Genomic DNA, 288,358 nt, shown 5'->3' with positions numbered 1-288,358 from the left:
TTGTTGATTAATTCTCTGCTGAGCAACTTATTGAGAATCCAAGCTCGGTCATACTAGCAGCTACTTTGACCTAAAAAAGCTGCACAATCATCGAGCTTGTAGGCTCCAGCAAACAAACTGGTTTTATGAACCGGTGAAGGAAAAACAAGGCGTGAACATATGGCTCTGAATGACCCAGATGGTCCGATCACTCCCGAAGACCGCAGCCTTATCTCCTCCATCATGAGATTTCTGAGATGTTCAGCGATTAAGCAGGTGTTGATAAAATATAACCAGAAAATCCTCATTCAACTCGGAGTCTATGATTTGCTGTTTATTGGCTATTATAACCATTACGCACTGTGTGTAATCTCGCCCTACAGACGCCGACATTATAAGGAACGCGCGTCTGCATAATCAGCCGGGGAGCTAATAACACGCAGGTTGTCACAGCTGTTAAAAGACAGAGAGACACGATGCCCTAAGTGACAATATGTCAGTGATTGTCTCGCAGATGAATCCGCGGATATTAATAAATCAAAGTGACCCCTACCTGAAGCCAAACAGATGCAACACCTGGACATGTAAATTCTTGAGTAATGGATGCCATAAATTTAAATCGGAAGGCCTCCGATTTAATAACCATGCAGACAGCTGCAAGTGGGAGCAACCATTTGGTTTAATGTAAAAGACAGTTTTGGAATACCAATATCATCTGCTCCCATCAATCAAATTTAAAGTGTACAGTGCTGGGCCAGCCAGTGAAATCCTGCACCGTCATTTCAGCTCTTTGATTATACACAGTATGTAGTATATCAGAGAGGAAGGTGCAGCCTGGTGTAGTTAGGTATGGAAGGTGAGTCCTGTGTGTTTGTCAGTAACAGTAGCTGGCTGGCAGCAGGGGGTTAACCTTGTGGCTGCTGTCAGTGTATTAATCACCACTGATGTGTGTTGTAAAAGGATTGCTGCAGGAAATAAAGACACCATGGTGTCAGCTGCAGTGCCCTGATGTGACTCCATCAGACAAGAGGATGCGTATTGACAGGGTGAGAAGAGGGGACAGACAGAGAGAAAGAGAGAGCGACAGAGGGAGCAATCAGTCCTCGAGTCAGTCACCTTGGCACTGACGCAATGTCATGAAAGTCCAGCCATTATTCCTTCGACCGCACAGGAGCATTATTTAAACTCAAACAACACCACAGGCTGAATGTCAACAGAAGGGCGCCCGGCCACACATGTGTGTTTATATACAGACGCGCTTGCATGTACACCCACGGAACAGAAAATGTATATATTGAAATATGAGGAATCAATTCATCATTTCTCAGTAATCGAGTAAAGATGTCAAACATCCAGTGAATCCATGCAGCTTCTGTGATGTGAACATTTGCAGCTTTACAATAGAGTTGAAACAGCAAGTAGAGCATAAATTGATTCGAAGATCAACGGGAAATAAATTTGCAACAGTTTTAGCGATTGATTCATTGGCAAATAATTAATTAACGTATGATGAAGAGAGCTATCAGTTATTTTGTAAACATTGAACATTATTTCAAAGTCAATACAGTTTGGATTCTTATTGTTTTTCAGTCCATCTAGATATTCACCAGCTCACAAACACAAGAATGAACAATTAAACCAATCTCCTGCCATATTTGCAAAAGCATAACAAGTTTTTCCACAAATTTCTTTCCAATGTTTAAAAAAAGAAAATTTTACATTGCATCACTGCACAGCACATATCCATCTTCAAGTTAATATATGTGGAATACTCTTAGACTGTATATTAAATTTTACATATTATTTTCTATGCTTTATATTTCCTTATCATAATATATCTCATCTTGCTTTATGACCAAATCTGAACTAATCAAATACCTAAGATGATCCATTTGGCTTATGATGATGTGGACAATGCTTTATGAAGTGGAAGAAAACACCAATGTTTCCTCACAGACTTGAGTCAAGGACAAACAGTTCCATAGGAGTGTTCTCCTCTCAAGCTAATTAACTGGCTGTATAGGCTAGTGGCTATGAACAGAAACTTCCATTGACACTTACACTGAGATCTTAAGAGATTCCACTTGTGAAATTCTCATTGGAAGTTTTCATGTTTGTATTCTTGGTTTTTGCATTGACAATAACAAAACCTGTGAGATCCTAGATGTGATAAATCACCTTCATCTTTTGGAGCTCACAAAGAGCATACCTCATTATTTTCTGACATTTTATAGGTTAAATGGTTTGTCAGGAGAAAAAAATCAATATCGACAGCGTACACTATATTTGCCCTACAACACACACACAGACACACACACACATCTTCCTCTGCAGAACTGTCAGTAGATCAAAGTACAGAGGCCCTTCATCACGTACTGACGGCTGACCCAGGCACAAAGCCACGCTCTGACATTGCATGACCGCTGGCATTTCAGGCAGCACACACAATTTAACTTAACTCCAGATTCCTGCTAAATACTCTGGAAACTCTACATTTCATGCTAGACGATGCCTGTGCTCAACAAATCCAAATTAAGTTCCTGGGCCAAATTCACAGAGTTTTATAGTTGGTTGTAGTTTAATGAGCAAGAGCTCATGACTGCCTCAGTATTCACATTAATTACATGCTCCTCAGAGGTCTGATCGTTATTACATGCCTCAAAAGCTAAAGCAATTTAATTTAATCCATTTGATTTCATTCAGCCACCAAAAAAAAAAAGGAGTTGCATGGAAATATTACACAAGAGGGATGAAAATAAGAGATTTGATATAAAGCTGTGTTTGTAAAGCCAACAATAATTGACAAGGAATATATTACCTTTTGAGAAAATATATAATATATATTAAGTTAATACACAATTTACGAATTTCAGAACAGTGGCTTCTGTCCACGTCTTCCTGTTCTTAATGATTTCAATGAGTGAAGCCAAAACATTGGACACAGAATTATGGGCTAATAAAGCAAACTGAGTTTTAAAATTGATCAGTGTAGTGGTCCAAGTTATTCAATGACCATAGTGCTGATTAAAAAAAGGGGATTTAACAGGAAACAGAGAGACAACTGTGGAATGAGGTAGTTTTTCTACCTTTTTTTTTAGATTTTCTCAAGAAAATATGCAGAGAAAAAACAAGAATCTGCCTATTTAGGGGATTTATGAGTTTGTGCAGTTCGGTGTAGCTTCATTGAATTTAAAGTGACTGTTGGGCCTCGTTAGGGTGTATTCATTGTTTTATATTGTGGAGAGATAAAGAGAGAGGGAGGGCAGAGAGAGCCAGAGATGATTTTCTGTAACGTTATCCTGGGAAAGAAGCGGCTCTGACTTCCTTGACCCTTCTTGGTAGAGTACCTTTCCAACCTGCCTCAAAAAGGTGGGTTATTTAAGAAACAATTAGGAGCATACACAAAGCAATTTGCAGGCAGCCGAACTCCTCAGGCTCAGCCACTGAAGGGCCTTTCAGCGCTGATTTATCACGCTGTCGCCTTCACAAGGCAACATAATTAATAGGAGCATGGACTTCTAATTCCACCCGCTTCCATGGCCAGTGGATTCCGTTTGATTTATGATGGCCGAGGACTCTGCATTTTATCAGTTCATTCGCTCGTTATTTATGCTGATGACCAATTTCAATGGGTCGCCATCATCTAACTCACTACTAATCAAAGAGAATTAGGGTTCACTGCATTATTTAGGAGCTGCTAATTTATCTTCGGAACAAGGGGAGCAAACGTTGGCACAGAGGTTCAACCAGCAGGAACCGTAGAGCTCTGCTTTGAGCTGCAGCCTCAATGTAAACGTCTTCAGTTTCTCCAGATGATCTTGTTTAAATAACAAAATTATGACCGATATCTCCGTTTATCCCTAACTTAATGGATTGTGGATTGTTTGAGTACATACACACACAAGCTGCTGGTAATATGCTGCGATAATGTCTCCTGTGTAAGATCATATAGCACCGATTACTTAGACTTCCTGTGGTGAAACTGAATATTATCAAATGAAAAGCCAAAGAGCCACCAGGCACAAATCACAGAGGGCGATCAAGCCAAGAAATTCCCTTTTTCAAGAGGCTGAATCACATGAGCCCATTTCACTCTCCATAACCTACAGCATAATGGTTCATGGATTCCAGTGCAAAAAGCCCACAGATCCCACACAACAGCTGCATGGAGGAAAGCACAACTGGGCAAGAAAGATTTTCCTCGGCAGCAAGGCTGAACAATAAGAGTGAATTATTGTGCTGTTGAAATAATGGCTCACAAATGGCCCACAGATTAATACAATGCATTATAAGAAACATAGATGAATAGGGTCACATTGCAGCTCTGTTTGTTAGAAAAATTACACCTGCTCCGAGTGTTATGAACCTGCAAATGCTATTCTGAAGGTTAAATTGTGTATTACTATAAAACAAATTGAGACGGAGAAAACGGTTGGCAGTGGGACATTATTTAACGTCCTTGCAGGCAGCGCTACAAAAGGGTGGGATTAAGATGCAATAAACCTTACAGAGTCAAAGAAAAATAGCCCTTGTAAACACTGCAGTAAAGAAACGAGTTGTTCGGCGGCACATGCAGTAGGTTTAAGACTTTACATAAGTCATTTTAATGCCACGGCAAACTTTCCAGACAGGGATATTAGATTCAAAAACACCGGTAGATTAAGATTTGACCTTCCTACAGTAGCTGCAGTACGGAGCTGAATAACAGCCTCAGTAGTGGCTCTTATTTCTTGGCCCTGCAGCGTGCTTTGCAGTGGGACGTTACCCTCATCAGTCTTATTATGGTTAATTATTCAGCAGCGTGGCTGATAAGGTGTTTTCTGACGGAATGAATCACACCGTTCAGCGGTGACACCCACTACTGTAGGAGGCGCTCAGACATTGCCATCGACTGAGCTACATCCTCCGTGTTCACAAGGTGTATCATTTATCCAGGGGGGTAATAAGATGCAGAATTTACACAGGTCTGTCAATAGGCATGTCGATAGAAGGACACTTAGCATCTATCATCCCGGAGAATCAATGCCATTTTTCAGCGATGAATCCCAGGAAATGATAGCTTTCAAATAAATGGTGGAAAGAGAAACACGACACTCCTTGGGGAGAGATAGATGCAGAGCAGCTCGATTTCCCTCTCTCCTTGCTCTGCTTGCAGCTCTCGGCCCAGCTATCTAGTTCAATGCAAAAGGTCAGAGGATATTACAGGTAACGATCTTTGGAACAAGACCTAAAGAATCTCTGGAGGATCTGCAGAACAGGACAGACAGGAGAGACTTACAACTCCATCAAAATCTGAGATTAAAAGCAGTAATTTAAAAGAAAGAGTATGAGATTTACAACAAAACTATGGCGAATAAGATAATAACATGTGCCAAACACTTACAGTCTTTCATTCTGTGATTCCACCAACTGATTTCCCCAAGTTTGGGTTAGGGTTAGGCAAACAGCATTAACTCTGAGGTAAATTTAGGCCGTTCTCTGTTGTGTTATTTCATTATAAAGGACAAAGGCAGCAGAAGGTGAGATGATGCTAATTTTAGCTATAGCCGAACTAGCTATAGCTGCCTTTGTTTGAAACGTTGACCATGTTTGTAAATATTTCAGAAATTTGAAGATTATATTCTGTCTGTGAGATTGAAGCAACAGAAAATAACTGAAAGAATACATGAGTAAAGAATAAAAAGGTGGAACTGGCCAAAGCAGATGGGGACAACCTGGAGTGATTGCAAAAGAAATAGCAAAACAAAACAGTCCAAAAACCACGCTAAAGCTAATGCTAAACTAAACTGCAAATTTGCAATGATTAAGGTAATGCAGAACTTGTGATTCTTATCGAGGACCGTGTACCAACCAAAAACTAAACTGTTTGGATTCCAACACAAACGCTCGAGCAAATGTTAATCAATAATTCCAGTATCAAATTTGCCTTGAGGACTTTGCAGGAATGAGGCAACTGAGAGCGCCGCCGTCCCCGGAGGGTGATTGGCAACTTGCTAAATCAACATCAGAACTCCAGGACATTAATGACATGATGACACAACAGATTTTTATCCTTTGTATCATCAGTGTAGACATGCTTTGAACCCGTGCTCCTCTTAGTGACAGTTGGGAACGCCGTGGCAGCTCATTAATCACCAGCACAAGCCTAGAGGAGCTATACTTAATCCCATGATGGTATCCTCACCATCCTCCACCGCGGCTGATGCTCGTAAAAGAGAGGGAGAGAGCAAAAAGACAATGATTTATACAAATCAATCATTCTGTGCTAGCACTCGCTGGCTGCAGCACTGGCAGCCTGTCTTTACAGCTCCATTTTAAAGGGCGCCTGCCGACAGCCACACTTGATTAAGGGCTGTGGCTCCCTAACCTTTCATGTTAAGAAAGACTGTCACTGACTGACACGTGTTTTTTTTTTTCTTCCTTACCAGGTCGGTTCAAGGCGAGGATATTGACATTCAAATTTGTGGCTGCTACTGTGAACAGATGTCACCTCTGGCGGGTAAGGGTAATGGCACCAGCATGCCCACTCTGACTCCTGGGGCTAGACAACATACCACCACAGGGCTTCAGAGGGGGGGGAAGCGGGCAGGAGGGACAGCCGCAACAAGTGGGCGCTTTACTTGGGCCGCCCTCCACACTCCTTTTCCCCTCGCTGCAATTATCATCAAAGAACATCTGTTTGTTGTTCCTCAGGCACCCTCCCCCCACAAGTGTCCTAGCCTCACCTTGACCCATACTTTCAATTGTAGTGGATGTTATGACTAAAAATAAACAGTGCGAAGGAGTGAGGCTCCCCTTTGTGTGAGCAGGGCGTTCTCCCTCGCCGCCTCAGAGAGGAAGGATATCCCCCGACCAACACCGCCATGCACTCCTTCTCCTCGGTGCGGCTGACAGGTACATGAACGACAAGCAGCGGCGGATCAGATGTGAAGTGGAGACGCCAGACTCACTTTGTTTCTCGGCTTTTAAGTTGATCCCACTGTCCTTGCACGGCTGTCACTGTTTGAACGACCTGTCGAGGGAGAGTTCAATAGCTTCTGGCAAGCAACCTGATCCACACCAAGGTTGCAGTGTGTCCTGTTTCTGTTCCTCAGCTGCAATCTATATCATGAGGCCGCAGATGTCACTCGAGGGAAGACTGAACATGCAAACTCACAACCGGCTCCATGTTGAAATGCAACGTAACGACAACTGTAGAAAACTCATCTCTGAGTCTGTTGATGTCCTTTCACGAGATTCCAACGACTACGTGAAACAAACGAGGACTTGCTGTAGATGTTATAACTCACCCAGTTCTCATCAGTCACTCAGGTCAATTAGCAGAGTTCTGTGAAAAACTGCACTTCCTTGCTACAGGGAGCATCCAAAGTGCAGGATGATTGACTGAATCTGGTGTTCAGTGTGTGCAGCACACACGCAGAGACACAAAAAGAGTCCCTTTTTAAATTCTAGCTGATTAAACATTTGGCTGCTTCTTGTATTAAACATTAAAAAAGTATAAACTGTGCTGAAGGGCTTGGACCTGCACTGTAATTGTCACCTGAAATGATTGGATACTCTACAGAATGTCTGCAATGGTTTCTTCTTGCTCCCCGAGGATATTTGTGCTGATTTGTGCAGTCTCTCTGCCAAATAGCTCTACCTGGCAGTGCGCAGCAGTAAGGAAGCAATAAGGACTTGAATTACAGCTCAAAAAACAAAGTTTCATTATTGCAGAATCACCAAGAACAGCACCTCTTCATTTCTGATTTCAAGTTCTAAAGCACTCCAAAGATATTTCTGCTGCGTACCGTGCTGCTGATTCACCCACAGGGACTTCAGAACTGTAATTTATAAAGACTCTTTGTAATGACTGATGATAACACATGAATGAGTCCCGAGGGGGGGCGCCAGCTGCGATCCTCAGAAATCATCTCCGACCTGTGAGGCAGATGTGATGACTTCCCTTCGAGGGACCCCGAGAAATCATCTAACGACGAAGTGCACCTTGGTAATTGTGTTTCTTCACAGGTTTAATCACCGCCGATCGGGTTACATCCCGACAGAGCCCCCCCGCTTCGCTGATCACACACGATTTACACGCCAACAAATAAATGTCTTCAATTTCTGTCACACGGCTTTTCGCACGCAGGACTTTGTTTAGCATTACAGCGGCACGCCACGCAACAAAGGTGGAGTCCGACTGACAGCTTTACAGATGACTGTAATTAAAAACGCGTAAGACTATTGTGCTCCGTGGTGCACTTTTGGAAACTGGACGGACTCCAAACCATCTGTGTTTATCGAACGTCAATGGGTTGCTAATGTGTAAAAACAAATACAGATATCCTGAGCATTAGATATGCTTGTGCTGTAGCTCTTTGTTTAGGAATCCCTGGGGAAATTTGATAGTTGTTGCAAGATTATTTCAAACACACGACGCCGAGCGGATGTGTGCGGCGGCCAGACAACGGCGAGTTAGTCATGAGGTGTTTGTCAGCGTCCGTCAACGTGGCACCAACCGAGCGCCAATCGATCATCGGTGGGAGGGATCAGCAGCGGTGCAAAGCATCAAGGGTAATAACTACGGCCAGAACACGGCACAGAAACTAAATCACTGCTGGAAATATCCAATGTTTGAATCCAGTGCTTCCTGCAGTTTTGCATTGAACATAAACAATATGGAGGAAGGTTTCTGGGAGGGAGAGGTTCACGTGTAAGATGGTCAGCCTGCTATTGTAGGTGGTCCGTGATGATGTCCCATAAATCTTGCTCTATCTTCACCGTGGCGATGGCAGAAAAAGGGATGAGTCCCCCCCCCCCCCCCCCCCCCTCCATCTCATTCACATGCCTGTCTGCCTGTTATCCGTGCCCTTGAGCAAAGATTACAGATGCCCCTGTCTTTTATATATCACACATCATGTGCCACAACATTTCATCAACGGAATTAACTCAGAGAAGTAATAATAAAAAAAAAGCTCCAGTTGCTGTCAGTTCCTCAAATCACCTTTTTGTGTGTGTGTGTGTGTGTGTGTTCGTCCTCGATGATATTGTGGCCATGAGTGTTAAATGCTGGCCTGGTTCACTGGTGAAGTGTTATCTGGCCTCTGCAGGACTCTGCATTGTGTTATCTGGTGTTTGTATTACCTCACATGTCAGTGTAGTCGTGAGTTTGACTCCCGGTGGATGGACATAGCAGATAGCGATCTCTACTTTAAAATGCATGGCCAAAGTATTAACTTTTATCTTGTGGAAGTGATGTTTTTCTAATATTTTGTCTTTATCTAATACTTATATCAAGATGTTCATTGGTTCAAAAATATCAAATCAACAGTGTAGCTGTGATTGTTGACCTTTTTTGTATATTTGTGAACAAAAGTTTATGATTGTTTGGAAAAAATAGGTAAATAAAAAAATGTTCATCGGAAAAAATTAAAAACAACTATTGATTCATACACTGCCCAAAATTTGTTTTATTCTAGCTATGATTAGTTAGCAGTCGACTGTATCTTCATGAATGTAAAACGAAATGAATATTTTCAGGTATAACAACGGGAGTTGAGTAAATTCTTCATTGGGCTACAAACAAGAACTAAGTGGCTGCATCTCCCTTTATACGAGAGCTCCATTAACAAGAACTGAGAGTGATGAACCAATGAGATGCTACAATGCAACTGGTCAACCAGTCACTTATTATGAGCTGTTCTATTTGTCTGCAGAGATTTGCCTTTTAAATGTACCTGTCTGCTATTCATATAACACAAAGAAGAAGAAAAACTTTCTTTAGAAATAGATTTACATAATATACTTGAATGCACAAATTGTCTTCTAACAATACTTTAAAATAGATCTATTCAAAGATTCTTGTTCCATACTTTGATTCTGTCATTTCAAGGTAACCTCTAATAAAAGGTTCAGTCACATCATGTCAGCTTTTAGCTTGAGTTAAGCAACAACTTCAAGGCTTTTTCTTTTTCAATAGAGATTCATGTTTTATATCAGTCAGGATTTAGATTGAATTGGGTGCTAATCTTCCTCATGGTCAGCATTTTACTTTTTGCATTTAAACATCTGTCACCCATCTTAGAAGTAGTTCATTCTCTGGAGAAATTTGACCCTGAAACAATGCATGCTGGGAAGTTTGCCAAGGAGCGAATGGTGATTCATAAACATGATTTAATAGCGTTAGTGAACAGAGAGTTCAGTTTGGATATTGATAATAAACATTAGTCCGACAAATGTGTACTTACATCTTTAGGTCAAACTTTAAAGATCCTAAATGCTTATGGGTGTAATTTTACATTAAGTTCCTATTATTCCATTACATTTAATACGTTATTTTACAATGGTGTTACTTTAAGTTTACCACGAGTTCAGAAACAGTTGTAAACCCTGGGTAACTTTCACTTAAATCTTTTTGTTTGACAACAGTTCAGAGAATGGCATGAGCTACAGAAAGCTCAGAGATAAATAGTGACAGAATGCTGTTGGTTGGAGAAAATACGGGGGAACCTACAGGACATGTGGCTCAGCAGGAAAGTGCCTCTTCACCACCACAAATCTCTGAAAACAGTTTGTATCCCACTGTGTTATTCTTTTTACAGTCCAGTCACCTGCCTGATACCCTTCAGCCATTTCCCCCCAGAAGCTGTCACACACGCCAGCTATAATATATGGCTCCACCAACGAGAACAGCTGTCGCCAATCTCCATCCTCTCTGTTCTGGAGCCTACTGCCCCGTCCAGCATGAAATAATACATCAGGATTAATTGATTCCCTGTCAGTCCCGTGGAAAAGAAAATACATTTTCATGTAGTCTGCTTCCTGCAGCATTATAATTTTGAACATGGCAAGTAATTTAAGTTTTTTAATTATGCATGAGAATGAAAAAACGTGACAAAGTGTGCTGTCGCCTGGCCCAAGGCCACAGCTCTGGCCTTTGTATGTGCTGAGGCAACAATAACAGGGACTTAAGCACACATAAATAATATATTTATGTGTTTAGAGGCAACACATCTCCGTCTGCAAAAAGTGTTGCAAGAGTCCAAGTGTCAAGGTCAAGGGCTGGCCATTTGTCTTAAAGTTGAAATGGAGCAAATGAATCATCAGATTGCCAGCTTGACGCCAAAAATTCAAGAGCAGGAAAGTCAGGAACATTATGATTCCCAGCCTGTGATAGGAAAACAGATTATGTGTGAAACGAAACTCTGAAACACTGGAAACTGTAATCTGTTCCTTCTTCTACTTCTTTGTTCGGTTGTTTTGGCGGGTGGCAGCGTCAAGGTGCATTACCGCCATCAGAGTATATCAGCTCTTAACAAAAATCTGTTTATGACAAAAAGACCAGGCCTGGTAAGACAAAGGACACAAAAGTAAAAGCTCCACATTAAAGATTTACACGCACCAGTGTTTGAGCCCAGCGCTCTTTCATTGTTCACTAGATTAATGAGTGACAGAGAGACCGAGCAAGCGTTTCCCTAAGTCAAGCTAAACTAGAGCAGGAGATAGAGCAGGGTGGGGGGGGAGAGAGCGGAGAGCAGGGTCATCAGTGGGCCAGGGTCTTAAATCAGACCAAAGGCCGGCCCTGGTGTCAGCTCCGGACCAGAGGGGGAGGATTCTCTCCACAACAATTAGGAGGGGCTGAAGGGAGGTCTGTTTGCTGAGGATTTTTTGGCAATACCCGCTGGGCCTGAAGAAAGCAGCTGGCCAGAGAGAGAGTCTACAGTACGAGACACCCGAGCACAGGCCTCTGGGTAATCCGGTAATTCCCTAACTCATACGAATGGCATGACTTTAACGAGGTGGCGCGTTGAAAACGATGACAAGTTTTTTTATTGAAGAAAGCTTGGAAGAGCTGCTTGAGTTATTTACTTGCGAGCTGTTGTTTCACCCCCAGCCCCCAAGAAACTGCCTCACATCTGCAAACTGTCTGACTCCGAAACTTTTCCTGTGGCTAAAGTAACGACGTGATGAATTACATCATGAAAGATTTAACGGCCCCGGCATTAGACAGCATTCCGGGCACAATGCAGTGGTGTTTTACCACAGACAAATACGGCATATCTCCTGCTTTGTGTGACATCTAAAAGCATTTAAACACCATTTAGGCCTAACTCTCTCCACTCGCTGCTTTTAGACGCATGTATCATCTCCTCTCCATCTCCCTCGCTTGGTTTTATCTTTTTGTTCACAACTGCAATCTACGCGCAATGAAAAATACACGGCTGCATCGAGGCTGCACTTTTCCTGGAGGATCAAAAGGATATGGTTGGACAAACAATGTGATATCCAAGGTTAAGAACACAAAGATAATAAATCGCCTGAGTGTCATGTTCAATTTTCAAGATGCCATCACCCGGCATTATCCATAACAGGATTTAAATTGTTATCAGGACACTGAACAATCCACTTTGCGTCCGACGAGCATCCTGCCTCTGGTGATTCATAGAGAGGAAACAACTATCACATTTTCCAGAGTCCCACTGCAGCAGCGGCAGCAGAACACCGGCACACTTCATGTACTTGGATGACTGGTTGAATAAATTGCTTCCATCCTGGCCGATGTTGACATTCATGCGGACGAGCGCTATCAGTTTTAATTGTCTTTCTTCCCTCGCTCGGCCAGCGCCTGCAACTCCTTCCTGCCTCTCTGGAACACAAGGCCAAAATAAATTAGGTTCAGTCTGAGATTTGGCCAAACACGCCGAACAACATGACCGCGGACAAGAGCCCTAATGTCCCTGATGTAAATTCATGGCCGGGAGTCCATGGGCTCTGCAGACTGCTCGGAAATTATCAAAGGTGAATAACTTAATTATTCTGACCAAATAAATTACTCTAATATATGTATTATAAGTCTTTGCACATGAACCTCTTCTGCAATAAATAACCTCTAATTTTCTGTCTGTCCTCTTCTTTAAAAATAATTTTATATAGGAGAGATTTAATTTAGATAAGAGTAGAGAAGTGTTAGATGAGAAGATCAACAGCGCTCTGTCTATATAAAAAAAACATCCAGCAGCTAGTTGTGCTTAGGCTACGTCCATATTTTATGTTATATGTAAAATGATGTTTCCAACTAAAAGGTTCTCCATCCACATGAGCCTTTTACCTCCATATTGCCAATGATCCCCAACACACCTGAATATGTCTATTATTTGACCAGTAACATACACTGGGCATGGGCGTGCCCGTGTAAACAGGAAGAGGATCGTTTACTCTGCAGTTGGTTGCTTTTTATACTAAAACAGGGACAGAAGTTTCCAAACTTAAAGTGTAAACCTGGCAATAGTTATGCATTTTAAAACTAAAACATAGTAGATGGGTTGCAGCCGTAGTGTAGCACAACCACTGGAAAGTAAAGATTATGTGTAGGCTTTACAGTGGAAGTATTTTTGGCCTCTACACTCCCCTTAAACCAAAATTTCATTTTTCATTTTTTGTACAAATTAAACAAACAAGAAAAAACATGTGCTCCAGATGATTTGATTAATTAAGCCTGTTTCCAGTCTTTTTGCTATAATGAGACTCATATATACTGTACACAGATGGAATCTTCTAATTGGCACAAAAGTGGACAAGTGTATTTCACAAAATGTCAAACTCTGGATAACTTTTACAGTCATTATCTTGAAAAACTGAATCTAAGCGGCATTATTTTAACGATAAAATATTATTTGAAAAAGTGAATAATGTTTTGTCATGACACTTTGATTGTATCGACATTTAAACACTGAACAAGACAAATTACTGCTGTAAACAAACCTTTATCAGGAGATGAAAAGCAGTAATACATTTAAACAGGCTTCTGTCTGTGTATTGAAAGACCCGTCAGTCATCATGAGAGTGACAGCAGCCTCTCTTTGTTTACTTCGGATTCACGAATTGTTCCTTTAAAACCGACAGTATCTGGCCCCACTACAGATGAATGCACTATTAACAAAGCATATCAGGAACATTGATTAAGTGAGAGTGATATACCTGCAGCCTACCTTGTGTTAGACGCCTCTTGGTTTATTGATATACAATCCATCCAGCTTTCTCGCAAAAATCTGAAAACAATCAGCGTGCGGCGCAGCACAATGCCGGGGCATTAATCACAACAGGCAGCACTTTATTCCACACAACCACAGGATTGTTGCAACAGCTGCTAAGCATTCTGCTAAAGCAAATGATTTATGGCCGTGTAGCAATAACGATGAGACAGAGTGATTACCATATCGACAGGCTCCCAGATGGATTATCTGCATTGATTACTTCACGGCCTGTTGATAAGTATTTGTCTGAAACCCAAAGGGGGGGGGGGGTGTACACCCAGTGTGCAGAAGCCAAACTACCAGATATATTTCCAAGCCTCTCCGACCTCTTGTACCACAAACCAGTATCGTGTTTGAGGTTATCTTCAGCCGTCCACACTCAGTGACGCCTCATCGAACGAGATGGGAGTTAAATTGTCTCGGTGATGAGCAGCAGCAGCGAAGAGAAGAGTTTGCATGTGTAAGATTTCACAGCTAATCACAGGCCACTTTGATTCATGGCGCACCTTCCTCCACTTGCCCGTATATCATATGATGCCCCCCCCCCCCCCTTCTCGCCACCCAGGCTTCCCATCCTGCTACCTCGCCAAGGTCAGCTGAAGGAAATGATACCGCTACGCCGCAAGATTTATGAGAGATTCACTCCCCGTTTACCTCCATGTTTACAGAGTGCATTGACTCCAGCCAAGGAGCCGCATCCGTCCCCCGGTGGTTCACAAAGCAGGAGCTCATCTATTGGGTGTCACAGGGAGCAAGAGCCCGGCAACTTGTCTCCTGTGACAGGTGCTAATTGAGAACCAAACAGCCTGCATCCAGTTTAAACCTCGAAGCTACAGTTTGCCCTGTTACCACACTGGCCTGGGTATCCTTGGACAATGACACAAAGGCACAAACCATAAGAGGATGTGTCACAATACCGAAATGTGAACAATTGAGAATATTAACATTATCTGACTTTATAAGAAATGCACATTTTTGTTTTTTTGCCAAATTGAAAAGATTAAGGCCAATTCAGATTTTAACTGCTCTTGTGCTGCATCTGAATCTGATTCTGCAGTTCTGCTGTACTTCCAGTTGGAATGGAGGTAATTTCCAGTAGTGTAGCATCAGCCAGAGCTAAAATGTCAGCAATTTGATAATATTACACTTTGGAAAGAGGCTGACATTAAGCATATGCAAGACTTCTGTTTTGAGCTATTAAACGTTATTATTTGTCCATTTTGACTGTAAATCTATTTAATAAAAGTTCTAAAAGCTTTGATTATAACTTCTAGATTAAAGAGCTCCAATTATTGGCACTTTACTCAAAAACACTTTAAAAGTGAGAAAATTTCAACTTGAAACCCATTTCTTTGCAAATTTTGTGCTTAAAGAGGAATAAATAAGGTATTTTTCACTGTAACAGTCTAAGCGTAAGTTGAATGATGAACCATGCTGACTGCTGTATGAACTCTGAAATCAAGCACATACAAAGTAAAACAAAAAGTTGTACTCACTCCAATCTCATAATCTGCTTGTGAGTGAAAGGGGATCGTTTGTGGTCAGATTAATTGGGAAGTCAGTGTTGAGGGGTGACTGGCCTCCTCATGTCCTTGGCGGGCGTAATGAAGGGATAGTTAATTGGTGGGAGTGCGTCGCCCCTCGTCGGTGACAGGGTGCTGCCCTGCCCCATGCTCTGAGAGGACCGGGGCTTTAAATTGCTTCCATCTCCGAGACTCTGATTAATGAGAATAGTTCTAATCGGAGTTCCTGAGGCCAACAGCATTAGTCTTAATCTTCCAGGCCCCATCCAGCAGCAACACTGACATTTAATGTGGTGCTAGTGCAATAGTAATGAGAATTCATTTCCCAACAAGGGAGCAAACTCCTCTACCCCCCCACCACAAGTCCTGGATTTGGGAAGGTTATTGGCCCCGAATTTCAGGGGTTATTAGTTCTCTCCAGGCCATGAGGTACCTAAAATTTCTGGTGTTTTACAGTCCACTTTGAAGGAGGACAAATTAAACTGGGGTTGAGCACACTGACGATGTAAAGCCTCTACACACAGCGTGGATGCAGTTTGTAATAGTACTGAAATGAATGGGGGACTGATGGAGAGTAAATCTAGAACAACAGCAATAATCAATAAATTGTTTAGTGGATTGAAACACAACACATTTGCTGGTCCTGGCTTCTCAACTGTGAGGATTTGGTGGTTTGTCGAATAAAACCATTGAACCTGGAACTTGCAATAGCCTCAATATCACAATCTCAAAAATACAACAAAAAAGATGAATTGAAAACAAAAGAAAGATTATTCAGGTTGCAGTCGTATAGTCCAGATTTGTGTTTACGCCTGTGTGTGTGTGTGTGTACAAGCAGGTTTATGTGAAAGAGTGCCTACGTGCATTTAATATGTATGAATCGGACTCTTTGAGAAACACAGGCAATCATAAAACAATTGTGTAAATCAGGCAACCTCCATCAACTGAATGAAAGCCATTCCCGGTGTCGGCCGCACTTGTACCGATGCAAACAGTCCTCCTGTGCTCAGTTAGCAGTAAGTAAATTGCTCTGGGATTTGTATTGCCGGAATGCTTTAGCAGGTAATTCCTCTCTGTCTTTCATTTTGTTTGTCTGTGTTAAGTTCCCACTCTGGCCCCATCCATTCTCACATCCAGTTCCCGGCTTTGTCCATCCATCACTGCGCGCACTTTGTCAGTGCTGACTTCATCCTGGCGGCTGCAATCACATCCGAGCAGGGCCCGAGCGCCACTGGGGAGCTTTTTCACCTCCCATCTGCATCTCCCCGATCTGCTGACGTGAAAACCCTGACGTGCAGTGTTTTCTGTTGCACAGGCAAGCAGAAAAAAAACACTAATGCCGCACCTCATTTCTCCAGACCACTCCTGGCCTCGCATTGGCAAAAAAAAGGAGAGACGGGTAGGGGTGGAGGAGGAAGGAAGAGGGAATGAGGTGAGATTGAGAGAGGCAGCGAGGTAAAGAGGGCAAAAGCTTTCAGGAGGGATTGGGTCTCGGGTCAGGCCACAACTCAATTTGCCTTTTCTTCTCAAATACATCAATAGACATCACGGACAGAAAATGTATCACTAATTAGGACTTGATAAGCAGTAAATCAACTGTACTTTGGAGAGAAAGAGAGACAGGAAGAAGGAGTCAGCTGTTCGGGTGGAGGTTTCAGTGGTGTTTCTAAAGCCATGTCAAACAGAGGGTTGGGGTTTGATAGTATTTCATGAAATCTGGAATTACTATTGAAACATTTTGAATATCTGAATCCTTTATAAACCCTTGGAATAAAAACAATGTTGGGGTGTTTCTGCCTTTATTTGATGTAGCATAGAGATAGGAGAGAAAAAACACAGACACATGCAAACCAAGATGGCGACTCCCTGATTGCATTTCTATACAGTGCTTTATAAAGCAGTTTTCTAGTCTTAACAACGACCCAAAGCGATTTACATTACAGCTCACATTCACCCATTCACTCTTGTGTCTATCACTCTCACAGCCCATCCACACACTGACAGCTCGGCCATCCGGGTCAGCATCACTGTCTTGCCCAAGGACATTCGGATATGGGACTCGAACTACTGACCTTTATGGCGAGCCAACGCTCCCTGCTCCACCTGCAGAGCCACAGCTGGTGCATAGTGCAGAGGAGCGCCATTGTTAGTTGTGTTTGACTGAACATCAACAACAAGTGGGACACCGAGAAGAAGCTAGTACCAGTGAGTGAATTAACAAATGACTGAAATGATTAATGAATCATTTTTGGTGAACGTCACTATCATCTTGCAACTTTAGGCTTTTTACAATTTTAAACAGCAAACAGTTGTTGCTACTTAAATGAATAAATACCGTCATTTTTTGTTTCTTTGTTAATAGAAGAAGAGATGAGATATTTGAGTTTCTCAGCTGGGAACTGGATCATAAATGGAAACAGACCAGACTTTATTGGAAACTGTTTAAAAAAACAATACGTCATTTTAGATGACATTCTAAAGGGCACTTAGTCAATTAAAAATTCTAAATGCTATTTCGGAGGAATTCCTAATAAGAAACATATTTTATAAAATAATAAAAACAGGGACAGTAAGCATTCACTAAACCAGAATAAGGTGGATCTAATGCACAACCTGGATTTTTTACAGCTTTTCAAAAGAAACATTGATGACATCAACAATTATCTTTATTGGAAAAATTCACACAACTCCATGATTTAGACTGGTTTACATCAGGGAGCGCTAATTAGACTGCGATGGAGGGTTATTAATCGACTGGACTTTCCAGAATGATCTTGTTATAAATGGGCCCTGTCAAGATTTCCCTCAACCTCCAAATGAGTATTCTCACTCCACTGCCCCCGCTGCAAAGCATCAGCACCAACGCCAAATAACAAATGATTCCTATTAAGTGTATTGTTAGTGATGATGGCCGAGAACAAACAAAAGTCCATAAATAACAATTTGCCGGAGAAAAATGAGCCTCTAAACAAGACGGATACAGAGAAGAGTTGTGGTAAATGACGTCTGAGGGCCCGGAGAGGAGAAGGAAGTGGCTGCTGTTTGAGTGGAAGAGAAGAAAAAGAGGAGTGACTGATACAAAGTCTGACACAGGGAATGGAAGTTTGGCTGCTCTGTCATGCTCAGTGCTTCTTATGCAGGGGTGTAATGTTATTTGCAGATTACAGCTCACACACACACACACACACACACAATCCTCCACCAAACACTCAGCTGAGTGGGCTTAAACAACAAAGCAGCTCCTGCTCAAGTCGTTTGCCCGGACACAAAGGCAATTCCTCATATTAATTAAGCGCCGTCACTGACGCGCTCGCTCCCTCTCGCCAAGCACATGTCCGCAGCTCTGATATGTGGGCTAAGTGTTTTCCCCGATGCCTCGCTCGCAGCCTGCTTTTCACACAAAGCCTCTAGTGGGAGCTGCTGTTTACAGAGTCAGTTCCACTTACGCAAATCCCCCCTGCCATGTAAACAATATTCACGGCGACTAAACAGAACCTAGCGCCGCGTGTTTACGCCATGAAAAATGTTTATCCAATTAAGTGACGTTTCAATAACATAATCCTAAAACCATGAAGGCTTTTAACAAGATTACATGACCTACCGAGGGGAAGGAGAGTCACTGGTTCTGTGAGACGCGGCTCAATAACATTAAGAGCAGCAGCAAAATACGGGTATAATTGCATGGAGGACAACATTGCCAGTGGCCAGTGCCCGGTTTAGAATAGCAAGGCATGATGCATGTCTGTAAATAGGAAACGTGATGAAGCCCCTGTGTGTGTGTGTGTGTGTGGGTGCCTGAGAAACATTAATTCAATTTCTCCAAATGTTTACATAAGAGTCTGGCAAGCACCGAAACACGAGCAGAAACAGGTTTGATTCTCATAATATTGAAGTTGATGGAAACGTCAAACCTTTTACCAATAACTCCAAGGTGCCCAACCCGAGCTAGTGCGTCAAAATAATGGGACACATAAAAACCGAGACCCCGGGTTATACGTTGCAGAAAACAAATAGAGAAGAAGCCATCAAAATAATGAAAGATTGTTTAGGTATTGTGGCACGGAAATGGGAGGGAGTGTGAGAGAGGCAGCGGCGGGGAGAGAGCCGATGGTGACGGATGGACAGAACTGACAGTGCGGTATTCATCCTGCACGCTAGAGCGCACGTCCTGCTAGTGGCGGTCGACAGAGCAATAAATCACAGGCCCTCCATCCTGTATCTACAGCTTATTACATCCACCATGACAAATAAATAATAATCCCTGTCAGCACAGCCCTTTGCTCAAGGATTGAGTCTGAAAGCGTTTGCTCATCACTCCTATTCCTGAGTGAAAACACCAGAGCAGGGGAATTGAAAGCCATGGTTTACTGGCCCTCTGAAACTCTCAAAGACACATGGTAAAAAATCACAACGGCAGCCAAAGATGTGAAAAAATATGAGTGGCCGCGGCGGTGCACGTCGGAAACACAGAATGTTATGCTGTTTGGTGATCACCATGGTAATAAACATTACAATATCATTACATGGATTTACAACGTCTCCATCACGAGGCACCAGCGGAGGAACACGTAAAAATAGGAAGACCACAATGTGCAAATGCTCCATTGCAAGTTCAAGAAAAGAAGTATTACACAGAATGGCCCTTTTTTCAGAACTTTATATCATGATTCATTAACATGTCAGCAACATTGTATCATATTGTTTAAAGTAACCATGGACTGCAGTTACTATCAAGGACATAACAATTACTTTATTTACCTGAACAACATTGCGAATATTGACCTTATGCTCAATCATTTTCTTGATTATGTTTACATAAATTGCTAATAAAATATAGATAATGTAATTAATTAAACTGTTGAATAAGTTGGACAGAAATATTTGGAATCAGTTGTTTGTATATAAATAAATACTATGAATTTATACAATGTAAAGTAGAAAGTAGCATTAAACACATATTCTTACAACCTTTAACAGAGTTAAGATACACAAATATTGGACGGATGGATGAATACTGAAAATACCTCAACACTGTGCTTGAGTAAAAGCAGCTAGTTGATATAACAAATATATAATGATAAACCACTGCAAACATAAAGTGTGTGTTTGTCTTATAAACAGCTCTAAGGGCAGATGTGACTGTCAGGTTTTAGCTAAATCAAATATAATTTTCTATTTGGATTGATCCAGCAGTTATGTAATTGTTTAATCGATGAATGTGCAGAGCTACAGCTGCATTGGTTGGATCGATGTAAATTGATTTACATGTGTCTGCAGAGAAACACATCCTCCCCGTCGCTTGTCTCCCCCGGCGCCTCCCCTCACATTATTTAGAGGACATGCAAAGCTCATTTCAGGCTCATGTCCTCCATGCCCTCGTGTTTCTGCGAATTGTATAAAACCATTTAATCTTCCTTAGATGAGGAAGCATTTACTTTGCACCGTCCTTCAATAAAAATTAAGAGCTCTCATAAAAGCAGGAATGGGAGTGGAACGCCCTCGACTAAATCAAAGAGTGTTGTTCTTTCAGAAGCCGAGCGCGAGCACTTCATGGGCCTGTTTTATTATGACATTTGTGGATCTCCTGAAGTGTTGAAAAGGAAATTAAATGCAGATGAGAGGCCGTCGTCACAAAGGTTAGCGAACTGTAAACGGAGCTCTCCATCTTCGTTCATAATAGGTTGGAAAGTGTAAACATGCTGAAGGATGCGAGAGTGTGTCCTGCAGATCCTTTGGGGAATGTATAAACTCGGCCATGATTAATCACGAGTGCTTGATCACAGTGATCTGTGAGAGGGAGAATAAGAAGCTCTTCATGTCTCATAGCACACACACTCACATACACACACACACACACACACACACACACACACACACACACACACACACTCACACAACAATGTGACTTTACCAGCAGATCATTAAAAGCCGTAATATGCTCCCTACAATATAGGGCATAGTGACGCACCTTTAACTCACTGATATAACCATCCCCAGAACCACGTATAGCTAAAGTCGCTACAATTATTAGCTGTAGCTATAGCATCTGAGGGCGTTTCCCGCTTTCCCTGTGTTTTACAAGACTGTAATCTGAATATCTTCAACATTGATATTTAATTTCTGACATTTCTGGGATTAGTAACAGTAACTTCCTGACAAATCTGAAAACCCGACTTTTTTCCTTGACCTACCTTCATTTTATTCAGTCCGTATTAAATGATGAGTCATGAATATTATTAACCTGCGAGGGTCACAACAACACAGATAAAAAAGTCTTTCAGAAACAACCCTAACTTTAGTTGGAGCAAAACAAGCTATTTGAAAACATTGGGAACCTGTGATGGCATTCACAAAAAAAACTCTTACACCATCTTATCCTAACCTTATCTACGCAATAGTGCAGATCTAAGATAGTGTGGTGACAAGGTCTGCCGTTTGGGTTTTGTTTACTGTCAAAATAAACCTGAGGCGATCCCACGTTAAAGACCTGACGACCTCTGACTGCCTGAGTTAAAACAGTACATCACCCAGAAGAAGAAAAGGGACCAATTAACACGTTTTCGGGAAAACAGTAAATCTCTCCTGAGCAAACAGCGTACCTGAACTCACGAGAAAGGCCCAAATTCCACACAGCCAGGGAGCGACTGTTTGGCTCAGTTAACCACGTGTCAAGTGCTTGACAGATAAAAGTCAGCTGCAGGGTTTCTCTTACAGAGTTAAGACAAGGTATTTAAAATCTAAGGGATTGTGATCTCCTGAAACATCTTGTGTTGGGTTTCCTAAAACGACTTCGCCCAAATACAGAGAATTCCAATTATTTCCATGTGGGATCTCAAGGGATGGACGGAGCAGACCAGCACCTGGGTGGGAGAAGCTTGATAAGAGCTGGTTTTCCACTGCTCAGCCCTGTTACATTAAGGGGGTCGGGAGTTCATGCCCCACTCCTCAACTCTTCAGGCTGGGTTTTGAACTCCTGACCCACAGGGAGGGAGGCCGGGGGGGAAGGTCGTCCATGCACAGTAGCTGCATTTACAAATGCATGCTGAGTTCATGCCAGCAGAGCGGAAGGAGTCTGATAACATCTCGCCTTGGAAGGGGGGCTGCTCTCTGCCAGCCCTTTGTATTTATGGGCAAGCCTCGTGGTTAGCCCCCCCCCCCCCCCCCCCCCCGACCATAAATCATGTTAATTAGTTTACTGATAAACTGTCTGTCAGGCCCCATTCACATAGCGCTGTGGCACCCCCAGTTACAGTTTAATCTTTGTCCGGCAATAGTTCATCTGTTTAACTGACTGGAGGTGAGGAGGGGAGGAAAGGGAGTTCTCTCATATCACAGCGCTGCACAGTGTCATGCAAATCTCTGTTGACATGAATGATGAATGACACAAGTTTCACAGAAAAGAGTCGACAACAGAGGGTAGAAGGAATCAGAAAATCTCCTTTCCAGGTCATCAGATGCAATTGTTTCAATTAAAATCTATTTATTGAAACAAAAGCAAATCTCGAATTGCTATTCATCACGCACCTCTCCTCAGTTTTCCTGAGTGGCTGCTCCATGATGCTTTTAAAGATGGCAATTCATTCTTCAGGCTGGCGGTGACAAATACAAATAAAAAATGGTCTGGGTTAAGACTTCTCCAGCGAACTGTATTGACTTTCTGGCAAGGACACTGAAGCCCACAGGACTAAACTGTCCCTCATCAACAGATAAGACCACACACAGACTCTCATTTACCTGTCAGATTAACATTAGGAGCCACTCTGCTGCAGGCCATATGGCAAGAAACCAGAAAGCTCTACCTTGCTGGAGAAGGAACTATTTGCAATGTCAACGCTTGTTAGTTTACAAAAATCAAGGCACGTCAGCGAGCAAGGCGCACGAAGACAAGTATATTTATCTTCCAGAAAGAGAGGACTTTCTTATTGCAGTAGGTTTTTTTAATACTGTGAAACTTAACTTTTTTATATGCAAGTGGAGAAAAGGAAACCAGCTGTGCTGATGGTCCGTAGTTGCATATAATTACACATAAGTAACTTTCCGAGTGGACTATGTTCCTCCATAAGGAGCTGAGGCAATGCGACGCAACCTACTCTTATTTGGCTGCCGTTGATCTTTGCATGATTAATGGTTTGAAAGGATCCAGCAAAAAGGTCAAACGCGGAGTTGGGGATGGAACAGCTATGCGGGGGTAATTAAGACAAACGTGATTAATAACCCCAAGCTGCCACTGTGTCCTGTAAACAAGATGCAGCCAGATGGGATGCATATTTTGAATACTGCACATTAGTTTTGTGGACCATAAGGGCACACAGCCATTCAGACCCTTTTTTAAATAAGCCTAATATTGATGTTGTTAAAACAGTGTAATAGCTTGTGATGTATGATGGGTGCATTACCGTAACAAACTTTATACCTCATTGACGGTGCACGATCCATCTTCAAATAGCACAACATCAATTACTACAGTAATGAAATGGAAAAGTCATTGGACTTAATCACCCTGCAGCTTCATTGTCTCAAGAATATGAGCCGTAGGAAACACGTGTACAGTGTATTAGCTCCATCGCGGGAAACTTTCAAGACAAGCAGTGATTAGCGTCCTGAGTGAAAGGGGGGGGGAGAAGTCTCCCACTCTTATTCAGTCCATTATCTCACCTCCTCTCGTCTCCCTCTGCCCACCAGTGTGACTGACGGTACAGAGGGATCAGGCCCGGCTTCCAGAGAAAGCGGGGAGACAGGTGTCAAAATGGTCCAGCAAGCAAATCTAACCCTCGCTAATCAGTCCTGTTGTATCTCTACAATCCACGTCTAGTCTGTGGCTCTCATTCCGTATGAAAAACAATTACGCCGGTTTGAAGTTGAGCGCGCACTAACTCACCTGTCTCTTCTGATAAGCGTGAAGATTGAGCAGAGGGAAGGGGGAGGAGGGACTGGCGAGGGCAGGCGGCGAGAAAGAAGGGAAGGGATGCTCAGTGCAGAGTGTACACAACTCGGGCGTCCCACGACAGCAGGGCGGCTTGTGTCAGTAACTGGGAGACACAACTGGACAAAATACTAAACCATGAGGAATTTGGTATTTTGATGAAAGTCTTGGCTTCATCACAGAGGTCGTGTTTTCAGCGCTTTGTATTTGTCTCTTTTAAACACTTAAGATATTGGAGTGAAATGAGGTGCAACGTTGTATCCAGGGCCAAGAATGAAGTTATTTGTTTTTTGTTGCATATCAGGCAAGGATTTTATTGCAAGGTCGGGAATTTGAATTTCAATGCTCATTGAATTGAGACTGTATCACAATGTGTACAGATCAAAATGCTGATTAACCTCCTCTATTATCTGACTTGTATAAGAGTCCAGCCTTGAGAGACAAAACGCTCCCGAGAAGACCCGGAGAAAAACCTTCACGAACACCAAAAAATTTGGTTACTTAACTAGATATTTATCAACAGAAGCTTCTTCCTCGATTTCAAAGTAGAATCGCTCCAAGTGGGAGCAGGAGGATACTTGAGCTTCAAAGAGACCGCGATGGACAAGGCACCACACACCCGTGTATTGAAATAATAGCTGACAAAGATCCTCAGCATTTGCGTCAGTGTAATGCTCAGTGGCACCAAAAGCATCACCATTACCGGAGCCTCTGCTTTAATTCGTGGTGATGGGCCTGGGACTCTCGGCGGGCCGAGGAGGCCCACTGATGCGGTCGGCAGTCGGCCCTAATGCACCGGCTTGATGGGAGATGAGCGAGGGGGAGCGATCGCAGCCAATGGGCACTTGCTGAAGTAAGACCACAGTGACAGTCAGCAGCTGTGAGAACTTTCATTCTCGCTCGGTGGGAGTCGATGCCAAGTAAGAATGTTTGAGAGCTTTGACAGAGGGGTGTCGCAGCACCGTGATTAAATGACAAGTATGTGCAGACCTCTGCAAGTGGCTGCGGGTGAACGATGGAGGTCAGGAGTAGGGTGATGTCACCGGTGGGACTCTTTGATCCATTACTCGTAAGTTTGGTTTGTGTCCAGCAAAGACCAACGCTGCGATTGAACTTTTAGACTGTTATGTGGCATTAAAACCTTGAAAATCTCACCTACTGCTGAGTTAAATGTTCTGAGAAGAGATATTTTTTAGCTTTCTTTATTTTGCCATTCCATTCTTAATTGAAAATTATTTTCATATTAGATAAATTTGAAAAAATGGGCCTGTATATGATGACATGGACAATTTATAGCAAGTTAGACATGAAACTTGTTCTCAATCTACAACATGTTGGTCCTCATCAGATCATCAGATGGTCAAAATATATTATGAACAAATTATATCCATTGAGGAGCAAATTGTAAATAAGTGAGTACAAGTAATCGAATGTGTTATTTTTCCTTTTTCCTGTACAAGAACTTTGTTGAATTTACTGGAAAATCACATTCAATTATTAAGCTGGTCTTCAAAGCAATGAGCTGTCCTGCAGAATTACACGATACAAAGATGTTCATAAACTGAAAGATTGCTCTGAATCATTCAGTTCTACAACAGAAAACTGTCTAATAAAACAATATGATCACACCGTCGCAATATTATTCCACTACTTACAGGACACCATTATAAAATTGGAACAAATTGCAGTTGACTACACTTCAGTGAGTGGAATCCAACCTCCCAGGGAAAAAAAAAAGAGCGATAAAAAAGCCACAACTCCCTGCGTGGGACGGCTTCACTTTCAGGGTCAGTAGACTTTCCAAAGTAACAAGCCGAGCATATGCCGCAGAGGTTCCCCTTATGTCCCAAGAAAGACTCCATTAATTCATCAATCTGTACACCTCTGTCACTCGCTAGTGCATCTTAGCCCCTTGCCAGCAGAGCCCTATCCATTACCGGCCAGGTTGTTCTGCTCTCCCTTCTGCAGCCTGCTTGCCAAAACAGCCAGCCAGGGTGGCTGTTGGGTAATTACACATTGCCGTGACAACGCACATGATTGTTTTCCTAGCAGTATATTACTTCATTAGTACTTCCCAATATGCCGTATTTTTTAAATGTCACTTTTTTTCCCCCCTTCCCCTCCCCACTCAGTCCAATCTCGACTCGTCTGTGTATCATAACAATCATTAATAACTGTCAGTCGGCAGCATCAGTTCAGCACTCGGGCCGCCTCATTAGCATGGCCCAGCATTTGTTCTGCAGAGAGGCTGATTATTTTCTACAACAGGCCAGGCCAATTACTTTAGTGAAATGGTATCACATAAATCAAAACTTAACAAGGTGGCAAATTTGAAGTTATCAGATTCCAGGAGACACGGTAACTAATATGTCACTGTCACACTCGCTCTCTGCAGGTATGCCGGCGCCCTGCCGAATTTTTCCTCCCGCAGGATCTCGGTGGCTCTTTTCGGGGGACATTAGCATATTCAGAAAAAGTGAGAGCACAAGCGGTGTGAAAATGTAAAAGGCGGAGTTCAAGCAGGCTGGATTTTTTCTTTGGGCCGAGGAGAGGGTGAAGTGGATAGAAAGAGACTGATCCCGCTGTAATATCTTTCCAGGCCATCCTGGGAAATATAACATGTCGGCTTTCTCTTGCCGCTCAGGCCTCTCCTTTTACTCTTTACATGATGATGTTCATCCATCACATCGTGACAGCTACATCAGACCAACAACAAACATGCAAACCCAGCAATCTAAAATGTGCTGATGCCACACGCAGACACATAAATACAGACCACTTTAGCTCGGCTCTGAGTGGCTTTTTTTCTCTCCCCTCTCTGTTTAAACGTGATTTTCCATCTACTGGAAATTCCCACAACCCGGAATGTGTGATAAAGTACACCTCTGTCCGTTAGCCACTGACACACGGCTTCTACAAGAGCGATTGCAGAAGCCGTGTAAATGGGTTTCTGTTTGTTTGCCCTTGTTGCTTTTCCCTCCTCTCACAGAAGCCACAGTGTGTGCTGCACAATGACGGGCTTCTCCTCGCCGTTAGTTAGAGAAGGATTACCTCTCACTAAAACATTCACCTCATCTTGATGTTATTTGCTCCATTTGTTTTCCACTGTCTGCAGCGCTGCCTCCGCTCATTCCTCATTTTTAAGTGAGGATTGAGGACAGATGGATGCGAACTCAAAGTTTCTGATCTTTAGCAGAAGTTATGGAGGGTTATCTTTGGCTGTATATCTCTGCTCTGGCAGAGCTCCCCTGGCGATGAAGGATTAACCACCGCAGCTGTCTCTTCCCCAGGATGATGCAGTGCACTGCTCCCCGACACGACAGCATCACTTAATCTTAATGTCCGCTTCTCCAGAGCGGCCGCACAGGACAAAGCCAATCAGCATCACATGCCATGGGGATGGACCTACAGCTTGGCCCTGGAGTTTCTCACCCTCGCAAGCCTATTCATCAACTTCAGCCACACCAATCCCAGAGTTCTCCTCTCGCAAACCACAGCTGAGCTGGCCAGTGATGTATAGGACGATGAAGGAGGTGGTGGGGGTGGCGGCGCACGCAAGAGAACACTTATCAGATTGCACATTATGCACTGCTTTGTGTTCCTGAGGAGAAAAAAAAGGAGGGACGAGAAGTAATGAATGCACTCGGCCTTCCTTCAGCCCAGACCACCTATTTGCTGTGTTTAAAGAGATATCTGCTCAATAGTGCTCCAGCATTAAGGATGGGCTAGATCCACAATAATGATCACTGTTCATTTAGATAAATTGCACTCAGGGAATCCATTTGTAAAGATCTGAATTCAGCTAGAAGCAAAGGAGGGGATACTTCATTTGTTTGGCTTCCTCCCTGTAACCATGGGTGTACAGGATGTGCATGCATAGGTATAGCTTTACAGGGAAGCTATCCCATAATCCCATACAGATTGCAGTATTTATGATATGAAAACACACATAAAGGCCATATGCAACACACATGTTACTCATCGACTTGAAAGCAAGTACGTGCTCCTTTTCTGGTCATATAATGTTAGACGTGTAATGCTGTTGAGAAAAGGAATATAAATCAAGACACCGGCGCACAGGGGGGTGCAGGCGAGGGAGCAGATGTAAAACATTGAGAACAGATCTCTCAGCAGACACGTTCATCCAATATCAAAGGGCAGAGAAAATGATACAGCTAATCCTTTAAAGAGACAAAGTTTGATCGAGAGATAATAATTTCAAAAAAGCCAAATCCGCCGTGACCCGGCCTCATAATGTCGAATTATGCTAAACAATATCACGATGATGGCCTTCCCCCGTAGAAGTGCGAGTGCGTCGCCAACACCAGCTATCAACCCCTGTCCTGAACCCGATAATAAAGAGATGACACTTTTATGATACCATAATTAACAGCGCTCTAGGATGAAATTAAATCAATATGCCCATCTAATATCATTTTCTCTAGTTATGCAAATCAAAAATTCAAAGCCCTTGGAAAGTGATATGAATTGCTTTCACATTTCAGTTCACACATATTATCATATCAGACCTCTTGGGTTTGATGACACAAAGGATGGAGGGAGGGGGGGGTGGGGGGGGGGGTGACTTAACGACGTGGAGACTGCGCCGAGGAGAAGAGAGCGACTCTGACTGCTGATTAGCGCCAGCGGAGACAACAGGAAGATAATGGGAGTGCTCGGATTAAAACAATTCGACTTATTTCTAAGATAAAACTGTGAATCGTGTCGGATTTGGCGTGGAAGACAAAAAAAAAAAAAAAGAGAAATCTGCGGGATGATAAACCTCTGGATTAAAACTCCTCGGCTTTTGAGTAACGAGACGTCTTCTCGTGTCGTGATGATAAATTAGAACTTTTAGCCCCCCCGGAACACACGCTAGCACCCTTTTTAGCATCCCCGTATCTCTGCGGTGGGAGGCGAGGTGAAAGTATACGGCCTTTCCCTTTATGGATATGAGACAAAAGGGAGGTGCTGTGATGGCTGGGCGCAGACAAGGCGAGCAGCGGTGGAGGGCGAGCCTAATGGCCGTGATTAATGACAATGGGCCAGAGGAGAGCTGGGACACCGGCGCTACATATATCATCCCTTCTCATCAGTCTATGCACCTCTGTGGCCTCTTCTCTGCAAACCAGAACACTACAGTAAAAAAAAACACACACACACACACAGCTCATCTGCTCTCAGTCAGCATACCACCGAGAAGCTTCTCATCGGATTCTTCATGGGCCTCGTGGATGGTGGCTGAGCAGGGAAATGACATGTAGACTAAGATATAATGACTAAAGGGGAGATGAGGGTGTGTGGGTGTGTGTGGGTGAGGGTGTGTGTGTGTGTGTGTGTGTGTGTGTGTGTGTGTGTGTGTGTGTGTGTGTGTGTGTGTGCGATCACTCATGTTTTTCATGAACTGAACACTTCCTGTGCTTAAGTCACATTTCCAAGGTCTAATCTTCCATATGGAGAGAGAGATGAGTTATTGGCTATTTATGAATCGAAGTGATGATGAATGGTGCTGCATCTATCTGCATAAGTTCTTCCAAGGGCTGGCGCGTGAGGGTTGTGGGGAGGGGGGTGGGGGGGGCTATAATAAACAGAGTCTGCACTCAGGGGCAGCTCTTTATTTATGAGCCTCGGTGTGTGGACATTATGTGGCCATCATCAGCTCCTCTCATTCCCTTGAGGAGAGGACAGGAAATAGCTCCACCGCACGCAGTAGTTTCAGAGTTTAAACCACTATAACCAGGCTCACCACCATCACTGTAATCAACTCTGCGCAGGGTTTAGTTATGACCAATTAATGGACCACATTCTTATGGGAATTATAACACTCTCAGGGACTTGCAGTTTTAATTAGGAGACACCTTGTTGGGTCCTTGTTAATGCCTTCAACCCACTGAAAACATGGCGAATTAATCCCCAATTAACACCACGGGCAGATTTAGTCATTATGAAACGGCTTTATGCATAAAAAGGGATGAAAATATCCCATACATAAAAAGTTTAATCTTTGTTCTGTAATAGGAGCGACCATGTCCCGTGTCACCCCCTCCTCCCTGCAGGGCCAAAACAAGTTCAGCTTCCTCTTGACCTCCTCTGCTCGCACTTTATGGCCTCGCAAAGCATCTTTATGAGGCGGCTTTATGATGACATGACTCATCTTTTACCCCAAAAACCTGTATGTCGGCTTTACAACCGGTACACCTGAGCAGTCTTCGTATTAGTTTCACCTGACAAACACGTCGTGGACGGTTTTCTTGAATTTCATTTCTTGCATGCAGGAGCTTTTCTAAGGGGGCCTTTAAGGGCCACCATTCAATATCGACTAAAAGCATCACCTGCATCCAGACACTTTTTCACATTCTATTACCAGGTTATTGGGTATTGATGTCGGGATTAATATTTTTATTTTAACAAAATAAACCCTTTTCAATTGATCCGCTGCAGATTTAACCCCAAACTACAGTCTGCAAAGAAACAAGCAATTTCCTTACATCCAGAACCAACTGTTCTCTGGGACGGAGCATTTTCTAAAATTACTTACAAAAACAATACAGTGAGTCTCTACACTGACACACTCACAGGACAAATGAATTATGCATGTATTTATCTTCCTTTATTTTTCCTGAGGGCCGATTGTTTGGGAAAAGGCTGCTTTAAAAACTTGCTCTCCTCTGGAATCCTTCCTAATTCTCCTGTAGAATTCTTGTTTATTTTCTGGAAAATGAGCCGACAGGTAATTAGTCATTGCTCCAGCCATCCGTGCTCCAAAAGCTTTTGCTACTGGCAATAGTTAAAATTTAGCTATTGCTCATTAAATGCTTGATGCACAAACATGGCATCTTGTGAGAGCACAGGGCGTCTTTTGTCTCACCAACTGTTTTCGCTTATTTTCCATGGGTGCTGCGTATAATTAATATCTCAGCAGGGCCGGGGGTTGTCATTTTTCAAATGGTTTCCCTGGAAATGTTCTACACCTCTTAATGGCCCTGCTAATGCTGTAGCTGTCATGTCTTGGACAGCTGCACTTTTACAAGACAAACTCAGCTGTGCCACGGGCCCCTCTGTGGACTTACTCACTCAAAAGCTTAGAGGCTGGTGCTGCCAGCTGGTGATAGTTCACATAACATCTGATTAATCTTTACCTTGTGCCCACGACTGGCGAGTCACCTTCCAGTAGTGTCCCCGGCGTGCCGAATATTTTTACTGTTTTCTGATGGATGACAGATCGGCCAAATGGCCCCAAATACAAATGAAAGCAGATGACCACTTACAGGAAACCTCCTGTGTGGCAAAGCTCTACGTTGAGAAGATTTGAGGGAGGCAGTTCACACATTAAACATAATAGGCAGAAGGAATTTTGCGGTTTTCACAACCGTGTGAATTGTAAATTAATCTAAAGCAGTGGTTCAGGACCCCCCCAGGGATCCCAAAATCAATCTGAGGGGTCACAAGATGAGCATTACACACAATTTTTACCCCTTCGGCCGACAAAAAGTGTTCAAATAAAACACTCTTTGGTTGAACTGCTCATAAAAACCATCGGCAAATGCAAACTGTTACATTTTTGGGAAAATTAATTCATATCCTGTGGCTATCTAAAACTTAGAGCATGTACAAATTCAAAGGAGGTGTTTTCCAAAAACACACATCTGACTCAGCTCAAGGCCTTGAATCCAAATTCAGCCTTTGCTCACTTCACTGAAGGTCCAACTGAACTTCCTTACAGGCAGTAGAAGTGGAATTTTTTTTTATTCAACATTGATCTATGAGCATAATAATCTTTTTGAACCCATGTGATTTCTAACTGTCTTCTCTGAGTTAGTGCTATGGTATATATTTGGCCTTTTCAAGCACAACCCCGCGAGCTCTGCTAACATTCCTCCACTGAAGCACAGAGAAACAAAAGATCCACTGAGGACAAGATATGCCAGTCGTGATAAGTAAATCATCATGATGTCTGATATAATCACTCGGTGAGCACAAGTGCTGATATTTTCTACATTTCAAACACTATCTCTCTATTCCTTCGCTGAAAGCAGATATTGTTGACTGCGTGATGGTTATCATAATTCATGAGGGTTCAGTGCGAGTTCAGGACAAACACTTCATACGCTTGTTACCTCCTAATAAGATGACACAGCACAGACAAAGCCCCTGTTTGGACATGTGGATCATGCATGCAGAGTGTGTATGAACAGTGGTGGGCTGATGGAAATACTGGATTCACTGTGACGCCCGGGACTCGCTCGAGGTTAGAAAACCACGTCATGGTGTTTATCATAAAGCCAAAAGTGTGGGGTCACAGGACACAAGACGCCGAAACACAAGTTAGCGTAAAGGGCACGAACTGTGAGAAGCCTTGAAAATGTCCCTTTAACTATGAGTTACACGCTGCAAGCCAGAGTCGGTTTACGTCTCTATCTTTGTTTGAAGCACAGCGTGATGGTGGCCCTTCAACCCCCATTTTCCAGAAGCTTAGACCTGGTTGTTTGATGAGGGCTTATCCCTCAGCTGACATATTATCGTTGGACAGGCCTCTGGCTGCGCCAAAAGAACAAGCTACGCAAAGGATTAGCCTGCACACTCGTGCTAATGCAGTCAAACTGTCAGAGAGATCAAAGCTGCTCACTCCAGATTAAGACCAATTAAAGTAGGTGGCCCAACACAAATTAATAGCTGGAGCGCTCACCTGTTAAAAGCAGGAACAACAGTGAGCGGCTTTGTTCTCGCCGCTGAAGTGAGAAAATGTCGAGCTGTCAGCAAACAAAATCGTTTGTTTCGTTAGGTTGTGTAAGGCTGGATGTGTTAATTACGCCGCGGCTACACCCACATGAACTCCAACCGCCAGAAGTGAGCGGTTGTGTCCAAATGCAAACATGACACTTGTGGTTGCTGCCTTTTTTTAATGGAGCAATTTGAAATAATTGGCACTTTGCTTTTAAAGGCCACCTTCCCATTATCAGGCGTTGATTTGGCTTTTATAGGGCCGCACATTCTGTTATGTACTAGCCTTTAGTAGAGTTTAGAGTGGCTGCCAAGTCCTTTTATAATCTAGGTTATAGCGAGGACATCTTTTCTCCTCTTTTAAAGGGTTGGTTCATGAAAGTCACAGGATCATAGCGGATAGCTTTGTTTTATGTGCCAATGCTTTGAGAAGTCAGCCTCTGAGACTGCTGCCACCACACTAACACAAGAGAAGTGAATGAAAATGTAGGACAAAATAAATACATGAAAACTCTACTTTGTGCAAAGAAAATGGTTCAAGACATAATATGTAACAAATGTCTAAAAATGACTAGACATACATATTTTGTGAATCATATTCAAGGTGACAGGATGTTTCTTTCTGATTGCATCATGTCCACTTTCCCTGTGGCTCTGCTAAACCTTAAGGGGCAAACGACAAACACGAAGGAAAATACCCTGTTAGCCAGTTAGCTGTTTTTTCCTTCCACTATTTGTATTGTTCACTCGTAATGGCTCAGAATCATTAATTACCGTAACATTAAAACAACTTAAAAACATTTACTCATCAGTCATGTCAGGTAGATTTTCATCGACAATGTTGGTGAAGACAGAAACTCCCATGACCCCACGCTGTGTCACGACTTCTTCAAACTTGATTGAGAGACCTCTAGCGGTCAGAGTAACACATTGTACATTTGGGATGATCCTTTACTTTAGAGACACAATGTTCAAATACCAAACACGTAAAACCAATTGGGTTGATGAATGGCTAAAGAAGAAACTATACTTTTAGCATGTGTGTGTGTGTGTGTGTGTGTGTGTGTGTGTGTGTGTGTGTGTGTGTGTGTGTGTGTGTGTGTGTGTGTGTGTGTGTGTGTGTGTGTGTGTGTGTGTGTGTGTGGGTGGATGTGTGGGTGTGACCTGAGTAAACCGACCCTCTAGGTTATATTTTTAAGACCCAAATAATCACCCATAACAGCATTTCCTGCCGAAACAGGAGTCAAACAGACATGATTTGGTGTTGGGCCCGCTGCAGTGCAGAAGGGGTTAACGGGCTCGGTTATTACTGTAATCCGAACATCTCAGACGGAGGCATCTGAACCACAGCTGGTCAGATACCCAGCGGGGTCAGCTGAGGGCCAACGGAGGCTCTGCTGATCAAGGCCTCTGCTCTCGACAGGGGGATGAATGATGACTGCAGTGTAAATGCCAAAACTATAAATTTCATCCCACGCTGACCCAAAGCTCCTCCAAAGTTTATTTACATTTTCACATAGCATCTACCCTCGAACGTCAATGTCAAAGGATCACAAGGCAGGATGAATTAGTGATTGCAGTGCGTGCGCTCTAAAACACACATTGCCGGGAAAGTTCATTTCACCCCGACATGTCCGTCGCGAGTGGCGCTGAGAGGGAGACTGAAAGGATCTTTCATTAACTTGTCTTTTCTTGTTACTCGCCCTGAACCTTTGGAGTTTTTACGCTTGATCCAGAAGAGCCGAGTGGAACCGGGTGCCGCGTCCAAACCGCTATTCAAAACCAGCATTGTCCCGTCAATTATAAACACTAACGAGTAAAAGAAGAGAAGGAATTTGAAGCCAGACACATTTTTATACAGGGAAAATAAATAAATAAATAAGCTCAGCACCCCATGGTTAACTTTCCAATGGGCTTCGCAGAGAGCCCTGTTTGATGTGGATGCCTGGAGTCAACTGTGTTTGGACAGTCATGGGGTGGAGCTGCCAGGCTTTTAGCTGCTCCAGAGAACACAACCCACCACAGAGCACCACATAGGAGTCCCTCTGTCCCGAGGCTGGACAGAAACTATCAACTGAGAGAATGAGAGAGGGAGCCGCACAGTGAGATTTATTCCTGCACAGGCCCGGAGGCTAACGTAGCACAGAGGCTAAAATAGTAAAGGTGCCCCGAAGATGTTTGTGGCGTGACTCGCAAAAAGGCATTTCATTAGGTCGGCTCTGCGAGGCTGCGAGAGATGAATATTACATCTTTTATTCACAAAATTTAATCCCAACACTTGTCAATGGCTGGTGAACTAATGTGGCCAACAAAAGCAGGCTAGAATGGGATTTTAACTCTGATCTGTCAAAGCAGGGAAATATATACTAAGATGTATATCCAGAGGAGGTGGAAAGAAGTCATTGCTCCTGTTTTGTGGCGTGGGAGGCACGCAATGCCTAATTTGAGAGAACGAACAGGCTTAAGTTATTACTGCAGGAAGGCAATCTGTCAAAGGGAGGCTGTTTTGGCATGTTGCATACTGCTGCTGAGATCATAGAGTCAGATTCTGCTTGCAATTACTGCTGAAGGACCTTGGATGCAGGCAGGCGGCCATTAATCCTGCTTCTGGCCCTGGACGCTTTGACATGTCAAAATTCCCACTGTCCTCTGTGCCACAGCTCGGAGAAAAAATGCACCACAATGGCCAAACCACACCAGTGGAGTAATTGATGCCATCATTAATGTAATTAGGTTCACGCAAGTCAGCAGTATATTAGGACTTACTTTGTACTGTAATGTATGGGAATTCACTGGAGAGAGCAGACCACTGAAATGCACTATTAACAGTAAGTAAGTTACTGGAGCTGAGGATGAAAAATGAGTTGTGACATTAAACAGCAGACCAGCGGTTTATTAGGTATTCAAAGCATTTCCTTAAGTAAAAGTAGCAGGACGACAATGAATAAATGCCCCATTACATGGAACCTACATGTAAGTGTCTGGCATTCCCAATTTTCCTTGAAGCGAATCTATGGAACCTTTGAAAGACGAAATAACACGATCTTCCATTAAGCAGTGAAAGTCACTTTTCCTCGAGTCATTACTCGGTGGTTTTGCAGCTACAGCCTCACTTTGTCTAGTATGTGGCTAAAGGAAGTAGTTATAAAGAACTGACATATGTAAAGTAAGACTTGACTTTGAATCTACCAAATAAATGTAAAATAAGTATAATACAATATTGTACAAGAAAATGCTTAGATTCATCCAGGTTATTTTTCTATCAGTGCCGATCGGCGCTGATATAAACCAGTGCAGAGGCATTTGAATGAATGAATGAATGCCGTTTGTATTCATGCCCAATTACAGACAAAAGCCAGATGTTAGTGGGAGTTATTCAAGTAAAAGCAGCAGAAGTTCTCCTGAGGCAGAATGGCCCCTACAGGTCAGACTAATGTAATACAATTATTAATTCATTAATATCTTGATCCCTTAAGCATTGCAGCCTTATTTGATCTATATTCACTTCTAGACAAGCAAATGCATTTATTACTTTTATTTCTTAATAATAATAATCTGAAAAGTAACGAAAGCTTTAAAATAACTGCATAGGAGTCACGTACAGAACTGTACCTAACAACCTCTTCCGGAGACTACATAACCCAATATGTAAGTGAATAGGACTGCCCAGTGTCCCTCAGGTTGACATCCCTAAGTAGTAACAATAGACTCTCTTAACTACATCTATTCATGCTTTGTTCGCATCACAAAGGCGCTTTGTTTACAATACAGAGAGTGTGGTTTCATCTGAGTGAAAGCAACACCGACACGATGAAAAGAAAAAGGGGGCTTCAAAGGAAGAGATTCATCATCGTGTGTCGCCCCTCCCACCACCCGTCACACTACACCTACACGCCGCTGTGATCAGGTCATTTAGCTGTTTAATGTGCTATGACAATTTATCCCCACCTTAAGCGTCCTACAGCAGTGTTTTATACACAGAGTCATTTCACTGTCAGCAAACGCCTCAGAGTTTCTTTAACGCTCCGACAGGTTTAGTAGAAAAAGGAAAAAAGGAAGTGAACGTCCAAAACACAAGTGAAATTGTCGATGTTGCCACAACCTACAAGTACAGTACAGATGGCTTAAGATTAGAAGCTCTGAAGTAGATGAAGTTAATTTCGCAAAAAACAGAAGAAGTGAGAGTTGAGGTCGACAAATCAGAAGTTAATTTCATGAAAATACAAACAGTGGAAGTCCAGATTTAAAGAAGGAGGCAGCTTTTCCGTGATAAACACAAATCAACGCTGGAATGCAAGGGCCTAGACGACATTCCATGAACTGTGACACTAAACATTTTGTCACGCATCCAGATATCTGCATAGAGGCTCATGTTATACCAGAGCATCTGTGTCCGATGTGAATAACTAGCATGACTCCCCGTGCAGATGGTCACAGGATGTGGCCACCTCGTATCGCCTGTTCCCATCCATCTACCAGTAAATAGCTCCTTTGACACCCTGTGCCCGCTTTTTTGTCCGAGGCGCCTCACATGATAGCCGCCATTTTGGAAACAAACACAAGTAAAAAGAGATGAGCAGAAAAACTTTTTCTTCCCCCGAAACTGCAAAAACATCACACCACATGCACGCAGCTTCTTACAGGAACTTTTGACCCTTTTGTGGCAGGCCGTGAGTCACGAGTTCGTCCTCTTGATATCACTCCTTTGAAATCTTAATGTCCGACTGCCCTTCTTCGTGGCCCCTGCTCAACAGCTAAATCAGATTTACAACTACTGTCAAAGGCAGGGATGACAGATGAATTAATCTTCTCTTCACAAGTTTACATCTTGGGCATCTGGACTGCTGATCTTGCCCTAACAAGCACAGAGGTCTAGGGGAGCTGTCTGTAAAAGTTGATGTGTTCATGGCTGGAGATGAATGGCTCTGTCGCAGGAATCTATTTATACAGCAGTTATATGGCAGTGCCACCAGATCCAGGACACTGCACTTCCATGAGACGAGCACCAGCATCTGTTGGAGGGAGTCAGAGAATGACACATCTTTGGATTTGGTGCAGTAGGATACGTAGCATAAGTGAAGCCTTTTAAAAATTAAGATGTAGCATGTAGCTTTAAATATAAATGCGTTCACTATAAGGAAGGAATTTGTAACATTATGGGCATTAATTCTCTGTAATGATAAGTCAACCATTTTAAAGGGTTTATATGTTGCCACTTACCTTTTTTTTACGTTTATTGTCAGATTGTGAAAAATCTCAGATTTTTAAAGTCAAATATTCAAAAGGTGATAAATTTAGGGTAACAACTAACAATTTAGTTCAAAATAATAGGATTTTTTAAATATTTAAGCTAGAATAATCTTTCTGGATTTGGAAATGTTACTAAGTCACTGATATGTAGAATACAAGATTGTTTTAATTTCTCAATAAAAGTTGTTGAAATACATTTGAAAGCAGGTTCTCTGCAGCTCAAGAAGTTCAGATGACAAAGAATTTACAAAATAAATTATAGAACCCAAAAGACAAAGAAAATGTCCTGCTTAAGCTGGTTTGTGCTCTAAATGATTTAGTTTTACACAGATAATCTCTCTGACACAGATCTAAACCCATATTGTTTTGTGACATATCGTTGTAAACAAACAAATGAAAATGTTTCCTCCTTAACAAAGATCATTTTCCAAAACTACATCTAAGAGGTGGTGACATCTATCAAGACGTGGACCACTGAGATGTACATCAGAGAAATGAGCACGGCGTGAACATTTCATTAGGAAGTAGAGTAGAGTTATTAGGAAGTCAACTGAGAGACAGGACCACCAGGACTGCAGAAGTCGAGCTTGTCATTGTCGGGCCCTCCCTCCTCAGTACCTACCACACCTCCTCACCCCATCACATGAATCCCGGCCATCACCCTCCACTGCCTCCGCAACAAAAGATGCTTTGAGGTCATGCTCCTCTTCTTTGTGCCCACCACAGAGCATGAACAGAGAAAGAACAGGAACCACTCGAGACAAGCACGACTTAAGAGGAGCAGATGATGAAAGCGCGTCCATCATAAAAAGAAACCACTTGGCAACAGTGAAGACACATTCCGATTGATTTGCTCAGGCGCGGTGTTCTTAAGTTATCTTCCAAGGTCCTTAAAATGAAATGTGATGGTAAATAAAAATCTAATCATTTGACTTTCCTTACAGACTTCATTGATGATAATATGCCTTAGCTTTAAGCTGCACCCCCTTTTATATTCATCGCCCCGAGAATCCTCCGTGGGGGCTTAAAACTTCAAACAGCACCTCATGAAAAAGTCAGGAGGTGTCAGAAATGTGTTCCCCCTCCTTGCCCCCAACCCCGCTGGCTTGCCAACACCAAAGGCCAGAATTGATTTTGTGTGTGAAGAAAGACCGGCTCCATCCCCGTCAGGGATCACCTGCCTAACCCCCCGCCTGTGGCTCTGGTACCGTACCGACAATTAGCGAAAGGCGGCGAACTATTGACGAGGTATCTGCGGTTTTCAGAGCCAGTTTCTCTAATTGTGTATCACATGCAATCTTGTACAACAACAGCACACAGCGTTTTGTTCAATGTGATTTCCTGTCAGAACATCTGAAGGAAGTTAAATTGTCACGGTTAAGTTTTTTTCCTCTCGCCCTAATTCCACATGGATGAGCCTTGTGTATGAGCTAATAAAATGAGGTTTATGGAAGATTCAGGACAGATTATCTGAGGTAAGAGCGCTGTCCTGCAACGCAGCAGGCTTTAAAGTTAGTCCTGCTGTACATAAAAAAGAGGCAGTACTGAAAGGTCATACAAGAGCCAACGGAGATAAAAGTCTGAGGTGGCTTTCTTGTATAGTGATCCGTTTACGATCCCCTTTAAATTAAACATTCCTTCCTGTTTGTCTGCATGTGTTCACTGGGGCAGACGACCTTAACAGCGTTTCCGATTTTTATTTTATGCTATTTTGTTTAAAAAACCCTGGGAACTGGAATGGTAAAGATTTTTTTGAATTTACAATCATCAAAGTCTTGTCTGGTAATAAATTCAACATTGATCTGATTAGACCGAATCAATTCAAGCATGAAATATCATAATGTTTTGACCAGTTACAGCATTAAAGGCACAGGTGAAACTAATAACACTGTGTAATAGATAATACTTTTATTGGCTCCGTTCCTTTAAGAGTCCCAATGCCCTATGTCAGAGGGCCAGCGTGTGTAATAGGCCGGACCCTCTACCCTTCAGGACACCTGAATGGAGCAGAGCCATCATTAATGTAATGGCTTACAACTGTGCTTTTCCAGGCCAGCTATGACTTGTCAAAATGTTGGCTGTGGAAAAGACCAAATCTCTACCCCCTTGCAAAATAATATTTTCTTAGAGATAGAACCTGCAAAAGTCCGTTAAAAGGATAATTTGGTTTATTATGACAGTGGTCTCTTTAAACTGTCATTTTCATCAAGCTGTGAGAACTCATTTCAGTAATGGACAGGATTGGGGTAAAACGGTCAAAGAGTAAATGAGCAAAACTACTCTATACAGAGGAAAAGACAAACATCAGCCAGCACAAAATACTACTAATCCCTCATTTTGGAGGAGAACTGTGCACAAACAGCAACAGAAAGTATCCTAGGTCACATTTAAACAACAAAGTTGGTCTGTGACTGTATGAGTTGTTTACAACAGTCGCTTTAGGTCACAATTCACTGTTCACCTTCGTTTTCTCTTTCAAATTAAGTTTGGCTAACCGGGGGGTTTGTTCAAAATCAGATCATGGGTCATCCCGGAGGATTTGGGGGTTTAAGACACTCACTGCTCAATCCTAGCGTATACCCAGTCCACTGTCTAATAATCCCCACAAAATATATTTCTAAAATGAAATAGGATCTGTGAGATTGTCCGACTACTCATGTTTTCTTTTCTTTTTATCCTGGTCCCTATGTTTTCAGAATACACCACAGTTTTAGATAGAAACTACAAAAAAAGACAGTAGAATTAACCTTTATGGTACAAAGAAAACAATAGTGTTTGCCAGATAAACTGATGTCAGCACCAGTAAACCTCATCTACTGTATATGTGAGTGACTCATGTTGCTAAAACACCTATTCCATTAACACCTTGCAAAAAAAATCAAGGCTTAAAATAAAACCTTAATGACAAACTAATATTTAATGATGTGTTTAAGTGCTGGGGCCACAGTTTATGCACCATAATAAAGCACCCATTAAAAAAACACAGTTTCATGCAGCTGATTTCCAACATTAGTGTTAATGGGTTTGACAGACTTATATTTTTTCCTCTACTTTCTGCAGACATGTGTCATTTGTGTCACTCAGCAACACTGTAGTGTTTGTCAAGAGTCAATCGCTTAATAACAGCACTTGTGAAATAGAAGGGGAACATATGAAGGGACAGAAACAGGCTGGAAAACAAGCAGCCATCAATATGGTTTGGAACAGAGGTTCTAGGGGCCTGGCGTCTCTGTGGAAGACGTGACTTCCTCATTTTTAACAGTGGGCACTTCAGCCACTGGCGTGATGTCAACCTCCCGTTCTAATGGACAGCCACAAAGCCGACAGGCCGTAAATCAGGGCAACTATAGAAAGCCATTAGTCCAGGGATACACAATAAAAAGCGGTAATGGTCTCATAAAGCCTGCAACACCGCAGCAGACATTCTGATTCTGCCTGTTAAGGGGCTGCACGGAGCCTCGGATGAGTGAGAGTCAGGAAGCCATTTTTCTTTTGTGCATTGTTGCCTGGGGTCTCGTGGTCGTGATCAATGTGGAGAAAGACGCACTACGCCGAGAGCTGTTTATTTACACTGTACTCCAGCTGAGTGAATATTAGAGGAGAACATTGTGATTATGAAGTGTTTCTATTGAGCTCCGTGTTACAGACGCCTCATTGATTTGCTTTGAGCTGGTTATAAATGCCTGATGTGCTCAGAGTGTTCGTAATAGTATCAACCGTTTACATTGGTTGCTATAGTGGAGAGCCGTCTGAGCCTCAAATCATGTTTAAATGACAATTGGCCTCATTTACACAAATAGATTTTCTCACACGCTAACAGCTCTGGTGGGATTTAGCCATGCAGTGTATTTTTCATGTTTTAAGACAAAGGAGGGGAATTCAAAATTATACCATTCTCACAACAACAACACCAAGGCTAAGCTATCAAGCTAGGTATGCAGGTGGCTCAGTAAGGGCAGGACATGCTGGTGAGGCAAGCAGGGAACCCTCCATTAAACAGTTTAGCAATTTAGCATGCTAGCATTAGCTAATGCACTAAACATATAGTATGGCTGAGGGTGATCCCTAGAGCCATGTTTCGTGTATAAATATAAATAATTAAAATTAAAAACACCAACAGCAACATCTCTTTCTAGAAACAATGTTATAGTCAACCAGGAAAATACACAGGTCCGATTGTGACTACAGTAGATTTCCACTTTTTACTGATTGATCGTTAAAACCTGAGCATATACAGCTCTAATAGAAAGTATGTGCATGGCTTTATACCTGATAAAGGTAAAGAGCAAGTATGAAGTTCTTTGACATGCCTTTAATTATTTCCCCTGAACCAAATGCTATGATAGAGAATGAGTGTTCCAGTGTTAAGAAACACTGTCGCAAATTAGGGTTACAGACCTCGAATGTACAACATGTGACGACTGGAGGCTTGTGGTAGCTTTCTATGCTCCACATAATAGCTCTGATTTAGCCGAAATTATCTCCTCAGAACCACGCCAACCTGTTTTAGCTATTCACCAAAAAAATGAATACCAACCGTCCAAATAATTTCAGATAAAATTTCACCAAATCAACCCAAGCGTCTCCTCTCAAAGGATAAGAAAGTCTTTTGAGTGACGTTTCAACAGGCTGTTCCGAACTTACAGCGAGATTGAACTCGCCTGAAGACAATGACAAGCTCCTCTCTGTCTGATGTCACTTCCCATTTCCAGGCCGACTGCTATCTGCTGCTGGCTTCTGCCAATAATAGCTCATCAAAACAACACAACCCTTCTTGGCACCAAAATAAAGGCAGCGGTCCACGTCTGTGCCACTCACATGTCAATTAAGACTCCTCTTCACACTGACACTTGTGACTTAAAAGAAACAGTCGAGAATGTGATGAATGTGAGCCGACAGATGAGAAGGCAGTATGCTGCGTTGCAGTGCCATAATGCACTCGAGATATGGATAACAACTGACACCACTGGCAGGTCTTATGAAGTTTGATTTCATTTGTCAGGCCTCTTCTACTTTGTCTTTTAGCTCACTTGTGCCCTCACTCTTCAATCATCACCGTAATAGCTCGTTCTGATAGCCTGAAGACACCCGTCCATTTAAAATGCAAAGCCACAAATATAGCAGGTGCTGCTACGGGCTACACATCATGTGTCACTTGTTGTAGCTGATTGTACATTTAGTTGTACGATGGCATGTAATATATGGGTAAAAACAGATGAACCTAGCTCTAGATGTCCACAGGGTGTTCTGATATCTGAAATACACACAATTTCACAACTTGGAGATGAATGCATATCATATAAACCACAAACGACAGCGAAATAACCATCAGCCGCCGCATTTGATCACTAAGTAGACAAATGGAGCAGTAAGTGTCCAAGCCTGTCTCGCCGAATACCTTGCATGCTTGTCTCCAGCCGACCACATGACGCTAATTCCTGACTGAAGCGCTCCTCCTGCGAAGCCCTAATCCTGCCTGTGAAATGTGACAAGATCATTCTTTAGGCCTACTTTAGTCGGAATAATCTGCCCATCACAGACATTCATCCCGACCTGCACAGTGCCTCCAGTGTCATAACACGCTACCTGTACATTTTCACCCCGGCTTAGGCTCCATAAATTAAATCTAGATGAGTAAATGTGAGGGCTCAGCATCCGGGGCTGCATGTGTACGGATGTGGAGGATGTTGCGTCTACACTGACAAACAAATGCAGGAATCAAGCAAGTGAGAGGGTTAAAATTATTAGTTGATCAATCGATTAGCGGAAGTTAATTAACAGCGACTTTGATAATGGAGAATTTATCAAGCACAAAAATGCTAAACTGTATCTGTCAGCTTCTCCAATAAGAGGATTTGCGGTTTCATATCATCGTTGAACTAAATATTGTTAAGTTTGAAACAAGAGCCCAAACAACTATTCAATTAATAAAACGTGATGATTAACAGATTTATCAATAATGTAAATTTTCACAAAATGGAAAAGACTCAAGTCACGTGTGAGACGTCATGATGATCGCTCTCCTCCTCGTTACAGCACCGTGGGTCTTACAGGAGCTTCTTGAAGTTTCCACAAAGTTCTCACCCCGTAATATGGCAGCTGTCAGGATGAATTGAGCCACCGGTTCCAACGCGATCCACGAGTGTAGGTGAAGTTAACTCCTCTCTACAGCATGACTACAGGCCCGCCAGGATCCTCACTTACCTGATGGCAAGTGGACGACAGCATATAATCTCCACGGGCTTTGCTTCCTACTCCTGACCAGCTTTAAGTAATTGAGGAGACACGGTGAAAAAGACCCTTCACCGCCGTGATCTTGGCTGCACCTCAACTCTTCTAACTCCCTCTGTCATGCTGCGCTCCTGTCGTCTGACTTCCGGCGAGAGATAGTGTAAGTTCCCGGTGTCAGCTCCGAGTTGAGCTCTTGCAAATGAAGTCAACGCTACAGTATTTGACACAGATGGCGGCATGGGGGGGTGGAGGGGAGGGGGGGTAAAATATCATGGGTGTAGTCGAGAGGAATGGGTATGACTTCTAAGTATCTGAAATGTCCTGTCTTAAACACACAATATCCGTAATACTTCCTGACACGTTCTCCTATAACCTCTTATTCTATGCCAGCTGCTGTGGGGCCTTTTTTTCCTTCGCCGGGCGCCGAAGAAAAGCAGTCTATTTTCTTGTCATATTTGCTTGAAAGGCGACTCTCAACCTTGGAGTATAATTTCCTGCACTTTAAAGACAGTCCACATGCAAGGTGCATTACCATGTTATCAAGGTGATGGGAGCAATTTCAAACTGTCAGTCAGTCACGGAAATATCAGAGCGACTTAATGTCTATTGCAGCCTGTCAGAGGCTCCTGTGAAGTGGTGGAGAGCGTAATCTGAGTCTTATTCACTCAACGCCATTTACTTGTCAGTGTAGCTCTGTTTTACTCGGGATGGTAGTTCATAATGAGAAGGAGACATACTTCAGCCATAGAGAGCCATTTAAATGAAGAGGTGAATCTGTGGCAGGCTTTTAAAATACACAGCGTGGCCCGAAAGTCTGAGGCCGTGAAAGGGGAAGTGGTCTGAACCCTCCTATATATATATAGGGACAAAAGAAGAAAATGTACGGGTACTGTACTTCAACAGAGAGCAGTTATATTGTAAATATCATAGTTTCAGCCTGAGAATGAAACTGCTGTTCTGGCTTCCCACACAGCAGTTAGTTAAGGCTGTTCATTTCCCGATAGACGCACCACTCTGTGTGACACACTGGGACTGTACTTAACCATTATTAATGTGACAGGCCTCAGTGCAAAGCAAATCAATTAAACAGGAGCAATCACCATAGTCTGGATAACGGCCTTTTAAGACTGTTTTCATGTGTCAAGGAGGTCCTGGATCCAGGCCTCTGTGCCCAGACCTGACAGGTCAAGAAAAGAGGCATGAAACAATAGCACCTTCCAACCATCATCTCCCCTTTTTACCTGTCAGCTCCAGTCGGCCTGTCTGGCTGCTGACGTGGCACGCCCCGCGCCGGCTGCCACCAGCTGAATTTTCATGTCATGTCTGGGGAATTTCTTATTCCATTTGCTCGACATTATAATGTCGCATTTATCGACCATATTCTTTCTGAAAGCTATATGTCAAGGGCTCCTGCACCTTAGTTTTTTTTCAGGGTTGTTTTCCAAATGGTTTCAGTTACAGGTTCTTTGTGAATGTTTTCAAATGTACACGTGGGAGTCTAAAGAGAGCAGAAGAATAAGAAGACCCTCATGCTGCTCGGATAAATCTCCCTGCAGCTTGCCTGCTGAAGAGTAGCAGATTTCACAATAATATCACATTTAAACTCTCTCATGAGGTCAGGTCAAACTGTCAAAGATGAAGGGAGCATAAACTATTAAATACAACCATGCTACACTTGTACATTATACAATACACAACATACATGTATGCAGTACAGTTATAAAAGCACCTGCTGTGACTTTGATTGCCATTGTTTTCCATTTTTAATCAAATCCAAGGATAAACAGTGAAGTTGGCTTAAGAGTTGTTTCTGGAAAGTGGAGCAACACAAGACTCAAAGTTAAACTAAAAACCTGCTGGAGGGCGATAGTCTCACTTGGCTCATTTAGATTTTGTATGACCCTGAAAATTTTCAGATAAAAAAAACTTTTAGAAACAAAAATAAGACTTTGTACTTTTGCGTTTCTGAAAACACTTCATAGCTTCAGCTGACCCGTAGGTTTGGTTTATCATTCCGTATTTTCTTTGTCCAAGGACAAGGGGAGAGATAAGGACACTCAGCAGCGAGCAGTACAACTCTGTATAAATAAAATAAAATAAAATACAGTTTTTTAAAGGTCAGTAATAAAAGTATGTCTAATGAACACATATTTGACGTTTTTATGTATAGAAAATACAATTTCTATAATTTGTCTGTGATGAAAAGGTTACGAAAGATTTTTGCTTAATTAAAAAAAGAATATATTGTGCAAGAATTATTCAGTGAACCTTAACTGTGATTAATCCTCGTCCACATTTGTTAGTTGCAAAAGTTTGAGTTATACCACCTGAGGGAATGAGCTCTAAGGGACTTTTAAAAGAAAAGACAAGAAAACATAATTCAAAGCTTTCATGGAAACCATCTTTCTCATCTCGAAATAAAATGCCCACACATGTGCGTATTTTCTATATAATCACATAGAAAGCCCTTGTGCTACCCCTGCCCGGCTTGTAAATGCTTGTATTCGCAGAAGAGTCCAGGCGATTCATATTACTTGCGGGAAAAATTTCCAGCTTTCTGTTTAAAAGTAATGAATTACGGCGACGAGTGGGGTTTGAAAAAAAGAAAAGAAAAAAAAGAAATGTGCAGCCATTTAAGGATGAAGCCGAGAATTTGGTGTCTGCCGCGGCGAGCCATCCATCACGTCCACAATAAAGGAGTTTTTGCCTGACGGTCGAAATTTATGGTCGCCCTTCTCTGCCCTAATAACTCAGAGCGCTGTGTCAGAGCCTGACAGGCTTTGCCGAAAACAGCACCTCTGTTATCAATCAAAAAACACTTGCATATGTTTAACTTTCGCCTGATCAGCAAGACATTTATAGGCTATTGAGTAATAAGATAAGTGGGTCTATTTCGATGGGAAGAAACGTGGAAGCTCTAATGATTAATGGCAGCCACAAGAGGGGTTTTAAGCGCACTTGGAATAAAACAATTTTTTTTCATTTTGCTGGGATGTGGAGGAAACATCGAGGAATGTTTTTAATCTGCAAAAAATAAAACTAAAAAATAGACCCTCGGAGATGACATAGAATAGCAGGAGGAAAGCCTCTGCTAAAGAACTCCTGCTTAATCCCCCAATTAAAAACAAGTTGCGTGTGTTGAGTTCCACCAGAGCAGGCAGACTATGAAATGGCCCAAACGATGATGGAGTGAGAGGGGGAGACACGTCGCTTCTTCTCTCCACTTCTCGTTGGATTCACTTTGCAGTGCTTGACCTGAATCTGACTGAGAGAAGGAAGAAGGGGGGTGGGGGGTGATGTGGAGACAGCTGACAGATCAGGACAGGGAACTGACAGATGACAGGGCTGCGTGATGGAGAGGAGGGGAGTTGCAGCAAATGGGAAACAAGGCGATGGGTATCGGTGGCTGTGTGACCAGAGGATCCCTCAGAAGGTTGTTTTTGAGTCCAAATGTCGCCATGGCACATTCATCCCAAGGCCGCTGTGGTTTCCATGATTGCAGTCCATTTAACTAAATGGAAATTAGCTCAGAGTCACTTGCTCCAAAGTTGGAGCGAGATGCGTAAAACGCTGCAGGGGTGTCAATTTGCAGAATCTCTTAAATTCATTTTTTTGGAGAGAATTTGCCCTTAATTAAAAATGTATCTGCTGCTCACTTGACATAAAGACGTTCTGGTCATCTTCATTCAACTACCTATAAAACCACACAGGACGCACAGGGCAGGCGCATGCGTCTCAGTGCCAATTACGCAAGGACTCAGATAAAAAATAAAAAAAACCACTCAAATTAAAAGCGCTCGGAGCGGGTTAGATCTGAAATAGACACCCGTGTGAGGAGGAAACGTCACATTCCTTCCAAGCATCACCTCGGGATCTGTGCTTTTTGATTGGGAGGAGGCAAAAAGGCTGTCATCCGCGGACTAGCTCAGCCGCTGCTGGCGAGGAGGAGGCGGAGTGATCCGTCCTGTGCACGACCCACGTAAACCTAGTGCGCGCTCGGACCCGCAGCCACACACTGTCAGAGCCTCGCCAGGGAAGAAGCACTGCGGCTGCGTTACGCACGGATTCTGCTCTCACTCGCTCCTCGTCTGCTTCTTCTCCTGCTTCTTCTGCTTCTGGAGGATTCTAACGTTGGTTCTTTTATTCTCCCGGGGATTTTTTTCTTCACCGTGCTGGCTTGTTTTACCCTCTACACATGCATCTCTCAGCCATTTCCAGGAGAATTGGGTCATGATCACATCGCCCACGGTCTCCTTCCTGAGAAATAGCAGCAACCCAGCCTGGCACAGCGGCTCCTCGGGGGAGAGGGGCGCAGAGAAGATCCGCCGGCCGTCCGTGCACCACCCAGTGTCTCCCGCAGACCCTTCTCGCCAAGCCAGTCGTCTTCCCATCAAGGTTTTGAAAATGCTCACGGCTCGGTCAGGACACATTTTACACCCGGAATACCTCCAGCCTTTACCGTCCACGCCGGTCAGTCCCATCGAGGTAAGAACCGCGGGGAAAAGGCTTTTACGCACACGGGCATCTGGGCACCGGAGCGGTCGCTGGATGAATTTTATGGATAAATTGTGTTCAGATTTTTAATTCAGATCAAGCGATGAATCACTCGATATGGAAAAGAATAAACCTGAAATCTCTCTTAATTCAATTTCAGACCAGATTTCGAGTTGGGCTCTAAATTTGGTCCTTAAAATAATGAGCTGAAATTAGACTCACTTTAAATATCAATAACATATTCCTGGCAAACGGAAGTCCGTGTGTGTTATTGTGTACTTGTGGTCGTTATAATCGTATCTTGTATGCGTGTAAATAAATGCGCTGTGTGTGCTGAGTTTTGAGTTTCATCCCGTTATAAGTTCGTGCGTAAAAGCGGAACGGCCATGTGTGCGTTTGTGCCTCAAAACCTTATTTCTCAGAGTGTTTTATGATTTTTTATTAAGTGTATTTGTTTTCTTATTTCACAGCTGGATGCCAAGAAGAGTCCACTGGCTCTGTTGGCCCAGACGTGCTCTCAGATCGGCAAACCGGACCCGCCGTCCTCCTCCAAGAACTCCTCCTCGTCCTCCAATGGATCTAGTGACAAGGAGAGCAAGTCCGGGCCGCTGAAAATGAGCGACATCGGAGCCGAGGACAAATCCAGCTTCAAACCTTACTCCAAATCCTCAGAGAAGAAGGAGTCGAGCAGCAGCAGCCTCAGTGGAGATAAGAACGGTTTCCGGGTGCCTAGCGCCACCTGCCAGCCGTTCAGCCCCAGGACAGGCAGCCCCCGCTCCTGCTCATCCGTCTCTCCCCGGCCGCTCGACGGCAAAGCGGGGGACAAGGAGGACAAGAAGGAGTCCGACAGCAATAAAAGCAGCACGACTGAGAGTAATGGCAGCCATAGGATAAGTGGAATTACTTCTGAGGGCAGCCAGCACCAGGAGAGCACATCTGGATCCAAGACTAGATCAGACTCCCCATCTGTAACCTCGTCATCCTCGGTCCTCGGCTCCGGGCTGGTGGCCCCTGTGTCCCCCTATAAACCCGGTCATACAGTGTTCCCCATGCCCCCTGCTGGTATTTCCTACCCTGGGAGTTTAGCGGGGGCCTATGCGGGCTACGGACAGCAGTTCCTCCCTCACGGAATGACCCTGGACCACAGCAAATCCAGCAGCCAGCTGCTGAGCGCACAGTTCGCTGCAGCCTGCAGTAAAGCAGGTTCGAGTCCCTTGTCCGGAGCCTCTCCCCCGTCCCTCATGTCCGCCAGCCTGTGCAGAGACCCGTACTGCCTGAGCTACCACTGCTCCAGCCACTTGTCCAGTGCGGCCAGTGCGAACTGTGCACATGACTCTGCTGCTGCCGCTGCCAACGCCATGAAGTCTGGGTACCAGATCATGTACCCGACGCACCCGCTCCACAGCGTGCACGCCTCTGCCCCATCCTTCACCGGACACCCCCTGTACCCGTACGGGTTCATGCTGCCCAACGACCCCCTCCCACATGTGTGCAACTGGGTGTCTGCGAACGGACCTTGCGACAAGCGCTTCCCGTCCTCCGAGGAGCTGCTCAGCCACTTGCGGACTCACACGGCCTTTGCGGGCTCGGAGAAGCTGATCTCCGGGTACCCGGGCTCGTCTTCTCTGGCCAACGCCGCGGCCGCCGCTGCCATGGCCGGGCACATGCACATGCACGGTGGCCCCGGTGGTCCCGGGTCGCTGGCCCTCAGGGGCCCCCATCACCCCCTCGGACTGACCAGCCGCTATCACCCTTATTCAAAGAGCCCCCTGCCCGGTCCCGGTGCCCCGGTGCCGGTGCCTGCAGCCAACGGAGCGTACTACTCCCCCTACGCCTTGTACGGACAGAGACTGACGACAGCCGCGGCCTTAGGATACCAGTAGACCCACAGAGTTATAGCCTACATTTATAAAGGAGATTTAGGCCCAATGAGTTTTATATTGTACTTCATGCAGGGACTGGATCCATATGGGGATCACTGTATTTATTTGCGATAGCTTCAAGCGTGACTAAAATAAAAAAGTACTATAATTTAACTTTGAAAAGCCTCAATGTGCATTATTTTACACAGGGGAGAATATTGCTGTTTCTGCTGTGCATCTAAAAGCTCTTTCTCTGCACGACTTTCTTCTTTAGAGCCATTAAGCAATAATGTGGATTTTAATACTGGAGCGACTTTGTAAAAAGTTATTTTAATTCTGCCTGTGGAGGACATGCTGCTGCTGAGTGATCTGACAGAATGATGGATGTGGAAAATCAATCAGAGCAGCTTCTTCAGAGCTGTCATTGATTTATTTCGTGGGGGAGTCAGACGTTACACAAAGTTTCAGACAGTTCAGGGTTTATAATGTCTCATTTTGTATTTTAGAGAGGAGGGTGTTTCAAAAAAATCCACATTCGCTTTTTTCATCAGTCAAAAGGAATTCAGAACTATTTTTTGAATTAAGTTTTTTTCTTGTTTATTTTGAATAAGGATTTGGGGAAGAGTTTGCAAAGAGAATGAAGGCTTTAAAAGATTACTGTGGGGTTTTTTAATAGGCCAAATATATATTATTCATTTCTTTTTACTGATCCACATTTTGTTTTGGAGGTGGTGGAAAATCAAAACACAAAAAGTATATATATTCAGCTTTATTGTGGATACACATGGCAAAATTTAACTATCTTCCTTTAATTTTTAACCTTGACTGTGTCGTGCTCTATCTTGGTCATGTGTCTGACACTGAGTTTTCACAAAGGGCCTTTAAACTTTTCATGCTTTTAGATTTCTGTGAGCGTGTGTATGTCTGTTTTACTTTAACTTAACAGACAAGACACTGACACCATTTACAAGAGTTGGTGCTGTAGTTACAGTAGGTACAGTGTGTGTGTGTGTGTGAGTGAGTGTGTGTGTGTGTTTGTGTGTTTGTAATTTCACATGTCCTCATCAAAACACGGTGTATCTTCTCAACCACGAGGTCATGGGTTATTGTTTCATTAACGAAGACAAACGAGCCACTGATATCAGTGTGTGTGTGTGTTGGGGGGGGGGGTCGAGCTAAACAAAGATTTACGATGACACCAGATGTGGGACGTTTCCACTGCTTCTGTAATCGCTGTGATGAAGCCACGAGGCAGCCAGCATGAAATAAAGCCAGGGCCTCTAACTGTTTAATCAGCACTTTAAAACAAATCAACTAAATCAAGCCAACAGTGTCGTTATCCACGTCTGTAAATCAGGCTGTTCTGCGGCAATAAAATCACCATCATTAACGGTCACATGTCATATTCTTCAAATCCACCCATCCGTCATGTAGATGAGTCCTAAACATAGCTCGGTGAGAGATGGTAATGAAGCCCCTAACCCAGGATTCAGCAACACGAGCAGTCAGCCATGAAGCCGGCGTGGATCAGATGTGATGCATCTTTTCTTCTATTTTCAAACAGCTTAACAACGTGATGTGAACAAACTGGATTAAGATCCGGGACAATTATTTCCGACATGAGATACAGCTGAATAAAACTCACACGTCCTCTCGTGTACAAACAGATAAACCAGTCAATAAATTATCACGTTTAACTTAATGGTATCATCACATGATGGATGGATGGGAAATCTGTGCACTACAGCGTCCGGGCTTGTTACATCTGGACTAAACTGCTTGAAAATTAATATTTAAATAGCAACTGTCATATTATAGGGTTAAATAGTTTCTTGTGTGGAATCTGAATAATCAGCTTTTATGAATCAAAACAAAGGAAGTGTCATTAAAATCAAAGGGACACATATAAAAAATTTAAATTCTTGCACAAATCAGGATCATAAATGACACTAATCAGCCATTAATAACACAAACAGCAATAAAAAACGACCACAATTTATTAGAAATATCAATAAGTGTTGCTTCAACACTTTAATAGAACCCCATCTATTATTTATAAGAAGTATAGAAATAATTTTACTTGTTGTAAGCAGATATCTATTTTTTTTTTATTTTGTCTTCAAAGTCAGAGTAAGCATATGAACCAAATCTGAATATTTAGTTTATTTAGAATAATTGATGAATATTGTAAATACATAAAAAAGGTATCCTTTCTGCAAATTAGTTGTTTTAAAGTAAAGTAAACTGTGTTGCTATTATCCCAGAAGCAAAGTGAATATTAGTAGAAACCAGTTCAGTTTTACAAAAGCCTGTTTTCGTCATTAGCTTTAATTCAACTTAAAGATATAAAAACATCCGTAAATATTCTGTAAAATGTATACAAATAAAGAGCATGTGACTATGTATGCTGCTATGGTAAACGATATGCTAATGCTAATCCACCAAACAGTAAATTACACTTTTTACTGCATAAAAACTGAATTTTTACTTTTTAGCTTGTTTGAGGTGAGTTTTCTTGGGCGACCAGTATTTTTAATCCTGTACCGGATCAATTACATTAACTTTTGGCAGCGACTAAGTGTGGGAGCATTAACAGTTTGAAGTCTTTTCACCATATATTTTATCTTTGGAGTTAGTCATCAGGGTCAGACGCTGCATCATGTGGGTAATTGCTCTCTGTTTATTACATTAACTGGCTCACTGGGCTTCACATGCATCAATCCAAGTGAGCTCCAGTCCATCAATCTCTCTTCCCCGTGACACGAGGATCTCTTCTCCACATGTCTGAGTGTAGAACGCTGTCAGGAGATGAGACGCTGGACGGCTCTGTGACTCCATGTTGAATCACCGGGAACGGCCCCACCTGTTCTGCTTTGAACTGCGGCATGAGTAAGACTCCCGGCCTTTCACCTGAGGAGGAGGAGGATCGGGGGGGCTGTAGATCGGCACGTTGATATTAAAAATGGCCACTCTCGAGCAGCTGCACCCCATGTGTTACTCGCTATTTGTGTATGTTATGGTTGAATGACGCTCGCCGCCGAGCCGATGATCCGGACTTTTCACAAACAAGTTAATGCATCAAACGCACACATCAACCGGCTTTCAAACACTTGTTACACATGTTGCAGTCGTCTAATGAATTTAACACCCTTTTGTCAGCCGTATTAATGACCCAATCACGGAATTTCCCTCCTTCTTACATAAACCTCCGCTGCTTTGAATAAACCCTCCTCTGTGCTTGTGTTCTCTGGAAAAGCCGGCCGCTCTGTGTTTACAGACGCGGAGGGGGAAAACCGATGACCTTTTGCATGTTCAATCAGCTGAGAAGTGTGTCTTCCATCATGCCGAGAAACGCGGCGGTTTATTTTTGCAGGAGAAAGGCTTTTGCCTCTCCAAACAAGCGGCGTATTTATCATCACTCCATCATTTCCTCCCTCTGACAAGCAAAGTAAACGGCAGGAATACAGAGTTAAAGCTGGGTTCTCCTGCAGCCGCTGACCTTTGGAGCTTGTCTTCTTCTATTAACTCCAGTGAGGCATCATAAAATGAGGGAAATGAACTTAGTACACGGAGATTATCTAAATATGAATAACGTGTGCGTGAGTGTGTGTGCGTGTGCGTGTGTGTGTGTGTGTGTGTGTGTGTGTGTGTGTGGATGCTGTATACTCACAATAAAAGTCTTTTTGAGTCATAAGGCGGCCAAGGGGAGGAAAAGGGGAATTTTCCCTGGTAGAGAATCTGTCAACACACAAAGCAAAAGGAAAGAGCAACAGTGAGCTAAACAGTGGGCCCTTGTCTTTCAGCACTCAACATGCCCTATAATTTACACACCACTGACAAGGGCCATTCTGAGGTCTGTCATAGACGGCAAACTTTTTAGTCTCCAAACGTCTTGCTCACAGCGAGTCGACTTCGGCTCTGGTCCGGGTGATTAATGACTTACGGCCCTATTGTGTGGAGGTGGCTAATTAACTACAGGCCGACTGAAGAGACACGCTATGAAAACCCTCCTCTGATAACCCCAACGTCCCCCCCCCTCTCTCCTGGTCCTGGCATGTGGAAGCTCTTACTGACAAATTTGCAAGGAGCGGACGCACGTTGAGTAAGATGAATGGCCTCTGCGAACAGTAAACAGCCTTTAATTTAACAGTGTTTAAATGTATGACACACTGCCATTGTGCTTCCCCGCCGTTCGTGCTTTCTGGTTAAGGAAACGCGGCCAAAGTTTCCCCCCGCTGTTGGTTTAAAATTAGGCCTGGCATATTCATGGCCGGAGTTTCGAGGGGCTCCGGCTGGCAAACATGTGTTCTTTGCCGCGTTAAGGTTTCTGCAGTGACTCCACGCTGACATTCTGAGACAAAGACAATCAGTTTCTTTAGCAAACTGGTCTTGAACCACACTGAGCCGAAGAGCCGTGTGAGAGCTGATTACCAAACCTCGGTACGCCAGCATAGGACTCATTCTCACGGAGCCACTGGTATACCATGGGTGAGGTCTTTTCAAAATAAAAAACCCAACCTAGTCCAATAAGTAAAACACAAAATTGAAGCTAGTATCCTTCTTGTACAGTGTGTCATTTACACAAAAAAAGTGATTCCATATTCATTTCAGTGGATCGTTGATTGCGTTTTAGATTGTTTTTAAATCACAAACATCTTTCCTATAACAAAACGCATATTGTTCATGAAGTCGTAGTCTTTCATCTTAAAAACAAACAAACACGTCTTACGATGCATTCTTCATCCTCATGTAAATAGCTCTGTATTCTTTCAACAAAGTTTCATTCTTCCAAGATGCATCACAACAGAAGAGAAGCTGCACGACGGTTACCAGATTAGCTTACTCTCTTCTGTTTTTCACACTTTAAAAAGAAATAGACAAAGAAAACATTAACACTGACTAACAATGGACCACAGCCACCATGGTCTTTAAGGTCAGCGCTCGTGGCTCCCCTACTGGCCAGAGAACCGTGCACCCTTCCCCTCCACTTTATCTCCCCCTTTCCCATTATTAGGTTTGTTAACACACTGTATTGCCGTGTTTGCAGTCATGTCGACAGGCGAACTTAATCAAGTTACTATCGAACTTGTGCGCCTGGCCCGACGCGACAGCTTTACTGCCAGAATTATTGCCTTGACCTATGAGAGGAAATTAGCTGAGGATACAACTTGGAGACTTCCTGGTGAAATAAAAAAAAATATATATATATTTACCAGAACAGTGACAATGACAGAGAATAGCAGGTCACGAAAATATTCCTTCAAGATCGTTGCAAATGAAAAATGCCACATAGACCCACAGTGGTGTGAAATGTATAATGCCAGCTGGCAGACCATTACAGGTGATGGACATTTCACTTACCTAAGTCAAATATAACAGACTGCTGTTCATTAATATACAGGAGGGCCCGCAGAATCGAGCCTGCCATCTGGTTAAATCGGCAGAGTAATCTACAGCTCGTGATTAGGGCTGAAGAGCAGAGTTTCTCTTTAATCTTTTTCGGCTTTGAAAAAAAAAAATTCCATCTGCACCATGTGGCACATCATTTTTCTCTGAGACAAATGGACTGTTTTCCTACGTTTCCAAAATTAGATCAGCAGAAAACAATCAATCTTGTAAAGGGCCTGGGAAAAGAATCGAGATTTGGACTCTGTTTTCTTCCCCATCTCTTGTCTTTAGCATCTCACCTCTCACTTCAGCTTTGCAGCCATCGGCATTCTTCCCATGATGCTCTCTGCTCAGTGCCACCGCACGCCATGCACCAAGCCCCCTGGACTAATGATGAATATGAAAACGTGTCTTAATATAGTGATCCCTTTTCGACTTTGTTCCCGGTGGCACTTCATAACAGATGGTGACCTGTGAGAGTCTGTGACACCAGAACCAAAATCCACCAAAAAAGATAGAGAAGACAAAATACTTCGAGCCACCCTGTCTGCAAATTAGTGAGATGACACGACTGTCAGGTGCCAGCCTGATGTGACAGTTGTGCCCCCCCCCCCCCCCCCCAAAATGCCCCACCACATTACAGGAGCAGCGATGCTTTCACTGCACGACAAAAGGGAAATGGGTGCATGTTTTTTTATAAGAGACCTGTCTGTCAGCTGGCTCTCAAGTCATAACAAATCACCCGCACTCAGCTGAGGCTGAACATTCAGGGCGTCAGGGGGAAGACGAATGACCTGCAGGCCTTTGAAGTGCTCTGGCAGTTCAGATGGCTCAGCGGTGCTGACAGAGAAATATACACAACAGAGCAACCAATAATGAGAACATTAAACATTCCAGCCACCTGACAGGCTGACAAAAACAGCCCGGCCTCACATCAATCATCCGCTGAGAGACATAACCTTGACAATTAGTCCCCTCTCATACTCCCGGTAACCCCTGGGCCTGCACTGCAGCGTGAAGGAGGAGAAAACCAAAGGGCCTAATCCAATTCCTTAATTCTGATTGATAAAGACGTATTGGCGACAGAGACCGCAATATATCGGTTCAACAAATGATGGATTCGGGATCGGTCGGCAGACTCTTTGTACAGTAATGACTCTCCGAGGATGGATGGGGAAAATGGAAAAATGCACATACTGTAGTTCAATTATTTTGCTGGCTGCATCTGTGGATGGTTCAGCGAAGACCGCAAAAATGCACCCCCGCATATGTTTACGACTTTGTCTGCTCAAATATGTGTTTTAATGACGCCCCACAGACATTTGGAAGCTATAGAAATACTTGTAGCAGAGCCAACACTTAGGTCTAAATATTACTCAACGTATAGATCAACATAAAACATGAATAGTTCTTTAATCTGTGCCTAACAAGGCTATATATCTTACAACTATGCATGTAAACAAACTCTAAATGTCAAAGGTGCTATTAAAAAGCTCTACGAATTGCAGTAACATGCATAATATCAATAAAGTTCTAAAATAATAACTCCAGTGCTCTTACTCCTCATTAGCCATGTTCAGAATAGTCTTTAATCTTGTCCGCGCTCTACATGTCAAATCCAAAGCAGTTGACCCTTTGAAAAAAGCAAGGGGCCATGTTGTCATCACACTATTCACTCTAACTAGGTAGTTACCATATGACAAATGAGCCGTGTGAAATGACATTTCCCTTTGCCTTCACACCTGTGGGGGAAAAAGCAAAGCCTCCGACAGATGGATGGATGGCAGAACCTCAAAACTACTGTATCTCCTTTTCATTGGGTGAAACGGAAAGAGCCAGGCCCAGGACTGTTTACAGAAACTACCTGAGACGGAGCTGAGGCGCTCCAAGCCCCGAGGATGATAAATGACTTCGCTAACCCTCTGGGACTGCAGACCCAAATGAGGACGGAGCTAATTGCCGTGCGAAATACTTTGGCATGAATGGAAAGAAAATGCAGGCGAGCGGCGGCCAAAAAAAGGGCCCAGTTGCTGCTCTGAACTCCGCGCTGGCTTTTGCTTACAAGAGTTCACTCAGTGTCCATAAATCATGGACTGCTTACAGCTGAAACTGCCCTTAGTCATCAACATGCAATAGACTGAGTGACAGATTCCATCCTGACTACATTAGCCCCCGGTTCAAACGAGGCTCCTTTTTTTAAAACTCTCCTACCATCTTGAACCTCACAGGAAATGAAAACCAGATGGCTGAAGATTGCTGTGTACGACATAAAGCTCAGCTTGTATGAGAGAAAAAAGGATACAAGAGTCCAAAGAAGAAAGAGAAAGCAGCACATCCATTATTGAAGGAAATGAATGACAGTGGTCAACTTGACGTATCCTGGGGTTCTTTAGATATCTCCTTCAGATACGGCTTTATCCCGGGGGTTATGAACTGCAGAATTCATTTTCAAGAGAGACAGGAGAGCTGACATGTGGTTTCAGTCTGTGGTGCACCCACACAGGTGAGCACAAGAGGAAAATACACATCATACATCATAAATACACGTCATTCGTAGTCATATTCACGATTTTCATTTTTTGTAGTGAGAAAGAAAATTGCATTAGGATCCAGATCTGCATAAATTAGAAAGGTTCTGGGAGAGTTTTGTCACTTTTTCATAATTTTCAATATCCTACATGACACATATACCAAATACCCAACCAACCTGTGTTTATTTGTGCTAGAGACTTAAACAAATACATTTTCAGTCGGTTTCTCAGACTCAGGTTTTAGCCCCAAGTCCATCGGTGCCTAATGATGACATAAACCTTTATAAATTGGCCAAGAACATATACTTTAATTTTCAAAGGTCTAATTTATTTCTTAAAAGAGCAGACATAGTGGTGTAGCTTTTACCAATGCTACTCAATGGAGAGTTGGGGAGTGTTTTTCGCAGAGGATTTAGTGCACTAGTGAGTATTTACAGCAGCAGGATCAGTCAAAGCCTATGAAAACTGTAGTCTAAATAAAAGGACAATGCAATGTATGCAATGCATTATAATGAGGGGATAAATCATCAAAACTTTGACATGTTCTAAATCACAAACACATTTTAGGGTTGATTCATACGTATAAACCATTTAATCCTCCTCCACTTAAACCCGGTTTCTGTGGGACAAACTGCTGCAGCCAAACCAGCAACGTGGCTCTGCAACATCCCTTGAAAAAACAATGATGCAATCCGGCCAGTGTTGCACAAATGTTTTACTGTATAATAAAACTTTTATACTGACTCTATAAAGATCACAGACAAAAAACCCTCGGGGGACAAAACTAAGCACCAGTTAAGTATAAGGTAATCAGCTTTTCACACATAGCAGCACACGCTGTATTTATCACATGTTGTGTAATCGATGTGCTCAGCCTCTCCCATGGCCTCCTGGGGGATTCTCCCAGTGACCTAACTTCCCAAATATATTTAATTCCTCTAACACCTAATGGTTAAAGCTTGCAGCTGGTAAATGTTTTGCATGTGCGTTAAGTACGGTGACCTTTAAAGTGTTCCTGTTGCAATCTACAAAGTACAAGGACGTGAAGCACACTGCGCTCAGCTGTTAGCACAAAAGTAAAAGTCTCACGTGGACACACAGAGCCTCACCACGGCTGTGATATGTTGTAAAGCTATTTATGCTGCAGAGTTAGCCTTTGCTTTTAATAAGGGTGATGTGTATATATCCATATTAGTCTTTATCTCATTATAGATCCCTCATGCAAGCTGTGGCCATTTATATTTTTAGTTTTTACACCGATAAACCATTCCCACCTGCCGTTCACGCCGAAACAATATTTGTGTTTCCACTTTATGAGAAAAGCTGAGGGGAGACGGACTCATTTTGATTCAACTGCACGGACCAGAGGCGCAATCTGTTTTTCATGTTCTCTGGCTCCAGCTGAAAACACCTGCCCTGTTCTCACAGCTAATACATTAAGCAGTTAAGTGCCCGAGCAGATGTTGTGGGGTCAGCAGGAAGTCCAGGGCCTACGGAGCGCTCAGTATTTATTTGACCGGATCGGGAGTTCAATGACACGAGCCGTCTTCTCTCTTGATGGATCACGTTTTACATCAGGTAGAAGTCACAGCGTGCGTCGTCTTCCTGGGAACACCCTCGTTCCAATTTGTCAAATTTGTCTAAACCTTCTGCCGAGTCCAGATCAGCAGGTCTTTATTGGAAATCCTCATGGAAAAAAAACGCTCCCAAAACAGTTCAACTTTCACCCTGGCAACTGGAACACACTGGAATCTTTTATTTGTGTTTGCTTCGGAATAATTCCCGCAGATCAAAGCTCGTGCTGAGGGCCCTCGGTGTCAGCGCGAGACGTCGATGACATGTCCCATTCACGCCGCGGCTTCTCCTCACATCTCACACGCACTCAGTCGTCACATCCCACAACAAAGAGAGACGCCCCGAGTTATCATCCATCAAACCGGGGCCTTTTATGGCCCATCAAAAGACAATGAGCTGCCAGAGAGAGAGGAGTGTTCGCAACATGAAGTGACAGCGAATACTCCAGACACAGATTAAACAGTGTTGGAAATGAGAGAGCTACATAATGTTTGGGTAATTTGTGAGAATTAGATGATCATGATTCATCTTTATGGAGGGAACGGAGCTCTGATATAAGCGCAGCATGATTCCCTGCTCTGATAGCTCCGACATCTTAGTTTACTTTGGTCTTGAAGTGTAGGATTCATACGGTTACAGAGCGGAGCAGTTTGTTTTCAAACATCTTCGAGGATCTTTAACGCCTCAGTTCTGAGGTATGAGCAACATGTTGGGATATAAAACAGAGCTTCCAGGCTTATTTGCCTCAGAGGCACTTTATTCCATCTGCTATCAAAGTGAGGGGTGTTGAAGAACACAGTACATCATTGTGTACAGCAGACGCGCAACATAAACCATCGGCAGTTTATCTCCCATGGATTATTCCTCTCAAGTCAACCATCAAGCACTGCGGCTAGGGCAACATGTGCAGTTGTGCCGGTGTGTGCCACAATGTGCAGCTCGGAGTTGGCTGAAGTATTTGACAGGGGCTGAGTGAAACGGGACACCGGCGTGATTACACTGTATCCTGTCGGCTCCTGATTTATTGTGACAGCAGAAACTCCCTGCAGAACCATGTCGTCAGGTGCTGGGACTTGTGCTGTGTGGGATACTTGATAGGCTTCAGGCTTCGAGTCAAGAGAGTCTCCAGAGACGCTGCTGAGAACGCTCGAAATCCTCATTACGGTTTACACTCTCACACACACAAGCAAATAGCTGCTAATGTTCAACGGAAGTGGACCACTCACGACTGGCTTGAAAAGTAGCAGCTGTGATTTTTCTTTTTCTTTTTTTTAAATCTAGAAATGCTTCAAGGGATAATCCTCCTGATTCTCCTTCTTGACCCCTGCTGCAGGATTTTGATTTTACGGCCTTGTTTTCTGTTTCTTTCACGGGATATCTCAAAAAGTAGGGAAGTGGAAGTCTGACGAATGTTGGAACAAGTGATTAGTTGTCAGTGCTGACCCAGAATTGTATTATAAGGATTCAAAATTGTGAGATTGTACAGGTCTTTTGACATTTCCTCATGAACCAGCTAATTTTAAAGTTAGGCTTGAATCTGTCATGTATCTCATAATTCTGTATGTGTACATCTGTGTACTAATGAATAGATTAACAAACTTTACTTTGATTATTGCCAGCAAACATCTACCAACATAACCACCCCTTTTTTTATCATTTTATCGGCAGTGCACAAAACCCATACACAAATCTGTGTTCAAACTAGAAAATATACAGCATGCAGACTAGATATGGTTGATTTTTGAAAATGCTAATGATTAACTCTCTTCTCCTACTATGTGCAATGTACAGAGGAAATTGAGGGGAAGATCAAAGCTAAAACAAATTAGATAAATTGTGGGCGGTGGTGAAACAGCTCCATAAAAATCTTAAAAAAACAAATAATAAATCTTAGCAAAGCCATTTTGATGTTCGTTGGCAGGGTTTGATGGAAGCCACACATAATTTGTATAATTTCCTGTCACTATAAAAAAGTATGATGATGTTTTTGTATACTAACTGCATACTACTGCATCTGTGATATTGAGCAATAGGAAATACTGTAGCAGGGTTTTTTGGGTTCATCTTCATAACTTTTACATGTGCTGTCCATGTAGACAACTTTTTTGAGTGTAGTTATTTGCCATTTTTCCAGTTTGAAAGAATAACATACTGAAAACCAGTTTAAAGTTGGTGCGTAATGGTAACTCAAGGTAACAGTTTATCCTCGATGAGAAAATGTAAAGAGATGAAACACAGTACGAGTGTTGACCGTCGCTCTTCAGTCAGGTGTGATGACGCCGGGGACTCTTAAATCCGTCTAAACTACTTCTCACACATCTGGACGACGAAGAGGAGCCACTGACTCCAGCTGATGACGGCGGTGAGAGGTCGGATGGGGTCACGGTGACTCTGGACTGTGTTGTCCCTGTTTGTGTCTCACGAATCACGTCAGCTGCCGGTGGTGCACAGCTGTCTGAGCTGCTTAAAGGGTCTGGACTGAGGAATTACTCTCTCCAGCCGCTGTGTGTGTGTGTGTGTGTGATCCTCCCTTATGTTATTCACAGGAACATCTTCATCATTGCTTATCGCTCCTCTGTCTCACGTCCCATGATGCTATGCACGGCCTTCTGTGCTACTTCAGGGACACGGGTCAATCTTTGTGCATATGTTGTTGCTCTTGTTTAGTAATTCTCGGCGGCAAAAGATGACATTAAAATAGTTGTCATTAGATCCTCTGCAGTCAATTATTCATGATAATATCTCAGTTTGCGATGCCCTTAAGGAACAACTGAAAATATACTTAATTAACACTTTCATTAAAAGCTTCCTTGAATAATGTGCAATTGTGGCCTTTTCGTCTGTCGGCCATTACACGTAATCGTTGTGATATACGTTTGTCAAGGGGGAAGGGACAAAAAAAAAACTGAGTTTATAGCGGTATCACCTGAACACAGCACTTTGAGCATGAAGGGAGGCATTATTCAGAATAAATGGATTATCAGGGAAACCAGCATAAATGAGTCAATAAAACTGTTAAGCAGCCAGCCAGCCAGCGGTGGCCAACATGATTAATCACAGGCATTCCAAGATTGGATTTATTTTGTCTTTTATTTCTCCTTTAATGACTAGCCGCGAACACCACTCTTAATATATCGCCCATGTTTCTAGATTACCGGTGACTAATGAGGATTCAAAATGGCCGTTATCTACATTAATGTCTTTTTATTTGAAAAGTCAATACCGCCTGCGAGTGCGTGTTTGTGTGTGTGTGAGGAATATTCTAGCGGGAGCGACGTGCAGTGATCCGTCAGAAGCCTCCCAATTAAAAAGGTTTTGGAAAGCATTAAGGTAAGCTGACACGTATAGGAGCACACTGGCGCATCGTTATATTTATAATTTTCGACCACTCGTCACATTACTCATTCAAATAACTACTGAGATTTTTCCTGCGTCTCTATTTATCAACCTGATCCACTTCGAAGTGTATTTACAATCCCTCCACATACATCTGAATTATTAAAAGGCTCCAGTAGAGCATTGTTACCCACTGTCTCTTCAGAGGGTCAATGTTCGGCATCAGCCAATGGGTGAACAGTGAGTTCCCGGTGCTGAGCTCACTGAAGCCCTTGTGTGGAACCAGGAGATATAGCTCAATTTAATGAAAGAGTCTGGCTCGGTAATGACCCCGGTGATTCATATATTTGTAAAGGAAATCAATCCCACATCAGCTAAGTGCAGAAACAGGATCCTCCGCAGCCTTAAATCTTGGCATTGGGTAATATACACTATAAATGTAGTTTACATGAAACCGTGCCGAAGAAGACATATGAAGTTCATTACGGGCGCTGAAAACAGGTATGAGGACGAAACATTGAATCCAATAATGGGCTTTGGAGAGGATGTAAAACCCAAGCCCAGGGCAGTGCTTTGTCAGACTGGACTGTTGTCCCACCAGACTGTTGTTCCTTCCATCTATGATTTAACGCAGCCCGGCGCGGCTCGATCGCACCCGGGAGACGACTTTATTTTCATGTTTGCCAATCTTCCTTTACACCTGCCTGTGGCGGCCGTAAATATATTTTTATGCCTCCCGGAGAAATGCTTAAAGAAGCAGTTTGTCCGAGTCCTGCATGAACTCGCGTGGCAATATCCTTGATTGATGAGCGTAGCAAAGTTTAGAAGACGCCCTCGAGAGTTTTTCCAATTCCGTTTATTTGGGAGTTTTACATTTGAGCATAATTCCCACTCAGCTGTATTTATGTGGGTTTAGGACTCCTGTGCTCTGTGTCTTTTGTTCCCACAGCTTACTAATGAGGTAGAGCACCATCATAGCTTAAACTTAAGGGCTGTAACTGATTTATCCTTTTATGTATGTTGAAGTAATCTATTTTTTGTATAGCATTTTTTTTCTTGACATTGTCCAAGCAGTGCAGTGATTTGCAGCATCTTGATAAGAATTGAAAATCCTCAGGAAATGCTTGGTTTGTTTACATGGCAGTAACGTAAACTGTCAGTGACACAGTCAGGGCACCGACTTCTACACAAAGGCTCATTTCAGCACTGATGAAAACACGTGTTTATGTCTTCAGATCTACTGAAAGACTCCAGCTCCTGTACTCTGCACAGCTTGGGCTCACAAAACTCTATTTCAATTTAAGTATGCAAAATTTGAAAATAGTAATTGAGGCAGGAGTCTATTTTCCCCAGCTGGTAAACAGAGAATGTATATTTGATGTACACATTTCAGTCATTGAGCCGTACCTGATAACTCAAATCTCATAATTTACCTACATGCCATTATTGTGTTCTATAATGTTAATAGTCTTTTGTTGTTATTTGTTAATTAAAGGATAATAAGGCACAATTGTTTTCTGTATGTTCACATATTTTTATATACAGGAGTCTGTGGTGAAGTAAATGGGATTTATGGTTTTTCATGGCATCGGTATCGACTACTAAAATTAACAACTCACATCCCTACTTCCTTTTAGTCATGATGAAAACTAAACAGGGACCTTGTACGTTGCTTCAGTGCTTTCACTGGTCAGAACTTTCACAGGGTACATTCAGGATTAGCACAATATGTTCTTTCATGAATCTGAATTAATCTTACTATAGTTTGACTTTTTTCAAATGAGTTTTTCTATGTAATCACAGTTTAAAAGACGCATATTTCAGTGACAGAGCACATATTACTGTCAGTGTTGTTGCCTTCTTACCACCTGCTAAACGCCTCTCCAGTGAATATTATACAAAGACTGACCAACTGGGAGGTCTGTGTGCAAAATGGAATGACCCCCTGCCAAAATAAAACCCAGCTGGGCTATACATAGAGGCGCAGCCCTCTGTGGGATTGATATATGGTAGCAGCATGACGGAGGGAAGCCGTCCCACCCGACAGCTTCAAACCATCATAAATACCTCCCATCCTGGAGCTGGGTGGGTCACTCCTGATCCCTGGTTTCACAGGAAGTACACCCCCATCATTTATCAAGCTTTACACTACGTTATTATTGACGACTTCACCAACATCTAAGGCCTCGATGTCACCACGTTATTCTCGTGTGAAAAGTATGTTGATTAGAAACTGACACGCAGAGGGGCTATTTTAAAACGTCATTAATTGCTGTCATCACATCAATCCAAGGCCGAGCTAAAGGAGATGACACCGGGGCAAAATGAAAAGCCCTTCAACAAATATTGTATAACAATATCATTTCTAAAATAAGTTCACAGCTGTTGGAGGGTGAGATCTTAGGAGAAGAGTATATATTGTGGGTTAACGACAGATGGAACAAACAGAGACACACGTGGCAGCGCCTGAATGAAGATGTTGGTGTAACTCAGTCTTCTTCCTGTATGCTGTTTCCATAATTAACATAATTAGCTGTCTAAACTGAGAACACATTGAGGTCATAATAAAGGAGGGGACGGCGGTGACACAAGTTCATTCTTGCATGATTCATATTTCCAAAAAGCGCTGGGAATAAATAACTTTAAGACTAAATATATCTAACTTTAAATGTGATAGAGATCTAAATGTGACTGGGAATTTTCAACTTACTATAGCTTAATAATTAAAAATAGAATTTTACCATGATGAGTGGTGTCAAAGGCATAAGTACTTAAACTCATGCCGGTTAGTAGAACCACTGAACCTCTGAACACATTAGCTTCTTTTCAGACATGCACTGATTATCCAGAGGGGCAGTAGTTGAGTACGCAAATGTCCGAGTCAGTGTTTTTCCTGACAGGCTCCCTTCTAAAAACTCTGGAGGATGTCTGAGTGAGCCCACGAGAGGTTCTAACATGCGACAGAGGCAAAACTGAAATCATCACAGGATGATAAACAGGTGACATACACGTAGAAGATGCAGCCTAAGATGTCAACTCTGAAGAATAACGAGATTAGAGAGCTTCTGATCTCCTTTTCAGTTTAGTGCAACTGAAATCATTTTCTGGACTTCACGTCTGAAACCGGCTTTAAAGATATTGTTTTCAACGATTAGAAAGCTGTAGCTTATTTCCACATGAATACGTGTTCTTATATAATAACCCTGATATTTCCATGATAGATGAATTTGCTCCAACCGCCGGGTGTGGGATCCGGAGTGGAAGCTGACAGTCTGCAGACCCAGACTGAATCCGCGGCCCACATGCTTTCACAGATACTGGAACGCTGCATGAAGAGTCACATTACCGCGCCGTATGCTTTCCCAGTCAATAGCAAGATGATTGGTTGGCGGTGAAGTGTCTAGTTAGCGGGATATTGTTGCGCTTGACATTTATCATAGCTCCGGGGTCGTGAACTTGGAGCTAAACAGCAACTGAATCATTAAATGTGAACGGCTGCAGCTTCAACGACTCCGAGGCACTGACATAAGTGTTTTCATGCTGAAACAAGTGACTAACTTCCACTAAGCTTAACACGTCTTTGTTCAAACTGGGACAGTCTGCGCTAAGAGGGACATATTCTCCGGGGGCTGGTGAGACAATGGCCGCTTTAACAAGCAGAGTATTCGCTGCTTTTGAAATTAATATCAATTACTATTATGGAGGAATGTCTTTCTGAAAATCAAGTCATGTGTTTTGTCTAGAGAGGCCAAAAAGGAACAATCCTTCCTATTTAGAGTGGTTAATTTCAGCACTGAGTCCTTGTGCCGCAGGGGTATAATTGCGCCATACCAAAAAACAATTGGTATAAAGACCGACTTGTCTTTAACTATAAACATAACTTAAATATACTGGTTTTCAAGGCGTCAGTTTATTTCTGCTCGGAGAAGAATTCCGACTCCAATACTGAAGCTTTCTATTAGCAACGTCTCGGCCGTGTTTTCTGACACTACGTTCAATTCCACGGTGAATGGAAATTAAACATAAAGAAGGTTCAGTATCATATACATTAATTCCCAGTGTAGATTCTGGAGTTCAATAAAAACAATCCAAATGGCTCCATTTTCCCTTCTAAGCTTCAAGCAAATAGGCTGCTCAATAAAAAACATTGCACTGGCCCCTCGCTGTTAAAAAAAAATCAATAGCTAGAGGACAAAGAACCTATAGCCATCACTTAATTCTCTTATCAGTGTGATTTAAGGCACACGGATGATGTTAAATAACTGTAAATCCTTATCTTTGACTTTGTGGGTGGTTTATGGTGGTTTCAACAGCAGCTCACAGACAGAATGGCCATACCTTCTGCTGCATACACAATTTATAGCTTTATTACTCTTTGTCTAAAAGAGCAGGGAAACATATAATTGAAAGGAAGAGATAGCAGCTTGCGGGCGGAAGCGGAGCCGGAGAGGGGGCATGCAGAAACCCAGAATCATCATTGCCGGAGACATATCATGGCGACAGTTTTATGGCTACGGAGCCGGCCCTCTTGTTTTTCCGGGGCTCGTTTTTATGAAACGAGCGAGATCCAATTTTCTGATTCATCTGCAAACGGTCCGGACTGAGTTTAGTATTCCCGACGCCGGGCGTGAAGCCGGCCCACATGAGCGTGGAGGTCACCGAGAGGGCTCCAGGAGCTGAAGTCATGGGTTTGCGCTCACACTGTCACAGGTCCGCTCATATTTTTGCCCTCAGTGACAACAAGCCTATTGTTCCCCCTGATAAGGCCTCAGTGTGCACAGTAATAGGAATTAAGCAGGGCATAAGTCACGGAGAAATTGGGTGACAGCAGATCAATAGATAGTGGTGAAGCCTCAGGGACCATTAGTGAAGAGGACCCCTTTGTTTGTCCACTGGTGTGGGGGGGGGTTAGTGGATGTTCACTTCTGAATTAACTGTTGAAACTGGGAGCACATTGAGCTCATAAGAGGAGGGGAAAGATGCCCGGTGACACGAGGTTCATTAGCCTGACACGTGTGTTTTTGAAAGCAGTGCAATGTCGTTATGAGGTCATATTAACCTTTTAATTTATTTCCACCGAACACAAGCCATCCATTGTTTTAACTGGCTTCAATGCAGTTTACACGAGCTGCTTATTTCCTTTATCTATTAAGCTGTCAGCTCTATTTTCAAAACATGTAGACGTGCAGATGGCTGTGGTTTTATTTGCCTCAAGTTTGGAGTTGTTTGTCTCTTAAATTTTTCCGCTGCCACTCGAAAACATTGAAAGTGTTCAGTTAAAAATAGTTTCCTGTGGAATATTCCCGTCCTCCTCACATGGTTTATATCAGGATCTGCATCATCCCGGATCTGCTCAATGTGATAGAAAACGAGTTTCATGTTGTTTTCTACTGTTTCTTTTATTGTGTGCTGCATAATGTCAACTGTAATACAAAAAAGATATTGACTTTGTGAATAAGGATGAAGTGCAAAGTTTGAGTTGGCTGTTTACGTATAGAATTATAAATTAGCCTGGCAGAAAAGAGGCTAAATTCTAAATATGTAATCTCTATAAGTGTAAGTTCATGTCTTTGTGTGTATTTGTGTTTTTTTTTTCTTTTTCGCCCACATATTATGTAAATGTAAAAACCATAAAAATAAAGTTACCTTTCAATGATGGGAGCCATAAACCAGATTCCATTCAAATGTCAAAACCTATTGACTCATATATAACCCTTTGATTTAACCTTATTTATTTTGGATAATCATTACTTATTATAATATTGTTGCCTCCTGTCTCATTGTAAATTGTCTTTTCAGCTCATCTTCTGAATTTATTCACGTCTATTTGTGCATTCTAATTAGCTGTAGGCTGTGTTCACTGTTGTCCTGTCTGTCCTGCTCCTCTGTGAACACATCTGCACAAACAAGCGTGCGTGATATCATTTATGCTAATGACATGTTATTGTTATTGTGCTAATGACATGTCATGTCACCTCACATCACCCTGGACAAATAAAACCACATGTATCTGCAGGGCTACATACAATTAGAGGTGAGTGACAAAAGCTCAATTTAAAATTGTGTGAACCAACTGTATAATGGATTTAAAAGTCTATGCAACATCTGATAATAACAAATGGTAATAATTATAAAATATACTATTTACAATTTATATTTAATTGAGTAACAAATTCTTACAACAGACAACCTAGCGTCCTAGACCCAACAAATGTTTGGAAAACTAATCAATACTCCAAATCGTGTTTGAGGAATTTGCAGCACAAAAACTAATAAAGCGATAAATGAAGAAAATGTATTTATGATTCAGCAGCAATGTTGTTTTCACTTGACTTTCCTTTGTCTGCAGATAAGTGGTGTCACATGGAGCGTGTGTGGCATATGTATATTTTTCGGTTGACTGTGAGAAAAGTGCAGGGCGCGATTCGAGTCGCCCTGCAGCAGCACGCCGGAGCTCGAGGAGGGAAACGCATCAGCCCTTATCTTTACAGTGCTCACAATGATTAGCCCGGATATGTGACATCTCTGATAAAACAGATTCCTCCATTAAGTTCTTAAGGCAAATGCATATTGTGGCCATCACTCCGAGGCATTCCCACTTAAACGCACAGATAATTTGTTGTTGCATTGCATTATTCCTGCTCCATAACCAGACCCCAGCCCAGTGAGCAATGTGCCACTGATAACTAAAGATATTAATTAGGATATCGCGATGGCAGCACATGCGTTTTCACTATTAATAAATTCCAAGCCACCGGGTTATGATTTAATTATGAATTATGTAAATGGTTGCCATGAATCATTTAGGTCCATGCATTTTATTAGCTAAATGGGGGTGCAGAATGTAGGCATTTCACATTGATGTAGATCTACGCACTCGAGTGAGGACAGCGCGAGTACAAGAATATTTAGTGACTTTTTTCACAACTCCATGTAGGTTCTCTGCTAATGGCAGAAAACATTTCACATTAGTGAATTATTGATGAAAGATGCGGTTTAATGGCAATTGAAGGGTCATGTTTACCCAAAGGCTTTAGGTTTTAAAAGTTCCTTTGTGTACGTTAAGTACCACGCGTCACTAAAATAAAATACTTTTGAGCAAATGTACTCAGCCTAAAACATTCCGTTGACATAGACGCCGCAAATGCATGAAGCTTTACATGTTGACCTAAAATAACAAATCTCAAATCTGCAAATGTATTTTTTCACCTTGAAAGAGGAGAAGTAAACTGCTCCAAGAAAAGGCAAACACAACTTGAGTTTCGCTGAGACATGGACGTGTGACACAAAACAGGACAAAATGGCCTCCCCTCCCTCAAATCGGCTAATGTGAACATACTGTCAGGCAAATATTTAGCAATTTATTTAATTTACACTTGTATAGTAACTTATCTTTGTTCCATAAACGGTTACAAAACTAATGAGGACATTTGTTTCTATCATTTTGTGCAAATATCTACATCTCCTCCCTTTTTTTTTTACCCCTTTTCTTCTTGTCAAGATGATGTAGTACCAGGAACAAGGAATATATTCGCTTTGAAAAGGGTTGTCAAATCAAACTGTCAGGCTGCACTTTTTGATGGAGTCATATCGCTCGCTCATCTGTCAGTCGGAGAGAAAGACTGATGCCAAAGTCAAATTCCAGAGTTGAGAGGAGCAGACTCACATGACATGTCATCGTCGACAGGAGCAGTGACGTCTGACACGCGGCGGTTTAAAATTTGCAGGGCCCGTTTGATAAGTAATAAAGTGACTGATACAGTGGGTCACTTGAATATTAACACCCTCATAAAGCTCCCTGTAATCTGCGATAAAAACAGAATATTGCCTCATCGCACATACAAAGAAGGGCCTACACATTTCATAGGGCATTAATCATCTCAGCATGGGACGTCATAAACCACTCACATACAGTGGGCTCGAGTCAGGCCGCCCTATAAAACTCAATCATCACAACAGTGTCAGACATTGTTCTGGCATAGCAGAAAATTCCCCGACCCGGGGAGCGTGTCTCTCTGCTGGATTGTTATAGTGTTTACTCACACAAGAGGCTTTACCCCCAAGGCAAGGCCCACACCTCAGCAGACCAGCTGGAAGTGTCCCGGCCCTCTTGGAGGAATACTCTACCCTCCCCTGCTGTCTGGACTCTGTCAGTAACCAGCAGCAGCACAGACGCAGACTGGGAACCTTTAGATCAGTGAGCAGAGAGAGAGAAAGAGAGGGAGAGAGCGTCAGAGAGCAAGTTGTTCATCAGGTAGAACAGGTAAAGAGAGAGGAGGTGTACTTTAGAAATAATTTGTTCTGTGTGAGAATAAGCACCAATTTATCATCAAACAGGAACTGCTGACCTCTGCATGCACTGGAGTTTTTCCCATTGTTTATATTTAATACAGTTTGTTATTGTTCAGTAGTACTTGTATATAATCCTGTTATCTGGGAAGCAGCTTCAAAAAAGCATCAGGGAAAGAACTCTAAACTACACATGTGTGGCCTTTAGCCCCCTCTAGTGGAGACACTGTATGCCCTTGTTAATTTGATTGAATGTGAGAAAATAAAGGGAAATACAAATAAAGAGAGTAAACTACATTAACCATCTGAGGTTCATTTTTGAAAGCTGTATACATTTAAAGTGAAACATGCACTTCATCTTGGTACATTTTAATCTACGAGAGAAGATACGAAGAAGGGATCGGTGCCTGGTTTCAATCAATTTTGCTGATAAATCACAAGAAGATGGGAAAAGTTGGACCCTGAAAGCCAAGAAAAGAAATTCACTGTATGGTCAAACGAACACATCACCCAAGACTACAAGAAACAGAGCCGGGAGAATAATATGTTATTCAGAACCAAACATATCACATATATGTGGTAATAAACAATCATTTTAAATCTTCAACTGCAATAAGTGGTGTGTGATAGCAACTAAGACTTCCCCTGACTTTAAACCAAAAAATACCCTATAGTTTACAATAATAAGTCCCAGTATGGCACAATAAGTAAAAATGCAACATGAAGTTTAGGTGCACTCTGCCTTCCTTTGTTGAGAGAATGATTCTTTCAATGAGTCAATTTCCCTGAGCACTTATCCCTGCACTGTTGTTAATAATGTGATGTGTCTCTGATGCCCTGCTCGTGTGTCACACACAGACGTCACCAGGCGACAGCCCTCGTCACAGCGTCAGTCTCACACACAGAGTGTGACAGAGGAGGTGGCACGATAGTGTTTCCACAAAGTGCATCTGTCTGGAGACCTGACTCGCTTTGGGAAGTCCTGAATGCACCATGAATAAACACACGAACAATCCAACAGCCTAGGGTGTGAAGGTGATGTGGTCATGTCAGAAACAGAAAAACAGTCTCAGAGTCACATGGTGTCAAATTCAAACAAAGCTTGGTCCCTTCCCTCTCCACACTAATACTAGGGTCAAACTAATATATGTGTAGATTACATCAAACCAAAGATAAAGGCCACACCTTTGATCAACAGTTTGTAAAAAAAAAATCTAAAAAGTATTGCATATTACTGCAACTAACTATAGTATCAGTAGTATTATTAATGTTGCCATTATTACTCAAGACAAAACCAAAATATGGTATGTGTGAGTTTCATTGCTATGACAACACTGCCCCTGTCTGTATGAACACAGATATTACACGTCCTCATCTCCAAGTTTGTTATTTTTGCGATTATTACTTAAAAGAATTAAATGATAAAATACATTTATTTCAAACATATGGCAAAGACACTCTCATGCATGAAATAACAGGAAATGAATTTGCACCCATGTTGTGCATTAAAAAGGGTAGTGATACAAAAATATTTTTTATTCAATAAGTAACATAGGAAAAACAAATTGTGATGATCGACACCAACTTAATTGGGGAATACCTGAAAAACTGAATGAGGAAATTCATTCACTGCAAAGATATAGAAAAAGATATAGAAAATAAAAAAACACTTTGGACCCATGTTGTGTATCAAAGGGTTAACAATCCACGCAGGCTGTATATAAAAGGACACTTCAAGGATTCATTAAGCAAAGAATTCCTTGTTGTCAGTTTGCTTGAATGTCACAGTGTCAGTGGTCATAGATTCCTCTGATGTCTTTGACTGTTGCAAGGGTGCAAGATTTATACTATCTGAAGACAAACAAGAGAACGTGTTTGACCTGAACAGATCTATTAGTCTGTATCTATAGTGATAGTATCACCTACTGCCAAAAGGAGGTAAGCCTCATTTTACAACTTTAATTTGATTGACATAAAGTTTTCACCGTGTGGCCCACACTTGATGGCGTGATTTGTGGGCCCTACCAGTTAGTATTTTCTTAGCAGCAGAAATTTGCGGATATTTTTGCTCATTATTTAAAATACAGGTATTTAAACTTGCAGCATAATAAATTCTGTGTTTTTTGTTTCATAACTCTTTCTCAGGTAAAAAGGACTTTACACATACTTCTGTTTAATTTCCCTTTGACGCAGATGATGTTACATTGATAGGGCTGTTAAAACTTGCAGAGCTGCAGCAGGTCATTTGACTGTATACATGACTGACTAACATTTAATAGTTAATTTAAGTTTGGATAACTCAGAGATTGCTTCTCACGCTACACACACAAGACTCTTTTGGACACAACATTTGTGAGTCATTTTGTGCCGTGATGCGGGTCTCTTCGGTTTCAGCTACATGATGCAGAGAAATCTGCACAGCTCATTGTTGATGTTCACATGTGTGTTCGATAGCATTTTCTGCTTTGATCTCTGCTAGGGTAATGCTACGTTGCACTTTTGCATTTTTTACTCCTATCATGATGCTTATATTGCCTTTGATCTAGCAGAGCTTTACAGTTCAATCCTAAGGGGAAGGAAAGCACTTGGACTGTTCCGAGAGAGAAAAGCAGGGTGTGGCATCTTTGTAATCGTTCATTTAAGATTGATGACTTTCCCAGGTGTTTCCAATGAGGCACTGATGCAGTATGCCATACTGGGAGTTGTTTTTGTCGCCGGTTATTTCCTGGGTAAGGTCAAGGGCGTTTAAGCTTGAATCCGAGGCAGCTCCACCGAGGCAATCTGACACCTGTGGTGAAGTGTGTGTACAGGGCAGGTTATGGACTTGATAAACATACTGCACTGTTTTTGTGGTGATCTTAGTAGTTTCCCACAGGCTGAATCAAAGACCTCCATTATTATCTGTTGATTCTATATTGGCAGGTTTTTAAAAAACTCTCCAAGCTTACATTTGACAGTTTTCACATCTCTTACTGTCTTCAGTTCTGTGTTTAAGCTCCTGTGGTCCTCTATTTATGTAAAGCACTGTAAGATGCATTTTATGCTAGGACAAGTGCTTTATGCTTCAAAAGTTAATGTTTTCTCGTTTGGCACATACCAAGCTGTAAAAGTTTAATAGTTTTTTCTGAAATCCTGGTAACAGACAAACAATGAAAACAAAACCTCTTTGGCAAAGGTTAATCGTCCATATAGTTCCTGAAGTGACACGTGTGCAAACACAAATGCAACCACCTGGTGCACATGTAAAGCACGTAACGTGTTACAGTCAAGACGAAATCATTATATTACCCTAAAGAAGTCAGGCATTATTGCCAAAACTTTCCAGGTTTCTTTTCTTTATCTGTATCTGTGCTGATAGTGAAATAATTTCATTTCCTCATCAGAATCATAAAGTTTGATCTAATGTAAATAGAAACAACATTCTCTCGACCAGACGTCTGTTCTTCGTAGATGTTTAAGTTGGAAGGTCTCATGATATCAGTAAGATCCTTATAATTGTTTCATTGCACATAATTGTCCGCAGCAAGAAGGAGATATTCCAAAATGAACTTCTCCATAAAAAACCGTGGTGGAAAGGACAACCCACTGCTGCAGTATGTCTTCGATCACTCCATGAGGGAGCATCCAGCCCTAAAGAGCCTCAGGCTGGTAAGGATGTCACAGTATCAGGAGTAATGCTGGGGACTGGCACAATTAAGCACTTGATGTTATAAGATATAGAATTGTATAACTGGTTTCCACTTGTTGCTTTCAGAAGACAATGGAGGACCCCAACAACGCCATGATGGTCGCCTGTGAGCAGTCACAGTTTATGGCCAATCTGGCAAAACTGATAAAAGCCAAGAAGGCATTAGAGATCGGTAAGTTGTGTTGAGATTTCACGTCCCATCTCTGAAACGTGTCTTCCCCGAGATCCCACAATCTTCTACAGGTTTCCATGTTTCTCCTTTCATCCATCGTGTGAATTTGAATGCCTTGTTGTATACGCAGGAGTATACACAGGTTACAACACACTCAGCATAGCACTGACTCTGCCTGACGATGGAGTTATGGTGGCGTGTGACATCAGTGCAGAATGGGCCAACATTGGAAGAGCCTTCTGGAGAGAGGTACAATTCCCTTTCATAAAGTACATCATGGCTCGGCTTTACTATGTGGGTCAATATATGTGTCATATGGCTGTATTGTCCCATATTACAACATTCTGATTGGTGCAGAGGATTTTCACACAGCACAAGCAATAGACGCAGTGTTAATCTGCTTGTCTCTTAATTCTGTGTGATAACAGACAATGAATGTATCAGTCTGCCAAAGGCTGTGGGAAACCACTAAACAATTACAAACTCATATTAATCAGCATCACCAAGTATCTCAAAAGTGAAGATCTGCTTTTTTTCTCAGATTTATATCATTGTTACTGGATTATATCATTATTCTCTAGACTGCTGCTTGGACAGAGAAAAAGAAAAAGCATTTATTGGCATGTCAGATTGACTGGTATTTTGATGCTCTCCATTGAGTTCTGAATCCAAAAAGATAAATTATTTATTGGTCAATAATTAATTTAACAATTTGTTGCAAAATACTTTTGATATATAATCAAGCAACTCCAATATTTTTTGTTTTTGTAAAATATATACATTTTCAGTTGGCAGTACCTATGCAAATATCTTATTTAAATTCATCACTACAGAAACGGTTATGTTTGGACAACCAGTTTTAAAAAAGGAAAAACTTTATTATCACACATTCAAATACACTCATGAAAGGAATCCTGATATTGATAATTTCCCATCTGTTATCAAACAAATGATCTCACTTCTAAAATGTTTGTTTTTCTTTTTGTTTACAGGCTGAAGTGGAGAGGAAGATTGATCTGCGTATACAGCCAGCAGTGGTAACTCTAGGTACAGAAACACATCGCTTTATAAATCTCAGGAATATGACCTAGTTTTTCTGAAATAATATAAGTTCATAAAATAAATGAGAAGTTATTTCACACCAACAACTTTCCTATTATTGTCTCCCTCTGCCCTCTTGTTTCTATCAGATGAACTCCTTGATGAAGGACAGGCTGAGACATTTGACTTTGTCTTCATCGATGCTGACAAAACTAGCTACGACACCTACTACGAGAAGTCCCTGCAGCTGCTGAGGAAAGGAGGCATCATCGCCATCAACAATGTAAACCAACAACCAATATCTAATTTGAGCTGCAGCAGGAGGAACATTTAAACAGTTAATCCTAAACATTTTTTTTCCCCATGCAGGTGCTTTGGGGCGGGAAGGTCCTGAGTCCGTCTCCTGATGACGCAGACACTGTGGCCATCGACAAGCTGAACAAGAGGTTGATCAGAGATATTCGCATCAGCCTCAGTATGCTCACAGTGGGAGACGGCCTCACACTAGCCATCAAACTGTAAGGCAGCTCTCTGATATGTTAATGATTTATAGGCTTTAAGAAGTAGGATACACAACGAGACTATCATCTTAGGTGAAGTATTATCTGGGGAATGTGATGGTTCCTGAATCATACTCATATAAGTCTCGGCTTGTTCTACTAGAAGTGGATTTGGTGATTACTAAACACTGTCTTGATATGATCTCTCATAACTAAGAAATACAATGTTTAGCGGACGTGGATGTATTTGATTAAAAAAAGAATAAACCCCATTTCTTTTTGAGAGAATCATTATTTAACCAAATGGATTTCATTCCATTCTCAACAACACATGGAGGTTAAAGGTGGATTTCAGGTCTTTATTGCAAAGGGATATACACCAACACACACAGCATGATTAACTTGATAAGTTATCTCGAAATCATACTATCCCTATTAATGATAATAATGCTCAAGACAGAACCAAAATATGTAACATCAGTTCATGTGGGCTTCATTGCCGTGACAACACTGCCCCTCTGTACAAGTACATATATTACACCTTGTTTTTTATGTGAATGTAATTTGTTTTTAATCACATGAGGAACAATCCAATAAATTACTTGCATGTGTATTCATATTTGTATTCAACTATGAGTATTTCCAGTTACTATTTTCTTAGCAGAATAAGACACAGTGTCTTGTTTTCTTCAAGCAAGTCCACCCACACACTTTTAATTTACTTTTAAGAAAGTAAAATATGAATTATCAAAGTCATTTCCCATATTGATAAAACTTGATGAAGGATTACATATAACATGTCTGCTCTTTGATCAAATACAAGCCTTTAAACCTGCAGCAGGATGAATTCACATTGTGTTTTTGGTATTTTCACTCATACTCAGCACAAAGGACGTTACCCCCCCACCCAGTTTCACTGACACACATTTGGACATCACATGATTTGCTGACGAAAAAGGAAGGGGAGTGTGTTAATCCAACCCTATCATATGAGCTGCTGCCGGTCATATGACTGTATACATGACTGGATCAAATTGAATAGTTTGTAAGAGCAGGGATCACACGAAGACTTCCTCTGCAACTTTAGTGGTGAGTGGTTTCACGTCGTTGGTGTGAGTCTCTCCTCAGATGCAGCTGCACGATGCATTTGGAGGAATCAGCACATGTTGATCTGCACAGTGTGTTCGCTCGTATCTTCCGATCCTGGCTGGGGTGGAGCTGCGCTGCATGTTTTCACATCTGTACTCGAACCTGCGCTGGCAGGAGTCTTATCGTGAAGCTCGTATCGCCTTTAATCCAGCGGAGCTTCGCGTCTACTCGCCTTATTACGGTTAAACCTTGAGGAAGCACCAGCAGTGCGTGAAGCGGCTTGTTTGTGGCACCTTTGTTATATCTTATCCAACGTGATGTCTTTCCGCGCTGTTTCCAAAGAGGCACTGGTGGGATCCATCACACTGGGAGTTGTGTTTGCTGCTGGTTACTACCTGGGTAAGATCGAGGGGTCGTCCGAGCCTTGAGGCTGAAACTGAGGCTGCTCCACCGTCAGCTGTGGGGAAGTGTGTGTGTGTGTGTGTGTGTGTGTACTGGGCAGGTTGTGGACTCTATTAGACACATTGCACTGTGGTTTCCCAGTGTGGATCTTACTGGTTTCCCCAACAGGCTGAATCAAAGTTTCACAGAGGACATGCTGGGTTTAAAAATGGCCTTTAATCCAGGCTATGTGCGTATAGAGCAGCTTTCAGAAGAGGTCAGTGCTCATGTGCTCTGCACCAAGAGGAAACAAGTGGATTCCTCTCACAGTGTGATTTGAGATCCTGCATGTGATAATCAGGCAATAATTACTCATCTGTTCACTATGTGATGTAATAATACAGGTTATTACCCTTATTGTAGCTGTGATACTGTGATATCTGCAGTTTAATCTAAATAGAGGACAAAAGCAAGTGTTGCATTAAAGATTTCAGAATGGATGTCAAAGGTTTATGGAGACAAAGTAACGCTGCTGAGCAGAAAGTAAATAAAAAAACGGTTATCTGCTCAGATTACGTAACACTCAAGTGAGTTCAAAGTTAAATGTTGTAGATTATTAACAGGAAATCATATTTTCATGCATTAACATGAGAGTTGAACTATACATATATGCACGATTACTTCAGTATAATTCATTATCTATGTACAGTCAATGAGTTGCACAGTTTGACAACCTGTACAGAGGCAACCGGTGCAAAGTACTCGTCCACTTATGCAAACATTTCTTTTACGGAATTTATTGATCGTCATAATGGTTTTTCAAATAAACTAGGAGCCTTTCAAAGAAACCATTTTTCATTTCCATGTATTGAGATCAGACGCATCTGGGTCTAAATTGCCCTGGTTTATATATTAGCATTCAACACATGCCATAAAGAACTTAGTACAAACTCAAGTTTCTTTATCTGTTTCCGTGCTGATAGTGAAATAATTGAATTTCCTCATCGGGATCATAAAGTTTGATTTAATCTAAATCAGAAAAACAACATTCTCTCGACCAGACGTCTGTTTCTTGATCGATGATTAAGTTGGAAGGTCGCATGACATCATTGGGCTCTTAAGATCCTTATAATTGTTTCCTTGCACATATTTGTCCGCAGGGAAAAGGAAACCTTTCAGAATGAGCATCTCCAAAAGTCACGGCGGGGGAAAGGAAGACCCACTGCTGCAGTATGTCCTCAATAACTCCATGAGGGAGCATCCATCCCTAAAGAACCTCCGGATGGTAAGGATGTCACAGTCTCTGGAGTAATGCTGCGGACTGGAACTATTAAGCACATAATCAAGTTTCAGCGTGTCATTTTTACGACTGTAATTTGAAAACTGGTTTCCACTCGTTGCTTTCAGAGGACAATGGAGGACTCTTGGAACATCATGATGGTCGCCTGTGAGCAGTCACAGTTTATGGCCAATATGGCAAAACTAATAAAGACCAAGAAGGCATTAGAGATCGGTAAGTTGTGTTAAGATTTCACGTCCCATCTCTGAATGTGTCTTCCCCGAGATCCCACAATCCTCTCTACAAGTTTCCATGTTTCTCCTTTCATCCATCATGTGGATTTGAATGCCTTGTTGTATTCACAGGAGTATACACAGGTTACAACACACTCAGCATAGCACTGACTCTGCCTGACGATGGAGTTATAGTGGCGTGTGACATCAGTGAAGAATACACCAGCATTGGGAAAAAATTCTGGAAAGAGGTACAATTCATAAAATACATTGCTTTACTATGAGGGTCAAAATATGATGTGTTATACGCCTGTATTGTCCCATATTACAACATTTTGATTGGTGCATAGGATTTTCACGCAGCACAAGCAATAGACGCAGCGTTTTTGTGTTTGAATGATCTCGCTTTTATGAATATTTGTTTCTTTTAATTTACAGGCTGGAGTCGAGAAGAAGATTGATCTGCGTATACAGCCGGCCGTGAAAACTCTAGGTACAGAAACACATCGCTCTTCCTAACTCACTTTTCTTCGTGTAAGATTACAAAGGTTAAATCCTCAGGAATATGACTTATTTTTACTGAAATAATATAATAAGTCCATAAAAATTGTGGGATTCAAGTTATGTCACATCAACGACTGTCCTGTACAAATAATCTAATGATCCTGAACTGGTCAATATGAAAACTGCTACTTCTACATTAAGTATATTTAATGCTAAAGTACAAACGTTAGCATCAGAATATAGTAAAGCAACAAATGTTGTGGAGTGGCAGCAGTGGAAAAAATCAGATATAGCAGACATCTTTTCTTTGATAATAAGTTAAAACTATGGATCCTTTAAACTAAATGTATTTGATTGTATTAGCTGTTGAGAATCTGCAGGGATCCGTTTCACTGTGCATCCATCATGATGTCCCTCCAGATGTGTATCTTCTCTTCCGACTGGTCTTTCATTGGAGCAGCATGAGAGAGATGGTTGTGTAACAAGTCTGCTTTGTCTCCCTCTGTCCTCTGGTTTCTATCAGATGAACTCCTTGACGCTGGACAGGCTGAGACATTTGACTTTGTCTTCATCGATGCAGACAAAACTAGCTACGACACCTACTATGAGAAGTCCCTGCAGCTGCTGAGGAAAGGAGGCATCATCGCCATCGACAATGTAAACCAACAACAAAAATCTACATTTGAGCTGCAGCAGGAAGGAACCTTGAATTAACGTTTTTTTATTTCATGCAGGTGCTTTGGGGCGGGAAGGTCCTGAGTCCGTCTCCTGATGACGCAGACACTGTGGCCATCGACAAGCTGAACAAGAAGTTGCACAAAGATATTCGCGTCAGCCTCAGTATGCTCACAGTGGGAGACGGCCTCACACTAGCCATCAAAATATAAGATAGCTCTCTGATATGCTCAGTGATTTATAAGCTTCAGGAAGTAGGAGACACAAGGAGACCGAATGAGACGTCTGCTGAATCACACAGATGTGTTGTCTGGGCTCATGCTACTTGAAATTGATCACTAAACCCTGTATTTTTTATTTAAATCAGTATTACTACAAGACCATGTTCAGCGGACCTGGATGAATTTGATTAAAAAAATTATAAACCCCATTTCTTTTGGAGTGCATCATTATTTAACCAAATAGTTGTCATTCCATTCTCAACAACACCAGGAGAGGTTAAAGGTGGATTTCAGGACTTTATTGCAAAGGTAGATACACCAACACACAAACGGTTTCCTGATCAAGTGTCGCAGTCCTCAAAGATGAGAAGAGAGATGGATAATACACTCGGATATTCTTTCACTCACATCACACAGGAAAATAAAAATCTGTTTTACAATTTTGTGCAACTTAAAAGCAGCTATTTAAGGTAGTGGAAGTTCTAAAACTCATCTCACAGCACAATAAAGCTTCTCTTGGTAGATAAGTGAAGACGATGGTTGGAGTTCTTCTTCCAACAGGAAGAACGTCGCTACCAAAAAAATTAAAGAAATGTGCAAATAACAGAAAAGGAGAATAATATGCAAAATAAGAGCTCTGATTTACATTCTACGCTATCACACTTCAGCAAAATAACAAGGTAGTTGTTTTTGAACCGTTTCTGTATTGTCAAAGTCAAGAAACCACAATCCAACACCCAGAGGAGGCTTTTCTTCATTAGGTAAAATAAACTGGCAGAAGGAGGAACTGATTCATTCATCTGACTGAAACATGACTATATAGTGGAACCACAATGAAAGGAGGCTACTGGAAGGCTTTTCCATTTGAACAGTGCATGAGAGCTCGGCTTGTGTTTTTGTTTTGGCTTAATTTCATAAGAATATCTGTTGCTGACCAGACATGAACACCCAGGGACTGAATCAGCTGATATTCTTCTCCTCATGAAACAGCAGAGCAGATCCTCATGCCTCCAGCTCCAGGCCCAGACCTAGTTTGTGACCGCCAGCATTGATGCTCTTCCCATCCACCTGTGCTGAGAGGATGAGTTTTATACCTGAAAAAAAAAAAGTCATAGATTCAAGTAAAATCGAGAACAGATTATGTTTAGCTGAGTTTTCAACTCTCAAAGATTTTTCTTACCAGGCCGCAGAGTCTGGGTGTATCCAATTCCTACCAAGCTGGCATTATTCACCTTAGCCTGTAGAAAAAGCGTTTTATTACGTTACTAGAAAGCACATCTGAATCCAGACGTACCTAAACACACAATCAATCAATCAATAATCATGGAATAAATGCACCAGATTATTTTAGGTAACCCACAGCTGATGTGATGTTTTTAAATTCATGGATCAGCTGCTAAGGACAATCATTTGTTCCTCATCACAGGACCTGACGTTCAACCTAACTTGAGATATCTTAACAGCAACAGACACATAAACATAACCGCCTTTGCAGTTGTTAAAAAAAAGAAAAGGGCACTCACTGATATGGCGGCACTGGAGTCTAACTGGTATTTGGCAGCAATTCCAAAGCGGGTGCCATTGCTGCCCGCGGTCCAGGCAAGATTCACAGCAGTCTCCAGATTGTCGTTGACCTTCTGGTAAATGGATCCACCAAACTCTGAACCATCATTTCTGAAAACAACCAAACATGGGCAACATCACTTGCATGTCACTGTTCTTCAAGTGGTTCTACCAGACACAAGATAAACAGATAAGTGAGTTATTTGTTTAAGTTAATTTGAAGTTCAGGTACACATCGTGCTTAGTGTTTGACTCTTGATGTTAGAGCTTACATGTTGGTGTGGAGCTGGAAGTCCCCAGTCTTGTAGCCGACAGAGAAGTTGCTCTGGGTAATCTTAGATTTGGCTGAGTCAAATGTCATCTGGTAGCCAGCCAGCCAGCCCTCATAGCCGGCTACTGCTGCTCCGTGAATGGTAGGACCAGCAAAATCCAAATCTGCATCAACACCGACATTTACGTATTCCCTTTTATAAGCTGTCTTGACCTTGCCGCTCTTCTTGCTGTGAAACAGAAAAAACAGAAACATGAAGAGGCGAGACGTTGGAAGGGTTAGTCAATTCTACAAAAACAATGAAGTGTAGCTCACCCAGTATTCGGGGAAAACGTAGTGTCAAAAGTGAGTTTCAGGCCTTTAGTGATCTAAAGAAGAAGATGCTTCCGTCAGTCACACTGGATTTGAGAGTTGTGCGTCATTAGTGGGATGATTGACGACATCATAAAGTTTCCACTTTACCTGATCCTCAATACAAATCTCTGTTCCAAGTGTGTTTTCCGTTGTCCACTTCTCTGTGAAAACTAGCCCATATTCGGCCCACTTGTACTTGGTCTCCAGGGCTCCAGAGACCTTGCTGGTGTCTATGTTGGACAGCCCAGTCGTTTTAAATTCCTAAGGTGTAGAGGGGTTGAAAGAGTTAATCATTGATCACTTACAGCTTATATAAGTTTTCAAAGCACCAATGACTTATCGCTGATAACGTTATATCTATGATAACCCACAATGAGCAGAGACTGCCCACAATGCACTGCTGTATATGTGTAGTAACAGTTAAACTCACCACTCCACTTGGGGACTTAGTCTTCACGTCAAGCTTCACCAGTCCAAAGCCTACAAGGTCAAAGACAGAGGGGAAATGTTGTTTGGGCAGTCATATCTTTCAAAACAGCCCCCCAGTCCTCTGGAGGTCAACATATGAATACAGAAATGTAAAATTATAAAAAATAAATATAATCTTTTGCTTCCACTTACCATATCCCTTGCTGAAGATGTCCTTTGCTGATTTGCCGAGGTCTGCGTACGTTGGAGGAACTGCCATTGTGCCTGTGACAAAATAACAGAGTGAGTAAATATAACAGAACTCTTATCAATCAAATCAACTGATCAATCAACTTAATTCATATAGCACTTTGCAGACAACACCAAATGCAATTCAAAGTTCTTTACAGGTGATTGACAAAATACGTTGTACAATATGTTGAAAACGAATAAAAAATTTGCTTAAACATTCTTATTGGGAGACGAATACATACCAAACCAATCAGTAATAGAAAATACAACAAAACCCCCAAATTACGACAATTAAAGACAAACAAAACAAGAAAATAAAATATGAAACTACAGAAGATGGATCAGACTTGGCAACAAAACAGCAAATATACTGGATTAGGAGAATAAATAACAATCTTTCAATTGGGGGGATATTTACAGTATTGATTAACTGGTAGTTTACTGATACTTAGTCGTCTTTAAATTCAACAATCATTCTATCAAGTATTTATAAGGTAGTTGACCTTAAAATTGTACATTCATCATTAAATCAATATTTTGTGGAGTGAAATATGATTATTAATATAAAACAATGCTACAATTCAGCACCATAGCTCAATCGTCATTTTCTGTGAATCAGACACATACGTTGACTTCTTTGTGTTTCTCATATTCAATTAAAAATGCACTTTTGCCAATAATAATAATTACAGAAGTATTTTTCCCATACACTGTTACAGGGGGCGTTTTCTAGCTAGCTAATGGGCGGTGTTAGCTTCACGTACACAGTCTTCGGTGTGTTAGCCATCTTTCCGACATTCACACGCAGAACGACGCGAACAAACCTGAGTCGTTAGTGGGTTTATTACTTACTTGTGTAACTGGTGCTGCTGGTCGTGGAGCAGTGAACTGGTGAGGTGAGTGAAAGCGGCGGGATGGAGGCGGAGACACGTGTAGGACGAAGTGAAGGAGTCACCGCAACAAACACCTCTCTGCTCCTGACCTCGGCGCCGGAAGGACCTGGAATTATAGCTGCCCGCTGCGTGCCTGTGTGGAAAACCGGGGCGATTTTATTTTAGTGACTGTGGAACCAGGTCTGGTTATTCTTCTATGATTCTACAGCAGGGAATATACCTTTTTTTATTTGTTTAAGTTTGTAATGCCATGTTTGTGTTGCCAGTGAACGCAGGCAAGTGGAAGACCGCTGAATCACCATGGCAACCAGTGAGCTAATGTAACTCAATTACCAACAATTAGAAGTAGAAAATTCATCGCTTATACATTATTAAATTATTTGTTATATTTTCTGTTGTTATACACACACACACACACAGTCACATTTCATTGATTTACATTGATCTCCTGCAATCTTCTCCTAGCCTCCTCACCCGGACTCTTATCCTAACCCAGTATTAACCTGAACTTTAACCTTGACATTAATCGTGACCTTAACTGTCTACTTAGAAGAGACCATCATCTTAAAATGTAATAATTCTGAGGGTCTCACTTTTTTCCCCCATAAGGACGACAAGTCCCCATAATGTGACCATGTTTAGGAACTGTTGGGTTTCTCTATAAATTTCCAGGCCATGGATTTTGTGAAGCACTTTGTATCCTTGTTTGGATAAGTGCCATACAAATAGTTATTATATATTTAGGTCGCCACAGCGTCAGTAATACCCGGACCAAACAAATAATACAAAGATACACAGCTATCTTTATCACATCATTGAATTAATAATGTGCAAACCAAAACTTTATCACTAACCTCAACCATGACCAATTCATACCCAACTCTTCTGACCTTAATCAGGACCTCAGAAATAAAGTTTTGCCTTATAAGGACTGGGCTTTGGTCCCCATGAGGTGGACTGGTCCTGCCAAGGTCAATGTTTATGCTGGAAAAGATCCGAAACATATTGTGTATATTTCTCTACTCACCTTTACACGCTTGTAATTGGCTGATATACACAGCAAACAATAGTAACTCTCCAGTCCAGTCTTTGATTTCAGCACTTTAATGATGGAAATGACCAAGCGAGACATCAAACAACTCAAGTGGCTTCGCACAAGAACATAAGAGCATCATCATTCCTCACTGAAAAGTCACTTTTATTCACATTCACATGTACCTAACGTGCTGCAATGACCAAAGCAACAACATCTTTTACTGCAGTGGCAAGCATCACTCGATGAAATGCAGCGGCCCATCTGAAATCTACATCACACTTAAATAGCACATTGTGTTTCAAACAAAAGTTACGAGCAACTGTAAACATTTCTCTATGTGCATGTTGCTGCAACTGTACATGAAATATAAAAATACCTATCAACATTTACAAAAATGAAATAAATTAATAGAAACAAATACCTACAGGTGAAAGGGTTCCTATTTAAAGAACCGTTACTACAGATTTAATGTCAAGGGGGTCCTATCTGGATGAGCTCAAATGGTATATGTGTCATCTACACTGTATGATGATTTTAAAAAGCACTATCCAACTACCCGACTGTAAACACAGTAAGATTTGGAATATTTCTACACAGTAAGTGAACTATCGTATACTCAAGGTAATTGGCAAATGGAATAATACTTAAGACAGCTGGAAATACAATTAATTCCACGCATTTGGCTGACAGACGTCTTTACATGTATCTCTTCTAGGTCTGTTAAGAGAAAATAGGCTACGTGAACAATAAAAACAAATAAGTCAATGTGTTAGTCTAAGCCGTGGATTTTTCTTTAGTACTGAGCAACACTGTCAAAATTTAAGCGTAATATCAAGGAATGCAGGAGACATTCATAACATCTGCTTCTCACCGTGATGGAAAGAAACTGCTATACAGGAAAAGAGCATTAACTCAGATAGCTCTTTACATATTGCTTCAACAGTGGTCCACAGAGTTACGTTCTGATCAATTACAAAGTGAGAAGACAAAACCTTCAGTCAGGAATCAAGATCCAAACCTTGAAATGATTTTTAATTGCACTAGGAATGGTTAACACCCAGGGCCACACTGGATGCAGGAGTGGCGCGGGTGCATTGTGGAAACGCCTTGTTATAAAGGTTAGAGCAGCCACACTGCTCTTCAGGGCCTCGCCTAGTTCCTAGACTTCCTGTACCTGTTTCAAAGTAACATCACTCTACTGTTGAGTGAATCCATTAATTTGTTTGAACGTGGTTTGTATTGTTATTGCACAACCAGAAGATGCACGGCTTCCTAATGATACAGTCCTGACATTTAGTTGAATACATAGGCTGGTTTTACTTCCTGGACCCGAAACCTTAAACAGCGGTTCCACAACAAACTCGCAAGAGACGCAGCTGTCCCGGTGTGGCCCGGTTGTAACTGCTGGGAAGGATTAGCTACACTGCTGCCTGAGAATTTTTAGAAGTGTCTTCCTACTTTCACATACTATCTCAACACTAAGTCATTAACCTGGGAGTAACCAAAACAAAATGTTGTTCGCTCCTTCAGTTTTCAAGTCAGGCAGAAAGTGTTTTTGCTTTTAAACTCGGCAGGGTATTATAGATTTAGTTTAGTCCTCCTAAAAATGGTGGTAGGGGTAGCAGGTTAGTAGCGTAGTCCCAGAATATGAGAGGGTATGGCTAAGTGTATCCCATCATGCCTCGGTGCTGATGGGGGTGACATCAGTTGTTTTTCCTGGTGAGGACATCACACACCTCCTCAGTTGGCAACTTCACAAAGCAGACAAAACATCACAGGTTAAGAGTCTCTGACAGTACCGCTGTTGCTCTTGTTTTTTTCTTCTTCTATCCTATCATGCTCCTTATCACAGCAGGTCTGGAGAAGGGCCAGCAGTACTCGTTGGGGACGGGTCCGTTGACATTGCACTCGAAGAAGGAGAACATGGGGAACCAGATGCGAGCTCGTCGGCTCTGCTGGTAGGCCCGGGTGTTGGCCAGAGTGTGGTAGTACAGGAAGAGTCTGGTAGTGATGTAGAAGGCGATGAACACGTCGATGGAGTAGTGTTCATGTGCGGCCAGGATGAAGAAGATGCCGAAAAGATTGAGGACCCAGGACAACGTGTGAATGAAGTTCCAGCTTCGTGGGGTGTCTGTTTCAAAGAGACAGAAAGCAGTTTTTAAAGCCAAACTTCAGATTTCAGATTTGAACTTTAGACTGGGGCCATCTACTTTTTTTGAATTTCAGTTGTAGTACCAAAGAAAAACACCAAGTGGCAACAAAAGCACAATATTTATCAAATATGGGCGATTCCTCATGATTGAGAAATTCAACCCTCTGTTTTCACAGCTTTTAGTGACACATCATTTCTCGTTATTTACATGAATGAATATGGAAAAAATCTCCATGTGGCAGTGTAATGTGCAATGTTAATGTATTTTAAGTCAACCAAATAAAAACAGATTATTCTGTATCAAATATTTATTTTGTGTTCCAGGATTTAAATGAGACTGGATCTATTGGATGAATACCTCAAATGTTCATACATGTGTAACATAGCTCTTTAGGGACTTAGAGACCATTAATGGAAGAATACAATTTAGTTTTCATTCCTAGCCTTTATTCAAATAAAAGTTTAACTGAATCTTAAAATTAAATATTTAAGGGACTCTTAAAGATTAAAATTCAGTTTAAAACCAAATTCATGGGTTCACAGCTAGAAGCTACTCACACTCTGTGACGAAGAAGTTGAGCATGGTGAGGACCACAGTGTGACCGCTGAACATGTAGTCACCACAGGTATGGACTCCGGTCAGGCTCATCCCAAAGCCGCTCCAGATGGCAACAGCTCGCTGCAGTTTGGCCCACATGTCACCGTTTATCTGGAGGAAGGGAACAAGAGGAACTGTGAAAGCTTCGATCTTGATGCAGGAATGTGGCGTTTGAGATACGACAAACACAATCTCGGTTAGTGCGTTACCTTTCCCGAGCACTGCAGGTGCTGTCCTGGCACTGACAGGGAAGTGACAAACATGGTGATGCAGCGCAGCATGAACACCGTCCCCATGAGGCTGCACAAACGCCGCAACAGGATGGATCTACAAGTAGCGAGATATAATTATCCTGAGTCTTCCATGTCATTGATTAATGGGAAACACTGTAGGTGACCCACAGAACAATCCCCGCGGAGACAACATTGTGCTGATGGCAAGGACTGTTAGAAGTGTACCTGTGTTTGTGCAGCAGCAGAACGAGCAGCCAGATGTTGCAGAGGATCACACCACACGCCTCCGCCATGGCAAAGGCCCACGGAATTCTAGGCACACTGTTGAGAAGGGTAAAAAGATTTCAGTGCTTAAAATAATAGATGATTGTTTGACAAGAAAGTTATTTATCAACACTAAAAATACAAACATTCTGATTCCATGTGAGGATTTGCAGCTTTTCTCCCTTTTATATTTTTTGTTAATTATATATTCCTGCAAAGGCAATTTCAATATGGCACCACATGCATACACACAAAATTCCCCAAACATTATCTTCAAAGTTTCCACTTTAATGACTGATTTTAAAAGCAAATATATACTTAAGCTACTGACAATATCACTAGATTGAGGCCAAATCTTAAAAGGTTTATAACTAGCCTGAGAAGATGAACTAAAACTGGCGTTTCCCAGAAATCAGCTGTCCCGATCAGAAATTCCATAAAAATCCCAAAGCTGGTCATAAACAATGGTTCACACTACAAAGTAGGTCACGTTAAAAAACTTTCAAAAAGATCTCTTTGAACCAAAGCAGGCCCACCAGGAATATGGAAGGATAATAATAGAATCATGTTCAAGGAAGTGGGTCAGTTATAATGTCCACCATCTGGTGTGATATCTTGACAGGTCATAAAAAATATAGATTTCTGTTTCATTCTGTCTTTGTCATTTCACTGATGACTAATGTTTTTCGTTAAGGGCGTGGATAGTGAAAAAAATGCTGAAGGAAGAATGAAAAAAAAGAAAAGACCCACCTGTCTAAGAAGATATCCGGCAGTGGAGGGTACGTGCGCATGTCGGGGACCCTCTCGTGCACTATGACCATGACAAAGGACGTGAACCCAAACACAAAGACCACGTAGATGGAGCTGAGCCCGGTCTTCCAGTACTCTGGATCCAGACGCCTGGTCTGCTGCTTGTACTTCCCATTGGTGTACTGGTGATACTCCTCTCCCACCGGGGCTGTGTCAGTGCTGTCACAGTCTCTGCCCGAGTCTCCGTTACACATCCAGTCCGAAATCCCCCCCGACAATGTAGGAGAGTGGCCGTCGAAGGGAAGACCCAGCTCCTCCAGCACGTCCATGTTCTGTTTCTGAAGTTTGCGGATGGCCACCATTAGCCGCTTGATGTCCCCCAGCACCTTGAGCTCCAGGGGCTGTGCTCGGAGGTCGTACTCGCTGAGGGCGAGCAGACTGGTGCCGTCCAGCCGGTGCTTGATGCACAGCAGGTCCACATAGTCACAGAAGCCCTCTTCCTTCAGCCACTTGGCCACGTGCTTGGGCGTCCAGTGACGGACACTCAGTTGGGTCATTTCCTCCTGGCTCCGAGGGCTGGAGGGAAAGAACGGTAAAATGTTAAGTGGGACAAAAAAAAGCTAAGCTCTCCTTTACTGTCAATATCAGCTCCGTGTTGACTTCCTCTCACACTAACAAAGGGATCTTAAGGAGAAGTAGACACTGTAAGCACCACCTTATTTCCACTAAGTCAGCAACCTGGATTCAAAACAAACCCTGCAGGACTGCCACACAGATAGAAAATGACATTTAAGAGACTCTCACACCCTGAGCAAATACAAGAGGCAACCAGAACTGTAAGATCACACACCCTAAAAATGTGGGTGAAAGGGAAGAAACACTCCCCAGGGCAAACAGTGACTTCTGTACCAGATCATGCCTTTTCCAATATGATCCCAGCCCTGTTATGGGCGGACTGGTCCTCCACACTGGGGCAGAACAGTCCCAGTTAACTTACCTCAACCCAGGTCTCTTAAATCTGTCCCCAAGGTTTATCAAGACATTCCCACAGTGTCAGCACATCTGCGTGACGACATGATGTCATGACACCCTGGTCTTTGTAGTTTGCACAAACAGCTGTCATCCTGCAGGCGACCACAACACTGTCTACACACTAAATTAGGCCCTGGAGCTAATCTATTGGTAACGTGCTTCGGTACTATCTTGTAATAACAACCACCCCCCCACCCCCACCTGACCTGTTAGCATTACATGTGTAGCCACATTCGTTCCGGATGTGAACAAACACACAAGAGCATCCTCCAGCCGCTGGATTAGAACAACACAACCCCCGCCGGGCTAATTCCGGCTAACCTTAGCTAGCTGGCTAACTAGCTAACTAGCATGCCCGCTTGTTAGCATGATGGCTGCGCCGTGCATGACGCTCACTCACCCGGACAGAGACGAGGACAGTGGAGGACACGGGGGACGTCTCTTCTTCAGCCAGCTAGCGGAACGGCATCTCGATGGAGCCCGGGGACGCGTTGGCCTCTGATGTGACGGCTCGTTGGGGCTCATGACGCCCCGGCTCCGCGCCGGCTAGCATGCTGACAACGAGAACATGCGGTAATGTTTAGCATAGCTGCGCACGTAGAATTAGCCGCAAAGGAGGGTTAGCTCGACGGGGGCTACGTGACCGACACTGACCCCAACTGGTGGTATCGCAGAACTGCACTGTCCTTAACTCAACTACATGTTTTTTTATTTTTTTTTATGAAATGCTGTTGATTCTTTGCGCACTTAAAGGGATAGCTCACTGGAGAAAATCTGATATACTCTGAAAGGTTCCATACAGAGCTTTGAGAGAACCTGGACCCCTTTCTTGTCGTATTATGAGAGCATACAAAGCCCACTACGAGAGAAAGATTAGATGACAACCACCGTCCACTCCCCTCTCCCTTCTTTTATTTTTATTTTTTTTAATTTTATTAACCTATTTACCTTTTTATTTATTTATTTATTAATTTATTTTAATTAACTTTTTTATTTTCCTCTTTCTTTCTTAATTCTGCTTTGTCTTGCAGCAGTGTTGTATGTAATTGTATTGTAATAATCTAATATTCCTATATAAATATATACATATATATATATACATTCTAAAGTCTCTCTTAATGTATGTACTGCTGCTGCATGAGGTAGGCTGGCTGGGGGTGGGTGGGTCTTACTGTGGGTAGGGGTATATCCATCAGATTTGTGATTTGTAATTGTATAATTGTATTGATTACCCAAAGAAAACCAATAAAAAAGTGTTAAACATAAAGGGACAGTTCACCTCAAAAAATGAAAATTCACTCATTATCTGCTCACCATGGTGTGGATAGTGAAAAAAATGCTGAAGGAAGAATGAAAAATAATAAAGGACCCACCTGTTTAGGAAGATATCCGGCAGTGGAGGGTTTGTGCGCATGTCAGGGACCCTCTCGTGCACTATGACCATGACAAAGGACGTGAACCCAAACACAAACACCACCTAGATGGAGCTGAGCCCTGTCTTCCAGTACTCTGGATCCAGACGCCTGGTCTGCTGCTTGTACTTTCTATTGGTGTACTAGTGATACACAAAGTGGACGGGTGAAGTGTTTGTGTTCACAAAACACTTCTTGAGTTTCAGGGGTAAACAGCGTTGCAGCCACATCCAATACAAATGAAGTAAATGGTGACCACTTCCTCAAACAGTAAAAAAACAACAAACAAACACATAACATGCCTCCATGCTGCTCCTGTGGTGTCAACCACTTGTCCTTAAGCCCAGAAGTTCAAATTTGACTGGAAACCGCGTCATTAACACCAAGTTTGTAGCCCTTGTGTAAATTCCCTTGTCTCGAGTTGAATTTGAATACTTCAGTGAAGTCTCCCTTTGAAGGCCACACAATGACAAATAGCAGTGACACATAAAATGTACTTAATAAAGATTGAAATTTGCGCGGTTGATTAACATTCAGAATATAGGTCACTGTTTTAATTTTAGACCAGCAGCACCTGTGCTTGTCAGTGCCAGTGCGGTCGTGGTAAAGCCTCAACAGAGATGAAAAACATATCCAGGGAGAATACATTTTTTATGTGAAGCAGTTTATGATAAAAAAGATGGAGTCAATAATGAATAAGCCTCAGAATGACATCACAGTTTTACCTTGTGTGAAAGACTTAGTCAAGGTTTTGTACGGAGGAAAAAGGTTTGGCAATCGTGTGGATGAAGTTTGGCCTAACTTGTTCATTGGCGACATGTAAGTGCAGCAAACCACTGTGCTCCTTCACAGCTCACAGAATAATGATTTTGTTCATATAAACCCTGTTTCCTCTTTGCACAGGTCAGTGGCCAACGATCGCTACAGCCTGTGGAAGCTGGGAATCACTCATGTTGTGAACGCAGCTCACGGGAGGATGTACTGCCAGGGGAGCCATGACTTCTACGGATCCTCTGTGGATTATTATGGAGTGCCTGCGGATGACTCACCGTCTTTTGACCTCTCTCGCTATTTCTTTCCCTCTGCTGATTATATTCAGGAGGCGCTCAACACGACTGGCGGTAATGACCCCATCATGTTTGTAATGTTCTTTTCTGACAGTCCATCTCTCGCCGTGTGTGTGACTCATCCTTCATGTCGCACGGCTCGTTCTGATCTCATTCTCCTCATCCAGCTCGGGTATTTGTCCACTGTGCGGTTGGAGTCAGCAGGTCTGCCTCCCTGGTCCTGGCCTACCTAATGATCTACCACCATTACACCCTGCTAGAGGCCATCGCTAAGGTCAAAGAGCGCAGGTGGATTTTCCCCAACACAGGATTCCTCAAACAGCTCCTCGCTTTGGATGTAGAACTACACAACACATGAGGGAGTGAAATATCAAAACAAATCATTATTCTAAGAGTTGCCTCAGATGTCTGTTTAACTGCAAGTGAAGGATTCAGTCTCTGCCAGTGGAGGGAGATACTGTTCTTAAAATACTGAATGGTATGGAATCAAATGTGCCCTTATATTAATAGATCAATGTAATCAACCTTAGGCAGAATCAATTATAAGGCTGAATATGAGTCAGGTTGACCTTTGTATCATGTTGAGAAAAAATTACATGCGATACGTCGTGGGTCAATAATAACCCAGGAGTTGTATGAATTTTAAAACAGTGTGTCTATGTGAGTGTGTGTATTCCTGCACATGTACGTAACCTTTCATTTAAAACGTCCCTGTACACTTAATATAAAACACCTCGATTCCCCTGAAGTTCTATATATGAAACATTATAATAAATATAACTTAATTTCTTCATTATATTTTCTAGGACACCAGAGGCTCGGAGAGTAGTTATTGTATTCAGCCTCTATCCACATCCTAATCAGATGTGCAGAAGATATTTCTTCATCTGTGTCTATCACACTTCAATTTAGATTCAATCAGTATGTGGTTTACTAAACTTTATTTCTAAGAAGAGTCAAGGAAAATTAAAAGTGAATATAAATGTAATTTTCAACAGCTATAACTCGTTCTCATTTAACCATGAACAATGTGAATGATTTGTACGGTGCTTGTTTGTTCATGACCTGGTTATGAAGGATTCATGGGAGAAGTTGGTACATCAGTAGGCAAGTTGTAGGTGGATGATGGGCGATACCAAAATGACCCCACACACATCCCCCTTAATAATCTGTCATCGTCTCTTCTTACCAACAAGTCTCTCGGTTCCAGCAGCAGATTCTGATTTGACTCATCTCTGGGCATATAGAAAGAAGAGTGGCTTCAACCCACACAGGTTATGTTCAGTTTCATTTTCTACGAGCTCAAATGTCAAATTGTTGTCACTTCGAACAACCTTGAAGGCTCTGGATCTTTTCTTAATACATTTAGTACAAAATGCTCAGTCTGTATTGGCTTTGCTGCAGAAAAGCTGTGGTGACACACAACACAACTATCTTTAGAATTCCATGGTCTTTTAAAGCTTGTGGTTTAAATCATTGATTACTCACAGCTCAGAAACATCTCCCTCTTTTCAATAACGTGTTTCAGAAATAATATAATTCGTATTGCCTGATTCGTTTTGTCGAGCCCATTGTTATATGTATTTTTTGGATGAATTATGTGTTTAAAATGCTCTGGAAACAGCCTCTGAAATGTAACATAAAGAAACAGAAAATGAATCCGCAGCATCAAGCCTCTTCACAATCACAGAACCCGACACTCAGCAGCAGGTTTGAATCATATTCATCCAGTTATTACAAATATACCCAAGTGAGTTTTGTTCTCTACGCACACTCTGCTGCAATCAATAAGCAGAAGCAACACTTCAGATAATCAATCAATAACTGTCTCCGGGTCAAAATATCCCAGGGACCTTTATTGACTGATTTTGTACACAACAGAGCTGACATTTTACAACACATTATTACGCCCACATTTTTACATGCACATCCATGACCCTGAATGAAGAAAAGTCATTACATTTCATGGCTTGACAGAGAGGTTAATTATGTTTTTCTTCCGTTTAAAAGCTGAAACGGGTGAAATTGACCTTCAACATAATGGGAGGGTTAAAAGAGACATTTGCAGCAGTGAGAGTGCTGTTTCATGTCGTGTGCAGCCTACGGCAAAGCTTAATTTTTCTCTCCCCTTTTCATTCAATTTGCTTTCACAAGATATTAATGTCATAGCAGTGAAGTAGTTGAATGAGGCTGTTGAAACATTCCTCCTTCCATAAATACTGCATGCGGTGCACTCGCAGTACAATCCAGTGTAAGCAATGCACTTGAACATTCTGTCCACAATTACATTCAATTACCACTGCTTTATGGAATGATTCATCTCTGTTTGAGGATTATTAAATTATGGTCCCACAGCGGTGTGAAGAGCAGAGTCCGGGCTGCACTGCGTGTGTTGTTCTGCCCTCCGCACGTAGAACACTACACGCTAGGTTAAGCACTAAATTAGGTAACCGTCCAGTGACAGCAGATAAACACCTGCTCGTCCACATCACCCTGAGCTGGAGTTGACGGGGGGGGGGAACGGCTTCAATACAACAAACATTTGGACCAGGATTCTATCCAACTGGATTTGGACTCAAAATGTCAGCAGAGAAAGGCAAGAGAATGGAATATCTAACTGTGAAGGATTTGCAGAAGCTGCTGAACTCATGCAAACTACGTCTCGGTAATATCGACGAGGTCTGGCCGAACATTTACATCGGCAATGTGTAAGTATGCGTTTTCTTTTGAAATTTGAGTCAAACTTTATTAGCTTTACAAACGTTAAATAGTTTCCCAAGGTCATTACCCTTGACATGCAGTATAGCAGCAGCCAGATTTTCTCTGGCTGTGACTTTGAAACGTTGTGCTGTGATGCCTGGCCTTCACACAGGTCTTGAACCTCTTTCTGTCTCTTTGTCTTGCTAGGGCAGTAGCCCAAAACAAGACTGCCTTGCAGAAGTTAGGTATAACTCATGTGTTAAACGCTGCTCACTCCAAGCGAGGCAGCATAGGGAACCACAGCTTTTATGGCAACGACTTTGTGTATTGTGGCATTCCAGCAGATGACTCGACACACTTCGATCTGGATGTTTACTTCCAGCCGGCAGCCGATTTCATTCAAAAGGCTCTGAAGTCACCTGATGGTAAGACCCCCCCGATTTCTAAACATATTTCTGCACACTGGGTTTTGATTGTTGAACTAAGTGTCTGTAAAGATTTGGTCATTAACTGCAAAAATGTTTTTTAAAATTCCTGCACACCACCATCTTTTATTGCACCCCATAAAGCCCTCCGCTCAAATGTCAATGTCACCTGTCACCACCGGATCGAGGCTTGTCATGGTGTGTAAGTTTATTTTCAGCCGGCAGTGATAATAAGGGTGTTACCTTGAAGAATTTGAGTTTATAATGCGACCCGGGCACCTTTCAGAGAACCTATCAAGCAGAGGACGAGTTGGGATTACAGAGACAGTCGGGCCGCTTCTGCGAAGGAACCTTAAATGAACAAAGGCGATGAATTGTTGGCACTATTTTTAGCTCGTGGTGGGAGAAAAGAAAAGGCCTCAGTGTGAGATGGGCAGCCATGTATGATATTGGTAAGACCTCTCGCTAATCCTTCCTTTTACACGCCCCTCACCCTTCGTCTTGTCTTGTTACGCAGGAAAAGTTCTGGTGCACTGCATCATGGGAATGAGCCGCTCCTCCACGCTGGTGTTAGCGTACCTCATGATCCACCGCCAACTCCCGCTCGAACGGGCTTTGCAGAAATTGATCCGGAAGCGAGCCATCTACCCCAACAGGAACTTCCTGGCTCTGCTGCTGGATCTGGATCTTCAGCTGACGAGAAAAGAGAAATCCTGTCAGATCCTGTGATCGGGAGGAGACGTTTACACGAATCGGCCACACGGCGGCGTGGTGTCTGCAGCGATTCAACAGTCAAGACTGATATTATTTCAACAGGTAATTGTCTAAATAAACTGTAAAATTAGATTTAACAAAGAAGTGAATTTCTCTCAGACTCAGCTGTGCCTTGAGATTAACTTAACACGTTATGATGTTATGATGCTATGACGTTAGCATCTTAGCCTGTTAAACATTATGGGGTAGAATGGGAATGCTTGTTATATTAACTCTCTAACATTAAATTTACTCATCGCTCAGTTTTTTTTTATTAGCATTTTAACCTCTTCACGTGTTAACATATTGAAATGTTAAATGTTCAGGACACAATGTTTGCAGGTGTCGCTGCTTCAACATACTAGTAGGCACATTAACATGCTAACATTCACAGATTAACATGGCAATATTAGCATATGGACATGGCATTGCAAATGATAGATGCTAGCAGTATTTAAAACAGTAGGCTGGTTGCTGACATGCGTGGAAGCGTGACACTAATACGTGCTAACAAAGAAGTTAAATAACATAGACGGTTTATAAAGGTGGACGACATGACAGCTCTCTAAAATTGAAGCCAAATAAAATGTCAAATTGTATTATCTGAAATGTTGACATCTGGGTCTGGATTACGTCCAAAGCACAAGATTTTCAGTTTCCTGAATATTTAGGCTTCATTTATGAACAGAGGGAGGATGTGAATCGTCCATCTTTATTCACAGTCTGTGGTAACAACAGAATCAATGTGGCCTTTGTTGGGCGCCGCCACCCTCAGGGTTGTCTCTCCATGTAATATCAATTCTCATGTCAAGTTTGTCATGACCTGCATTACCTCCTCATGGACACGATTACGTGGCTATAGAGCTTTTCTTTCTTTCTTTTTTACAGTGATTATTAGAGGCAGTAAAGTTGAAAACAACAACGTCTTAACAAAAGACAGTGAAAACAGAGAAAGTTGTTTTAAAGATAGTGAGTTTTTATTTCTTGAATTATGTGTCATTCTTGTAAGATGCTTTTTCTTCAGCACCTCAGTTTGTATCACAACAGAATGGACCAAATGTCTCATGGAAAATGTTGTACAAAGGATCACATTTTACTAAACTCTGTCGATGACTCAGACAAGATTCGTTCACAGTATGAAAACGCTTCTGTGTGTTGAGCGAGTTGAGCCGATCGCTGCTATTCATCAAAAAGAGTTCAAGTTTTCAATAGTTTAGGAAATGATGTTTTCAAACATGAGGAATGTCGGACACACAAATGTACATTCATGCATCTATTGTATAGGATTTCCTCTCAACCTCACAAGCCAACACAAGGTATTGCACACACAAACACACACACACACACACACACACACACACACACACACACACACACACACACACACACACACATGCTCAGTGGTATTTTCATTGTTCATCAGCTTTTACATGACCATCTCTTTGAAAATAACTCTCTGAAAAAACTGAATGACATGAATCATTTGTATTGTCCTGTGTTGTGGTTTTAATATGTGGGTTTATTCTGTGGATATTTTATTGGGATAGAAGAAATTAATTCATAAGGTTTATGTGACAAAAATAAATGTTCATGTTTCTAAACTTGCGTAATTCTTTTTGAGATACAATGTGTATGGTGTCGTTTTTCCCCTCAATTCAAGAAATGTTCCACAGATAAAGAAAAGGATCAGAAACAAAGCGTCCAGGTGTTGATTCGAACACGTTTCAATGTGGAGCAGAGCAGCACTCATGTTATATTCTCTTGCAGTTTAAAAAAAGCGCTGTCCTCTCCTCTCTCCTCCCTCCTGCGCTGGCAGCTCGGGTAACCTTTAAGGAATGCAGAAGATGATGCCAGAATTATTTTGGGCTGAGATTCAGATGTTAAAATAGCAAAAAAGGTTGCAGGGTAGATTACCGAGTAGAACGCAGACAGTTGTGTTCGACCTACATGTAGCGCCACAGAGAGAGAGCATGAAAAAGCAACGTTTCCAGCCAAGGCAAGTGTCTACTCACAATGTGATCTTATCCCAATTTGTTAAAGATAGACGTCCATGTTGGAAAATATTTATTACAGTACACATAAACTCTACATAGTATGTATTCCTTGTACCTGTGTTTGCAGGGTAAAGATGTTTCCTAAGCACTTTTACAAATGAGTATGTTCTGTGATGACACTCCAAGTGGAATTACACCTACTTCTTTTATTAATTAGCTCACAAATCCAGACGAACTGCATCCAAAAGGCTAAACAGGGAAGTGTAATTCATAAAACAACCAAGAAGACGCCTCGAGGAGGCGAAAAGCCATTTTTATTTGCCCTCCACGTTAACCGTGGGCACTTTCCCATACATAGCATCTTTAATTACACAGAAGTAGAGCAGGAAGCACAGGTTAGCCTGAGGGGGGGGAGGCTATGAAAGCAGCGCTGCACTTAAACATGTGCACCAGGGAAATCAGTTCTCTGCCCTGACTGTGGGAGGGAGGGAAGGGTTATACTTATAGATCAATGAGGAGGCAGAAGCGCCTCCAGGTTCTCCGGGCACATGTTGTACTTGTGCAAAGACACACTTTGCTCTGCCTTGGAGACTCACACACTCGTAGGCGCCGAGCATACGCTGGATCAGATGCAGCTTTTCTTGCACATGCTGTGAGTGTCACACGTGCACACGCAGAGACGGGTAAAGCCGCCGTGATGTTTGAGTGCACCTCCATATGCCACCACAGCTCAACAAAAGGTCACTGAAACAGATTTGGTCTCAATGACTCGTCCCTGTGGACACAACAATAAGTTGCCAAACCCGGAGTGCCACGCTACGTCTCCGCACACCAGCAGAATGCAAATAAGAAGGTGAACTGCCATCGGTGTCTTTGCTTTAACAACGCGCGCACAACACTTGTACGTGCGCAGCCTGGAGCAGAATCACACAGCTGCCTAAATGGATGCTAATGTATACAGTATGCATAGAATAAATCTCTCCAAAGCCCAGTGTGTAAATTGTAAATGCACAGGTTAGACTTGCCTGCAGGAAATTAAAATCTGATGTTTATAAGCCTCTAATGCCAATTTCATGAATCTGTGGAGATAAATAAATCTACCAAGTGCTACTGAAGAGGAGATAAAAAAACGAGAGTGTCATCTCGCTATAATGTGTTCTTATGGCCCTACACTGCTGCGGAGCACAGTTATTAGCATGAATATATATATTCTATATTCAATGGTCGTTCACCTTTAGATCCCTGTGCTCTATTTGTCAATCTTCACTATAGTCCCACATTGTATTCATTGTATTGATTACTGTATGATGATGTGCTCACTTCACCAAACCCCATTAGAAGTCAGCAGTTGGCTGTCTTAAACAATATACCAGCAAAGCAAAGATAACCCCAACCGTTCTGACCCTTCCGATGACCTCTAGCACTCGGTTTTCGGTCTAAATTTAATAAGTCAAATTTAGTTTAGTGTGAGAATATAGACGTGTGGTACTTCTGTGTGACAGGTTGTAAAGAGGTTGAGTATCCAGACATGCCCAGAGGCCTCGGCTGCCCGGTGAGCCCTGAGGGGGCGGGAGGCAGATACGAGACCCCCCCGGCGTCAGAGCTCCAGAGGCTGATGTGGACAAAGAAAGGGAGCTGCAACCATCTGGATGAGGTTCAGCCCAGGATCTTTATCGGAGACATGTGAGTCAGGATGGAAACAGGAACAGTGACATTTAACAATAAGTCTAAAGTACATGTTTTCATCTCATTAGACCAAGATTATTAATCATTGGTAAACTCATAGATCTCAACACAATGAATATAGGTGTTAATATGTTTACATCAACTAACCAATTAACTAATTAACTAACTAACTAACTAACAATCTTGGCAGAAGACATTTAGAAAGCATCTTCTTCCGTTCGTACAGTGCCTCTATATCAACAGTTTTTAAACAAATGTACTATTTTTGTGGGAGAAATTGGCCAAACTAAAGAATTATTCCTTTTTAATTGTTGTTCTTAGCAAACTGAGTCATTAAAATCTGCTTTAAAAGCCAAAATCAATAACGTTCGGTTGCACAAACAAAAAGGTTTTGAATGTGAATCCAAATTAAGTCTAATTTATGCTTGGACGACCATTATTAATTATTTATAAAACATCAGTAACTGTAGAGTCAATCAGAATCACGAAGGTCCTGTGTATGTTTAACATTAACTGTGCTCGTAGAGAAAACTAACTCACTGCACTGATGGATAATATCTGTGTAGGTACGCAGCCAAAGACAAGAGGACCCTCCAGGCTCACCGCATCACCCACGTGCTCAACGCCGCCGACGGGAAGTTCAACGTGAACACGGGGCCGAGCTTCTACAGACACACCAGCATCACTTATCATGGAGTGGAAGCTTTTGACATGGCGTCCTTTAACTTGAGCCCCTTCTTTTACTCAGCCGCCAATTTCATCAAGAACGCTCTGAGCTCGCCCACAGGTGAGGAGCTCTCACTGCGCTCAAGGTGTTTCTCATCATTTTCACACATTAGCTCGAGGGAGACATTTTTTTTTCACCGAGGCACAGAAACATTTGTCAGTCAATTCCCATTACAGCAGCCCCCAGTTGTATTAGTCATTAAAATGCAAATCAAACACTAAACATAATATCAAGCTAATATCTTCCCCCCACGGTAATCTTCTCATAAGCTCAGACCTTGGCCAGGAAAATTGGTTTTAAATGGATTGCCCTGGTAATTTGTAAGCAACACTTTTATTGGACATGGAAATTACACAATTATGTTTGTGGCCTGTGTCTGCCCGGCCTGTTATGCAAAGTGAAGTCGGTATCTGACATGACAGTAATAAGATGTGGCCTCCTCCTTCACATGCTGGCTGATCGAGGGCTCCAGTGTGTGGCGGGCCTACAGTAATCCCCGGAAGAAATACACAGACGCCGAGACAGTTCAATTACGCGCTCCTCTGCGCCCTAATCCTCTGGCCCCGATAAGGAACCAGGGATTACCGTGGGTAGAAACGTTGGTTTGCAACATTGTTGAAAACTTTTAGTCGGGGAGTTAGGAGCACTGCTCTCTGCGACGTGCACGTTTTTATTAATCCACGGAGGGGTGACAAATTAGACTGTTAGAATAAAGTACACCACAATAATCCAGTGGTTGCGTGATTATACACAGAGGGTGGAGGGGAGGGGGGGGGAGGCATCTGCAGGAAGTGATGTACTTTTCCATTTCCTCTGATTTGTAGGTAAAGTGTTTGTCCACTGCGCGATGGGCCTCAGCCGCTCGTCCACCTTGGTCCTGGCGTATCTGGTGATCCACGGGAACATGACGCTGGTGGACGCCATCAAAGCCGTCAGCGTGAACAGAAACATCTCGCCCAACGCCGGCTTCCTGGAGCAGCTGAGAGAGCTGGACAAACAACTGCACTACCAAGGGTCCTCGAGGAGCGGGAACGGAAACAGACGAACTTGAGATCAAATCAGACCTCGATAATGGATCACCATGTTGCCTCCTGTCAGTTTGAAGTTTATAAATCCTCTATAGTTCAAGATAAACCTCTGACTTCATCTTTTTACTGTCACAAAGACATTTGAGATGTCATTTGGAACCAAATCCGCAATTGTGGCGTGAAGTCGAACCCGTCACACATGCTCAGGCAATTGCAAGTCAGTCTCATGATGTCAAATAAATAAAATAAAACAAACCAGAAGAATCAACACTTTTCAGTGTGATAAGAACGACCTGGAATGACCGAAAGCATCTCTGAGAGAAAATGTATTTAATGTGTACTTTAACTTCTTAATTTGTCCCTTGTCCCATCCACTCACATGGAGGAGTTGGGGCTTAGGACCTATACTGCAGCCGGCCACCAGGGGGCGGGATCAAAATGTTTTGGCTTCACTTCTGGGAAGCTGTCATCCATCTTTATAACAGTCTTTGTGTTGAATCACATTGCATTAAATCGCACTGCATGGTGATAGCTGTGAATCCTAACGCATTAGCAGCTGCTGTGTACGCGTCTTCAATGCATTGGATCACTGACAGTGATGGAAGATCCCTGCGTTGGCACTGAGCACGTGCACGAGGACGCACAGGCTGGTGCAAGCACATGGGACCCACTGGTTTCACACCACTCCCCCGACACTGTTGGTGGCAGCGAGGAGCAAAGAGGTGTTGTAATACGCCAACAAAGGAAGGAAGCAGACTGCGGGAGTACATTAACACATTTGTGAATTATACACAGAAATACAGAATGTAAATGTTTATGGATTTATGAGAAAACTCTACAGGGGACTGCTAAACTACACAGAAATACAAATAAATCATGAGTATCTATAATTACAAAAAATGGACCTTTGAGGGGCGTAAATAACTGTTTGAGTTAAAGCAAATAAGTACAAAATTTACTTAAAATCATAAAAATGCAAGAGAAAAACAAAATCAGAAACTGTCGTTGTGCAAACCTACAACCAAATGACATATTATATTATTATGACAATTATGAAAGCAATTAAATTAGCTTCAAAAGTCCAAATGCAACACTTGTGGAAGGACCCTTGAGTTGAAAAAGTTTAATAGTTGAAATAGATTAAATAACCTCCCCCAGTTTACACATTTGTGAATTAGACACAGAAATACAGAATGTAAATGTTTATGCATTAATGAGAAAACTCTACAGGGGACTGTAAACTACACAGAAATAAAAATAAATCATGAGAATGTATAATTACAAACAATGGACCTTTGAGGGGTGTAAATTACTTAAAGCAAATAAGTACAAAATGTACTTAAAATCATAAAAATGCAACAGAAATGAAGAGAAAAACAAAATCAGAAACTGTGGTTGTGGAAACCTACAACCAAATGACATATTATATTATTATGACAATTATGAAAGCAATTAAATTAGCTTCAAAAGTCCAAATGCAACACTTGTGGAAGGACCCTTGAGTTGAAATAGTTTAATAGTTGAAATAGATTAAATAACCTCCCCCCAGTTTACACATTTGTGAATTAGACACAGAAATACAGAATGTAAATGTTTATGCATTGATGGGAAAACTCTACAGGGGACTGTAAACTACACAGAAATAAAAATAAATCATGAGAATGTATAATTACAAACAATGGACCTTTGAGGGGTGTAAAATACTTAAAGCAAATAAGTACAAAATGTACTTAAAATCATAAAAATGCAACAGAAATGAAGAGAAAAACAAAATCAGAAACTGTCGTTGTGCAAACCTACAACCAAATGACATATTATATTATTATGACAATTATGAAAGCAATTAAATTAGATTCAAAAGTCCAAATGCAAAACTCGTGCAAGGACCCTTGAGTTGAAATAGTTTAATAGTTGAAATAGATTAAATAACCTCCCCCAGTTTAATCCACACTGGTCACACTACACTTTGTGTGTGTTTCTTAATGTAGGTTCAGTTTCTTCAGATGTTTAACCTTTAAATTCCCTGTGTTCAGTAGAAGTGGATGAGGTCTGAACTGACTCAGTGTGTGGAGGCCCCGACACAAACTGTCCCCCCATGTTTTTGAATCACTCACGCCGCCTCTACAACTGTGCGCACGGCTGTGGTTCCACAGTTAAAGTTGTCACAACACAAGCTGCCTGGCTTCTGTCACAGTCATCTGAGGGAATAAATAGTCCACATTGCTACGGCCCAGACTCTGGCATCGTCAGCTGTCTCATTCCAGCGGGCCTCAGCCACCAAGCAACACACTGATATCCAGTTCACATGGAAAGCAGGGCGAGCTGAGGCAGTGGGGGGGGGCCCTCGTGTTTACCCGCGGATTCCTTTCCAAATGCCAAACGGGAAGGAACACCAGCAGGAGCAGGACGGCCACGTCAACTTCTCCCCAGTGTGTCCGTCCAAGAACATTGAGTATTTGGGAAAGTTTACCAGAATGTGTTGAGATGAAATGTGGAGCCGAGGCTAATTTGCGATGATTCTTGTTATGACGCACACCCAGAGTGAAGGCCATGAGCGCCGAGGAGGAGCCCGGGTACCAGACACCACCCACCTGCGATCTGCTCGAGCTTCTGCTGACGAACAGACGCCCCACTGGAGCCGTCAACGAGGTCTGGCCCGACCTCTACATCGGAGACGCGTGAGTGACATTCTCACGTCAGGGGCCCCTGCTTGCAATATGGTGATCCGATTGTGAGAGTGTCGCTGCTAACAGGGGCCTCTACTTGGCCAACTGCTTGAGACAAATATAAAAATCTGTACATTTGAGTCATATTCATTTGCAGGCATATGCTCACAGAGCTGCTCTCAGGCTAGACGTCCCTGTTTCCTGGATCTGCTCTGTGTTGTTTCACAGGCGCACGGCTCAGGATAAGAGTCTGTTGGTGGATGTGGGAATCACACACGTGGTGAACGCTGCAGACGGCCCCCAGCACATTGACACAGGGCCGGGTTTCTACAAAGGCACCGGCATACTGTATCATGGAGTGGAAGCAGCAGACTGTAAAGATTTCGACTTGTACCCGTTCTTCACGGAGACGTCTGATTTCATTCACGGCGCTCTGAGTCAGGTAGGTAGGAGTCCATGCGAGCCGTGGAAACACTAGCACAAAGGAAAGAGCATCCAAGAGTCCCTTAGGTTCAACCAGGCTGCACCAAATTTCACACACTCCTACATATCAGTTTCCTTAATGTGCCTGATTTATTTCATCAAGATCCGTAAATGATTCCCTGAATAATTGATGAAAACACCCACAAAAAAAACTGCCCCAGAAAATTCCTGGATTTGCCCTCTGATCCGGATCAGCTCCAAAATGTAATGGGATTTTTCCTGACCCACATCCTTCCAGCAAGTTTAATGGTAATCCGTTAATTTGTTTATTTTTGTAATCAAACTAATAACATACAAACGGACGGCTCCTTGGCAGAGGTAACAACATGTAATACCACAGAGCACAACATGCTGTAATATGATATAACAACATCCATCATCAAAACCACATAACATGATTGTAATCTTAAATAAATCTGAGATATAATGGCTCAGAATATCCATCAATACTCGACACTCACAGGTCAAGAAGCAGCTCAGACCTTGGTAAAAACAAAAAAGGTTAAAAACAATAAAAAAAAGATCTGCACCAAAACCATCTTTTCAATAAGATTGGTGGAAATCGATAAAGTCATATCACAGTTCAGCTACATGAGCTACTGATACAGATACTATAGATAATATAAGATAAGCTATTTTTGACAATGAAATATTTGTCGTGTCTCCTGTCTGTGCAGGTAAGGTGCTCGTCCACTGTGCTCGAGGAATCAGCCGCTCTTCCACCCTCGTGTTGGCCTTCCTCCTGATCAGAGAGAGACTCTCCCTGGTTGAGGCCGTTAAGGTCGTTCGCCGGCACAGGAACATTCTTCCCAACCTCGGGTTTCTGCAGCAGCTCCGTCTCCTGGACTCATCCTTGGCTCCTCAGAGGAGAACAACATGATGCTGAGGATAAGAGTCATGGGAGAAAGACTTTCCTCTAACGTGGATGTTTTTGAATGATCTGATCAGACCATTTAAAGTCAGTTGAAAACTTATGAAACTTGCTCAAGTTGTGTAATTGATTATATCCCAAATTTACATCATGTGAGATAAACTTGAAGAAAAGATACTCTCCTCAAAACGACAGGATTGGATCGGACTTTAACTTTTACTCTCAGAAAAAGGAAACTTTATATTAGCCATGGATTTCAAACCTCAAGGAATTAGATTTGTAGACTAAAAACTTGGACTCGATTGAGACTCACTCTCTGAATGCAACTTGTATTTAAACTGGAGAGGTCCCTATAAAAACAGACCATTTACCAATTGGAACTCAATTCTGACCCCAATGTCTTGAGACCTGACTTGACACTTGATACGATGGATTTATCTAAGACTTCACTTTGACTTGAATTCAGGAACTTGCTGTGACAGACCTCAATTTGACTTAATCTCGTCTGGAATTACTTTTATCTTGACTTATACGTACTATGAAATGAGTTGAGACTTAAAAGAGTCTTGAACTAGAGTTGCACTTGTTTTTAATGACTCATGTCTCGACTCGGATTTGTCTCCAATGACAGAAATAGCATAAAGAGAAGTCTGCTTCAAATTCATTTTCCATGGGACTCATTTAAAATCTGAGTCTGTGTGTAGTTAAGGAGCCGAGAACATGTTAAACTGTGGAATGGTCCTTTAAGCTTCTGTCTAACAAGTAGCACAATCAATATTACAGAAACCATTAAAACAAATGTAGCACAACTGCCAAACCCCCCCTGCTGCACTCCAACAACACATAGACAGTGTTTGCCTATAAATAAACAATGCTCCACTTATTTATTCACATTTCTCAAAATACTGTGTCTTAACCGCCGCGATCCAGCGTGGTACAGTTAAAACTGTGATGTCTAAAGAGGCTTGATACAAGATGACAAAAATGTGCCAGCATGGTTCTGAGCGTGTATACAGATTCAGGTCAGACTTTGAAACGAGATGAAACGCTGAAGCCATCTTAATAAGAGATGCTCTCCAGAGCACAGTGGGAGACAGAGAGTGAGAGAGATGCTGTCAAAATAAAAGGAATTGGATATCACAGGTTTAATGATTTCACTGTCAGAATGAATGATGGCGGAGTATGAAGATGTGAGGGAAAAATAAAGGAGGCTGATGGTGTGAAAACTCTGTCTGACATGTTAGCAGCTTCATCCAGCCATTCTGCAATACAGCCATCATCACACTCTCACTTTGGGAGCTCGCATTTAGATCACTGAATGGACCGTGCATATCATATAACCGGGAATCAAAGACGTGTGCCATCCTGTGAAAAACCTCATCTGTCTAACAGTCTGACACATTTCACTTCTGGTTTGGCCCCCGAGAGGCTCCAGGAGATGCAGAACATCCTTAACGGGTGTTGCGAGGCAGCGCTTACACGCTCACTCCCTGTGTCGGCAGATATGCAGAAAGGCTAAGAGAGGCTGACACAATTTCCGGGAGTTGCTCATACGGCTGAGCAAAAGCTCCGAGTGCCCTGTTCACTCCAGTGAATATGGGTATCCTTTGGCAAATGCAAAGTTTGGATAAGCGCAGCTCCCTGCCAGCAGCGGAGATTAAAGTTGTGTGTTTAGAAGTGGATGGCAGGGACTGGCTGGGGTGGAAGTTTTCCCCACAGGCAGGGAACGTGGCAGCTAAGGTCAGGGGCCTGCCACATCACAGCCCTAAAAATATCCCCAGCATTTGATGCCCGTCACAGAGCGGTTATACAATCGCTGCCCTGACTTGAGCCTGCCAGAATTAAACCGTACCATGTTCTGCCTTTAAGGACTGCTTCACAACAAGCTGCCAGGATGATGAAAACAAAATTCTCAAGAAGGAAAACAGACTTCAATCTCTCGGTGAGTGGTGCTGAATATGGATGTGGAAAAAAAGCAATAACCCCAAAGTGTTTTTTTCTCTGGTCATGATTGCAGAGGTAGAGAATTGGAGTGAAAAAGCAAGTGTTGTGTTTCTCTTTCCCCCTTAAGCTAATAAATCGTGTGTGAAAAGCAGCCGCGGTGAAGAAATGGCTTCTCGCAAGCCAAAGACTGGCACCAAGATAAATGTAACAAAGGCGGAATCCGGTGCCGCGGATGTGTATGTCACACCTGGGGGCTATGAGCTGGAGAAAATCCTCAACCGTGGGAGTGTGGCTTACACCCATGTCAACGAGGTCTGGCCCAACGTGTACATCGGAGACGAGTGAGTAAAAAAGCTGTGAAATTACTGAAGTGAATAAAACAATAAGAGGATTAAAATAATGTTCACGCCGGCTTCTCGCAGGCAGACGGCGAAGGACAAGTCCAACCTGAGAGGGTTGGGGATCACGCACGTGCTGAACGCAGCCGAGGGGACGTGGAACAACGTGGACACCGGCGCTGGTTACTACGGCGACATGGACGTCGTCTACTATGGCGTGGTCGCCGAGGACGTCCAGACCTTCGACCTCAGCCAGTATTTCTTCTCTGCCGCTCGGTTCATAGAGGAGACGCTGAAGAATCCTCAGAGTAAGACGACAGGGAGTCGCCCAAGACAATCGTACTTGAACTTCCTGCACGGCTTGATGCTACTAGCAAGAATGATCTTTCTAATTTGACTGACGTGACCTTTAACTCCCTCATCGTGTGACTTCAGATAAACTGCTGGTGCACTGCGTGATGGGAAGGAGTCGCTCCGCCACCCTCTTCCTGGCGTACCTCATGATCTGCGAGGGCATGACGGTGGTGGACGCCGTGGAGCACGTGAAGAGACGCAGGAGGATCATCCCCAACTGGGGCTTCCTGAAGCAGCTGAGGGAGCTGGACACGCAGCTCCTGGAGCAAAGAGACTCCCTGGAGCAGAGATGATCTCAAAACTTGGGTCAAAAGCAATTGAGAAGTTCAAGATACATCTTCAATTATTCAGGACAAGTAGAAGTTAGGTGATGGATTATTTGACACAAGTCCCAGTGAGGGCTCAAGACTTTTAAGACGAGCTCTATACTGAAGTCTTAAGTAGTTAGACAAATGTAAATGACTTAACAAGTACTTAAAGACGAGCTCTAGTCCAGTCTCGAGTTTTTAAGTTAAGAAAGATGTAAGTCCTTCCAGAGATTAAGTTCAAGTCGTGTAAAGTAAATATCAGCAGACGTCGAATCAAACAAATCAACAACTCAGCAGCATATGAACATTTTCTCTTTGAGTGTTATTTTTCACATTAACTGTCATCTGTTGCCGTCACATTTATTTTCTTTTGTATTGTTTTCACTTCTCTGGGACTTTAACAAAACTACATGAATGTTTTTGCTTTGACGTTTCATTTCAGGTTTTCAGAGGGTGAAATTTGAAAAGTTAATCAGCTCTAAGAGCAGCTAAGTCAAGTTTCCTTTTTTTTGCCTGTAGTCGTCTATCTCAAATTACTTTTTGTAATTACGTTAATTACCCACAAATTCAACATTTAGCACTGCGTTCTCGTTGGCTGCTTCAAATTAAAAGGAGAACAATCAGGTACATGGTCAATCATAATTTATTCTTATGCTAAAATGTACAGCATTTGAAGTGACTGACAAAAGGAGAAAAGTCATAAATACAAGAATGTCATTCTGTCCCATTTTTGTGCACATAGCCAGGTATTTCCCCCCCGTTTCTTACCAGCAACTCTGTACAGGTACAAAGGCTACAAAAGAGCAATATAAACAAAAACACAAGTACAAGTTGCGTTTTACATGCAATCCATTAGCTTAGTTTGGTCTATTCACAGGCGCTATTCTTCTACACTTCGGTAAAATATAAATCCAACATTTTATAAAGATAGAAAACAAATCTACAGATGGAATGAAAACGTAGCTTTTTAAAGGCATTATGTAAAATATCGACTTTGGACTAAATTTATATTTTCTTTCTCGTTATTTGTCGTTATAATCATTTAGTTCTTTTTACATTCTGCCACACTTCTGGACACTTTGAAATGTTTTAGAATCTTTCTGGGTACAAACACTGAGATATGCTTTGTTATTTTTGACAGAAATCAGTCTGCTTTATTAAACAGAAAGCTGCCTCAAGGAGATCTGTTACAAAAAGACTTCAGAATTATACATACATAGCAATAAAACCTCTCAAACCAGAACAGAAAACAGGACTAAGTTTACATTTCTTTACATTATTAGAATTAACAAAATATAGTTTCATCTTTCTCCCCGTGGAGGGAAACCTAATAAAGGCCAGATATCTTTAAAATGGCTTGCTATTAAGCACAACACTTGTACAGTACTACTCAATGCACTGTCACTAACAGAGACTGAAGCATGCTAGTTGTCACTTTACAAAATAAGTACAATAATTTAAATATACAAAGGCATGAGTATAGTACAAACTAATTGCCAGCACTGTTAGACAGGTACACTGAACAGGTTCAAACAGCCACTAACTCCACTTGTAGCAGGCACATTAAATGGCTTCATTTGAGGCTGCTACACGACTGCAAGAGCACTGATGACATCTCTACGTCTGAGATCCGAACCCGCCCAACTCTAAAAGACACATCAGAGACACTAACACTAATTAAATAGATTTTCATCGTAATGATGTAAGGCTTCCCATCTGGAGGAACAAAAATACTTTTTAAACATTAGCTTCAAAGTTGACTCATCGATGAAAAAATTTTGCATTCTTTCCAAGTGCTGCTGCTGGTTTTTAAGTAATAAAACAAAAAATTCAAAATCAAAACAAAACAAGGCCAGATCAGTGCATCTTTAAACAGCAGAATGCACGTGAGAGGAACCAGCTTGGTCCTGCGGAGAGTTACCGCCTCATGAACTGCCCTTTCAGGGTCTGCTTGGACATGCCCGTGTTCATGTAACCATGGTGACCAGCTGGAGTGTACACCATGTTGCCATGTGGTGGAGCCTGCATGGGCTGCTGGGGGTATGGCTGTGTTCCCATCATGCCCATCTGCATAGAGTACTGGGGTGACTGGTTCATATAGGCATGGTTGCCATGGTAGCCACTGTTCATCATGGGCTGGCTCATGCTGTAGCCATTCATGGCGTTGAGGGAGGACATGTTCATGGAGTTGACATTGTAGGCGGGCGCTGGCATGATGTTCATGCTCATGTTCATGCGCGGCATGGCGGCCAGCGTCCTCGATGGCGCCTGCATGGCCACGGTCTGTGGCGGCCGGGCGTACATCTGCTGCTGGTGGTGCGACAGTGGGGCCGACTTGGAGCGTGCAGAGATGTGACTCTTGGAGGCCATTTGGGGCTGGATCCGCTGCGAGGGCGAGATGCCCATGTTGCGCTGCAGCATCATGGGCGGCGGGGAGCTGAGGTTTGGGGGCGGGGTCATGGTGGCCTGCACCTGCGGGTTGGGGACTCGATGGGGCGTCTGGGACAAGGAGACCAGGCTGGAGTGCTGCGATGAGAGCGAGGGCGTGTTTGCATAAGATGTTATGGGATGTGAGGCCGAGTGGTTGAAAGGCAGCGAGTGAGGGTGGTCGATGAACGTGTTGGTGAACTGCTGCAGTTTGGCCAGACTGAGGCCAGACGACTGGGAGTAGTGCCCGCTGCTGTACTCCCCCTGGTGGTTGATCCTCTCGTAGAGGGCGAAGTTGGGGTTGCCGGATTCCGGGATGTCGGCCAGCTGCATGCTGGTGGTGAAGTTGGTGGGGATGGCGCACTGGGCCATGGGCTGCTGCTGGCTGTGCTGACTGTGTTGATTGTGAAGACTATGCTGCGGGTGCTGATTGTGCTGGCTGAGCTGATTGTGCTGCAGGTGGTGATTGTGGTGGTGACTATGCTGGTTGTGGGGATTGTGTTGACTGTGCTGGCTGAGCTGATTGTGTGGAACATGCTGATTGTGTTGGCTGTGCTGATTGTGTGGGCCGTGCCTGCTGTGGGAGTTGTGTTGACTGTGCTGGCTGCGCTGGCTGTGTTGACTGTGCTGGCTGTTGCTGGGCGGCCGCTCCACCACCACGCAGCCCTGTGGCGACTTCACGTTGCAGTGGGGCGGCGAGCTCAGGCTGTTCTGCTGAATCATGCCGCAGCTGCCGGGGTTGACTGCAGCCATTTGCTGGCTCACGGCACAGCTGCTCTGGGCCAGGCCACTGGGGGGGATGCTGCCATAGGAGCAGCTGTTCTGGGAGGGGCCTGCCCCGCAGATGCTGCCCCCCATGGTCGAGTCGTAGCTACTGGGGTTCTCGTAGTTCTCGGTGGTGCTCTCGATGCTGCCCAGGTCGCTGAAGCCACTGTCCACGACCTGCTGCGAGTGATCGGAGACGGACGGCACGTCCATCATGGGGCTGGTCTCCATGTTGTGCAGCGAGGGCACTGAGATGGCACTGTGGTCGGGGCTGATCTGGGTGTAGCCGCTCTCCAGGATGGAGACAGCCGGGCTGTTGACGGAGCGCACGGACTGACTCGGGTGGGACTGCGCGGAGGAGAGGGGGCTGCTGTGGTCGGACTGGGGGCAGTCGTCCAGCGAGGTGAGCTGGGGGCTCTGGGCCACGTGGGTGTAGGTCTGCAGGCTCCTGCAGGGCTCCTGGCTCTCCACACACTCCTGGAAAACAGTCTCTCGTTCGGTCTCCTGCGTCAGGGACTGAACAGCTTGGGCCGTCTCTGAGTCAATCTCGGCGCAGGTTGGAGGATCCTCCCTCAGCACGGGGCTGACGGTCTGCCTCTCTGCGCTCTGAGAAGCTGGTGGATCCGGACAAGGGCTCGGCGTGCTCTCCTCCTCTGACTCAGAGTCCACAGGGTTATCAGAGTCTACGGCTGCTACTGGAGCAACTGCTACAGCTTCAGATGGTGGTGATGCTACTGTTGCTTCAGTCGCTGTCTCCTGGATGCTTTCTGCAGCGGTAGCTTGTTCCTCATCACTACATTTGACTGTAGAAACCTGCTGACTCAGCTCAGAGTCATTGTCTTCTTTTGGATCTAAAAAAGGTGGGGGGCATTCAGGCGTCTCTTTCCAACTCTGATCCAACTCTGCTTTGCTGCTCTCAGGTGCTTCGGTCTTCCTGTGACTGTCCTCTTCGTCATCCGCATCCTGATCCTCTATTTGAGTTCTCTGCTCGTCCTCCTCCTCTTCCTCCTCGTTCTCGTTCTCCAGTGATACAGCTCCCTGTGCGCTGTGGTCCGCATCTTTGGCTGGGAACTCCTGCTCGTGTTCACTTTCCTGCTGGTCGTCTTCAGGTGGGTCGGGGGAGTCCCCTCTGTCGTCAGGCCGGGGGGAGAAGGGGCCGGGCGAAGCGGCGGGTGAGCAGACCGGCGAAGCGACAGGCGATCCCTCGGGGGAGCTGGACTTCTGTGAGGCTTGGTCCGCGGGACTCGAGGGCTCCGAGGGAAGCCTCTCTGACATGATGTCCGGACTGGCCACGCCTCTGCCAGCTTTGCTGCCCTTGTCTGTGCCGGCAGCATCCTGGTCTGGTTCCTCTTTTGCTTCTTCAGTCTGAATGTGGTGCTGCTCCGCTTCCATCGGGGTTTCCGGGGGCGTGTAGAGGTTGAGCTTGAAGCCCATCTTCCGTTCGTTCTTTAGTCTCCACTTGGGAGGGCCACGCTTCACTCCTTTGGGCCAGCCTTTCTTCCGCTTCACCAGACGAGGTCTGCCGGGTCTCTTAGAGAGGACGTCAGCTCCTATAGAACGAGAATAACAATGAAGAAAACCACATTGTTTTTGTTCTGGTCAGCGAGAAAGAACATTCTGCTGTAAAATGAATCTACGAGAAATAACACACTTCAATAATAATGGTTTCAATGTAGAATAATAATGGGTATTTTTATGACACTCAAGATGCAAATACCTTCATTCCAGTGTTCAAGATTGTCTTTCCGTGCATTTTTCTCCAGCCTCGGGCGACCTCGCCGCCGTTTGATTGGCATTATCGGCAGCTTGTCTTTCCGTTCCTCTTCCTCCTCCTCTTCCTCTTCCTCCCTCTCGCCCACTCTGCAGGTCCGCTCCAGCAGGGGCATCGGGCGCTCGTCCTCGGAGTTGTCGAAGGGCTCGTTCAGCACCTCTGTCGTCTCGGAGATGGTTTCTGTTGTTACGCTGCTGTTTATTCTCTTTCTCTTACGCCCTCTCTTCTTAAGGACAATGGTTCTCTGAAACACAAACACAAGAACAGCCCATGAAAACACAGTAAAAATGGTGAAATTCGCTTTGCAGACTGAAAAATTAGGGCACTAGGTGGATGACCTCCATGAGGATAGAGCAGAAACTCATTCAGGCTTTTGTGCTGAATGTTAAACGGTTTAAACCGCACTGTTAGACTAAACGTTTGAGCGATGCAGACTAGTGAGGAAAACCACAAATGAGACAGGCAAAGAAAGCAGAAACCACAGTCTGTATTTTACATTCTCCAGTTGTTTCCCAGCGGCTCCCTATGACTCAACCGCTCTTCCTCCGAAATCCTCCACAAGAAGAATGCGAAATCAATACTGTAACTAATGCACTGAAATAAACCCCAACAGCCACTGTCATTCTCCTCTGGTTTCCATACAGTTTTCTGCTGATAAGGTCTCCCTGACACCACGCAGCTGGCTGTAATATTATCTCCAGCACAAGGGGGCAGTGCCATATAAACAGAACAGATGTGAAAAGCATGGAGGAGGGCAGTAAATTAACCATGACCACTGACAATAGTACAAGGTTTATCCTGCACAGTCTCGACACTAGCAGTGAAAACACAATCTATTATCTACAGCTGCAGGCACGCGGGGAGGCTGCAGATGACAAGAAGCAGCCACTGAACCCTCCAGTGAATTCATGAATATTTATCAAACCTTTCCATCTCACTAGAGTACACAACATGGTCCCTAATGAAGGGAAAAATCTTGTGATATACATTCAATTCCACTTTGTGATGGAATAAAATCCCAGATAACCTCAGAGGAAATACCACAGAGGGGGAAAAAGGGCAACTCGCTGTGGTGCTAAAGATGAATCACGTCAACAAAACAATAAAAGTCACCTTTCTCTTGGCTGCGAGCATCGCGTGGGCTTTTGTCAGGATGGGCGGTGAGCCATCAGAGCCGTCGGAGTCTTCGTCGTCTTCGTCATCGTCCGCCTCATCATCGCTGACGTCCTGCAGCTGCTGGATGCGCCGGGCCCAGGGCGGCGCGGGCCGGCGCTCATACGTCCTGTAGGGGACCTTGCAGTGGACCTTTGTGAGAGGTTGTCTGCTGCCGTGAGTCATCATGTAGCCCTCTCTCTCCTCCTTCTCCCAGCAACCGGCCTGCTCCTTCAGCCGCTCAGCCTGGTAATTAAACAGACAAGACGCATTATCTCTGGGAAAGGCGCACGCACGGCGCCAACATCTGAGCAACCGGGCTAATGGGAAAACAAGAGATTGGAATTAACATCATGACAAATGAATCACTGTAGGTTCCTCCTGGTAATAAAAGCAGCGTGCCGATTGGATGTCGGCCCGTCATGGAGGAAACATTTCCATTAAGCAACCGTGGAAAGATTGAATTTCATGGAATATTCAGCACTATTAATTATGTAGGTAACTGATTTAGGGCAATTTTGCACAACATTAGATGCCTGCTGACAGTGAGAATGCTTTTCCCATTAATGCCCTATATTTGAACTCATTGGCTCATCAAACAAACATTCAGTCACGGCACTGCAGGCATGTGTAACCAAATAACTAGCGCCTGATAATTGAAGGAGGTAACATACATCCATTTCTGCCTCCCTCTCCTCCTCGGACAGGACAGCGTTGATGCTCGTTGAGGGCGTCCAGCGTAGGGCGTCGGGGTCCACGTCGTTCTGACGCGGGTTCGCCCTCTGCGTGTCCTTGTGCCTCTGAATCAGCCGCTCTCTTCTGATCAACACAATCCTGCGTCACAGTGAGAAAAGCCCGTGAGTTTGTGTTCGCAGAAGAACGAGCCACAGTAGAAATAACTCAGACAGGAGGTGACATGTGGTTAAATACGAGTACAAAGACGAGCTCTTTGGGACACCAGGTGCTCCGTGTCCTTGGGGGTGCTTAACCTGACTTACTTCTGTCAATATTCAGCGGCATTAATGGATACGCTGTTAAAAATACCCGATGGCCTGGATAAGTCAGACGGCGTGCAGAAGTGGCAGCGCCGGCTGAAGGAGACTGCGGATCGGAAACTGACCTGCCATCCTGTCTGTCAATCATGCCGAGGTGCTGGAGCGTAGCGGCGATGTCGTGCGGACACATCCCAGTGGCCCTGCTTATTCCTTTAACACTGATGTGTTTATCTGGGTGCTTATAAAGGTACTCCAGTATGACACTTTTCCAATATGCCAGGTAAGATAAGCGACCCAGATCTGACAGGGGCTTCTCCGGGGAGCCGGCTTGTCCTTCTTGCCTGGTGAGAAGGTAACCTAAAAAGACACAATTCAAACACAAACAAAATGCTTTAGTCAAGCTAGAGGCCGGGTTATTTCAAACTGCAATCCGATATACACCCCCCCCCCCCAGCCCTCCCGCCATTATGGATTGCATATTCATGGGGGGATGTGACACTGAACCCTGCTTAGGATTTCACCTTCAAATAGTATAAAGGGAGATGAGGCAATCACTTTTTCTCCCCTTCAACCTCTGTCAGATGCTGTGATACACGCTGTCAAGGGCAACAGACTAGGCTGAGCGAGGCGAGTTCAGAGGAAGCAAAGCGACAGAGAAGCAGCTGGATATCATTGCTCACAAGAGACTGCACTTAGGAGAGATAACGTACATGGGAAAAAAAAAAACACCTAATACTAATGTGTATCTGTGTTTAATTAGTTTTATAGCAGCCCTGTCAAGGGTCATCCATTATGAGCGGGCAATAAATTAATTAATGCCTTCTAATGTGCACCCGCTACCGAGAACCAAACAAGCAAATCTAATCACCAAACAGTGAACATATAATATTCCAGTAATCATCACAATATTCATTACTACAGCTAAGAAGAGGAGCCTGTGATAACAAACACTTAGGGATGAATATTCAAATAAATTAATTGAAAACAGTAATGTTTCATTCTGTGTGATTTCACAAGTATATTATCATTAATAACACTAAAGAGGTGCTTTAAGGGTGAGTTATTATTTGAAAGAAGCCATTTTTTTAAATTTTTTTCACACGGGCACCCACTAAGTCTGTGCTCATGGCTACCTGAGACAAAGTGTTCCTTTAATACAGTCCAATATAACAGAAAAGCTTAATCTAAACAACTTCCAGCTCCAAAGCTACATTTTCCAATAAAGCCTTCAAAGAGCTCAGAACTCAGCTGTGCTCAGTCTCCCTTAATCCCCGTCTTTGTTATCAGCACACTCTCAATATCACAGATCCTCTCGCATCTCTGTGTCTCAATGGCTCCCAAAGTGAACAGGAAATCAAATGCTCCATTACCGCCCTGCCTCCCTCTTCGCACTCGCTCCCTTTTCCACTTCTCTTCATCACACACAAACTCAGCAAAGAGACAACTCTTGGAAATGATAAAACGGCTATAATGACAAAAAAAAAATAAAAAAGGAAAAACACTGAACACAGAAATCCACTCAAGGCAGCGACTGTTTTCATAAGTGGACCGGGAGGCTTTAAATATTGTATGTGTTGCATTACTGGACTAAAAAAGAAAAGGAGCATCTACACCTCGTCACATCTGGGGCAGAGAGAGAGAGAGAGAATTGGGAGCATTTTCTGTGAAAACGTTCTTCAGGCGATGCTGAAATACTATTGGCCGTCAAATAATGTATGCAGCCATAATGTAATGTTTATCAGGGCTAATCTGCTGTGATTGCCTGAGCACTGAACTCGAATACTCTTGATTAGGTCACTTCAAAGCCTTAACCAAATAACAGCACCTTGCCACAAGCGACAAATTCACCCCTTAATCTGGAATTGTTTGTCAAGACCAACGAGAGAGAGAGAGAGAGAGAGATAGAGAGAGAGGGAGAAAAGAAAAGCCAGTCCAGCGGTCTAAGAAAGCATTAAGGAACTTACTGAAATCAATAAGGAACCTTCCAAATCCTTGCCTTTGGTACTGAGGCATGATCATTATGCAGGAGACATTGTACTTCTGCTGGCAAAGCTTTTCCTGAGGGAAGGAGAAACAGATCAAGTATGTCAGAGCTCTGCTGAAGCTGGCAATTTACTGCACCTGCCATTGTCCTTGTCCAAAGCGGTGCACATGCACGTGCACACCACACACACACACACTGTGATGAGCTCACACTAAGAGGTTTACTCGGTTCTGAATTATTATGGCTACAATATGACTATCATTTTGCTAAAAGTTAATCTGGAAGTTATTTCCTGATTATCTAACAGTGAGAATATACATCGTAACACAAAAGCTCCTCTTAGAAATTGTTTTACTTGTCTAACTAAAGCTGTTTTTAGACAGTAACTCGATCAGACATCGGGTGAAGTTCCAGAAAAAGTAAATGGCAACTGACTAACATTTGTGTTCTCACATACAGCCCCATGTCTGAAAGCAGCATAACAGTTCAATACCTAGCAATATCCAATTTAAAGTTCTGTAATATAGATTAAAGGAGCAAATCCACACAGTTGAGAAGCTGGAGGACGTGAATACTTTTCTGTTATGACTCATTTACTGACTCAGCACTTAAGCACTACTGTGGGAATAAAGCTAAATACAACAATGGACAGGTCAGTCGGTGTCGCCATTCAAAAATGGTGTGCGGTATTCCTTCATTTCCCATATAATCACTCTGTAACTCTTACCTTGGAGAAATAGCCCACAAGATGACAGCCTTTCTCATCATTCTTTGTAAGTATGTAGAAGAGGAACGGCTCCACATCATAATACAAGGTCTTGTGATCCAGGAAAAGCTTGGCTAACAGGCAGAGGTTTTGGCAGAATAGTTTGCTGACATTTCCATCAACCTAAGCACGGAATAAAAAAAAGAGCAAAAGGACACTGTTCAAACCGTTCCCATTTTTCCCTCCTCCTCCTCCCCCTCCTCCTCCCTCCCGGAGCCCATTCAGTGGAATCTCATGCAGCATACAGTTATTGCTTTATTGCTGTGAAGGGAAGCTGACCTCAAATACAGAGAGGTTGTCCTTTCTGTAGATTTCATTGGCTGGCGGGTGGAACCAGCCACACTTCTTTGTGTGCCTCTGGAGAATGTTTTTGCTTCTCATGTACTTCAGACAGAACTCGCACAGATAAAGCTTTTGTAATCTGGTGGAGACAAAAGGGAGAGATGCAGTTTGTACTTCAGCATGAATAGATATTTTTATTTTAAAAAAGGACATTGGAAAGAAACTGGCATTCAAATTGTGGTGAAATAATCGACATTACCTTGAATATTCAGGCGGGTAAGGCGACGAATACCAGGTTTGAATCTCATACTTCCCAAATTCGATAACGGCAGGGCAACGCAAGGAGTCTGTGTTCATCAGAGATCCAGTTCTCTGCGAAAAGACGGAACAAACACATAAATATAGTGACCCACATAATTCAATGATAGTGTCTCTATTCACCAGCTTATATTATTTTTTATATAAACTGTCAAATCAACTATAGTTCACAGATCTCATGTGAAAATGAAAGAAACCAAATGTAACTTGTATCTTATTTACTGTCCTTTAACAATCTTATTACTTTTTTTTTTTAAATTTTTTAGAAGGTTTGGGACAAGTTGTGTTTTGTTTTTGTGTGTAACCTACTTTTTTCTTAACTCAATAGTTAAAAGTGCTATATAAATAAAGTTTATAACCATACATAATATAATAATGTCACCCGTCTCACCCACCAGCATCCTTAACTTTTCAAACTGCTGAGTTACTCTAAAAACATTTCAGCTGTTAATGCTGACCTGACAGAATAAGACGTGGATATAACTGAGGATGAATGAGATTATTATTAAATTTAAATATTGCATTTCCCCATGTCAACTGACCGTAACTCAAAATAAACAAAATAAACAAAATAAACAAAATTGCAAACTGCTTGGTTAAGCCTAAAGCGGCCGCTAGGAAGGTCATCCTTGTTTGTTCACCTGTGCGGCGAGTTCCTGGACACACTTGAACGTCTCGATGTCCTCCTCTCTGACGTGCTCTCTGGACATGGCCGCGAAGTCCGCCTGGGCCTCCTGCTTCACACGCAGGTCCCCGTTGTGGCCTGTTACAAGCACAATAACACAACATCAACCCATCAGATAGCACATCAGCAGCGGCCTGTTTGAAGCAACCGTGGCTGAATAATCTCATAAATGCATTTTATGCAAATGTGCTTATACTGTGAGTGCTGCTGCTGAGCCTGTTTGAGGCCATGTCTCTGAGGAATTTCATAATGTATCATCTTTGCATGTTTATATGAAAATCCCTAATGTAATGAAGTGAAACTAAATCACTCTAATTGCGTAACCGCTTTCATGTGCTTAGTCATCCACCAAGACAGTTTCCCATGAATTAAGAAGCAGATGCAGTGAAGAGAGCAAGTGTCGACATGAAAAGCAACTGATGTTGGAAAGCAGGCAGTAATTTTATGAAAGACATCAACACCATGACTTAACCACCAAAACAAAAACCATTACGTGAGGAAGTGATCTGTCATTTACATATTTATGGGAATGTTCCTGCAGTAAGTATGTTTCTGCAGTTTATTGTTTAGAAGTGCTCGAAACATATAGCCGTTTGTTTTTCCTACGTGTGATTTCTTAAACTGTGACTTCACTCCTGAAGACGATGAAATGTAAGGGTTGCTGCACCTCCGGCTATAATCATCATGTCAACTTGGGTGGGTGAATCACTGGGTTGAATGTGTGTAATGACCACTGGAAGTGAGGTTGAGTGGAGACAGTGATTTCGAGAGTGAGGGTGGGATGAGGAGGAGCACTGATGTGACTACAGCCTCTACCATGTAGTGATCACAATGTGGGCACTACAGCAGAGGGTCAAGAGCAGAGCAAGGAGCATGAGGGGGTTAGTGGGCCATGCACTATGACAAAAAGCCAACGGGCGAGAGGATGGAAGCCACGTAAACTCCGCAGCCAAGTCAAAAAACGCAACGAAACTGGGTTAGGAAAACGAAAAGAATTCAAATTAAGCAGAAGATTAGTAGTCTGATAGAGTGTTGAGGGTGCCCTCGCAAAGAAAAGATTAGCTCTAGTCTGGAAAAAAAAATAATAACTGCGAGTGTTAAGCTTTTAAAACAAAACAAAGAAGAAACTTAAAAGGTGAGGAGACGCAGGTCTTGGCTGGAGTTGCGAGCCTTTGCTTACCATGATTATTCTCAGGCTTAATTCTTCCGTCTGTCAAGTCTCCCTTTCCTGGCGAGGGGGGTCCCTTCTGAGGGCTCACTTTATACCTCAGCCTGCCTAGTGTCCTGTGCTTTTTAAGGAAGGGGTTACGTTTGAAACGACTGACCATCTTAAATGGGTGTCCTCTGGGTCGGCCCGGCCCCGCAGATGTGGAGTGTAACCTATTTTTAGTAAACTCGTTCTTTCCAAGAGGCTGGGGCGCCGTTTTGGATGCGTGAGGGGAATCCTGCTTATGATGCATGCGCTTAGGCGGCGCATAGCATGGTGGTCTCTTTTTCCGCGACTGTCCCTGAGTCGTATAAATGTGAGAAAGTCCGTCAAATAGTCCCTTCAGTTGGCTGCTATTACAGAGACTACTCAGGGAAGGAACACTAGACTGGCTGGAAGAGCTCTGGGGCGAGTTAGCAGAGGTGGAGCTGCTGGACACCTGCGAGGGGGGGCTAAATCCCGGCAGCGTAGGTGCCGGAGGAAGTGAAGAGGACGAGAGGGTAATCATTTGCGTGGCGTCAGCAGCGAAGGTAAACAGCTCTGGGGGCATGGACAGTTTGGGCGGACCCTTGTCTCGAGAGCTTAACTGTTTGGCGGGGGACCCGACGGTTACAGGCCGCGAGCGCCGGCCCACGGGAGAAGGGGTAAAGAATTTGGAAAGCCCATCGATAAGCCCTTTGGTTTTCTTGTTAACGGTGAGTGTAGCTGGGGTGGAGGTGGGCGTGAGGGGTAGAGTGGTGGTGGTGGGGGTGGAAGTGGTGAATTGGGTGGCGTTGACCGCACAACAGGGGTCTGCAACAGCCAATCTGTCTCTGGCGTCCTTCACAGATGCAGCATGACCAGATGAAGGTGTGGAACAGACGGTAATCTTTTGACCCCTACCAGGTGACCCCCTTCCTCCAAGTGCTACCATGCAGCCGTCACCACGGGTTATAGAGCTGCAAAGACAAGAACAACAACAGACAGTGTGTTATAAAAGGTCACATCTCACTTGCATAAACACATTCGAGCCATTTTCAGACATGACCTGCGGGTAAAAGCCGAAGAATTGGCTACAGAAATTATCCGCAGTTTGCCTTTCACACATGCATAACACAGCGTGAGGTTCTCTGCACAGAGACGTTTGGAACAGTATCGTTTGTAACTCTCTAGACACATTCGTTGGTGTCTTTTACATGTGCGACTACGCTTTTTCGACCGGAGATATTATTTTTTTCGTTTTTTCTGGCCTGTCGCGCCAAGAATTCTCCTGGATTTTTACGGCCATTATACTATCAGGCCAGACGGGGAAAGTCCCCAGAAACTGTGGAGCGTCTCACTCGGATATTAGCGTTCACACATGCACCAGCTCCTGAGAAAAATGTGGAGTTCAGTGCACGTCTGAAAGCAGCTTGAGTCAACAGCAATTCTGGGGTTTGTGCGCTTTAATCAAGTGTTTTCATATCACGATTCTTTATGAACTCCCCTGCGTTCATCTGACATATACAGTTACTAGTTAGTTACTAGTTACTTTGCAGATTAAGACTTTAAAAAATAAAACAGTTGATAAACATCCGAAATATGGTGCAATATCATCACAATAAAGCTGTCACAACATTGCACTTGCACAATTATATTAATCTAACACTGTAATGTATCACAGCATATTGTTCAAAAGGGACCACGCTGAATAAGGGGTATGAATAATGGCTTGAATACAGATTGCTTACAATACTTATATGGTTTGATGTAGTAATAAAAAATGCAAATAATGGACTTTTAAATAATGCAATACTTTAACATTGTGGTATTGCTTTACTTAAATAAAGTATCCGCGTCAAACTTCAATCTCAGAGCTTGTTCTTTACTTCTTTAAGAGAAAGGTTTTGGAGATTTTGGGGGAAATATCATCCAAAACAACTCTGTAAATTTGAGTTGTGCTGAGTCAGTTACTTATTAGGATTAGAATTTCCCTGTTTCTTGTCTTGATTTCTTCACAGCCTGGTGAGTTCACTACAGTCAGGGTCACCATCATTTTCTATCAGCTATCTGTGACTGTGCTCAACAAAGTAATTGCTCAGATTAGGAACCTCACAGCACACGACAGCATCGGGTCCGAGCTGAACCCGGAGTCGGCCTGTAAGCTGCGCTGGATGTTTACATTGGTACAATGAGGTAATCATTTTACTCTCAACCTGGGGGTTGTTTTGAAAACTGTATTTGTAACCGCGTTGATCTTTTTTTAGAATGCTGCTGTGTTCCCGGTTATTAGCAAAGGAGTCAGAGAGAGTGCCATCTCATTATTTTCAACAGGAGCGTCTCTTCTAACAGATTTCTTCACACTTACATTCTTTGTTTGAGCTTATTTCTGGGCCTTCCGAGTGGCTTTGCATATCGACGTTTGATCTGATCGGCTTTCTGGTGCAGCAGCTTTCTCCCGTTGTCCTTTGGCCTGCATACTTGGCAGATCCAGGTTCCTGGAGGGTGTCCAAACACAGAGAGTATCGTTTGGGTTAGGTTCATCAATTCGGAGGACATACAGTATATTCATTTGAAACATCTCCTTTAATACCGCAAACTGGCGAGAATCCCACCGGCTCACAATGACAATCAATTACTCAGCACAAAGTGAAAATCCATAAGAAAAACATTGGGTCAATTCTCTGTCCAGAGGAATAGACTTCGTGTCAGACTGTTGAGCAAAGCTATGTGACTTGTATGAATCGAATGCCAAATGTCCTACTACAGTACGTGCACCATCATTACAAGCCTCGCTGTGGGGTCAGTCCTGTAATCCAGAGATAGCAAATCTCCCCGGGGAATGCTGGAATAATTTGATATGCATGCAAAGCTCCTAATAAGCCACTGCAGCCTCACAGTGTGCTGAGTGACAGCCCCAAACGGCCGTCTGTGAAGAAAAGGCTTTGATTTGACAGCGGAGGAGGAAACAGAGAAGCCAGACAGTGTAAACACCTCACCTTTTGGCATTCTTGAAAGCGGTGGGTCGCAGCATTCCATGTGAAAGCCCCGATCACATGAATCGCAGAATAGCATCTCGTCCTGAAAGGGAACAGCAGGCATGTGTGAGGGATGTCCCTGTTGCATACGTGTAACACCCCTCCCGTCATTTAAAGTCTTTTGGAAAAATAAGCCCAATTGTGCACAAGAGAGGCTTTAAAAAAATCTGAGGGAAAACCAGAAAATCCTCAGGGAGGCACAAAGTGAGATCAACATCCGAGCCAACACAAGAAAAGGGTGTGAGTGAAGATGTATGCGACGTTATACTTACAGCGTTTTTCCCCTGTATTCGACAGGAACTGCAGGTTTTGCATTCGATACACTGCCATCGTAATCTCTTCACATTTGAGGTTAATTCGGGGGAAAACTTCAGACATGATGGATGCCCTTCAGATGCAATCAGAAAAGCATTTTAGCTTGACACACTTTCACTGACATTGAGTCACACAGCCACAGACTAAGACTTTCCATTTATTCACACAGTCAGGTTAAATATTAACACATTACAACACTGACAACAATAGTGGGCCTTTATGTCCGCAACACATTTTTGCCCCCGCCACAAGTTGTGCCTAAAAACAGTGTGATCAAACATCTGAGCCGCTAATTACAGATAATTTGATCCTAACGAGGCAGAAACGGTAGCAGCACTCATTCTAATGGAAGCCGATCCATGAAAGTCATGTAAACGCCTGCCTTCTCCCTCACCCTGCTCCCTCTCATGGTTGTAAAACAGCTGTTTTACAGTCAGAGAACAATTTGTGTACACTAGGAGCGGTTAATGAAAACCACCTCGACACTACTTAGTCAAATTTGAGCTATAAAAATGTCACCAGGAGAACAATTCCTTACGGCATTTAAAATAATTGTTCAAACATAAAGGACTCCTTGGCAGAGGTAATTTTATGGGGGGTTAGCCGGTTTTTGTGTGGAACTAAAGAACTGTAAAGGAAATGCCACCAATCTGCGCAGGGAGAAGGGTTGATCTTTTGATCCAGTGCGCCTGGTGCACGCTATAAGAAGAATCTGAATGGAGCGAAAATGATTTCAGATTCTATAATGGCCACTTACGGAGCATCTGCCCTTCTTGAGCCCACTGAGGGTTGCAAGCAATTTACATCCCTTCAAACACTCAATCTGAACACGGTTCTCCCAATAAATCCCTTAAAGGGAAGTGAAAAATGTGGAGTAAGAATGTAACATCTGCTCGACTGATGCAGACGACTGATGCTGCCGGGGTTCGGTTATATGACGATAATAACTCTATATCGTCACAAGACAGAAATGTGTCCATAATCATTGATTTGTCTCTAGACTTATAGCTAAGGATGCTTTAATATCACTTAAAATTAATGATTGTGTCACCATTAATATAATGAATTTGTAGGGCTTCAATAAGTTAAAGTGCTTTGATTTTTGAGAGGCTTCATACATTTTAAACAAATGAATTTCCTGAAAAGTCACCATTTAAAATTACAATATAAAAGCAATAAAATGGTTGATATGAAACTGCTGCTATAGATATTTTGACATTAGATTTTTATCTACCCTTCTCGCTACTATTCTAAAAATTAACATTTATCATTCTGCCTGGGTGACAATTCCATATTATTCTCTTCATTCATAGGATTACAACGATATCATATTTGACTAAATATAAGAATCTGGTCGACAAAATAAAGGATTCCAAGCAAACAGAAGCTAAAAACCGGCAACATTTGGCTCCACGTTGGAATGATATGCTTTGCTGGTGAGTGAGTGCCTGCGGGGCGACTTACCACTGCTCCCACAGTCTGCACAGGACAGCAGCTCTTCTGGCCGCTTGTCCCGATTTGACTCTTTCGTTCCAAGACAGAAACTGCATATTGGGATGGGGTCGACCCGGAGCTGGGTGGGAACACAAACAGAGACAAACTGTTTAAAAAACAGAAACGGGCACGGGCTCTGTTTGTTTTTCTGACATTTTATCTCGTCAGGATTTCTTGAGCTCACTGTAGACATACTGCCGGTTATGGAGAGGAGATAAAAACCAGTGTGTGGATTTAATGAAACAGCTTCAAACATATGAACTAGAAGCAAAAGCTCAGAGAATGAAGAAAAAAAAAGAAAAGAGAAGGAGTTGAGTTCTCACAGACTGAAATGAATAATAAATGAATCTCATCCTCAGAGATCTGCTGCGTTTTAGATCCACGTCCTTTATCCATTACATCTGAATGGGTAAGTGATCTTAGTAATCATAGTTTAAGGGCTTAATCCAATTCTTAAAGCTCGCACTCCAGTCTGAAAGGATTAACCAGCATGTAATCAAATTACCTCAATAATAAAACGTGCCTCTCATTGTTGCTGCCGTGATCCACTGTAAATGTTGCAAGTCTCAGAACAAACACTCATTTAAGGGCTTACGCAAAAGTTCAGAAGTAAAATATGAGCTCGCTGCTTAAGAGGATTTTCTCATTGATTACTCCGAAAGAAGAAAGGCTGACTTCGCAGAATTTTTTATGTGTCATCTCTCATTCAGCTGCCAGTCAGAACCTGGGGGACACTGATGCATTATGGGATTCACAGGGTGTCCCTTTAACTATGAGATCATATACCCGAGCCTCTGGAGGAGCATCAAACAAGCGGCTGCCTCCTTTCCTGGATTTAACGGTAAACAACGCTCACAGGGTGTGACCGTAAATAACCAACCTCATCATCAGTTTACACACTAAGGCCTCGACAATTGAGTGCAGCTTTGAAGGGCACTCTGGGGATGCCCATAATTAGTTCCCCGGTTTCTATGACGCAGATCATCACCACAGTCCTCCACCAAATTCGTGACCTCTAAATCCACATTGATTCCGACCTCTTCCAGACCAACAGTTTCATTAAGGGAGATCTTTGTTTTTGACAGGAGCGTCTTTTACAACCTGTCACACCATCCAAACGAACCCCGGGGGAGAGACGCAGCAGGGACTCGCTGTGACTTTGGTCATTGTTCCTTGCTGTTGTATCAATTAGTTGTTGCAGTGAAGGGGAAGCAGTTCACCGCCACATCAATGATTACTCTATTTTCCAACCTGCCAGGTCAATATCTGAAAGCGGCACTAGCACTGGGAGTTGACTGCTGCTTGCAGGGATGTGATTACAGACACAAAAACACCAGAAATGCTGCTGTGATGAGGCACCAGCTCTCGGTTAGAACACAGCTGAGCCACAGCTCAGACAATGAGTCATCAGTGATTTTACATTCTGTCTCACATCACGGGAGAAATATTAAATACATAGCCTGCAACTGCCAACTTGCAGAACAGTCGTGGTCCTGAGTATCATTCATAACCCACAAGAGCTGAAAGAAATGGATGTTTGGCAAAAAGTAAACAACTGTGAGATTCAACAGAGAATTGAAGTCATTTATCAAGTTGCAATCTCTGGTTTCAGCTCTTTGAATATGATCATTTCTCTCTCTCTAAGCTATTTAGTCACCACCTTTAGATTTTGGACGGTTTTAGTCTGACAAAACAAGCCAAGATGACATCATTGGTTCGTTGAGGTCGTAAAATGTGCTTTCCATTACTTTAGGACATTTTATGGACTAATGAAAAACATTAATCAATAGTGAAAATAATTACTAGCTGCAGCCCAACTCATAACCCTGACGTTTTGTTAACTTGACTACACAAGGTCTGTCAATTAAAAAGGCTTATGAAAGTTCAAACTACATTCACTCGCAGCAGCTACAGAGAAATATTAGTATTTGTCCTTGATCACAAGTCATTCTACTTCATCACTGAAAGAAATACAGCCAAAGGCATGCGAATACAAGGCCTCAGGGTTGTGATTACTACTTGTCATGTACAAAAACTACATGTCATTTTTACTATGTAGCCTGGAGGCAAACAGAAATCATTGAGTCTTAAAACTCAAGACTTTGTGTTTAACGCACGTCATAAATATGATTTGTACAAGAGAATTATAGATACAAGCGAGAAAAACTTGTGTAAAGAGCTCGGAATGAATAAGACATCAGTGCTAATGTGCAGCCTGTGCATTCTGCTGATGAAACGCTCAGGGGCTGATAGGCAAGTGAAAGCCTTCACTTCATAACACTGTCTCCAATGACTGCGCCGTGACGTCTCATCCAGGAACCGGAGAATTAATTTCAATCAGGGGAATATTCTTAGGCCTGGTGATTAGAACCAATAGCAATTTGCGATCTGCACGGCATGAAAATGTGCAAATAGAGAAATAAACAGAGCTGAAGAGACGCTGATGATTTACTTGGGGATTCTAAATTAAGTACATTACAGGAAATTACGCTGCTTCAAAAGAGCAGGCTGTCCTGAGTGAGGGGGTGGGGTCCTATTAGAACACTGCCGGTGGAGAGAGAGAGAGAGAGAGAAACAGAGACAGAGACACAGAGAGAAACAGAGTGAGAGAGCTCAAGTGGTTGCATAACACAGCAGAAAAAAAAAAAACTCTCATTCCTTCCCTTTGTTCCTGCCAGAGTCTCTTCAGAATCTAATAAACTCTAAACCAAGACTGCTCCTTTCACCTCAAACTATCTCCTATTCTCAACACACGTTGGGCTTCGGCAGCTGAGCAGCCAGCGACGTCTCATCCTTTTGAAGTGAATGGTAAACCTGCGCCGGGCCAGGTGATGTCATCAGCCCCAGAGCAATAGATTGAAATGTTCCAAATGGAAAACAGCAGGCCCTTTCCTCTGCTATGAGAACCGGCGCAGGACACCGTGTCTCTAAACACTTCTCGGTTTCACTTTTGGCCTGACCACAGACACTGTCACAGTTGTGGCTGCAGAATCAAGGTGTCGCTTCCTGATTATTCGCTGCGAAGCTGGTGGGAACATGCCGACGGCTGTAGCGAGCAACTTTCGGCTGCATAACTTCTGCATAAGCCACTAGACTGCACTTCACCTTCATCAGTCTCAACACGAGAGCTGCCAAATAAAAAAAAGACTTCACAACAAACTACCGAGATGACTGTGCACCACACTGAAAGGGCCGCACAAAACAAAACAAGTTTCCATGACACACTCTCCTGCAAATCAAGTGCGAGCTATAATAGAAACACAATCTCTGTAAACTATAAACCAACCCCGAGGTGCCAAAGCAGCGGAAGCAATGCAACCTGGAAGTTTGTTTATATGGTTTTATTTCCTCTCTGGGGCATCTCAGTTAGCACAAAGGTCATAACAGCTGCATGAAGCCTGAGAAGAAAAAAAAAGAATCTCTCCTGCCACACATACTCCAGCTCCCATTCCTCGGCCCTGTTCGTCAGGACTAGTTTACGCTTGTTTGTGTCGGCGCAAACGACCAACAAATTATCCCAATTCTGTTCACTGACGCTTTGCAACTCACAAGACAGCCAGCCACATCCCTTAAGGTCATTAGGCTAGGGTTACATAACCTCTGGGAAGCCTACAGCAGACTGCCTACCACACACTGTCAGCATGACTTTCTGATTATCCAAGCTCTCTTATTATAGAGGGCCGAGAGAAACGCAGCCCCAAAGGGACACACACTCTAGATGGCGTTTGCTTCTGATCCGCCGAGCTAGAGACCAGAAGATTAAGAGCTGCAGTTGTCCTTTCAATAACATTCCTCTTAGTGGTGGATTTAACTTCCGCCCTGCCTCCTCGGTGGTGGTGCTACCATGGAAGAACCCCCGGTAAAAGTTCCAGAAAAGTTCGAGCCACACAAAAGTTTTAGGATGTGTTGGGTGAGAAGATTAAGATTAATAACACAGTAATAAGCAGTGTATTAACTGCTGTGGTCAGTGGGGGGGTCTCCCTGACAGCAACAGGAGACACTGGGGGACATGGGGAGGACCATGCAGGGGCCAAGGTGTGTGTACCTGGTCTCGTTCATGGGGGAGGAGTGTCACTGACGTCAGGACCAAGGGGGACGTGGTTAGAACCCTGGAGCCCCTTGGATCGACCCCGCCGTGGCTCAGCTTGTACCGGGGGCCATTCTTTGACAACCTGCCGTTGTTAACCGACCGCTTGGCCGCCAGCCGTAACCTCTGCCGGAAAGCAGGGTTATCCACAATGTTCAAGAGGTCGCCCTGGTTCCTCAGATACCTCTCGATGTTCTTCAGCGAGGAGCCGTGGTTATCATCCAGGCCCCCAATGGCCCTGTTGAGTATTTTATTCCAATCGATATGGCGCAGATCGCTTGAATTCCATATAGATTCCTTCGATGGCACAGACACGTTTGCGGGCGGGACGGACCCCACTCTTGCGGGATTTCCCGGGTCCTTGTAGGAGGTGCTCCCTTTATTTGTAACCTTGAGAATAGAGCCATCGTGAACACTTAATCCCAACTGCTCCACCACGGTCTTCTTGTCCAGTCCGTGCGACGTCGCCACCGCATGGCAGATCCTATCCTCCGACGGCCGCTGCTTCTGCCGTTTGATTTTCTGTATTGCTTCCAGAATCCACTCCGTGTACAGAGGGTTTGCAAGTTTTACCATGGTTGAACAATTAGACGCACGAAAATGTGATCCATACAGGTTTCCCCTTTCTGCTGCTGAACACTGGGTACATCCACATCCTCGGGGAAAAGGTCAAAAAGTTATGTTCCACGCCAGCGTCCACGCTCGTCCTCTCAATCCTGGGTGTCTGGCTGCGATCTCGAGGAAAAGTTGGCACTAGTTAATTCCCCCGAAAGGTGGTGAGCAGCTGAAGTGGAGCTCTATTGAATCAATCCAACATCAAACCTGGAACAAGAGAAACAACAAACAGGTCATGTGCATTTCTTTCAAAAACAGCGACCTCTCATGTAAATGATCTCATTATTCACATTCTCCTAAAAGTGGGAATAAAAACTAAGCTGGAGGAATGCAGGACTTGTAAGATGTAGAAGAAGCAGATGGATAAGAAACAGATGCAGGAGCTGTCATGGCTGCTGAAGACATTAGACTTAATCCATTGCCTGACAGTAATAATCCACACAGCAGCAAAAAAAAAAAAAAAAAAAAAGCAGATGTCGGTTCCTAAACAGACTGGGTTCGGGTCAGAAAGCAGAGAAACAACAAGGCGGAAGGAGAAACTTCAGGCTGAAAGTTCCGGGTGGAAAAAGTAGAAACCGTCTCTTGAGGAGGTCAGATATTTTTTTTTTTAAACATGCCCCCCCCCTCTCTAGTACACACTCACACACACAAAGTTAACACTTACACTCACGTTATTTCCACTCGTTTCTCAATCTGCGACACGAGGGACCGAAAGCAAAAAGAAAATCCAAAAAAAAAAACAAGAAAAGGGCGAAGAATCCACGTAAAGTTTAACCGTTACTCGTCCACACTTTTCTTTTTTTTTTTTTTTTTTTTTTGACAGCTCGACGTCCGCTACGAAGGAAGCCGATCCGCCGCGAGCAGCGAGGAGCCTCCGGTTGTGACAGCTGCCGTTAACCGACCGATCAGCGGGAACGAGCCCTACGATCCCCGGGGGGGGGAGCGACCGCTGCGACGGAAGAGCCGAGTCCTCACCGACGAGATGACAAGCGCCGAGTCCGAGCCTCACCGACTGTCACCTAAACAGTCGCCATTTTGTTACAATGTTGTAGTTTACATGAATCCGACATGACGCTGATTACAATCCAATGGAGTCTCATTAAACCCGTACCTACCCGCTAATGGGCCCGCCCCCCTGCGACTTCCGTATTGGCTGCGAGGGCGAGACCCGACTTCTGGTTTGATGGAGCACATGTCAATCTCGATGTGTGATTGGCTGCTCCAGCTGTCACTCCGCCGCCTCGCCCCGCCCCTTAAGGTGCCTCCGGTGATCGAGCCGGATCTCTCAGGCACCCGTACGCGAACTTTGCCCCCCCCCCGCAAACCACAACTTGTTTTTATTTACTCATTAATGGTGAAATGGGAAGTAACCAGTGTTAGAGTGCTGGTTTCCGGGTGGCGTGGGGGGGTATTTAACCTCATGTGGAAGTGGCGTAACACCGCGGGCCACCTTAACTCGGATTCCTCCTTGAAACACTTGGTTACACTTGAAAGTGATTTAGATCGTTTTGGACTTTAATTGGCTGTTTGTTAAATCTATCATGTGTTTGCATTAGTGGAATAAAACGCGGTTTAAAGTGAAAATATCCTCAAAAAAACCCGGAATCACACGTTTCCAGCAGATTCAAGAGTGAATCACTATCGCCTCTTTTTTTTTTTTTTTTCCTCTTCTTCTCCTCCTCGTCTTTATCTTCCTCCACCTTTCCCCCCTCCACACACAAGAAGAGATGTTAATTCTCTGTAAACATTCCACCGGGATGAATAAAGGGAATAAGAAGTATTATGGGCTGTGTTGGCATGACCTCTTTCTCACCAGCCACCTCCCGACGAGGGGGACGCGCAGCCCCCCGGAGGAAGGAGCTCAGGAGGGAATACAAGTTAACACGACTGCCGGGGGAGAGAGTGTCTCCCTCCATCACCGATCCTCAATCATGTGTTCCTCTCGCTTCCCCCCCCAGGAGGACATGACACACACACACGATCCGCCGAAGAGACACACAACACACCACGGCTCAAGTTCCAAGCGGGGGGATAGAACAAGTATGGAAGAAGAAGAAGAAACGAGGAAAAGCTTACCGTCGATTATTATGTCCCTCTCTTCAAGTTTCCCCCCCTGCTTCTTCCTCCTCTCCCGGAGACTCCTCTTCATTAATCGGGGGAATGAGCGGAGATGCATCCCGGCCACGTCCCGGGGAAAAATCACAGAATAAAAACAACAACAGCGCCTCGGAGGAGGAGGTGGAGGAGGAGAGGCTCCGGCGACATGGAGCAGGGAGCTGATAAGAACTAATTGAAAGGTTAATCTACACAGCAGCCTGTGACAAAGTGGTACCCTCCCCCTTCTGCTGCTTCTTCTTCTTCTTCTCCCACTGTAGACATCCTCACTTCACTGGAGTGGAGCGGACCGTCGCCCCTTTAGTCCGCATGCTACCATCATATTGTCAGTGTCACTCCTCCACCTCCTCCACTCACTCTCCCTCCATCAACATGTCCACCGATCAGGAGCATTTTATCTTTGCACTCCATGTTTCTCTCCTTCTGCCCCCCCTAGGCTGCTTAACGTCTTTATTTTTTAATGTCATAACACATGAAGTCCCCATGGGGCGTTTTGTGGATTCCTCTGATCATGTGGGATTGGATCTGACATAAAACACACAAATCCAGACTTTTATAGTTTTTTAACAGAATCAGATGCTTCTTGCTCCCATTGACCAATTTCACCCAGGGGCATTGTGGGATATCATACCCGAACATACTTATCTGTTAATTAACTTCACACCCAAGGAAGAGATTTGTAGATGTTAAAGCAATAGAATTTTTGATTATTACATTTGTCAGTCTTTCACATTGTAACTCAGATTATGAGCTGTACTATAAATAGAGCTTTAGGAAAGATCTAGCATGTAAACATTAAGCTCCTTAAGTAAAAAGAGAAGGTAGCAAGTGTATTATAATAAGTGTAATATAAATTTCTATCTCCAGATCTGGACTTTTATATTCTGTAAGGAAATGAGCTGGTTCTTGCTCCAACTGACCAATTTCCCCCGGGGAATTGTAGGATACCATCCACTAACACTTATCTGTTAATTGACTTGTTCATACCCAAGGAAGATACTAGCAATATAATGTAGATTATTACATTTGTACTCTTTTACATTGTAACTCAGATTATGAACTGTACTATAAATAAAGCTTTAATAAAGATCTAGCATGTAAACATTTAGCTCCTTAAAAATATAAGTTTTACTCTGAGTAAAAAGAAAAGTTATCAAGTGTAATACAAGTTTCTATCGGTGTTTAAACTCCTGATCCGGACTTTTATATTCTGTAAAGAAAATGAGCTGGTTATTGCTCCCTCTGACCAATTTCCCCCGGGGCATTGTGGGATATCATCCACTAACACTTATCTGTTAATTGACTTGTTCATACCCAAGGAAGATACTATCAATATAATGTAGATTATTACATTTGTTTAGGAAAGATCTAGCATGTAAACATTTAGCTCCTTAAAAATATAAGTTTTCCCCCGAGTAAAAAGAGAAGTTAGCAAGTGTAATATAAGTTTCTTATGGTGTTTAAACTCCTGATCTGGACTTTTATATTCATATTCATTTATAGTAAGAAAACGAGCTGGTTCTTGCTCCCTCTGACCAATTTCCCCCGGGGCATTGTGGGATATCATCCACTATCACACTTATCTGTTAATTGACTTGTTCATACCCAAGGAAGATACTAGCAATATAATGTAGATTATTACATTTGTACTCTTTTACATTGTTACTCAGATTTTGAAATGTACTGCAAATGCAGTTTTAAGAGGTTAGTAAAAAGACAAATTAGCTATTTATTTATTCATGATTTATAACCTATTGAGTATAAGTGTAACAGAAGTTTATATGGGTGTTTAAACTCCTATTCCAAATTCTCATTATTAATCAGCTTCTCCAGACCCGAGGACGTGGAGCTGTAGTTGCTAACAATGTAATGTCAATCATTACATTTCCCAGTCTTTAGATTTGCTCATTCACCAACTCTTTAACATTGAAACTTCACTCACTGTACTGCACAGATCTCAAACATTTAGGTCCTTTAAAATACATTTTTTAAAGTATAAAGAATAATCAATAATGTATTGTTGAAGCTCTAATTATCAGGAACATATTGAGTTTCAGCTTTGAGAAGTTTCTAAGGTTCTTGAATGATTTAAACTCCTAATCCAGACTTTTATTTTAATTTGAAAAAAATGAGCTGGGCTGGTTCTCGCTTGCGCTGGCCAATTTCACCCAGGGCATTGTGGGATATCATACACTAACACCCTAATCTGTTAATTAACTTCGCCATACCCGAGGACGTGGAGCTGTAGTTGTTAGCAATGTAATGTAGATCATTAAATTTCCCAGTCTTTAGATTTGGGCTCCCCCTCGCTCTTTAACAGCATTAGAAATGGCAGAAAGCTCATTTTTCATGCAGTAATACAGATGTAATTAGAGAGATAATTGTAACTTCCCACCAGATTATGAACACACACTGTACTGCACAGGCAGCTATAAGCAAGATCTCACAGGGAAACATTCGGCTCCTTTAAAAACACATTTTTCCATGTGTAATTTGGTAGAAATTGATTTAATTCACGTTTAATAGTCTTTTTAGCTGTTTTATAATTATGCTACATATTCATCACGGGCACTTTTTATTACCTTAAAGACACTTTTAATGTTTTCAATTTACCAAATTTCCCCATTTCAGTACATTCAGAATCTTCTTGCCTGTCAATCCTTGAAATTTACTTCAATCTACAATTTGAGGTAAATACGCTCAGATTAAATGTTATTTCGTGGAGGTGGTGTCGTCACAGCAGGTGAAATGTGAATGAGGAGGCTTCAGATTTCATACACTGGGATCTGGTGTCAGTGATGGAGGCTCGGACCAGACCTGCCTGTGTGTCTGGGTATAATGAACGCCACCCTGGGCCCCAGCAGGTCCTCCACTGCTGCATGGGTCCAGGGATAATTTGAATTGGGGCATGTGCCATTGCAATCTGCCCATCCCCCTTCTCAATCCCTGCCAACTGCCACACTGGTGTTCACAAACACTGCTGCCCATCTGCGGGGCAAAACACTGGCCAGGGCCCCACTTATTCTACTTCCCCTTGCATTCAGAGAAAAAAAACAACATTGTGGTCATGAACTCACTTTTGTAGGTAAATATCACAAAGTCAGGTTTGTACTCTCCCTCTACTTTAAAGTGTTTTACAGCGTATTTAATGCGAAACGGCAAATGAAAAGAGATTTTGTAGATCGCTGCTCCACAATAAAAGCGGCGTTAAACACTCTCAAAATGCCTCCGGCTCATTAGCAAAAGAAACATAACATATTGTGAAATGTAAATTAAAAATGCAGCGTTTTTATGTCTGTTTTTTTCCCCTCCGCACCTTGCACTCGTCGAACAAAGTAAAAGTTGAGCAGGAGAAGTGAGGAAAAGAAGTTTCCTTATTGTGGCAGGCGTTCTCATTACTTAATCATGGCTCCCTCTTTTTGTGTTTGTGTTTTGCCATCTGTCATCTTGAGAAGCAAATGAACCAGCTGCCATGGAGTGTGATCTTGCCCAATCAGAAATGTGGTCCTTTTCAAAGCGCATCTGTGTGAAACCTTAAAAAATGCTGATGAAAAAAAAAGTGTCTCAAAGTTGTTAATAACATTTTGGCTCGAGAATGTTTTCACCTAGATGCCCCCAATTAGCATACATGCATAAACTATGCCTCATTACAGACAAATTAGCTCTTGTGCAGGGAGAATGAAAAATGGATTTGTGCTCTGGGGAAGAATAAAAGATGATATGATGCAACAGGTTGTTCTAGTGGATCAAAAAAATACTGTTCTCTCCGTCTCACTTCTTTGTCGAGGAGGCGAGTGTTGATTTGTTTCCTGCATAACACTTAGGACACTGCCCGACACTTCAGCTGGCCCACAGTCAGTGGGGAGGGGTGGTGGTGGTGCATGGGAGGGTAAGGGGCCTCCCTCGGCTACACGTCTCCAACCCCCAGCGACAGCACAGCTGGGTATGAAGGATCAGCCTAATTTCCAGGTCCCTCTAATGATCGCCACGAAGAGCGACGGCTAATCCCTAAACTGAGAGAAATGATCTCCTGCAGCCCGTCGTGCAGCTCCACACCCTGAGAGTCCAGCTAGGACCCAACCAGTGAGAGTGGGTGTGGGTGTGTGTGTGTGTGTTTGTTGGGGGGGCGGGGGTGTGTGTGACTGAGCAGAGCCAACACACCAGGCTGGTCCTGCTCCCGATGCCCACCCCCCACCTCCAACCCTCCTTCCTCCCCCCTGTGATCTCCATAATGGGGGTGTGGAGCTGTCCAATAGTGATTAGCATGAGGGAGCCTCTGGCTGATTTAATAATGGGAGGGACACACACCAACTTGTGTTTTCAATTCGGTCTTTTTGCGAGAATTAACAGAAATTTGAACTGCTGGTCAAACAAAGTATTAAACATGGGACACAACTTTCTTTTGGAGAATGAGTTTGATATTATTTTATTTACGTAATAACAAAAGAAATCCAATTCTGTCCAGTTTTGTCCTCTTGCTGTCACTTGTGGTAATAGTAAAGCATCAGGTTAATGATTTCTGCAGCATTACCACTGAATATCAAAGGAAAATGTACCATTAAGTATCCCACGAGTATTTAGTACCACAACATGCGCCACCTGCAGGCTTGAAAATGGCTCCTAGCAGTTTGTAGCTTGCTGAAAAATGAAGAATTTCACTTATAGTTTACAATACTTAATAAATATTTCCACCTCATAGCACAGAGGCGTAAAAAATAATTAGAAATGTATCGGTGAAGCTTTAATAATTAGGGAACATATTGAGAAGTTTCAATGGTTGTTTAATCATTGTAACTCCTACACGAAGGAGCGAGAAACCAACTTTTCAGAGCCACACATCCGTGGAAACTTTTTTAACCAAAGATGCTGAATAATGTACTTCTCCACCACGGATCAAATCTTCAGTATTATCCAAACTGTCGCTGCTTTGCAAATAATGTTAAAACCCTACACCCAGCAAGGCTTCAGCTTCAATGAGCATGTGATACTGGGGCGTATTTAGCTCGGCTGTGGAGAAACTATAAGTTTCAAACCTAAAAAATATATGGATCAATGTTGGAGAAGTTGATTATGCTGCAGGAGTAAAGTTTCCACCTTTTCAGGCCAACAGGCGTTGATATTTTAATACTTTCAGTGGAATGCTCCTTTAAATATGACAATATTATCCCAACATTTGATATGAACACAGTGTCTGACTTAGAACATGTGAGCTGCTTATGCTAGCTTGACAAAATAACCAACCTGAGGCACATAGTCCCATGCAGTCTGTAAATAGAAAACTCCACATGAAGCAAACATATCCAGATAGCTTATGGAAACGACAATTGAGCGGCGCTCGGCTGCATCAGTGGAAGCCGGGCTTCTCTGGGAAAGTGCACCCGACGCGTCTGATGATGACGTTGGCGGCGTAGTGTCCGGCCCGGATGCACTCCTCGATCGCCTGCTCCTGGACCAGCGCCGAGAGGAATCCTGGGTAAACAGAAGAGCAGAGACCAACCTGTAAGCGTCCATTACTTGTGAAATAGTTTGGGAAGCAGTAATAAGAGCCGGGGTGTAATGGATTCAGGAACAAGGGAACGATGGCGTTTCATCCTCAACAGGATGCGATTGATGACTGTTTCATGTGCTGCTATGATCGGCTCGTACAGAGTGAAAACAGCAGGCTGAATGTCACACTCATATAATCTGGACAAATTACTACATTACAGAGTTGGCCTGTATCAAAGGTTAATTGGGAATGTACATAGGATCCAAGCTGTGTGGAGAATCATTATCAAAGCCGTACCTCCCACGAAGGCGTCTCCGGCACCGTTAGTGTCCACGATGTCGTTCTGGTCGATGTCCAAAACGGGGAAACTGGTCACCTTCTCACCTGTGGTTAGGACAGAGGGAGGCGGTTAGCTGGATTTCAACACTACTTTCTAATTATTTTTTTACACCCCCGAAGTTTAGACTAATTACTTATTTGAGTTTGACTTCATTTTATACATCAAGGCTTTGTAATAATCACAGACATTTGGTCACTTTATTCCAGCACTTCAGAAAATAATAGTTCTTTTGGCTTGTTAATGAGTAAAGATTATGACTCACACAACAAGGGTAAAATATGGAGGTGGTGTTGAGTAAGAGTTCAGGAGCTCATCAAGGAAAATAAATTACAGTCAACAAAGCTAAATATTTGCTGGCAACATGACTCTATGGATTGCAATACATTTTGGTACAAATTGTCCTCTTAACGATAATAAATGTAATAACTGTGGCGATCCCTTAACTTCATCATCAGTTTGATTTACCCAATATGCTGTTCTACAACTTGTTGTTAATTCTATATAGCAAATGTTGTCATGTAGAAACTCCTCTATGCACAAGATGCTAAGCTAAGATAACCAATAGCAAGCATGTTCCTTTATTAAGTGCGGTTAGCATGCTGGATTAACATTAAGCTAAAAAATGCTGCGTATTATATATCCACACAGACTAGCTAGCGTAGCATCGATGCAACAGCTTGTAGTTTTATGGTTATTTAAAAAAAATTGGGATCAAGCAGATCAGAGGTTATCTGAGCTCAAAGTCTTTGAATTGTATGATTAGTTGGACTTGTGGTATATTTTAGTTTTCAAACAGAAATATGTCAAATTGAAGCATTTGAGAAGCTAAAATCTGGGAATGTTTGGCTTGTTTTTGACTGGAAATTAAAATGATTTGTGATGATGGACAAATGAATTGTTCAAGTATTGTTTTGGCACAAATGTCTGCATGTAAATCAGACTTAAAACACTTGCATAAATGAACCAATGCAACATGCTGTAGCTGCTTTGAACAAATGTGCCACAAGAAGCAGACGATCAAACACAATAATCATCAACATCTCCAAAGCTTTAGGTGAGCACTCTGAAAAATTAAAAACAATGCGAGAGCAGTTACTGTGAATCATTCCAGTTCAAAAACGGAATCCATCAAATGAGGGTTTCTTATTATCTCCAGTGGATTATACTGTTTCAATTATCAGTAGCATATGCACTTCAAAGAGATTTCCAGTTGTAAGGAGGGAAGGGGAAAAAAAAAGAAACAGAAAATCTACCAGATGACAAAGTCTAGAGGTGTAGAGTGACATTAAATCAGCAACTTATGTCAGAACAATCTAAACCACACACGCGAGCTTCAAACAATCCCAGGCTCTGGTGCCGACGTGAACCTTCAAAAAGGTGCAGGAGACAAAAGACTGACATGTGGATAAAAGGAACACAGGGAGGCTGACAGAGCTCTTAATGGTGAGAAAGGTTGGGAGTTTAAGGGGAACATGAGGCGGAGGGGCGGGAACGCAAAAAAAAAGTTGTCTAATGAGGCTCCCCGCTAATCTAACAATGGCTCACAGAATATCTGAGCTGCAGACACCTTATCAATTTTTGAATACATTTCTGTCCTTGGCTCACAGGGCGAAAGATACACAACCTGCAGCCGAGCATGTGGTCGACACCTGATGTCAAGGAAATTACCGCAACACGCCGAATGTGAGACAAACCACATCCACTTGTGTTGAATGACATCACACAGAGTCAAATGGGAATTTATTACAGGTCAGGTACCGGAGATGCACCAGATAACGAGCTGGATTGTGGTTTCATAAAGACATATTTTCTCTTTATAAGGAAAGCAGCTGACTGTCACTTTGATAATAAATTACAATAAGACAAGAATCCTTTTAGGATCAGCTAATTAGTAGCATAACGACTTTGCTTAATTAATGCCACAGATGAAGCTTTAGAATCCTCCTCCCTCTTGAAATGATTAACCGCACATGAGCAATGTGCTAATAATAAATTCCGGTTTGTCAGTTGTTCTGTAGTTAAGAAACGCGAGTCGTTAGATGTGGTTTCGCTTATGCGACGCACTTTGCTGCTGTAAAACCGGAGAATTTACACGACCGAAGCTGCTTTACATTACATTACATTTCATTTAGCTGACGCTTTTATCCAAAGCGACTTACAATAAGTGCATTCAACCCCGAGGGTACAAACCAAGAACAACAAGAATCAAGAAAGTACAATTTCTTCAAAAATAAAGCAAAACTACAAAGTGCTATAAGTAAGTGCCATTTAAGTGCTAGAAAATTGTTAGTTTCAAAAATTGTTAGTACTTTTGCTGCTGCACTTGTTCAGCACAGATTCTTCTACATCATTACAGCAAATACATAAAACTGAACTAATCAGTAAATGTGGAAACATGTTTAAAAGTAGTAACTACAAATTCCAGCAGGGGCCCGTCAGGTCTTATTAAAAAAATTGTTTGTAACCTCTTCAACTCAAGTGAAGTAAGGATTTTATTACCTGATGCGAGTTAACACTAGCATCAGGTAAACATTTACAATTCTGTAAATTGTATGTCCACCCCATTGTTTGTTTTTACAGACATGCAGGGTTTCCAGAGGATGTATCATTTAGCATCATCATGAGGTAAAACAATTTTTCTAATTAGCTAACTTGCTAATTTCCACTACTGTGCTAATATGCTTAACTTTGATGACGGATATACTTAATAATAAACCTAAACATCAACATGCTAGCATTACCACGTTTAGCATGTTAGCGTGCTGACATTAGCATCTAGCTAAATGAAATAGCTACCTGCTGAAACTCAGAGGCTTATTTTATTCAATTTTATTAAGACAAAAAAATTCTGCAAAAACTCTTCTACAGTTCTTACACCCCCGATCAGGGTCACAGTTTTTAATTCATTTAAAGATGTTGTGTTCATTTTGGCTCGAATCACAAAAAGCTCTTTTATCTCTGTCGGTTCACAGCTTGATATGTTGGTGTTTCATGAATATGAGAGCAAAGATGTTTTTAAAAATCCTTTGCGTTGTTTGTAAAACACGAAGATGTGAACATATTGTTTGCATTTGAACTTTACATTCCTGACGGATCACTTCCCTGTGGGCTGCGTGACGCTGGTTATGGCACACACAGTTTCTCCTGTTTCTAGAAACATGGCACAATAGACAACCCACATCCCCCTTGCTTCCATTATCGCATTTAAAGTTTGTTCTCCGCTGCTGGGGAAAAGTTCTCATAGCCTCGGCGATGCAAATTATTAAATTTGACTGACATGTTAACTCAAGTTACAGTCCAACTGTTCTCCAGCCATCTGTAACAAAGATCTCATTGGTGAAAATCCTCCATGGAAAATGGCAAAAAAGGAAGGAAAACACTGACTGTTGTTACTGGCTTGTGGAACGTCTGAAAACATCACTTTGCTGAACTTGTCTCGCATTTCATTGTAATGAGATTATTTTCAATCAATAAAACATGTTTGCTTGAATTTGGGGAACTGAGTGATGCGGTGGTGAAAATGTGGGACGTGTGTGTGGCTGAGCTTCGACAGGTAACCGGCAACAAAAGGAGAAATAACACAGAGAAGACTGAAATTAGTTCCTTGTAGTAAAAGCTATAATTGTGTGCTTTTGTTAATTCACTCCTCATAATTCTCTCATTAAAACTCTTGAACTGTGGTGATTAAACTTACAGAATTCTTTCAAAAGGCATCTCTTTGAAATGAATATCAATTAAGTGCTTTATTATTGACTTCTCTTTTTAACAATGCCAATTCACAGCCAAGCGCTGACTGAGAAAAATGCTCTTTTTTACTAAAAGCAAGTGTACATGCAGATAAGGTGACCTCGGCTCCACTGGAGAACGAGCATGGGGAGAGTTGTTTTGACTCTTAAATTATTCGAAGCTTTGCTTGGAGGTTTTCCAGCGTGCGATATTGTTGCTTTGACAGAAAACAGGTGGATCAAATAGTTGGCAGGTCATAGAAATTTACTTTGATCTTGTCTCACTTCATCATCTACACACACGAGAAACAATTAAATCCGTCGTTTCAAATCCCAGAGTTGCCAAGTGGCTCCAATACAAGCGCCGTGTTTTCTGCTGAAAGGCACAAGTTGAAGAACTCAACAGAGTTTAAGTTGAAAGTCTTTTTGTGAGAAACTTGCCTGAGAAACCTTTTCTGCTGGAACTCTTTCTTTTGCGCTTCAGCCAAACCCTGAGCCTCGGAGAGGAAAACGTTACCGCTGTCTTGGCATACGCAACAGGTTAGGAGAGAGTTGACATTCAATCTGTCTCCCTATCATAACCAGCAATCTCTGTTCACGATCGAGTTAGAGAAAAAAATTACATATGCCTGTAATTACTGTAACCACAGGCAAAAGATCATCGCCAACCAACATCCTCGCAGAGACATGAAAGAAAACACTTCATCGTGAGTTGCCAAGAAAAAAAATAATAAAAAGCCTTCCTCATAGCACGGGGTTGTTAATTGACTTTGTCTATTACGAGGTGCAGAACATAAACATCCTGCTTTTTAAAGACACTATTAAATATTCTTCAAGGAGAGTTTAAAATAATACCGCAATGTGTAATCTTACTTTGGTGGGAATGACAAATGACCCAGCTTACAGAAAGTAAAAGCCCTTTTGTCTTGTAGGCAGTATTCACTACTTCATTTTATTAACACGTATAGATCAGGGCCGTTTTTTCCACAGTTGAAATCTGCCTGCATCGTCCCTTCGAGAGCCCTAAAACTCGCCGAGAAGCCGAGTCAGGCTTTATCAAGTCCTTATCAGCGATTAGAGCGGTAACCCCCGCTGAATGATCGTTCATTAGATTCCCTCACCGTTAAGGTTCAGGGCACAATGATCTTAATTACTGCTTTAATGGGTGTATAAGCAAAAGCCCGGCGTAGTTCAGCAGTGTCAGTGGCAGCTAAATAAAGGGCCATTCCCCCCCGCTCCCAGCTTTTAAAAAGGCCCATTTGAAGCAGTGCTGCGATGAAAGCTTTCACGCGAAGGGCAGCAGGATAAAAAAGAAGAACAAAAACAAATTGACATCTCTTTTTGGAGAATTATACCACAGGGGAAGGCGTCCTCCCGTCCTTAATCACTATAAAATGGTTTAACATGACATGCAGAGGCTGGCAAATGATCAAATCCTGACAGGAGGACAAATTGCAAACAAAATGAGAGATCAAGTTTATTAGAGCGCCGCCTCTGGGAAATGAAAATCTTTAATTCTCTTTTTACATTGACATTTATTTGGCTGGCATGAACGCCGATGTTCGCACACACACACGGATTCCGCCGCACCTACTACTGTAACTGCTGCACTGTAATGACAGCACAGTCAATGACATTTATCATGTTTGCCTTTGTAGATGACATCTGAAACACATTGTCTTTCATCCCGACCGCATTCATCATGCATTTTATATAAAGTTCAGCGTGGCGCACGGCTCACTCTTCATGCAGGAGCAATGAGAGCGGCAGGCGAGAATTATCCATCACCTCCGGCACGATGGATGGATTCCTCTTAGGCTCCTGCTTAAAGATTCTTTTCAAAGTCTTATGAAGGGAGATTGACTTCCAGGAATTCCACTTTCATAATGAAAATTCAAATGAGCATGTCCGATTAAAACAAATGCTACATTATCATTTAACGACTTTCACATGGATCTCGCGTGACTATATTATCACATCAAACTGCAATTCCACATAATTGTGCGGTTTGATTTAGTGGTTCTGAGAAAGTTGGCCTTTGTTTGACAAGTTTGAAGAGTTTTTGTTTGATGTTGTGCATAAAGATCTGCGCACACACACGCATCATATGATGTGCATTAGAACACCTAAACTTATTCTTGTCTATTGGAAGCCAACGCACAGACATTCATGACGCTGGTTGATGAGTGTTGCTGCATAAAGATAATATATAAATTTTTTCCCAGATATCTAGTATATCATGACAACTTGTGTAAGTACAGTAAGTCCACTGAGTGCTGTGTGCAGCGGTGCGATGCTACACACGACGGCCGGTGTGTGTTGCTTTTGAAGTCGGTGATACTGGTAGTGATACCATGATGATATTACAGTGGTAATGAGATAAAGAACAATTAACCGGATCATTCATTTCCCCCTTTAAACAGAAAGTCAAGTATAGGTATATGCAGCCCACATAAGTGATGACGATAGGATACAGGTAAGTCATACAACAGTCTTAAGTGCACTTCCTGACTTGTAATGGAAAACCAAAACTAACTGGATCCAATATAAAGAAAGACACAAACCTTGATCTGGACTTTAAAGAGTGAAAATGTTTCAACCAATTCAACCGAGACAGAACTATCTGTGTAATAGTCGTGTTATAACTCAGGTCATCATTACAAGTATCTCTATCACACCATGTTAGTTTATCCACTGTTTATACTGAATACTCCCAAAAAGTGGGAGTATTTACTTCCCATTACTCCCACTTTATCCTTCATTACACCGAGATCTTCTCTTCAGAGTCCCGGCCAAAACGGCAGCACAGTTTACAGATGATAAAATAATCACAACAGAGAATACAGCAATGACACAATTACTAATTGATTGTTGTACAGTGTCATCACTGACACACTGCACACAGCTTGAGCTCATGAATACAGCCGCCAGCCGGATGGAACTGAAGCCACTGGACACACTGAGGACCCTGCAGTGCCCACAGTCCTGCTGTAGCTGCTCCTCTGCAGTTCCCAGCGATGACTGATATGTTGGAGTCTTTACCTGAGGCCACTTCCCCCCCCCCCGCGCACAACTAGTCTGAACTGCAAGGGCAACGAGGAGAGACGCCCCGTGGCTCCAAACAAAGGCAAACGCTCCCATCACAAACCATCACCTCTCCCCAAAAGGCTCAAAACTGAAACCTCCGCTCGGCTTCGATGACACCAGGCCTTTAATGTCCCACCAACAAATCTGCCTGGTATCAGAGGACATTGGGCCGAAGAGGGATGTTGTCACCCCTCCCCAAGGTCACTGTGCCAACATTTTGCAGGGGGGGGGGGGGAAGGGGCAGGATGTAAGAGCTGAAGCATTAAAAATTGCTGAGGACTGGCCTGGAGTCCGTCCAAGACAAAGTTAGAAGTACTTCACAAATCAATGCCTGCTCTCTGCATCCCCCACACTTCTTTTATGCTCTGAAATGACAGAATATACTGCAAGCATTCTATTTTTTTTTTAACATCTGGTGTCAATATTGGAGGTTAACTTCAAAGAAATTACTGATAGCGTTCTGCTCTCTTCAGTCAGCGATCGGGCATCTATTTAAAGCTGCGTTCTGCAGCATTGAGATATAAGAGCTTTAACTGAAGGGCGTCCAGACGGGGACATGTTTGGGATGGCTTCAAGTCGTACTTAAGTGAATATATATTTAGATAAATCAACAAACGCAGGGAACAAAAAATTGGCTCACCAACAGTGGCGACAGTGTCGTCCTTGCCCTGAGTGAAGACCACCACTCGCTGCCTCTTCCCGTTGGCCTTGGGGAGGTTTTGGGTCTTCTTGGCGATCTCTGCAATGTCATCGGTCTGAAAAAAAAAAACACAGGGTGAGTGTGAGAAGTCGGACGAATGCATCACGCCTGAGGAGTTTAATGAAACATCACAAGTGTGGCTGAGAGGGGTCAGATTTTTCCAATCCCGGCAGACGGATCAAGCGATAATGAAACCAGATGTGTTATGAAAGCGTTTTTGAGGAGTGATCAATAGCAGCGCTCGATGATGCTTCCACGCAGTACAACAGGCGGACTGCGGGAAAAACATTAGAATGTCATATTGCCTAAGTGAGATGAAAACAAGCGTGCGGAGATAGGCTGTTGTCAGATAAACCTGGTTGGGCGAGCCGGGGGGATATGTGGTGCGTGTACTGTATCATTCTCTTCCTGGAACAGGCCATTTCTCCTCAGCATCTGCACCGAGCGGATATTCTCGCCTGGAGACGACAGAACTCTCCGGAGTGCTTCCCTTTGATCATGAGAGGGATAAAAAAAACCACACCTGTCAGGGCTACTTTATTATTAACTCATCATGATGTACTATGAGCAGGTGGAATGTCTTTATCGCCATCTCGCAGTGGGGTGGACTCGGCTTCTCTGTAATACAGCACACTGAGGAGCTAGCATTAAGGGTCGAGCATCTGTATCAAAGCTAACGCTCAAGCGCCTTCAGGGTGAGCAAATACTGTGGCTAGGGGAGTAATCAGAGAGATATGCAGCGGGCCCGCACCAGCAGCCGCACTGGCTCAGTCAAACCAATGAGCTTTTACACCTCTAAATGCTTCCCAAACGTCCTTTAATCAGCCCTGAGAGGTCCGGGGAGACCCTGGGCCAAGGAAAAATGGGTGTAACACTCTAAGTAAGTGCTAATGGTGAGGTTAATACAGCGGCTGTAAGCAAGCGACAGCGAAAGGAAAAAAAGAAAAAGGCAATTTGTCACTGTGACTGCATGTAACCACAAGCACTCCTCCAGACACTGAGCACAAAACCACACAAGGCTCCGGCACATTGTCACCCTTTGGTTTTATGTTCGCTGACATAAAAAAAGCCGCTCGGCGAAGGTTTAGGAGCTGAAAGGTTCTGAGGGCCAGAGGTGGTGGTGGCTTCGGAGCAGCTACACACAAAATCACACACACAGGAATAACTACCTGACGAGCTCCTATTAGACAAAACAAAGCCGAAAAAAAAATTACAGTGCGAGTGCAAAACAAATGAATTGACAAATGATATGGTCAATTCGGTTTACTGCTGACAAATGGCAATATTTATGATTGCGACGCGACTGATCAGACATAAATCAACAAACCGTGAAATGTGAAAGCTTTACAAGGGTGTTAAATTGTGTTTTCTGTGTTGAAGCCGGTGAGGAACGGATTGTCTCCACTGCAGGCTGCTGGAGGAAACCAGTGCCAGGGAGAGATTCAATTAGAGCTGCGACGCAGAGAGTTTCTTTGAGCATTTAAAGGAAACAGATCACAATCAGCCGAGTGTGTTCGGATCTGCTGATTGCTGCTTTTGGAGGGGACGAGCTTCTCATCTCGCGTTTGCAATGAAGTCGTGCGCTGCTGTCATTTTTTGTTGGTCATCCATAATGTGATGATAACAGTGTTTAGAATACATTTAAAGAGCATCATGCAGTGTTCCTGCGGTGGGATATTGACAAGCGGCGCGCGACTACATCAATATCCAATCATAATACCCCTCGGAGGGGCAACACTGACCAATTAGCAGGGCTGTTACTGAATTTAAATGATTCTCACTGGCCTTGAAATAGTCAAACTGCACCAGGCTACAGAGACACTTAGGTTTCTGACTCGAATGTAATAAAATCTAAATATATCTGTTCTGCACTAAAACTAGATGCATTTTTGTTTATTGACTTGTAATAAAATCATATTATTGATGATCAAATTAACCCGTGTCATCAACTTACAAAATTATATGTCAAAAAAAGTCCTTCTCTTGTGTGTTAATGTAAGGTTAAGAGAAAGGAATACGATTTGGCAAAATGTGCCTGTACTGTAAATTTTCAGGAGCCTTCAGCCATGTCTCGCATGCCATTTGCTCAGTTGTCATGGAGATGGACATAATTCTATTCACGTGATAGCAGGTTGTTGGATGTGTCGAATGTCACAAGATCATCCTCTAACACTCTCTGTGACAACGGAGCAAGTTTCCTCTGCTGATGAAAGCCATGGGAAACACTGAGAGCTCCAGAAATTTAATAAAGCTAATGACGAGCTGATGATGTTTGATGCCATGTAGTGAATATCAGGTTTGGAAAAATAATCCTTATTTCACTCACATCCTCCAGAACTATTCTATATGCATATTACAAATTTCACTTGCTGTTTCAGACTAGAGGGTCCTGCATAGTGGTGATATTTTCCAATCCTTGTCGGCGTACAAGTGAAATATGTGGGTCAGCTCGTAGGATGCAAGCGAAATCAGAGAAGTGAGAAGTCGAAACAAAAAAAAGACGGGGAAAAAAAACACCAGAGACGACTGTGAAGAAAACCTCTTTGAACTGCAGCCGTCTAGAAAATGCAGAAAGTACAGTGCAGCACACTGATGTTATCTGAGAAATCACATTCATCCCATGCAATTTTACAGAGTGTTCTGGCAAATCAGGTTGACATGGAAAATGTCAAAGAATTGTAAGTAGTAGGAGAGTGTCTACACTGGCCTTTGTGTATTTTTTTTTTCTTCTCCATGTGAGCCCCCCCTTTTCCGCCGCCGCCCCCCCCCCCACCCCTCATCCTGCCCTCATCCCTTCTCCGCTCTTAAACCTGTCACTGCCGACGAGATCGCATTTTCATTCCAGTCACGTTGATCACACCGTTAGTGATTCTGGATGACAATTATTCACACGGAGCAGAGCCACATTCAAGGCGAGCTCTACCTTTGAAAGAGAGGAGGCACTTAAAATACCTGAGCCCGTTTCGAAAAACTAACACACACACACACGCACACACACCGGCTATTTGTGTTTTTGATTTCACATTCAAATAGCAGTGTGAGGAATATGCAAAACACAGGCAAAAAATAGACTAAGGGGAACATTCATTTTACACTTAAGAGGCAGCGCCACGTTCAGACACATAGTGTACATTCTGTGGGGTAACAAGCACTGTAATTTTCATTTCCACAATTTAAAAACCACAGGTGGCTGTAGTCGGGTTATTAAAAGACGACGGCGCGGTTCAGTGTGGTGTAACGCTACGGCAGTGAAGGGAGGACACACACAGTATCATCCCTGAGTGAAATGAAGATAATGAGGAGGCTTTTTAACCAGGCAACCTGATGAGCCCCGAGCCTGCAGAGAGAAAGGCTTGAAACCATGCCCAACTTCTCAGCTTCCCAAGAGGCTTTTCAAAATTCAATAAATAACATCTGTAGGCGATGTTGGGTGCAGACCTAGCAGAGTGCGTCATAACAGAGAGCTGGCTGAACAAAGAAACCATGACGACTGCCAGGTTTCCATAGCAACTGCTGCAAGGCCTGGAGAGTATAATAGCACATCAATCACTGTCCAAAAAGAACTTCATTATCAGCAAAAATAAACCTTTAGGATCTGTTTAGTGTGCAATTGCTGGTCAACTCACCTCAAAGCCCAGCTCTTTGGCAAACGTGGCCGCCTCCTGGAAAAGATAAAAAAAAACACAAACACACACAGAAATGAGCAGTTAATTACAGAGTCACAAACAGAGCAGCATGTCACACTCCAGACGTGAAGGTAGAGCCATCTCTCCTCACATGTGTCACTTGACAATACGAAACCCGAGTCACTGTTGCGCCGCCAACTCTTGATTTAATAGGCAGGCAGCCCACCCATTTAATCTACTGCCCCACTTCATCTCGTTTTACCACCGCAGCATTAGATAACACCGCGTCAGCCTCCGGCCACGAAACCACCATTGATGCCGTGAACATGTGCAGGAATGTGGGAATCCCCGACTCCGCCGGCATTCAGCGCCTACTCTATGACGCTTTAGTCTCCCAACAGGTGTGAAGTTTGTCTTGTTTACTACAAATAATGGACCATCACACTTTTTGCTGCACAGGCTTTTGATTTCAGGCAGCCACTGGTTTACATGTAGAGCTTTATGTCAAACTACTGAACCTGGAACCTGAACTGGACCAATCGAAATTCATGTTGTATATAATTTGGGGAGTTTTCGCCAATTGACTTTTTAAACTAGGTGCAAGCTGCTGCACCTGGTCATCACAGGGTCAGGAACTACTTTTTACTTTTACTTGAGTAGATTTTTAGATGGGTACTTTTACTTGTACTTAAGTAAAATTTCATCAAAGTAAAAGGTACTTTTACTTGTGTACAATATTTCAGTACTTTTTACACCTCTGCTGTGAGTTCACCACATAATTAAGGGGATATTAAACACTTTTCAAATCCATCTACATTTCCATGCAACAATAATTTAACACAACATCATGCAGACTTGACAAGAGTCAACTGTGATGACAGAAATAGAAACCAATGGGTGCCTGGTAGAAATACTATAGAGAGTCCATTTGTAAATAACCAGCAAAAACACATATAGTAAGCTAAAAAATTTGAATCCATATATCCATCCTTATCCCAGCTGACAATGGGGGAGAGCTGGGGTGAGGCGCCTCATCTACTCAGACTGGAAACACATCAAAAAACTATATTGCATACATTTAAATTGTATTAATTTATATTGGCATGTTTGAACTGATTTGTATCTGTTGCAGAAATGAATAAAAACACTGACTAAAGAGTTATCATCTGGAATGTTATGCAATGAAACTTTATCAGAATCTCGCCATCACAGTTTGAAAGGTGGTCAGCTGTGATGTCCAAGTATCTGATTTACTGTAAATAGTCCAAAACACACAGAGCCACCGGTGTGATCCTTCACCCGATGACAGGAGCTGTTGCTCGTCAGCTCAGAGCGACGCCACATATCACAACAGACAACCTCCTGCACTGAATTCACTTCTGACCCCAGGCGGAGCAATGAGTTGATGCTATGATTCTAAATAATCCAATTATCTGCAGAGGGGGGCCCGGTGTTGGCGTGACCTTGGGGAGAGGTTGACAACCTGGTCCTCAAACAGAAGGGGAGGAGATGACATGGAACAATAAGGTTACTGGTCCCTGGAGGGAAGCCTCACCGCTCTCTGGCTTGGATCAACATCACAGCGCCAGCAATATGTCAATTCATCACCCACCCACCCCCCCACCCCCCAGCCCCCCTATCTCTCTCCTTCAACACAGGCAGGGGCTGAGAGGCTACTCAATTAGCCTCTGTAGTCAAGAAGCAGTTTTATAATGAGTAAAGGTGAGTCGCCTTTTCTTTTCTCCTCCCTCCGCCTCTTCAATCTATCGAGGGCCGAGGTCTCCCGTTTGTTTTCATTTATTTACAACCTCTTATTGACTTTTCTCCCCAAGGAAGGTTCTGTCACAGGTGGGGAGGGGGGGGGGGAGACACGAGCAGCTCTGGAGAACGTCTTGTCAAAACAATGATATTTCATCTCAAAACATTTAAAAGAGAGACACGTGAAATGAAAGCTGGAACAACCACGGCGCTGTCGAGTGTTTCTCTCTCTCTCTCTCTCTAGTTAGCGGCTATAATATTTGTGAGAAAAGCTTTTCAAGAGAGAGAGTGGGTGTTAGAAGAAAAGATAATTGAAGCGGAGTCTATGAGCCACATGTGTACAGTGTAATCCCTTTTGGGAAATTATTAATTTCTATGAGCTGTTAAGAATGCCAACATCAAAAATATTTGGTTGCATAAACTCAGCTAAAACTAATGTATTGGTGTGATAAATGCTGCATGGCTGTAAATATGCAATTACTGAGGCTGCACAAGCGGGCCAATAAAAGTGGAATGAATGGCAATAAACGTCACTATTCCTTAAGGGGCTTACGGCATTAATATTCAAATATCTTATGTTTCCGGCTGTGTATGTTCCACATTTTGACGCGTGCCGCTTTGGTATGTTGTGGTGTGACGGTTTTCAAATGACGGTCCATGTGCTCCTACAGCTGTCGCAACAATGACGAGTGCTTCGAGTGACATCTGGGGAAAAAAAATCCTCTCGTGCTAAATAAAAACTCGCTTCTCGTTTGTTCCCGAGATCTCAGTGATTGCACGCTCGACTCTGATGAGCCACTCGGAGTGCGATTCTCAAAAGGAGTCAGTGAGAGGACTGTTGCAGATTTCGGGGGCCAGTAAGTTCTCCACCTCCTCCTCCTTTTCCTCCTCCTCTTCCTCCTCCTCGGGCAAACAAGGTAAAAGATAACAAGGCGGGCTGAGTGCATGAGCCCTCTGCAGCCATAGTTAGTATAAAGCTATCAGAATGTGTGAGATGTTACTGCTGTCAGAGGCTTAAACAGTCAAAGGGATATTTTTAGAGAGCTTAAGCTAATAATCCAGAGCCCAGTCGGGAGAAGGAGGGGGGGTGAGTCTACAATTTTTTTTTTTTAGCCAAGCAAAATGAAAGCGGAAATACACACTTCATGCAAAGGGCAGTTTGCAAAGCGTCACACTCTGTTTTTCAAGTGACGGGAGACGAGCCGGCCTGGTTTACACCCGGCCACAGGATGAAGTTCCTCTGTGTGAACTTATTCATGCTGGATGGACTCTGATGGACTAACACCTCCTCATGAACAGAGGAGCAAAGTATTCAGGGCTGTGGAGGAAAAGGCCCCTACCCATATTTTCTCATGAATTATGTAGGCTGACTTGTGGTTGGGGCACTTCTGAGGCTCCGGTAGAAACAAAACGGATCCAGTTGAATCTTCAGTACAGACTATTACCTCTTCTTCACCAATATTTAGTTTTTCCGTTGCCACAAGGAGGTTCGTCTTTTCTGTTATTCTTTCCCGGCTGAGTCATGCTTGACGTCACAGACACGCCGGAAACTTAGAAGCTCTCTCACCTCAGTGTCATGCATTAAAGGTTCGCACCAAAAAATAAACTCTGCTCTTTCACGTTGTTCCCAAGATGATAAAAATAACAATAAGTACCCAACCGTCAACGTGTGTCATGACGCATCAGAAGTGCAAAAATAAAGAAGAAAGAAAGAATTTGCGGGGTGTCATGTTTCCATTACTGCCAATCACTCCCGAGTCAAATTCCCTGATTGTACCCAGACAAAAGACAGATGTTGGTGGGTGTTAGTGGTTTATAACCAGTGGAAAAGAGGCTCAGGAGAAACTGTGTTGAAGTGATATGATAACGAGCCAAAAGCCACAAGATTAGGAAGGAATGAACTCAACCACAGCTCTGAAAAAGCCTAAAATTAGGTAGATGGTTGTGCTAATGGCAGCTGAAGATAAAAATGAAACTACTTACGCAAAAACCGACACTTTGACTCACTTCACTTTCAGATAATGGGTCAATTTTTTATGATTCTACGATTCTGATTGGCCACTTGGGAGCACAGTGAACAGGCTAATGAGCTAATTATCACAATAAATTCATATGGGGCAAAGCAGATAATCATTTACTCATCCTGGAAACAATGAGCACAAGTTAGACTCATGTTTCTACACTCAAAACAAATGCAATTCCAATATTAAAGGGATAGTTCACCCGAAAAATGTAAGTTCTCTGCTCCTGTGGTCTCATCCAAGGGTCATCCGGGCTAGAAGAATATCAGAGGACATTTATGTTCTGTTTTTGGTCTCTACCATCTCCTGAGAAAATACTGTACCCGGCTTACAAGCCGTTCAAATATGCAACTTCCAGACTCAATGGGTCCGTCCACTTGGCTACCACATCTCATAAGAGGCATTATTGAGAGAAGCTCTAAAAGATTAAATATTACCTCTAACCAAGCGAAGGAGAAGAAGAATTTACTTTTTCTTGTAAAAAGTAGTTGTTGAGCATATGTCAGGAGTGAGTAGAAGAAGAAAAAAAAATCCAATTTCAGTGTTTCCCAAAGAATCTAAATCAAAGAGCAAACCTCAGTGCTAAGGTTAATAAAAGTTGATAAGCTGAAAAGCGTAACTCCCCCAGGCCATTCAGAAAATGGGCATTTGCTTGACCGTGTTAGCCGAAGCTGATGCCGAGGCAGAAATTGAATTGTATTGTAAGGTACATTGTGTGCGTGTGTGTCTTGGGGAGGGGGTGGTAGGACAGTACATCCCTGATAAGTTATTTACAACACCACCCCGGTTTCTCTTCTCCCTTTCAGAGCATTTCAATGAGAGCTCATTTCAAAGACATCTGCGTTTTCAGCCTAGAATAGTTTTAGAGGAGGACCGACTTCCGCCGTCGGAGAAAATGTGTCTTTAGTCCTCGAACTGTGCGAACCGGGGGAGAACAAATTATTAGATGTGGACGGATCAGTTGGAAATGACAAATCACTTAGTATAGTAGGAACCTTTTAAGCGAAACGGAGCAGAGAACCGGCTCCTGACATCTCGAACAATTCAGCCAATTATCACTACTTATGGACGTATGGAACAACGGCACATGACATCCTCACTGTTCCCTGCACGTGTGCGTATGACATCACTGAGGCGAGTCAGACAGCTTTTCATAAATGCCCAGTAAAAACAACATCTGGCATTCAACTCAAGCGTTTCCAGCCAGATTACAACGGCGCACATTACACAGAGGTGGGTGGGTGGGCGGGTGGGTGGGGAGCGATGGAGAATGAATAACTAATGGAGACGATGGCGTCAGTGGGGATTTGTCAGTGTCCTTGACTTGGCCTCGGGGGTCACACACACACGCTCGACTCTTCCTGGATGTCCCGACATCGGCCCCCAGCGCCAGTCCAGGTCCTGCAGAGCGGGAAGCTTCCACCGGGACGATATGAGAGCCGATAGCGTCCGCGGGTGATTATCAATACGATGGTGACGGTGATAGCTTCACGCTCATGCTGGGTGAAGGGAAGGCAGCCGCCTGCTACAGTGCAGGACAGATTAGGGGGGAATAAATCACCTGTACCGAGCCCTCCTAAAGCTCCCGGGAGAGTGTAGCAATCCTGCTCGAGCATGACATGCCACCAACATGAGGGCAAACGCACACACGCAGGAATAACACACTCCAGAGAGGCAGCAGTCGCTTATATTGCCTCTGGGAATTTACTCAACAACAACTGATGGCATTCCACTTCGGTTGTTACCGAGCCATTAAGTGCCATGTTTCATGTGTACACAGTTATTTTTCTTACATTAGAGTTTGATCGCAGAGTTTTAATGTGCACGTACGTTTTTTATTTTGCACTTTTGTGTTCCTGACAGATTTAAATCGGCCACGCACAGACAGTGAGGCTGGATTCCTCACTAGTGCTTCCTCCACCTCCCAAATACATTTCCTCAAATTTGTTGTCCCATCAACGTTCCTCTAATGTCTTGAAGCCGAGTTGTAAACAAAACACTTATAAAAAAACACCTGCTAGCAATTGTGTGTCTGTGTGTGAGAGTGTGTTTTAAATTACTCCATCATTTCCACCTCTCCTCTACACAACTCTGTCCACTGTTCGCCAGATGGTGCATTGTTCCGAGATGGAGTTTCAGTATTAATTTTAAACTTCTGTCACATCTCTACTCGCCTCAGGCTATGTTCATTATATAATGCATCGCTGTAAAACTGCACATCTGTCAAATCTGCTTAGAGAGAGGGAAGTGACTGATGACTTTACTACAGTGAGTATCTGCCGACTGCTGTTTAATTAAATTACTTGTTGTCAATTGTTTCGTTTACACTACATTAAATATATAAGCGGAATGGATCTGCATTAAGAAAACAGTGTGAATGTGTTCTTATAATATTGAGTTTTGAGCGTTATTGTGTTTTGTGTCGCGGTGGATTCTGCAGGGACGGGTTGTGCCACAGCCGCTCTTCATCTTCGGCATAAACAAAAAATATTTCAGTTCATTTGTAGTTTTTTCTCGACTGACAGCGACACTTTGGAGATTTGGGCTCACCTGCAAAACGCCACTGAAGTAGATGGAAAATGATGCTGTCACTGCTTTAGTTAAAACTGCTGCCTGCTGTTCATTTGGTATTCTGCTGCTAAGTTGTTCGGAGCGCTGCAGCTGTTGTGCTTTAAGGGACACGGCGATGGAGCACACGAGAAGCTGGAGTTTGGAACAGATTGGAAATCCGGCTTGGCACAGTCTGAATCGTCCTTGATTCAGATTCTGTCAATCAATTCTGGACAGAGATCGGGAATTAGTGGCTTTAAGTTGAACGACTGATTACTTTTATGTCTTATCTAATTTCTATTACACTGGATGAAAGGAACTCGTGGATTAAGCAACTTTAACTTGTAACTCATAACTCTCATTCCACTCAGCCTACCGGATTTTAGAAATTCAAAATTGATGTGCGTTATAAAATGGTTGATCTTTTATCATAATGATTTGGTCTAGACAGATTTAACGCACAATCACAACAATAACAAAAGACCTAGTTTGTTGACGTCATGAAGCAGCTTGGAATCATGGGAGTTGTCGCCTTCACCCCCATTGCAGATGGAGCACATGAAAAGCTGGAGTTTGGAACAGATTGGAAATCAGGCTCGGCACAGCCTGAATCGTCCTGGATTCAGATTCTGTCAATCAATTCTGGACAGAGATTGGGAATTAGTGGCATTAAGTTGAACGACTGATTACTTTTATGTCTTATCTAATTTCTATTAAACAGCAATGCGTGATGTGCAAACTCCTCTGCGTTAGGTGTTAAATTATACCGTTCTATCGCTGTAGATACCTGCAAAACTAAGAATGGCTTCTGAATAAGTGCAACAAAAAAGAAAACAGAAGGAAGGGAAAAATAAATATGTTGGTTTGACGTTTCCCTCTAAATCCATTTTGATGAGATTCGTCCAAACTTGAAAGCAAGTGCAGGGTTGACCTGAGCTTTCATGTCACCAATTTCAGCAGTGCCCTTTCCTGCCAATCCATTACACACCTCCAGCAACAGCCTCTGCTCTCATCTCACTCCGTCTGCCAACAAGGGCAGGAGAGAGGGCTCTGTGCAAGCCCACGGGGGGGGGGGGGGGGGGGGGGCAGCAGCACCTACAGCACGGGGTCCAAAGGTTAAACAATCGGAAACATGTGCAGTACATAAATATCTGGGCTGATCGCAATCTCAGCGAGGCAACGCGGGGTTTGCATAAAAGGGTTTAGAACACAGGATGTAACCTCAGATAGAGCAGGAGGCAGCAGGCAGCCGTTCAGCTGCTCTGGTGGGGCTAATAGGAGCCGGAGCAGCGGCAGTAGCAGCAGCTTTGTACTGGGGGGGGTGGAGTCGGTTATCAGACTGATGGCCTTATCAGCACTAAGAGCCTCTATCACACATCTCTCACCTCTGGGCTCTAACAAGGGGTCAGCGAGCAGCGTCAGACAACCAGAGGCTGGAAATCCCTCAAGGAACCACACACTGGATGAAAGGAACTCGGGTGGATTAAGCAACTTTTAACTTGTAACTCATAACTCTCATTCCACTGAGCTTAACGGATTCTAGAAATTCAAGATTGATTTGTGTCATTAAATGGTTTATGATCTGGACTTCACAGATCCAATGCACAATATGTGCCTTTAGCCAATAGGGGTGTGTTAATCACAACAATAACAAAAGACCTAGTTTATTGACGTCGTAAAGCAACATGGAATCATGGGAGTTGTCGCCTTCACCCCCATTGCAGACGAAAAGATTTACCCAACATGACTCATGTTAATGATGAATCCTTTCAGATTATATCTTTAACCTCTCTAGCATAGTTTGCCCAATTTAGGATTTGGAAACTTACCTGAATAATTGACTTGAGGAAATATGAGCTGCTAACACAACTGAGTCATTTTGATCTGAAGTGAAATTAAAGTTTTTTAAATTTAAAGTCACGGAAATAATCTGTTTGATTTAAACAGTAGAACAGGGTCGCCCTCAAGTAAGTCAGCTGCCGACGGCCTTGAAAATATATTCTCTTTACTTTAACGCGTTATTTTCTGCTAAATTTACAACAAAACCAATTATTTTACACGAGAGTCTTCCAGTATGTTTTCACCGAGGATGTGTTTGTATTTTTCATGTGCTCTTTCTCTGGTTTTAAGTAGGAAGAAAGAGGTGATGTCGGGGTTATTTTCCACACACGCAAGAAATGGAACAAAACAAAAAAAATCCAACAACAAACTGAGCTCTTTGATTGTTGCAAATGAATCGAATCTGATCAACACACGCCCACACAGACTCGGATATCTTTTGAGTTCTAACTGTTCATTTGTAGCGAACGGATTCTGTTCTAACTTTCATTTTGATTGTTAATTTACTCACAAATATTGAAAGGACAAAAATGGTGATTTTTCAGATTTTCTTTCCCCTAGTGTTGTATATCTGGTTTTTTTGTGAATATGAAAGTTCTGCAAAGTTAAAAAGCCCCAAGTCAAAAAACTATGAGCTTTGTTACTGGTCAGCAGGCCAATCAGAGCAGACTGGACTTTATTGGGAGGAGGTCCGTAAAGTGACAGGAGCTAAAATCAAATGTTTCAGACAGAAAAGAGACTGAAAAAAGGAAATACAGCAACGAGAAAAGAAAAAAATGTATAACCCATATAAGATTATTGAGTTCAATACATCTCCTTTAACATAATAGAGAAACTACAGTATGTGAAGCACAGCCGTCGGTTGTTGATAATGTCTTTTACTGTTCTGCAGTGTTGCTGTAACGTTTGTTTAATCAATTATGGCTTTTTCTCTGTCTGTTTCGAATGAATACATGCATGCATAATTCAAAGTACGCAGCCGTTTTATTCTGTGTGCTTTGCTTCAAAACATGACCCTGTGACTAGTGATGATGATTGTGATTCTTCATTTACATTTCACTCTGGATTTCTCAGAGAGTCGGGCTGTGGAAACTTTTGACGAGGGGTTGAACCCACTTTCCTCGCAGCTCGTTGCAGCTTAATTTCCAGTAAATTCAACAGGCATTCGGTTGCAAACAAAGGTCAAGAACGCAAACCAGCTTTCCCCCCCTCCTTCTCCCTGCTCCGAGCTGCTGAGAACAGTGACCATGCCCTCCTGTGTATAATAACCATATGAGCATTTGGCCCGCTCTATTTACCTCCTAATGAGAAACAAAGATCTGCTCTGGAGGGACTCGCATGCTTCAGACAATGAAAAAAAAAAGCCAGAGAAGAGAGGAAAAAAAGAAAAAAGCTCTCGGAATAATTCAAACCATTTGTGTCCACAGGGGACATGAGAGCTTTGTCTGGATAAATTGTGCGTACAAAAATTGAGATGATGTCCAACGTGTTATCTGTTGATGTGGCATGAGACGGCCATTTAGCAGATGAGAAGCAGCACGGGAGGCAGCAGGCCCTTCAACGAGGAGACTAAATGCAGACGGCTAATGTAATGGCTGTCGCTGGGAGGGTGAAATAACCGCATGGCACCTCTGGAAGGAAGCGCCCGGCGTGATGCGATTACACAAAAGAAACTTACAGTAAATTAGAAGAATAAATATTGCACTCAGTTCAAGTGGGAGCAACAGGCAGATAACCAGCAATCTAGAATAAGAGCCTACGTTTCATCAATGGAATGAAAAAATTGAATTTTGTATTACAGTATATGAGGCTACATTCAGTCTATTGATAGTGTCTTTTATTTTTTTAACCATGAGGAGAATAAGGGGATCCTCCAACCGATACTGGAAAACATGACCGTATAGTCTGGATGGTGGGAATACAATCACAAGCAGACAAAGGCCAGTCCTCCCGCCAACTGTGTGTGGATAAGAGGATTGGAAATGTGTCTGTGTGTGTGTGTGTGTGTGTCTGTGTGTGTGTGTGTGTGTGTGTGTAGAGGGGGCAACCGGCCAAACTCCAGGCAGCAGCGATTTGGGGGGAAGGACAGGCATGAGGGTTGTAAGGGTATCTGTGAAGCCCGCTGGTTCAAACTTCTCTGAGTCCCTCCAGCAACTAGCTGATATCCAGCGCTCTCTCTCTCTCTCCTGCCGTGACAGATCTCCACTGGCCTCAGCGCCAGCGGAACGTGGACACTATTGATCTACTCCAAGTGCAATATCTCCTCTTACATCCATAATTATTCTCCTTCAGAGGACTCCACCGTGTGCCCTCGCTGCCCGACTGGCTGGCTGGCTCTCTATCCGCCGCCTTGTTAAAGATGCTCTATGGTCTCGCATTTCATGTTGCACTGCCAACGACCCCCCCCTCCCCTCTCTCTCTCTCTCTTAACCCCGGCATTTTCGAATATTTCATGGTTCAGTCCCAGGGTTGGGGAAGGCGGCTTGGGCACGGCACGATTACAGTGGTTAGTCGGACTCCTCTGGTGGAGGCATGCTGGCTCCCAAAGTACCATGACTCGCAAACAGACAGGCCAGGAAAAACAGAGGAATGCTGGAGAGATGGTTTCTCCTCTGGGCTCGATCCTCACTCTGCCTGTTCACCGACAGGAAAAAGGCTGTAGCAGTATCTTGCACAGACACTTTATGTGATGGAGGGCTGGTTACCAGCCGTTTTGCTTGTCCTCCTTTGAATTGAGCCTGTGTAAATAGATGAAATAACACAGTCGTCCTCTCACAAATGAGAAATTCAATTTAAGAGAAACAGAACACACCCTAACGCTGGCTAATGCCCTAGGAAACTTGAGGCGGACATTTATATTCGTGAGTCAGCTCACCGACTTGGAGGTTTTACTACTTGCGTTCCTGCTCAGCTGCATTTGAACATGTCAAACATCTCAATTGTTTTATCACTGACATAAATCAGGGAGTAAACACCTCATCAGAAGGCTTGTTAGCAGTTTCCTGCTGGTGCCATGGATGACTGGATATCGTGTTCAAAGGTAGCGACCTGTTCACTCCAATGAAAGCTGCTCACTGGGCACATTAGTCAGATGCAGGCACATGAGGTCCAGGCTTCCTCTGATGCTCGAGCACTAGACTTGTTTCCTGGCTCAGCCACCAGACTTCCTGGTGTCTCCTGCACAAAAGTAAATTTTTTAGTTAAATGCTGAAGTTGCCGCTCAGCCATGTAATGTTTTCATCCCACGGCCCGATGATGATATCACTTAGTGGTTCCCAACAGGTGGGTTGTGGTGGGGCATGTGTTCTAAGTAGGTCACGATCATGTGGTTCAAAGCAGCTGCTGTATTTACCAGTTGTTTTCATCGGGCCTGTTTACATGTGATGCGGTGAGTAATCATTTAACTGATATTGCAGTATTTCTGATATATCTCAAAAGCTGATTTTCATCAAAACTGCCATCGCTGCTACCCTTCTTATTCCAAGGTTCTAAGAGCCGTTTTGCATTTTTATTTTTGTTTGTTGTTGCAGTAGCCTCGTTGTTTATTATTTTTGAATTCAAATTAAAGGGCAACAGAAGGACTTCTGTTTTAAGGATATGATTAAAGTCTGTCTCAAATGTTTTGTAAGAAGTGCTATCCGCGAAAAATCCAAAGTCTGTGGACCAGCTCTGAATGGGCGCACTAACACCGAGTGAAGAGTCGCTCATTACGAGAGGGATGGAATAAAGGGAGGTGAATACGGGGTTACGAGTTCAGTAAATTGGGTCCAGACATTTTCAGAAGTGTTCCTTTCTCATCTGAAGAAAGCAGCAGGAGATTGTTGTGGATCGAAGTGTTCCCCACAACAGGAACATTCAGGTAACTGGGCCCTGGGCTGGTTTGGAAAGAGAGCTGGAAAAAAGGTCAACTGACTTCATCCAGAGTTGTCGACCATCACTCCCATGGTTTGGGGAAAATCTGTTCCCTGAGGCAACACTAGCTGTTTACACTGCCTCACTTTAAAGCAAGGCGATGTTTACATGTGACCCCTGGGTGCATATGTCCCACAACTCAAGAGCGATTAGAGAAATTAAAGAAATGTTCTTTTTTTGTCTCTGTAATATTCAAATTTTTCAATCATGTTCCACCTGAGGGTCCTGATCTCAGGGTCGTCAACTACCGACCTAGAATCCACCCGGGAGTGAGAACAAATAGAAGATATAAGAATAAATCAAGGCAGTTTTTTGCATTGAGCCAATGATCGCAGCTCATCTGCACCGTGACTCATCATACAACTCACTGACTGTACGTCACAGCGAAGGTCGAAGGACTCCGGTGCAGAGCGGAAGGCATGTGACTCATCACAGAAATAGCACATTCAATTAAAATTCAGTTGTGAAAGACACAAAAGGAGAGCAGCAGCTAATACTTCATGTCTTTTCTCCCAATGACACATTGTGATTGTTCCGCTTCGCCGGCTTTAGAGATGGTTCTGTGTTCATCCTCCCAGTTGGCCTGTGGGGCCTTGTGAATAAACACATGGAGGTTAATGTCTCATGTTTTCTCCCCCCCCTCCGTCCTCTGCAGACAGCTCTGACAGGAGGAGAGAGACAGCGAGCGAGAGAGAGGAGCCTAAAAGGAAAGCTGTTTCAGTAATACGCTAATCTAACCCTCACATCTCTTTGTTTTAGGCAGTGAGACGGGATATTTTCCCCGAGCTACAGTTGAGAAGCACATCTCCAGTCCGCTGTGGGTGAGCTGTCAAGGGGAAATTCTTTCTCCGATCCCTTCTTCTTCTTCTTTTTTTTTTTTCTTCTTGCAAGAACACCCCTCATGCCCTAAGGGGTCTTCAGTGAACTTGCCGTCACCCACACATACTGGCAGCAGAGAGCACGCACTTCCACAATCCCGCACACGTCACAGAGGCGATAAACAGCCAGGGGCCTCAGCACAGAGATAAGGCGTCCAAGCAGTCTATCAAACAAACAAAGCCAAATGACGAATCTGGAGAGATGTTAAGAAATGACGCCATATTGCCCGTGTATCTCCTCCGCCTGCCTGTTTTTCCATCCACATAAACACACACACACACATATATATATACACTCTTGTACACCCACTTCACCCTGTCCTGGAAAAATCATTAGAGCCCCTGCCGCCCCCCCCCCACACACACACACACACTCACACACACACACTCACACACGCACGCACACACACTGCATGCAGATGTAGAAAAACAGGGCTGAAAGCCAAAACGCCTGAGGGGCTTTTCATGACAATAACCTTCTGCAGAGCTGCTTGTATCCCTCCACCTAGATCACGGCGAGGTGCTGAGGGGAGGATGGGAAAATAGGTGCGATAACCACACAAAATATTAGGCAAGGAACATTGACACAAAGTACAGAGGAGGACGAAGCCCCGTGTCACTTTGCTCTCATGGCCTGGAGAGATGGCAGGCTAAATGCTCTTGTAAAACAGCTTGAGCATTGAAATGATGATGGCTCATTTTACCCCGGCAAAGCACATTAATACGTAGCCGAATGCTATTTCCACTTTTGTTAAATGGCTCACCTATTGAGCATTCAATTACAATGGCTGTCTCTCATTTTGGAAGATGAGGCTGGGGCCCACATAAATAAGCTCCCTCTGAGTGTGGAGCTGCAGAACACACTGGGCAGCGGTGGAAGGCATGTGGCGCTCCTGTATGGGGGGGTGGTATGTAATGTTAATGGCAAAGGAGCAATGAGGTTGATGGGTATTGGCTGTGGGGCAAAAAAAAATAAAAATAAACTAAGCTCCTCATCTGTGGTACCATTTTATTAAGGAATGACATTTTTAAACCATTTTTAACAAAAGAGCCCGAGCGCATGAAATGATCTAAACTGAGACACTCATGAATCCTTGCTTTAAAAAAAAAAGGAAACATCAGTCAGGGTGATTAATTCAGTCTTGATTAATTGTTCCGTTTGTCTATGATATGTCTAAAATTCCACAATACAAATGGTTCAATCCCCCCCCATTGTGTGGTTTATCTCTTATGTTCAAATAGCAAAAGCAAATTGTGGCTAATTTGATCGGCGAAAATCCACTGGCATGTGGTTTTTCCAGCGGTAATGATTCCCTCATTCAGGCCTAATTAACTGCAGCCATTAAACGGAGGGAAATGTAATGCCCTGGGTTCCATGTCAGGTAGTCAAAGGAGGACAGCACAGGAGGACTCAATTAGGCCTGCGCTGTTCCCAGGTTATCACACGACATGTTTGCCAATTAAGTGGAGTAGCGTCTGATGTCACTGCGGCTCCGGCGGCTCCATCTCAGAGGCCCTGGCAACGCAGGAACACCGCTGTACCCTCCTCACCACCCCACCCCCCCCAAGACAGACACTTCACTATTCCCCAAAAAGGCAGTAATTACAGGATGGATGGAAGACTGTTATATAAGTGCATAAGCTGCTGATAGGCCAGGCAGGGCTTTGCTGATGCCAGGTTTCAAACAAGTACCAGCAGGATCGAGTTGCAGCAAGAATTACCCCGGGTAGACTCGGTCGGACACACAGACACATTTCAAAAGCAGGAGCAGGAGCCAAAGCGAGAGGAGAAACAGAGGCTGCTGGCATCTTCTGGAGTCGGTGGTGTTGCTGTTATGGAATTTCAAACAATCGAGAAAAAGGGAAACTGTGATGCGACTGAGCTGAGGTCCCAGTCCTGACAAATAATAACGCACTGCTGGATTCTGAAAAAAACTTCCATCTTGCCCCAAATTATTACAAGTCACTTTGAGGCGATGAGATCGTACAGCTGCTTTAAACATATTTTCCCCCAGTGTGTGCAGCTCAGTATCGTGACTCAGTGAGAGTGGGAGAGGGAGGCCGAGACAGGCAGACACATTAGCCTTCCCTTATGGCACATTCTGCAGGGCTATAGGAGTCAGTCTGCATGATCCTGACTGTCACTGACTTGTTATGAAAGCATCGCGGGCTGAGGCTGATCCATCACTTTGGGAGGGGGAGGTGGAAGTTGGGGCGAGAGGAGGGGTGAGCGTGGGCGAGGCAGCACTGTTGCCTGTCACTCACCATGCACCACTGCATGACCGCCAACCCTGTCTGGCTCGTGCACAATGGGGGGTCTGGGGCTCGACTGTATGAGCAGTCACAGGCCAAAAGGATCCAAAACACTTCAGACAGACGTGAGACCGATCCGGACCCCGGAAGACCTCACTGCTCGAGGATCCGAGCGCTGAATATCTGCTCTGTTTTCCCACTGAAGCTCTTATTTTGGCCCGACTTAGCCAGGTTCAATTGCGGAGAGAGCAAGCTCCGACAGAGTCTCCAGAAGATAATCTCCCTCGACAAACATACATTGCAATTATCCGGAGTCATTAAAGTGTAATGACTGGAGGTGTGAGCAAACAGTTACAGAACCACCCACTCGAAAATACATAACGCTTGCAGAATGTACGCCGCGGTTTAGGAGACAGAATCGTTCCTCACAGCAATTAGGGAGTGGGGAGAGGGAGAGAGAGGTGCATATGTAAAAGGGAGGTCTTATACTGGGAGAGGAAAGAAAAGGGGGAAAAGAGCTGAAGTCAGCAACAGCAATAAATCCTCGAATGCTGAGCAGTTTATTCCAGTTCTGTCCTGGTCTGCGGACCCCATCTCCACCCAAAGACAGACCTCTGTTTAGTAGCTTTAGCAGCAGGGAGGCAAATCCACTCCAGCGATCCTACACCCCCCCCCCCCCCCCCCCCGAAGGCGCAGTTTGTCCAGGCGCTGCCTCGGAGTCAAGCTCAGCTGGCCTGTTAGACGATACTTCCCAGCAGCGCCGTGGTCTGTGACCACAGCTTGACCTCCAACCAGCGACTCGCTTTCACAGAGCCGCGAGAGAAATCGATAGATTAACCGGCATGAAATGGTGACACGATTGAGATGAATGATTACGGGGCTAATTCTTATTCATCTCTTTATGTCGCTGTGATAAGTGAGGAGTTAAATTGATACCGAGGAGAAACAAGAGCAATGAGTGGAATGAGAGAGTGGACCTGGCGTTTTAATTTAGCTTTTTTAACGAGGGGAAAGTATATATTGTTAAACTGCAAAATAGAGAACATTATTTTGCTGGGATCGCAAAATAATTTTGAATTTAGTGTGTTAATAAAAATGAATATATAGAAGTATTCAGTGTGGATTTTCGATTGCAGACTTGATTCTTATCTTGTAAAGAATATCTTAGACAGAACATAGGGACTTTTACAAAGATAAATTGTTATTAACTTGTTATTAACACACAAGTCCACTGAGTCGTAGACATTTGTTTCAGTGGTGTCTCCTGTAGTTGTTCAAAATTAGCACAGAAAACTAAAGGTTGGTGTTGACAAATAAAAAGGTGAAGTTAGCAGAGTGCTGAAATGCTTCTATACTTCTCTACACTTTCATCACAACAACAGACACCACTTAAGTCGACTGACTATGTGTCACCGTTCTCCAACGCTATTACTCAACACCAGTGTGAGTAAAATCGTCCCTGGGTTTAATTTGTAATGTTTGAATTCCTTGGACACTTCCTATTTCAGACATATTTGAACTTTGGCTCTGATATTCGGACATATTTGGCTCTGACAGATCTGCAGATTCCGAGTCAGGAAAGTGAAGCCAATGCAGAAGTGCTGGAGACCTCTGTTCTCTGACCTGCAGGGGGCGACTACACTGGTTGCAAAAGAGATTTCGTATCAGTTTCTTTAGACATGTTATAATTAACCTCCTCTCACATGATTTATAACATAAGTAACCATTTTCATTGAGAGTTTATCATCTCGATCTCTGGTTTCGAGTCTTCTTTGACACATCATGATGTTAATTTTGTACATTATGGCTCCATTACATTTTTTTTTTTTAATGGTATGGATTTACCTGGATACCATGTTATTGACAGCTAGTACTTTTCATTGGGTGTAGGTCACAGGTGTAGGTGTAGTCAGGCTCCACCCTATGCCCCTCCAAATATGGACAAATTGCTGTGATGTCATGGTGAGAAGCCATTATCACGTCAGCAAATGACTTTAGTCTCTTACCGTCTCGTTGCCAAACAGGATGTCGACGTAAGGCATGATCATCATCAGCTGCTCTTTAAAGAACTGGCTGATGAAAGGTGCAGAGAGATTCACGCTGAAGATCTTGTTGTTTTCTGAAGCGTGCTTCGCCACTTTGAGGATCGACTCCGGGGACACAGTCAGGAAAAATCCCTGTAAAAAGAAAGAAGAGAGAAGTGTTTACTTTCATCATGTATTCAGAAGTTTTACTGACGTCAGACAGATGGATCTGTACAGTACCACTGCACAGGCTCCATTATCTGTAGAGTGATGCCGGCCCCTATGGGCTGAAACACTTTAAACTGCTAATTTGTGGGCTCTGGGTTCTGACAGGGAAATTTTAGGATGACAAGACTTGGTATTACTGAAATAACACAGGAGTCAAAATGAGGGGAAAAAAACTGCGGCGGAGCTCAAACATTTATCTGAAATGTTTTCTTAGAACATACACAGAGCAACAAAGAAGAGGAAAGAGGGCAGGAAAAAAGTCATCCAGGACAAAGCCCGTGGCTGGGCTCCAAGGCTCGTACTGGAGGAAGCGGCGTGCACGTATCCGATGATAGGGCGAACAAAAGTCTCGTCTGGACTCTCCTTACTTGGAAACAAGAGAGGCAGGTTATGTGAATGAATACAAATCAGGTAAGAAAACACCTTTGTGTTTCAGGTGGAAACCTGACGCGAGACTCTCCTGCGAGCCGCACAAAAACACTCCTCCTTTGATACTGATCTCCTTAACCTTGTTTTTCAGCAACAAGCTGCTCTGTAAAACCACTGTGTCACAATAGGGGCAAAGTGGGGGGGGGGGGGGGTGTGGGATGGGGGGTGGGTTCATGCACACTGATACATTTAATCTGGCTGAAAAGCTTCCATTGTGGGCAGCGGCGCAGTTCTCATTAAAGCGCTATGACATTTGCAGCGACGGAGGGCCGACCTCCACGAAGAAAGAAAAGGGTACAACACCAATGTCGTCAGTCAAATGTACAAGTCGTTACAATACAGCCGTGCTAAGCAGCTAAAGTCCTAATTATACTGTACATGCTTGATGCTATTCACTCTCTGTTGCTCCTCTGCAGTACTGTGTTACCTGTGGGGGGGTTTTTGGGGGGATGGGGGTCTTTAAGTGGAGGCCCAGGTCAGCGCCTGTGGTCGCTGCACCATCTGTTGAAGACTAAAAAGGTGTTTCCGTGGGTCTGGGAGCACAGAAGGAACTCACTGTGGGCTAATGGCCCATCACTGACACTGACATTTTTCTTTTGCGGCGTGCCAACACGTCAGGGGGAAGGGGAGATTGTTCTCTGACACAAATGGTCTTTTTTTTCGGGGGGGGGGGCAGTTGAAAATAAACTGTCATGGTTACCGTAATGTTAACGCTGATCAAAGGCCGGCGGCTCGATCAAATATCCTGAGGGGTTTTGAACTTTAAAAGCTGAGCCACAGCTTCCCTAATCACACACTGGCTCTGTGTAATTTACTTCTAACCTCAGTTCCACTGCCAGTGCCATCGCAAATTGCCCAGAGATCAGTACTGAAATACATTAACTAATTTCTGAATGAATTATGTCCATGTCGTGCTAAAATACGCTCATCCTGTCGCACTTTATTGATATTTGAGCACTCGGGTCCCTTTGATTCGATGCGATTATTTACGGATGTCACAACCGGCCACAACAAGGCAAGGAATCGAAACACAAAACAGAGCAGGTCCAAAAAAAACGTTCAAGGTCTTTACTGAACAAAGATAAACAAATCCAGAGGGTGAGGCAAACTTGAGGTCAAGGAACTACCGAGGCAAAGACACTTGAAGACTAACAGGAAGATATGATGGCAGGCTTTCCACCAGGATGAAATGCACAAAATAAAACAGGAAATGAAACTTACACCTTAATGTCCTATAATAGGTTTGTGGACGAGTGTATTGACATTCGCCGATTGCATTTGCTTTAAGTAATCGCATAGAAAATGTTGTCTGGCACAGGAATGTGTATGTATTTATATTTAGAAAAATGTTGCATTTCAAATTAAAACCTTTAATGAGCATCTCACAAAAGTCATACAGGCCATTTTTCCCACCAGGCTCAAAGCGTTGTTGTGACTCCATTGTGACATGAGGGGGAAAAAAGGCTCAGTTTGAGCTTTATGAAATTCCACTTCCCATCGGTCGTCTCTGTCACTACGCAACAGGAGGAGTTAAGTCTTTAGTGCTGCGGTGCAGATCATGTATCAAGAATACCAGATCCAGTTTCCCAGGTGTCAGGGAGCCTTGTGAAGTGGGGTGACGATCACATTTCCAGGTCAAGATTATCAAAGCCACGGGTACACTTCTCACAACTCTCACCCAGCCAAAACATTCAATGAAAGAATTCAGAAAAGCATTTTCCTGGCAGACAAAGATGCGGCGCAATGTTTGGCCATGTCAAGTGGTAATTTGAGGGAAGAGTTGGAAAGGCAGGGCATCCATTTTCAATGTTTACCCTAAAGAGAGGAATGACTTCCACTTTACTCACACAAAGAAAACGTCTAAATGCTACTCTGAGGTGAAATTAGTGGTAATCTAACCATAAAGATCCTAACTACCCAGCAGCAGCAGCAGCAGCAGCAGCAGCAGCACGCTATCACACTTTCCCTGCATTGTATCGGTGTTTCTCCCGGGGCTGCTCACATCTGAAACGCTGGGTGTGATGGATGGCGAGGTGTCACTGGGCTTAAAATAAAAGTGGACATCTGAAGGGTAAAAATGATCTATTTTGGGAAGGGCATTTTCATTTGCACCAGAAGCGGCAGAGGTGGTCATGGAAAACGACTTTTTTCTTTCTTCCAGGTCTATTTTAATTCTGCAGGGAGAAGGGGGGAGTGTCCAAAGTACTGTGTCATGAAGATTTTGTTTGACACTTCCTATTACCAGGGAATGATGGAGGGGATTTAAAGCGTCACCTCCTCAGTGAAAAGACTAATAATGGACACTGCAATCACACTTAATTCCATCAAGTTTCCAGATCTGAGTCAAGTTTATTAGAAAAGCCACAATCTACCTGCCCAGCACCCAATGACAGAGAGACAATGGTGACTACCTGGTAAACATTGTGGTGGAGACCAAAAACAGAGCTAAAAGAGTGCAAATACTGGGCCTAGTTCATCATATCTTCTTTATGAGGTAGGAATATGTCTTTAAAACATTTGACTTTGTGATTGTTGAGACCATAGACTGTAATAATAAACTTCCTGCCACTATCCAGAAATGAAGCCAAAATATCCCAGACACAAACGCTGCCTTCCTGCCCATTTGGAGCCAGAGTCCGAACGGTAGCAATCAATTCTTTGGCTTCACTTTAGAGTCGTCCATCCTTTCAGTATAAACGGTCTATGGACAAAACAGAGGACACAGTAATTGTCATGGGTTGTGTTTTGTCTTCAGTGGAAGGATTGTTCCTGGTTTGTGTCTCATCTTCTCACCACCACCAGTAGCAGCACCAACGCTTCTGTGATTAAGTGCTATCATCAGTCTGAAATCTGCCAAAACCAAGTGCGACGGACAAATTCAAGAAACCACGAGTTCGGTGCAATGTCACACGACCTGACAAGAAACCACATAATCGCTCTGAAGCGTGGAAAGGACATCGCATCTTTTTTCTGGGCTCAGAAGTACTTGCTATTTTGTGCTATTTATTTGTTGTCTCAGTTGATGTGCAAAGACCTTGTGTGTGGTGAATTTTGATTGGATGATGGACTAATGTGACTTAGATCTTAAGGGACCCTATTCAGGAATAATTGGAGAAACCCAGTAGAGACAATCAAGCAGTAGGTACCTGTAGAGAGAAGAAACAGAAATAAAGAAGCCGAAACCGCCAGAAATGACAAGTTCAACAAAGTAATATAAAGACTTCACGTATTCACCAAACAGCAGCTTTTATACAATTTTCAAAGCGACTTTCATTTCAAGTATAGAGGCGTTTGTTCCAGTTATAAATTCCTCGCTGTCAGGAGAGCCCTGAGAGCTACCCGGCAGTGTTTCAAAGCTCTACAGCAGCCGCCCAGGCCATGCTATCCCTGTCATTACCATAGACAGCCCCCCATCATGCTCTCTGGTGCACAGGGTTCATTACACAGAATTAGATGTCACACAGATCAGAGCGCGTGTGATGCCACACACCGCTCTCCGCGTCAGTTATCTCTGCGAAGCACCGTTGCGAGGTGGATCGATAGCTGAGGTTTGGAGCTTCATTAGCTCAGTATGACTCCATCTCCATCAAGACACCTCTGGTACGCCACGCTCGAGCCGCCAGATATATTTTACTCTGCGACTCCTGAAGGTCCCGCTGTTTTACACACAAGCACGCGGGGACAAACAAGACCTTCGCACATGATGGTGGGGGGGTTGGGGGAGAATCTGTGTCAGTCTCCGGCTCGATAAGCCAGCGGAGAGAAGGAGGACAAACAAACAGAGGTAAGTGATTAATGGTGTCGCAGAAAGCATTGAGAGGAGGAAAAAGAAAAATCGCAAGGGTGAAAGGAAACCATTTAAGGTTTTTCGCTTCTAATGAAAACGAGTAGGGGTGGGGGGGGAGAGCTACAAAGCCAAGTGGGATTTTCTCGATGTTAATGATGTTTTGTTTGCATTAAAAAACGGCCAGTTGGTTTCAATTATTTCATTAAGGGAATTCTCAAATCTTATCTCATGTACAACTGATTTCTCCTGCAGTGATTGTAACTGTTAGTTGACTTAACCATAGTAATTTATTGAATCGTCAAAAATGATTGTTTTATGACCATTTCCCTTGTATTACTGTATATATATATATATATATGCATTTTTATTTCATTCTTATTTGTTTATTTTTTCTTTTCAATGTATTAACTCTTCAATGTACCCTCGGCACCATTGTAAATGAGGGTCTTATTCCTCAATGTGTTTTCCGAGGCTTAAATAAATAATCAATCAATTCAGAATTAAAACCTACAGAGGAGATAAATGTGTAAGAACCTCGCGACATGATTCAGCATTCCCTGCACTTTTAGGATGTTTGATCTGACTTGGGAGGCGGTTCAGCGGCGCCGATAGCATCTGCCTCCTCGTCTCCTTCTCTCTTCCATTAAGAATGATGTTCTGGTGGGGGCTTATCAGATATCTAGGAATTCATCCACTTCTTCTGAGGCTGGAGGGAAGCCAACTGTACTGGAAACAGAAGGGGAGGGGACGCGCTTTTAAAGGCCACTCGGAGACCGGGAGAAAGGGGGCTATCGTGTCAGCCGGGATCTCCAGGGCAACATAAATGTGCCACGAACCCTCGATTTAACAAGTGGGCAGAGACATCACTTACAGACTGCTGCAGTATTTATTTATATATCATTTTCTCTGGTTTAAATATTACCCGATTCTCAAGTTAGCAGATATTTCCTCTCCAACCCTCCACAAGTCAGGAAGGTCTCTAGTGCTGGATTTGAAATATAGTGGAGCATGCCCGAAGGTCGTGGCTATAACTAAACATACCTGGCCAAGGTCGCTTTAATGAGCGCGGATAAAACAAGACATTAGAGCCAACCACAGAACACTTAAGGGGAGTGTGTGTCACAGTACCTGCCTGCAATTTGTACAACCATCAGAGACCGTAATTACATTAACCTCAGACGCCTCCACTCCTGTGAAGTTACAGATGAAACTAGAAAAATAAAAAAAAGGTGATGCTAACTCCAGCTTTGCAGTTTGAGGTCTTTTCGCTGGCAACACAACATTGGGAGAATTAGTTTGATTTGAGTGCTATCTCACTAAAACTAATTTGAGATCAGCTCCGGGGTCTTTTCAGATGGCTGCTGTGTTGCTCCTCTCCTGTTAAGCTCCAAAGTTTCCCAAAAAAAATGTGTTGGCCAGGGGAAGAGGCCAGCCCGAGCGCGGAGAGAGAGGGATGCCAAGGAATGTACTTAAGATCTAAAACAGACAAGATTTAAAGCCAAGAGCATTTAAATGCCAATACTAATCCACAAAATAATTCACCGCAGAGTACAAACTGACTCTCCCTTACAGATACCATATGTTACCTCTGTGAAGAGATGAAACGGGAAAGCGATGCCAGAAGAGGTGCTTTCTTCTCCTAAAACTGTGTTATGTCGGTAATGAAAAAGAAAACCATGCTTCTCTCTTTCTCTCTTCATGCTCTGAAGCCCGGTCTGTAGTTTTCTGACTCTCTCTGGTTTCTACTGTAGTGCTTGCCTCCATCTTTGGGAGATTAGCCCAGAACAAACTATTTGGTTTGCAGGGAGTTAAAATTTGCTAATGCACACACTCTCAAGTGTCCTTGTCTGCCACACTGCACTTAATTAGCATTTTAGTGCGAGCAGTTCTCTCTCCTTCAGTACCTCTGAAGGGGAAAACATCACTCCGACTCAAACAAATACACACAAACACACACACACACGCACACATACAGCTCCTGTAGTTTCTTACACGGTTTGAGAACAGGATGGGGAATGGAAAGGGGCGTTTGTGGGGGTCGATGGAAAAACGGGATAAAAGCCTGCGATGTGAAAACAGATGTCGGGGCCTCAGAGTTGTCTCTTCTCAACCGCCTTGAAAGAACATATTAATATATGGGTCAGATGTATAAAGCAGAGGTTCAGTGTCGGAGTGTCGACACTGCAGGAGGGGTTTCCAGTTTCAGGGACTGGAAGGTTGCTCACAGACAGAAACCAAACCGCCGCAGACATTCCTGCTGCTGGGAAGTGAATATTTCCAAATGTGCCACTCGGTAGATGTAAATGAATTAGTGCGCTTAACTCCAACGCTACAACGAGGAGCCAGGGAGACAATCTCTCACTGTTCGCAAGTCGCTCCGGTGAAAGCCAGCGCACTAGGTTGGAAAATTACAGGTAATTGCCGAAGCCATTGAATCCAGTTTGGTTTTGGTTGAAAGACTAAAATAACAAAGCTCTGATTGCTGAGAAGACAAGGGCAGGGAGCTGGGAGGCCCTGTTGCTAAGAGTTAATTTGATACATATTTCTCCCCCTTGAAATGTCTGAGGTACTGGCAAGAGACGGTGAAAGAAAAAAAAGAGAGTGCGAGGGGAGGGTGAGACCCCCGCTCTGTCTGCAAATACTATCCATCTGCCATATTACATTTAACCAGCATGAGAAGCTAAGGGAGCGCCCTTGCACAATATTGTGTGAAGGCTGTCAAACTCAATGCAGGAGCCCGGTGCCCACAGCTCAGAGCGGAGGACATGGGGCCGCTTCGATTCAGTCTAATAATAACTTCAGACTGTGTGTGTGCTCGGCAGCGGCAAAGATGGGGAACATGTGGCACAAAAACAAATTTGGAATCATTTACGCCAGTTGAAATCAAATTCATCTAATTCAAACTGTAATGTGGTGACCTCCCCCCCAACTGCAAGAAGAAAACACCGACAGCGATCAACAGCTTTTTGCTCAATCACCAAATAACAAATGGAAATAGAGAATTAAAGTTGCGGGAGATTGAAAATATGATTTTCAAAGTGTTGTTTATCTGGTGCCATCTTTTTGTATGATTATCATTGGCAAATATACTACACAGTTGATTGTGTTTACATATATTAACAAATTTATACATCTACATTTATGCATAAAAAAAGACATTTAAGACGTTTACACTCACTTGTGAGTTGCGCTCTTTTTCAAATCTTCTGAACCTAAACCCCTGAAGTGAAGTTCCCCCTTTTAAAGAGGTTCTCCTGCACTTCCATAAACCTGCTGGAACCACAACTGGCAAGAGTTTAAAAAGAACAGACAGAGGTGAAGCGGGAAAGGCTGATATCCTTGTTGCGAGGTTCACGCTCACAATATCCTGGATGCCACAGATTCCATAATCCAACAGGACAATGTCTTTTCATCAAACCCTGGCAGCCTGGTTAATGCCAATGACTTTGAACCTCCCAAGCCCCCAGTCTGTAACACAGGCAGACTCGCAGTTCATTTGTAGTCATAGACAAAGCCAAGGCTCTTTGAAAAGCTGCTCCAGAGCGTCAGTAGATGTTTTCATCCTGCTCCTCACCTCTCACTGCCTCTCACAGTCGATCTTATCTTGTTGAATATTCTGCATTAAATAATTCACTTTATTGAGAAGATCACTGAAAAAGATGTTTTAATCTATAGGCTCCATTTCCTGAATATATAATAAATGAGGGAACTCTCTAATCATGTCTGTTACACACTTTATCGAACAGGCTGAAAATATATTTAAATCTTTTACACAAGTTACACTAAACAACTAAGAGCATAAAACAACTATATTCAAATACCAATTCAAAAATAAATATTTTAAAGCATAGTTGTATTTATTCAAATGGTCAATAGACACATTTTCTACCAAAATCATAAATAACTTGAAAGTTCCGGATGACAAATTTTCTACTAAACCTTTGTACCTACTGACTTTAAAAAGATAAAATCTCAGACAGCTGACCCTGAGGTTTCTGTGTCTTGGAACCTCAGTGACACAACACGGCGCTAACACTCACTACTCGGAGGAAAAAAAAAATCAATTGCCTGGAGTCAAGAAGTGTGAACTTTCATACCCTAAGCCCAATTTCCTTGAAAGTGGAGGTCCTAAATCAAATCAAGCCGAGCCAATGCACCGTGGAATTATGCAAAAAAATAGAAAAAACGACACTGCCATATAAAATGACAACTGGTAAGAAATACTGTCAAGGCTAGGAAACTTCAGAGCCTGTTTATCCACTCCGTGTTTTTATCTCCCTGGCGCTGTGACGATGCTTCAAGTCGACTCTTGCTTGTCTTTGTTTATAGTCGAGCCGAGAGGGTGATATATGGAGTGTGCTCAGGTGACGTAAACATACAAAGAGGAAGAGCAGAAACTCTGCACGTTAACGGAAGTGCTTACTGGCCTTATCAGTGCCAGATTAAATAAAGCGGTTTGAAGTTTTGTTACCATAGTGTTTTGATTGTTTATAGAAAAAAGGGTCAGTTTCTGCTTAAACGTGAAAATTGCCTTTACGCTTCACCGCTGGGTGAGAAGTATACGTCCCTTCCTGTGGGCGGCTAATCACCGATGGCGATACCTCAGCAGGACTTCAAAATCTTAGTGATCAAAAGAAAGACAGGAAAGAAAAACACACACACACACAAGACTGAAAGACACTGAGGGAGCTTTCAAGTTTCGAAAATGAATGCATGATAATACCATTAAAAGTTGGCCACCGCTCCTCCGCTTAAATTTCTGTCCGTGAGTTATTGTGAAAGTTATCGCTCTCCACTGGGCTAAACAGATATTTTCCTCCCTCGAAGCACTCAAATATTATTAGTGTAGTGTGCTTAGAGCCTCTCTCACATGGGAATAGCATCTCAGGCTTGGATATAATCACAGCCAGAACAAAAAAACAAGTCTTTCTTGAGCATCAAACAAAACCCCCCAAAAAAAGAGAAAAATCTTAAAATTCAGATGCTGCTGGTGGTGGAGGAGGTGGGCGTCAGGGTTGTCTGCCAAAGACACAAGTAACAGGGTGAAGGAAAGTGTTAGATATTAAATTAAAATCGTTCCGAGGCATTAGCATTCTTAATTCGGACTTATTAGTGTTCTATATCATTGCTCTCAGAGGGACCCGTGACTGACAACCACCCGGGACCTGCCTCGTTCAGGGTTAAGACACTGCTCTGACACGGAAGCGGCTGATTTAAGTCTAAAAATGCAGCCGCCCTTCCCCCAGCCTGACTCGGAGGAAAGAGAAATGTTTCCATGGTAATACCCAGTAACACTTGTTGACCAGTGACACTAAGGAAAAGGAGGATAACATGGCTCATGATGTGTTTGATAACCAGTGAGGCTGTTCTCTTCCATCTTTGTCGCTTCTCTTGCCTTGATATTTTCCTCTTACATTTGTTTTTGTATCATATTTTTTGGGGCAATGTTTCCTCGTAGGTGTCGACTTTTATAGTTTTTCTTTCTCCAGAATGTCTCCAGTCAAATTTAGCAAAAGAAAATCTGAATAAATTTGTGTTTATCTGTGTGTTTACTGGTATAAGACATGTCTGCATTCGAAGTTTGGTGCAATGAGATACACAGTTGTTGTCAGGAATGTTTTCAGCTGCCACGGCACAATGAGATGATGTAATTACAGAACATGACAAACCTCCAGCGAATGACAACATGGTGGAAAACGTGATAGAGAAATGAGGCTTTTATGTTTGTATCATGTCCTACTAATGAGTTGCAGGCTCACTCACCAGTAATGTATGGAAACATGCATGAATTCAAATTTCCCCTTTGATTTTCTGTGAAATCTTGTGCGACATTTGTCAGGGAAACTTCCCTACAGACGTGATGTGCATCTGTGCAGCTGTGTTTATGAGATTCAGTTGAAGTTTAACTCAAAATTAAAAAGGGTAACATCACAAAAAAACCTTAAAAACAAACCCTGTCCATTTCCAAGACGATTTATAAACTTAGTTTTCCTGCAGGAGTGAAAGCAAATGAAACCTTTAAAGTTCATGGAAACAACTCCTACAGGTGCGAAAACCTGTTGGTGACTTACAAGCTGTCTGTCTGTACAAAGGCAGCTTGGAACAAACTGTTCCTTCTGCTCCGCCCTCTGAGGCATCACCAGGACAATGCCGAGCTGCAGGGAGTCATTCAGTGCGTTGTTATCAGAATGGTGAGAGAAATACCATTAGAAAAAAATAAAAGGTCAAATGAGTTTCTCTGACATAATAAACCAAACCACACCTACACAGCCAAGAACAAGACAATCAGCTTCTGCAACAGTGTTTTCCTAACAGCTTCTTTACCTATGTTTGTTTATCTTTGAATGGGATATAAAACGTGTAACCAGTTGTATTAGTCTCAATTTACCCAGAGGTGTTCTACCTACAATAGTGAGCAGCTTCAGGCCTTGAGGAACTGTTCTCTCCACATCAACATTTACTTCATTTCATTGGTGCAGATATTGGCCACTAAACCGAGACTTTAAACTGTTGGCAACTCTGTTTGTAATCAAGATATTAACGATAAATCAAGATCGTCTCTTCTCTGTGTGGATTTTAAACCTCTTTAGCCGAGACCTCGGAGAAGACCAGTCGCCATCCTGCCTAATTTACACTGACGAGAGCCTCTCAGACGGACGGGAGAGTAATCCTCAGCTTCAACACCCACATTCATTTTCCTAAAAATTTCAAAGTGCTTGAGATTTCTAAGTGCAGCGCCCTAAATGAAATACACAGGGTGTGGACTGCTACATAGCAAATGTGTGAATCATCTTTCCATAATTTTACTGATAGTGCAGCACGATGTGTGCCAGTGTTTGATGACTGGAGGATTGGCCTCTTCAAAGACAAAGAAACATTAAGAAGAATCTGGGTATCCAACATGTCAATCTGGTTACTTAATATACACCCACATTTCCTCCAGCTCAGCCGCAACATGAAAAATTACCACTTAAGGGAAAAATAAACGTATAAAGCCGGTCTAAGGAGCAGGAGGTGGAAGGTTGGCTTCTAATTGCTGGAGGGGAAAGAAACCATGTTAGAGTAAACAAAGTCTGATCGATGGTGGGGATTATATCAGAAAGAGCCTTTGGCCTTTGGCCAAGATGAGCAAACACGCCGGTCCCTGTCTCTGCTGCAGATGGGAAAGAAATTGCCAAAGCAAAGAGCTGTTGAGTTAAAAGCATTATATTTCACAGAGGGGGGGGGGCAGCAGATAGAGCGTAGTACAATGCCAAATATGACATGTAGCCAACTATATCACGTCTTGGCTATTTGTATCGGACAGAAACGCCAGCAGATAAGAGAGCAGCGTTGTGAGTTTGATGGAAGGCTGTTCCGGCTGGGGGCTTAGCTTTAGGTCAGGCTATACTCCCATGGCGCAGCAGTGCTGTGAGCGAAACCTCTCCATCACCACACGCACAAGTTCAATGCGCTGTTAGCTGGTCACGGCCGGGAAGAAATGTATTCTGTGTACTGCCGGCTTCAATGTGGCGATTGCAATTCACATAAGCCACTTAAGGAAATCTGCAGAGGGAGAGAAAAAGGTATAAAACTGACAGGGGCTTACGAGTTATTGGAGCCTTTTAAACACGGAGGCTCCTCATCAGACAGGGTCTTGGTTTTTTTCCTTTCTCCACCAAGTCTTGTAAATGAGTTCACTCCGTTGCCTTTAAAACCCCGGTAAAGGTATTAAATCTGAAAATAACATAATTCATTACCTCTGTCTGAAGCATGTTTAACTTGAAGATGTAATACGAGCAAAAGTGCTTTGGTCTTGGTGGCAAGGATTTAAAAGTGCAAAATGTAAGCTATTCTGTCTGGGATGTCATTCAGCACAAAAGGAATACTAATGACTTCTGAATCCATTTAGTGACTCACTTCAATTTGTGATTTATATTAATGGGCCGTGTATTGCTCTCTGCACATCCAACAGGGCTGTGTTCTGCTAAATTTCACCATAATATTCATGTCGATAAGCAGGTGACGACTTGGAGAAAAGGGCTGATTATATTTGCTAATCCCCAAAGAAATTAGGCGAGATTGATGAAAGCGCGCATATACTCCACACAAAGCCCTGGGAGTCTCTGGAAGCTGTTACCATGGTGGTATCCCATTAGAATAACAAACATTTCCCCTGGATGTTTAACATCGCTTCCCAGTGAGCACAGCCCTCCCTAAACCTCCCCCCCCCTCCCTCTCCCTCAAACACCTGCCTTCACATTTTCCACTTCTGAAATTCCACCAGCCACTTTAAAAAAAGAAGAAAAAAAAAAAGGGTGAAATATGAAATGCAGTTACGAGAAAACTTGAGTGCCAAAAAAAGGAGTTTTCTTCAAAAAACCCGTAATAACTTTCCATGGGAATAGGGAGAAACTTAAAAAGAATAACACTTCCCCTTGATTTTCTACTCCTACCACTTTTTTAAGCAGGCAGTGAATTTCCTGGAGTGATAAGGGCTTAGCCAATGTAATCCTCAGAGGACCCTTCTCTGGCATGCCAGGAATCAAGAAACCTTTCCCTCTCGGAAAATAAAAAATAAAAAAAAAGAAGAAGAAAAAGACAGAGAGAGGGAGGCAACAGTAGGTTTAGGAAGGAGGAGGAGAGGATGCAGCCAGCATGCCATCTCCCACACATGCTGCCGAATGCAAACTAGCAAATGTGTGGAAAGAGCAGCCGGACTCGCCTCAGCTGGAGATCAACAGAGGAATATTGATATGACAATGCAAGGGGCTTCCCTGACTCACACAGCAGGGGCCACCAAGGATGCTCTAATTGGCCTCACGGAGGGAAGGCGGCCCGGGCCAGGGGTGGGTTGGGGGCGCCCCATAAATGTTTCACGCAGATTGATTCATTATCAGTTTGCTCGACAGGCTGGGTGGGCCTCGTAAAAGTGTACCGTCTTGAACTGGTAGCGTGTAAGTCACTGTCACCGCGGCAGGACAGAATATATCATCCTGACCTTTCACTTCAGATATTGAAATGAGAGCCAGAAACATGACTTGCCGCCACGCTGCAGGACTACTACTCTTGCATTTCAAAACGCGGCGAGTGGAGGGATAGCGCAATGATAGGCGACAGTGCAAAGGGAAAACATTAATAATTTACGAATGTCTCCTCTGTCAGGATATGCCAAGCTATGATGTGCTGTCTTTTTTTCCCTTTTTTCCTTACACCAGATGTCAAAGCTGGCTGGCAAGCTCAAGGTATAAATATTCTCCCGAGTAAGGAGCGGCGGCGTGTACAACATGAAAAGGTGTTTTATCTGTAGCGTCACGCAAAAATAGATCTGAAAAGTTAAACTAATAAATCCATTTACTGACTCGTGTAACTCCTGGTTTACATTACCGGCCAATTAATGTCTTCTGGATCATTATAAAAGCCGCCACATACTATCCACTGTAACCGTTTGCTACACGAGAGATCATAAAGTTTTACAGCCAAACTCTCCTCCGTCTCCTAATGTGGTTGAACTGACATTTTTTTTCAAAGTGATAAATGTGCACAAATTATTCAATATCCCACAAAAACTAATCCGTCCGCTGAAAAAAAGAAAAAGAAAAGAAAGAACTGCAGGCTTCACAGACACGCAGCGCCGCTAAAGATCACTGGCAGCCATTTAAGAGCCGTGAGAAAGGCAGTTGAGCATCTCGGCTTCTCGCTGGGTGGTTGGATACATGTGGTTGACACATTTGCATCTTCAAAGATGCACACAGACAAACTCAATATGTGTGAGAATGTCTGGGCCGCATGTGGAAAACCCCAGTCCTTCCTCTGAAGAGGTTTCCTCCCCCCCCAGCTCAAAGACGACGCCACGCTCTCAGTCCTTCAACTGTCAAGCCGTCGCTTCGACAGCGAGTTGTAAACAAGTCGCTTGGAATGGCTGCACGGGAAAAACAGTCGCCGTGCAGCTCTGTCTGCTCTGTCTGCTCTGCACCAAACCGGAGAGGTGCTGCAGGAAACTACAAATCAGGAGCCATTACACAGCAACAAATATGACAGGAACCTTGCTGCACATTATTTGAGCTCCAAGCCTCATTCACTCACTGTCTCTTCCAATGAGCGTGAACAATGCATGCAGAGTGTGCATTGTGCTGCAGAGCAAGAGACAGTTCCCCCTGAATTGGGGGGTAAATTACAAAAGGGCCCTGTGCAAATTAGACGTGATGGCTTCATAATGCATCTGAAGTGTCAGCTTCTCCAGAAATCTATCCCCAGGCTACACTCCACGGTTTGAAGCTTTGAACTTACAATTATTCCTGCCAAAACGCTGCAATCACCACGCTGTAAAACAATCATTCAAGCATTACAAAACACACGAGATCAATGGTGACTCAGTTGTTGGCAGATACGGAGTTACCAACATGAAGTACTAAGTTAATCGACATCTGCAAAAGAACACATAACAAGTGTGTGAGTCGTTTATTTTTTTATTCCTCCCTTTTAAATGCAACTTTTGAATGAGGTCCTGGAAAGAAGATTAATATCTGTGGAGTGTTTGTAGTGGTTTTAATCCTCAGAGAGCATTTGTTACAGAAGGAGGAAGAGGACCGGAGGGAAACAGTTGTATTTCAAGAGGAACCATCCAGAGCTGTGTTGCCTCCTGATATTCATTTGCTGGGGGAATGTAAGTGCACAGTTCCATACGAGTGCAGCACTGAGAGGAACTCATAAACAGCAGCACAAGTCCCGGAACAGGATCCGGCGTCTGTGCAAATGCTGAGCAATTTCATATTACAATATGACCTCTTACTCATGTATTATTCTGCTTGCGGAGAAATAAATTACCTTTGTAATTTGGGACACCTCCAACGGCGCTGCCGGGTGCCGCTTGTTGCCAATATGTCGAGCGATCGCGAAGCTCGGCAGACTAAAAGAGAGGCTAAGCCCAGGAGGGATGACTGGGTCGAACACCTCAGTTGAACCGGAAAAAGTGACCACAATGGTTGAGTAGAGTGAGACTCTGAGTAAAATGGAGCCTGAGGGAGAAGCAGCCACAGAGACAGAGAGAGAGAGAGAAAAAAGCTTCCTGTATACACAGACTCAGAATTATTTACTCACAAGGCTAAATATTAAAGTATCGTCTCATCCTTAATTAAGTCGTGTTTATATTTCCCAGTGACGGGTCAGTGGTATACATGGGACGTCTGGTGGAGATGCATCAGTGCCGTCTCCTCAACAGCGCCTGCTACATAATTAATACACACACTGACATGACATGGATATGATATGACAAGAGTATCAGAGGCGAAGAGTTAGAAGAAGAGCTGAGCCGATGCATTTTTCATGAACTGCAGAGCTCCCCAGCCAAAGTTCTAGACATGATGTTTTAGTTTCACAGACGGAGAAGGAGCACAGAGGGCAGGCAAAGCAAATGTGTGGCTGTATGAAGACAAACCTGGGAATTCACATGCAATCGCACCCACACTGATAATTCACATCTCAGATCACACAGCCAGCGATGCCGAGGACTTTGATCGCCCTCGCGTCTCCCTCCCGGCTATCGGCTCGGGGTCGTGTTCGAAAAACTGCAAATGCGATACAACATCCTCTTCATCTTTTTTTTGCCTTCCACTGACGCCTCAACATCTGACGGGCTGTGGCGTTACTGCATCTGCTGATACTTAATAAAAGTGAAGGCTGGATTTCTTTAAGGGCAACATTTTCCATTTTTTTTCACCATTTCTCCTCAGATTGGTGAAGATATAAATAGCCTCGATTTCTCATCCTGTGGAAGACAGACAAAAAAAAAAAATAGAAACGCTCCACACAGGTGTGGAGAAGAATTCATTTTGCTGTGTATCTGGACAGGGCTGCTCTGCCTTGCCGCCGGGATGGGGGCCTTACAGGGGCCATTCCTCCTTATTCGGTGCCATTACCACCCCACTGTCACTGTCAGTCTGTCCCCTCACCCATCACCGAGCGCAGAGCCGCCCCACAGCCCGGCTCAAACTCACAACTAAATCACATTCTACGCACAAACGGCCGGAGCCGTGCAGCATCTACTGTATAATCTAATCTGTCCATCTCCTGTGTCCCTGCACACAGACACACACACACACGGATGGCAGGCCTGCATCTCAGCACCTCAATCATGTACATTTCCGCTGTGTGTGGTGAAACAAGAGGCGGTAATGCAAATCAGAAATCAGGATTTGCCTCCGTAATTGGGGCTTTATCAGCTCATTAAGAAACAGGGAGGCATCGCTGAAATGAGCATACAATATTCCCATTAAAGCTGCCAAAGGAGGGAGCACTTAGAACATATCAGCACAAGTCCTTGGGAGCGAGCGGGAAGCAGCTGTGATTGATAAGGTTACTATCTTGTCAGTTTGAAAAAAGAGAAAAGAAAACACCTTGGGGAAGCAGCAATTTAGCAGAAAGAACGGAGCGAATGTTCTCAGGTGGCCCTGACGGCCACTCGTCTGCCCCTCACTGTTCTAATGCCCCATACCAAATGGCACATCTTATTAAAACTTTGACAGATTTATTATTACACTTGTTTAACCTCTTCATAATCAAATCATGTTAGGGGTTCAAGGGTACAAGGAGACTCTCTCCCACTGAATTACAATCACTTTGATTTAAATCTGGCTACCCCATGCAGGCACATTTCCTGTCTGCACCGAGAATGTTTTAAGAGTCGAGTGCATGCATCTAAAAAAAATAATAGGAAATCAGTCCACTTTTTGCACTTATGAAGCGCTCTGTAAAGAAATAACAGTGGGCATTGGGATGTGTGAAATAGCAGGGTGCTGCGGCCCTTTGTGGGACAAACTGAGCTGCTAACACTCAGAGATCTAACTGGCAGAATTCAGATTTATCACAATTACAGTGAGTGGCCACATTAATCCCACAGTCTCCGAGTGACGGACAGCGTAGTGACGTGCAGCCATATTGAATTTCATGTACAGTAATTGCTGCGGCTCAAAGTGCTGGGAGGTGAACTCGTTGCATACAGTGTGACGAGGAACAGAGCGCTGTCATTGGGCCTGCAGTGAGGTGGGGGGGGGAGGGGGGGGCTCTGTCATTAGCTAAAGGACGGTGATGATTGAGTAACACTTTCTTTACTGCTGCAGAGGAAAAACAACCGAACGCCTTCAACAAAATCAATACGGTTTGAGCCGTCGGAATGCAAATAGCGACTACACTGGCGGCGTGACACGAGATGATGCGCCATTACTTATTCTGGCTCCATTCAATGTCATCATTAGCCTTTAGAGTGTCAAATCCGCTCAATAAAGGACATTATTCCCAAAAGGATAAGCGCTGCATTAATCCTTTTATGCTGCTTTCAGCGGGATAGAGTCTCCAATAGCTAATATTAATGTGCAAGGTGTCAAGAGTGAGATGGCTAATCCCGATAACTCAGGATGTACAGTCAACTTTGCAGATGGCTATCTGCCCCGGACTCGCACTCATAATGGGCGCAGGAACAGGATGTGCTTTTGAAGCCGCACTTCCCGCACGTCGCCTTCAAAGAAAACGATAATTTTCAACGGGGCTTTCTGAAGTGGGAAGATAAGCTAGAGAACGGGGGAGGACAAAATAAAAATGATGCTCGCCTCAGAGAGGAAAAATAGCTTCCTGATATAGTCCTAGCTCCCTCTTTAAAGCTGACACCTAGAACATACAGTTTATCAATTATACATGAAGCCAGAATCCATCTTCTGTTGGCAGCTTGTTTGGATCCGGCCCGAGCCCTCTCAGTGGTGAAATGTGTCTGGGAGCCCCCATCCCTCCTGTCGCCTTTTTCCACTCACAGCCTGTCCTTAAATCAATCCCTTTTCAGGCCTGAATTTATTTTTCCTGTAACAAATCTGTCTTGGCAAATGATGTCACATAAGCGGAGAGAATGACAGCCTGATGTCTATGCAGGGAACATCAACCTTGCTCCAGCAGCCTCCTCCCAAGGTGAGTAATCATGCTGAGGAGCGCTGCAGTGTGTGGATGCCAGCCAGAGTCCAAACAAACCCGGAGTCTGTTGCTCAAGATAAACAAACCAATTAGGTGGAAGGCATGTTATTCCTCAGTTGGTGGGATATTCGCTAGATGGAAAATAATCAATGCATTCTTATTTCCACCGGGTGAAGCCGAAAAGTCCTGAGCAGAATAAAATCTAGGCGGAGGGGGAGAGTGAAATTATTCATTAGGAAAAAAAAATAATAATGGGACTAAACTAGCTACTAGTCGTGTAATTAATCCATGCAGGCTCAGTGGAGAGAGGAGAGCACAGAGGGGAAGATTCATCATAGCTTTTCGCCCCTCGCTCCCAGGGATACATGCCCTTCTTGTGTGGATGAGTCAGCTTACATCTTCTGACAATTGAGAGCCAAGGGCTTTGTCAAAAGGAACCACAGTTATTGTTTTGATTGGTCCCCCCCTCGTTATGTTGGGAGCGCAAAATGCTTTCAAATGTGATTGCGCCACAGCATGTGAAAGTACGGCACGCACATATAGAACATCAAAAAAAGGCAAGACGTCTGCTTTTTATTTACCGAGGACAATCACTTGGCACTTTGGCGCTTTTGTCCCTGGCCTCTCCTCCGCACTGGAACAAGCAGCCATATCAGTAATTGCAGGGAGCAGTGCCGTTGGCCAGCCGGAGCATTAGACGACTGGACTCGCGGTGCATGACATTCAAGCTGGCCAATAACGACGGACATGCTAATCAAAGTGGCTCTGGCCTCGCCATCACAGTGTGACTGGAGGACTTTGCTCGGTCGGGGAGGATGTGCAGCTGCTCTGGCTGCATTTCCACTCTGCCCCTCCAGGGCCTGGGCACCGGGCTCACCACTGGCACAGGAGTTTGCATGCCGAGGAAAACCAAAAAAAAAAAGGAAAAAAAGAAAATGGCGACGGCTAACAACACCACACATGAAAAAGAAATCACAGCCAGCTTGTTAGCATGTCGGGGAGGAGAGGGGGAAGAGGAGGAGAAAGACAGAGAGGAAGAGGAGAAGTGGGTTAAGAGATTTAACTGAAAATCTAACACTTGCCACAGGTCCAAATGTTCCACCAGAGCAGCGGCAGCCCTGCTGGCTAAGTCTCCATAAAGCCTCTAAAGCTGCTTACAATATACACTTGAGGAACAATAGATAAGGTCAGAGTAGTAGCCTATGTCTGAGTGCATGGGGCCATGTTTGAAAAAGTGTTTTTCCCCCAGACGGAGTAACTGAAACCTGGGCAAAGAATATCATGTTCACACAACTAGATCAAACCAAACAGAATCAAAACAACAAAATCAAATCTTACGAGACATTTATTGAGTGAAATGAGTTATTAAAGGATTGGTTTCTCTTCTTGTCGTTAACATGAATAGTTTGGAGGTTGGACTGTTCAGGTCAAAGTCGTTTTATGTAGCTGTGGGATCGGGGGAAATGACTGATCGCCATTTTTTCCCTATAAAACAGAATTTGAGGTTCTGCCGTTCGTTGTCCTCATATAGAGATATTCAATAGAGATAATAATAATAATCAGTTACAGCAGTAGTTTGTTGAGATACTTTCAGGTAGATCATTTTACATTTTTAGAGACGCACATGTTCCTGAAGAGAAGATTAATGACACTCATGTCCTTCAAATGGCTATAAAGCAGCAGGCTAGAGATGGTTAGCTTATATTAGCATAAAGACTGGGAACAGGTGGAAAGTGCCTGGCTCTGTCTAAAGAAAGGAGCAAGAGATTAATATGCTCTGGAAAAACCTTTTAAGTGTAGCTGGAGTTTAATTTTTTATTAAATTTTGCCATATTTGCAGATACTAGTAAATAGAGCGGAAATTAAAGAAGACAAACTGATACTGATAAATGCCGCCATAAAGAGTATAAAGTTGACGTACGACATAAAAGAAACTTGAATTATCAAATCATAACAAAATATTATTATGCTCAGTCGTCATTAGTCTCCTCTGAACAGGGAGTGTAAAAGACATTACTGGCAGTTTACAATGGATCTGGGCCAAACTGGCAGAAGGAAGATATGCACAAGGCTTATTATGAACCATAAACAAATTACAGCAACATGAAAGAGAAAAATTGAAAAACCACGCAGAAGGAAACAATTTCTCAAAGAACAGCGTCCGGCATCTGCCGCACAGAGACGCACATCTGTGGGCGATGTCTCTGTAGAAGCCCGTCGTGGCGCTGACCCGGACGGTTCGCGGGCGAGGAGAATATTCCGGCGATATTTATTCAATCAAAGCTCCGGCATGACAATATAACAGCATCTGACACTTAACTCTACTTACTGTCTTTGCCCAGGAGAGACACTATCCTAAAGCGTCTGCGGTTCCGTCATGTGAATCTTAATCAGATACTTAGCCAGTAGAGCAGGTTTTTACTCTCCCTGGTGAGAGTATCAACACATGGCCATCAGGCACCATTCACGGCCGCAAAGTGGCTATTTATTTTCTGCTCAGCATTACTTGACAAATAATTACTCAGTATATTCAATTAAGCCGTGGAACTCAAACAAATGGCCGCAACATCCCAGTGTGGAGCGGAAACGCTGTTCTACGTTTTTACAACTTGGTCTCATGAATAAAAAGGCACTAACACAAGCACACGCACTGGGGGTCTTGATGCAGAGGCAGCGAGGGGACAAGGTGAAGGAAAGTAGAAATATCTCTGAGTCTGAACTATTTCATCCCCTGCACAGAGAGGCGGAGGAGAAGCAGACTTGTTGCCGGTGGAGCAGAAGCACACAGTAATCCGGGGTGAAAGGACACGGTGTTTTCCCTGCCGAAGAAGAAAAACTGTTTTTACAAGATAACGTGGGCGTACAAGGAGAGAGTCGCTGCGTGCTGCTGCTGCTGGAGGAATATGGACTCCAGCCTGGAAGCCTGCCAGAGTCCAAAAAAATATGTGCCCCTCCTCCGCCAACCCAGGAGGCGATTACTCAAGATACAGTGGATTAAAGCATTCTTCCCCCCCCCCACCACCACCATATTACTGTTCGAATTAGGATGCTGGAAATAAAACGTCCCAAAATAAAACCAGCGCGGCCCTGCCAACTTTTAAATATTTCCACACACAAAACACACATGTCGGAAAACAAGGACAGAAATTAAATAAAAGTTAATCGCACAAATCTAAAACCAAAAAAAGTTTGATGCATCGGAATTTGATGAGAACTTCTCGGTCAGGATAACAAAACAAGGTGAACTCTGACATCCTGTGACTTTCTACGGAACGATTTGTTTTTCTAAAGCTAATCAAACAAATAAAAGAAGCATCATTGGGGAAAGTACATTCATCCAAATACTTGACTGTACTTTTGTGAGGTTATTGTGATTAGGTTTGTTTCAAAGGGAACTATTGTACTTTTTCACAGTGTATTTATATTTAAGATTAAAATAATATACTGAGAGTTTATTGTAGTAGTTTAAGTTCGTCTCCATCCTTAACTAGAGGAGCACAAACCTCAGCCAAAGCCCAACAGTCCTTAAATTCAATTAAGCTGCATCAAAGTTCACACACTGGTAGATATCCGTTCACTAAAGGTTAAAGAAAGTGAAAAGAAATCTGATCTTCAAAACAACAAACAGACAGGAGTGAAAACATAACCACCTTAGCAAAGGTAATTCAACTTTTATATCACAACTGTTCAGTTTATTAAGAGGTTAACTTAGTTTAACCTCAGTTGACAAGTCACCAGAGTTACTTTTACACACAACAACACACACACACAGCTGTTTTCCTTGTAAATTAATTTTAACGGTCACCGCCTATTCCAGAAAATCTCTGCACCTTAGCACTGTACGTGCCCATAACTCTCTCACTGTATCTATTGTTTCATTTTATATTGTGATATATATATTTATATATATACGTTGTTTAATGTCTGATTGTTATTTATGTGCACCAACCACACCAAAGCAATTTCCTGTATGTGAATATATACTTGGCAACTAAAAGAATTCTGATTCTGATTAGGATCAGATTTTGCTTTATTCATAAACATCGTTATAAGCAACTTTTTTATTCAATTACAAACATGAACACTTTAAGGAAAAAGTTAATTACATTCCTTTTAGTTGAGCAAAACCTCTGAAGTCTTCCTCTGCCTCCGACAGGGAGTAGTGAAACCAAATCAGCCGTAAATATAATCGTAAACAACCTAAATAAATCTCACAGCCAGTGTCGCTTGGCCTCTCCACCCCCGTTCGCCACGCTCCGCCCCCCCCCCAGGCCCGCGGCGCTGGCGTATCCCCCAGAAGTGCCGGGGCCAGCCCATACGTCCCACTGGCTCGGGACGCCCCGCCGAGAGCCAATCACCGGGCCCGCGCTCCTGACAGCTCATTACCACTCAATTAGGCAGGTGCACCTCCACGCACCGCTTTGTGACAAATGCAGCCCTCCCAGATGGATGTTTAACATTCGGGAGAATTATATAGTGACAGCAAACACTAAACGCCTCACCCTTATCACTTGATTGCCTCAAGATTGAAATCCTATAATTGGCCCAGGCCAGCGGGAGAAAGAAAAAAAAAAAAGCCAATAAATATGATGCAGTCAGCTTGTAATTGAACAATTATGAATTCATATTCATAAGACGCTCGCTGGCAATTACAAAATGCCATCTGATTAGGTGCAATTTGAAATGACATTGTTTCCTGCTAAATACACTGTGGTGTCGGACTAATAAAGAGAAGACGCATCATAGCGGCGGTTCGCCCACCGACGTGACCTCCAGGGCCGGAGACGTGCTGACACAGGGGCCGGGGGGCCGGGGGGGCCGGGGGTCCTGGCACCAGCCGCTCTTTGTCCCCTGAACCGATCCGGCTCACACTCACTCAGACAGGAAAGAGCGTCGCCGTCCACGCCCACGCCCACCCACCCCCTCCCAAAAGGTTGACTTTCAAATCCGAGCACCAGTGGGCACAGACTGTGCACATAACAAAACACAAGCATGGCAGAGAAAGAAAAAAAAAATGTTGATCCCTAGAGAATAGATTCTAATCAAGATGAAATGATTTACAAATCTATTTAATAAGGCTTGCCAGAAGTCAAACTTGGCATGTAAATGCGGTGGGGATTAAATTTCATCGGCAACCAAGACTGTAACTGATCGCCTGCAGACAAAAGGGGGAGCCTGCCAGGTTTTCTTTCTCCCCCCCTCTTCTCTTCCCTCCCTTTCTCTTACTCTCCACCGCCTGCATTTTGCCTCGTGATCCCTCCCTGGCTATGTGGAAGGACAGGGGCAGTGCAGAGTGGTGCAGTACAGAGTGGAGAGGAAAGAGAGAAAAAGACAGAGAAGGAGAGGGAGGGAGGGAGGGAGGGAGGGACGAGATGGAGACAGAGGAAGGGAGGAATATTGGATATGAAGAGCGTTGGTGAGAGGGAGAGTGGAGGATAGAGGGGAAGGATAGAGGAGGAGAGGAGGCTCAAGGTCAGTGTGAGGACAGCGTGGTCCTCGGAGTTGGACAGAGAGACAGCCGCAGTCACCTCTGTGCTAATCAGCCCTTCGGCTGCGGCTGATGAGGTGTCACTTAGTTGTGTGTGTGTGTGTGTGTGTGTGTGTGTGTGTGTGTGTGTGTGTGTGTGTGTGTGTGTGTGTGTGTGTGTGTTAAACCTCTCCCTTTGCCTTTTTGGCTGCAAATTGCAGGGGCTGCTGGGGCGGGGGAACAATGTGTGTGTGTGTACACGTGTGTGTGTATTTGTGCCACTCTGGGGTGTAAGCAGGCTGACGTGCTGCTTGCGGTGCCAGTATTGCGCTTTTTTTCCCTTCCTGCTTTTGCCCTCCCCTTCGCCTCCTTTTCTGTTTTTTTTTTCTTTCTTGCATATTATGCTACAATGAGTGAAGCTGAACTCAGCTTTCCCCTGCAGCGAGGGCAAGAACACAACTGCCAATTAATGCTATATGCAGTGTGCCAGTGTTAACAATGTGAGGCACTCCAACTCGCTGTTTGACAAAAAAAAAAAAAAAAAAGAACAGAAAAGAGGCGGGCTAGCTGTTTTCCTCCGGCGCGGCTGACCTCTCGCTGGCTAACGGGGGATTGTGCCGTTAGCTCAGGGCACAAACCCACAGTGTCCACAGCTGTGATCAGGTTTGTGACCTAACAGCACTGCAGCTTGTGTCTCGTCGGGTGAGTTTTTTCCCATCATGCCAGTTGGCATAGGCGAGTGTCTCCTCCGTCTCTCCTTGGGTTGCTTCTGACCATCTGTGCCGAGTCATTAACAGGCCTTTTCACAGTCAATTGTCCTGCTCGTCTCCCTTCGTCCTTAATTCTGTTATGTGCTCCACGCGTGATAAGGATATTGCACCGAGCGCTTCTGTTTTTTTTTTCCCCTCCTGAATGCAAATGGCACAAGTTAGGATGGGCCATTTTATTAGCTGGGACTAAAGAGAAGCTGCAGAGCCATAGGTTAATTCATAGTGGCATCATGGAGGATGCATCAAGCGGTGGAGATCAAATTACAGGGCAAAGCGCTCAGTGTTAAGAAAAACAAGCCAGTGGTATGCTGCAGAATGTGTGCGTGCACGCTGTGTGTGTTTAGCAGCAAGTGTACGTGTGTGTGTGTGTGTGTATCAGAGGCTGGAGGAAGAGAGAGGGGGAGGCAAGGGAGACAGAAAAAGAGGAGAGGAGAAAGAGGGAGGGAGGGAGGGAGGTGTCCATAAAGGGCCAAGGGGGGGGGATGGGGATGGAAGGAAAGTGGGAGCGAGAGGAAGGAGGGAGAAGGGGGCTAACTGGGCCAGCACGCACACATCACCCCCACCAATTAGAGTCACTCATCTCCCCTTCACACAATACATCACCCTCCATTTCTGATGTTTACAATCCTTGGGGAGAGAAGTAACTGTAAACATCACTGCAGCAGCGACAGCAGTCAACAGGAAGGGAAAAGAGAGGAAGATATCGCCCGCCTGAAATGCGTTTAGCCATTCCTTCTTCCCCCTCACGCCTTTGTTATTGGTCTTTGTGCAATGATTTGCCTAAGGACCCAGATTTCCTAGCAACAGCCTGCCACCAAACATTTGGCAGGAGTTCAACATTCTCTCTCTCTCTCCCTCTCTCTCTCTTTGTGAGAAATGGCAATGCTGCCTCCCTGCTCTGCGTCTGCCACCGGCCCTGCTGCTGCTGCTGGATGAGCCAGACTGGCTGCTAGAGCCCTCTAATAATTCTGTTTTCATCCAATCACACCACATAGTAGCAGGCACCTTGAGAGCCTCTGCCAGGAATCATCAATCACCTCTTTAACACACATGCTCCGACAAACACAGACGCACGTGTGAGCAAATAACATGCTAACGTACACAAGTTTGGGCTTTTTTTGTAATTAAATTTACAGATTAGCGGGTTCGAGCCCACGCAGCATTGATTTAATGAAAATCAACAAAGCACATTAATACGTACACATCAGTGGTTGGTACAGTGAGAGAGAGAGAGAGAGAGGGAGAGCGAGAGAGGGAGAAAATGTACAATTTGGTTGTAAATTGGGTAAATACATCTGAGTGCTCTCGACAAGGTTAATGGAGGGAGGAGGCCTTGGTGAACACCGGTCTAGACACGCCACACGGTATTAAGTGGGAATAGCTGTGGCAGTGTATCTGGCTAAGTACTTTAGAAGTGCGAATGGGACTCCAATAAAGCGAATGATCCCCCTGTTTTGACAAAGAGGCCCAGGAGGGACGTGGAACACCGTGTTTGAGATTCAAAGCACTGACAAACACCCATTTGTGGCCCTTCTATCCCTCCTCAAATCCCACGGAAGCTTTTCCCTGTGCACAAGACTGTCGGATGTGGGCACAGCCCAACTGCCAATTTGCAGAGGATGTGCAGTGTTTGTTAATGTGAAGCAGAGTCTAAAAATGAGACCACACAAACTGTGGAGGATGGACAGACTGATCTGCTTTCTAGCACAAGCACTGACAGCTTTTTTTTGGGGGAGTGTGCGTGCGTGTGTGTGTGTTTGTTTCTGCGACTGGGCAGCTAATTACGAAGCCTCTATCATTATTGCACTACAGTACACTTTGGAGGGATTGTGGGCAACAGGGGGACCATTGTGAAATTCACTTGGGACAATATGTCAAGGAGCATGTTGACGGTTGGACCGCGAGGCTGATTTATGTCGATAATGACCTGCTTAAAGATGTGGAATGCGAGCGCAATTTCAGGGCTATCACTTTGACTCCAGATCAGAGAAAAACGTAGATCTGCCGGAATTAAACTTAATCCCAAACAGTGAAACATGAGCATGGCAGGCCATCCTACTCCAGAAGCTGTAAGTGAAGACATTACCTCAGTGGTGCAGCTTGAATGTGTGTGTGTGTGTGTGTGTGTGTGTGTGTGTGTGTGTGTGTGTGTGTGTGTGTGTGTGTGTGTGTGTACGTCTAAGCGCACATCTGTCCTCCTCAATCTGTGTGTGTGTGTGTTTTGTCTGTAAGGGGGTAGACTGTGTGGGAGGCGGGGGTAAAAAGCCAAATGAACTTGCATAATCAATTTTCACACTTTCTCAGCACCTGTTGGCTCGTCTCCACATTAAAAGGAACCAATGAATGCATTACATGTAGAACAATTTCACACCGTGTTGCAGCTTCGTGCACAAAGACGAAAGGGGGACAAGGGGAGAATGGAGCTGCATTGTCTCAATAGGTAACGTAGCTCATTTCACCCGACAAAGGATGAATGGATATATTGACAATGCAGAAGGCGCGCTGAGGCATTTCCTGAATAAAGCCTCTTAACATTTCGTCCTCTTCTGGCAATGGATTTGGGGAACAATCATTCTGAATGTAGAGGGTCTCACTTACCGCAATATAATAGACCTTGGCTTTCTTCACCAGCTCCCAGTTGCCGTCCAAGTCCAGGTGTTTTTCCTTTTTGTAGCAGTTTGCCGCTGCCAGGTTAGCAACAAGGGACCTGCCGAGACAGACCCCATAAATCTTCTGCCTCGCTTATCATCCATCTTAATTTTGTCTCAAACACACACACACACACACACAAAAAAACACATCCCTAAAAAACACCGGGGCCCCAGACTTTCCTTTGTTCTTTCACGATGTAAAAGGATGATAATGGTTTCTCAGAACGTCTGAACCAAGGTGAACTAAAGTCATCTGGATGTCTTTATTATTCATTCCCTTTAACCACCGGTTATCTCAAACAAAGAAAGGGACAGATTAAAATTAAAAAAAAAAGGATGTTCAAGGCCAACAATGAACCGGCTCCACGTTATTTGTTAAATTACATCACCTGGAAAAAAAAGGGTCCTCAGTCAACTCAAGTGGAAAATCAACAGGGAACGCGTCACTAAATGAACACTTGAGTTGAGTAGTGAATGGCAGGAGCTGGAACGTGAAGCAGGTGGCATTATCTGAACACAGCTCATTAGCCAGTCCTCGTGTGCTGCCTCTTTATGAACGGCCATCAAAATGAGTGCAGCCATCATCGCTGCTTAGGGGCGGCCATATGACGGGCGGCGGCAGGAAGAGATCCGTCCTCACACGGTGAGACTGGCTGCTCAGCATGGTTAGCATCACAGAGGAGTGTGCGCTAAGTTGATCATACTGTGAGGACAACAGCTACGATGTGACAGCACTGTTGGGACTCCCCTTGACGTGAGCTGCAGTAATGGACTCAAAGGTTAGAGCGAACATGACAGACAAAGTGTGTATCATTATTGAGTAAGTCCAGGAGGCGCGAGGAAAGCTCGGCACTCTCCGGTAACGTCTAAATCCACTGATACAATACATTTAAGATGTTTGCTCCACAGTTTTCTTCAAAGCGAAAACATTGAGCAGTTCCTCCAGGAATTTTTGCAGTTTCGCTACGTCTGCAATAATTGCAAAATGTTGCATTTTTGTTCTCTGAAAGAATAGTTGGACAATCCCCTGTAAAATATAATGCGACCCAGAACCATCTTAAACAGTCAAAGACAAAGAAAAACTAAACTTGCGGAAACTATTAAGAATGGGACTTTGTTTTCCAACATCTTGTCTTAGTTATGTTAACAGAACTGGACTGTTTCTAACTAACTATATCAAACTCTGTTGCAGCTTGTTGGCAGTGCTTAATACTACAGTAAGTGTGAGACTAAGGTTACTGTATGGACTGAACAGAGGAAATCCAGTGACAGAACTTCAATTAATTTACACATGGGGGACTCAGCATGTAACCGTGGCTGCTTGGGGGTCTCTCAGTCAAAACAATAACAAAAGGTTTAGTTTGAAGACCTTTAGAGTTTATAATAGTTGACCAAAGTGAAACGTTACTTTACTTTGGATCAAATTGGGGATATTGTCCATTGTTGGAAACATTTTGGATAATCTACGCAAACATGTAGAAATATATAACATAGTTCTAGTTGTTTTTAGACATTTTAATGAAGAATTGTAGAATATTGTGTCTTTCAATAGAAGAGTTGTTTTTGTTCTTTAAAGACTTGCACTAATCAAAGCCCGGGGGCTGTGACATATTGTCTCCCCATCCTTCAAAGCCATCACCCTTCCAATCTGGCCCTGCCGGCGACCTTTCCACCGGCCTCCTGAGCTGTCTGTTAAACACCTGTAAGAAATATTACAGAGCTCGTCTCCCTGAGCACGGCGCCTGACCTTTTCAGGTGTCAGAGCCCATATCAAACAAGCCCACTAAGACCATTCAGCAGGGCCGGGCTCCCGGGGCGGTCAGGGTCCAGTCGTTGACTGACTGACAACTGGAGGAGCAGCGGATGAAGGGCTGCAGAGGAGGGGAGTGTTTAGAGAAGGAGGATATTGATCCACACCTGGTCTATCATGAACTGGAGCCCTTAGTGCTAGAGATATGTGTGTGTGTGTGTGTGTAGGCTCTGACCTCTGCTGTCTGTCGGCTGACGTACTGATGATGATGCTAGCGTGAGAGTCGTCAGAGGCGCTAAAGCCCCTTTTACAGTCGGGAAGGCTGACAGGTGAGAGCTGGGATAGCCCAGCCATCTCTAACACATTGCTACTGTCAGCCTATAGATGGATGACAACCCACTGGGGCGGCAGAGACCGAGCCGGGGCCTGGAGAAACACACTCAAGCTGTGCTTTCTCCTTTTGATGTGTGAGCCGAGCTATGATTCCCTGTTATGACTTCCAGCCCCGAGGAGTCAACTGCCTGCCGGCTGATGTACAAATGAACCAAAATGACTCCTTCAAAATCCAAGCTCGGGGGGGCATTTCCTGGTCAGGGGGGTGACGAAGAGGTGGCTAACCTGTTGTCCCCGGTGATGCAGGCCGCACAGGTACCGGTCGGCTCCTCGTTCTGCTCGTAGTAGTGGGCGTCGACGTGGGCTTCCTCGGCCTTCTTCTTCAGGATCTCCCCGAAGTGGTCGGTGCCGATGCAGCCGAAGAAGGTGGCCACCTTGTGGGGTTTCTGGATCATCCACTGAGAAAGAGAAAACACACAAAAACAGCAGTGAGCTCAGTTTACAAATTATAAGTCTGTTTGCAGGGTCAAGTTCAGCCGAGGCAGATGGCACACACACACTGGAGCTTCACAGCAAACATACTGCTTGTGATATACGAGAGCGCAGCGAGCTGTCGTAAACAACCCGAGACCAATTCCGCTCCACACAGAGTCGCACTATTTCCATCCACGCACTCCTTCCTCCCTGTGTGCTAAAAACAGGCTCATCGCCTTATTTACACAAACCCAATAATTCAAGGCTCCATCCTACTTATGCAAACACAGACTCTCTCTCTCTCTGTGAGTGTGTGTACCTGCTACCACAGGACTGAACTGCTCGACGGCCATTTTTCGGATCTCGGCAGTCCTGATGTACTCAGTGACTTTTACCTGATGAGAGAGGAGAGAGGCGAGGGGGGTGGGGTGGGCTGTGGTGGGCTGCTCAAATTCTACAGTGCTCATGTTTAACCTCCAAAGATTTATTGACGCTCAGTACGTGCTGCTGTTTGCTCATTTTATTGCAGCCGCCTGTTTTGTTGCTGACGGAGGCCTCTGGTGAATGAGATGTTGCTGCTTTCGCGGATGACCTGTATATGTGTGAAATTAATCATTTCACACGACCAAATAGCATCTCAGTAGGGGAAGAGAAATGCGTTTTCATCACCCGTCCTGAGATGCTCTCCTCTCCAGCCCCCCCTCTGGTCTCCAGGTAACTAGTTTCGACAGAGAAAAAGAAATAAATAATCAAAACGGAAAAATAAAATTACCCGGGCACAGATTCATTACTTCACACGAGGCTCTGGTGGGTTTTCGGTCCAAGGCTGCCAATTTACAAACACAGTGGATCTGGAAGGGTTTTGTGGCTTTTACCTGGTTTAAAAAAAAATACATTAGGCTTCTATTTTCAATATCGGTGTTTTCTATGATTTTTAATGAAAAAGTCTCATCAAATTTTACACAGCCCAAGGTGATATTTTCAAAGTGTGTTTTGTATGACCAGTAGTCCAAAATGTTGGAAGGGAAGAAATGCAAACCTCATATTTCAAAATGTTTGTCAAGTGTCTTGATAACTAAGCAATCATAGGATTTTTTTGTCAATATAATTAATTAATCAACAAATATTTTTTTAGCACCAGTGACCGCAAAATAAACAGTAGTAATGCCACATATGCCCGTGGTGTTCAGGTCCATGAGCAGGCCGACCACGTGCCATCTTGAGTCACGGCTCAGTCATCCAGCCGTGCCCCCCCCCTTCCTTCTCACTCCCCACCTGGCGGAAAACACACAAACAAGTACACACAACGCGCGCAAATCCACATCCGAGAGCCGACAGAAGCGAGCTCTTCTCCCCTAACCCCTTGCTGCAGGCACCTCACACTTATCAAGGTCACCTGCTCGGGGACACGTCAAGTCCAATCTGATTCTCCCTTCGCAGTGATGAGCTCCGAATCCAAGGTTAGGTGCTGCAGGCTGTAAATAATGACAGCACGGCCCCTCCATTCGCAGGCCTCTCAGGTGGGAGTAGAGAGAGGGCCACTCAGGGGCCCCCGGTCCCCATGATGACAGCGTGGTGAATCACAGAGCAACAACTGACCGCCGCCCCCCCCCAGAAGACACACACAGACACACACCATCACCAGGATCTGAATTCTCCTGCTTCCTCCCCCTCTCTCTCTCTCTCTCTGACCGTCGGCTGTACTCTCACTGCCAGCTCAGCTTGTCATTTTACAGGGTCATTAACAGACACACACACACACACGAGTACACAGTGCACCCACACAAGGCTGACAAACAAACACACACACACTCACATAAAGGAAAATATTCTCTAGTGCCACAGCAAACTCCCTCCCTTCCTGAGAAAAAAAAAATCCCCCATGCTTTTGCCAGAAGCGGCTCTCCTCCTCCAATAAACACAAAGCGGCAATAGATAAGAAGAAAATGTCTTCATTATGAGCATGTAAAAAATGTGTCTTGCAGTTCCCCCCCCCCCCTTCTCCCTCCTCCTCCTCTGTGGCGCACAGGAGAGAGGAGTTATATCAATTCATTCCCCTCCCTGGCACCCTGCAGACAATCCCTCTCCATTCGCAGATTATGTGAGATAATACCTCCATTATGACAAAAGCGCTATCCGCGGGGTCGCCGAGAGGTCAACCAACCCTGCGCCGGGTATTCATGCTTAGTCACATCCCAATTATACCGCAGTGGCAGAGGCAGAAATTGGCAAATGTACATCAAGGCGCTTCATTACTGAGGGCCGCTCCAGTGAAATTAAGCAGCAGATGAGACGGAGTGAGATTCGCCCCCAGGTGGCATGTTAGAGAGAGAAGAGAGAGAGAGAGAGAGAGGCTGGGAAGAAAGAGGGGAGCTGAAGAAACATTTTTTTGGAAGGTGCTGGGAGCTTGTATCTCGCACGGCAGCTCGTGTATATTGACTTAACTAGGGGAGAACGCCGGTCCCCATAGATTAATAAGTTCCCATGATACACAGCAGCTACATATCTCTAGGTGCATTAGACACGGAGGGAAAACCAAATACAAACAAGAGAGAGAGAAACTCGTCCCTGGAAAGCAGCGGGTGAGACGCTGAAGGCAAAGCGATGGTAAAGTCTACGTTATGTTAAGTGCAGAATACGTCTGGAGTCTCCTTCTGTTTGGCTTCCATTCACCAAAAGAACCAACCCCACCACCCCCAGGCCCCAAAACGCTGGCCCCCAGATAGCTAATGATTATGACATCTCATGGTTGCAAGGGAACCCGCTTGGAGAGCTGACCCCATAGATATATATAAAGACTAGATGTCTCGTCTGCGTTGCCGGCCAACGAAGCCGGATGTCACCACATGGCGGCCATCTTGCCAGAGGCAGCTCGCTCACCCATAACATTGTGTTGGTAGCGGTTAATAACCATAACCTGCTCAATTCTCAACAGATTTTGAAACGGTCTGGTTTGTTATAAACGTCAGAGATGTAGTTATGACACTGCATAAATTATAATTTTTTTTAGAAAATAACATATGCAGTGTCATATCTACATCTCTGACATTTATAACAAACCAGACCGTTTCGAAATGGGTTGAGCAACCTCTGGCAAGATGGCCGCCATGTGGTCAAAACGAGACATCTAGTCTTTATATATATCTATGGCTGACCCAGGCCTAGTCCTCCACATCCAGCAGCTGCCACTCTTCACACAGTTACCAGATGAGATGAGGCGTCTGGATGTTTGGGACTTGAGCGCTCACGTTGCCATTAGCACTATAAGCTAATACATTCCCCTTGTTACTTTTTTTTTTTTTTTGCTCTCCTCCCTTCTGTCTCCTCACTCACTGGCGGCTGTATATTGATGAAGTGCTAATGGGAGCTCTAGTTAAATATTCCCCTACTGTAAAAACATTGTCTTGTTTCTAGTCTCCCTCAGGGGTCAATGTATTCTCCTGGAGTTGCTGGGAATCATTTCTGCTCTATTAATGATGCAAGTCCAATGCAATTCAGATCTACTGAAGACGCTGCACCGTGGGCTTTGGCTTTGGCGGCGGAGTTGACAGATGACACCAGCCGACAACAAAGCGGCGTCTTCGGCACATCACCGGGACGCTGGCTATTCGTTATCCGCCTCTCACGCTGCTAGGTTCATCTTTAAAACGAGGATGGAGGAGAAGTCTCCACTCCTCTCTCCTCTCCACCTCACCAGCACGCTCCTCTTGAGGAGAACATGTCCGTGCCTAATGATGGTCACATTAATTACAGGCTTATCAACCCCGGCGAAAAATTCAATAAGGCTATTTATAGAGTCCTAAAATAGCAGAGGGCGAGGGCGCCGCACGCCGGGGCCGCCTCCTCTCGCTCTGCAGCCTCTCAGAGCCAGAGGTGAAGGCTGACACCCGTGTTTCTTTTTACTGTGCAGTTAAAACAACGAGCAAACATCTGTCCATCAGGACCTGTCATGGCGAGTGCTTTTTATATCAAGCACGGCAGAGCGGAGGGGCCTCACCACGAGCACTGACATTGATGAGGTCTGGCAGCTTCCATTAAATCACTCTTTCCTGTAAAGTGCCAGGCATCAAAGCAACCGGCCGCAGATTTTTCACTCAATCAGGTAACACAGAACCCCCTCCCTCCCTCCCTCCCTACCGGACCCGACCCACCCTCCTGCATGTCCTCTCAGGGGCCGGAGCCTTCTGGTCAATAACTCCAATCAGTTGAATTTCATGCACAGTTAGCCGGGTTGGGGTGCGAGGGCACTGCCCCACCTCAGTGTTGCATATGCTGTTGTCGCTGTTGTTGTTTTTCTTAAATTTTTTTCCTCTTCCCTGGGAAGGTTGATAAGTGGGGTGGGGACCTGCACTGTGTAAAAGTGGAGACTAGCCAGGGCTAGCATGGCTGTTTTAACTCGGCCTCACCACAGCGGGCGCCCGGCCAAGCCATTAAAAGTCTCTGTGCTCTGCTTCAGTGACACAGCTGAAAGAATAGAGAGGAGGCGAGAGAGGGAGAGAGCTGTAAATGATCAACACGATAATGAGCTGATTATCAGTCAAAGGCATGGATAAGCTCTCTCTCCAGTAATTTCCTTTCAGATCAGTCAACCACATTCTCCTCTCTGCAATCAACACTCAAAGGGGAGGCATGCATGTAGCCCGATGGGAATCTGGCCCAATATCAGCTTCAGATATCCACGTCCCCCTGTCGTCTGATCAGCGCCTGGCGCGTCCCTCGCTGACACACCAGCGTGCTGGGGAGACATGTGTTTTACTACTTTCGTAATGGTTGTTTCACAGTTGTCATGTAGTTTAGGGCTCTGGCTGCAGGGCAGTACTGTGCAGTACTTTGCAGTCTGTAAGTATTTAGTCAGTGTCTCATTTCCTTTCGCCTCGGCACCATTACAACATTAGATTTGGAGTGAGACAACGATTGAGGTCAGCGCGCTCTGGCTCGGTTTTAAAGATCTCAATAGAATTGTTTCCTTCCAGAAATCAGTGTGGATCTTCACTGGAGGCCATGTGGTGCATTATTACACTGAATTAAGCCATCACACATTTTTTTGAGTAATGTCACCTTTCTGCCGATCCTATTAATCAACCTGATTGTGATATCTCATCAGTCTCCACTTTGATCACTGATGTAAAGTTCACATGCAGGCACAATTTACTTTGAATCAAATGAAAAAACAATTAAAAGCATCAGAGGGGCGATGCATTCACTGCACAGTATATACCCCAATCAGGCTATGCTAATTTCCTTAGAATGTAATTGCCTGTGGCAGCCTGCCATCGTCTAATCTATCCTGCCACAGCTTCACAATGATACAGGATTTTTCTGCACAAAATAACAGGTCTAACTTTATGTTGTTGCTTCACTGCAAGGCTGAGGGCGGAGCTACTTGCTCCACAGCTGTCTCTCTCACCTCATATACACAGAAACATATTGACCGTCTGGTCCACGCAGACTGGGAGAGAACCCACCCATGTCCATGGCACGTTAAAACATTCATACCCATTGTTTTTTTACCATCCTGTGCAGGCAGGCAGGATTCAGCACAACCGCGGTGGCTCTCTGCTAGGGTTGCAAAATTCCGGGAATATTCAAAGTTAAAAACTTTCCATGGGAATTAACGGGAATATACGGGAATTAACGGGAATAAACTGGAAATGTTGTGGGTAATTTATACTAACTGTATTTACCTTGTCATATACAGACATCATTATAAACATTTTGTTTTGTCATAGGCTTATTTGCGCCCTGAGGAAACTTTGGGCACTTGACTATACGCTTCTGCATCGTTGTGTCATTCTTAACATAGGTCTTTGCACAGTATTTGCAAATGTACACAGCCATTCCTTCTACATGGATGGGGTGAAATGTCTCCACACATGAGATAGTGCACGTGGCATTGTTCTGTAGAATAAGATGAGAAAAAAGTTTGTAAAAAAACACTAATGCAATGCCAGAGATATAAATAGTTAGCCAAACAATTGGAATAGTTTGTAAAAAATATTTTACAATTGATGGATAAATGTATGGAAATAGGCTAGATGAACAGATGAACAATCCTCAATCAGCATGCTAATATATTTTCCCAGTAATATCATCGAAACTTACCTGACTAGTCCTGCACACTACAGCATACCCTGCTCCCCACTAGGCTGCCACACAGGCTACAGATCACGTTTACCTTTCTTTTACTTCAGGCAAGTGTAAAAACCTTTTTGATATTTCAGTTCTTGCTTGAAATAAAAACTAATATACACAGGAAATGTGTCACTGTCCAAATACTTATGGACTGTACCTGGTTCCAACCACATGAAATCTGATAAACAAACAATACAAAAAACTGAACAGAGTGGATGCTTCAGGTGAAGGGGAAATAAACAGTCTGTCTACACTAGACACGAGTACACCCCCCCCCCAGGGGAGTGATGTTAGACAACACAACACAAACGAAGGCAGCCCGCGTGTCCACGTACACATGTGTGTGTCACGGACGGGGCGGGGAGGCGACAGCTCCGAACCTGATGAAGCGCTGACACACTCCATAGGTTCTGATGTTAAACACGACAAGAGTGTCCCCGACAGTATCTCTGCACCGTCTTCAGAGAGCTATCAGAGGGGCAAGTTCAGTGAGCACACAAAATAAAACAGATACACACACACACACACACACACACACACACACACACACACACACACACACACACACACACACACACACACACACACACACACACACACACACACACACACACACACACACACACACACACACACACACACACACACACACACACACACACACACACACACACACACACACACACACACACACACACACACACACACACACACACACACACACATCCCCCCCAACCAACAAACACAACTCCTCACACATCTCACTGCAGCATCTTCGCGCTGCATAGGAATCAGGGAAGTGTCGCTGTCTCCGGACGCCACGTTTATCTAAAGAGGAAACACCTGATTTGATATGTTTTTTGTGCGAGTGGGGGGGGGGTGAGGGGATCTTCTTCATTCTTCACATCCCTTGTTAAACACACAACCTTGATTTTGGATCCTGTTGCCTAGGAGGGGTTGAATTATTTACAGGATAAACAAGGCGATGTTGTTTCAGTCAGTCAGGAGCCAAACTCCCCGGTGGCGGCAGCAAAGATGGCCGACGGGTTTACCTGGCAGGCGTGAGCATAGATATATATAAGGCTAGATGTCTCGGCCAACGGAGCCGAACGTCCGCACATGGCGGCCATCTTGCTACAGGCAGCAGCCCACCCCTAACATTCTGTTGTAGTGGTACGTACTTTTTAAATAACCATAACTTGTTCAATTTTTAACCGATTTTTAAACAGTTTGGTTTGTTATAAACGTCAGAGATGTAGATATGACACTGCATACTTATGAATAATTGTTATTTTCTAAAAAATTAAATAATTTATGCAGTGTCATAACTACATCTCTGACGTTTATAACAAACCAGACCGTTTCAAAATGGGCTGAAAATTTAGCAAGTTATGGTTATTTAAAAAAGACGTACCACTACAACACAATGTTATGGGTGGGCGGGCTGCATGTAGCAAGATGGCCGCCTTGTGGTGACGTCCGGCTCCGTTGGCCGGCAACGCAGACGAGACATCTAGTCTTTATATATATCTATGGGTTTACCTGGCAGGCGTGAGGGGCTAAACTCGGATACAGACGCCGTGGGGCGGCTTCACAATGGCGGGCTGTGCAGTGATACCTATCTGGGGGGGGGGGTGGGGCGACTGAGGCGGAGGAGAGAAAATGCCTCCACACCAGATTCATGGGGCTGGGAGTCCCAGACTGCTGAGCTGTCCTATTTATCCGCAGAGACAATGGCGGCTATAAAAGCACACGAGCTGATATACTGAGGGTGGGGGCGTGTGCACGGACCGGGGGCGGGGGCGGGGGGGGGGGGGGTGTTATTAAGTGATCATAAAGTGGTGTTTGTGTTTGCGGGGGGGGTTGTGTTGCCGTACAAGGTCCAGGCGGAGAGATGATGAGGGACCTTTGCAGCTAAAGCCTCTAATCCTATCTGTGGTCTGTGGTGGGCTCCAGCTGGTGGGTGGGTGGGGGGGGGGGGTGCAGCTGTGCAAGGCCCCTGCACAGGTGAACCGGTTCTGACCCCAGCGCCTCCCCCCCCCCACTCTCACACAACTCTCCTGTACACAGTATGCTGGATTTCCACGGTGCTTTGATCTCTTGCATGTGGCAGCGCCCGCCCCCCCCCTCCCTCCCTCCCTCCCTCCCTCCTCCTCCTCCCAGATGCGGTGACAACACGGGTGATCCGTGTTACCGAGGATAATTTTTCTTTCTTTTTTTTATACATATGCCAAATGACAGCCCCGGTTGCGGGCTTAGCACCGGTCAGGCTCGGCTCGATTCAATGTGGCAGGGCGGAAAATTCATTTCAAAACATGAACTGCTGGGAAAAAAATCTAGAAATTAGTACATGAAGCATTAAGTACTCAAAAGGCACTTCTGGCAAGAATGAGTGTTTTAATATGGGAAATATATTTAAGTGTGTATTTACAGACGTCAGTATTCATGATTGAAAATCAACAATGACTGTATATTCTATCACCTCAATATTAACAGCTATGTACCACTTCAGATTGTCCAAAACATTTACTTGTTCTTTCATTCTCATATTCATACAGACGACATTGGTCTTCAAATATTTAACAGGCTTTCTACATTTCATTTTAAAATACAATATTATAAAGTTAGAGGGGAAAGCAGCATTGAAGTATGCAAGCATTTTATTCTATTCCCTTAAGAGATGTAGGTCTTGAGCTTCTGTTTGATGGCACCACATCAGAGTGGGTTCTGATGAGCTTCTTGACTGTTTAGTGTCATAATTTACCAACAATGAAATGATGATCAGGATCATTCAACAAAAACAAACCATCCACCCCAGACATTATTAATCCTAATCTCCCGTATCCATCGTCGGATCACTGACACATTTCTATATTGTCTAACAGTAATTTGGACGTGTACAAAGTAGGTCCCTGGATATAAGCAGCTTAAAAACACGACTGCCACAAATTCAGTCATGCCGCATTATCGCAGCCAAATGCTTATGTTTTTCGTGAAAACTGGGCTAGCACCCGCAGATGAAACAGCTGTGCTCCCAGCTTGACCTCTGACCCTTGTCTGCACGTTGGCTGCAAACCGGTCCACACATGTTACACACTGGTTTTACTGTGACAGGGACACAATGGGAGGATATGATTCGACCCCTGGGCGCAGATCGAAAAAAACAACATTCCTAATGTCTGTACGCACGGTGGTGAGTTCCTGCTTATCATATTACTCATGCCTTTGTGTCCTGTTCTGCAGGCAAAGAGGTTCCTCTTAATGTTACCAGCTGGAAATATATCGGTGATGAGCGTCCTCGCTGTTGTAAAGGCAGTTTGTGGCTGATTCCGTGACCGGCCGGCTGCACAGGTAAGCAGAAAATAGCTCTTAGCTCCGGCCTGACCTTGAGCAGGATGCCATTCAATCAGCCAACTTGCCGCAGTAAAGGCCCTATCATTGCACTAATAGACTGAATCTTCCTCTCTTGCCCGGATCAGGGACAATGCATGGATGGCTTCCTCCTGCTCGGCGAGTTAAGGGCCAATTTATTCAATAAATTAAACAGGGAAAATAAGCCATGATGAAAGAAAATACTGCTGCTGCTCTTGGGCGGATATAGATTTAACCTGTGTAACCGTCTGCACACCTAATTTAATTTCCAGTTTATAGACATAACAGAATTGGATGACGGCAATTGACAAAACAGTTAAAATGCAAGAGTGAACACACTGTGCTGGTGTTCTCGTTGCCAGGAGCGAGCCTCGGAGGTGGAGCTCCTTATCCGCGCCCCATCATCCAGCTGGAAGCAGACAAGAGTCCACGTAATAAGGAGAAGATTTAAGAACAGTTGCCCGCTTTGAACTTTGGAGGTTGTGCGATCAAATTCCACCTTATCAACTGGCAGCTTAAACAAGTCGTGTTATTTTTCAGGCAGCTTACGGAGCGAGGGAGAGAGGAGGAGAACAAGCTGGAGCCGTCATCGCGGCTGGCTGCTGCAGTGCATCGTGACAAACAACGGGCGAGAGGAAAAAAAAAACTTGGGATTTATTGCTCTGATAACCTTCCAGATTTCTTGGGCTGGTGCTGTATGCCAGGCAACTCTGACAGAGTTATGCATCATTAATCCCCATGAACACTGCCAGTGATAAATAATGCTCTACATCCCTATGAAAAATAAGGCGGTTATTACCAAACCATAAAGAATGGTATTCGTATCATCACTCGGAGCAGATAAAAATGTGCAGATACGATGTTTCAAGGTTTCGGCAGCACACTCACGCTGACAGCCAGCAGTATATTTCTGCTCTCGTCAATGTGCTGTTGGAGAAAGAAATCCCAATAAATAACAGCACTTGAGCCGAGCAAATCAAAGCTCTTTATACCCGCGCCATACTGCTGCAACACCGAGCGAACACTTAAGTTATCAAATACCATTAAGCGCATAATAAACCAGGCTAAATAATAACTTAGCTTCCTAATTGCGATCATGAGCAGCACAGACGCGATTGGAGGCTATCAGGGTAAAGCACAACAAAAACAAAGTGCGTCTGGTAACCTGTTGCTCGACGCGTTCCCACAGAGAGAAGCTTCTTTGGCTCATCTGATCATTTCTCAAGGCTCAGACTTGAACGCGGTCCAATAAACAGAGTAACACTAGATCCCCTACAGGTGTAAATTCTTGGTGGTTAAGCAGCGCAGAGAGAAACGCGAAGGAACTCCTTCTGATGCGGAGATGTTTCCAGCGCCAGATGCTGTGGGGCCCTCTCTGCTGAGAACCCGGGCGTAGATCACTTACTTTCCTATTGAGAGTTGGGACATAAATCCGAACCCGGCAATAAATCAAATATAAATTTTCGGCTCCCCTCACTTTCTCGGGGAACGGCTGCAATAACAATGTCATTCGACTCTGCCTGGTTACCATTAATGCTCTGGATTTCATCCATGTTAACGATTTGGTCCTGTATCCTGTGCGTTTTACAAACCCGTGCAGAGAAGAGATGGGAAATATTACTGACCTATTTAACGCTTTGCAGATCAAGAGAAGAAACTGAGGCCTGTGTCAGATGCTCTCTACATACACAGTATTTCCAAATTCTTTTAAAATGGATTCTCCTTGCCAGATATAACACCCCACGCGCCAATAATGTTAATATAGTGAAACACTGTGGCTGCGACTTTCACATTTCTAGACAGTAAAGTTTCTGAGCCAGAGAGGAGGACAATGCACTCCAGTTAAATCTAACTCGAGTGAAAAATGTGATTTCTATTTAGATATAGTTGTGTGTGCCAACAGGGTTTTTCTTCTGCCAAAAAACTGAATTCGATCTCTTTGGGTCTATTTTCTTCTTGAAATCACGGTCTCATAATAATCTTTAAAAACTGAGCGTGTGCCAAAAAACTGATTCACCTTACTCCCAACCCACACTGCATTTTTACTGGAACGGCCACATATCACTGTCTGAGCAGTTTTCGTAACCCAAATAGCATGAGAATCAAATTCATATATTTACTTCACACAGTGTAAACACGCTTTGATTCCAGTGAAACCATAAACCCAAAGCAGGGCACAGGGAGCTGAGTCTGGTTACTGAGGCTGTTTGGAGAGAGCCGGTCTGTGTGAAGCACACTTTACTTTTTAAGCAAAAAAGCAAACCAATTCCAGTGCAGCACCTGCACCTCGTGCCCTGTTGGCTTTGGCAGCGCGGATTCAAAGAGGTCTCAACACTACAGCCCAGTGTGCCTGTAAGAATTTGCACTGACAGACGGCTTTTAGAGAAGAACCAAGGTCACCGTGGCAGAAACCAGCGCAGAGTATCTGCTCGGAGCCAGGGGGAAGTGTGTGTGTGTGTGTCCCGCTCACACCCTTGAAATGAAAACAATGAGTGCAGACGGATACCAAGTTCAATAAACGTATCTTCACTTTGTAGCCTCTGCAGAAACACGATATACGCAGGAGGCTAACAAGCTGCTAACAGGCTGGGCTGTTCTTATGGCACTTCAGCATAAACCAACTGTTTATATAAACTTCCACCGAAGCTAAACAATCCTCCACACGTCTGTCAAGTTCTGAGAATAGGAAAATACAAGGAAACAGTCTGATAATCTGCACCAAATTACACAAACTCATAAATGTCAGCACCGTGAATATGTCTTTTTTACATTCAGATTGACATTTTAGTGATGATAAAGAAATTCGTTCACCTAGTTTGTTGCAAACTAGTTTAGGGCTTTCTGCATCATCTGACTGACAAAGAAACAAACAGTCACAGGTGGAAAAACAATCACACTCAGTGGAGCGTTTACTTCTGCCAAGGCCCTGGAGTCCCATTAAATTCAATCAAGCCAAGTAGCACACTTAGATTATTTTTCATTAAAATCCAGGCCGTATTCACTCGGAAATTCTCGCCCTATCTCACAATGTTGAGGAATCTGTTCTTTCTTGTGCCATGTCCCATACTTCTGAGAAGTTTCGTGGACATCCATTGTGTAGTTTTTGCTGAAAATCAAACAAACCAACTAACAATAAAACACCTTGATAGTGGGGGGTAGTTAGAGTAATGGCTGACAATCTAAGTAACATTTATATTGTGTTAGGCCACATTCACCCTGGCATTATCACTGCATGAGAGAATCTAGCCATTCTCATTCCATTGGAGATGGGAAGTGAGCTGATGAAAAAGTTTTATCGGAGTCTGTATCATCTGGCAAAGGCACTGACCAATCACGTGCATGATTTTGTAACATGAATGTTTTTCTGCTGTTTACCGTTCGTTTGTCCAGATGAAATATAAAACTGTTGCTGCCAACGCTGACCTCCCAGACTTTTTAAAACCTCTGTGCTGCGTCCCGGCCTTGGAACACATAGCTGCGTTCCTCCGACTGGACTTCCCGGATCAGATTTTTATTGCCTCACTGGTATATGAAACAACACACCCCTCCTGTGCCGTTTAAAAACCAGGGCTTTCCCCCCCACCCCCGGTATGAGCGCCGCCTCAGTGCTATAATGTCACAGGGTGATGCCAGACGTGCTAGCCTGTTTCAAGGGGAAATGCAACACAGCTGCCTTCAGAGAGACAGAACAACACATCTGACAAAAACTTCTTTACTTGATAACCAGAAAACCTGAAACCGATGAATCCAATACAGAAGAAAAATAAAACACAACAAGTCAAATATTGAATAAATACACATGCAAACCAAACAGAATAAAATAGCAGCACCTAATAGGATGAATATTAATTGTAACTAACTAATATTATGAATAAGAGAACGTTATTTTATCTAGGCTGTTGATTTGATTGATTGGAATTTTATTTTATTTATTTGTATTTGTATAATTATGTCTTTATTCACCTCACTTTATTCTTATATTTGTATATATGTATTTTTTTTAATTATTTTATTTAATCTTATTTAAGTTATTCAATATCTGCCTCCTTTTCTTTACCCTGAGTGTTTGATTGTGGGTTGGGGGTGTTCATAAACGTTTGTATGTTTATAAATGTTTGAATGTATGTTTCTTATATGTAAAACTCAATAAATATATTGTTAAAAAAAAAAAAAAATACACATGCAAACCTTTTGTTAAACTTCTGGGACGGGGGAGGCTTCGCTCTTTGTGCAGTTTGTTGTTCTAAATCTGTGCAAGTTAGCAGGATATCAGAAAAGTCTTGTTAGGGATTACAAAGACGTTTGGTGAGAAGTTGGGCGACGAGCCAGGGAACAAGTAATCAGTGTCTGGTGAACATCCAGCGACGTATTAATGGACTTCTTAAGGGATGAGTCTATGTTTTTCATACTGTCATCGCAGCCCAGTCCCATTGGTCCCTAATGAAGATATACAGTCTTATAAACGAGGAGATAGTTTTAGACCATATTACTTTAAGCAGCAAATCAATGCACGCTGTGTTTTTACAGTGACTATTAACTGCAGCAAGTGAATGTGAAAATTAACCACAGTGCCCGTGTTCATGGTAAATCCATTTGTAAAGAGCTTTTCTAGTCCATCGACCACTCAGAGCTCTTTACAATGTATGTGTCATCCACCTATTCACAGACACACTCATTCATGCAGTGATTATGTGGCAGGGGTTCAGTGCCTTGCTCAAGGACACTTTGAAATGCTTTGGTTTGTATAATGGAGTTCTGTGGCAGGGAGGAATAAGTGAGGTCAGTCATTTTTGTATAGTTTTCATCTTTTCACTGAACATATCTTTTATAAGAGACATTGCTATTTTCTCAAGATCTATACACAGATAAGTGTGTATTATTAAAAAAAACTATTATTAAAAAATTGTATTTAATGATGGCAACACTTCAGGAGATAGACGACTATGCAAAGAAACAGTTCTCGTTGTTGATTATTTTATTAACACCATTTCAGAAAGGTGTTAGTTCAATTAAATTATGTGTTTTTATAGGCAGTGTCACCTTATACTTATATACTCTGAGTATTTCTCACATTCTGTCAGCCTCATTTAAAAATACACAGTGTTGGACATTATAAATAAATCCACAAAGCACCCTTTTGTTATCACTATGTACACGGGTTTCTCGACGTGTGCACGCGAGGAGAATATTTTTCCTAATTGTTAATGATGGGAAAGCCCCAGCAGGCTACTTTAAGAAAAAGGTTGTCAGAGAAATCGCTAACAGCTGCCAGCCACAGGAATTCAGAAATGCCAAACCAGCACTTTGTGATTGGCATAAGGAAGTTACACCCACTTTGTAATAATACGTTTCGCTTTTGGTGAGGTGCCAAATGGGTCGCCGCCAGTGCAGACATGACAGCCTGATCAGATGATTCTGTGCAAAAACATCAGGACAGGGAAAACTGTAATTATTTGTCTGAGGTCGGGTTCAGGTTGCTGTACGGCTCATAAATACAAATGAGATGTAACTTATAGAACAAATCTAATAATAGTGGCTCCACTCAGAAAGTCGTTCTGAAGAACGAGCCTTAATTATAGCTTCACATATTTCCTCACACTTCTCTCTACCCATGTGGCCCTTCTGACAAGGTAATAATGGCACACACACACTCACTAATGGAACAAATATTTAATGTTAATTCTTAATAGGAGTAATTTCACGTCATTGTAAACGTCTAATAACTGATTTCAGTACAGTGAAGCAGCATGATACTGTTGTTGCTCCAGCGATCGCAGTGTTTTAAAGTCAAGCAAAGGAAAGGAGCTATAACCTTTCAGAGGAACTGAGCTCAATCGTACATCTTCCCTGACGCCACCACACCTGCTCAGGTCTGTCTGCTCTGCAGGTGCACTCTGGGTAATTACTCCAGACCCATTTACCACAAATACATGCTACCGTCTGTTACGTTCCTAAAACCCTCTCGATTTCTTCTTCTTCCTCCATCTCTGTTGACCCACTCCCTCTTCCTGCCTCAGCCCTTTGGCCTTGATGATACATTTACTTTCCATGAATCAATTTCTGAAACTCGGCAATTACCCCGCGCCACGGGGAGTCAGAGGAAATCTATGAGTCAGAGGTGCCGAAGATGCTCAATAGGCAGGCCTGTCACTTCCTGTCTGCCTGCGTCCAACCCAGTGATGGGCTGGTAAAGATAACACGGGTCAATAACAAGCAGCTGACACAGGAGACAAGTGCAAAGGAGGAGCTACAGTGGGAGGGAACAATAAAAAGGAAGGAAAGGGAGAATCCAAGATTATTAAACATGTGGGTTTTGAAAATTAAAAACTATATTCAATTCCAAGACTTTAAAAACACATTTTTCCCCTTAAATCCTGCTGCCATCTGCACCACATGTTCTGTTCCACTTTCAAAGTACATTTGGCACAGTACTATAGACTTTCATTGTTCCTGCTGTGGCAGTGAGTAGATAAGAAATCAATATACTCTTCTGCCTTTTTCCAACAGGATACAATACAACAAACTGCTAATCTATACCAGCACAGCCGATTAAACTTTACAAAACAACGGCTCTCTTTCCAAACTATTTTAATTACTAAATATTTTATTCTTATATATATTTCATACTCTAACATTCCACCACCAATGCCCTATTGCGCAAATGTTAAAGATATATCAGCTCCAAAAATGAATGGGTTCTTCCCAGGCTCATAAACCCACGAGTCATCCAGGTTTAAAAAAAAATTGATTATGTGGTTCCTGCGTAATCCTGGTAACATACAAACGAACAGTGAAAACATTATCGCCTTGATGGAGTTAACAACCCAAATAAGACTAAGTAAAATACTGTACATTTAAAACCTGCTCAGATGAAGTATGTGCAATTGGAGCCCAGAGATACTTCAGTGTTGTTGTAATTCTAGTTGTGTCCAGATAGAGGATTGTTTAATGGCCCTTTAACAACTTTTTGATGGGGAAAGTAATGCTTCCAAAAGGCCAGGAATATTTTATAGTGACAAGTGCAGCTGAAGTACCTGAAAGACCCTCGAGACCAAAACTGTGAAATTGCGATATTCTCCCGTTTGTCCCACCGCTACTTTAACAGCGGCTTTCAAGTGGGGAGATTTAATTTCCCTACATGTTTACCTTTGCATCATCCCTGCCGCCTCCTCCTCCTCCTCTCCTGTAACATTTCTCTCCTCTCTTCCTTCCCAGGAGACAAAGCAGGCAGACGGCTCTAATAAACAGTGGCGTGAAGCCTCACAGTGACGGCGTATGCCGAGGCAACCGATGTGATCAATTATCGAGTGGCCGATTCTCTTTAATTAGAGGGTTTAAGTATTGAGTTTGCCTGGGTGGGAAGCTGAGAAGCAGCATGTAAACCAACCTCATTACACTGCAGTGATTCACCTCCAAGGAGCTGTGATCCACGCAGTGTTTACACCATACATTTGTTTCTGTGGTAACATATCGAGTGGAGGAATGGCTCAGTGACAGACCCAGTCCCCCCCCCCCCTCCTCCTCTCCTCTCTCCATTTTTTTTTTCCTTTCACTCTCCCTCCCACTCACTGCTGAAGAGGCTGTCACACTGGTTTGCCTTTTGTTGTGGAGAGTCTAGAGAGGTAGCACAATGTGTCCTAGTTAAAGCAGTGCCCCATCTGCCCGGCATAATTAGACAATTATGCTGGAAGGATCCGTCATTAATTCCTTTGTGGTGGCCAATTTCACACCACAAAGAGGTCTCAGGTTTAGTTTTTCTTTGCACATCTCTACTCATTTACCACGGCCCCTGTTATCGTCCTCAAGTATTGATACTATGGCAACTTGGGGTGGGAAAATATACTCCTGCCAATATTGACTGGTTTGTATTACTGTAGTGAAAAGGCCAAGGGGAATATTGGCTGCTGTCTTCTGCTGAATAAAAACCACAGCTAGAAAACAGCGCTGTGAAAACAGAGGGAGATGCAACACAACAAACAGCCGCAGTTAATGTATCGAGTTTTGAAGTAGGTGCACTGATGAAATATGCATTATGTGGAATGATCGTTGTGTTGCATTGTGGGTGTATAGATTCATCTGAACAAGACAAATCTTTATCATTTCTCAAAAGCCACACTGACCAACTAAAACACCACTAGCTAAACTTTTTCAATTAATACACCTTCATTACGTCCACTTTTCAGAAAATAACTGGTGTGAAAGGTTGCATCTGATCACAATTCGGGCAAATGGACCAAAAGTTTGTCTGACCAAAAGAGGTGTTCTTGGTCTGGATCAAACTGGACCATGGTTATATTTATTTGTATTGTGAAAACATTTTTTGGATAGTTCTGACTTTGGTACAGTTGCAGGAATTCGGTGCAATAGAAGAAGAAAAGGCTGAAGTGTCTCGCAGGAGTATTTCGCCTCCAATAATATCACCTCCTACGATATTACAACAAGGATGAACTTGTACTTGATAAACAAACACAGATAAAATGTGGGTATTATCACGAGTATATTCAGCATTAGATTATAGCACATTAACATGCTAATTTTAGCATGTTATGTCATATTATAAATTCAATGCTAGCTAAGATTGTAACAGTAGCTTTTCATTACCACCGACGGTAAGTGTCGGTCCCTTTGGACAAGTGTAAATGATCTATTGTGATGCTAGGTGAGAACCAGATGTAAACGCTTCACAATCCTTTATCATTTCATTTAATAATTGTCAAGAAATCTACAGCGCTACTACTGATGGTGAAGACTTAAGGTCAATTCATCACCTTTTAGCAGCTGTGACCAAAACTATTAGGAAAGTTTGACTGTGAAACTTGTGCAAGATAAAGGCTGGTGCACTAAAATGGAATAACAATGTTCAGTATTTACTACTTCTGGCTATAACTAGATGTGTTGTAACACAACATCTGGCAATAAAGTTCAGAATGTCCTGTTTTTACTACAAAATAGTAAATGAGTAAAGGAGGCACAGCACCAGACACACATTCAGTTAACCAACACAACCTCGAAGATTTACACTGAAATAAATGTCTGATAAATGACTGTCACCAAATGAGGTAATTAGGTATTAATGACTGAACCACAGGAACACTGTTGAAAGTTTTGTAATATTTACATATTTGAAGTTTTGACTTTTATAATGAAGTCACAGGAAGTGCAGGAAATGTCAGCGAGCTTAGCAGTTAGCGCCTCTTTTAATCAAAAGTGTTTATAAAACAAGGCAACAGTGATTCTCTGCATTCTTCAACCGTGGATCAGTGTGAGATATTGCAGGGAGTAATGAAACAAGACGGAGCAGCCGCAGAGAGCTGTCAGGTGCCACCGGTAACTACAGGTGTCGCCAAATCAACCAGGGCGGGGATCTTGCAGATTGTAATTTTAATTACAAGGTCCACCTTGGTTTTTCATCTGCTGCGATGGAGGAACCTGCTGCTTGCCTAAGTACAATTCATAAACTCCTTATCAAACATTGGCGTCTCCACATTAACTGTTTCACAGTAACACTGAGTAACTCAGCTTGAGCGAGACATGTGGGAAGATGTCTTACAATGTAGCTCAAATCTGATTAGAGCAGTGATCTAATCAGCCATGAATTCATCTGTGAAGACAAGCAGGCAAAGAGAAAATCACCGCAGAGAATTCTGTGTAATTATCAAAAATCTCACAGCGGTACATTAAAATTCTAATTACGACATATTATCTTAATTGCTAAGGAGATGCAAATCAAAACAAGGTTAACGCCGCTCCCTTAACATGCAGGAGAACATTTGGTGGGAACCTCGTCTATATTCACTGAATCAGCTTGACTTGTTCGACACGAGAGGCTGTCATTTGGTAATGTCCCCCCCCCTCTCTTAAGGGCGATAATCCTCGCTGAGAGCACAAGCAGCAGCTCAATCGTGCAACAATAACTCGAACAAACATCTAATTGCTGCGCATTCATTTCCTCATTTTATCAAGACAGCTTATCGCAAACTTGCCTGAGAAGAACTAACTTCCTCTAAAGCCATGTACCTCCAAACCCGGGGAAAACAGCCTTGTCCTCAGCTCAGAGACAATGCACTTTTCAGACAATCTAAAACCCCAAAAGGGGGCTTGTAATCCTTCAACTCATCTGGGCACAAAACAAATCACAGGAGCCGGAGATAGTCGATTCGCACACTTGGAAAGAAATGGTCCAAGAGACACGGGCGAGTGCAGCAAATACAGAAAAACAGAGGAAAAAAAAAAGCTTCTCAAGAAACTGAAAGTCCCATGGTACACAACAAATTGCTTTCCATAAATTGTACCTGACAGGTGCACACTGTAACTCTGCAGACATAAGACAGCTGGATGACAGCAGGCACAAGGGGTAATGGTGACAGGAGAAGAACATGCCATTGAACATGGATTTATGAGCGGATCCAGGCTGTGGCGATCCATCAGTGAAGTCACGTAGCGTCAAATCTGGTCATGTTTAGGACACGTTTCGGTGTCGGCGCACAAAAAAACATGTTGGACGTGTGCGGAAATGAGCAATTTGCTGCTTATTAGCCGAAGGGGAATCTGTTGCCACCCACAAAGTCGATTTTCAGTCTCTTAATTGGAGTAGTTATGCTTTGATAGAGAGCTCCCTTTTCTCCGGAGGTTCTCGCAGTGGGCTAATTACAGTGTGTGGCAGCGTTAAACCAACTGCAGCAATTTCTGAAACATCAGATTCCTGACAGAAAATAATAAACTGGAGGGGCCGACGTTTTCACTTAGAGATATTGGAGTTTCTGCACCGTTTGGCTTTGGGGACGTGGTTACCCACATACTGTAAATTGAGTTTCTCCTTTTTCACTTTCACACACAAACATACAGTGCAAACACTTTCCCTCGCACAGTCCTTCCCCTGCTGGACGGAAATAAATGGAGACCCCAGGAGTTCCCTTTGGCCCCGGCCCTCGCAGTCTATAACAGAGCCGACAGCTCCGATAGCTCCTGAGAAAGCAAAAGCTGCTCGGGGATCGCTTTACAATTCTCAGGGGCTCGAATAACCTGATCTTGAACTGATCCCGTGCACTGATCCTTTGGTATTGGGTTAGGAACGTGTGAAGGGGCCTGTTGAATGAGCTCGCTGGATATCAACATCCTCGCTCCGTGTTGCTCCAGCCCGGCAGATTGTTTGACTTGATTAGTCTCTGCCCGAGTGTTAGACTACCCAACGCCGAGCCCTCCAGACACCGGTATCAATGTGTCAGAGGGAAAAGTGCTCTCCCAAGGCTCAAGGTGGAGCCCATTACCCTGAGTGAGAGCACTGTAAGTTAATAGGATTTGCTCCCGATCAAGAGACTGAACTATTTCCTGAGGCTGTTACAGGCCGAAGCACAAAAATAAATGTTCTTTTATTCAAGTCTATTAAAGCATCCCCTCCTTCCAAAAAACCACCACCACCCAAACCACTCCGACCCCAACCCTCCTTTCTCTCCTTGTTGGGATATCTGTTATTACTGCAGGAGGTGGTGCTCTCCCTCTCCCGTTCTCCTGTGTGTGTTTTCTCTCTCTCCCAAGCAGCCAGTAAAAGTAAAAGGTTGGCACTTTTTGTCTAAAGGAGTCATTTGTTCAGGTGAAAATTAAACTTGCATGGTAAGCAGAGCCGGGCCTGCGGTTGGACGGGGGCAGAGGGGATTCCAGATTAATCATATGGACTATACACCGTGAGGATATTCATTGAGGAGTAATTGCCAGGGGGGCTTTATGTAATGTATTCTCCCCATGAGGTAAAACCTTGTAGTAGTGAGAACGGATAATAGAGTAAGAGGATCATATCAAATGTTTGCTGCTCCAACCTTTAACTCAGAGCTTAACCCTGAACTCCAGCAGTAATTACAGCGTTAATTGCCAACTGATCTGAGGAGGAGGCTCCATCCAGCTCTGCTGCAGATGTCAACAGGGCTTAGGAGCTGATCAGAGGCATCAAGGTGCACCTCTGGATGATGAGCAACACAGAGAGGAAGTGTTCGGTGATTACGTTTACTGTAAAGAGCTTGATGTGAATTAATAAATAGATGTTGAATGCACTAATTGTAAGTCGCTTTGGATAAAAGCGTCTGCCGAATGACATGTAACGTTATGTAATAACATCTTCCTGGATTTATAATTAGGACTGAAAGACTGTTTACTATCAATCAATTTGTTGAATTTGAATGTGTTATAATATATTTGGTTATTCTGTTGATTTAGCCTATTATTAATTTTCTAATCAGATATTCATTTTACAATCAATGGATCCAATAATTCATGGGAGACGTCTGTATGTGGTTCACATATTTCGAGAATCGTTCATCTAATCAGCTTCACACTTGGCACGAGTGTTGTTTATGTCCCAAGTTAGTGCCGTGTCGAATTTGGTGCGATTTGGATTTGTGATCTGTTCAATATTAATACATTTAGAATAAACAGATGACCAGCGCTCGGCAGCAGCTGCTGTTGGGACTCATCAACTGCGTAAACAATATCATCATGGAATAATACCTTGGTATTGTTTGACATAATACTTTTACCAGGTTAATTCACAAAAAATATAAAAATAAAGAAATAAAAAAATTAGTTTCTAACAAAAAAAGTTTCTGTTTGTTCAAGTTGATTATTTTATGTAATTGTTTTTTTTAATCTCTGTAATGTGATATACATATATTATAACTGACAGTCAGTAAAATATATGTATGTTGGTTGCTTGTCAACTTAGAGTCTGACTGAACACTAATTTGATTATGGTTATGATATTGTGATTAGAAAAAGTAGAAAAATATCATTACCATTACTGTAAAATGGAGTTCAGCCATGTTCTTCAGCACTTATTTCTTGCCATAGATTTGACTTGAGCATTCATGACAACACACACCTTCAGTTTTGACAACTCAAGACAGGCTTATTATTTAGTCTAATGCTCTTTATAGCCTGTCAGTGTGGAAAAAAAACAGACATATCTCTTCTGGATTTGTTTAAAACCTTGAGAGAGAATAGAGTCGCTGCATTTCACCACAGATCTAAGCACGGCATCACGCAGGAAACCTGAATGTCTTCAGTGAGTCAAATAGTTAAGTTGAGCCAGTGCTGCCATAAACCCTGTGGGAGAGCTTGGAATAATCTAGGCGATGTTAATGATGCAATTTATATGTGAGGGGACCGGTGTTTGGCAGGCTCTTTCCGTCTGAGCGGGCTGCACATCCCAGCGAGCTCCCAGCACCCCCTGCTAGATGGAGGGGGTGGAGTAGGAGGAGGATGTCAGAGCCCATGTGAAAAGAGGGAGCGAGCGAAGCACTGATAAGAGCCATTACTATTAGTGTCTGTCTGTCACCTGCTGTGCGTCATCCAGCCTTCTCTCTCTCCACACGCGCCCCCATCCCCGTCGCTCCATCCCCATCCGTTTTCCTGAGGCACATCACTTCAAATTTGCACTCACCTACACATTTTCCATCCTGTCACAGGTATACTCAGTTGACTTTAAAACCGAGCCAAGCTGCACTCTCTGAAAAACTGCTGTGAGCTTTGTTTCAAAAACAGTTGTGAATTAGTGGAGGTGCAGACAGCTGCCAGCATTTATTCAGTAAACAAAATCGCTATAGATGAATAACTGAATTGGCAGAAGGGGAACGCAAGATTCTACACACACCGTTTCCAAGCAAGCACAAAGCCTAATTTGGTATTTCATTTATTACTTGGCACAAATTCTGCAGCTCCTTAAACTTATGAACTCGGGAGAAATGAACAGTAATTGCAGTCTGTTCTTTATTTTCTTAAAACCTTTTTAACCAAATATTTAAAGCTGTTTTCTCAGTTGCTATGCAACACTTCAACCACAAGAGTGGGAGCATGCTGAGAATGTGCCAAATAAATACTACTGCCACCGACATTCTGCGGGGAAATATGAGAGAAGGGCATCGTTCAATAATCATATGAAAATGTAGAACAGTTGTGTAAAATGCACAATCTTCCTTTCATTCATCACTTACTTGACCTGTGTCAAAGCATGATTCCAAGCAAAAGTTAATTTAATGAACATTTGTTCACAGTCTGAAAGGCATCACAGCCGTGTGAGCACTTTTTTGTTCATTGCATACGAGTACAAGGATTTAACCGCAGAATCCAGCAACGTGTCAGGCGTACAGAGTGTTCTGTGCAGAATATCACTCTGTAATTTGATGTGCGAAAGCTGCCAGGTATATAGACAACTGCCTGTTTCACAGGTCCTTTCAGATTTTACTCAGAGCTCGCCTGGAGCTCGGGAAACTGTACAACAGCCAAACAAAGAGCAAGCAAGCCAATGGTGCAGCCTTTCTTCCTGAGCCGGGAATCAAGGACTTAAAGCAAGGACACGTTATGCAAGATATCACGTTCAATTCCACCGCCAGCCTCTGAGGCCAGATGATACACATTGAGTGAGTGTGTCTCTCGAGCCCTCAATGTTAATCAACACTCTTTCCAATGCATACTTATGAGTTACAATCTACTCCCCATGTCTTCCCTTTGGCAGTTTGAATTAAGTCGCAAATTTGACGGCAAATTAACTTCAACCGGGACGGTAATATGTCACCTATACAGAAATCTGTGCCATTTCTCACCAGGGTAACTCAAATCGTGCCTATCTGAGAGGAAAATGAAATCAAACAAATTATTCTCATATGAAAATCTAATTTGAGGAAACAGAGGGAAAGGCGGCGTTCTGCGGCGGGGGGGGGGGGGGGGGGCATCAGCTGTTAACAAGTCCTGATGTTGACAAAGCCATGCATAATTGCCCAGTCAACCTTTATCATTGTGATCACAGAGCTAGAGATTTAATGCACACTAGTATTAGCTGTGACACACAGTCACAATAGAGTTGAGGTGGGAGGAACACGTGCTGGAGACAGTGTGCGCTCGTACACGTGTGTGTGTGTGTGTGTGTGTGTGAACCGGAGCTGGATGTGGAACCAACGGAGATCCCCCCCCCCACTTCATCATTGAGTAAATGGCACCACAAAACGTGAGCCGCGACTTCACAGCTGCCTCATGGCGGGTGACATTGAAGCCCACGCATGAACACATCACTCATCAAAGCGAATGAGCCGTTCTTCGCTTCCGCTGCTCGTGGCGGGTAAAAAACAATGGCAGCCTCCCCCCCCCCCCCCCAACACCCCAAAGAGCACACTTGCACACCTGGAAGGACGAGAATGAGTGGAGATGGGAAGGAGGAAGGGGAGAGAGAGAGAGAAAAGAAAAATCCATTTGGTTCCATGCATCTCTCACAAGAGGCTTAACAGACTGTGACCTTCCGCTGGTTCGTAATGGGGGAAGGAAACGCCGAGACCCCGGTGCCATAAAAGCGTCTCGGCGCGGGTGCTAACAGTGGTTCTGCAATTAACCTGTCTTAAAACAAACAAGAGGCTTTTGCTTTAACAACAGGCGCATACTTGAGAGGCTTGATTTCTGCGGCGAGGAACTCAAAGGCCCACCAGGGTTCAGGTTTTAATCGGTCATTAGCATGCTCGTTCCAGCACAGCTGCGGCGAGATCTATGCGGCTACGAGCCCGCTCGGTGTGATCAAAAACAAAAACAAAAAAAGGTCTCACGCAGATCCCCGACAAGCCAGAGAAAGGTCGGCCGTCAAACGTGTCAACAGCCCTTCAAGTCCCTTTCCAGACAAAGGATATTTGCCTTGACACTATATCATAAAGGGGTGAGGAGAAAGCAAGAGAGGAAAACAGAACGCTAGAGGGAAAGAGTGAATGCCCTCTTTTAGCGTATAAGCACATCCTCCAGAAAAGTTCAGGCACATAGTTTGAACACAAAGAGCTCCACTCTTTCTCCTTAACTGTCCTCTTTTCCCTAAGTGGTACCAGACGTAGGTATTTCTTCATTGAGCTCATTCGAATGGAGGCGAGCTGCTGTTCTTTATTTATTTAACAAAACGAGCTGCACAAGCCAAACATTAGGTCATGGAATATTTTCAACCCGGAGAAATAAGTCAATGCCTTCAATGAGACATCAAACCCAGTTTTAAGTATTCCCCTACAAAATATGAGCTGGTGAGGACCTCTCTCTAAGTCAAGTAGTGCTGAGGGGGAATTTTTTTTTTTTTTTCCTGCTTCTCTAAATACAACTTTTGAACAGCGCGGTGCACATGCATTTCCAATTAAGAGCTCAGAGCCAACATCCAAGCCTGGGCCCCATTCACCCCTTTTCCACGATTGACCAAGTCTGAGGAAATGTTGAACAGGCATCATAACCATAACAGAGACGGACGATTTCTCAAAAGTTCTAAACAATAATTAAGACATCACAGTGAATTGATGAGGCAGCGTTCAAGTGCCACGCAAAATCTAAATAAAAGAGGAGGGAACGTACTTAATCATAACTTTTTGTGACACATTCACGACCGGAGCACTTACACACGAGGCAATTTGTCCCTTTGGTGAACGGCTACAAAAGACTGCTTACAGTGCAAAGATGTAAAATACGTCAATGGTGTTGATTTGTGGCGATCATAATGAGAATGCACGGTTTACACCAGGCACTTGGAGTCGGATCTACTTCGCTGGCAGAGGCAATAACTCCCTATGAGCCTGTCTCTGCTCAGACTTCAATCTCTGGGCCCCAAGGAGCTGTTGGAGGACTTTGATGTTCTGTCTAAATGAATTGACTGTGCTTCTTGATACAGCCCTGCAGTCAACCGAGTCCCCCCCCCACGGATTCTGTCACCTGTGATAAACACCGTGCGTGCTCAGCGGTACCAAATTCTGGATCACATGCCCACAAAGCCCATAGTTGTTTCTCTCTTCCCCTTTAACTCTGTAAATGACTGAAATAAATATGATTGTGGTTTCCCGCTGAACTCAATCTGAGGAGAGAGCCCTTTGAAGTGCTGGGCTGAATGTGAGCAAACAACGCTGGGCTGGTTTCTGTTACCTTACAGCTCCACAACATCCACGAGGTGAGCCTTTATGTCGGATGCCCCCTTCAGGGCATGGTGTTCGGTTGAGCCTGGGCAAAGACAACAACCTCCAGCACACTTCTATCACTGCTTTCCCTCCCTCCCCCCCCCCTTTAGAATCAGAGCCAGGAAGCTCTGAGTACAAGCCCGCTACTTCACTGACGAGATCTAAACAAGATCTAAAGCTTATCGAGGAGTGCAAAGCTAAAGAAGAAGTACAAGTGTGTTGATGCATCTACCTTGGATCTTCTAGTTTGTCTGCTTTGAATATGGATAAGTTGTGACAGGAGCCGTAACCCATGAAAGATGAAAACAACAAAAAAAAGCAATGTCCCAGCACTAAAGATAACGCCGAGCGCAGCCAATCGACGACTAGCAAACACCGCTATGGATGATTTGAATCAAAGAGCAGGGGCAGAGGCAGCGGTTAGAGGAAAACAATACTTATCCATCTAAGCTTCGGCTTGGTCAATTCTCATTTGACTAAATCCAATTACCATTGATTCTGCATCTTCCTAAAGCCAAGGTTTAGGTTTTCCTTGATAGTGCAGAAATCTGAACTGGGGATGAAGCGGTAGTATTTAACCTATTACAGCCTCCGATGAAGCGGCCGGATTGTGGAGGAGAGCACGAGCTCTACTGACGGAGGCATTGATCTTCCCACACCCTGGGTTTTCCCAGCGTGTGCAGCGATTCCAGTGGAAATCCTCTGAACACCTCTCCCTCTCCTCCAGCGGCGATGGCGCTCCCGAGCAAACCTGCCCTGGATCGAGCATCTCATTTAGTCACCGGGCCCTTTGATGTGGATTCAGTGCTGCGGTGCATATCATTCGTGTTTGAAGGTTCAGCTTCCACAATACAGCACGGTTTGAAGTTTTCGCATACTGCAGGTGCTACAATGTGATAATCTGGGAGCCGGTTATGCATTATACATTTTTCATAAAAGAACACCATCAAGTGAAAGTGAAATGTGGAAAAAGTCATCGCTTTAAGGTATATATTGACAGAAACTGTTTGTGAGACTTCTGGGTGTGGGACGAAAACACTCTGGTTATCTTGAGCGTTTCGGAATCAGATCTACATCTCCCCTCTGAACGGGGTAAATATCCAAGTAAACAGAGTAGAATAACATTTGACTGGAGTCGACCGTGCCATTATAAGAGCAATTTAGTTGACTGAATGCTTCTCTCACGGCGCAGAGGCCATGACGGCTCTTTTTCCAGAAAACGCCCGGACTAAGAATCTCCTTCTCCATCTGATTTCCCCAAGGAGTGGCCGCGCACCTTGCGGCAGTTTCTTCAATGTCTCGCTAAATAAAACATGACAAATCCTTGTCAAGGTCTATGTCTTAACTGAGGCAGACCCACTAAACCCATGGCTTTAGCTGGTGTAATGACAAGACAGAGAAATAATCCATTTAAAAAATCTGAGATTACAGTTTTCAAGGTTGGTGTAATTGACTCAATTGGAGAAGTCTTTTTTTATTTATTTTTTGCAACAAGTACAAAAGATAAAAAAATAAAATAAGGGGGAAGTTGTTGCCAAAAGAATAAAATTGGCAGTTGCTGTCTGTGAGTGAGTGAAGTTTATGCAAATGCTTCTGATCTTGATAATTAAAGAGTGTTTGTATGGAGGTGCAGAGCCGCGTCTCCTTTTAAAGGATGTTTACTGTCTCCAAAGCATGGAGCTGGTGGCAGCCTGAGGGGGCCTGCCTGCTCTCTCTCTCCCTCCCTCTGTATCCATCTTGTGCTAAATACACACAGAGACACACTCACACACACATATCTATACGCGTGCATACACAAGCGCATGTGTACAAATCCGAACTCTACACACTGTACTGGCATGTACAAACAAAAAACCCCACACGGATGAGAGAGAGAGCGAAAGAGAGAGAGAGAGAGAGAGAGAGAGTGAGCGAGAGATTTCACAAACATCAGCCTCTCAATTAGCTTCTGCTCTCATTTCTTCCTCGGTAGAGTTATTTTTCAGCTGGATGCTTTTCCTTTGTTTATCGTGAGCAGACCAAAGCCTTATCAGCAGCTAATCACTGCATGTCAAATTCAGAGACTTGCTGCAGTCACTTAAAAAAACACACACAAAATAAAACAAAAGCGGATCCGGAGTGAATAATCGTCTCAAGTTCAGATTTGCCATTTTAGATTTGGACAATCACCAATTCCTTTTAGATGCTGGAATCTGTCTCCGAGCCAGGGAGTCGATCAGCGTTTGTTTGATATAATTTGTTGTGACATGTTAATTGCATCTACTTGTAATTCTCTCTAATTGATGTTTGATATGTCTCAGGAAATTAGGCCAACTAGATAACACTGCAAATATTATGAATCCCTCCTGCCTTTCTCTTTCCACGGCAGGTCTGATGAATGCACAACACCTAAAACTGTAATGTGTCAACTTGCTGTGCAGCTATGCTCTGTATTCCCAGGGCTGCCAGGCTGACAAATCTAAGGTTACAAGCACACCACTGTGTATTCAAAACACATGCAGGCGCACTGCAGAGGGCCAGAGGAGACTAACCTGAGCAATTTTCACTGAGTTCTGGGTTGAGCCACCAGCGTGATATTCAACTTTGTTCCTCTTGACGATTTCCTCAAACCTGGAATAAAGACAAGGACAGGTGTTGTTAGAAGAGACATTCATGTTGGAGATAGAACAGTGGATTTCAGGTGGAGGGAGCACAGGTACTCTCTGTGACCTAGAGAGTGTGAAGAGAGTGAAATATCTCAAAAACAATGTCATATCGATTAAGAGAATAGATCCTAATGACTCTTGTAATTCCTTAACCAGTTGTAATCATAATATGAATCTGATTAACATGTAATACTACTAATATTAATGCTTATGCTAATAATACGACAAATAATACTACTTAAACTGATGCCAATAAGAATAAGAATATAAACTAACATATACTAATAATAACAATAATAATTTTTATGCTAATAAGAATGCCACTAATAATAATGCTCTTAAAAATACACATGTTTATTAGAGTAGCACTAGTTTAAGATAAGAACATGGATAACATAGCATGCTAAAATACGTTAACATCACAACCTGCTAACATGCAAAACAAATCTGTATTTTCATATGACTTCCTATATTGTGTAGTTAGCATGCTAAAATAAGCATACATGACCTAGCATGCTAACATTGTGTTTAAATAATGAATTTAAAATGCAAACAGAGTCTTTGCATGTTAACATATTTTCGGTGGCTCAAATCTTGCTCAACAAAGTGTCTTAAAGCTCATTGTTTGTGTGTCAGGACCATTAATCTACGGTTTTGAGTTCAGTCTCATCAAACTTGTTTCCAGCTGCTGGGGCTGAACACGTGTTTAGGGGGGGGGGGGACAACTGAGAACAACTGTTTTCAAAGAACAGAAAAGTTAGCAACCTGTTCGCTTGTGAGCACAGAGCAGCTGCAGAGGCTTATTGACAATAATTAAAAGGAGAGGCTTTAAGAAGGGCTGATAGCACATGGACAGAATTATCAAAAGTACTTTGCTCTAAATATATGAATTCCTGAGTTCATTTCTGGGCAACCGGAAGCAAGAAATCTAAATAACTAATAATAGAATATATATTCATCATCATTTTGTTTTTCAGGGAATTAGAAATATGTGTAAAACAAAAATCTCATAGTTAAATAACTGTGTTTAGGGAGCGAGCACATCTGATTAAATGTTTGATGTCTGAACCATGCGGCGAAGTTTAGAACCGACTGTACCAGACTAAACACGATGAGTCAAGACAACAGAAATGGCATTGGGGAATGGGAAGTAAACAATTGCAAAGAGTTTTTTCCCAAACACAAACCAAAAGAGCAGTCTCGACTCCGATTCTATCTTTTTTTATTTTTATTTTCCCCATCATACTGCCATTTCAAGCATCAATAGCTCCCGTGCTTGTGCGTAACCTGATGCAAAGCCGGGCTACGCAGCGAGATAGAGTCTTTATCTGGGGAGCCGCGGACATGAATAATGTGCATTCTCCACGTCGCTCACACAAACAGCCTCCCAGGGGGCCGGCTATATAAACACGTCCACTTTGCTCGGGAAATTGACCCAACTGCAGTCGAGACGAGCCGACACATTAGGAGGTCCTCCGCTCCCTTCTTCACCTCAACTGTAAATTGAAGACTGTCCATTTGAGGGTGTATTTACATCAGTGGGGGGGGGGGGAATCCAATGAGATGGTAAATAGTTCAAGGTGCACCGTAGCATTCCCCACTGGCGCTACGTGCAATTCCACCCTTAAATTAACTGAGTGAGAGGGGTTGTTGAGAAAATGCTTGGGAGTTATCCCGGGGGAGGTGGTGGTTATGTAAAGGCTCTGCAGCACAGTGCCAATGCTTTTTTCCCTTTTTAGGATTAAAAAAACATTTTCAAGGGAGGTCAGAGGTGGCACTTTTTTTTTTTTTTCTTGCTTTAAAACTTGACTATTGTTGTGTCTGTTGCATGTACTCGCAGCAGGAGTGCAGCAATCTGTATGCAAAGTGCACCGTGGCTTACCAACACATGTCAGCCAGGGGTGTACAACCTGGTTTAACTAGGCATGGCCGAATTTTGAGCGAGTGTGAAAGTAACCTTTACTGCTTCAAAGAAAGTCTGCATATCATGTCTCAAGGCGCGGGGGTCTACCCAGGGCAGAATGTTTCCAATAAAGAAAAAAAAAAAACTTTCCATGCAAGTGGAAAATATGCTAACCGGGAAAAGCAAAAAAAAAAAAAAAAATCCTTCCCGAGACACCTGTTATGACTTCTTGACAAAGGAAGAATCTGAGCACTGTGGGTGTTTATAACATGAAGGCAGCCGAGGGACTCCAGAACCCATTTCAAATAGACACACGGCTACTGAGGAGATTTTTTCCCTTCCTCCCTAGAAGTATTTGCTCCACCTTTCAGTGCAGACAGCATGGGGCCCTGCTCCTGGACGCCTCGAAAATCCCATCCGAAAAGGAGCAGCTGCCTGGAGACCTTTACACCCTCAAACATCATGTGATCCCGTAGTAGTGACACCGTAAAAGGCCCCCGTGGCCATTTAGGGAGAGAAAATCCCTTTTCCATCTACTGCAGCCTGAGCTCTCTCGCTGACGGGAGGGAGCGGAGAAAAAGAAATTGTTTTGAACAAAATGTCCTCAGCCGATAACCTCCGCTTTTCACAACCCAGCCTTGTTGTTCAGAGCTATTCCAACTATGCCGTGCATACTGCTAATGCATGGACAGCCCGTGTTATGCAACATGTGACCCCGACACACTGGTTAAATACCACTCGGTGCTATTTTTCAATTTCATACCTTCCAATTTCAGACTAATAGAGGCACTTATTTATTCAGGCTAAATCAAATCATATTGAAATCAAGGGAATTAGCTTCCTGAATGCAACATTTGTATTCAGAGGATATGAGTGTTCTCCTCAAAAACTAATACCGTTACATCACCCCCCCCCCAGCACATCCAGACTGTTCTGGGCCGATCTCACAAGTCAGGAACATTGTGTTGTTTACATTCCTGGAGCCGGAGCCCCCACCGCTGATTCCCATCAAGGGAAATATGAGAGCTTTGAAAGCACGATGAGTGTTCTCTGCCCCGAGTGACTCATGAGTTCCTCTCTCACCCCCCCCCCCCCCCCCCCCAAAAAAAAGCAGAGGCAAGTAGATTATTTACATGAGGCAATAATTCAAGATTTGCTCGTCTAAGTCTCTTACACGGAGGGCACGGCGAGCCCCCCATTTACCCAATCCCTCCTCATTCCCCTTTGATGTTAGCCTATCTCGATAAGACCGGATGAGTGCCCTAAAATCCCCGTCGAGTGATTTCACAGGAAGAACAAGTCTCGGTTAATCAATGGCTAGATTGGATCTGGATCCTCGGGAGTGGTCGGGCCTGAAAAGTCCTCCCAAGTGTTTGAGTGCACACCAGGGTAATTCATCGCTAATGATCACCGCGGCACCCACTCTCCTCCGCGCCGCCGCCGCTCGTCCGGATTTAATTGCCTCATTCACGTTTAAACAGCTTACAAATCACAAGGACAGGCAGGGAAACATGATCAAACGGCCCCTATCACTAATCAGGGGAGGGCAAGGGAAGAAGTGAGAGGACTTTGCGGGCTCTCCTCGGGAGGATTAGGGAGGAGGAGGGCTGCACGGGAACAGTAAATTGTCTCTGCTTCAGCTCCGGCAGGCAGGTACATTTAAACAGGCAGATCCATCTTTCTCTCTCTCTCTCTCTCTGACAGAAGCAGAGCGAGAGGGCAACACGGCTAAAAGGCTCCAGTAATCCCAGTTTCAACACAAGCATCTGGTGTGGGGAAACAGGGTTCCGCCATTGATTAGATCCCCAATCAGCGTGTGCATCCTACACCCCAAAAACCTTCCTTGGTAGTCTGGAGGCAGTACAAGGCCTGATGCACAGTAATTGTTTCAATAGGTCAGGCGCAGGAAAAAACAGCTCGGGGAAAGGAATGAAAGGGAGATGGAAAGGGTGAGGAATATTGTTGTTTCCCCCCCCCCCCAATTAAATTGTTTGTCAAACCCCTTCACAAAGGGTTACGCAGTTTATCTGTTTAAAATCAATACGCTCGTCTCCCTGTGAAAGCTTGTCCCGACACCAGACAGGCCCATTAATTATTCTGTTCCGCGCGCTATCGCTGTGCTGCTCAAGGTTGAGCCTTATCTTTTCTTATTTCAAATCAATAATTATCTTCTACCGCGCTCGCGCTCCTCAGAAATAGATGTGCTTTTCATTCAATGCCTGTAGAGTCTCTCTCTCGCTCTCTCGCACTCTGTCTCTCTTTATAGCAGCCGGTGAGGAACGCAGAATGAATAGGACATTCTTATCAGTGGCACATTAGAGCAGGATGGGAATAGATGGCGAAGAATGAGGCGCATAAAAGTACCCGACGCAAATGAGTCATGATTCAAACAAGCGAGCCGGGCCTTGTTCCCGTCCTGTGACATCTTCTAATAGACTGCGGTAACGGATGAATGTTGATTTTCACAAAAGGCGTTTACGATATCGCCGTCGTTCAGGTGTCTCCATCCATTTGGGTAAATCCCCATTCAGCTCCCTGGGTGCGGAGAAAACCCCAGCGCGAGTCTTTACATGAGCCTTTATGCATTATAGACTGCGATGCACAATTAATGACGGCACAATTACACGGTCGTGATGGGTGAGTAATTGCATTAGGACGCAGAAACAACAAATGTGCATCCCTTTAATAATCGGCCGATCCAGCAGCAGCAGCAGCTCATTTGTTGGCATTAACCGAGGACCGCTGTTTGTACTTAATTAGGCTGCACTCAAGGATTAGGCGAGGTGGTGGTGGTGGGAGGGGGGGCAAAATCTGGTCATGGCGGATGAGTTCACATTATTATCGTCTAAAATGTCACAGGTTTCTGGCTTGGCGCTGCCGAGGGTGGCGTTGTTTGTCACACGGCGTTGTGTGTGGATGTGGGAGAGAGGGAGTGCGAGAGTGTGAGTGTGTGTTTGCGCGAGGACATGAAAGAGAAGAGCGACAGAGGGAAAAGAGGGACACGTTGAGGGAGAGAGTGGGAAGAGCGAGTGTGTGTGTGTGTGTGTGTGTGTGTGTAAGCAAGGACGAGGCTCGTGGTGTGTTCTCTTGAGGACTGAGATTCCGAAGCCCGAGCACAAAGCCTTTGAGACGTTCCCCTTATCTCCGAGGTTGATACCGGGATCCTGGTGATTCAGAGCGCTCCGTGTGAATAATTCCACCAACACCCCCCGACTGCCGGGGACCATATGGCCCAGTGTGAACTTTAAATACACGGGGAGTGTTGCCGCTCACCAGCCAGGCCTCCCATCTCTGCCCCCGCACAGGCTCGCTGGAGAGAAACCATCAGCACAGACAGCACACTAACTAGCCTGCGTGTACAAGGTGCTGATAGCATCACTGGCTTTTCCTGTGTGGCTGCCGGGGAACAAGGACGACTAAAAATAGCCCCGAGGATGCTTCTTCTGAACTGAACATGCTGTATGTACCGGCTGAGACACCCACATTTTAATTATAAAAGGGCTCTTTAAAAAAGGGGGAGTTGTAGGGAGAGGAGGGGAGGGAGAGGAGGAGAGGAGGGGACGCCCACATGCACAGAGATGTGGATTATGTTTTTCTCCAGCCCGCCTTTTGACTTGTGAGGTTTCCTTCTGGCACCACCTGCTGGCTGCCGCCTTCAACCAGAGGGAGACGTTTGTAGCTCCGGCAAAGGACGAGCCTTAATTATGATTGCATCAGCCGTCTCTCATAATGCAGCAATGTAAGACTCAAGCTGCGGCGCGATGCTCCCTTCATCTACAGGAACACAGCCCAGCAAGCCGGGGGAGGAGGAGGGCTTTCTTTTCACCGCCTCTCTTTCAATTATTTGAAAGGTTTTCCTCGTTTTATAATTCAAAAGGTCTAGATCCACATTCCTCACAGTCGAGTACAGCTCGGGTGAGCATGTCACATTTATGCAAGCGCCCCAAATGGTGGAATTCATGCGTATCAATAAAACATAAACAGCCGAGCGGTTGGCAGCTGAGCGTGTTTCTGATGTCTCAATTACCAGTCGAGTGCCATTAATCTCTGCGCTCCCTCTTTGGCTCGGAGGTCGGCTGATGGATGCAGGCCCGTGACCTTTGCCCTCCGTTCCCTCCCAGTGGGCCGGGCGGAGGTGAGTTTAAGTACTGTAGTACACCTCTCAGCCTCAGCAACAGTGGGAAGTTTTAAAAAAAAAATGGGAGGGAGGGAAGGTGTAGTAATGTGTCTACACACTCAGTCGAGCATGAGTGCATCCAGTGAAGTGGCACCATGGCAAGCACATGCAGCTTCTGCACGCATGCTTGCATGTGAGCACACACAAACACACACATACAGACACACACAGACACACAGCAGAGTGTTTCTCCCAGACCAGGGAGCACACACCAGGGTAGCTCAGCCGGGGGTTTCTAGCACTCACGGTTCGCTTCGTTATATATTAAAAACATAAAACTATGGGAAAAAAAAAAAGAGGGGTAGAGTCAAGTGTGTTTACAGAGCAGAATCTATCACACGCACACCCAGGAGCCAGAGTGTTTAGCATGTACTCAGTGAGAGGGGCCTTTGTTGTTTTCCTCCCAGTAAGCAGATGGAGCTTCACGGCAGCAGCAGCAGCAGCAGCAGCAGCAGCAGGGGGGGGGCGAGATGTACACAGACAGCGGGGGGGTGCGAGTGGAGAGGCACCTCCACTGATCTCCTGTGTCGTGTGATGATGTGTGTGTGATGTGTGTCTCAATCCAGCGCTGATCCCCCTGAGTCAGCCCTGTCAGTGATATGAGCCTCCCACCCTCTCTCTCTCTCTCTCTCTCTCCCTCTCTCTCTCGTTCCCTCTCCCCGTCGCCATCGGGAATGCTAATAACAAGCCAGCCACTAACACTGCAGCCCTGAATTATTCATGCAGCAGAGGGTCACACGGCATAATGAGGAGTTTACTCTCATTCTGGATGCGATTGTGACGCTGCTAATCTGCATTTAGCACACAGAAAGAGAGAGAAGGAGGGAGGGAGCGAGGGGTAGAGACAGCGAGAGAGGGAGAGGGAGGAGGAGGAGGAGGATGAGTGCTGATGAACTTAATTGCTGTGAGCAAACAACCTCTGAAAAGAGTCACGCCATCATCCAGAGATGAGAAAGTAAACAATTAATTATCATCGGACAGAGGGAGCCATAAAACAAATGTTTGAACGAGTGTAATGTTCACGAGCCAGCTGATCTTTACCACCCCCCCCCTCAGAGGTGACAATACACTTTCAATAACGATGACTCACTCATTTGACACCAATAATCATTAGCTCTAATATGATTTGGTTAGCGAGCCCAGGAGGGATGGGGGGGGGGGGGGCTGGTGTATTATGAAACGCTGCATGCACTAAAAACACCCGTAATGCCTCGTTATCCTGAAGTAAAACGTCTGTTTGCCCACATTATAACCTCCTGCAGAAAGAGGCGTGTTTTCCTCAGGTTGACATGTTGTTTCCTTTGGAGGCTCCTCGAGGTCGAAAACAGCAGGTGACTGTTGCCTCCTGCTGGCCACCAGAGGTACAAACCCCATTTACTGCATTTCAGAAAGTGAGAAGCAGAGAAATTCGACACTGTCGTGGAATCCATCCCTAGCACTTGTCGTTTAAGGGCTACAGAGAGGTGGAGTTACACCCTGGGCAGGTCACCAGTGTATCACAGGGCCGACATACTGAGACTTAGAGTTTCTAAATCAGCCTAAGCCCCACCTGCATGTCTCTGGACTGTGGGATAATAGAAGACAACACAAACATGGGGAGAAAATACAAACTCCACACAGGAAGACCCTGGCAACTAGGATTCAAACCAAGACCCTTCTTTCTGTGAGGCTGCAGTGAATACCATGGCACCACCATGCCATCATCATAAATATTTCAAAAGGCCAATGATCACAAATTAAAGGCAACAGTACTGACATACAACCTTGATGAATAATACATCTTTATATCAAATATATCATGAACTTATTTGTGGGATCAAGTGTAGAGCCCGACCGATATGAGCCTTTCACTAGCATCACTATTAGTTTATGAAAAACAACACTTAAACAAACATTTATTTTCTCACTTCAAGTTCGATTTGTTGTATTTGTGTTTTCTTTTGAGTTATAGTTATAGTTAAGAAAATCGAAAGAAATCCTGTAAAAAAGCCAGAATTAGGAATCACTGTCAATTTGTTGGGGATATATTCAAACCCCCAAAGAGTTTAAGGATTTACAAATGGAAGTTTTTCAAAGAGTTAGATTTGGTTCTTAATCAGTTGAGTGATGCATGGAATTAACAATGAAAATGTAGTATTCTAACAGGACAGATGTTAATATAGCCACGTCACAATGATTCAACCCTTACATAATATAGCTGATTTCAAAACTTTCCACTAGTTTTATGGCCTAAAGTTGAGTTAAAATATAACTAAGCATTTGATTACTCTATATCATCCTTAACTTGCCTCGATATATCATATCAGTCTCCACAAATCCATATTGGTCGGGCTCTTATCATATGAGATAGACACAATATGCACTCCCTGGATCCTTGCAAGTTATAAAACACCAGTATAAACCCACTAACCCTGCAGGTGTCAGACTAGCGTGTGAAGCCACATGATGGCAGCAGTGACTTTAAAGAGTGAGACACATCCTCCAGCGTTACATGACAACAGTACATGTGTAAGCGGTGCAGAGAGGAAGTCACGGACAGTGCGTTGGTTAGTTGGTTTCCTCTCGTGCCCTCATTTCAAAAACACTGGAGGCCTCAACCTTTTTAACTGCCGCTCACTAACCACCGGGGAAATATCATGTAAATAAAAGCAGATACGCGACAACACCTGGATGTTCAACACAACATGACTCATCAACCACTAACCACTGATATACAGAGGACTGACAAGCAGCAGCTGCCTCACTGGGACGATTCTCTCAGAGATTACACTGATTTATGACCTGAGTTTGATTTGTTTCAAAGATTTGTTTATTAGATACTAGATACACACATGGGGTGTGAGTACAGTACATGGTATGACAAGTAATAAAAGTCTGGTGCCAGAAGCAAAGCGGCGACATTGCGGTTGCATGGTGTGTGTTTTAACTACTAAGCAACAAGGACACTCAGGAAGTCAGTGTTTTTGCAGCACAGCAGATCCTGTGCTAGTTTTCATGAAAGGAAATAGTATAGTACAGTGTGGTTTCACTTTTTAAAAGGTTCAGGAGTGTCCCTGAGCAGCTGGGCGCTGTAGTTTCCAGCTGATTTATTTCCAACACGTTTTCTAAAGGGATTAGCTGTGGATCAATACACAGCTGGGGAGCAGAGGAGTATTTACAGCAGCAGGATGTGTACGTGGGATTGATCCAAAATAAAACTATACAGTCCCTATTGTTAGTGTCACACAGTGCAAACAAGCGGTTCAGTCTTGTGTTTATACTTAGAATAGACTCGCTAGAATACTTATATCTAGTGTTGATATTTAAGATGCAACTAATTACTATTACAAATGTTGTGTTGTCTTGATTATTTAGTCAACTCCCTAATTAATAATGTTTACATGTGTGGATGCATTAATCTGATGTTTATTTAATGAGTCAAAGATGAAAGGAAATCCAGAAAGCAACCATTTAAATTGTCTTTGAGTTTAATTTCTGTGTAAACTAAAAGATTTTGTCATCTACTGTAATAATGTATTATGAAAACCAGTAAAACTTCATATTTAAGTCATAAACGGTGACTTTTTGGCATTTTAAAATCAACCGATTATTAAAAACATTTCTATGATCTGCTTACGGCATCATATTTTAATTCATAATGATGAGTCAGAGACGAGAAGGAAATCCTCAGATTTGAGAAGTTGAATCCACTGAACGTTTTGTTATATTCGCCTGAAAAACGACAAATGCTTTATCGATCATTTAAACAACTTTCTTTTGTTTGTGGATTTAGCCGAGACCTACTCAGGAAAAAACACACACATGGAGTCCCCAGCCAGTACTAACAGGAACGCTGATGGTTTCTACTGTACAGCAGGCAATTTCTCAGCCGCAACAGGATTATATGGGCTCTGCTGTGACTAGATAATTGAATTAAGGCATGGCCACAGCGCACTGCATCCAATGATCTCTCCCCCACCAGGGTGATAGGGGAAAGAAATGAATCATGTTACACTGTGTAGATTCATAAGCACAACAATAGTGTTAGCCGCCTCGGCTTGTAAGTCTGTTGTGGCCTTTTCCAGTAACAATGTTATTTGTCACAACTCTTCGGCCCAGGTCTTCCTCACCCGCAGATCAATGACCTTGTGTTTGACCTCTTTGCACTCTGAAGCGTTTCCACCGACCACACAGAGGCACCAGGAAGGCTCGTATCTCTCAGCATCTACAGCCACAGCTCTTCATAATCCATACTGTATTAAGTTAAAAAAAATCCCACGTGTACATTCAGATACAAGCTGACAGGCGTGATGGCGATGAGTGCTGCTCTGTGTGTGTGCGGTATTGTATGCATTGAAATGCATTGTGCGGGGGAATTAAGCACCATGTTAATCCTGCCCTGACCTTGTGCAGAATGTGGAGGGAACGGTGTCTGTTGGGCTAAAGATAACACCGCTGCCTTTGTGCTGCAGGAGAACAACACTGCTGATGATGCTGCTGCTTTGTGCCGCCGCTGCCGCCGCCGCCGCCCGAGGTCGCATGTGTCCTTTTGTCGAGTAACAAGACCTGACAAGGTAGCCGGTTGTAAGGTGCAGACCATCTGACGGGCTGATCTGTCTTTAGAGAGTTTATACGCTGCACCTGCTGTTTTAATTTCACAGTTATGTCCCCTGAACTTAAGCATTTATAGGAAACTAAGACAGAATTTGTTAAATGATTAAAGCACAAACCGTCTCTGTGTGTGTTCAACAACAGAAAATGTTTTATCTGCATCTGGATCCACTACAAACTACAGTCAGATAGCAAATAACTCACAAGCTCAACTTTAATTCAATGTATTTTTAAAAACTGACATGTTCTGCTAATAAGCATAAGAACAAATGTCATGTTAATTAATGTTACAGCTATAATACATTTTAATTCACAGTTGAATCAATAATATTAGTAACAATAACTAATATAACATGTGTCTTTACGCATGTTTTTCAATGTACAAATTAATAATATTGTTGTTTTACTGTTGTTGAAGACTTGTTTTCATATCACACAAATAATGCTGGTGTTATATCACAGTAAATGTCAGCTAATGCAATTACCAGGGACGCACAACGTGACCAGAAGGTCATTGTCTCTATCTGCAGACTGATAAATGTGCGTTCAGGGAAATGAAACGGCAGCAGTGGCTCCTCCCTTAACACCAGTGCAGAGGTGCCCCCAGTGGATCGCAATGTGGTTATCTTACATTCACCAGATAAGACGTGTTGTGCTGGGCAGTGGATGTGTGAGTGTGGAGCAGGAGAGTTGTTTGTCCTCGAGCATTTGGCGACAAAAATAAAAAGTTCTGAGGGGGAAAAAAGGCACTTAACTGCCTGATTGATCCACTGAGGCTTTGTTTTCAGTCCTGTTACTCAGCAGGATCCTGTCAAACGTTATCGATACCTGATGTAAAGTTTAGGCCTCGGACCAATAAACAATGGATTTCTGGTGCAGGGCTGGATCCTGGATTTTCACCTCCACCAAAAGGGGTGAACGTTTTTATTACTGTTTTTTTGTCAGCAGAATTACGCAAAAGCTACAAAACCGATTTTATTGAAACTTGTAAGTAAGATACATGGGCCAAGAAAGAACCCAGGACCTGTTGGCTAATCTGGATCAGGGGGCGGATCTAGGATTATTTTTTCAGGCATATTTAGGGAACTGATATCTTTGTGTGTATTATTGTTACTGTATATATTTTATTGTTACTGTATATATTTTATTTGATTATATTTTGTTATATATTGTTGTTTTTTATATTGTTGTTTTATGTTCAGTGCACCAATGACACCAAGGCAATTTCCTGTATGTGCAAACATACCTGGCAAATAAAATAATTCTGATTCTGATAAGTGTGCAACTAAAAACTGACAGTTTTAAGACTCAAAGTTGTGTTTTATCACTCAAGTAATTATTCCAGTTAATTCCATTATAATTTTCAAACAATTCAAACACGCTCAGTATATATGGAATATGCAATTTACTTATTAATGTGTCGTTTTTGACCCAGCTCCCACTCTCATCAATCCTTTCAGATGGTTAACTTTTTTTATGTGTGTACTAAAAAGAGACTTATTCCCAGAGGAGACACCATGTGGACTCAATCACACAAACAGAAACAGGATGTCATACGGCTGCTGAGCTCCATCCTGTGTTAATGCGAGTTGGTCGTTTTGCCGTTTACAAGCCAAGTCGACGTCCCGCTGCGTTTCAGAAGAGCAACGAGCCAAACGCACTAGCGTGTTTTCGAGGAAGGTTATCGTGTTACTGTTTGGCATGTGCTTACAGTGTGAATGAGGGAGGGTCTGCAAAGGGAATGTGCATGCTTAGCAAAAACTCAGAATAAATCCCCCTGGTGTCGGTGTCATAGCGTGTAGAAGAAATATATCTATTCAGTAGTTAACTTAAAGCAGGAGTAAATCCAGAGGCATCTCAGTGTAGCGTAGTTTGAAGTTAATTCAGAAAGGGCAAAAATGTTTTGCGTGTCGAGTTCCGAGGCTCCTGGTTACAGAGGTCTAATTTATGACTTGGCTATTATAAGCACAGCATGCAGCGTTAAAATGGAAGTAGTGGGTATAAATGACCGGTGTAGCCCTTATTTGGAGCCACATCACGTTACACTAGTGAAACATGTGGTGGTGTCCCAGGGAAGCTCTGACTCACAAGGCCTTGTGCCGGTCTTCAGCGAGGATCTGGTCGTTGGGCTTCAGTCCAAACCTTTTAGGAAAACGTAAAAGTTTAATTAAAAGTGAGTGGTTCTGTAATGTGAGAGAAATGTGAAGATGCAGTGGAAACAATCAGTCGTCCCCCGCTTACTTGTCAAGGAAATCTTTGTCCACCACAGCGGAGATGTCCAGCAAGGGGTTTCCCATCCCGAAGAGCGTGTTTTCACTGCGTGGAGACAGAAACACATTGTGTTAGGAGAACTCCCACACATCAGTCGAAACAATCAACCAGCTGTGACACACACGATCATCTGCTCCCGATTTGCTGAATTTAAACCAACTTGAAACTCTGATGAGAGACGACCCCTCCATGTTCAAAAATTTACTGAACTCCTTGCTGTGGCCAATAAGTGCAAAAAACACACAAGACAATAAAGTGACACAAACAGTTGAGAACACACACAAGCCTGATTCAGACTTATGAATGGATTTTGTTATAACTTTGGCAGAGATGGCTCCTCGGCTCGCACTGAGAAATGTACAACTGTGAAGGATTGAGTTACTTCCTGCCGCTTTTAGATGGAGACTGAAAGCACAGCAGGCACTTCTCGGGTTATTCAAACTCATGATGATGTGTCCAAGACGGAACCAATATAAATGAACAGTTCCCCTAATTGACCACATCATGTAGAAGTTTTTCAGCAGCAAGATATCCCAGTGGTCAAAGTCCACTCCCTGACAACAGTCATTAAAAAACATATTACCCAACTTTCATAAAACAAAGTAGACACATGTGACACTTAAGAAATACAGTAAAAGATGGAGTTTCACATCATCTGCAATAGGAGAAGTTAAAGAGTCACTGAGGCCATCACACTCAAACTCACAGTGTGACTCCACCAGTCATTTTCAATGGAGCCACTCAAACACATCATGATAAAACATGGGGATTTACCCTCAGGTGGCTTTTCTCTCATTCTTACCCTGCAGTAGGCATGACGTCAGAAATCTCAGCAGCTCGACCTGATGATGAAATGAAAAGAACTCCTCTTCCACTTCTCTGTCAGAGCAACGTGCTTTTTTCACTACAGGAACTCGAGCTTCACTTAAGGGCAACGCTGATTGGTTGGCTGAGCGAGCAGGCGGGCCTAAGTAGCGACCAGGCTCGTGATTGGCTACACATGTCAAAATATTGTAAGGCATTCAATGCCGCGTTTGAGGCCAATGGGAGAGAAGGTGAACACCTATACTAATCTAAATCTAAAAGCACTGATCTGTATTTCTAACCCTATATATGTTTATTTGCATTTAATTCAAATGCTTGAGTTAAATATACATGCAAACTGATCATAATCGAAAATATTGTCAAGTTTGGCAGTTGTACATACATAAACAAACAGCATCAGATTGTGTGTTTAACTTGGTTTTGCAGCCGTCATATATGTAAAGTGTGTAATAAGTACACATTCAAATATAATGTATAACATTCGAGTAGTTCCAATACATGTTTGCATTGTAGTTTGAGGAGAGAATAAGAGAAAAAGAGAAAATAATTAAATATAAATAGTACTTGTATTGTGTTTATTTCTGTATTTTAAAGAGCTTTTATATGATTTTATATAAATGCAGCAGATATTCACTTTGTATAAAGATATTCTTTACAATTGCATTGCACCTTGCTATTTCCTGTATTGAAGTACTACCTGACTTCATGAAGCATAATATCCTATTTCTATCATGTTAGCCAGATATAAGATTATTCTTTTTATAACTATATTAAACATGTACATATATTTATCAAAGTGTAGGTTCAGTGCCGTTAGATATAGATGCTGTCTATGTCCTTTTAATTACTGTTCTTATGTTGTTTTTCTAACCTTTAGTCCAGGTATGCTGAGCTGATCAGGGTGTTAAAATAAAGGTTCAAGAATATTGGTACACAGTATGTTTGTATATGTTTTACATTAAGAAGCCAACAGGAAACAGTTTATGGTATGCAGTGCATTATTTGATGGCTTTAATGTAAAGAAAAAATAAAAAGTTGCATAGTAAAATGTGCAGGTGAAGTCCAGTGAGCTCCATGTGCTCCTGTTTATTGAAACTCGACAATAATCTGTGGTTTCCTGAAGTCAGTGAACGCCGCAGTGCTCACTTGACACCATGCATAAATAAACAGCTGTTTCCAGCTGTGCTATGAAAGTGACACTCATTATAATAATAACAGTAATACTATTAACACCATATTGTTTATTTACCAGAAAACACGTCTGCATGTTCACATTTTAAACCGTTTTGATGAAACGCCATTCACGCTTCATTTAACTCGTATTTTCTTCCTGTCTCACAGCCTCTAACGCTCATGATTTAACTTCCTGTTTCTGTCACATCTGATCATTTTAACCTTTAAACACAAAAACCTCCATTTTGACACAAATCAAACACACACGATCTGTTATTCGTCTCATTTAAAGACGATCTGCGGTCTCCTGTCAGGTGATAAACAAACACACCCTCTCCTCTCCGCGGCTAGCTGTTGTTAGCATCGTTAGCACCACACTTAGCACCCTGCAGCCTTCATGCTAACGTTAGCTTCCCTTCGTGTCACATTCAAATGTTCCGGTGGTTCAGCGGCTCGTCGCGCTGCCCCCTCCCCGCAGACACCTCACCTCAGCCCCGCAGAGCTTCGCGGGAATCACCGGGTTAGCCACGTTAGCTAACAGCAGCCCCACGGCGCTAACAGCGGAGGCTGAATTACCTTAACTGTGATTTCCTCCCTGTCGACATGTTTGGTTCTTCCTCCGACATTTTTAAAAAACACCAGTACCGATCGTGAGGAGGCTGACGAGGAGGAGGAAGAGGAGGCTGCTGCTGCTTCCCTCCACACACAGAGGAGGAGGAAGATGAGGAAGAGGATGGTGGTGGTGATGGAGAAACTGGTCCAGAGAGAACATGAATGATTGATTCCAGGGAGGCAGCAGAGTTAACTGGTTGAACTCCTCCAGGCTGAGGCCATGTGCTTCTAACACAGAGGAGACTCTGTTGTTATTTAGAGACCAGAGAAACAACACGGTCCTGTTTACCTGCAGAGCTCATTCATATGCAACCAGTGTTTATAGAACTATCCAATGTTCTATATGTACGTTTATTTAATTAATCGACCAAACAAAACAATTTAAATCCAAACACAAAATCTCAAATGTGAAATGAAAAGGAGCAGAAAGAATAAGAATCTTACATTATCTGCCCCGCGAGTCATAATAATAACAACAACAATAACAACGATGATAATAAAATACAACAGACAAAGAAATGTCATTCATAAAACATCTTTCATACACAGATTCAAGAGGATGTACAGGGACAGTAAAGCACAGTTTATGATACAATACAACTTTATTGTAATTAGGGCCGAGCACTGACAGACAGTGAGGCTCTATTGAAATTGTATTATTATAATTTTTCAGGCTAATTAATTGGCTTTTTGCAGAAAATTAGAAAGTGGTGAAAATGTACGTATTCGGGAGGAATTTTCATTTAAGTTTTAATTTTTATTTCACCTGGTTACACGTATTCATTTTTTTGTTTTGTAAGGGACATTTCTTCTATCACTATAGTATTGAAGTTATCAGTCATGTTCAAGTTCAACAGTAGGTGTCACTGTTCACCAACTTCATTCTGCCACATTAATCACCCAGTGATCACCCACTGAGAGGTACAGTGAATACTACTACTACTACTACTACTACTAAAACATTATTAAATGTATAAATTACTTTTTTTTATTTATATATTTTAACTATGATGTTAACCCTTTTAAACAGATTGAAATGTGTGATAAAACATCACTACTCATCTCCCTTTAAATTTAAGAAATCCAGATATCATTTCCTAACATGTTCCTTCAGACAAAATAATAATTTAAAAACATTTTTTACTGTCCAAATTTTTAATGTAGGAGGAAACTGGAGTTAATTGACACAGGGAGAAACTGGTGTCGACCACGGCCTTGTTCCTTTAGTAACTTTACTTTATTCGTTACTTTTAACTTTAACAACAGCGTCCTCACAGAGCTGCTCGTTCTCAGGTCCAGGCAGAAGTCTTCAGGGTCAACGAGTACATCCATCATCTTCCTCACCAGGAGTTAGACACCACTCCTCCTGGCCGTGGTTCAGGTGAGTGTCACACATTCACCGTCACAAACAGTGGGAGCCGGTCGCAGGCAGAAAGATCAGCTCACCGAAATTAATTTTACGTCCTTTATTGAATCCATTTGTCTCAAACGTTAAAAATAAGATTTCTTTGTCGATGGAGCGGGCAGAAACATATGCAAAATAGATGTAGCAAAAAAAATACAAAATATTGTTGTTATAACAAGAAACTTTTCTTGTTATAACAACATATCGCAAAACCTTATTACCCCAAAACAAGGCATCTCAATTAACACCAACTCTTCTAATGAAACCATGATGAGCTTTAATGATGTGACATTTCCATATGGTGTTTAAATGAAAGAATAGAAAGTCCATGATGATGGTTTCGACATGCAGCATGTTTTTAAGTATCATGACATCATAATTCACCTCACACTGTAAATAAAGATGGACGACATGACCCAAAGTGAAGCCAACATATCTTGGAAGGCCTGCAGAATAGATCATAAACACCAACTCCTGCGTGTCAGTGAACATGGATAAAATTAAAAACCAAAGTACACGTCTTTTAAACTTTTCTCAAATTTGGCTTCTGTCATTTTAGGAAGCTCTTATCATGCCAATGTTTGTCCAAGTATTCATGAATCTGGTTTGATTTAAATAAGTAAAACTAGTAGAAACTCCATGGTTGACGGCATAGACCTTGAAACTGCTGAGGTTACCTGTCCAGGTGTTCCCTGCCTGTTGGCCTGGGCCACCCTGTGCTTTAATTGTCTGTTTCCTAAACATACAGCATAAAATTAAAACAGACGTAAACCAGTATATGAGCCGATGTAAGCTACAATCTCAAATTTGCATGTAGTAACGAGAACAGTTTTGTGCTTCGTGAAATAACGTCCACTTCCTGCGATATGAAAATAAAGTGATGCGCATTTGTGTTGGCTGAACCGACCTGAAATGAAATAAGCCGGTTCATTTATTACATGTAATCTCAAAAGCAACATGTGAAACAACACATACCTAGAACGAGTCGAATGCAACCGTAAAAAGCAGTTTTCTTCTTTAACTGTCGTAGAAGTTACAGTTAATCCTCGAATCAGCGTGTGTAAGAAACTAGCCCTTGTTCTCAGTTGCTGACCAAAGAACGAAAGCTTCAAAGATCGTGGCAGACTGTCTTTGGCAGAACTTTGATGAAAATAATTGCATTACAAAATGTGAAAAAAAGGAACAGTGTTTGTCTTTCATGTGGTGATAATCAAGAATAGTGTAAACAGACATAATACCGCTGGCTATATTTAGTGTGTGCTGAGCGAAAGGCCGATACTGTACTTGTAACATCTCCTAAAGATAATGTGCTTTTCCCTATTAAAGGCAAGTGAGTGCTAATAACACCGTTATCAGTACAAAGATATAAAAATGCCTCTTGAGGAACTCTTTAAATTTAACTTAACTGTGGCTTGTGTCTCGGAGTCGGCCAAATACTCACATTATATGAAATCCAGCCTCTAATCAAAATATATATATTCCTGGGATTTGTCAAAATAAGCTTTGAAACACATTTTGTACACGATTTAGAAAGAAAAAAAATTCCCAGTGAGGATCGAACCCATAATTTCTACTGATAGTCCCATTGTTTACATTCTACTAGAACAGCAACTGTTACAGACAGGACTTGGGACAAATAGAGAAACCCACATTAGAGTGAAGGGCACTGATATCATCGCTCTGATAAAGTATGTATCTGTCCATTCAGGCTCCTCTTGAGACAGCTGGACCGATCCAGCGTGAGGCAGAGGAACAGAGGGGGGCAGGGGGGTCCTTCTCCTTACTGGTACCAGGGGGTCTTCCTGATCCAGTGAAGGGTGAAACCTGCATCTGTCCGGATCTTAATGGAAGCTGCCTCGGCCTCCCTGACAGTCTCCTTCACGGACTGCATCAGGTTCTGAGCGTTGTGGACCAACATCTCAGTGGCCTGGGGGAAAAGGGAACGAGAGATTTAGTGATCAGAATCTCAGAAAGTAACAGGGACCTGCTATATTAGATAGATAGATAGATAGATAGATAGATAGATAGATAGATAGATAGATAGATAGATAGATAGATAGATAGATAGATAGATAGATAGATAGATAGATAGATAGATAGATAGATAGATAGATAGATAGATAGATAGATAGATAGATAGATAGATAGATAGATAGATAGATAGATAGATAGATTACTTTATTCATCCCAGAAGGGAAATTAAGTCGTCAAAGCAGCCGGTATATTTGAATACAATAAAATACAATACAATAGAATAAAATAAAAAATATTGAGGTAGAAAGAATAAAAACAGAAACACAAGATAAATAGGTGGATAAGGTGCAGTGGCAAGATGATGTTAATAGTACTGATGATATGATGGTAATGTTATTGTTAGACAGTATATAAAAATAGTACAGTATATATAGTATATAAGATAACATAGTATATATTTATATATGATAGTAATTATACCAATATAATAGCAGTATATAGTAATAATGGCAGCAACAGTATATATAATAATAGTAAATATAATAATAATTATAAGATGTACACATGTATAAATATGTGTATATAGACTTATATATACAAAGAATATACAAAGAGTATGATATAATATGATATATGATATAGTAGAATAATAATAATAATAATAAACACTGTTTACCTGCTCTGACTCCTCTTCGCTGATGTTGGTACGACCCAACATGGTGGCCTTGACTGTGGACAGGATTTTGAGCTGAGTGCTGATGGTGGGGATGCGTTCACACACCTGAAAGTAGGTCAGAAAGTCAGCAGAGGGAAAGGAAATGTGATTCAAAAACAAATAAAGTGTCGTCTTCCAACAGTGAAAAGACACTAACGCCATTGTCACGTGAACTGACCTGGAGCAGATTGGTCCGGATTCGCTTGTCAGTGCACTGCTTGGCCACCTCCTTCGCCATCCGCGTGACCTCATCAGAAGCCTTGGCGATGTCCTTGGCGCACTGGATGAGGGCGCGCTTGTTGCCGCTGCCTCCGCGCACCAGACGTGACATCTCCGCCATGAGCAAGGCCATGCGTTTGGCAGCGCCGATGATGTCATTTCCCTACGAGATGTAACAGGAACGCAGTTAATACGGCAGCACGAGGCTTCAAAGCAAAAGAGCATCACTGCGGTGACTCACTTTGCTGGACCACTTGCGCGCTTCATCGTGGAGCTGCCTGGCCGCCACCATCATGGGCTCGTTAACCATCACGCCAGCCGGCTGCTCGGGGAACTCCTCGTCTTTCTCCTCAGGAGGAGGAGGCCTGGGAGGAGGAACCTCACCCTCTGGAAGGGGAGGCTTGGGGGGTGCTGCTTCATCATTGAGCTGCAAGGACAGATCAGAGGGATTCTGGTGACTCATTTGGACACTGGCATCAAACGCTTCATCTCCTGCCTCTGCCCTGGTTTGATTATACATGTTTCTTCCTCCTAACTTACACTAAGTTGATCCAGTTCCGGAGGAGGAGGTGGGAAGTCTGGCTCTTGCGGCTGGAAGGCCTCCCTGACCTTCGCCACAGCACTGAGAATCTTATAACCCGAGTCCATGAAGCCCTTCTGAAGACCTGGGGATCCAAACAAACACGTCACCACTAATCAGAATGTTCCAAACACAGAAAGAATCTTAAAATCTGTGACCAGCATCTGTTTACTTGGATCGTGGATGTTTCCAGCCACCGCCTTGGCGTCCATCACCATCGGAGAAATCGTCTGGCTCAGTTCATCGGACGCAGCCTTCACCATCTCCCTGAATTTAGGATCTTCAGAGTTCTCCACCTCTCGCTTCGCCACCAGGAGGATGCGGTTGGCTCTGCGGGCGATGCTGGTGGCGCCGGCGACCAGCATCTGAGGTTGGTGGTTGTCCATGGCCACGCGGCACTTATCCAGGTCCTTCTTGATGGCGTCCTCTGAGGCATCCAGGAGAGATTTGGTGTCGATGGCCTCGTCCACCAAACCTGAACATCCACAACGTGTTAATATCGTAGGATAGAGATCATCAGTGATCAGGGGATTTAAAAGCGTCCTTTAATGCCTCACCTGTCATTTTTTCCACATTGTCAATCCACTGATTCTTCATGGTTTCAAAATGTTCATACGCGGCTTGGTTGCCAGGGTTTCTCAGCAGGATACGAGCGGCTGACACCACCTAGAAAACAACCCCCCCCTGTTAATTGTTGGTGCAAAGACAAGTGTTCAAGACTCAAGAAGCAGGAAACACTTAGATAGATAGATAGATAGATAGATAGATAGATAGATAGATAGATAGATAGATAGATAGATAGATAGATAGATAGATAGATAGATAGATAGATAGATAGATAGATAGATAGATAGATAGATAGATAGATAGATAGATAGATAGATAGATAGATAGATAGATAGATAGATAGATAACTTTATTCATCCCCGAAGGGAAATTAAGTCGTCATAGCAGCCGGTATATTTGAATACAATAAAAAAACAATACAATAGAATAAAATAAAAAAATATTGAGGTAGAAAGAATAAAAACAGAAACACAAGATAAATAGGTAGATAACGTTCAGTGGCAAGATGATGGTAATAGTACTGATGATATGATGGTAATGTTATTGTTAAACAGTATATAAAAATAGTACAGTATATATAGTATATAATATAACATAATATATATTTATATATGATAGTAATTATACCAATATAATAGCACTATATAGTAATAATGGCAGCAACAGTATATACAATAATAATAGTAAATATAATAATAATAACATGTACACATGTATAAATATGTGTATATAGACTTATATATACAAAGAATGTACAAAGAGTATGATATAATATGATATGATATATAGTAGAGGTATAAATATAAGTATTTGTCTATACAATAGATAATATAATATACTATGAGTGTAAGAATATGTAGACAGAGTGTGCAAAAGACAATATTATTCTATAAAATGATATATAATATCTATATGGTTTATATTAACACATATCACATATGATGAAGTAAGTGTTCCAGTATATAGAGCGGAGTGTTGTACAGGGTACACAGTGCAAGGAGACAGGTATATTTAGTGCAGTTCTGTGATGGTGGCTCTGACAGAGGTAGATGAGTTGTACAGTCTTACATCTCTGTGAGGGGAGGGCAGACTAATAGAAACAGATACGGTCTAAACACTAAACTGTGACGTACTTGTGGTGTTAAGTCTCTCGTGGATTTGACAGCGGCCTGGATTCCCTCCACCGTGCTCTTGTTGGCCGTGCCCACTGCAGCCGCCTTCTCTGCGGTGGTGCCAAGCTTATTGGCGTGGTTCTCAAAGTTGGCAGCGCGTTCGTCAAAGACCTACACATGATCGAATTAAACAATTATCCAACAGGGCAGTTAGAAATAACACATCACCCTGCCAATAAATATAACAACCACTGACGGAATACTGAGTGCAGGGAAATGACAGCGAGGAGCGGAGGGACTGTACCACTGACCTCATCTCGGTTGGGGGACTCCAGCGGAGCCGTGGCCGCCACCGCCAGTAGCTTGATGGGGGTGGTGGTGTCACTGAAGATGTCTGACACCTCCTGAGTCATCGTTTCCTGCATCTTTCCTTTCAGGTCCTAACAGATGTTACAAGTAATCAGCACACGCTACCGTAACATTTGTATTTAGGGTTGAATACTTTGAGGTTATGTTTCAGTGTGAATATCACACCTTGTACTCCATTACATTTACATCTGATAGTTGCTGCTGGTGCCTCACTTGCAGATGTTGAGTTTTTATTCAGCTTATACGATAACGCTCTCATTTTATCACTATTCTGACAATTTTTCCAAATTTATAAATCTTCTCACAGTGGGATTACTACTTATATTTTTGGGTGCTGTATGTCTTCCACCACTGGTAACCAGCAGAGGGGGTAGTTTGTCTGTTTCATGCATGAATCCTGATTTAGAGTGTCCCAGTGAAGCTACAGGAGAGGGAAGGAGACTGGTTCTGTGAGCTGTCTTACTTTCAAAGCCTCCTGGAGCTGCTGAGCCACAGCTCTGGCCTGTGGCGATTCCCCTTCACCGCGGGCGGCCAGGTCGGCGAGCTGCGCCATGAGCTGCTCCACCTGCTCACATTTACCCAGCAGCTCCTGCCTGTACGGCCCCGGCAGAGCGTTGGCCAGCCTGCGGCCCTCGGCCACCAGGCCCCGGATCGCTGCCTGGCCTGGGAACACAAGCAGACAAATACATGAAAAAACCTGTGGACTAAAGTGTCAGGTCATCTGCTGCTCCTGAATTTTATATGGAATAAAAACCTAAATATCTCTTGGCTAGAATTTCAAGGCAGTTTTGCTAAATGCACAGTTGCATCTCATAACCAGTGGTTATAATAATTATAGTGTGTGTGTGTTCTGTATTATTTCATGTTGTGTCCTCTGTTATATTGTGGGAACCAGTTTCTCTGAGAACAGCCTCCAGCTCTGTTGAATTAAAGATGACGTCCAGGTTCTCAGCAGTAAAACCAAAACCAAAGAATAAAACATCACCTTTGGGACGAGTGTTGTGGAAACGATGAGCGCAGTAGAAAGCGTCATGTATAAGTGTCTGGACTGCAATGTGTCCACCGGAGCAGTGGAAAGAATGTTAAGGAGTGCAGGAGAACGTTAGTGAGAGGTGAGGAGGTTGGTGACGCTGGGAGCCGGACTCACCCACGCCGCTATCGTCCACGTTGGGATTGTCGATCCAGCGCTGGGCCTGCTCGATCTTCCCCTCCAAGTGAACAGCTGCCTTCGCCGGCCGGCTGTTGGCCACAGCTTTGTTGGTCTTGGATTGCAGGTTCTGCAGAGCTGTTGCAATCTGTTTAGCCAAAGTTCTGGCTTCAATAGTGTCACCTCTACCCCTACAAGGAAATGAAAAAGAGTCAAAAATGTATGAGGTCCTGTTTAATCAGAAAGATATCACTGAAATGAGGTCTGTGAACGAGCAGCAAATTAGTTGACTAAGTGCCTGTTTATCCAATTTAAGAGACATTCGTCTAATGTTGGGAAACAGAGGTGAAGACTAAAAACATGAATCAATTGTAGAATTAAACCTGTATTTGCACAGAAAGAAAACTCATGTGAGCATGTTGTGACAGGATCTTTCAATTTCAGCGATAACTAGAAGAGAAGAATCGTGGAAACGTGGAAACTAAATTCATCCCTCATTTATGGACAAAGACAAACTTCAAGCCCAACGTGATACACGATACTACACAGATTTCTCACTTTTTGATTCATACATGAAAACTAACACCACCAGTTTCCTGGCAGCAGTGGGAATCAGCTGCACTTAGATGATGGAAGTGAAGTGAACTGATCCAAGTATTGAATTCAAACATTTGAATCAGTGGAATAATGTGTGAAAGCAGAGATGAAGTGTTAGCAAGAGCAGCGATGATGAAACTCAGGCCTGAACTCGGACGAACAAACTCAGCACGAATCAGTTTCATATTTTCGAGAGCCAGCAACTTACTGTCTTCTGAGTTCCGACAGCTTGGCAGTCATGGCAGCGATCTCTCCAATAGAGCGCAAAATGTCCTCTCTCTCTTTAGGATCCTCGCACATGTCTGCAATCCGTTTGGCCTCGATGAGCAGAGCCTTGATGTTCTCCTCTCCCTCTGGGCCACCATTAGGGTCTGCGAGCCAATTCTGAGCAAGAAATAAAAACACTCAAAACTCCCAACTGAAAACGTTTGGTGTGAATCCATGTTTTTGTAAGACCGACTCTTTTCACACAAGGGTTAATGACTCACATGTGCAGCGTCGATCCTTTTGGCGATCGCCTGCTTGGAGTTAGTCATGGCTTCCAGTTTGCGAGCGGCGTTCTCCACCTTGCCAGTTAGCACGTCCAGCCCTTGGGAAACCTGCTGGGCCTTCTGCATGGCGGCTGGGGTTGCCCCCTGACCTCTGGGGTGGAAAAAGAACACATGGATACCACAGAAGCCCACACATGCACACATCATGTTCCCTGACCTGCACACTCGATTGCTCCAAATCTCAAGCCTTACACTCCCCTTGTTTAAAAACAGTGTTTCCTATCTTAAAGCCTCTATTCCTAGACAAGGCTCAGAGGTATCGCTCGGTTTTCAGAGGAGTAACACAACCAGGGGTTAAAGCAGATTATAGATTAATACCAGACAGCTGCTTTTAATCTAATTTAACTCGGGGTCCCTGGTGACAATCAAATTTCACAGCAGAGGGATATGACTTCCACTCTTACACACTTAAATCCCAGATAATATGCTTACTGGCTTACACTTGATACATGGATATAAAAAAATAGCTAGTGTGGAGAAGGAGCATTTATCAACACAAATATGAAAAGGAAATACTGTGGAAACAAAGATCACAAGGCTGTGCAATGAAAACGACATTAGGTATGAAGAATTGTGACACAATTGGGATTTTTTTTAATGTTTTTATTACCTGGCTCTCATGTCAGACACCTGGTCGGTCATCTGGCCCAGGGTCTTGGCCGTGCCCAGGATATCTCGCCGCTCCTTCCCAGCACACAGTTCGCCGACCTTCCCGGCCTCGTCGAGGATCTGTCGAATGGCGTGCTCGCCTTGGTCCCCTAGAAGCACAACGCACAGTCAGACACGCCGATAACATCACTAAATACAATTAGGTCCTCAGCCTGACGACGTGCTCAGCGACAGAGGGAACAGTTGAGGGAAGAGGACTTGTTATTACCAGGTTGAGCGTTTGGATCCCTCAGCCAATTCTTAGCCTGAGACATCTTTGAGTCGATGAGCCCCAGAGCCCTCCTTATGGCCTCCGTGTCCTTTAGGGGGGAAAGACAGAATAAATTAATAACTTAAAGGGAATCGATGAAACCTTTGGTCGCTCCATGTATACATGATGTCTCTATAAATCATGGCTGTATTATTCCACAGGCATTTTGTTTTAAGGGTTAATTTTAGGTTAATATTCCTGTTTAGATGTATCATACTCTTATTTATAAACCAAGTCATGACTCCTAGGAACTGAGATATAATTTCTCACTCACCACGAGTGAGTTACCCATAATCAAACCCAGTGCACAGCAAAGTCCATGTGCAGGATCACTAACATCTGTAAAGCACATAGGAGTAGTGCATGCTGTTCCCATCATCAGTGCTGAGCATGTCACGTTATGAAAGCCAAACGAGTCTCCATTGTATCTCAATCACAGCGGATGGAAATACAACAATCTGTCCAACAGCGTCTGACTTTGCCAAACAAAGCGGAGCCCTGTCGGACACGGAGCAAAGCAGGAGCGGATGAATGAGTGGGTAAAGTGAGTGTCTCATGATGCAGCTTGAATCTTCATCACAGAGTTCAGCGGGAGTTTTACAGGAAATCAACAACACGCTGCTTGTTTAAAAACTATTCATCGCCAAACATGTCGGAGCCCCCTCAGTGTTCGCCTTGTCAAAGTAAAAGAGAACAACAAAGCGTATTTGTTTGCCCAACTGGGAGTGTGCCGAGCCGAACAAGGGAGTGGGGCAAACAGGAAGTCGAGAGGTGTGAGGTTTCGCCACCGGAGCTGCGTGGGTGCGTAAGTTTACTGTTCAGACTTGTGCTGCTGCTGCTGTGTCACTAACCAAAGTGAAGAAGGCAGTGATGTGACATGAAAGACGCACATATTAAGGATCTTTGCATTCATATTAAACTCAAACACACATCAAATACAGCTTATCAACAAAACACAAACATTTGCACTGTTAGATAAATCAGAATTGGTGTGTTTCATGACATTAGTTTGAGTGCATATTTTATGTTTTTAAAGGAAGCAAGATTTGTGAACAAACTCTGTCGGATTAAAACAAAAAATTTGCCATTCGTACGACAAACTCCATATCAGATATTCTGTGTGTGCTCCTCCTATGGCTGTTAGATACAAGAAGCGATGAGAAGAAACCTGATTATCCTGGTGAAAAGACGAGAACAATCAATACAGCATGAGTCAGCTCGATCAATAACCAGAGATGCTGAGAACATGCATATCCTGACATAGGAGGAGGACACACAGATGTTGATACTACGTCATATTATGAAGCAAAACAAATCCAAAAACCGAAAAACCAACTATATAGATCAAAATTCAGGCAATTCATCAACTGCACACTTTCAATATACACCATTCCAATACCTGTATAACAATATTCACACTGTTTTATTTAGCCTATCTATACATAGTTTAAACTCACTACAGTTCTGCGGCTAAAAGAAAAGCACACAATGGCACCACACAGCACAAGACAGCACACACTGTCAGACATGCTGCTGCACAAACAGGGCGCGAGAGAAGTGAGGCTTACCTTCTACAGGGAGTGAAGGGAGAAATAAACGGTAAACAGAAAAGGAAGAACGACATAAATACAAATGTTTAACTGGACATACCAACTGGGACCGACAAAAAAAAGTGTAGACAAAGAAAAAGGTGGCACAAGATAGAGCCATTTAGAGGACAAGCAGGATTGTGTCGCCCTGTTCTTTATTTATCTGAGGCTTTCGGTACTGTTGATAATTCTTCTGGAATCTATGGCATTTTATTAAAAAATTTGGAATTCTCTCGGTGGTAGAACACAAGCTGTTGTTGCCAAAGTATGCTTTATGAGTACCAACAAAGGTGTGCCACAGGGTTGTATTCTAGGAGCACTTTTATTCAAGTTTTTAACTTGAATAAAAATTATTTGAGTGAATTTGGTCAAATAATTAGAGTCAATGCAATTTATCTGCAGATGGAAAATGCTATTTATGTAAAACAGTGCTCTTTGTGCATTATGGCAAACTTGAATTGATTTTACAATGCACCACACATATTACAACCACTCCACTGAGGTAAATATTACTACAAATTAAAAAAGGTATATTCTTATAAATACCTTGGTTTCTGGCTCAATGATGAGCGGTGCTACAAAAACATTTATGAACAAAACTTTATTTTATTGAAATAAGGCAAATATTATCTTATCTTTGCATTGATGTTGAAATATACCGTAACTTCAATGTGCTTTTAATGTTTTATATGCACTGTGACCAGCACGTCCTTGTAAAAGACAACTTGCCCTTAATGGCCATCTCTGTTTAAATAAAGGTTTTAATAATTCCAAGAGTGTTGGAACAGGAAAGAAGCAGAACGTGCAGAGCAGAAAAACAGAAGCCAGAAGATTAAACAGCTACAGAGACACAGACAAAGTTGAAGCAGGCCTACTTTAATAACTGTATCTATTCTTAAAATATAGCAAAAGCATTTTTTATCACACCTGTCAACCTTGAAATAAGGTCCCCTGATGAACACAGGGAGAAAAAAAAGATTAAAGATCTCTCCGGTCTGCAGCCTCTACCCAAAGGCATTCTGGGAGTGTGGGGGGGCACAGTAGGTAGCAAGCAGAATTCGATTTTGTGACCATAAAGAATAAAATAATCTGTGTAAACACTCTCAGCAGCTTAAAGGGTAAAGCAGTAAATTAAAACATTTTATGTGTTAACGTGTGCAAATGTAACGTTAATGGCAAAAGACAAGCTAAGGTTTTAAATCACTTCAGAATTGAAAAAAGATTAACTGTTGTGTGTACCTTGTTGGCCCAGGCGTCCTCGTCCCAGGATGTGAGCTGCAGAACTCTGATGATCTCGTTGATCTCGCCACTCATCTTCTCAAAGGTGAAGTTACGGTTCTTCAAGGCCTCCTCCACACCCTGGCTGCCCGACGTCTTGGTTGTCACAAATATTTTTATGCCTGAAATGTAAAACAGAACTCACAATTTACAATCCAAAGTAATGATACTATCCTAAAAATAAAGTTTGCATAGTGTGGACCTGTGTCTGTGCTTTACGTGAGGTCGTGTGTGTTTACCTGAGATGAGGATCGGCAGCAGCTCTTTGACTGTGTTCATGGAGTTGACCAGCATCACACGGTGCTCCTGGTGGGTCAGCTCCTGCTGTCGCTCATCGATCATCTTCGCCATCTTCGTCATTCCTGGACACAGGCGACAAAAAAGAGGTGGAAAGGAAAGAAAATTAGCATATTTCAAAAAATCATTCACTCATAGGGTCATTTGTGGTCCGACCAGTATTTGGATATTGTTTTGAGGGAAGGGACAATACTTCAAATTTATCTACTATAATTTTAATACTTTGAATTATATTGATACATACGAAAAGTTTATTTTCTTGTTAACACTATATCGACAGGGCTTTTACTTATTGTATTTTCTGTATTGTATACAAGTACTTCTGCATTTAGGTATTACTGCGTTTACTCAATCAAAATACTCCAAAATACATCAATGAATGTTTAAACAAAACAAAACTGTTAACTTGGAATAATCATCAATCTGTGATACTGTTGAGTGAAGAATTAATTGAAGTAAACCTGCCATGGTGTTATGATAACTGACCTGGTCCAAGGTTCTTTGTGTATGTGACCAGGTCGCCCATAGACTCCACCACCTCTGCCACCGTCAGGTACTCAAGGATGCCTTTGCACACACGGATTATTTTGCGGACCTGTGACAATGGTTGGATAAACACAATAAACAATTATGTTTTTGCAAAGAATAATGATTATGCAAACAACCGACCCCAACACGCACACAGGTTCCCTCCAATTAACCTCTGACAATGCGGCCGCCTGACATTCCGGCCCCTTTTTGTCCTGCGTCACACCAGATTAATGTGGACTGCTGGAGTCACCGCTCCACTATTCAGAGTGATCCCAGAGCAGCATTTGAAAACACGATGGCACCGCTGACGGATGACTCCTGCTGAGTCCTGCTGACGGCTGCACGGAGAACAGAGACACCCGCCTGTGGCTACTCACAGAGAGCTGATCTGCAACTTTCCTTTTCTCCTCTCCATCCCTAAGAGGATAAGAATGTTGGGCCTGATAGATGATACCACTGCCTGGTTTAAGACATAGTGTTTGTGGAAGAAATATGTATAGTTCCACAGACACGTCTGTTATATTTATCTACAGCTCTGACGTCTTTATAAGCATTACAGTGCCCAAGAGGAAAGCAGGAACAGATTCTGTCCTTAGACCAGTAGAGCCTGTGGCAGCAGCAGACCTCTGCAATGCTCAAATGTCCATTAAAAAGATATTAAAGCCCTTTCAGCTCATCTACTACTCAGTGAAAATCAATGCAACAACCCTGAGTACAGTTACAAGCCTCTGTGTATGCTCTTCTCATTTCTCAGCTTCTGTTGCCAACTGGTTTTAAGTCGGTGTTGGTCAGTCTGGCCTATCCCCATTACCGTCTAACGTTAAAATACAGGTATACATCATCTTTTACAGCCTGACCAATACTTAAACATTGATCTGATGGGAAAATATCAACTGGAATTTGCTTTTTGACAAAGAAGTAAGCACATAACTATTCAAATTTGGTAAATACAGAGATATGATGAAGCTACGTCTGGGCAGGACATTCGACAGGTGTCAAAAATACACTGTGTTCATTTATAACTATAACCGGCAATGAACATACATCGTTTTAGTGATCTGAATCATCACCTTTGAATATCTGACCGGTCCAAGTGAGAGTGGATACCACCACCCTTCACCATTTTGCTCTAATGCTTAAATAATGCACTGGGAGGAAACCGGAGCACAAGAAATTGAATTCTTCCACCATCAGGTATCTCAATAAACCAGCTCTGAATTCACACATGTTTCTGAAGTTAGAGGCAGAACCACATCCTGCAAAATGTATGAAACCACAGAATGGATGAGGTGCGAGTCCTCAACTCCTCAATCAGAAATCCGCTTGTTAACCGATTGTCCAAATAAATAAGAAATGAATGACTGAGTGAGTGAATGACTGAATACCTCAGCTTCATCAAAAGTCAGGAGCAGGTCAGAGGTTCCGGAGAGGATGCCCCGGGAGCCATCAATGAGGTAATCACGAGCAGGAACAGAGTAGGGGTCAGCTTTCAGCATGGAGGCAGCCTGCACCAGTTTAGTGCACGCATTCTCCACTCTGTGGAGAGCAGAAGATTTATTTACGGAACAGTAAAACACAAAAAAATCCTCAAAACAAGTCATGCTGTTGATATGAAGCCTCTCAGAAGCCAGATGGACGCGACACATGGAAACAGCAGATTGAGTGCAGCAATAACAGAAGCTTTGGGTTACAGATATAGTAACTACTGCCTAAAAATGACCTTGTTTCATTTCCTCATCATTTATGCTTTTTGAGTCGGATTGAGTCTAAATCCCAGATAAAAATACAATCATCCTTCCTCTTCTATACAGAGGTTAGATTTGGAATTAAGAAGGGGGGTTTTCCTCTCCACACGTGTCAAAGCCTAAAACAACTTTCCGTAATCCATTTGTTTATATAGATAATGAAGGATCCAAATATATCGAACTGAAATAACACAAATCAAGACATTTCTTATTGCTTTTGCCCTGAAAAGAGACTGAAAGGATCTGAGCTTTGAAGGTTCATTCTTAATCTTAGAAATAGTCACTTAAGGTCAACAACGAACATTTTTCCCTGAAACTTTATCGCACAAAATGCAACTGAAAGCAATATTCTTAGAGGACCCTAACTCAAGATTGTTTTTGTCAAAAAGCCATCTCATTTGAAGTGAATGGTTTGGTCCGGGACATGGTGGAGCAAGTTTGCGGCTGGGTAAAAATAAAAAACCATAATAAGAATGGAAGGTGTCATGTGTTGTATAAATTCTTATGACTATTTGATGCATGAATATCTGTAGCACGAGCATGTCTCTCATGACTCTAACTGGCACCAGCCCAGTTCAACTCCTGCTCCCACAGAAATGTAAATGATTGCCTCCTAGGCCTAGATGCACTCAGTGAACACCAGAGCAACAGAAACTGCAGGTTCAGGCCTTCGATCCAGCGTCACACATGCCACCTGCATAGCATCATAGCAGACATATCGCACAAAGGAAATGGCAACAAGCCAAGGACAAACACATGTTCTGATTCCCACAGTGTGCTCACTTCTTACTTTTGTCTTTAGGCCAAATGTTGCCACAGTAACAAGGGGGATGTTTATCACTGTTTTCCACATTTTAGGTGTTGGCCTTGGTTTCTGTTCTTCAGGAGGAGCAAGTCTCCTGAAGATCGAAGCTGACTTGACTTGTGTGTGTGTGTGTGTGTGTTTTTGCAGAGCCAGCCAGCCGTGTCCTTCAGCGTGCACAAGTGAGAAACTGCCATGCATTAACCGGACCCCGACAGACACTATATTTAGTGGAGGAGACGCATTCCAGCACTTGTGCTGATGGATGACGACAGGGTGACGATGTGACTTTGAGGCGCCAAATGTGTTGAGCCTGACGACCTGTGCCTGCCAATGCATTTCATCCCTGACCTTGGGGGGGCTCCCGGGACCCGCCCTGCCCTCCCTCTTCCGTATTATCTCATGCAGTTACGATCGGTGAAGGACTAAAACGGACAGACGGCAGCTGGGCACAAGCTAATGATTTATGATGATGCGGATTTAGCAAGGGAGACAAATACATCGATTAAATGGGTGCACGTCTCCTTTTCTACATTATTATATGAACTTTAATATTTCAACGGGAACGAAAAGCAGCAGCAGCCAGAGGCTCTTGTCTATGGGGACATGTACAGTACGGGTCTGTGGCCCTTCTCCTTCAAGAGTATAAGCAGCTCCTCCCTGGGCAAAAATGTATCTGTGCTACACCAGGCGAGACTCGGAGGCACTTAACATGCCATGTCTGACCTTTACTTGGGCACAACCGGCCATTACTGTAACAGATAAAGAGAGAAAGAGAGCCAAAGAGAGGCTAGTGGGTTCCCCTGTCGAGAGAGAATCACTTCATCTAAACACATCACAGATCTTTGTCATTAAATGAATTAGAGGTGTGCAGAGCGATCCGTGTGTGCTTACTTGATAAAAGCTGGTGGCATGTCCCGTTTCATGACCTGGTCCTCTGTGGTTTGTACAGTGTCCCTCCCCACCTGGAAAAAACAGAGACTTTCATCAGTAAACTTGATTTCATGAAACAAGACATTACACCTCGACCAAGATATTGGCTGGACGATAAAAAAATCTTGCTGGACATGTCAGTATCAGCATTTTTGATTAGCGATACGAAAAGCTTTATTTTATAGGAATAAAAAAGGAGGAATCAGAAGTTTATGTTACATACTCCTGAAAGGGTAAGCGGTATATAGATAATGGATGGATGGAAGTTCTATATATAATTATTTTTATTTGTGTTTATTTTGATTTGAAGTCATTTATTATAAAGTGTAAAATATCCTAATCTAATTTATTTGTTATAAGGGTTTGGTAACATTTTATTGCCAATCTTATGTAAAAGGCAACTTCAACATTTTGGACACAAGTGAATTATTATGAAACTGATTTCACTCTGACTTGTCCAGTAACTTTCATACTGACTTCGCCCCCTTGTGTCAGTCTTTCCTTTTGTCTCATCTCTTTCAGGGTCACATGAAGCCGGGGACGAGAGGTCTGAGAGGACACCCTGCGCAGGTCACTGGTCCTTTACAGTTCCAACACAGATACAGTGGAATCACATTCCCTTTCACAGTTCAGCGTGACTGCATGTGTAAGGAATGCAGGAGGAATCTAAATCAGGTAAAACCAGGTGACCATAGACGAAAGATCTTAAAACAACCATCATGCAGCACTTATTAGCATGTATTACTGTGAAGGAGCTGTTATGGATCAATGGTTGTTTTTACCTTTTTGTTTGGACGGTGAGATCATGTGTCACAAACCAACGTTAAACCTGCAACAGAGACCTGTGGGGGCTGTTTTCAGTCCAGAGCATTTTTGCTATTTTTATATTGCTGATTGGATTGTTGACCAAATAACTGGAAGAAGAAAACTTTTAAGAATGTCTATTAAACACAGATTTGTAAAGTTTTTACTCTTCATCAAAGCATTGTCGGGAGAACAGATGAAAGATGCTGAGAGAAATAAATAACACAGGAAATACAAATGTATGGTTGGTGACATCAGTTCAATGCAGCACCTACAGAAAGCAGCATTCATGTTTCACACTCGATCGTGTGATTCTAACCACAGGATCATTTCGACAACACACCATCTTCAGAAGCTCAACTTCTTCTTTCTTAAGGTAACAGTATAAGCGTGGTAATGGAGTATTATAGAAACAAATGGATTTGGGTAGAGGTCTTTTACATTACCAAACGTGGTAATTAGACAGCATTAAATTAAATTAAAGGAAGAAGCTCTTCTCAGAGTTGGAAGATCATTTCTTAATCAATCACAACCCAGTTAGCTACTGTATCATATTTAGTAACTAATTGTGGAAGCAGGGGCTGACACACCCACCCAACCCCCCCATCCTCAGCCCCGATGACTGGCTCATCAGTCATGACAAGGCTGCATCAGTCAACACCTCCAGGTTCAGAAGCACTAACACAGATGCACATCCTCAGAAGTGTTTAAAGTTTAGATCCAGTGCAAATTCAGCACATATTTTAATACAGCAACAGATTGTGCTTTGTTGTCCCAGTTTTACCGCTGTGACAGTTTTAATCGTGCAGTTTTCCAGGAGGACGACCCGTTACTCATCCAGGGAACCGATATTTCAACGAGACAGCTGTTGGTGGTGTGTGGGGGGGGAGCCGCTCGGGCCTCAGCAGAGTTATATTGTGTAAAGCAGCTGAACGCCTCCACTCCTTCATGTTCCAAAATGACTCACCTCCCCCACCATGACCTCAGCTCTGGTGGGAGACACAACTCACCCACGACCAGCTTGTCTCGGGTGAGGGATCACACACGTTCGTACTGGGACACGTTGACTGGGTTAAACGAGCTGCATCATTGGCAAACTACATCATTGTTTTTATAACAAATATAAGCTACAGGAGCAATTACCTCACTGTCATTGTGTGCAACATTTTCCTCATATTCCAATTTGCTGAATTGCACAATCTTGTACATGCTAAGCGCTATAAGCTGAAAAAGATGCTTAAGAATGCTGAAGCAATTAGTTGATCAATCACTGGAGGTCGTTTGTATCATTTGAAATTCTTATATTTACAGAAATATAATAAACAGACAGGTTTTGGAATGTAGGTCGGACAAAACCAGTAATTTAGAGATGTTAGCTCAGCCTGATAAACTGGTTAGATCTGAAAAACCTAAATAAATAATATTTAGCTTATTAAGGATGTGGTCTTGATGCTGTGGCTCGGACAGCTTGTCAACATGTCAGACTACAGACAGTGAGCAGAGCCATTCCAGATGGCTGACGTGGAGGTTGTAAGGGAGCAGCGAAGACGTGCATCTCTTCACTCTCTTTTCACTGGACCAGAGGGACTCTGACTCACTGGGGGGGGGTTATAAAGTAGGGCCAAAGGTTGTTCCAAACTAAAACTGACCCGTAATGGCAGCGTGCATATGCCACCCTGACATTCCACCAGTAAGTGGCTCTGAACAAAAGCCAACAACAACCAAAGCCGTTTGGTCCCGTTCAACTAGAGAGAGGCAAGGCTGCAGAGGAGGGATATAAAGAGCAGTAAAGTGAAGAGGCAGGATGTGATAAAAATATGTTATAGGCTAAGTTAGCAATAAATAACACACACGTGACCTCCTCTAACAAAGCAATACCCCTGTCTGATCTAAGGCAAGCCGTCCTTTGCAAAGGGAAAGAATTTTTTATGATGTGAACTTGGCAGTTAAAAAAACAACTCTGCCAAATAATACACCCCCGCTTGTATTTCACTAGACATTTTGAGGATCAAATGATGTGACCCACATTATATTTTGGTAGCTTGCAATTTAATAAAAACAACAGGAGATGCAAATCCTGCCAGAAAAAATAACAATACATCCCCAAATGCAGTCGGACAGCAGTGTAGTTTAATCAAAACGACCATGGGACACAAATTAAAACAATTCCACTTGCCTTGCTAGTTTCAGAACAGCTCAGTTGTCACTTTCCTGCAGCATGGTTGTTTGAATAGAATATGAACTTGCTCCCATCTGAGCTCTCAAAGAGAAAAGAAGATGGCACAACACCAATAATTAATAAGGGACAATACGTCTGGTGCAGTGACCTTTTTTTGCTCTTTCTTAAATAAGCAACGGTGGATTTGGACACCAGCATTCTGGCTTTGGAGGAGAACTTCTCCAAGGTATCGAGCTGCAGTTAGACTGGATAAACTTGCTACATCTGCTTGTGTAATCTCAACAAATTATCACAACACAAAGATTTATATGAGATGGAGTCAAGTCCAGACATGACCTAAGCTGAACAAAAGACAGACCAGATGACAGATTGACAAGGAGGAGGCCAAAAGCCGCGTCTGAGCTGCATTTAACAAGCGCTGAGTCAAATTCTCCCCCAAGCATCAAGGAGGAGTTTCTAACACCAAGCAGACTTCAGTCTCATGGTGCCGTCTGTATTCAACAGGTCATCTCCTTCTTCCCTTTCCTGCTCCCTGTGGAGCCTCATCCTGCTGTCTGTGAAGTTCAACATCAGTCTGCAGCCAAGAAGCAATCCAAACAATTCACTGCAAAAATAGATCAGTGATCCGAGTTTATCAGAGTTGTTGTCAAGCAGTTTGTGGTGCTTGGCTGACTTCCCCATTTTTGAGCCTCTGTTGTGATTATTTTGAGTACAGCCTTATCAGAGTAGTTCAAATGTCAATATTATGCTCCCAGAGACCTGGATTATATCTTCAAATTACATGTTTCACAAACCAACAATTCAAATTTTAAAGATATTCAATGAACAAGAGCGTGAAACTGAAAACTCATGATTAGAGAACCTGGAAGCAGCTAAAGCATTTGCTTGATGAATTACTAAGTAGGCCGATACATTTTTTTAAAACTACATTGCTGTGCAAGAGGAAGTAATGACATGATGATGAGGCCATTCAGTTTCAGCCTATTTCTAACCAGAGCTGAGACCCATTCAAACCACAACACAAATATCTCTTTCCCTGAATAGACTCTGGCAAACCACTCCAAGGAAATATATTTGTTCACTTCCTCCTTCTTTATGAGATCATTGATTCAGAGTCATGTTCTTCCAAGCTGTCACATACCACGCAACAGACTGACAGACTCAAGTCATTTACCATTTTGATCAGGGGGGGGAAAGACTGACGATCCTTTTACCTTCCAAGAGAGCCGTGCGGAAACCATGTGCTGTGAAGTAGCTTGATAAAGTGGCTTCTCCTTTGGAACAGACTCGGCTTTGTTGACAACGGCCCATCGCTCTGCCCAGAGAAGAAAGGCCGGTCTGAAAGCCTCAAGGCTGCCAAGACACAGTCTGCCTTTCACATGTGGGGCAGTTTCACACAATGCAGCGTTAATTGTGGTGACCACAAAGATTTACGACGGCAAAATTCTGGCAAGCGCCTTTGCCGCTGCCCTTAGCAATGTTTTACAGATAAACTGTATTATTCTGCGCACGGGTGGATTTCCTGTGCAACTCGGATACCGATTCATACTCTAGGTGACTTTGAAACGCAATCAGATGAGACATGGTCACAAACTGATGGTGCAGCACTCCATTAGCCACACATGATCAATAGTCTCGGAACCTGCATTCTGAGATACCGAATGGCTTTTGACAAATAATGACTTGGAGGGGCGACAAATAAGTTGCTCTATAGGTCAAAACCTTTATGGTGCATCTGTCAAGTGTTGTCAAGTATAGGTCATTAGCTTTGGTTCAGGAAGTAGCTACACATGGGGTGTCCAAGGCGATGAAAGTCACAAATCAAATGGCTTGCTTTGCTACGGCCAAGTAGGCCCCTGCAGCCAGAGAGGATATATCGCAGCCATCCATCTCATGTTACTGGAGCTTAGCAGCTCATACAGTGTTACTAGGGAGCAGCACTCATCGGTGTGAATCCTCCTCTTTAAAAGAAGAGTGAGTCAATAAGACTTGTCAAAGATGAGCTGTCACTTTCCGCCAGAGCAAGGATTGCTAAAAGCACAGAGATAGCAGGAGATTACTTTTACTGCATCTACAGAGGGTTGGCGGGAGGACGCAACATCAAACTCAGAGTTCCAGAACGGGGATTCAACGGACCATAAAAGTACTGTGAGGCACAAATGTCTGAGACCACGTTCCAATAAAAATCTAAGCAGTGAGTATTATGAGGTGTTATTTTGGGTGGTAATGAATACTGGTGAATACTTATTACCCTGTACTCCCACTTTCTAGGGCGTGGAACACATGGTGGTTATTTCTATTTAACTGTTGGCCAATTTTTTTTGATTACTCATGCTCATGAATTAGCATTAGTCTTTCATATCATAAATTAGTCATTCACACGCTCAAATTACCAATTCTTGTTCATGACTTAAGTTGTGAAGCCAAATTACTAACCTTCATTCATACTCAAAGAAGCATTGGGGGTTGCCCTCATTTACAATGATGCCGCGTGACAGGATGCATACATGCTGCAGCTGCATGCTATTGAGTCTATTGAGAGCCTTGTTCCTTTTCATTCAAGCCCTCGATAAAGGTTAAGACTGTTTGCCAAGTTCATAAAATGTAACTGCTTGACAACTAATCACAGGAATCGCCTGTAAACTTGTCGCCCATGTGAGGCAGCATGGGGCGCCATAGGGCTTAATGGGAGGCATTCATTTGAACTATACAGATTTTACTTCTCATTGATTTGAACCCGACTTTTTATTCTCAGGCAAAGGTGTCAGCCCTGGTGTGTTGACTTCTTTTCATGGTCTACAGCCATTAACTCTCACTACCTCACTGCAGAGGGAGAAGGGGTTTCCCTTCCCTGAGTCGCACACTCCTGTTCCTGAGAGAGGCCGACAGCTGCCGGGTCTTCCTGACTTGGCTTCCTGCATTTCCTTATAACTTCTAAATTCCTTCGCAACCTCCTGGTAGGATAAAGTCTTCAGATGCAGTATGAATCCTAACCACAAGAACAATTGGAAACACTGCACATGCACCCATTGTTCTTGTGTCTGTGACCAAGATGCCAGAATAAAATTGTGAGCAGTTTTAAAAGATTTCCCTTGACAAATAGCAGGAAGTTGGGGTTCCAGGGAAGAGGAAGTGTGTCCTTTTGTACGCTTTTAAGCACTTAGGTTAATGCACATTTGCTTCCCATCTGTAAATGATTAGGGTTTGAGGGTTGACCCAACCCCTATGACCACAGTTTATCATATAAAAACTTCTTCATGTTGCTTGAATGTTCAGCGTCTACAGTTGAGCCCAACTTTTAGTCACTGCATGTTTTGCATAATGTCGTATTTTGCAATTTCAGCATTGCAGAAGTTGCCAACTTCTTTTTAACCAAACAGTCAATGTACAGCCATTTATTGACCTGCATACAGAAGCCTCTCTTAAAGTCTGATCTGTGCAAACACCAAGACTAAATCTTATAGCTTTATCCGTTCCAGGACCCTAAATCACCAGCATTCTTTTCTTTATCCAACCTCTATAAAAAAGGAGCTATAAAAAAAGTACTCCAACATGCCTGGCATTAAAAGGAGCCGTTTAGTCAGCCCAAAAGAATGACTGCAGTCTGACACAGAGAAGCATGTTGTTCTTCCATTTACGGCAGCAGGAAAAAATTTGAGCTATGAATAACTTAATAAACAACATCAACATTTGCATTTTTGATAAGCTGTGATGTGAACGGCAAACATAATGTAATTCCAAATGTAATGCAATGACTTTATAAAGGTTTTTGCTCCACATTCTCAACTTGAAAGTTAAACCTAAAACTAATGAGACAAAAGTAGAATGATGCCTCAGGCAGGTTGACATTACAGAGGGAACAGTAGTTCTTCATTTACAGCAGGTTTTGAGCCCTGCTGCCAACATGGTTAACTGTTCTGACTTAATGTCACTGTTGCATGAGTTTCGCTTATTTAACAAGAAGTGAAGACACGGTTTCTCAAACCATTAAAAAGCTGTTTAGCCATGAAAGCCACATCCTGCAGCAACTTAAAGCTGTTGTGTGAAGACAGGCTTTCCTCTGGGAAGGCTTGTTGATGCATAATAAAACTCCATAATTCAGTAAAGTTGCTAATTCAAAAGGATCAGCTCAACACCTCCCCCCACCCCCCTCACGACAGATGCATTCCGGCATGCTGGGAACTCTGCACATTCCTCACATTCATCTTTAATTGAGGCCTTAAAACACAAAGTCAGAGATGCTGAGCACGTGTGAAAGTCTCGGATGCACTATGAACATTGACTTGCGGTGTTTTGTGGTAATACTTCTCTTCTGGGTTACAGGTTAACCCTAACCCCACTGGGTCAGCTTGGCAAGAGCCACACTTTCATATTCATGCATGTGGAATAATAACATTAGGCCTTTTCACTTTAATAATTTAAAGGTTTTCACATGTATCACTGTGCAGCAGATCTCCTCAGACAGGCTCACGCAACCAAGAACATCCAACAAGCTCATCGTCCTTTCTTCTCCGTCTGGCATCAGGAAGCAGACTGACACAAACCATCTGACCGGAAAGGTAAACTAATTTGTAACCCACTTTCAGATTCCACATTCAGATTTCCAGGTCATCCTAAGTGAACCGTGAATAACTGTGTTTAGACCTCAGCCTCAAGAGGTTTTTAAATGGAATCATGAAGGAGGAAGTTTGTGCAACATGTGGTTTTGTACTATGAGGGAGATAGCTTTTCTATGAGAGGACCCCGCCCTGGGAACGTCTGGGGAAATGCAATTATAGAGCCTCATCCCTTTCCCTCCCGAGCATGATCCTTTCCTCGACAGTAATTTACTCTCCAGTTACAGGGCGACTTGCAAACGACTTACACTTGAGAAGGGTACAAATCCAACTAATGCAAACATGCATGTGCAGAAATAGCAGTAGCAAAACAATCCTGCTTCCTTACAATATTCGATTGTCTTCAGGAACAAAGAAGTGAAAGATATGAGCCATGCAGCACATTTTCTCAGTTAAGCTCTGCAAAGTATGACTCATGGAATCAGTGGAACCAGAAAAAATTATATGCGATCCTCAACTTCAATGAACTCATAACACTGTCCATGTTGTAACGTTGCTACAGCAACTGGACATAATAACAGGCCTATATTCATTCATCCAGGCCACTGTTGGAAACATCTGATCACAATTCAGACTGTCCAGGGATCTGGATCAGTTCCCCCCCTCAAAGCTCGCTGGGGCTACGTAGGATGTGTTCATGTGCCAGGACATGAACACAAGCACTGTGATCTCCAACAATGTAATGTTTTATATTCTAAAAGCATTACATCAACTAATTACCACTTGGGGGGGGCACGGAATCTTAATACATGCTGACAGACATACTGTTTTATATTGTTGCATCTAATGTGTTAGCTAATGTGTTAACACATCTGGCAAACATTAGCATTCTTTCTGCGTCATGATTGCACTTGGTGATTAGACAAATAGTCGACTCTACTTTTAGCTCAGGTTTAATATGTAGATCTCTGATTGGCTGTTATATATTCTACTCTCAGGTTGCACTCAGTCGGTTTATTTTGGCTGGAAACAGTTTAATTGCAGTGTACCCATTGTATATGTGCAATGCAAATAAAATAAGCCAAAATTGGCCTAAATTATCCGAGTGGTCATTGAGGAATAACAAAAGGAAAGACTGGAGTAAACTGGAATGAGATGGTGGTTCTGTACCAATCCTGCTACATAAATTGTGGGCCCATGGCGAGCAATCATTCTCAAGGAAGGATTCCTTTGTTGACAGGAGAAGCCGGAGCAATTTCCCAAATTTATCGCCCAACAACTGCGAGAGTCCTCGTGCACGAGCCGGCTGACCGAGACAACAACACCCAGGAACCAACAAGTGACTTAAAATAGCTTCTATCGCCTCCTTTCCTGAAGTCTCAATATCTGACCGGCCCCTCATGGCTGCTTGTTTCCTCGGCAGGAAACTTGCCACGTATTGGTTTATCTTTAGAGCAAACATGTTAGGGAAATGGCATTAGCATCTCCTTCGCTTCTGCAATGATGGTTACAAAGTGGCTCTGAGGAGCACCATGGCGGTTAGGTGATTTCTGATGCTATAAATACCTGAAAGTGCAGCTGCATTTGGTCAAGGGGAGTGTGTGAGTTAATGATTTACAAAGAGAGTTGGCAAATGCATGATTAATATTCCCAAAGACGTTTGAACTGCTCTGTGTGGGTATAAAAACATCATATTCACCAAGTAGATGTGATCATGTTGGAGCACTTTTCATATAGTGCATCAAGAGTAAGTTGAGTGAATGACATTTTGGATTCAGTTAACTTGTCAAAAGTTCTAGTTCTGGTTCCATGTTCTGGGCTTTAAGTTAAGAAAAGACTGATTGGTGATTGGCTTATGTTCATTTTAACCCATTTCCTGTGTTTCTCCAACACGTGTAGCCAATCAGATTCCTTTATTTGACCATTTTGATGAGTAAGCTATAAAATATATCATGTAATGTAATAAAGAGAGACAAAATACCTGGTTAGGCATTAGGGCTGGAGAATATAACAATATCAATAATGGTCGCAATATAATTTGTATTAGTCGAAATATAAGAAAGGCCCAATATGTATCGATGTAATGCTGATGCCTGGTGAGGAGGTTCATCGCATCACTGATCTGTCTCAGATTTATCACGTTATGCTGTTTAAGTGTTTCTCTTCCTCTGCACACAAAGAAGAGCAGCTTCAATAAGAAGAGGATCACAGAGGACATTTAGTCTAAAGACATGTTGTAAAATACACAGTTTCGAGTTGTATTTGAAGTGGTCACAATTTATTTACTTTAACCATATTGGATTTGGATGCTACACTGTTCCCCCCTGAAACTAATTTCAGGGGTGAGTGGATAATGAGTAAATTTCCATTGTTATTGACTAATAAGAAACATTTTTATCTTGATCTCATTTTTGGGCTATATCGTCCAGTCCTATACAGGATATGAAATGTATTGAGTCACAGACTACAGTATAACACTCGGTGGTGCTTTCACGTCCCACTCACATCAGCACAGCACTGACAGATGGTTTATAATATGTATGACTTCACTTTGTGTCACTGGTGCCATGTCATAGTGTGAGTTTCCCAATCATCTCCATGTCCTGCCCCACCTTCCCAGTGGTTTAGAGAACTGAGGTAAACATTAAAGTTCATTCACAGACACACACAGACACACAGACACACAGACACACACACACACACACACACAGACACAGACACAGACACAGTGGTGCCTACGTCGGGCCATGGCAGTCGGGCTGCGGAGAGGAGGAGGAGGCAGGGCATAGTTTCAAGGGGAAAAGGGCGTAGCTGCCCTTTTGCCCCGAGTGTAACTACTTCAGGAAACTTTGCTAGCACGCCTCCACCTCCCCTGGTATTAAACACCCACATCTAGCTGGAGTTGTGTACTTTATTTATTCTATCAGAGAGCCACAGGTAGCCCCCGGAACCTCGGCCGGGTTCAGGCACTCCTCCCCCGGGTTGGTGAAGTTGACTCACCCGGACCAGGTTGCTCACAGCCGCCTGCACGGCCGCCACCGGGGCCGTCAGGTCCGGGATGGCTTTCCCGTCCACCTCCCCCTCCTCGTGCATGATGACCAGGTGGGAGATCTGCTGGGCCACCGGCTCCAGGATGCTCTCGATCGTCTTCGTGTGGAACACCGGCATGTTGGCAACTTTCCGGGGCGCGAACCGACAGAGAAAACGGATTAAAGTTCCCGGCACTTGAGGCGATTCACTCCCGAAACTCCCGCTATGAGATGGTTTATAAAAAAAAAGACACAATATCCCGGTGGCTGCTTGTTTCCCTCCGGGACAGTTGGACCATCCGGTGCGAGGACTACAACTACTCCCGTCAAACCATCCGCGTGAAAGGAGTCCCAGTCCGGGCAGGGCGGGCGAGGAGGGTCGGTGTCCCCCTGTGGCCAATCAGCGAGCGGGAGGGCGGGTTCCCCTGGCTGGTGATTGGTCCGTGGGGCTGTCGCTCGGCAGGCCCCGCCTCCCGCTCCCACACAGTTTGCTGGAAATCCGAGTTGCTCCCGAAATTACGTAATAGACTCTCATGCCCAAAAAAGGGAAATATGTGTGTGCACCTTGTGAGAGGGAGATTCCTGCAGCTGTAGAGTTCACACTGACACACACACACAGAGAGAGACTCAGGTTTCACATCTGTCTGGGAACAAATCACACAGCATCATGTCTTTATTTGTTCTTTATTTGGAAGGTGGACGTATGCACATTCATCAGGAATGAATCCGTGAATGCAACATCTGGTAAAGTGATATCTTTCCAGATGTTGATAGGGCAATAGTTAAAGGTACAGCCTGTAGAATTTAGTGACATCTAGTGGGGAAGTTGCACGTTGCAGCTGAACACCCCTCAACTCACCCTCCCCTGTGGTAGCTTAAATTTGTCATAAAAACTGTAAAGATGTTTAGTCTGTGCAGTTTGGGTACTTTAAAAAACATGGCGGACCCGCTCCCGATTTAAATATAGAGATTTGAATATAACGATTAAGACCTTTTAAAAGCACACTGCAGTACTGTAAAAGAAAACTGGTACGAGAACAGTCCTGGTAAAAATAATATTGTTGGTTCTCAGCAATCCATTTGTAACACTACGATACAATACTAATCCTAATAAACTTCAATATGCTCACTCTGAATAGGTAAGTTGGTAAGTGAATGTATTGGTTGTGTAATGCTTGTATGGTGTCTGAGGCTATTTTCATTCATTTTATTCTAGTCCCTCTGTCGTAAATGCTGATTAATGTTTCCTGCTCCAGTCCAATTATTTTGCTGCTTGTTCTTTTAGTGGGTTGCGATGAAAATAATAGAAACACATATCAAATTACAGCAGTAAACAGCATCACAGACTGTATCCTCTGAAACAACCATAAAGTCGAGCTTTTAAACAGTGTTTTAGTCAAGATGATCAATGTTTAAATGTTTGAGTCTCAGGTGAGTGTTACCAGCTGAGTGTGTATCAATGAAAATGTGTCTCACTGTGTCTGCAATAAGAAAAAAGAATAGGATGTACTAGCATCAGTGAGACACCACAGCAGTGTGAAGTTCTTCTACTGGTGTTATTTTGCCAAATCATGATGATTGATAATTACTTGGCCACTAATTATAAATCACACAAACCACACACAGTTGTTTACAACCCCGGGACAAAGCTCGGGCAAGAGTTATCCAGTCCAACACGGCACAACATTTTTTCAATTCCTCCTCCATCCCATCCTCTCACCCTGAAAAAACTATATTTGAGGTTTGAAAACCAACTGCTGAGCCAAGCAGCTAAGGAATTCCCACAGAATCCCAAGAGGGGCTGAACGGCAGCGACCCATTGCCTAAAAAGGAAGAGTCCAAAATGAAAGAATCAAGGAAGTTACTCTGTCTGAACCCTTTTGTAAACATACAAGGGGCTGATATGCTTTCCCTTTACATAAGGGGTTATTACACCGAATGTCTGTATGACTATGACATATTTCCACTACAGGAACCTAATTTAGTTAACAGATATACTCTCTTAACTAAATCAGTATGTAGGTTATGTCATTTCATGTCAGAATATTTAGATTTTATATCATTTTGATGTTAAACCTTGATAGAAATCAATGGACGCTTGCATCTAAAGTCACCTAAACAAGCTGTGAGGTCGAGTACATCCTGAATATAGACATGGAAGCTGCTCTGTAATTTCCTCAGCTCTCGTGTTACTGACAAGGCCGTCCCGTGTGTCCATGCTGGAATGTGTGCAGCTCTACTCAAGATGGGTGGTCTACACCTTCCCATACTGTCCAACACTCCCCCACTGATCTGCCGCTGCATGAAGGTGAGATAATGTCCTAACAAGGCAGTGCAAACACTGTGTATAAAATAAAGCTTGACTTTGTTGCAAAAAAACACAGAAAAATAACAAATTAGTGTCTTAGATGTTTTATCAAAACATTTCCCGAACAAAAGAGCTGCAATTGTTATTCAATGTTAATCTGTTGACACATTTCACCAGGGTTTCAGAATGAGGTTCCACATCCCTGCTGTTAGCACTGCTCTTGCTTTCTTGAGTTTCCTGTTTTTCTATCTCCACAACAGTGAGCTGTGGGCGCCATCTTCTGTTTGAAATAAGTAAGTGCAATAGGTAGAAAGATAACATGGAAAGGTTAAAAGCAACACAGTCCATTCAATTATGACATTTCCTTAATGCACTTATTTTTGGGTAAGAACCGTGTTTCAGATCTGCAAGAAGTTGAAACAAAATCGCATCTCACAGGGCAAATCCTGAGGAAACGTCACACTGATTTCTTTCATTTGAAATAATCAAGAAACCAATGAAAACCTCCAACTGCTGTTTTCACCTTATCACATTAACTGTACATAGCTTTGCTCCACAGCTGGGACTCTGTACACGGAGTGATGGCAGAAAAATGAGGGCAAGAGAGCGAATCTGTGGAGCGTGTAGAGGTGATGTGATTTGTAATGTGTTAAAAGACCACATGAGGGCACAACAGTTTGAAAAGAGAGTTTGTATAGATTGAAGACATATACGTTGTCAGTTAAAAATTATTTAAAAAATGTGAAGGTTTTTAAAGGTTATATGATTCATTCACTCTGAGAAATCAATGAAAATGTTGAAATGTGCCCTGCATCTGCACCAAAATGTAAAAGGTTTCTTTGCTGACCCATACCACATCCTCCAACGACATTTCCTGGTTGGTTTTGCATTATCCTGCTAATTAACAGACAAATAAATGCAGACAAAACACAACCTCTAAAAAGGAAATGTAGATTATTTTTAATGATACAAGATTAAAGAAGATGAAAGTCCTCTGATTCAACATGTCATCATCTGGGGAGAGTCAGCAGGAAAGTACTGCTCGAGGTGCCTGACTCAGTGCCATTGTCCTGTGACAGCTGCAGCATACAAAAATGTGGAGGGTACAAACAAAACGACTCCCTGCATATAATACTCTCATGAAAACCTAATATCGCCAGATGAGTAACATTTTCATTCAGACTGTGGTCACGTGTGTGTGTCGACTTCAGTGGGACTTGGTTTCTTTTGTTGGTTTACTTGTATGGAAGTGGTTTTTCCTCAGAGGGAAAATATTAAGAAATACTTGCAGAGCTGCAACATGAACATATATTGTATTAATATACTTCAATACAATACACTAAAGCAATGTAAAATGACCTACTGCCATTGTGTTTGGATGAGGTATTTCTCCCTTGAATATTTATTGGGGGCTTGAGGCCATTGCAGGAGATGAACAGAGCTTATATTGGAATTTGATATTTGATATTTGCATAATTATGACAGTGTATCTTTATTTTTAAAATGTAAAAAACATTAATATTATTGCAGTTTCAGGACAGCTTTTCCCAGAAACAATATGCAAACATAAAATGACATGCACCATAATTTATCCTGGCCACTGGCGTTTACGTTTTAGTTGTATACTTAAAGTGTGTGCAGGAAATGTGTGTCTGTCAATCTCATCTATGTTGAACTTCATATAAAAGCAGTATTACAGAAAAAAATAATCATGTAAATTGTCTGTGGCTGCATGTAAATTGGCTTTCTGTAGCCAAACAATATTACCCATTAACGGCCTAACAGATTGTTATGAGCAGGACATCTGAAAAAAACTAATCTAACCCTATTAATACTCATGTTTTAAAGCCATGCCAATCAAAAACATGAGAGAATCCTAATGCACAAGCCAAAGAATGACATTCAAAATAATCTCACTTCAAGAACTGTAATCAACAGTTAATACCAAGGAAAATATAGTTGCATGGCAGCAGCAGTGAAGCTGAAATGATCAACCAGAGGAAGTCTGTGTTGTGAGCAGATCGGCAGCAGCACTCTGAGAGCTCGGTGTTCAGGCTCCAGTTTTCTGCCTCCACTATTCTAGCTTATACATGGAGAAAATAAAGAATTTACTATTGCGGCAAAGGTGTTGCAGGAAATATTAGAATCACAGCTTGTGAAAGTCGACAGTTTGACGTGTCATGTCAGGCGAAGCACAGATTTAATTAATGGTGATTACAGCAGCGGCTCCAGGGCCCTCCATTCACACTCACTGTCATTTCTCACGGTGACACTGAAAGCTTCACTAATAATATTTCATAGTTACTATCAGGAAAATTACAGTGTTAATCATTGTGACTAATTGATATGAAATAAAACACTTGCCCCCCAGCACTCTTCATAGAGTTGGTGGAGACAAAACCTGAGCTTAAACCTAGAGTCAGCATTGGACTTACATTTGATAATGTTTGTATGTGCATATGTATGTATTTCTTAACCATGACCTTTGACCTTTATCGTCTTGAGCTACCTATCCGAGTAATCTTCACACCAAATTGAAACTGTGAAGTGAGTTAAAATCTGTCGATGCATTGTTGAGTTATTTTGTTCTCACTCAAATAGACACACAGACCCAGGGTAATTAAAGACCAATGCTGCAGTGAAAGATAATTCTACTTTTGAATTGCCCCTATACAAGTTGCTTTATTTTAGAAAAGGTCACAGTTTGATGGACCAGAGATCACGTCTCTATCTTCATCATCTAATTATCACAAAATAAAGATTTGTTCTCCCTCCTTGCTCTGTATCTCACACTGTCTCCCCTGGCTCCTCACATCTGTGAGTAAAGTAAAGTGCCCTCCTCAGCCCTGACTCAGATGGTTACTGAGTGCATGTTGCTCACTCTCCTCCCCTCGCTTCTTTTCTTTTTTTTCCCCTCTCTCTCAAGCTGTCTTACTCTCTCTCCCTGCTGCTCTCCACTTACTCTCTCTCCTCACCCTCTCAATCTCTCTCTCCTTTTCACCACTTTGGTCCCTTGCTCTCCGCTCCCTCTCTCTTACTCCTTCACCGCTCTGTCACTCACTCACACACTCATTCCGCCTCTCCCTCGGCACCATCTCCACCTCCGGAGACTCTGCGTTTTGCCAGGTGGACGCACTTACCACAGTCACCATTTCTGCCCCAGAGAGTTCCACGCTGGCAGCGCAGCCCCTTCCCCGGCTGAGCATCGGGCGGAAGACCCTGGTGGCAGCTGCTGTGGGGGTCATGCTGGTCCTGGTCCTGGTGGTCCTCATCCCTGTGCTGGTCAGCTCCGCTGGCAAAGGTGGAGCAGATGACACGAGCCACTACGAGATGCTGGGCTCCTGCCGCATGGTGTGTGACCCCTTCCCCACGGGCTCCACTGGCACCGGCGTGCACGTGGGCACAGACACAGCCACCGCAGGCCTACAGGTGGGAGACGAGGCCGACCTGAGTGATCACAGCATCGGCCCCCCCCTGCCTACATACAGCGGCAATGGCCAACACGGCAGACCAGGACGTCCTGGTAAGACTGGACCCCCAGGACCACCTGGAGAGCCAGGTCCACCAGGACCTAAGGGACCACCGGGAGATGGTGTGGACATGGTACGGACGGGGATTTTAGGCTTAGGGGGCAAAGGGGCAGTCAGCACAACCACGTACAACACCTCACCTCGGGTAGCATTCTACGCAGGACTACGAAACCCTCAAGAAGGTTACGATATTCTGCGATTTGATGACGTGGTGACAAATATCGGAGGTAACTTTGAGGGCGCGACGGGAAAGTTCACCTGTAAGATCCCTGGCACCTACTTCTTCATCTACAACGTGCTGATGAGGGGAGGAGACGGCACCAGCATGTGGGCTGACCTGATCAGGAACGGTCTGGTGGGTAACACCTTTAACTTTCTGACACTTTTCTCACACTTCTTAATGCTCAACCCTTATTGTTGAATTTAACAAATAAGAAAAAAAGCATTCTCTCAAAATACAAATGGTACAAAATTATCTTGTTACTGACATAATGTGCTTTGAACCCTGAATCACACACTGGGATGAGCCCACATCAAATTGCTCAGGGAACAGTGCAACCCGTGTGCTGGCAGTATAAATTGAGTAGTCATGCATTCATGTGTGCAGCGATTTTAGGTCTGACTTGGTCTGGTGTTATAGTCAAGTATAATAACAATGCAAAGTGGCACGCTGCCAGATTGTGTATCTGTGCATATTACACATCCAGTGATGTACACGTTGAGGAGAGTGGAAGGAGCCGCGGTGCTATCTCAACTCTGCACACATCAAAACACAGCCCGAGGTAGTGGCTAGTTCAAAGCTGGTGCCCTTTGAAATACCACAAACTTCACGGAGCTGTGATGTGAGAGTGAGTATTATCAGACAGCCTGTCGGGCCCGGGCGCTCCAATAACAAATCATGATATTTGCCACATTTCGTGGATAATTTGGCAATGTCTCTAAAGCCCCAGGTGATGACACTGATCAAACACCATGGTAATCTTGACATTTTCCTGCAAACATCTCAAGAGGACGGGAGAGGAGGGGCAGGGGATGGACACAATAACTCAAACACCTGTATGTTATAGTCCAAAACAGCCACAAACACACATCACCATAAGGAACAGAACCCTTTTTCTTTACATTGTTAAGATTCCACTAACAAATTTAAGAAAATGGGGTAGAGGTAGATTTCGTTAATAACAAACATGGCATTGCATTAGCAGTCGATAAAACCTGCTTAGGAAACACAGTGTTTAACAGCGTGTGAAACAACTGCAGTTGGTTATTTTAATCGCGATGACTCACCTGTTGGGGGACGACATTGTTCTTCTGTAAGATGCCCCCCCCGCCCCCCAGCTCTTAAGCTCTGCCTCTGTCTGCTCCCTTCAGCAGACAAATTGGCAACACCACATATAAAGTTTGCTTTTGAAAGCAACAATGATCCTATTGTCATGAGCAGCATTGAGCATTTCAACAAATGGAAATACACACATTGCTTAGAGTTGCAACACATTTACCACACAACCAAGCACAAATACAATCTCTATGTGTTGCAATGTTTTTAATAAGGAATATTTTCAAAAGAAAATGGAAACTGACTCAATGAAAGCAGATTGAATGACCTGCATTGTCACAAACAAGTTAAATATCCCTTTCTTCTAACGTAAAGTACTTGAGTGTATACAAGGCCCAACAGTACTCTTGATTTCAATCAAGTACTGATGCACACATCACAACTTCTAGATATCAGACTCTTAAATATTACAATTTATTTTAAACAAGATCCATAAATGAATCCCTGAGAAAAATCACACTATCTCGTTATGTTCAAGAAAGTGGAAGAAGATTCGTGGATCTTCCCCTTCATCCACATGAATGTTTTTAGGAAATCTGTTTGGTAGTTTTTGTGTAATCCTGCTGACAAACCAACAAACTAGAATATCTCTGATTCCCCTTATCAAACCATGTTTAAATTCACTAGATCCTGATTTTCATTCTCATAAATACCAGTCACCTTACACTGTCTGATTTTATGAGCTGCATCTGCACCAACATTGAATGGGTTCCCCTCTGCCTCATAACACATCCTTCTCTATGCTGCACATACCTGGTTAAAATCACAATATGTCACATTTACAACAGAAATACATATTACTGCCATTTAATTTGTAGTGACATGCTGTTGCTGTGGTGGATCTGTGGGTGGATGCAAGGAGGGAAGAGACTAAAGGCTGCATTGTCCTCATGTCTCAGAAATCCATCATCATGCTGTCATCTGTGGCTCAGCCGCTGTCCTCAGACCCTCCGGCCTCCTCACATCCACTCTTATTCTCCAGCTGCGCTAATTAGAACTCGGCGTTGCCATTCTGGATTGAATCCGGAATCTCGTTGAAGGATTACTACTTGAACGGTCGGTCTGGTGAAGTTGCAGCGGAACACCCAACCTGGCAACCCTGCTCATTCCACATTAGCCGAGGCTTAGAGGGGGATATGTCCGACAGCGGTGAACTGTACATACACGGCAAACTTCCCACGGTTTGGCTTTTTATACAGACATGCAAAAAGAGATTTGGGTGTTATGCTCCACATCTAACACCCTCAGTAATTATCCAGTGTTGACACGATGACACCCATGTGCGGGTAAAACGTGGCATTTCCGTCCGCTCCGCCCAGGGGACATGTGGAAGTGAGGGGTCGGACATAAGGCGAAGAGATAGGATGCACTGCCCTCCTTCCTCAGAGGCAGACTGACTCAAGCCTGACCCTTTCCGTTGAGTCATGAGAGGAAAAACAAGATATTCACCACAGGGGACACACTTAGACAAAGTCAAAGCCTCCAACTCTGGACTAACTTTGTGAAAATCGTCTTTTCTTGAAGAAAGAGTTTATGGTCCACTCATGGTCAGATGTCGTGTGTATTTTGGGCGTTGATGTCTCTACCAAGGAGGTTCTACTTTCACCTCGGTCCATTTGTTTGTTTGTAAGCACGATTACGGCATTTTGGAACCTGGGGGAGGGATGAAAAGAACTCAAGAATTTCATCACTTTCTTAAACGTTGCGAAATCAGGCATTTTTCTAAATTGTCCTTGATTTCTCAGAGAATAATTCATGGATCTTGATGAAAGAGACTGATTTTTATTTTTATGCGTGTGGGCAGTTTGGTGCAGATCCATATAAATATCTGAATCAAGTGAGGCACAGTTTCGTCGGGAGACTGTGCTTGAGGTGTGTGTTATACTGCGTGATATTGTAATTGTTAGTAATTCATAATAATTAAAAACAAAAGTTATTTGCATTTTATGATGGTACGTTGATGTGTTTTCAGTTGGTACAGGAATGAATTCTAACAACTCTTCATTGTAAATCTGTTACGTCCGAATTTCATCATTTTAATTTCTTCCCTTCCTCTCTCGTTGCGTGTGTGCGTATGTGTGTGTGTGTGTGTGTGTGTGTGTGTGTGTGTGTGTCTGTGTGTGTGTGTGTGTGTGTGTGTGTGTTTCATATTCCAGGTCAGGGCCAGCGCCATCGCCCAGGACCAGGACCAGAGTTATGACTATGCCAGCAACAGTGTCATCCTTCATTTGGACGCAGGCGATGAGGTTTTCATCAAACTGGACGGTGGCAAAGCCCACGGGGGCAACAGCAACAAATACAGCACCTTCTCAGGGTTCATCCTCTACGCCGACTGAGGGCCGGACAGGACGCCGGCTCGGAGGTGAAAGGTCACAGCCAGAAGACACTCAGTCCCTGACTTTCACTCGGCTCCCACAGAGAGGTCCATGTTGCCCATAGCCACAGATTCACGATTCAGATTCTTTCTTTTCTTGTTTTTGAGGTCAGGACTGACACTATAGGGCTGTGTGTCTGTGGCTATCGGTAACCGTCGACCTCCTCATCCATACGTTCCGTTCCACGCAGCTGTGCCTGCATGCTGCTGCTCAGAGCGGACGCCAGCAACGTAACGGTGTCAATCACTGCCATGAGTCACGCTGAGGGGCCGTAACAGTTCCGACGGCGCCGAAGCCTCACCTCATTTTTGAGCTGTCATTTCACATCCCAGTCTGGAGATCCAACAGTCACGGCGGCGGCGTTTGTAAATGTGCTGTTCAGATTTATGTTGCGATTGCGTTGTGTGTGTGTGTGTGTGTGTGATAAGATGTCGTGCTTCAAAGACTGAGGTAGGGTTATTTTTGTTTGTCGAATATGGAAAACGCCACAATGAGATTACGATTGCGTTGAATGGCGGTGACAGTGTCACCGGGATGTGTTGTGTGTCTCAGTGTGATGATCTGAAAAAATAACATCGTATAAATCGTGTAAATCTGATATGATATCTTGTCGTCTGAACAAAGTCAAAGTGGTGTCAGTGCACATGCGTTTTACTGTGTCTATTTAAACGATATAGCTGTTGATAGATAGTCGTGCTGTTATATCGTGTCGTGTTGTCAGTGTGCTGATTTGAGAATTAGATTATTTATTTGATTCACGCATGCAACATGTGTTCAAATGTTCTGTATGTTTCAACAAATGTTTCAACAAATGACGAAGCGAGCTGCAGTGATTTAAAACACTTAAATATCTGATGTGGGTTTAGAGAGCATCTGTTGCTGTTGCTTTTTAATGGCCATGACTTTTCATTAAAAATGGGCTTTTTGCATTTCCTCACAGATCAACTGGTTAGTGTCGCCTCATTTCCCAGATGAAACCAGCCGTCGGTTGTGCGAATGTTACACACGAGAGCGGCAATCAACACTGAGGTGATCACTGAGAGGGGGTGGGAGAGAGGGGGGTGAAAATACAGCTGGAGTAAATGCCAAATGAAGCGGGAGATCATTTTTGTTTCAAAATCAAAGCAGAGATGTGTGTGAAGATGCTGAGATACGGAGGCAGAGAGTTGGGGGGGGGGGGGACGGGTGTTAGAACATATCATGACAAAGCTCAGATCAGCAGCGAGAAGTCGTCCGGGGCGAATTAGGCTCCGCAGCGACTGTGACAGACGAGAACACGGCTTCCGGGCCTGAGCTGTGAAAACCAATATGTGTTCTGTGTTTTCTAAAGAGCTCACTTTGATTTCATGACGTTCTCTCGGACGTAATTTGCCTTCGTCGTGGGTCGCGTCTGAAACGCAGAGTTCACAGTTCGAGAAGAAGAGTTCCGAGGGTGTGAGGAGATGTAAATATGAGACCATGTCGAAATGAACAACTGCTCAGACGCTGATGCTTCTGAAGCTGAATGTCAGCACACTGTTTCCTGTCATAAAGATTGAAACTCACTTGATTAATTTGGTGGAAGCTGTAAATCAGTGTGACACTTGATTGAAGAGACAAGACACTGGATCGCCCTGCTGTGCTGCGTCGGAGCATCTTGTTTGCTCAGCTCCTCTTTGTGGTTCCGCCCTCTGGTCTAAACTCAAAGCCTGTCTTAAGACAAGGAACTTCCTCCAGACACAATTAAGAGCGAGGGTCCGTGCCTAAGCAGAGGTCAGCCGAGCCAGGGGGGGGCTGAACACTAGCACAGACTGTTTTCCGCTTGCAGGACGGATGAGCACATCGTCAAATTAGAGACTTCATGTCACGACGTCAAAGACAAATGCCTCCGGACGGCGAGAAACAGCTTTCACTGCTGAACCCACTGAATGTGAACGCTGCCTGGGCGTCTGCAACGTCTGTAGCCTAGTTTCCTCAAGTCCTCAAGGAGAAACGCAAACTCGTCTTTTAGATGCAACCTATTCACTTTATTTATAATACTTAGAGACCATAAAGATAAAAGGATCAACAGCCCTTGCTGTTTCAAAATGAATAAATGAGAGTGAAAAAAAAATGCACCTGAATTCATAGATAGGCAGGTTTTTTGTGCCTTTCTTCTTATAGTCCCCTCGTGAAACCACATTATAATTCTCAATCCACAAACACCTGATTTTTTTTCAAGAACCATGAATTATTCTCTAAGAAATCAATTAAAATGTTAATGAAAATGAAATAAATAACCCTGGATCCTACCTCTGGTTGGGATCCACACCAAAATTTTCTAGGTTCCTCTTTGAGTCATGACCCACCCCTTTTAACAATTTTCAGGAAATTGGTTGAATGGTTTTTGCATAATCCTATGAACAAACAAAACAGGATATCTCACAATGTTAAAGGGAAAAAGAGAAATATTCCTGGATCCGCCCCCGATCAGGATTCACACCAAAATTGAAGGGGTTCCTTCCAGACCCATACTTCATCTTTCCACCAAGTTTTATGGAAATCGGTTTGGTGTTTTTTTGCTCACAGACAAGCAAACATACAAATCAACCAACCCCAAAAAAACGAAAACATAAACTTGGCTGAGATAATGAACTTCTATCAAACTATCCTGTTAATAAATAACGTTTTGCTGCTCAGATAAAATGAGTCTTCCTTTTTTGGAGTCGTTTATCAAGGTCAGAGTCTCGCTGACATCAGAGGTTTAAGCCCCCTAAAGAAACACAAACCTGTAAGAACTCTCTTGGCAGGCACCATCTTTGCCTCATTCCTGTAAAACTGGGTGATCCTCACTCAAACAATTGTGCTTGTGTAAGCAACACAAACCCCATTCCTCCTAATTTTTGGATGGTGACTTTAGCGGAACAACCCACCCAACAGGACACTCACTCTGGGGGCCGGTGCTAATTCCTGATGAAACAGCATCAGGGCCGAACGAGGCGTCTGAACGTTTGACTCTCGCTTCCTCTCACGTCCTCCCCAAACTTTAAGCAGATCCAGGGTTAGGAGATAAGTCTTCCCCTGAGACGTGCTATAATCCGCTTTTTGTTGACGTAAGCTTCGTCTCTTGGACGCGGCTGAGGAGCTGATTTGAAATGTTCTGCTTTGCCCTGTTTTTTCCATCTCGTCTAAGTAGAGGGATTTGAAAGATTATGTCTCTGTTGCAGACTTGTTTTAATTGAAGGTATCTCCGGCGTGTGCAAACGTAACTGAGGGGAAATGTTTTAGATTCATTCACTCCCACCCACTCCCTATCAGCGAGATGGCTTCAGCTTGACATTTGCTGGGGCCAATTGGTGAGGCGTTGGGCTTATCAGGCTGCTGCAGAGCGTGTGTGTGTGTGTGTGTGTGTGTCGGCGGGTCCACGTGTGTGTGAGCGCTCGGGTCAGCGTGCATGTGTGTCCGTGCATCCGTCTGCAGTCTCCATTAGACAGGAGAATGGACGGGCTTGGAAAGAGAACCTCCTCTGAAATGTCTGAAAGTGACGTTAATGAGCCCTCTGTGTTGTTATCGTGAGCATCCTCACTCACCGGGGGAGATCCAAATTAGAGATAGATGCTTTAACCGTCGAGCTAAATTGCCGGTCACACTCATGCACGCTTCCTCCCTCTAAATACACAGCCACCTGCTCACATGCACGTAGTGTTTTACTGGAGTGCAGCTGAGAAGAAAAAGACGACAAAAACTGCACGACAACACAAGTCCTATTCTGGTATTCTTACATTTCAACATGGGACAAGCACATAGTGATAAAAGAAAAGAAAACACGACTGTGATTCCATCCAGATAGCTAACACTACATCAGAACTTATTTTAAGATACTTTAATAAGATTTATGGCTCAAGTGCATCACCACAAAGTTCATGCGTGGTCGGAAGTTCATATCCTTATCCAGGAATTTACTCGCTGCTCCACGATCTACAGTCTGAGGACCAAGGGAGGAACAAACTTCTCCAGGAGATCAGACCGTCTGACTCCTTATCCTCTTGAAAACATATTTGTATAAATGTGCTTTGACTTGGATTGTCCGAACTTTCAATCTTTTGAGTTCCCTATTTTAAATGATTATTTTATTTATTTATAATGGTGTATTCTATTTCAGGTCTTTTGATTAATGGTCCCCTGACATTCAAACTGCTTTTTATTTAATAAGTTCATCATTTTTTGAAAAGTGCTATAAAAATAAAGTGTATTAGTATTCTTATTACTATGAGAACTATGACTAGAGCTATAGTAGAGTCATGCTAGTGATGCTGCTTTGAATAAATCTGCACTGAACACAAAGTATAGCTGGAGCTACACTGGTCGTGAAGAAGAAGAAACACAACAGCAAATCACTGTTAAACAAATTGACAAGTTTGTCCGTCCAATCATCAGCGACTCTTGTCGATAGCCAGTAATTGCACGATGTGTTTTCTTTTTGTGTTTTTCACTTCAGGACGCACAAAGCTGATATGAGTGTCTTTGGTTTTTCAAGTATCTGGTCATAAACCAAATCTTTAGGCAAATCAAATGAATATCTGTGCAAACTTTTGCACCTATGCTTCCGGTTTGTGTGAAGCTGTGGAGTCAGTGACCGGCCGGCGTCCGTTCCGCCGCGCCGCAAGCGTGGTTTAATATCTGTGTCTCCTCGGTGCCGTCTGTCTGTCAATAACAGCTGCTCTGCCAACCTCTTCCGACCTGTTATCTAAAGGGTCGTCACAAAGCCCGTGTATCACCTTGGATGTTAAAAATAAACCGTGTAATGTGTCCACTGGAGCTGCAGCCTTCTGACTACAATCGGAAACACAGCATATACATATAAACTCTTTTACACTGTATTTCATGTCAAGTTTCCTAAGTTGTCAGAATCCTTTATTTTGGAGTGAGGAGGAGCTTAAAGGTCATTAATCTGTGGTCGATGCTTTGAACTGATAAATTCCACAATAAGTGGATTAAACACCAAATAAAATACAAGTATACAACATGCAGTGATTCCCTTCCCCATCATAAAGCTTCAGCTGGGAACTGTCCAGTGTGTCAGTGACTCAGCACCAGCGGCCTTGTTCCCTCACGGTCCTGACTGAGCCGGGGCTAATGCACAGGGACAGGTTGAGTCATGTGGCTGGGGATGCTTCGCTGGCGTGGTGCCTGTCTCTTCACCTCATCGTGGTCTCGTGGATGCAGCCTGACAACGGGGGTGCGGAGGCGCTGCTAGTGCCCCCCCCCCCTTAGCATGACACCAGATGTCAGAGTTCAAGAGCACTGGAGTTGCCCAGGCCAGTCGACCCACTGGTGAGGAGCTGCATGTGTGACGTCACCGAGAGTTCCTCATCGCTGATCCAGTAGAGCTCAACAGCCTGGTTCCACACGTAAAGATCCCATTCATTTTCTGAATAGAGATTTTGATTATCAGCTATAATAAAACCAAGGTAGACTAAGTTATGACAATGTGAGACAGTGTTATATGCTCCTGTAGAAGCCACAAGTCTGAATGGTATCTATTGTGTTTGTAGAAAAATCTGGTTTATTCGTGATGTCAAGAAGACCAACGTGACACTACCCTCAATCGTCAGGTGCAATAGCAACGTCTCAACCGTTTACCACAACCGTGAATATCATGTCGGTTGTGATCAGGTAATTCATTGTTACGTAATGTTTACCACAAAACAACCAAAATATCCAGTATCTCAAGAGTTATTTTATTTTTAAATCTCAGGCTGTTGTCGTAAATAAAAACCTTTGCATATATTGAGAGTCAGGGTACTTCTATCTCACATGGAAAGAAATATATGGTGTGACTTAAAGACTTAAAAGAATTGTATGTCGCCGAACTATATCGTTTTTGAGCGAAAAACCAGAAGTTAAATCTTTACTCTCCTTTCCAAGGGAGTCGTAGCACCTGAGTTCAGGTAATGACAAAAACGTGAAAGGCCTGATTGTTTGGTTTGGCCATTCTGGGCTACTGTAGAAACATGGTGGTGCAACATGGCTGACACTATGGAAGAGGACTCGCTCCCCAAATTGATATGGATTCTTTTTAGCGAAATGGAAACATATTAATTCTTAGTTACAGCAGATTATACAGCAATTAAAATATAATTACGGAATTCTGATGCCCCTAAATCCTACACACTGGTCCTTTAAGTGTGTAGAATCTTTGAGGTTTAGAAACAAAAAATATGATTAAGACCTCTCTGCTGCATCTACATAAACATTTGTTTCACACTCATAAACACAATAGCTAGAATGTGTCTATAAAGAAAACACTGCATTAAATGATAAGCCTCTAAAATGGGCACAACCTGTAATCCTCAGACTGCGTGGCTTCTTCCCAGAGGAGCAAAACACTTCTTCACACACAAAACAACCTTATTGAGAATGTGTTTGGACTGTCAGTTATCTGGAGCTGCCGTTGTGTTTGGTGCAAAGCTGCTTGCTTCTGCCCAAACTGTTTTACCTTTGCTCTGGGCGCTGGGCAAGGGGAATGATGAAAAACCACTCAGACAGGAGATTCCGAAATGTTGACACACTGTGGCGCCCGGGGCCGGCTCTCTGAACATGATGGTGGAATTATATAAGTCTTTACCCCCTGCCATCCGAAAATTACTCGCTCTGCTCCCGGAGCGGACCCACAACACGCAATAAAGCAGCGGGGGGGCTGTGCCTGCGTCCATGGACTTTTACAACGTGTAACGAGGCAACTTAGGACTTTCACCTTTCAGCTCATCGCAGACAGAATTAAAGCCACTTTATATTCAGACTGAGACTTTGCCGGCCTCCTGGGCCCGGGAGCGTTCACACTCGCTGGTACAGATATAGTCTTTCTCTCCACGCGCTGCATCTGGCCTCTGTCTGAGCTTGAGACAGAGGCTGAGAGGCGGCCCACTTGGAAATCTCTCCTGAATAGGGTTGCAAAATTACGGGAATATTCAAAGTTGGAAACTTTCCATGGGAATTAACAGGAATTAATGGGAATATACGGGAATATACGGGAATTAACAGGAATAAACTGGAAATGTTGTGGGTAATTTATACTTACTGTGTTTACCTTGTCATATACAGACATAAATATAAACATTTTGTTGTGTCATAGGCTGATTTGAGCCCTGAGGAAGCTTTGGGCACTTGACTATATGCTTCTGCATCTTTGTGTCATTCTTAACATAGGTCTTTGCACAGTATTTGCAAATGTACACAGCCTTTCCTTCTACATTGGATGGGGTGAAATGTCTCCACACATGAGTGCACGTGGCATTGTTCTGAAGAATAAGATGAGGAAAAAGTTTGTAAAAAAAACACTAATGCAATGCCGGAGATATAATGAGTTCCAAACAATTGGAATCATCTGTACTCATATTTTACAATTGATGGATAAATGAATGGAAATAAGCTGGATGAACAGATGAACAATCCTCAATCAGCATGCTTATATATTTCCCCAGTAATATCATCGAAACTTACCTGACTAGTCCTGCACACTACAGCAGGTCTCAGTAGCCCTGCTGTAGTGTGCAGGATGCTGGGAATTATCTGTGCATGTGATGGAAAGATGCACAGTGGAGGGTTGAAACTCAACGTGCAGTGTGTGCTGCATTCCATACATCTTTAAAATAGAGTTTTGAATTATGTTTTTATTGCTCAGCGTCTTATTTGCGTAGTTTTTTTTTTTTCAAAATTCCCAAAATTCCCGAGCTTAACTTCCCATGGAAAGTTTCCGGAAATTTACCGGAAACTTTCCGCCCCTTTGCAACCCTACTCCTGAACAGCTGAATGGCCAGGGAAGCATGTTACCCCCCCCCCCCCTGCA

At 43.3% G+C, this 288,358-nt stretch overlaps 13 protein-coding genes across 16 annotated transcripts; 8 read left to right on the top strand and 5 right to left on the bottom strand.

Moving 5' to 3' along the window:
* Nucleotides 1-48,872: 48,872 nt before the first annotated feature.
* On the top strand, nt 48,873-51,140 carry LOC133028057 (zinc finger protein 503-like). The gene is made up of 2 exons (XM_061095252.1): nt 48,873-49,127; nt 49,607-51,140. Exons 1-2 carry the CDS (start codon nt 48,873-48,875, stop codon nt 51,017-51,019), a joined length of 1,668 nt encoding a protein of 555 aa, XP_060951235.1. The 3' UTR covers nt 51,020-51,140.
* A 23,624-nt stretch (nt 51,141-74,764) lies between these two features.
* On the top strand, nt 74,765-77,783 carry LOC133028044 (catechol O-methyltransferase domain-containing protein 1-like). Its single transcript, XM_061095238.1, has 7 exons — nt 74,765-74,846; nt 75,641-75,765; nt 75,872-75,977; nt 76,108-76,226; nt 76,970-77,024; nt 77,168-77,301; nt 77,388-77,783. The coding sequence occupies exons 1-7, from the start codon at nt 74,765-74,767 to the stop codon at nt 77,538-77,540; spliced, it is 774 nt and encodes a 257-aa protein (XP_060951221.1). The 3' UTR covers nt 77,541-77,783.
* Nucleotides 77,784-78,514: 731 nt separating this feature from the next.
* LOC133027400 (catechol O-methyltransferase domain-containing protein 1-like) lies at nt 78,515-82,109 on the top strand. Of its 2 annotated transcripts, none has more exons than XM_061094396.1 (7): nt 78,515-78,607; nt 80,149-80,273; nt 80,396-80,501; nt 80,633-80,751; nt 80,939-80,993; nt 81,528-81,661; nt 81,739-82,109. In XM_061094396.1, exons 2-7 carry the CDS (start codon nt 80,169-80,171, stop codon nt 81,889-81,891), a joined length of 672 nt encoding a protein of 223 aa, XP_060950379.1. In that variant the 5' UTR covers nt 78,515-78,607; nt 80,149-80,168; the 3' UTR covers nt 81,892-82,109. The 2 variants fall into 2 exon arrangements, with proteins under 2 accessions (XP_060950379.1, XP_060950378.1); XM_061094395.1 differs by lacking the exon at nt 78,515-78,607 and adding an exon at nt 78,632-79,006.
* Nucleotides 82,110-82,184: 75 nt separating this feature from the next.
* LOC133027399 (voltage-dependent anion-selective channel protein 2-like) lies at nt 82,185-85,735 on the bottom strand. The gene is made up of 9 exons (XM_061094394.1): nt 85,601-85,735; nt 84,710-84,781; nt 84,519-84,568; nt 84,197-84,349; nt 84,050-84,102; nt 83,736-83,963; nt 83,424-83,574; nt 83,081-83,138; nt 82,185-82,994 (listed from the first exon to the last, which is right to left on the bottom strand). The coding sequence occupies exons 2-9, from the start codon at nt 84,774-84,776 to the stop codon at nt 82,903-82,905; spliced, it is 852 nt and encodes a 283-aa protein (XP_060950377.1). The 5' UTR covers nt 84,777-84,781; nt 85,601-85,735; the 3' UTR covers nt 82,185-82,902.
* Nucleotides 85,736-87,871: 2,136 nt separating this feature from the next.
* Nucleotides 87,872-92,309, bottom strand: LOC133028074 (sphingomyelin synthase-related protein 1-like). Its single transcript, XM_061095270.1, has 6 exons — nt 92,107-92,309; nt 90,675-91,250; nt 89,886-89,981; nt 89,637-89,754; nt 89,388-89,538; nt 87,872-88,808 (listed from the first exon to the last, which is right to left on the bottom strand). Exons 1-6 carry the CDS (start codon nt 92,229-92,231, stop codon nt 88,504-88,506), a joined length of 1,371 nt encoding a protein of 456 aa, XP_060951253.1. The 5' UTR covers nt 92,232-92,309; the 3' UTR covers nt 87,872-88,503.
* A 1,500-nt stretch (nt 92,310-93,809) lies between these two features.
* Nucleotides 93,810-98,039, top strand: LOC133028225 (dual specificity phosphatase 29-like). Its single transcript, XM_061095417.1, has 6 exons — nt 93,810-93,937; nt 94,022-94,239; nt 94,353-94,529; nt 96,737-96,893; nt 97,093-97,310; nt 97,828-98,039. Exons 1-6 carry the CDS (start codon nt 93,810-93,812, stop codon nt 98,037-98,039), a joined length of 1,110 nt encoding a protein of 369 aa, XP_060951400.1.
* A 3,546-nt stretch (nt 98,040-101,585) lies between these two features.
* LOC133027520 (dual specificity phosphatase 29-like) lies at nt 101,586-103,521 on the top strand. The gene is made up of 3 exons (XM_061094539.1): nt 101,586-101,740; nt 102,310-102,530; nt 103,295-103,521. The coding sequence occupies exons 1-3, from the start codon at nt 101,586-101,588 to the stop codon at nt 103,519-103,521; spliced, it is 603 nt and encodes a 200-aa protein (XP_060950522.1).
* A 2,527-nt stretch (nt 103,522-106,048) lies between these two features.
* Nucleotides 106,049-107,527, top strand: LOC133028224 (dual specificity protein phosphatase 13B-like). The gene is made up of 3 exons (XM_061095416.1): nt 106,049-106,176; nt 106,393-106,610; nt 107,325-107,527. The coding sequence occupies exons 1-3, from the start codon at nt 106,049-106,051 to the stop codon at nt 107,525-107,527; spliced, it is 549 nt and encodes a 182-aa protein (XP_060951399.1).
* Nucleotides 107,528-109,627: 2,100 nt separating this feature from the next.
* On the top strand, nt 109,628-110,447 carry LOC133027519 (dual specificity phosphatase 29-like). The gene is made up of 3 exons (XM_061094538.1): nt 109,628-109,803; nt 109,885-110,108; nt 110,236-110,447. The coding sequence occupies exons 1-3, from the start codon at nt 109,628-109,630 to the stop codon at nt 110,445-110,447; spliced, it is 612 nt and encodes a 203-aa protein (XP_060950521.1).
* Nucleotides 110,448-111,089: 642 nt separating this feature from the next.
* Nucleotides 111,090-133,383, bottom strand: kat6b (K(lysine) acetyltransferase 6B). 2 transcript variants are annotated; one of them, XM_061094536.1, is made up of 17 exons: nt 132,986-133,383; nt 131,665-132,528; nt 127,590-127,698; nt 126,083-126,198; nt 125,772-125,853; nt 125,141-125,270; nt 122,788-123,752; nt 121,564-121,685; nt 120,864-120,976; nt 120,602-120,743; nt 120,284-120,445; nt 119,537-119,630; nt 117,698-117,929; nt 117,252-117,411; nt 116,539-116,823; nt 115,372-115,669; nt 111,090-115,204 (listed from the first exon to the last, which is right to left on the bottom strand). In XM_061094536.1, exons 2-17 carry the CDS (start codon nt 132,280-132,282, stop codon nt 112,380-112,382), a joined length of 6,453 nt encoding a protein of 2,150 aa, XP_060950519.1. In that variant the 5' UTR covers nt 132,283-132,528; nt 132,986-133,383; the 3' UTR covers nt 111,090-112,379. The 2 variants fall into 2 exon arrangements, with proteins under 2 accessions (XP_060950519.1, XP_060950520.1); XM_061094537.1 differs by having other exon boundaries at nt 132,992-133,383.
* A 5,463-nt stretch (nt 133,384-138,846) lies between these two features.
* On the bottom strand, nt 138,847-243,241 carry adkb (adenosine kinase b). 2 transcript variants are annotated; one of them, XM_061094837.1, is made up of 11 exons: nt 243,069-243,241; nt 240,465-240,539; nt 240,312-240,365; nt 227,440-227,518; nt 198,273-198,445; nt 195,852-195,960; nt 168,620-168,790; nt 151,403-151,438; nt 147,717-147,831; nt 140,222-140,308; nt 138,847-139,905 (listed from the first exon to the last, which is right to left on the bottom strand). In XM_061094837.1, the coding sequence occupies exons 1-11, from the start codon at nt 243,116-243,118 to the stop codon at nt 139,781-139,783; spliced, it is 1,074 nt and encodes a 357-aa protein (XP_060950820.1). In that variant the 5' UTR covers nt 243,119-243,241; the 3' UTR covers nt 138,847-139,780. The 2 variants fall into 2 exon arrangements, with proteins under 2 accessions (XP_060950820.1, XP_060950821.1); XM_061094838.1 differs by lacking the exon at nt 243,069-243,241 and adding an exon at nt 241,297-241,368.
* A 1,314-nt stretch (nt 243,242-244,555) lies between these two features.
* LOC133027514 (vinculin) lies at nt 244,556-271,352 on the bottom strand. Its single transcript, XM_061094532.1, has 21 exons — nt 270,974-271,352; nt 260,396-260,466; nt 258,340-258,490; nt 256,910-257,018; nt 256,366-256,488; nt 256,088-256,248; nt 253,218-253,308; nt 252,951-253,098; nt 252,278-252,431; nt 251,998-252,173; nt 251,193-251,383; nt 250,509-250,708; nt 249,988-250,116; nt 249,698-249,847; nt 248,555-248,663; nt 248,170-248,472; nt 247,958-248,082; nt 247,659-247,844; nt 247,377-247,580; nt 247,160-247,264; nt 244,556-246,436 (listed from the first exon to the last, which is right to left on the bottom strand). Exons 1-21 carry the CDS (start codon nt 271,139-271,141, stop codon nt 246,290-246,292), a joined length of 3,201 nt encoding a protein of 1,066 aa, XP_060950515.1. The 5' UTR covers nt 271,142-271,352; the 3' UTR covers nt 244,556-246,289.
* Nucleotides 271,353-276,535: 5,183 nt separating this feature from the next.
* Nucleotides 276,536-280,512, top strand: LOC133028029 (C1q-related factor-like). Its single transcript, XM_061095222.1, has 2 exons — nt 276,536-277,195; nt 280,333-280,512. The coding sequence occupies exons 1-2, from the start codon at nt 276,554-276,556 to the stop codon at nt 280,510-280,512; spliced, it is 822 nt and encodes a 273-aa protein (XP_060951205.1). The 5' UTR covers nt 276,536-276,553.
* The last annotated feature ends 7,846 nt before the right edge of the window (nt 280,513-288,358 follow it).

The sequence above is a fragment of the Limanda limanda genome, chromosome 21 (assembly GCF_963576545.1).
Source record: "Limanda limanda chromosome 21, fLimLim1.1, whole genome shotgun sequence".
In the NCBI taxonomy this organism is placed as follows: Eukaryota; Metazoa; Chordata; class Actinopteri; order Pleuronectiformes; family Pleuronectidae; genus Limanda; species Limanda limanda.
The sequence above is the reverse complement of the archived record's forward strand: the minus strand, read 5'-3'. Positions and strand labels throughout refer to the sequence as shown.

Bases quoted from the DNA above. Each gene is read 5' to 3' on its own strand.
- LOC133028057 (XM_061095252.1), top strand. From the start codon at position 48,873: ATGATCACATCGCCCACGGTCTCCTTCCTGAGAAATAGCAGCAACCCA. The intron at 49,128-49,606 runs GTAAGAACCGCG...CTTATTTCACAG, and splicing joins CGCCGGTCAGTCCCATCGAG to CTGGATGCCAAGAAGAGTCC.
- LOC133028044 (XM_061095238.1), top strand. From the start codon at position 74,765: ATGACTTTCCCAGGTGTTTCCAATGAGGCACTGATGCAGTATGCCATA. The intron at 75,978-76,107 runs GTAAGTTGTGTT...TTGTATACGCAG, and splicing joins CAAGAAGGCATTAGAGATCG to GAGTATACACAGGTTACAAC. The intron at 77,302-77,387 runs GTAAACCAACAA...TTCCCCATGCAG, and splicing joins GCATCATCGCCATCAACAAT to GTGCTTTGGGGCGGGAAGGT.
- LOC133027400 (XM_061094395.1), top strand. From the start codon at position 78,925: ATGTCTTTCCGCGCTGTTTCCAAAGAGGCACTGGTGGGATCCATCACA. The intron at 80,502-80,632 runs GTAAGTTGTGTT...TTGTATTCACAG, and splicing joins CAAGAAGGCATTAGAGATCG to GAGTATACACAGGTTACAAC. The intron at 80,994-81,527 runs GTACAGAAACAC...GGTTTCTATCAG, and splicing joins GCCGGCCGTGAAAACTCTAG to ATGAACTCCTTGACGCTGGA.
- LOC133027399 (XM_061094394.1), bottom strand. From the start codon at position 84,776: ATGGCAGTTCCTCCAACGTACGCAGACCTCGGCAAATCAGCAAAGGAC. The intron at 84,350-84,518 runs GTGAGTTTAACT...TCTACACCTTAG, and splicing joins CTAAGTCCCCAAGTGGAGTG to GAATTTAAAACGACTGGGCT. The intron at 84,103-84,196 runs GTAAAGTGGAAA...CTTCTTCTTTAG, and splicing joins AGATTTGTATTGAGGATCAG to ATCACTAAAGGCCTGAAACT.
- LOC133028074 (XM_061095270.1), bottom strand. From the start codon at position 92,231: ATGAGCCCCAACGAGCCGTCACATCAGAGGCCAACGCGTCCCCGGGCT. The intron at 91,251-92,106 runs GTGAGTGAGCGT...CTTTCCCTCCAG, and splicing joins CTGTCCTCGTCTCTGTCCGG to CCCTCGGAGCCAGGAGGAAA. The intron at 89,982-90,674 runs GTGGGTCTTTTC...CCTTCTCAACAG, and splicing joins CCGGATATCTTCTTAGACAG to TGTGCCTAGAATTCCGTGGG.
- LOC133028225 (XM_061095417.1), top strand. From the start codon at position 93,810: ATGAATAAGCCTCAGAATGACATCACAGTTTTACCTTGTGTGAAAGAC. The intron at 93,938-94,021 runs GTAAGTGCAGCA...CTCTTTGCACAG, and splicing joins AACTTGTTCATTGGCGACAT to GTCAGTGGCCAACGATCGCT. The intron at 94,530-96,736 runs TACACAACACAT...CATTTGGACCAG, and splicing joins CCTCGCTTTGGATGTAGAAC to GATTCTATCCAACTGGATTT.
- LOC133027520 (XM_061094539.1), top strand. From the start codon at position 101,586: ATGCCCAGAGGCCTCGGCTGCCCGGTGAGCCCTGAGGGGGCGGGAGGC. The intron at 101,741-102,309 runs GTGAGTCAGGAT...ATATCTGTGTAG, and splicing joins AGGATCTTTATCGGAGACAT to GTACGCAGCCAAAGACAAGA. The intron at 102,531-103,294 runs GTGAGGAGCTCT...TCTGATTTGTAG, and splicing joins CGCTCTGAGCTCGCCCACAG to GTAAAGTGTTTGTCCACTGC.
- LOC133028224 (XM_061095416.1), top strand. From the start codon at position 106,049: ATGAGCGCCGAGGAGGAGCCCGGGTACCAGACACCACCCACCTGCGAT. The intron at 106,177-106,392 runs GTGAGTGACATT...GTTGTTTCACAG, and splicing joins GACCTCTACATCGGAGACGC to GCGCACGGCTCAGGATAAGA. The intron at 106,611-107,324 runs GTAGGAGTCCAT...CTGTCTGTGCAG, and splicing joins CGGCGCTCTGAGTCAGGTAG to GTAAGGTGCTCGTCCACTGT.
- LOC133027519 (XM_061094538.1), top strand. From the start codon at position 109,628: ATGGCTTCTCGCAAGCCAAAGACTGGCACCAAGATAAATGTAACAAAG. The intron at 109,804-109,884 runs GTGAGTAAAAAA...GGCTTCTCGCAG, and splicing joins AACGTGTACATCGGAGACGA to GCAGACGGCGAAGGACAAGT. The intron at 110,109-110,235 runs GTAAGACGACAG...GTGTGACTTCAG, and splicing joins GACGCTGAAGAATCCTCAGA to ATAAACTGCTGGTGCACTGC.
- kat6b (XM_061094536.1), bottom strand. From the start codon at position 132,282: ATGGTAAAACTTGCAAACCCTCTGTACACGGAGTGGATTCTGGAAGCA. The intron at 121,686-122,787 runs GTAAGCAAAGGC...TGCTTGTAACAG, and splicing joins TAAGCCTGAGAATAATCATG to GCCACAACGGGGACCTGCGT. The intron at 120,446-120,601 runs GTCAGCTTCCCT...TTCCGTGCTTAG, and splicing joins ACAACCTCTCTGTATTTGAG to GTTGATGGAAATGTCAGCAA.
- adkb (XM_061094837.1), bottom strand. From the start codon at position 243,118: ATGTCGGAGGAAGAACCAAACATGTCGACAGGGAGGAAATCACAGTTA. The intron at 168,791-195,851 runs GTAAGTGAGACC...TTCTTTTTACAG, and splicing joins CCAAGGTCTATTATATTGCG to GGATTTTTCCTGACTGTGTC. The intron at 147,832-151,402 runs GTGAGTTGACCA...TTTTTTTTTCAG, and splicing joins CCAAAGAGCTGGGCTTTGAG to ACCGATGACATTGCAGAGAT.
- LOC133027514 (XM_061094532.1), bottom strand. From the start codon at position 271,141: ATGCCGGTGTTCCACACGAAGACGATCGAGAGCATCCTGGAGCCGGTG. The intron at 250,117-250,508 runs GTAAGACAGCTC...AACATCTGTTAG, and splicing joins AGCTCCAGGAGGCTTTGAAA to GACCTGAAAGGAAAGATGCA. The intron at 249,848-249,987 runs GTCAGTGGTACA...GATCATGTGTAG, and splicing joins AGTCCCCCAACCGAGATGAG to GTCTTTGACGAACGCGCTGC.
- LOC133028029 (XM_061095222.1), top strand. From the start codon at position 276,554: ATGCTGGTCCTGGTCCTGGTGGTCCTCATCCCTGTGCTGGTCAGCTCC. The intron at 277,196-280,332 runs GTGGGTAACACC...TTCATATTCCAG, and splicing joins ACCTGATCAGGAACGGTCTG to GTCAGGGCCAGCGCCATCGC.